We start from the raw sequence: 288,358 nt of genomic DNA, 5'->3' as shown, positions 1-288,358 counted from the left end.
GCAATATCTGTCTTTCATCAAAACTCTCAACGTCCACTGATTACAGGAGGGCTCTAGATGTGCTTCGGAGAGTACTACTGGTGTTCCAGGAATCGAGCAAAGAGTAGACAGTTTGAGACATTACTCCCATGGTGAAAAGTCTGCATGGTGCCCGTTATATTCAATCCCGATGCAATTTCTGTCTTTCATCAAAACTCTCAACGTCCACAGATTACAGGAAGCCTCCAAATGTGCTTCGGAAACTACTACTGGTGTTCCAGGTGTCGATCAAAGAGTAGACAGTTTGAGACATTACTCACATGGAGAAAAGTCCGCATGGTGCCCGTTATATTCAATCCCGATGCAATTTCTGTCTTTCATCAAAACCCTGAACGTCCACAGATTACAGGAAGAAAGCAGATGTGCTTCGGAAACTACTACTGGTGATCCAGGTATCGATCAAAGAGTAGACAGTTTGAGACATTACTCCAATGGCGAAAAGTCCTGATGGGCCCGTTATATTGAATCCCGATGTAATTTCTGTCTTTCATCAAAACTCTGAACGTCCACAGATTACAGGAAGGCTCGAGATGTGCTTCGGAAACTACTACTGGTGTTCCAGGAATCGATCAAAGAGTAGACAGTTTGAGACATTACTCCCATGGAGAAAAGTCCTCATGGTGCCCGTTATATTCAATCCCGATGCAATTTCTGTCTTTCATCAAAACTGTGAACGTCCACAGATTACAGGAAGCCTCCAGATGTGCTTCGGAAACTACTACTGGTGTCCCAGGAATCGATCAAAAAGTAGACAGTTTGAGACATTACTCCCATGGAGAAAAGTCCGCATGGTGCCCATTATATTCAACCCGATGCAATTTCTGTCTTTCATCAAAACTCTGATCGTCCACAGATTACAGGAAGAATCCAGATGTGCTTCGGAAACTACTACTGGTGTCCCAGGAATCGATCAAAGAGTAGACAGTTTGAGACATTACTCCCATGGAGAAAAGTCCGCATGGTGCCCATTATATTCAACCCGATGCAAGTTCTGTCTTTCATCAAAACTATGAACGTCCACAGATTACAGGAAGCCTCCAGATGTGCTTCGGAAACTACTACTGGTGTCCCAGGATTCTATCAAAGAGTAGACAGTTTGAGACATTACTCCCATGGAGACAAGTCCGCATGGTGCCCGTTATATTAAATCCCGATGCAATTTCTAGCTTTCACCAAAACTCTAAACGTCCAAGATTACAGGAAGCCTCCATATGTGCTTCAGAAACTACTACTGGTGTTCCAGGAATCGATCAAAGACTAGACAGTTTGAGACATTACTCCCATGGAGAAAAGTCTGCATGGTGCCCGTTATATTCAACCCCGATGCAATTTCTGTCTTTCATCAAAACTCTGAACATCCACAGACTACACGAAGCCTCCAGATGTGCTTCGGAAACTACTACTGGTGTTCCAGGAATCGAGCAAAGAGTAGACAGTTTGAGACATTACTCCCATGGAGAAAAGTCCGCATGGTGCCCGTTATATTCAATCCCGATGCAATTTCTGTCTTTCATCAAATCCCTGAACGTCCACAGATTACAGGAAGCCTCCAGATGTGCTTCGGAAACTACCAATGGTGATCCAGAAATCGATCAAAGGTAGAATGTTTGAGACATTACTCCAATGGCGAAAAGTCCTGATGGGCCCGTTATATTGAATCCCGATGTAATTTCTGTCTTTCATCAAAACTCTGAACGTCCACAGATTACTGGAAGCCTCCAATTGTGCTTCGGAAACTACTACTGGTGTTCCAGGAATCGATCAAAGAGTAGACAGTTTGAGATATTACTCCCATGGAGAAAAGTTCGCATGGTGCCCGTTATATTCAATCCCGATGCAATTTCTGTCTTTCATCAAAACTCTGAACGTCCACTGATTACAGGAAGCCTCCAGATGTGCATCGGAAACTACTACTGGTGTTCCAGGAATCGATCAAAGAGTAGACAGTTTGAGACATTACTCCCATGGAGAAAAGTCCGCATGGTGCTTGTTATAGTCAATCCCGATGCAATTTCTGTCTTTCATCAATACTCTGAACGTGCACAGATTACAGGAAGGCTCCACATGTGCTTCGGAAACTACTACTGGTGTTCCAGGAATCGAGCAAAGAGTAGACAGTTTGAGACATTACTCCCATGGAGAAAAGTCCGCATGGTGCCCGTTATATTCAACCCCGATGCAATTTCTGTCTTTCATCAAAACTCTGAACGTCCACAAACTACAGGAAGCCTCCAGATATGCTTCGGAAACTACTACGTGTGTGAGAGGAATTGATCAAAGAGTAGACAGTTCGAGACATTACTCCCATGGAGAAAAGTCCGCATGGTGCCCATTATATTCAATCCCGATGCAATTTCTGTATTTCATCAAAACTCTGAACGTCCACAGACTACAGGAAGCCGCCAGATGTGCTTCGGAAACTACTACGTGTGTGGGAGGAATTGATCAAAGAGTAGACAGTTCGAGACATTACTCCCATGGAGAAAAGTCCGCATGGTGGCCGTTATATTCAACACCGATGCAATTTCTGTCTTTCATCAAAACTCTCAACGTCCACTGATTACAGGAAGGCTCTAGATGTGCTTCGGAGAGTACTACTGGTGTTCCAGGAATCGAGCAAAGAGTAGACAGTTTGAGACATTACTCCCATGGTGAAAAGTCTGCATGGTGCCCGTTATATTCAATCCCGATGCAATTTCTGTCTTTCATCAAAACTGTGAACGTCCACAGATTACAGGAAGCCTCCAAATGTGCTTCGGAAACTACTACTGGTGTTCCAGGTGTCGATCAAAGAGTAGACAGTTTGAGACATTACTCACATGGAGAAAAGTCCGCATGGTGCCCGTTATATTCAATCCCGATGCAATTTCTGTCTTTCATCAAAACCCTGAACGTCCACAGATTACAGGAAGAAAGCAGATGTGCTTCGGAAACTACTACTGGTGATCCAGGTATCGATCAAAGAGTAGACAGTTTGAGACATTACTCCAATGGCGAAAAGTCCTGATGGGCCCGTTATATTGAATCCCGATGTAATTTCTGTCTTTCATCAAAACTCTGAACGTCCACAGATTACAGGAAGGCTCGAGATGTGCTTCGGAAACTACTACTGGTGTTCCAGGAATCGATCAAAGAGTAGACAGTTTGAGACATTACTCCCATGGAGAAAAGTCCTCATGGTGCCCGTTATATTCAATCCCGATGCAATTTCTGTCTTTCATCAAAACTCTGAACATCCACAGACTACACGAAGCCTCCAGATGTGCTTCGGAAACTACTACTGGTGTTCCAGGAATCGATCAATGGGTAGACAGTTAGAGATATTACTCCCATGAAGAAAAGTTCGCATGGTGCCCGTTATATTCAATCCCGATGCAATTTCTGTCTTTCATCAAAACTCTGAACGTCCACTGATTACAGGAAGCCTCCAGATGTGCATCGGAAACTACTACGTGTGTGAGAGGAATTGATCAAAGAGTAGACAGTTCGAGACATTACTCCCATGGAGAAAAGTCCGCATGGTGCGCGTTATATTCAACCCCGATGTAGTTTCTGTCTTTCATCAAAACTCTGAACGTCCACAGATTACAGGAAGGCTCCACATGTGCTTCGGAAACTACTACTTGTCGTTCCAGGAATCGAGCAAAGAGTAGACAGTTTGAGACATTACTCCCATGGAGAAAAGTCCGCATGGTGCCCGTTATATTCAATCCCGATGGAATTTCTGTCTTTCATCAATACTCTGAACGTGCACAGATTACAGGAAGCCTCCAGATGTGCTTCGGAAACTACTACTGGTGTCCCAGGAATCGATCAAAGAGTAGACAGTTTGAGACATTATTCCCATGGAGAAAAGTCCGCATGGTGCCCGTTATATTCAATCCCGATGCAATTTCTGTATTTCATCAAAACTCTGAACGTCCACAGACTACAGGAAGCCGCCAGATGTGCTTCGGAAACTACTACGTGTGTGAGAGGAATTGATCAAAGAGTAGACAGTTCGAGACATTACTCCCATGGAGAAAAGTCCGCATGGTGGCCGTTATATTCAACACCGATGCAATATCTGTCTTTCATCAAAACTCTCAACGTCCACTGATTACAGGAAGGCTCTAGATGTGCTTCGGAGAGTACTACTGGTGTTCCAGGAATCGAGCAAAGAGTAGACAGTTTGAGACATGACTCCCATGGTGAAAAGTCTGCATGGTGCCCGTTATATTCAATCCCGATGCAATTTCTGTCTTTCATCAAAACTCTGAACGTCCACAGATTACAGGAAGCCTCCAAATGTGCTTCGGAAACTACTACTGGTGTTCCAGGTGTCGATCAAAGAGTAGACAGTTTGAGACATTACTCACATGGAGAAAAGTCCGCATGGTGCCCGTTATATTCAATCCCGATGCAATTTCTGTCTTTCATCAAAACCCTGAACGTTCACAGATTACAGGAAGCCTGCAGATGTGCTTCGGAAACTACTACTGGTGATCCAGGTATCGATCAAAGAGTAGACAGTTTGAGACATTACTCCAATAGCGAAAAGTCCTGATGGGCCCGTTATATTGAATCCCGATGTAATTTCTGTCTTTCATCAAAACTCTGAACGTCCACAGATTACAGGAAGGCTCGAGATGTGCTTCGGAAACTACTACTGGTGTTCCAGGAATCGATCAAAGAGTAGACAGTTTGAGACATTACTCCCATGGAGAAAAGTCCTCATGGTGCCCGTTATATTCAATCCCGAAGCAATTTCTGTCTTTCATCAAAACTCTGAACGTCCACAGATTACAGGAAGCCTCCAAATGTGCTTCGGAAACTACTACTGGTGTTCCAGGTGTCGATCAAAGAGTAGACAGTTTGAGACATTACTCACATGGAGAAAAGTCCGCATGGTGCCCGTTATATTCAATCCCGATGCAATTTCTGTCTTTCATCAAAACCCTGAACGTCCACAGATTACAGGAAGAAAGCAGATGTGCTTCGGAAACTACTACTGGTGATCCAGGTATCGATCAAAGAGTAGACAGTTTGAGACATTACTCCAATGGCGAAAAGTCCTGATGGGCCCGTTATATTGAATCCCGATGTAATTTCTGTCTTTCATCAAAACTCTGAACGTCCACAGATTACAGGAAGGCTCGAGATGTGCTTCGGAAACTACTACTGGTGTTCCAGGAATCGATCAAAGAGTAGACAGTTTGAGACATTACTCCCATGGAGAAAAGTCCTCATGGTGCCCGTTATATTCAATCCCGATGCAATTTCTGTCTTTCATCAAAACTCTGAACATCCACAGACTACACGAAGCCTCCAGATGTGCTTCGGAAACTACTACTGGTGTTCCAGGAATCGATCAAAGAGTAGACAGTTTGAGATATTACTCCCATGGAGAAAAGTTCGCATGGTGCCCGTTATATTCAATCCCGATGCAATTTCTGTCTTTCATCAAAACTCTGAACGTCCACTGATTACAGGAAGCCTCCAGATGTGCATCGGAAACTACTACTGGTGTTCCAGGAATCGATCAAAGAGTAGACAGTTTGAGACATTACTCCCATGGAGAAAAGTCCGCATGGTGCCCGTTATATTCAATCCCGATGGAATTTCTGTCTTTCATCAATACTCTGAACGTGCACAGATTACAGGAAGCCTCCAGATGTGCTTCGGAAACTACTACTGGTGTCCCAGGAATCGATCAAAGAGTAGACAGTTTGAGACATTATTCCCATGGAGAAAAGTCCGCATGGTGCCCGTTATATTCAATCCCGATGCAATTTCTGTATTTCATCAAAACTCTGAACGTCCACAGACTACAGGAAGCCGCCAGATGTGCTTCGGAAACTACTACGTGTGTGAGAGGAATTGATCAAAGAGTAGACAGTTCGAGACATTACTCCCATGGAGAAAAGTCCGCATGGTGGCCGTTATATTCAACACCGATGCAATATCTGTCTTTCATCAAAACTCTCAACGTCCACTGATTACAGGAAGGCTCTAGATGTGCTTCGGAGAGTACTACTGGTGTTCCAGGAATCGAGCAAAGAGTAGACAGTTTGAGACATGACTCCCATGGTGAAAAGTCTGCATGGTGCCCGTTATATTCAATCCCGATGCAATTTCTGTCTTTCATCAAAACTCTGAACGTCCACAGATTACAGGAAGCCTCCAAATGTGCTTCGGAAACTACTACTGGTGTTCCAGGTGTCGATCAAAGAGTAGACAGTTTGAGACATTACTCACATGGAGAAAAGTCCGCATGGTGCCCGTTATATTCAATCCCGATGCAATTTCTGTCTTTCATCAAAACCCTGAACGTTCACAGATTACAGGAAGCCTGCAGATGTGCTTCGGAAACTACTACTGGTGATCCAGGTATCGATCAAAGAGTAGACAGTTTGAGACATTACTCCAATAGCGAAAAGTCCTGATGGGCCCGTTATATTGAATCCCGATGTAATTTCTGTCTTTCATCAAAACTCTGAACGTCCACAGATTACAGGAAGGCTCGAGATGTGCTTCGGAAACTACTACTGGTGTTCCAGGAATCGATCAAAGAGTAGACAGTTTGAGACATTACTCCCATGGAGAAAAGTCCTCATGGTGCCCGTTATATTCAATCCCGAAGCAATTTCTGTCTTTCATCAAAACTATGAACGTCCACAGATTACAGGAAGCCTCCAGATGTGCTTCGGAAACTACTACTGGTGTCCCAGGAATCGATCAAAGAGTAGACAGTTTGAGACATTACTCCCATGGAGAAAAGTCCGCATCGTGCCCATTATATTCAACCCGATGCAAGTTCTGTCTTTCATCAAAACTCTGAACGTCCACAGATTACAGGAAGAATCCAGATGTGCTTTGGAAACTACTACTGGTGTCCCAGGATTCGATCAAAGAGTAGACAGTTTGAAACATTACTCCCATGGAGAAAAGTCCGCATGGTGCCCGTTATATTAAATCCCGATGCAATTTCTAGCTTTCACCAAAACTCTAAACGTCCAAGATTACAGGAAGTCTCCATATGTGCTTCAGAAACTACTACTGGTGTTCCAGGAATCGATCAAAGACTAGACAGTTTGAGACATTACTCCCATGGAGAAAAGTCTGCATGGTGCCCGTTATATTCAACCCCGATGCAATTTCTGTCTTTCATCAAAACTCTGAACATCCACAGACTACACGAAGCCTCCAGATGTGCTTCGGAAACTACTACTGGTGTTCCAGAAATCGATCAAAGAGTAGACAGTTTGAGACATTACTCCCATGGAGAAAAGTCCGCATGGTGCCCGTTATATTCAATTTCGATGCAATTTCTTTCTTTCATCAAAACTCTGAACGTCCAAAGATTACAGGAAGCCTCCAGATGTGCTTCGGAAACTACAACTGGTGTTCCAGGAATCGGTCAAAGAGTAGACAGTTTGAGACATTTCTCCCATGGAGAAAAGTCCGCATGGTGCCCGTTATATTCAATCCCGATGCAATTTCTGTCTTTCGTCAAAACTCTGAACGTCCACAGATTACAGGAAGCCTCCAGATGTGCTTCGGAAACTACTACTGGTGTCCGAGGAATCGATCAAAGAGTAGACAGTTTGAGACATTACTCCCATGGAGAAAAGTACGCATGGTGCCCGTTATATTCAATCCCGATGCAATTTCTGTCTTTCATCAAAACTCTGAACGTCCACAGGTTACAGGAAGCCTCCAGATGTGCTTCGGAAACTACTACTGGTGTCCCAGGAAGCGATCAAATAGTAGACAGTTTGAGACATTACTCCCATGGAGAAAAGTCCGCATGGTGCCCGTTATATTCAATCCCGGTGCAATTTCTCTCTTTCATCAAAACTCTGAACGTCCACAGATTACAGGAAGCCTCCAGATGTGCTTCGGAAATTACAACTGGTGTCCCAGGAATCGATCAAAGAGTAGACAGTTTGAGACATTACTCCCATGGAGAAAAGTCCGCATGGTGCCCATTATATTCAACCCGATGCAAGTTCTGTCTTTCATCAAAACTCTGAACGTCCACAGATTACAGGAAGAATCCAGATGTGCTTTGGAAACTACTACTGGTGTCCCAGGATTCGATCAAAGAGTAGACAGTTTGAGACATTACTCCCATGGAGAAAAGTCCGCATGGTGCCCGTTATATTAAATCCCGATGCAAGTTCTAGCTTTCACCAAAACTCTAAACTTCCAAGATTACAGGAAGCCTCCATATGTGCTTCAGAAACTACTACTGGTGTTCCAGGAATCGATCAAAGACTAGACAGTTTGAGACATTACTCCCATGGAGAAAAGTCTGCATGGTGCCCGTTATATTCAACCCCGATGCAATTTCTGTCTTTCATCAAAACTCTGAACATCCACAGACTACACGAAGCCTCCAGATGTGCTTCGGAAACTACAACGTGTGTGAGAGGAATCGATCAAAGAGTAGACAGTTCGAGACATTACTCCCACGGAGAAAAGTCCGCATGGTGACCGTTATAATCAATCCCGATGCAATTTCTGTCTTTCGTCAAAACTCTGAACATCCACAGATTACAGGAAGGCTCGGGATGTGCTTCGGAGACTACTACTGGTGTTCCAGGAATCGAGCAAGGGGTAGACAGTTTGAGAAATTACTCCCATGGAGAAAAGTCCGCATGGTGCCCGTTATATTCAATCCCGATGCAATTTCTGTCTTTCGTCAAAAATCTGAACTTCCACAGATTACAGGAAGGTTCGAGATGTGCTTCGGAGACTACTAATGGTGTTCCAGGAATCAAGCAAAGAGTAGACAGTTTGAGACATTACTCCCATGGAGAAAAGGCCGCATGGTACCCGTTATATTCAGTCCCGATGCAATTTCTGTCTTTCATCAAAACTCTGAACGTCCACAGATTACAGAAAGCCTCCAGATGTGCTTCGGAAACTACAACGGGTGTCCGAGGAATCGATCAAAGAGTAGACAATTTGAGACATTACTCCCATGGAGAAAAGTCCGCATGGTGCCCGTTATATTCAATCCCGATGCAATTTCTGTATTTCATCAAAACTCTGAACGTCCACAGACTACAGGAAGCCGCCAGATGTGCTTCGGAAACTACTACGTGTGTGAGAGGAATTGATCAAAGAGTAGACAGTTCGAGACATTACTCCCATGGAGAAAAGTCCGCATGGTGGCCGTTATATTCAACACCGATGCAATATCTGTCTTTCATCAAAACTCTCAACGTCCACTGATTACAGGAAGGCTCTAGATGTGCTTCGGAGAGTACTACTGGTGTTCCAGGAATCGAGCAAAGAGTAGACAGTTTGAGACATGACTCCCATGGTGAAAAGTCTGCATGGTGCCCGTTATATTCAATCCCGATGCAATTTCTGTCTTTCATCAAAACTCTGAACGTCCACAGATTACAGGAAGCCTCCAAATGTGCTTCGGAAACTACTACTGGTGTTCCAGGTGTCGATCAAAGAGTAGACAGTTTGAGACATTACTCACATGGAGAAAAGTCCGCATGGTGCCCGTTATATTCAATCCCGATGCAATTTCTGTCTTTCATCAAAACCCTAAACGTTCACAGATTACAGGAAGCCTGCAGATGTGCTTCGGAAACTACTACTGGTGATCCAGGTATCGATCAAAGAGTAGACAGTTTGAGACATTACTCCAATAGCGAAAAGTCCTGATGGGCCCGTTATATTGAATCCCGATGTAATTTCTGTCTTTCATCAAAACTCTGAACGTCCACAGATTACAGGAAGGCTCGAGATGTGCTTCGGAAACTACTACTGGTGTTCCAGGAATCGATCAAAGAGTAGACAGTTTGAGACATTACTCCCATGGAGAAAAGTCCTCATGGTGCCCGTTATATTCAATCCCGAAGCAATTTCTGTCTTTCATCAAAACTCTGAACGTCCACAGATTACAGGAAGCCTCCAAATGTGCTTCGGAAACTACTACTGGTGTTCCAGGTGTCGATCAAAGAGTAGACAGTTTGAGACATTACTCACATGGAGAAAAGTCCGCATGGTGCCCGTTATATTCAATCCCGATGCAATTTCTGTCTTTCATCAAAACCCTGAACGTCCACAGATTACAGGAAGAAAGCAGATGTGCTTCGGAAACTACTACTGGTGATCCAGGTATCGATCAAAGAGTAGACAGTTTGAGACATTACTCCAATGGCGAAAAGTCCTGATGGGCCCGTTATATTGAATCCCGATGTAATTTCTGTCTTTCATCAAAACTCTGAACGTCCACAGATTACAGGAAGGCTCGAGATGTGCTTCGGAAACTACTACTGGTGTTCCAGGAATCGATCAAAGAGTAGACAGTTTGAGACATTACTCCCATGGAGAAAAGTCCTCATGGTGCCCGTTATATTCAATCCCGATGCAATTTCTGTCTTTCATCAAAACTCTGAACATCCACAGACTACACGAAGCCTCCAGATGTGCTTCGGAAACTACTACTGGTGTTCCAGGAATCGATCAAAGAGTAGACAGTTTGAGATATTACTCCCATGGAGAAAAGTTCGCATGGTGCCCGTTATATTCAATCCCGATGCAATTTCTGTCTTTCATCAAAACTCTGAACGTCCACTGATTACAGGAAGCCTCCAGATGTGCATCGGAAACTACTACTGGTGTTCCAGGAATCGATCAAAGAGTAGACAGTTTGAGACATTACTCCCATGGAGAAAAGTCCGCATGGTGCCCGTTATATTCAATCCCGATGGAATTTCTGTCTTTCATCAATACTCTGAACGTGCACAGATTACAGGAAGCCTCCAGATGTGCTTCGGAAACTACTACTGGTGTCCCAGGAATCGATCAAAGAGTAGATAGTTTGAGACATTATTCACATGGAGAAAAGTCCGCATGGTGCCCGTTATATTCAATCACGATGCAATTTCTGTATTTCATCAAAACTCTGAACGTCCACAGACTACAGGAAGCCGCCAGATGTGCTTCGGAAACTACTACGTGTGTGAGAGGAATTGATCAAAGAGTAGACAGTTCGAGACATTACTCCCATGGAGAAAAGTCCGCATGGTGGCCGTTATATTCAACACCGATGCAATATCTGTCTTTCATCAAAACTCTCAACGTCCACTGATTACAGGAAGGCTCTAGATGTGCTTCGGAGAGTACTACTGGTGTTCCAGGAATCGAGCAAAGAGTAGACAGTTTGAGACATGACTCCCATGGTGAAAAGTCTGCATGGTGCCCGTTATATTCAATCCCGATGCAATTTCTGTCTTTCATCAAAACTCTGAACGTCCACAGATTACAGGAAGCCTCCAAATGTGCTTCGGAGAGTACTACTGGTGTTCCAGGAATCGAGCAAAGAGTAGACAGTTTGAGACATGACTCCCATGGTGAAAAGTCTGCATGGTGCCCGTTATATTCAATCCCGATGCAATTTCTGTCTTTCATCAAAACTCTGAACGTCCACAGATTACAGGAAGCCTGCAGATGTGCTTCGGAAACTACTACTGGTGATCCAGGTATCGATCAAAGAGTAGACAGTTTGAGACATTACTCCAATAGCGAAAAGTCCTGATGGGCCCGTTATATTGAATCCCGATGTAATTTCTGTCTTTCATCAAAACTCTGAACGTCCACAGATTACAGGAAGGCTCGAGATGTGCTTCGGAAACTACTACTGGTGTTCCAGGAATCGATCAAAGAGTAGACAGTTTGAGACATTACTCCCATGGAGAAAAGTCCTCATGGTGCCCGTTATATTCAATCCCGAAGCAATTTCTGTCTTTCATCAAAACTATGAACGTCCACAGATTACAGGAAGCCTCCAGATGTGCTTCGGAAACTACTACTGGTGTCCCAGGAATCGATCAAAGAGTAGACAGTTTGAGACATTACTCCCATGGAGAAAAGTCCGCATCGTGCCCATTATATTCAACCCGATGCAAGTTCTGTCTTTCATCAAAACTCTGAACGTCCACAGATTACAGGAAGAATCCAGATGTGCTTTGGAAACTACTACTGGTGTCCCAGGATTCGATCAAAGAGTAGACAGTTTGAAACATTACTCCCATGGAGAAAAGTCCGCATGGTGCCCGTTATATTAAATCCCGATGCAATTTCTAGCTTTCACCAAAACTCTAAACGTCCAAGATTACAGGAAGCCTCCATATGTGCTTCAGAAACTACTACTGGTGTTCCAGGAATCGATCAAAGACTAGACAGTTTGAGACATTACTCCCATGGAGAAAAGTCTGCATGGTGCCCGTTATATTCAACCCCGATGCAATTTCTGTCTTTCATCAAAACTCTGAACATCCACAGACTACACGAAGCCTCCAGATGTGCTTCGGAAACTACTACTGGTGTTCCAGAAATCGATCAAAGAGTAGACAGTTTGAGACATTACTCCCATGGAGAAAAGTCCGCATGGTGCCCGTTATATTCAATTTCGATGCAATTTCTTTCTTTCATCAAAACTCTGAACGTCCAAAGATTACAGGAAGCCTCCAGATGTGCTTCGGAAACTACAACTGGTGTTCCAGGAATCGGTCAAAGAGTAGACAGTTTGAGACATTTCTCCCATGGAGAAAAGTCCGCATGGTGCCCGTTATATTCAATCCCGATGCAATTTCTGTCTTTCGTCAAAACTCTGAACGTCCACAGATTACAGGAAGCCTCCAGATGTGCTTCGGAAACTACTACTGGTGTCCGAGGAATCGATCAAAGAGTAGACAGTTTGAGACATTACTCCCATGGAGAAAAGTACGCATGGTGCCCGTTATATTCAATCCCGATGCAATTTCTGTCTTTCATCAAAACTCTGAACGTCCACAGGTTACAGGAAGCCTCCAGATGTGCTTCGGAAACTACTACTGGTGTCCCAGGAAGCGATCAAATAGTAGACAGTTTGAGACATTACTCCCATGGAGAAAAGTCCGCATGGTGCCCGTTATATTCAATCCCGGTGCAATTTCTCTCTTTCATCAAAACTCTGAACGTCCACAGATTACAGGAAGCCTCCAGATGTGCTTCGGAAATTACAACTGGTGTCCCAGGAATCGATCAAAGAGTAGACAGTTTGAGACATTACTCCCATGGAGAAAAGTCCGCATGGTGCCCATTATATTCAACCCGATGCAAGTTCTGTCTTTCATCAAAACTCTGAACGTCCACAGATTACAGGAAGAATCCAGATGTGCTTTGGAAACTACTACTGGTGTCCCAGGATTCGATCAAAGAGTAGACAGTTTGAGACATTACTCCCATGGAGAAAAGTCCGCATGGTGCCCGTTATATTAAATCCCGATGCAAGTTCTAGCTTTCACCAAAACTCTAAACTTCCAAGATTACAGGAAGCCTCCATATGTGCTTCAGAAACTACTACTGGTGTTCCAGGAATCGATCAAAGACTAGACAGTTTGAGACATTACTCCCATGGAGAAAAGTCTGCATGGTGCCCGTTATATTCAACCCCGATGCAATTTCTGTCTTTCATCAAAACTCTGAACATCCACAGACTACACGAAGCCTCCAGATGTGCTTCGGAAACTACAACGTGTGTGAGAGGAATCGATCAAAGAGTAGACAGTTCGAGACATTACTCCCACGGAGAAAAGTCCGCATGGTGACCGTTATAATCAATCCCGATGCAATTTCTGTCTTTCGTCAAAACTCTGAACATCCACAGATTACAGGAAGGCTCGGGATGTGCTTCGGAGACTACTACTGGTGTTCCAGGAATCGAGCAAGGGGTAGACAGTTTGAGAAATTACTCCCATGGAGAAAAGTCCGCATGGTGCCCGTTATATTCAATCCCGATGCAATTTCTGTCTTTCGTCAAAAATCTGAACTTCCACAGATTACAGGAAGGTTCGAGATGTGCTTCGGAGACTACTAATGGTGTTCCAGGAATCAAGCAAAGAGTAGACAGTTTGAGACATTACTCCCATGGAGAAAAGGCCGCATGGTACCCGTTATATTCAGTCCCGATGCAATTTCTGTCTTTCATCAAAACTCTGAACGTCCACAGATTACAGAAAGCCTCCAGATGTGCTTCGGAAACTACAACGGGTGTCCGAGGAATCGATCAAAGAGTAGACAATTTGAGACATTACTCCCATGGAGAAAAGTCCGCATGGTGCCCGTTATATTAAATCCCGATGCAATTTCTGTCTTTCGTCAAAACTCTGAACGTCCACAGATTACAGGAAGGCTCGAGATGTGCTTCGGAGACTACTACTGGTGTTACAGGAATCGAGCAAAGAGTAGTCAGTTTGAGACATTACTCCCATGGTGAAAAGTCCGCATGGTGCCGGTTATATTCAATCCCGATGCAATTTCTGTCTTTCATCAAATCTCTGAACGTCCACAGATTACATGAAGGCTCGAGATGTGCTTCGGAGACTACTACTGGTGTTCCAGGAATCGAGCAAAGAGTAGACAGTTTGAGACATTACTCCCATGGAGAAAAGTCCGCATGGTGCCCGTTATATTCAAACCCGATGCAATTTCTGTCTTTCGTCAAAACTCTGAACGTCCACAGATCACAGGAAGCCTCCAGATGTGCTTCGGAGACTACTACTGGTGTTCCAGGAATCGAGCAAAGAGTAGACAGTTTGAGACATTACTCCCATGGAGAAAAGTGCGCATGGTGCCCGTTATATTCAATCCCGATGCAATTTCTGTCTTTCGTCAAAACTCTGAACGTCCACAGATTACAGGAAGGCACGAATTGTGCTTCGGAGACTACTACTGGTGTTCCAGGAATCGAGCAAAGAGTAGACAGTTTAAAACATTACTCCCATGGAGAAAAGTCCGCATGGTGCCCGTTATATTCAATCCCGATGCAATTTCTGTCTTTCATCAAAACTCTGAACTTCTACAGATTACAGGAAGAATCCAGATGTGCTTCGGAAACTACTACTGGTGTCCCAGGAATCGATCAAAGAGTAGACAGTTTGAGACATTACTCCCATGGAGAAAAGTCCGCATGGTGCCCGTTATATTAAATCACGATGCAATTTCTAGCTTTCACCAAAACTCTAAACTTCCAAGATTACAGGAAGCCTCCAGATGTGCTTCGGAAACTACTACTGGTGTTCCAGGAATCGATCAAAGAGTAGACAGTTTGAGATATTACTCCCATGGAGAAAAGCTCGCATGGTGCCCGTTATATTCAATCCTGATGCAATTTTTGTCTTTCATCAAAAATCTGAACGTCCACTGATTACAGGAAGCCTTCCAGATGTGCATCGGAAACTACTACTGGTGTTCCATTAATCGATCAAAGAGTAGACAGTTTGAGACATTACTCCCATGGAGAAAAGTCCGCATGGTGCCCGTTATATTCAATCCCGATGCAATTTCTGTCTTTCGTCAAAACTCTGAACGTCCACAGATCACAGGAGGCCTCCAGATGTGCTTCGGAGACTACTACTGGTGTTCCAGGAATCGAGCAAAGAGTAGACAGTTTGAGACATTACTCCCATGGAGAAAAGTCCGCATGGTGCCCGTTATATTCAATCCCGATGCAATTTCTGTCTTTCGTCAAAAGTCTGAACGTCCACAGATTACAGGAAGGCTCGAGATGTGCTTCGGAGACTACAACTGGTGTTCCAGGAATCGAGCAAAGAGTAGACAGTTTGAGACATTACTCCCATGGAGAAAAGTCCGCATGGTGCCCAATATATTCAATCCCGATGCAATTTCTGTCTTTCGTCAAAACTCTGAACGTCCACAGATTACAGGAAGGCTCGAGCTTTGCTTCGGAAACTACAACTGGTGTCCGAGGAATCGAACAAAGAGTAGACAGTTTGAGACATTACTCCCACGGAGAAAAGTCCGCATGGTGCCCGTTATAATCAATCCCGATGCAATTTCTGTCTTTCGTCAAAACTCTGAACGTCCACAGACTACAGGAAGGCTCGAGATGTGCTTCGGAGACTACTACTGGTGTTCCAGGAATCGAGCAAGGAGTAGACAGTTTGAGACATTACTCCCATGGAGAAAAGTCCGCATGGTGCCCGTTATATACAATCCTTATGCAATTTCTGTCATTCGTCAAAAATCTGAACTTCCACAGATTACAGGAAGGTTCGAGATGTGCTTCGGAGACTACTAATGTTGTTCCAGGAATCGAGCAAAGAGTAGACAGTTTTAGACATTACTCCCATGGTGAAAAGGCCGCATGGTACCCGTTATATTCAATCCCGATGCAATTTCTGTCTTTCATCAAAACTCTGAACGTCCACAGATTACAGGAAGCCTCCAGATGTGCTTCGGAAACTACAACTGGTGTCCGAGGAATCGATCAAAGAGCAGACAGTTTGAGACATTACTCCCATGGAGAAAAGTCCGCATGGTGCCCGTTATATTCAATCCCGATGCAATTTCTGTCTTTCGTCAAAACCCTGAACGTCCACAGATTACATGAAGGCTCGAGATGGGCTTCGGAGAATACTACTGGTGTTAAAGGAATCGAGCAAAGAGTAGTCAGTTTGAGACATTACTCCCATGGAGAAAAGTCCGCATGGTGCCGGTTATATTCAATCCCGATGCAATTTCTGTCTTTCATCAAAACTCTGAACGTCCACAGATTACATGAAGGCTCGAGATGTGCTTCGGAGACTACTACTGGTGTTCCAGGAATCGAGCAAAGAGTAGACAGTTTGAGACATTACTCCCATGGAGAAAAGTCCGCATGGTGCCCGTTATATTCAATCCCGATGCAATTTCTGTCTTTCGTCAAAACTCTGAACGTCCACAGATCACAGGAAGCCTCCAGATGTGCTTCGGAGACTGCTACTGGTGTTCCAGGAATCGAGCAAAGAGTAGACAGTTTGAGACATTACTCCCATGGAGAAAAGTACGCATGGTGCCCGTTATATTCAATCCCGATGCAATTTCTCTCTTTCATCAAAACTCTGAACGTCCACAGATTACAGGAAGCCTCCAGATGTGCTTCGGAAACTACAACTGGTGTTCCAGGAATCGATCAAAGAGTAGACAGTTTGAGACATTACTCCCATGGAGAAAAGTCCGCATGGTGCTCGTTATATTCAATCCCGATGCAATTTCTGTCTTTCGTCAAAACTCTGAACGTCCACAGATTACAGGAAGCCTCCAGATGTGCTTCGGAAACTACTGCTGGTGTCCGAGGAATCGATCAAAGAGTAGACAGTTTGAGACATTACTCCCATGGAGAAAAGTCCGCATGGTGCCCGTTATATTCAATCCCGATGCAATTTCTGTCTTTCATCAAAACTCTGAACGTCCACAGGTTACAGGAAGCCTCCAGATGTGCTTCGGAAACTACTGCTGGTGTCCAAGGAATCGATCAAAGGGTAGACAGTTTGAGACATTACTCCCATGGAGAAAAGTCCGCATGGTGCCCGTTATATTCAATCCCGATGCAATTTCTCTCTTTCATCAAAACTCTGAACGTCCACAGATTACAGGAAGCCTCCAGATGTGCTTCGGAAATTACAACTGGTGTCCGAGGAATAGATCAAAGAGTAGACAGTTTGAGACATTACCCCCATGGAGAAAAGTCCGCATGGTGCCCGTTATATTCAACCCCGATGCAAGTTCTGTCTTTCATCAAAAATCTGAACGCCACAGATTACAGGAAGAATCCAGATGTGCTTCGGAAACTACTACTGGTGTCCCAGGAATCGATCAAAGAGTAGACAGTTTGAGACATTACTCCCATGGAGAAAAGTCCGCATGGTGCCCGTTATATTAAATCCCGATGCAATTTCTAGCTTTCACCAAAACTCTAAACTTCCAAGATTACAGGAAGCCTCCAGATGTGCTTCGGAAACTACTACGGGTGTTCCAGGAATCGATCAAAGAGTAGACAGTTTGAGATATTACTCCCATGGAGAAAAGCTCGCATGGTGCCCGTTATATTCAATCCCGATGCAATTTTTGTCTTTCATCAAAAATCTGAACGTCCATTGATTACAGGAAGCCTTCCAGATGTGCATCGGAAACTACTACTGGTGTTCCATTAATCGATCAAAGAGTAGACAGTTTGAGACATTACTCCCATGGAGAAAAGTCCGCATGGTGCCCGTTATATTCAATCCCGATGCAATTTCTGTCTTTCGTCAAAACTCTGAACGTCCACAGATCACAGGAAGCCTCCAGATGTGCTTCGGAGACTACTACTGGTGTTCCAGGAATCGAGCAAAGAGTAGTCAGTTTGAGACATTACTCCCATGGAGAAAAGTCCGCATGGTGCCCGTTATATTCAATCCCGATGCAATTTCTGTCTTTCATCAAAAGTCTGAACGTCCACAGATTACAGGAAGGCTCGAGATGTGCTTCGGGGACTACAACTGGTGTTCCAGGAATCGAGCAAAGATTAGACAGTTTGAGACATTACTCCCATGGAGAAAAGTCCGCATGGTGCCCGTTATATTCAATCCCGATGCAATTTCTGTCTTTCGTCAAAACTCTGAACGTCCACAGATTACAGGAAGGCTCGAGATGTGCTTCGGAGACTACTACTGGTGTTCCAGGAATCGAGCAAGGAGTAGACAGTTTGAGACATTACTCCCATCGAGAAAAGTCCGCATGGTGCCCGTTATATACAATCCTTATGCAATTTCTGTCATTCGTCAAAAATCTGAACTTCCACAGAGTACAGGAAGGTTCGAGATGTGTTTCGGAGACTACTAATGTTGTTCCAGGAATCGAGCAAAGAGTAGACAGTTTTAGACATTACTCCCATGGTGAAAAGGCCGCATGGTACCCGTTATATTCAATCCCGATGCAATTTCTGTCTTTCATCAAAACTCTGAACGTCCACAGATTACAGGAAGCCTCCAGATGTGCTTCGGAAACTACAACTGGTGTCCGAGGAATCGATCAAAGAGTAGACAGTTTGAGACATTACTCCCATGGAGAAAAGTCCGCATGGTGCCCGTTATATTCAATCCCGATGCAATTTCTGTCTTTCGTCAAAACTCTGAACGTCCACAGATCACAGGAAGCCTCCAGATGTGCTTCGGAGACTACTACTGGTGTTCCAGGAATCGAGCAAAGAGTAGACAGTTTGAGACATTACTCCCATGGAGAAAAGTGCGCATGGTGCCCGTTATATTCGATCCCGATGCAATTTCTGTCTTTCGTCAAAACTCTGAACGTCCACAGATTTCAGGAAGGCTCGAGATGGGCTTCGGAGACTACAACTGGTGTTCCAGGAATCGAGCAAAGAGTAGACAGTTTGAGACATTACTCCCATGGAGAAAAGTCCGCATGGTGCCCGTTATATTCAATCCCGATGCAATTTCTGTCTTTCGTCAAAACTCTGAACGTCCACAGATTACAGGAAGGCTCGAGATGTGCTTCGGAGACTACTACTGGTGTTCCAGGAATCGAGCAAAGAGTAGACAGTTTGAGACATTACTCCCATGGAGAAAAGTCCGCATGGTGCCCGTTATATTCAATCCCGATGCAATTTCTGTCTTTCGTCAAAACTCTGAACGTCCACAGATTACAGGAAGGCTCGAGATGTGCTTCGGAGACTACTACTGGTGTTCCAGGAATCGAGCAAAGAGTAGACAGTTTGAGACATTACTCCCATGGAGGAAAGTCCGCATGGTGCCCGTTATATTCAATCCCGATGCAATTTCTGTCTTTCATCAAAACTCTGAACGTCCACAGGTTACAGGAAGCCTCCAGATGTGCTTCGGAAACTACTACTGGTGTCCCAGGAAGCGATCAAATAGTAGACAGTTTGAGACATTACTCCCATGGAGAAAAGTCCGCATGGTGCCCGTTATATTCAATCCCGATGCAATTTCTGTCTTTCGTCAAAACCCTGAACGTCCACAGATTACATGAAGGCTCGAGATGGGCTTCGGAGAATACTACTGGTGTTAAAGGAATCGAGCAAAGAGTAGTCAGTTTGAGACATTACTCCCATGGAGAAAAGTCCGCATGGTGCCGGTTATATTCAATCCCGATGCAATTTCTGTCTTTCATCAAAACTCTGAACGTCCACAGATTACATGAAGGCTCGAGATGTGCTTCGGAGACTACTACTGGTGTTCCAGGAATCGAGCAAAGAGTAGACAGTTTGAGACATTACTCCCATGGAGAAAAGTCCGCATGGTGCCCGTTATATTCAATCCCGATGCAATTTCTGTCTTTCGTCAAAACTCTGAACGTCCACAGATCACAGGAAGCCTCCAGATGTGCTTCGGAGACTGCTACTGGTGTTCCAGGAATCGAGCAAAGAGTAGACAGTTTGAGACATTACTCCCATGGAGAAAAGTACGCATGGTGCCCGTTATATTCAATCCCGATGCAATTTCTCTCTTTCATCAAAACTCTGAACGTCCACAGATTACAGGAAGCCTCCAGATGTGCTTCGGAAACTACAACTGGTGTTCCAGGAATCGATCAAAGAGTAGACAGTTTGAGACATTACTCCCATGGAGAAAAGTCCGCATGGTGCTCGTTATATTCAATCCCGATGCAATTTCTGTCTTTCGTCAAAACTCTGAACGTCCACAGATTACAGGAAGCCTCCAGATGTGCTTCGGAAACTACTGCTGGTGTCCGAGGAATCGATCAAAGAGTAGACAGTTTGAGACATTACTCCCATGGAGAAAAGTCCGCATGGTGCCCGTTATATTCAATCCCGATGCAATTTCTGTCTTTCATCAAAACTCTGAACGTCCACAGGTTACAGGAAGCCTCCAGATGTGCTTCGGAAACTACTGCTGGTGTCCAAGGAATCGATCAAAGGGTAGACAGTTTGAGACATTACTCCCATGGAGAAAAGTCCGCATGGTGCCCGTTATATTCAATCCCGATGCAATTTCTCTCTTTCATCAAAACTCTGAACGTCCACAGATTACAGGAAGCCTCCAGATGTGCTTCGGAAATTACAACTGGTGTCCGAGGAATAGATCAAAGAGTAGACAGTTTGAGACATTACCCCCATGGAGAAAAGTCCGCATGGTGCCCGTTATATTCAATCCCGATGCAATTTCTGTCTTTCATCAAAACTCTGAACTTCTACAGATTACAGGAAGAATCCAGATGTGCTTCGGAAACTACTACTGGTGTCCCAGGAATCGATCAAAGAGTAGACAGTTTGAGACATTACTCCCATGGAGAAAAGTCCGCATGGTGCCCGTTATATTAAATCACGATGCAATTTCTAGCTTTCACCAAAACTCTAAACTTCCAAGATTACAGGAAGCCTCCAGATGTGCTTCGGAAACTACTACTGGTGTTCCAGGAATCGATCAAAGAGTAGACAGTTTGAGATATTACTCCCATGGAGAAAAGCTCGCATGGTGCCCGTTATATTCAATCCTGATGCAATTTTTGTCTTTCATCAAAAATCTGAACGTCCACTGATTACAGGAAGCCTTCCAGATGTGCATCGGAAACTACTACTGGTGTTCCATTAATCGATCAAAGAGTAGACAGTTTGAGACATTACTCCCATGGAGAAAAGTCCGCATGGTGCCCGTTATATTCAATCCCGATGCAATTTCTGTCTTTCGTCAAAACTCTGAACGTCCACAGATCACAGGAGGCCTCCAGATGTGCTTCGGAGACTACTACTGGTGTTCCAGGAATCGAGCAAAGAGTAGACAGTTTGAGACATTACTCCCATGGAGAAAAGTCCGCATGGTGCCCGTTATATTCAATCCCGATGCAATTTCTGTCTTTCGTCAAAAGTCTGAACGTCCACAGATTACAGGAAGGCTCGAGATGTGCTTCGGAGACTACAACTGGTGTTCCAGGAATCGAGCAAAGAGTAGACAGTTTGAGACATTACTCCCATGGAGAAAAGTCCGCATGGTGCCCAATATATTCAATCCCGATGCAATTTCTGTCTTTCGTCAAAACTCTGAACGTCCACAGATTACAGGAAGGCTCGAGCTTTGCTTCGGAAACTACAACTGGTGTCCGAGGAATCGAACAAAGAGTAGACAGTTTGAGACATTACTCCCACGGAGAAAAGTCCGCATGGTGCCCGTTATAATCAATCCCGATGCAATTTCTGTCTTTCGTCAAAACTCTGAACGTCCACAGACTACAGGAAGGCTCGAGATGTGCTTCGGAGACTACTACTGGTGTTCCAGGAATCGAGCAAGGAGTAGACAGTTTGAGACATTACTCCCATGGAGAAAAGTCCGCATGGTGCCCGTTATATACAATCCTTATGCAATTTCTGTCATTCGTCAAAAATCTGAACTTCCACAGATTACAGGAAGGTTCGAGATGTGCTTCGGAGACTACTAATGTTGTTCCAGGAATCGAGCAAAGAGTAGACAGTTTTAGACATTACTCCCATGGTGAAAAGGCCGCATGGTACCCGTTATATTCAATCCCGATGCAATTTCTGTCTTTCATCAAAACTCTGAACGTCCACAGATTACAGGAAGCCTCCAGATGTGCTTCGGAAACTACAACTGGTGTCCGAGGAATCGATCAAAGAGCAGACAGTTTGAGACATTACTCCCATGGAGAAAAGTCCGCATGGTGCCATTTATATTCAATCCCGATGCAATTTCTGTCTTTCGTCAAAACCCTGAACGTCCACAGATTACATGAAGGCTCGAGATGGGCTTCGGAGAATACTACTGGTGTTAAAGGAATCGAGCAAAGAGTAGTCAGTTTGAGACATTACTCCCATGGAGAAAAGTCCGCATGGTGCCGGTTATATTCAATCCCGATGCAATTTCTGTCTTTCATCAAAACTCTGAACGTCCACAGATTACATGAAGGCTCGAGATGTGCTTCGGAGACTACTACTGGTGTTCCAGGAATCGAGCAAAGAGTAGACAGTTTGAGACATTACTCCCATGGAGAAAAGTCCGCATGGTGCCCGTTATATTCAATCCCGATGCAATTTCTGTCTTTCGTCAAAACTCTGAACGTCCACAGATCACAGGAAGCCTCCAGATGTGCTTCGGAGACTGCTACTGGTGTTCCAGGAATCGAGCAAAGAGTAGACAGTTTGAGACATTACTCCCATGGAGAAAAGTACGCATGGTGCCCGTTATATTCAATCCCGATGCAATTTCTCTCTTTCATCAAAACTCTGAACGTCCACAGATTACAGGAAGCCTCCAGATGTGCTTCGGAAACTACAACTGGTGTTCCAGGAATCGATCAAAGAGTAGACAGTTTGAGACATTACTCCCATGGAGAAAAGTCCGCATGGTGCTCGTTATATTCAATCCCGATGCAATTTCAGTCTTTCGTCAAAACTCTGAACGTCCACAGATTACAGGAAGCCTCCAGATGTGCTTCGGAAACTACTGCTGGTGTCCGAGGAATCGATCAAAGAGTAGACAGTTTGAGACATTACTCCCATGGAGAAAAGTCCGCATGGTGCCCGTTATATTCAATCCCGATGCAATTTCTGTCTTTCATCAAAACTCTGAACGTCCACAGGTTACAGGAAGCCTCCAGATGTGCTTCGGAAACTACTGCTGGTGTCCAAGGAATCGATCAAAGGGTAGACAGTTTGAGACATTACTCCCATGGAGAAAAGTCCGCATGGTGCCCGTTATATTCAATCCCGATGCAATTTCTCTCTTTCATCAAAACTCTGAACGTCCACAGATTACAGGAAGCCTCCAGATGTGCTTCGGAAATTACAACTGGTGTCCGAGGAATAGATCAAAGAGTAGACAGTTTGAGACATTACCCCCATGGAGAAAAGTCCGCATGGTGCCCGTTATATTCAACCCCGATGCAAGTTCTGTCTTTCATCAAAAATCTGAACGCCACAGATTACAGGAAGAATCCAGATGTGCTTCGGAAACTACTACTGGTGTCCCAGGAATCGATCAAAGAGTAGACAGTTTGAGACATTACTCCCATGGAGAAAAGTCCGCATGGTGCCCGTTATATTAAATCCCGATGCAATTTCTAGCTTTCACCAAAACTCTAAACTTCCAAGATTACAGGAAGCCTCCAGATGTGCTTCGGAAACTACTACGGGTGTTCCAGGAATCGATCAAAGAGTAGACAGTTTGAGATATTACTCCCATGGAGAAAAGCTCGCATGGTGCCCGTTATATTCAATCCCGATGCAATTTTTGTCTTTCATCAAAAATCTGAACGTCCATTGATTACAGGAAGCCTTCCAGATGTGCATCGGAAACTACTACTGGTGTTCCATTAATCGATCAAAGAGTAGACAGTTTGAGACATTACTCCCATGGAGAAAAGTCCGCATGGTGCCCGTTATATTCAATCCCGATGCAATTTCTGTCTTTCGTCAAAACTCTGAACGTCCACAGATCACAGGAAGCCTCCAGATGTGCTTCGGAGACTACTACTGGTGTTCCAGGAATCGAGCAAAGAGTAGTCAGTTTGAGACATTACTCCCATGGAGAAAAGTCCGCATGGTGCCCGTTATATTCAATCCCGATGCAATTTCTGTCTTTCATCAAAAGTCTGAACGTCCACAGATTACAGGAAGGCTCGAGATGTGCTTCGGGGACTACAACTGGTGTTCCAGGAATCGAGCAAAGATTAGACAGTTTGAGACATTACTCCCATGGAGAAAAGTCCGCATGGTGCCCGTTATATTCAATCCCGATGCAATTTCTGTCTTTCGTCAAAACTCTGAACGTCCACAGATTACAGGAAGGCTCGAGATGTGCTTCGGAGACTACTACTGGTGTTCCAGGAATCGAGCAAGGAGTAGACAGTTTGAGACATTACTCCCATGGAGAAAAGTCCGCATGGTGCCCGTTATATACAATCCTTATGCAATTTCTGTCATTCGTCAAAAATCTGAACTTCCACAGAGTACAGGAAGGTTCGAGATGTGTTTCGGAGACTACTAATGTTGTTCCAGGAATCGAGCAAAGAGTAGACAGTTTTAGACATTACTCCCATGGTGAAAAGGCCGCATGGTACCCGTTATATTCAATCCCGATGCAATTTCTGTCTTTCATCAAAACTCTGAACGTCCACAGATTACAGGAAGCCTCCAGATGTGCTTCGGAAACTACAACTGGTGTCCGAGGAATCGATCAAAGAGTAGACAGTTTGAGACATTACTCCCATGGAGAAAAGTCCGCATGGTGCCCGTTATATTCAATCCCGATGCAATTTCTGTCTTTCGTCAAAACTCTGAACGTCCACAGATCACAGGAAGCCTCCAGATGTGCTTCGGAGACTACTACTGGTGTTCCAGGAATCGAGCAAAGAGTAGACAGTTTGAGACATTACTCCCATGGAGAAAAGTGCGCATGGTGCCCGTTATATTCGATCCCGATGCAATTTCTGTCTTTCGTCAAAACTCTGAACGTCCACAGATTTCAGGAAGGCTCGAGATGTGCTTCGGAGACTACAACTGGTGTTCCAGGAATCGAGCAAAGAGTAGACAGTTTGAGACATTACTCCCATGGAGAAAAGTCCGCATGGTGCCCGTTATATTCAATCCCGATGCAATTTCTGTCTTTCGTCAAAACTCTGAACGTCCACAGATTACAGGAAGGCTCGAGATGTGCTTCGGAGACTACTACTGGTGTTCCAGGAATCGAGCAAAGAGTAGACAGTTTGAGACATTACTCCCATGGAGAAAAGTCCGCATGGTGCCCGTTATATTCAATCCCGATGCAATTTCTGTCTTTCGTCAAAACTCTGAACGTCCACAGATTACAGGAAGGCTCGAGATGTGCTTCGGAGACTACTACTGGTGTTCCAGGAATCGAGCAAAGAGTAGACAGTTTGAGACATTACTCCCATGGAGGAAAGTCCGCATGGTGCCCGTTATATTCAATCCCGATGCAATTTCTGTCTTTCATCAAAACTCTGAACGTCCACAGGTTACAGGAAGCCTCCAGATGTGCTTCGGAAACTACTACTGGTGTCCCAGGAAGCGATCAAATAGTAGACAGTTTGAGACATTACTCCCATGGAGAAAAGTCCGCATGGTGCCCGTTATATTCAATCCCGATGCAATTTCTGTCTTTCGTCAAAACTCTGAACGTCCACAGATTACAGGAAGGCTCGAGATGTGCTTCGGAGACTACTACTGGTGTTCCAGGAATCGAGCAAAGAGTAGACAGTTTGAGACATTACTCCCATGGAGAAAAGTCCGCATGGTGCCCGTTATATTCAATCCCGATGCAATTTCTGTCTTTCGTCAAAACTCTGAACGTCCACAGATTACAGGAAGAATCCAGATGCGCTTCGGAGACTACTAAAGGTGTTCCAGGAATCGAGCAAGGAGTAGACAGTTTGAGACACTACTCCCATGGAGAAAAGTCCGCATGGTGCCCGTTATATTCAATCCCGATGCAATTTCTGTCTTTCATCAAAACTCTGAACGTCCACAGATTACAGGAAGCCTCCAGATGTGCTTCGGAAACTACAACTGGTGTCCGAGGAATCGAACATAGAGTAGGCAGTTTGAGACATTACTCCCATGGAGAAAAGTCTGCATGGTGCCCGTTATATTCAATCCCGATGCAATTTCTGTCTTTCGTCAAAACTCTGAACGTCCACAGATTACAGGAAGGCTCGAGATGTGCTTCGGAGACTACTACTGGTGTTCCAGGAATCGAGCAAAGAGTAGACAGTTTGAGACATTACACCCATGGAGAAAAGGAAGCATGGTGCCCGTTATATTCAATCCCGATGCAATTTCTGTCTTTCGTCAAAACTCTGAACGTCCACAGATTACAGGAAGGCTTGAGATGTGCTTCGGAGACTACTACTGGTGTTCCAGGAATCGAGCAAAGAGTAGGCAGTTTGAGACATTAATCCCATGGAGAAAAGTCCGCATGGTGCCCGTTATATTCAATCCCGATGCAATTTCTGTCTTTCGTCAAAACTCTGAACGTCCACAGATTACAGGAAGGCTCGAGATGTGCTTCGGAGACTACTACTGGTGTTCCAGGAATCGAGCAAGGAGTAGACAGTTTGAGACATTACTCCCATGGAGAAATGTCCGCATGGTGCCCGTTATACTCAATCCCGATGCAATTTCTGTCTTTCATCAAAACTCTGAACGTCCACAGATTACAGGAAGCCTCCAGATGTGCTTCGGAAACTACAACTGGTGTCCGAGGAATCGATCAAAGAGTAGACAGTTTGAGACATTACTCCCATGGAGAAAAGTCCGCATGGTGCCCGTTATATTCAATCCCGATGCAATTTCTGTCTTTCATCAAAACTCTGAAGGTCCACAGATTACAGGAAGCCTCCAGATGTGCTTCGGAAACTACAACTGGTGTCTGAGGAATCGATCAAAGAGTAGACAGTTTGAGACATTACTCCCATGGAGAAAAGTCCGCATGGTGCCCGTTATATACAACCCCGATGCAAGTTCTGTCTTTCAACAAAACTCTGAACGTCCACAGATTACAGGAAGAATCCAGATGTGCTTCGGAAACTACTACTGGTGTCCCAGGAATCGAGCAAAGAGTAGACAGTTTGAGACATTACTCCCATGGAGAAAAGTCCGCATGGTGCCCGTTATATTAAATCCCGATGCAATTTCTAGCTTTCACCAAAACTCTAAACGTCCAAGATTACAGGAAGCCTCCAGATGTGCTTCGGAAACTACTACTGGTGTTCCAGAAATCGATCAAAGAGTAGACAGTTTGAGACATTACTCCCAGGGAGAAAAGTCCGCATGGTGCCCGTTATATTCAATCCCGATGCAATTTCTCTCTTTCATCAAAACTCTGAACGTCCACAGATTACAGGAAGCCTCCAGATGTGCTTCGGAAACTACAACTGGTGTTCCAGGAATCGATCAAAGAGTAGACAGTCTGAGACATTACTCCCATGGAGAAAAGTCCGCATGGTGCCCGTTATATTCAATCCCGATGCAATTTCTGTCTTTCGTCAAAACTCTGAACGTCCACAGATTACAGGAAGGCTCGAGATGTGCTTCGGAGACTACTACTGGTGTTCCAGGAATCGAGCAAAGAGTAGACAGTTTGAGACATTACTCACATGGAGAAAAGTCCGCATGGTGCCCGTTATATTCAATCCCGATGCAATTTCTGTGTTTCATCAAAACTCTGAACGTCAACAGATTACAGGAAGGCTCCAGATGTGCTTCGGAGACTACTACTGGTATTCCAGGAATCGAGCAAAGAGTAGACCGTTTGAGACATTACTCCCATGGAGAAAAGTCCGCATGGTGCCCGTTATATTCAATCCCGATGCAATTTCTGTCTTTCGTCAAAACTCTGAACGTCCACAGATCACAGGAAGGCTCGAGATGTGCTTCGGAGACTACTACTGGTGTTCCAGGAATCGAGCAAAGAGTAGTCAGTTTGAGACATTACTCCCATGGAGAAAAGTCCGCATGGTGCCGGTTATATTCAATCCCGATGCAATTTCTGTCTTTCATCAAAACTCTGAACGTCCACAGAATACAGGAAGGCTCGAGATGTGCTTCGGAGACTACTACTGGTGTTCCAGGAATCGAGCAAAGAGTAGACAGTTTGAGACATTACACCCATGGAGAAATGGAAGCATGGTGCCCGTTATATTCAATCCCGATGCAACTTCTGTCTTTCGTCAAAACTCTGAACGTCCACAGATTACAGGAAGGCTCGAGATGTGCTTCGGAGACTACTACTGGTGTTCCAGGAATCGAGCAAAGTGTAGGCAGTTTGAGACATTAATCCCATGGAGAAAAGTCCGCATGGTGCCCGTTATATTCAATCCCGATGCAATTTCTGTCTTTCGTCAAAACTCTGAACGTCCACAGATTACAGGAAGGCTCGAGATGTGCTTCGGAGACTACTACTGGTGTTCCAGGAATCGAGCAAAGAGTAGACAGTTTGAGACATTACTCCCATGGAGAAAAGTCCGCATGGTGCCCGTTATATTCAATCCCGATGCAATTTCTGTCTTTCGTCAAAACTCTGAACGTCCACAGATTACAGGAAGGCTCGAGATGTGCTTCGGAGACTACTACTGGTGTTCCAGGAATCGAGCAAAGAGTAGACAGTTTGAGACATTACTCCCATGGAGGAAAGTCCGCATGGTGCCCGTTATATTCAATCCCGATGCAATTTCTGTCTTTCATCAAAACTCTGAACGTCCACAGGTTACAGGAAGCCTCCAGATGTGCTTCGGAAACTACTACTGGTGTCCCAGGAAGCGATCAAATAGTAGACAGTTTGAGACATTACTCCCATGGAGAAAAGTCCGCATGGTGCCCGTTATATTCAATCCCGATGCAATTTCTGTCTTTCGTCAAAACTCTGAACGTCCACAGATTACAGGAAGGCTTGAGATGTGCTTCGGAGACTACTACTGGTGTTCCAGGAATCGAGCAAAGAGTAGACAGTTTGAGACATTACTCCCATGGAGAAAAGTCCGCATGGTGCCCGTTATATTCAATCCCGATGCAATTTCTGTCTTTCGTCAAAACTCTGAACGTCCACAGATTACAGGAAGAATCCAGATGCGCTTCGGAGACTACTAAAGGTGTTCCAGGAATCGAGCAAGGAGTAGACAGTTTGAGACACTACTCCCATGGAGAAAAGTCCGCATGGTGCCCGTTATATTCAATCCCGATGCAATTTCTGTCTTTCATCAAAACTCTGAACGTCCACAGATTACAGGAAGCCTCCAGATGTGCTTCGGAAACTACAACTGGTGTCCGAGGAATCGAACATAGAGTAGGCAGTTTGAGACATTACTCCCATGGAGAAAAGTCTGCATGGTGCCCGTTATATTCAATCCCGATGCAATTTCTGTCTTTCGTCAAAACTCTGAACGTCCACAGATTACAGGAAGGCTCGAGATGTGCTTCGGAGACTACTACTGGTGTTCCAGGAATCGAGCAAAGAGTAGACAGTTTGAGACATTACACCCATGGAGAAAAGGAAGCATGGTGCCCGTTATATTCAATCCCGATGCAATTTCTGTCTTTCGTCAAAACTCTGAACGTCCACAGATTACAGGAAGGCTTGAGATGTGCTTCGGAGACTACTACTGGTGTTCCAGGAATCGAGCAAAGAGTAGGCAGTTTGAGACATTAATCCCATGGAGAAAAGTCCGCATGGTGCCCGTTATATTCAATCCCGATGCAATTTCTGTCTTTCGTCAAAACTCTGAACGTCCACAGATTACAGGAAGGCTCGAGATGTGCTTCGGAGACTACTACTGGTGTTCCAGGAATCGAGCAAGGAGTAGACAGTTTGAGACATTACTCCCATGGAGAAATGTCCGCATGGTGCCCGTTATACTCAATCCCGATGCAATTTCTGTCTTTCATCAAAACTCTGAACGTCCACAGATTACAGGAAGCCTCCAGATGTGCTTCGGAAACTACAACTGGTGTCCGAGGAATCGATCAAAGAGTAGACAGTTTGAGACATTACTCCCATGGAGAAAAGTCCGCATGGTGCCCGTTATATTCAATCCCGATGCAATTTCTGTCTTTCATCAAAACTCTGAACGTCCACAGATTACAGGAAGCCTCCAGATGTGCTTCGGAAACTACAACTGGTGTCTGAGGAATCGATCAAAGAGTAGACAGTTTGAGACATTACTCCCATGGAGAAAAGTCCGCATGGTGCCCGTTATATACAACCCCGATGCAAGTTCTGTCTTTCAACAAAACTCTGAACGTCCACAGATTACAGGAAGAATCCAGATGTGCTTCGGAAACTACTACTGGTGTCCCAGGAATCGAGCAAAGAGTAGACAGTTTGAGACATTACTCCCATGGAGAAAAGTCCGCATGGTGCCCGTTATATTAAATCCCGATGCAATTTCTAGCTTTCACCAAAACTCTAAACGTCCAAGATTACAGGAAGCCTCCAGATGTGCTTCGGAAACTACTACTGGTGTTCCAGAAATCGATCAAAGAGTAGACAGTTTGAGACATTACTCCCAGGGAGAAAAGTCCGCATGGTGCCCGTTATATTCAATCCCGATGCAATTTCTCTCTTTCATCAAAACTCTGAACGTCCACAGATTACAGGAAGCCTCCAGATGTGCTTCGGAAACTACAACTGGTGTTCCAGGAATCGATCAAAGAGTAGACAGTCTGAGACATTACTCCCATGGAGAAAAGTCCGCATGGTGCCCGTTATATTCAATCCCGATGCAATTTCTGTCTTTCGTCAAAACTCTGAACGTCCACAGATTACAGGAAGGCTCGAGATGTGCTTCGGAGACTACTACTGGTGTTCCAGGAATCGAGCAAAGAGTAGACAGTTTGAGACATTACTCACATGGAGAAAAGTCCGCATGGTGCCCGTTATATTCAATCCCGATGCAATTTCTGTGTTTCATCAAAACTCTGAACGTCAACAGATTACAGGAAGGCTCCAGATGTGCTTCGGAGACTACTACTGGTATTCCAGGAATCGAGCAAAGAGTAGACCGTTTGAGACATTACTCCCATGGAGAAAAGTCCGCATGGTGCCCGTTATATTCAATCCCGATGCAATTTCTGTCTTTCGTCAAAACTCTGAACGTCCACAGATCACAGGAAGGCTCGAGATGTGCTTCGGAGACTACTACTGGTGTTCCAGGAATCGAGCAAAGAGTAGTCAGTTTGAGACATTACTCCCATGGAGAAAAGTCCGCATGGTGCCGGTTATATTCAATCCCGATGCAATTTCTGTCTTTCATCAAAACTCTGAACGTCCACAGATTACAGGAAGGCTTGAGATGTGCTTCGGAGACTACTACTGGTGTTCCAGGAATCGAGCAAAGTGTAGGCAGTTTGAGACATTAATCCCATGGAGAAAAGTCCGCATGGTGCCCGTTATATTCAATCCCGATGCAATTTCTGTCTTTCGTCAAAACTCTGAACGTCCACAGATTACAGGAAGGCTCGAGATGTGCTTCGGAGACTACTACTGGTGTTCCAGGAATCGAGCAAAGAGTAGACAGTTTGAGACATTACTCCCATGGAGAAAAGTCCGCATGGTGCCTGTTATATTCAATCCCGATGCAATTTCTGTCTTTCGTCAAAACTCTGAACGTCCACAGATTACAGGAAGGCTCGAGATGTGCTTCGGAGACTACTACTGGTGTTCCAGGAATCGAGCAAAGAGTAGACAGTTTGAGACATTACTCCCATGGAGAAAAGTCCGCATGGTGCCCGTTATATTCAATCCCGATGCAATTTCTGTCTTTCATCAAAACTCTGAACGTCCACAGATTACAGGAAGCCTCCAGATGTGCTTCGGAAACTACAACTGGTGTCCGAGGAATCGAACAAAGAGTAGGCAGTTTGAGAAATTACTCCCATGGAGAAAAGTCTGCATGGTGCCCGTTATATTCAATCCCGATGCAATTTCTGTCTTTCGTCAAACCTCTGAACGTCCACAGATTACAGGAAGGCTCGAGATGTGCTTCGGAGACTACTACTGGTGTTCCAGGAATCGAGATAAGAGTAGTCAGTTTGAGACATTACTCCCATGGAGAAAAGTCCGCATGGTGCCGGTTATATTCAATCCCGATGCAATTTCTGTCTTTCATCAAAACTCTGAACGTCCACAGATTACAGGAAGGCTCGAGATGTGCTTCGGAGACTACTACTGGTGTTCCAGGAATCGAGCAAAGAGTAGACAGTTTGAGACATTACACCCATGGAGAAAAGGAAGCATGGTGCCCGTTATATTCAATCCCGATGCAATTTCTGTCTTTCGTCAAAACTCTGAACGTCCACAGATTACAGGAAGGCTTGAGATGTGCTTCGGAGACTACTACTGGTGTTCCAGGAATCGAGCAAAGAGTAGACAGTTTGAGACATTACACCCATGGAGAAAAGGAAGCATGGTGCCCGTTATATTCAACCCCGATGCAAGTTCTGTCTTTCAACAAAACTCTGAACGTCCACAGATTACAGGAAGAATCCAGATGTGCTTCGGAAACTACTACTGGTGTCCCAGGAATCGAGCAAAGAGTAGACAGTTTGAGACATTACTCCCATGGAGAAAAGTCCGCATGGTGCCCGTTATATTAAATCCCGATGCAATTTCTAGCTTTCACCAAAACTCTAAACGTCCAAGATTACAGGAAGCCTCCAGATGTGCTTCGGAAACTACTACTGGTGTTCCAGAAATCGATCAAAGAGTAGACAGTTTGAGACATTACTCCCAGGGAGAAAAGTCCGCATGGTGCCCGTTATATTCAATCCCGATGCAATTTCTCTCTTTCATCAAAACTCTGAACGTCCACAGATTACAGGAAGCCTCCAGATGTGCTTCGGAAACTACAACTGGTGTTCCAGGAATCGATCAAAGAGTAGACAGTCTGAGACATTACTCCCATGGAGAAAAGTCCGCATGGTGCCCGTTATATTCAATCCCGATGCAATTTCTGTCTTTCGTCAAAACTCTGAACGTCCACAGATTACAGGAAGGCTCGAGATGTGCTTCGGAGACTACTACTGGTGTTCCAGGAATCGAGCAAAGAGTAGACAGTTTGAGACATTACTCCCATGGAGAAAAGTCCGCATGGTGCCCGTTATATTCAATCCCGATGCAATTTCTGTCTTTCGTCAAAACTCTGAACGTCCACAGATTACAGGAAGGCTCGAGATGTGCTTCGGAGACTACTACTGGTGTTCCAGGAATCGAGCAAAGAGTAGACAGTTTGAGACATTACTCCCATGGAGAAAAGTCCGCATGGTGCCCGTTATATTCAATCCCGATGCAATTTCTGTCTTTCATCAAAACTCTGAACGTCCACAGATTACAGGAAGCCTCCAGATGTGCTTCGGAAACTACAACTGGTGTCCGAGGAATCGAACAAAGAGTAGGCAGTTTGAGACATTACTCCCATGGAGAAAAGTCTGCATGGTGCCCGTTATATTCAATCCCGATGCAATTTCTGTCTTTCGTCAAACCTCTGAACGTCCACAGATTACAGGAAGGCTCGAGATGTGCTTCGGAGACTACTACTGGTGTTCCAGGAATCGAGATAAGAGTAGTCAGTTTGAGACATTACTCCCATGGAGAAAAGTCCGCATGGTGCCGGTTATATTCAATCCCGATGCAATTTCTGTCTTTCATCAAAACTCTGAACGTCCACAGATTACAGGAAGGCTCGAGATGTGCTTCGGAGACTACTACTGGTGTTCCAGGAATCGAGCAAAGAGTAGACAGTTTGAGACATTACACCCATGGAGAAAAGGAAGCATGGTGCCCGTTATATTCAATCCCGATGCAATTTCTGTCTTTCGTCAAAACTCTGAACGTCCACAGATTACAGGAAGGCTTGAGATGTGCTTCGGAGACTACTACTGGTGTTCCAGGAATCGAGCAAAGAGTAGACAGTTTGAGACATTACACCCATGGAGAAAAGGAAGCATGGTGCCCGTTATATTCAACCCCGATGCAAGTTCTGTCTTTCAACAAAACTCTGAACGTCCACAGATTACAGGAAGAATCCAGATGTGCTTCGGAAACTACTACTGGTGTCCCAGGAATCGAGCAAAGAGTAGACAGTTTGAGACATTACTCCCATGGAGAAAAGTCCGCATGGTGCCCGTTATATTAAATCCCGATGCAATTTCTAGCTTTCACCAAAACTCTAAACGTCCAAGATTACAGGAAGCCTCCAGATGTGCTTCGGAAACTACTACTGGTGTTCCAGAAATCGATCAAAGAATAGACAGTTTGAGACATTACTCCCAGGGAGAAAAGTCCGCATGGTGCCCGTTATATTCAATCCCGATGCAATTTCTCTCTTTCATCAAAACTCTGAACGTCCACAGATTACAGGAAGCCTCCAGATGTGCTTCGGAAACTACAACTGGTGTTCCAGGAATCGATCAAAGAGTAGACAGTCTGAGACATTACTCCCATGGAGAAAAGTCCGCATGGTGCCCGTTATATTCAATCCCGATGCAATATCTGTCTTTCGTCAAAACTCTGAACGTCCACAGATTACAGGAAGGCTCGAGATGTGCTTCGGAGACTACTACTGGTGTTCCAGGAATCGAGCAAAGAGTAGACAGTTTGAGACATTACTCACATGGAGAAAAGTCCGCATGGTGCCCGTTATGTTCAATCACGATGCAATTTCTGTCTTTCATCAAAACTCTGAACGTCCACAGGTTACAGGAAGCCTCCAGATGTGCTTCAGAAACTACTACTGGTATCCCAGGAAGCGATCAAAGAGTAGACAGTTTGAGACATTACTCCCATGGAGAAAAGTCCGCATGGTGCCCGTTATATTCAATCCCGATGCAATTTCTGTCTTTCATCAAAACTCTGAACGTCAACAGATTACAGGAAGGCTCCAGATGTGCTTCGGAGACTACTACTGGTATTCCAGGAATCGAGCAAAGAGTAGACCGTTTGAGACATTACTCCCATGGAGAAAAGTCCGCATGGTGCCCGTTATATTCAATCCCGATGCAATTTCTGTCTTTCGTCAAAACTCTGAACGTCCACAGATTACAGGAAGGCTCGAGATGTGCTTCGGAGACTACTACTGGTGTTCCAGGAATCGAGCAAAGAGTAGTCAGTTTGAGACATTACTCCCATGGAGAAAAGTCCGCATGGTGCCGGTTATATTCAATCCCGATGCAATTTCTGTCTTTCATCAAAACTCTGAACGTCCACAGATTACAGGAAGGCTCGAGATGTGCTTCGGAGACTACTACTGGTGTTCCAGGAATCGAGCAAAGAGTAGACAGTTTGAGACATTACACCCATGGAGAAAAGGAATCATGGTGCCCGTTATATTCAATCCCGATGCTACTTCTGTCTTTCGTCAAAACTCTGAACGTCCACAGATTACAGGAAGGCTCGAGATGTGCTTCGGAGACTACTACTGGTGTTCCAGGAATCGAGCAAAGTGTAGGCAGTTTGAGACATTAATCCCATGGAGAAAAGTCCGCATGGTGCCCGTTATATTCAATCCCGATGCAATTTCTGTCTTTCGTCAAAACTCTGAACGTCCACAGATTACAGGAAGCCTCCAGATGTGCTTCGGAAACTACAACTGGTGTCCGAGGAATCGAACAAACAGTAGGCAGTTTGAGACATTACTCCCATGGAGAAAAGTCTGCATGGTGCACGTTATATTCAATCCCGATGCAATTTCTGTCTTTCGTCAAAACTCTGAACGTCCACAGATTACAGGAAGGCTCGAGATGTGCTTCGGAGACTACTACTGGTGTTCCAGGAATCGAGATAAGAGTAGTCAGTTTGAGACATTACTCCCATGGAGAAAAGTCCGCATGGTGCCGGTTATATTCAATCCCGATGCAATTTCTGTCTTTCATCAAAACTCTGAACGTCCACAGATTACAGGAAGGCTCGAGATGTGCTTCGGAGGCTACTACTGGTGTTCCAGGAATCGAGCAAAGAGTAGACAGTTTGAGACATTACACCCATGGAGAAAAGGAAGCATGGTGCCCGTTATATTCAATCCCGATGCAATTTCTGTCTTTCGTCAAAACTCTGAACGTCCACAGATTACAGGAAGGCTTGAGATGTGCTTCGGAGACTACTACTGGTGTTCCAGGAATCGAGCAAAGAGTAGGCAGTTTGAGACATTAATCCCATGGAGAAAAGTCCGCATGGTGCCCGTTATATTCAATCCCGATGCAATTTCTGTCTTTCGTCAAAACTCTGAACGTCCACAGATTACAGGAAGGCTCGAGATGTGCTTCGGAGACTACTACTGCTGTTCCAGGAATCGAGCAAAGAGTAGACAGTTTGAGACATTACTCCCATGGAGAAAAGTCCGCATGGTGCCCGTTATATTCAATCCCGATGCAATTTCTGTCTTTCGTCAAAACTCTGAACGTCCACAGATTACAGGAAGGCTCGAGATGTGCTTCGGAGACTACTACTGGTGTTCCAGGAATCGATTAAAGAGTAGACAGTTTGAGACATTACTCCCATGGAGAAAAGTCCGCATGGTGCCCGTTATATTCAATCCCGATGCAATTTCTGTCTTTCGTCAAAACTCTGAACGTCCATAGATTACAGGAAGGCTCCAGATGCGCTTCGGAGACTACTACTGGTGTTCCAGGAATCGAGCACGGAGTAGACAGTTTGAGACACTACTCCCATGGAGAAAAGTCCGCATGGTGCCCGTTATAATCAATCCCGATGCAATTTCTGTCTTTCGTCAAAAATCTGAACGTCCACAGATTACAGGAAGGCTCGAGATGTGCTTCGGAGACTACTACTGGTGTTCCAGGAATCTAGCAAGGAGTAGACAGTTTGAGACATTACTCCCATGGAGAAATGTCCGCATGGTGCCCGTTATATTCAATCCCGATGCAATTTCTGTCTTTCATCAAAACTCTGAACGTCCACAGATTACAGGAAGCCTCCAGATGTGCTTCGGAAACTACAACTGGTGTCCGAGGAATCGATCAAAGAGTAGACAGTTTGAGACATTACTCCCATGGAGAAAAGTCCGCATGGTGCCCGTTATATTCAATCCCGATGCAATTTCTGTCTTTCATCAAAACTCTGAACGTCCAAGATTACAGGAAGCCTCCAGATGTGCTTCGGAAACTACTACTGGTGTTCCAGAAATCGATCAAAGAGTAGACAGTTTGAGACATTACTCCCAAGGAGAAAAGTCCGCATGGTGCCCGTTATATTCAATCCCGATGCAATTTCTCTCTTTCATCAAAACTCTGAACGTCCACAGATTACAGGAAGCCTCCAGATGTGCTTCGGAAACTACAACTGGTGTTCCAGGAATCGATCAAAGAGTAGACAGTCTGAGACATTACTCCCATGGAGAAGAGTCCGCATGGTGCCCGTTATATTCAATCCCGATGCAATATCTGTCTTTCGTCAAAACTCTGAACGTCCACAGATTACAGGAAGGCTCGAGATGTGCTTCGGAGACTACTACTGGTGTTCCAGGAATCGAGCAAAGAGTAGACAGTTTGAGACATTACTCACATGGAGAAAAGTCCGCATGGTGCCCGTTATATCCAATCACGATGCAATTTCTGTCTTTCATCAAAACTCTGAACGTCCACAGGTTACAGGAAGCCTCCAGATGTGCTTCAGAAACTACTACTGGTATCCAAGGAAGCGATCAAAGAGTAGACACTTTGAGACATTACTCCCATGGAGAAAAGTCCGCATGGTGCCCGTTATATTCAATCCCGATGCAATTTCTGTCTTTCATCAAAACTCTGAACGTCAACAGATTACAGGAAGGCTCCAGATGTGCATCGGAGACTACTACTGGTATTCCAGGAATCGAGCAAAGAGTAGACCGTTTGAGACATTACTCCCATGGAGAAAAGTCCGCATGGTGCCCGTTATATTCAATCCCGGAGCAATTTCTGTCTTTCGTCAAAACTCTGAACCTCCAAAGATTACAGGAAGGCTCGAGATGTGCTTCGGAGACTACTACTGGTGTTCCAGGAATCGAGCAAAGAGTAGTCAGTTTGAGACATTACTCCCATGGAGAAAAGTCCGCATGGTGCCGGTTATATTCAATCCCGATGCAATTTCTGTCTTTCATCAAAACTCTGAACGTCCACAGATTACAGGAAGGCTCGAGATGTGCTTCGGAGACTACTACTGGTGTTCCAGGAATCGAGCAAAGAGTAGACAGTTTGAGACATTACACCCATGGAGAAAAGGAAGCATGGTGCCCGTTATATTCAATCCCGATGCAACTTCTGTCTTTCGTCAAAACTCTGAACGTCAACAGATTACAGGAAGGCTCGAGATGTGCTTCGGAGACTACTACTGGTGTTCCAGGAATCGAGCAAAGTGTAGGCAGTTTGAGACATTAATCCCATGGAGAAAAGTCCGCATGGTGCCCGTTATATTCAATCCCGATGCAATTTCTGTCTTTCGTCAAAACTCTGAACGTCCACAGATTACAGGAAGGCTCGAGATGTGCTTCGGAGACTACTACTGGTGTTCCAGGAATCGAGCAAAGAGTAGACAGTTTGAGACATTACTCCCATGGAGAAAAGTCCGCATGGTGCCCGTTATATTCAATCCCGATGCAATTTCTGTCTTTCGTCAAAACTCTGAACGTCCACAGATTACAGGAAGGCTCGAGATGTGCTTCGGAGGCTACTACTGGTGTTCCAGGAATCGAGCAAAGAGTAGACAGTTTGAGACATTACTCCCATGGAGAAAAGTCCGCATGGTGCCCGTTATATTCAATCCCGATGCAATTTCTGTCTTTCATCAAAACTCTGAACGTCCACAGATTACAGGAAGCCTCCAGATATGCTTCGGAAACTACTACTGGTGTCCCAGGAAGCGATCAAAGAGTAGACAGTTTGAGACATTACTCCCATGAAGAAAAGTCCGCATGGTGCCCGTTATATTCAATCCCGATGCAATTTCTGTATTCCATCAAAACTCTGAACGTCAACAGATTACAGGAAGGCTCCAGATGTGCTTCGGAGACTACTACTGGTGTTCCAGGAATCGAGCAAAGAGTAGACCGTTTGAGACATTACTCCCATGGAGAAAAGTACGCATGGTGCCCGTTATATTCAATCCCGATGCAATTTCTGTCTTTCGTCAAAACTCTGAACGTCCACAGATTACAAGAAGGCTCGAGATGTGCTTCGGAGACTACTACTGGTGTTCCAGGAACCGAGCAAAGAGTAGACAGTTTGAGACATTACTCCCATGGAGAAAAGTCCGCATGGTGCCCGTTATATTCAATCCCGATGCAATTTCTGTCTTTCGTCAAAACTCTGAACGTCCACAGATTACAGGAAGGCTCGAGATGTGCTTCGGAGACTACTACTGGTGTTCCAGGAATCGAGCAAAGAGTAGACAGTTTGAGACATTACTCCCATGGAGAAAAGTCCGCATGGTGCCCGATATATTCAATCCCGATGCAATTTCTGTCTTTCATCAAAATTCTGAACGTCCACAGATTACAGGAAGCCTCCAGATGTGCTTCGGAAACTACAACTGGTGTCCGAGGAATCGATCAAAGAGTAGACAGTTTGAGACATTACTCCCATGGTGAAAAGTCCGCATGGTGCCCGTTATATTCAATCCCGATGCAATTTCTGTCTTTCGTCAAAACTCTGAACGTCCACAGATTACAGGAAGCCTCCAGATGTGCTTCGGAAACTACTACTGGTGTCCCAGGAAGCGATCAAAGAGTAGACAGTTTGAGACATTACTCCCATGGTGAAAAGTCCGCATGGTGCCCGTTATATTCAATCCCGATGCAATTTCTGTCTTTCGTCAAAACTCTGAACGTCCACAGATTACAGGAAGCCTCCAGATGTGCTTCGGAAACTACTACTGGTGTCCCAGGAAGCGATCAAAGAGTAGACAGTTTGAGACATTACTCCCATGGAGAAAAGTCCGCATGGTGCCCGTTATATTCAATCCCGATGCAATTTCTGTCTTTCGTCAAAACTCTGAACGTCCACAGATTACAGGAAGCCTCCAGATGTGCTTCGGAGCCTACTACTGGTGTTCCAGGAAACGAGCAAAGAGTAGACCGTTTGAGACATTACTCCCATGGAGAAAAGTCCGCATGGTGCCCGTTATATTCAATCCCGATGCAATTTCTGTCTTTCGTCAAAACTCTGAACGTCCACAGATTACAGGAAGGCTCGAGATGTGCTTCGGAGACTACTACTGGTGTTCCAGAAATCGAGCAAAGAGTAGACAGTTTGAGACATTACTCCCATGGAGAAAAGTCCGCATGGTGCCCGTTATATTCAATCCCGATGCAATTTCTGTCTTTCGTCAAAACTCTGAACGTCCACAGATTACAGGAAGGCTCGAGATGTGCTTCAGAGACTACTACTGGTGTTCCAGGAATCGAGCAAAGAGTAGATAGTTTGTGACATTACACCCATGGAGAAAAGGAAGCATGGTGCCCGTTATATTCAATCCCGATGCAATTTCTGTCTTTTGCCAAAACTCTGAACGTCCACAGATTACAGGAAGGCTCGAGATGTGCTTCGGAGACTACTACTGGTGTTCCAGGAATCGAGCAAAGAGTAGGCAGTTTGAGACATTACTCCCATGGAGAAAAGTCCGCATGGTGCCCGTTATATTCAAGCCCGATGCAATTTCTGTCTTTCGTCAAAACTCTGAACGTCCACAGATTACAGGAAGGCTCGAGATGTGCTTCGGAGACTACTACTGGTGTTCCAGGAATCGAGCAAAGAGTAGACAGTTTGAGACATTACTCCCATGGAGAAAAGTCCGCATGGTGCCCGTTATATTCAATCCCGATGCAATTTCTGTCTTTCGTCAAAACTCTGAATGTCCACAGATTACAGGAAGGCTCGAGATGTGCTTCGGAGACTACTACTGGTGTTCCAGGAATCGAGCCAAGAGTAGGCAGTTTGAGACATTACTCCCATGGAGAAAAGTCCGCATGGTGCCCGTTATATTCAATCCCGATGCAATTTCTGTCTTTCGTCAAAACTCTGAACGTCCACAGATTACAGGAAGGCTCGAGATGTGCTTCGGAGACTACTACTGGTGTTCCAGGAATCGAGCAAAGAGTAGACAGTTTGAGACATTACTCCCATGGAGAAAAGTCCCCATCGTGCCCGTTATATTCAATCCCGATGCAATTTCTGTCTTTCGTCAAAACTCTGAACGTCCACAGATTACAGGAAGGCTCGAGATGTGCTTCGGAGACTACTACTGGTGTTCCAGGAATCGAGCAAAGAGTAGACAGTTTGAGACATTACACCCATGGAGAAAAGGAAGCATGGTGCCCGTTATATTCAATCCCGATGCAATTTCTGTCTTTCGTCAAAACTCTGAACGTCCACAGATTACAGGAAGGCTTGAGATGTGCTTCGGAGACTACTACTGGTGTTCCAGGAATCGAGCAAAGAGTAGGCAGTTTGAGACATTAATCCCATGGAGAAAAGTCCGCATGGTGCCCGTTATATTCAATCCCGATGCAATTTCTGTCTTTCGTCAAAACTCTGAACGTCCACAGATTACAGGAAGGCTCGAGATGTGCTTCGGAGACTACTACTGCTGTTCCAGAAATCGAGCAAAGAGTAGACAGTTTGAGACATTACTCCCATGGAGAAAAGTCCGCATGGTGCCCGTTATATTCAATCCCGATGCAATTTCTGTCTTTCGTCAAAACTCTGAACGTCCACAGATTACAGGAAGGCTCGAGATGTGCTTCGGAGACTACTACTGGTGTTCCAGGAATCGATTAAAGAGTAGACAGTTTGAGACATTACTCCCATGGAGAAAAGTCCGCATGGTGCCCGTTATATTCAATCCCGATGCAATTTCTGTCTTTCGTCAAAACTCTGAACGTCCATAGATTACAGGAAGGCTCCAGATGCGCTTCGGAGACAACTACTGGTGTTCCAGGAATCGAGCACGGAGTAGACAGTTTGAGACACTACTCCCATGGAGAAAAGTCCGCATGGTGCCCGTTATAATCAATCCCGATGCAATTTCTGTCTTTCGTCAAAAATCTGAACGTCCACAGATTACAGGAAGGCTCGAGATGTGCTTCGGAGACTACTACTGGTGTTCCAGGAATCTAGCAAGGAGTAGACAATTTGAGACATTACTCCCATGGAGAAATGTCCGCATGGTGCCCGTTATATTCAATCCCGATGCAATTTCTGTCTTTCATCAAAACTCTGAACGTCCACAGATTACAGGAAGCCTCCAGATGTGCTTCGGAAACTACAACTGGTGTCCGAGGAATCGATCAAAGAGTAGACAGTTTGAGACATTACTCCCATGGAGAAAAGTCCGCATGGTGCCCGTTATATTCAATCCCGATGCAATTTCTGTCTTTCATCAAAACTCTGAACGTCCAAGATTACAGGAAGCCTCCAGATGTGCTTCGGAAACTACTACTGGTGTTCCAGAAATCGATCAAAGAGTAGACAGTTTGAGACATTACTCCCAAGGAGAAAAGTCCGCATGGTGCCCGTTATATTCAATCCCGATGCAATTTCTCTCTTTCATCAAAACTCTGAACGTCCACAGATTACAGGAAGCCTCCAGATGTGCTTCGGAAACTACAACTGGTGTTCCAGGAATCGATCAAAGAGTAGACAGTCTGAGACATTACTCCCATGGAGAAGAGTCCGCATGGTGCCCGTTATATTCAATCCCGATGCAATTTCTGTCTTTCGTCAAAACTCTGAACGTCCACAGATTACAGGAAGGCTCGAGATGTGCTTCGGAGACTACTACTGGTGTTCCAGGAATCGAGCAAAGAGTAGACAGTTTGAGACATTACTCACATGGAGAAAAGTCCGCATGGTGCCCGTTATATCCAATCACGATGCAATTTCTGTCTTTCATCAAAACTCTGAACGTCCACAGGTTACAGGAAGCCTCCAGATGTGCTTCAGAAACTACTACTGGTATCCCAGGAAGCGATCAAAGAGTAGACAGTTTGAGACATTACTCCCATGGAGAAAAGTCCGCATGGTGCCCGTTATATTCAATCCCGATGCAATTTCTGTCTTTCATCAAAACTCTGAACGTCAACAGATTACAGGAAGGCTCCAGATGTGCATCGGAGACTACTACTGGTATTCCAGGAATCGAGCAAAGAGTAGACCGTTTGAGACATTACTCCCATGGAGAAAAGTCCGCATGGTGCCCGTTATATTCAATCCCGGAGCAATTTCTGTCTTTCGTCAAAACTCTGAACGTCCACAGATTACAGGAAGGCTCGAGATGTGCTTCGGAGACTACTACTGGTGTTCCAGGAATCGAGCAAAGAGTAGTCAGTTTGAGACATTACTCCCATGGAGAAAAGTCCGCATGGTGCCGGTTATATTCAATCCCGATGCAATTTCTGTCTTTCATCAAAACTCTGAACGTCCACAGATTACAGGAAGGCTCGAGATGTGCTTCGGAGACTACTACTGGTGTTCCAGGAATCGAGCAAAGAGTAGACAGTTTGAGACATTACACCCATGGAGAAAAGGAAGCATGGTGCCCGTTATATTCAATCCCGATGCAACTTCTGTCTTTCGTCAAAACTCTGAACGTCAACAGATTACAGGAAGGCTCGAGATGTGCTTCGGAGACTACTACTGGTGTTCCAGGAATCGAGCAAAGTGTAGGCAGTTTGAGACATTAATCCCATGGAGAAAAGTCCGCATGGTGCCCGTTATATTCAATCCCGATGCAATTTCTGTCTTTCGTCAAAACTCTGAACGTCCACAGATTACAGGAAGGCTCGAGATGTGCTTCGGAGACTACTACTGGTGTTCCAGGAATCGAGCAAAGAGTAGACAGTTTGAGACATTACTCCCATGGAGAAAAGTCCGCATGGTGCCCGTTATATTCAATCCCGATGCAAATTCTGTCTTTCGTCAAAACTCTGAACGTCCACAGATTACAGGAAGGCTCGAGATGTGCTTCGGAGGCTACTACTGGTGTTCCAAGAATCGAGCAAAGAGTAGACAGTTTGAGACATTACTCCCATGGAGAAAAGTCCGCATGGTGCCCGTTATATTCAATCCCGATGCAATTTCTGTCTTTCATCAAAACTCTGAACGTCCACAGATTACAGGAAGCCTCCAGATATGCTTCGGAAACTACTACTGGTGTCCCAGGAAGCGATCAAAGAGTAGACAGTTTGAGACATTACTCCCATGAAGAAAAGTCCGCATGGTGCCCGTTATATTCAATCCCGATGCAATTTCTGTATTCCATCAAAACTCTGAACGTCAACAGATTACAGGAAGGCTCCAGATGTGCTTCGGAGACTACTACTGGTGTTCCAGGAATCGAACAAAGAGTAGACCGTTTGAGACATTACTCCCATGGAGAAAAGTACGCATGGTGCCCGTTATATTCAATCCCGATGCAATTTCTGTCTTTCGTCAAAACTCTGAACGTCCACAGATTACAAGAAGGCTCGAGATGTGCTTCGGAGACTACTACTGGTGTTCCAGGAACCGAGCAAAGAGTAGACAGTTTGAGACATTACTCCCATGGAGAAAAGTCCGCATGGTGCCCGTTATATTCAATCCCGATGCAATTTCTGTCTTTCGTCAAAACTCTGAACGTCCACAGATTACAGGAAGGCTCGAGATGTGCTTCGGAGACTACTACTGGTGTTCCAGGAATCGAGCAAAGAGTAGACAGTTTGAGACATTACTCCCATGGAGAAAAGTCCGCATGGTGCCCGATATATTCAATCCCGATGCAATTTCTGTCTTTCATCAAAATTCTGAACGTCCACAGATTACAGGAAGCCTCCAGATGTGCTTCGGAAACTACAACTGGTGTCCGAGGAATCGATCAAAGAGTAGACAGTTTGAGACATTACTCCCATGGTGAAAAGTCCGCATGGTGCCCGTTATATTCAATCCCGATGCAATTTCTGTCTTTCGTCAAAACTCTGAACGTCCACAGATTACAGGAAGCCTCCAGATGTGCTTCGGAAACTACTACTGGTGTCCCAGGAAGCGATCAAAGAGTAGACAGTTTGAGACATTACTCCCATGGTGAAAAGTCCGCATGGTGCCCGTTATATTCAATCCCGATGCAATTTCTGTCTTTCGTCAAAACTCTGAACGTCCACAGATTACAGGAAGCCTCCAGATGTGCTTCGGAAACTACTACTGGTGTCCCAGGAAGCGATCAAAGAGTAGACAGTTTGAGACATTACTCCCATGGAGAAAAGTCCGCATGGTGCCCGTTATATTCAATCCCGATGCAATTTCTGTCTTTCGTCAAAACTCTGAACGTCCACAGATTACAGGAAGCCTCCAGATGTGCTTCGGAGCCTACTACTGGTGTTCCAGGAAACGAGCAAAGAGTAGACCGTTTGAGACATTACTCCCATGGAGAAAAGTCCGCATGGTGCCCGTTATATTCAATCCCGATGCAATTTCTGTCTTTCGTCAAAACTCTGAACGTCCACAGATTACAGGAAGGCTCGAGATGTGCTTCGGAGACTACTACTGGTGTTCCAGAAATCGAGCAAAGAGTAGACAGTTTGAGACATTACTCCCATGGAGAAAAGTCCGCATGGTGCCCGTTATATTCAATCCCGATGCAATTTCTGTCTTTCGTCAAAACTCTGAACGTCCACAGATTACAGGAAGGCTCGAGATGTGCTTCAGAGACTACTACTGGTGTTCCAGGAATCGAGCAAAGAGTAGATAGTTTGTGACATTACACCCATGGAGAAAAGGAAGCATGGTGCCCGTTATATTCAATCCCGATGCAATTTCTGTCTTTTGCCAAAACTCTGAACGTCCACAGATTACAGGAAGGCTCGAGATGTGCTTCGGAGACTACTACTGGTGTTCCAGGAATCGAGCAAAGAGTAGGCAGTTTGAGACATTACTCCCATGGAGAAAAGTCCGCATGGTGCCCGTTATATTCAAGCCCGATGCAATTTCTGTCTTTCGTCAAAACTCTGAACGTCCACAGATTACAGGAAGGCTCGAGATGTGCTTCGGAGACTACTACTGGTGTTCCAGGAATCGAGCAAAGAGTAGACAGTTTGAGACATTACTCCCATGGAGAAAAGTCCGCATGGTGCCCGTTATATTCAATCCCGATGCAATTTCTGTCTTTCGTCAAAACTCTGAATGTCCACAGATTACAGGAAGGCTCGAGATGTGCTTCGGAGACTACTACTGGTGTTCCAGGAATCGAGCCAAGAGTAGGCAGTTTGAGACATTACTCCCATGGAGAAAAGTCCGCATGGTGCCCGTTATATTCAATCCCGATGCAATTTCTGTCTTTCGTCAAAACTCTGAACGTCCACAGATTACAGGAAGGCTCGAGATGTGCTTCGGAGACTACTACTGGTGTTCCAGGAATCGAGCAAAGAGTAGACAGTTTGAGACATTACTCCCATGGAGAAAAGTCCCCATCGTGCCCGTTATATTCAATCCCGATGCAATTTCTGTCTTTCGTCAAAACTCTGAACGTCCACAGATTACAGGAAGGCTCGAGATGTGCTTCGGAGACTACTACTGGTGTTCCAGGAATCGAGCAAAGAGTAGACAGTTTGAGACATTACTCCCATGGAGAAAAGTCCGCATGGTGCCCGTTATATTCAATCCCGATGCAATTTCTGTCTTTCATCAAAACTCTGAACGTCCACAGGTTACAGGAAGCCTCCAGATATGCTTCGGAAACTACTACTGGGGTCCCAGGAAGCGATCAAAGAGTAGACAGTTTGAGACATTACTCCCATGGAGAAAAGTCCGCATGGTGCCCGTTATATTCAATCCCGATGCAATTTCTGTATTCCATCAAAACTCTGAACGTCAACAGATTACAGGAAGGCTCCAGATGTGCTTCGGAGACTACTACTGGTGTTCCAGGAATCAAGCAAAGAGTAGACCGTTTGAGACATTACTCCCATGGAGAATAGTACGCATGGTGCCCGTTATATTCAATCCCGATGGAATTTCTGTCTTTCGTCAAAACTCTGAACGTCCACAGATTACAGGAAGGCTCGAGATGTGCTTCGGAGACTACTACTGGTGTTCCAGGAATCGAGCAAAGAGTAGACAGTTTGAGACATTACTCCCACGGAGAAAAGTCCGCATGGTGCCCGTTATATTCAATCCCGATGCAATTTCTGTCTTTCGTCAAAACTCTGAACGTCCACAGATTACAGGAAGGCTCGAGATGTGCTTCGGAGACTACTACTGGTGTTCCAGGAATCGAGCAAAGAGTAGACAGTTTGAGACATTACTCCCATGGAGAAAAGTCCGCATGGTGCCCGTTATATTCAATCCCGATGCAATTTCTGTCTTTCATCAAAACTCTGAACGTCCACAGATTACAGGAAGCCTCCAGATGTGCTTCGGAAACTACAACTGGTGTCCGAGGAATCGATCAAAGAGTAGACAGTTTGAGACATTACTCCCATGGAGAAAAGTCCGCATGGTGCCCGTTATATTCAATCCCGATGCAATTTCTGTCTTTCGTCAAAACTCTGAACGTCCACAGATTACAGGAAGGCTCGAGATGTGCTTCGGAGACTACTACTGGTGTTCCAGGAATCGAGCAAGGAGTAGACAGTTTGAGACATTACTCCCATGGAGAAAAGTCCGCATGGTGCCCGTTGTATTCAATCCCGATGCAATTTCTGTCTTTCGTCAAAACTCTGAACGTCCACAGATTAAAGGAAGGCTCGAGATGTGCTTCCGAAACTACTACTGGTGTTCCAGGAATCGAGCAAAGAGTAGACAGTTTGAGACATTACTCCCATGGAGAAAAGTCCGCATGGTGCCCATTATATTCAATCACGATGCAATTTCTGTCTTTCATCAAAACTCTGAACGTCCACAGATTACAGGAAGCCTCCAGAAGTGCTTCGGAAGCCACAACTGGTTTCCGAGGAATCGATCAAAGAGTAGACAGTCTGAGACATTACTCCCATGGTGAAAAGTCCGCATGGTGCCCTTTATATTCAATCCTGATGCAATTTCTGTCTTTCGTCAAAACTCTGAACGTCCACAGATTACAGGAAGCCTCCAGATGTGCTTCGGAAACTACTACTGGTGTCCCAGGAAGCGATCAAAGAGTAGACAGTTTGAGACATTACTCCCATGGAGAAAAGTCCGCATGGTGCCCGTTATATTCAATCCCGATGCAATTTCTGTCTTTCCTCAAAACTCTGAACGTCCACAGATTACAGGAAGCCTCCAGATGTGCTTCGGAGGCTACTACTGGTGTTCCAGGAATCGAGCAAAGAGTAGACAGTTTGAGACATTACTCCCATGGAGAAAAGTCCGCATGGTGCCCGTTATATTCAATCCCGATGCAATTTCTGTCTTTCGTCAAAACTCTGAACGTCCACAGATTACAGGAAGGCTCGAGATGTGCTTCGGAGACTACTACTGGTGTTCCAGGAATCGAGCAAAGAGTAGACAGTTTGAGACATTACTCCCATGGAGAAAAGTCCGCATGGTGCCCGTTATATTCAATCCCGATGCAATTTCTGTCTTTCGTCAAAACTCTGAACGTCCACAGATTACAGGAAGGCTCGAGATGTGCTTCGGAGACTACTACTGGTGTTCCAGGAATCGAGCAAAGAGTAGACAGTTTGAGACATTACTCCCATGGAGAAAAATCCGCATGGTGCCGTTATATTCAATCCCGATGCAATTTCTGTCTTTCATCAAAACTCTGAACGTCCACAGGTTACAGGAAGCCTCCAGATATGCTTCGGAAACTACTACTGGTGTCCCAGGAAGCGATCAAAGAGTAGACAGTTTGAGACATTACTCCCATGAAGAAAAGTCCGCATGGTGCCCGTTATATTCAATCCCGATGCAATTTCTGTATTCCATCAAAACTCTGAACGTCAACAGATTACAGGAAGGCTCCAGATGTGCTTCGGAGACTACTACTGGTGTTCCAGGAATCGAGCAAAGAGTAGACCGTTTGAGACATTACTCCCATGGAGAAAAGTACGCATGGTGCCCGTTATATTCAATCCCAATGCAATTTCTGTCTTTCGTCAAAACTCTGAACGTCCACAGATTACAAGAAGGCTCGAGATGTGCTTCGGAGACTACTACTGGTGTTCCAGGAACCGAGCAAAGAGTAGACAGTTTGAGACATTACTCCCATGGAGAAAAGTCCGCATGGTGCCCGTTATATTCAATCCCGATGCAATTTCTGTCTTTCGTCAAAACTCTGAACGTCCACAGATTACAGGAAGGCTCGAGATGTGCTTCGGAGACTACTACTGGTGTTCCAGGAATCGAGCAAAGAGTAGACAGTTTGAGACATTACTCCCATGGAGAAAAGTCCGCATGGTGCCCGTTATATTCAATCCCGATGCAATTTCTGTCTTTCATCAAAATTCAGAACGTCCACAGATTACAGGAAGCCTCCAGATGTGCTTCGGAAACTACAACTGGTGTCCGAGGAATCGATCAAAGAGTAGACAGTTTGAGACATTACTCCCATGGTGAAAAGTCCGCATGGTGCCCGTTATATTCAATCCCGATGCAATTTCTGTCTTTCGTCAAAACTCTGAACGTCCACAGATTACAGGAAGCCTCCAGATGTGCTTCGGAAACTACTACTGGTGTCCCAGGAAGCGATCAAAGAGTAGACAGTTTGAGACGTTACTCCCATGGTGAAAAGGAAGCATGGTGCCCGTTATATTCAATCCCGATGCAATTTCTGTCTTTTGCCAAAACTCTGAACGTCCACAGATTACAGGAAGGCTCGAGATGTGCTTCGGAAACTACTACTGGTGTCCCAGGAAGCGAGCAAAGAGTAGATAGTTTGAGACATTACACCCATGGAGAAAAGGAAGCATGGTGCCCGTTATATTCAATCCCGATGCAATTTCTGTCTTTTGCCAAAACTCTGAACGTCCACAGATTACAGGAAGGCTCGAGATGTGCTTCGGAGACTACTACTGGTGTTCCAGGAATCGAGCAAAGAGTAGGCAGTTTGAGACATTACTCCCATGGAGAAAAGTCCGCATGGTGCCCGTTATATTCAAGCCCGATGCAATTTCTGTCTTTCGTCAAAACTCTGAACGTCCACAGATTACAGGAAGCCTCCAGAAGTGCTTCGGAAGCTACAACTGGTGTCCGAGGAATCGATCAAAGAGTAGACAGTTAGAGACATTACTCCAATGGTGAAAAGTCCGCATGGTGCCCGTTATATTCAATCCTGATGCAATTTCTGTCTTTCGTCAAAACTCTGAACGTCCACAGATTACAGGAAGCCTCCAGATGTGCTTCGGAAACTACTACTGGTGTCCCAGGAAGCGATCAAAGAGTAGACAGTTTGAGACATTACTCCCATTGAGAAAAGTCCGCATGGTGCCCGTTATATTCAATCCCGATGCAATTTCTGTCTTTCGTCAAAACTCTGAACGTCCACAGATTACAGGAAGCCTCCAGATGTGCTTCGGAGACTACTACTGGTGTTCCAGGAATCGAGCAAAGAGTAGACAGTTTGAGACATTACTCCCATGGAGAAAAGTCCGCATGGTGCCCGTTATATTCAATCCCGATGCAATTTCTGTCTTTCGTCAAAACTCTGAACGTCCACAGATTACAGGAAGGCTTGAGATGTGCTTCGGAGACTACTACTGGTGTTCCAGGAATCGAGCAAAGAGTAGACAGTTTGAGACATTACTCCCATGGAGAAAAGTCCGCATGGTGCCCGTTATATTCAATCCCGATGCAATTTCTGTCTTTCGTCAAAACTCTGAACGTCCACAGATTACAGGAAGGCTCGAGATGTGCTTCAGAGACTACTACTGGTGTTCCAGGAATCGAGCAAAGAGTAGATAGTTTGAGACATTACACCCATGGAGAAAAGGAAGCATGGTGCCCGTTATATTCAATCCCGATGCAATTTCTGTCTTTTGCCAAAACTCTGAACGTCCACAGATTACAGGAAGGCTCGAGATGTGCTTCGGAGACTACTACTGGTGTTCCAGGAATCGAGCCAAGAGTAGGCAGTTTGAGACATTACTCCCATGGAGAAAAGTCCGCATGGTGCCCGTTATATTCAAGCCCGATGCAATTTCTGTCTTTCGTCAAAACTCTGAACGTCCACAGATTACAGGAAGGCTCGAGATGTGCTTCGGAGACTACTACTGGTGTTCCAGGAATCGAGCAAAGAGTAGACAGTTTGAGACATTACCCCCATGGAGAAAAGTACGCATGGTGCCCGTTGTACTCAATCCCGATGCAATTTCTGTCTTTCATCAAAACTCTGAACGTCCACAGATTACAGGAAGGCTCGAGATGTGCTTCGGAGACTACTACTGGTGTTCCAGGAATCGAGCAAACAGTAGACAATTTGAGACATTACTCCCATGGAGAAAAGTCCGCATGGTGCCCGTTATATTCAATCCCGATGCAATTTCTGTCTTTCAACAAAACTCTGAACGACCACAGATTACAGGAAGGCTCGAGATGTGCTTCGGAGACTACTACTGGTGTTCCAGGAATCGAGCAAAGAGTAGACAGTTTGAGACATTACTCCCATGGAGAAAAGTCCGCATGGTGCCCGTTATATTCAATCCCGATGCAATTTCTGTCTTTCATCAAAACTCTGAACGTCCACAGATTACAGGAAGCCTCCAGAAGTGCTTCGGAAGCTACAACTGGTTTCCGAGGAATCGATCAAAGAGTAGACAGTTAGAGACTTTACTCCCATGGTGAAAAGTCCGCATGGTGCCCGTTATATTCAATCCTGATGCAATTTCTGTCTTTCGTCAAAACTCTGAACGTCCACAGATTACAGGAAGCCTCCAGATGTGCTTCGGAAACTACTACTGGTGTCCCAGGAAGCGATCAAAGAGTAGACAGTTTGAGACATTACTCCCATGGAGAAAAGTCCGCATGGTGCCCATTATATTCAATCACGATGCAATTTCTGTCTTTCATCAAAACTCTGAACGTCCACAGATTACAGGAAGCCTCCAGAAGTGCTTCGGAATCTACTACTGGTGTCCCAGGAAGCGATCAAAGAGTAGACAGTTTGAGACATTACTCCCATGGAGAAAAGTCCGCATGGTGCCCGTTATATTCAATCCCGATGCAATTTCTGTCTTTCCTCAAATCTCTGAACGTCCACAGATTACAGGAAGCCTCCAGATGTGCTTCGGAGGCTACTACTGGTGTTCCAGGAATCGAGCAAAGAGTAGACAGTTTGAGACATTACTCCCATGGAGAAAAGTCCGCATGGTGCCCGTTATATTCAATCCCGATGCAATTTCTGTCTTTCGTCAAAACTCTGAACGTCCACAGATTACAGGAAGGCTCGAGATGTGCTTCGGAGACTACTACTGGTGTTCCAGGAATCGAGCAAAGAGTAGACAGTTTGAGACATTACTCCCATGGAGAAAAGTCCGCATGGTGCCCGTTATATTCAATCCCGATGCAATTTCTGTCTTTCGTCAAAACTCTGAACGTCCACAGATTACAGGAAGGCTCGAGATGTGCTTCAGAGACTACTACTGGTGTTCCAGGAATCGAGCAAAGAGTACATAGTTTGAGACATTACACCCATGGAGAAAAGGAAGCATGGTGCCCGTTATATTCAATCCCGATGCAATTTCTGTCTTTTGCCAAAACTCTGAACGTCCACAGATTACAGGAAGGCTCGAGATGTGCTTCGGAGACTACTACTGGTGTTCCAGGAGTCGAGCAAAGAGTAGACAGTTTGAGACATTACTCCCATGGAGAAAAGTCCGCATGGTGCCCGTTATATTCAATCCCGATGCAATTTCTGTCTTCCATCAAAACTCTGAACGTCCACAGGTTACAGGAAGCCTCCAGATATGCTTCGGAAACTACTACTGGTGTCCCAGGAAGCGATCAAAGAGTAGACAGTTTGAGACATTACTCCCATGAAGAAAAGTCCGCATGGTGCCCGTTATATTCAATCCCGATGCAATTTCTGTATTCCATCAAAACTCTGAACGTCAACAGATTACAGGAAGGCTCCTGATGTGCTTCGGAGACTACTACTGGTGCTCCAGGAATCGAGCAAAGAGTAGACCGTTTGAGACATTACTCCCATGGAGAAAAGTACGCATGGTGCCCGTTATATTCAATCCCAATGCAATTTCTGTCTTTCGTCAAAACTCTGAACGTCCACAGATTACAAGAAGGCTCGAGATGTGCTTCGGAGACTACTACTGGTGTTCCAGGAACCGAGCAAAGAGTAGACAGTTTGAGACATTACTCCCATGGAGAAAAGTCCGCATGGTGCCCGTTATATTCAATCCCGATGCAATTTCTGTCTTTCGTCAAAACTCTGAACGTCCACAGATTACAGGAAGGCTCGAGATGTGCTTCGGAGACTACTACTGGTGTTCCAGGAATCGAGCAAAGAGTAGACAGTTTGAGACATTACTCCCATGGAGAAAAGTCCGCATGGTGCCCGTTATATTCAATCCCGATGCAATTTCTGTCTTTCATCAAAATTCTGAACGTCCACAGATTACAGGAAGCCGCCAGATGTGCTTCGGAAACTACAACTGGTGTCCGAGGAATCGATCAAAGAGTAGACAGTTTGAGACATTACTCCCATGGTGAAAAGTCCGCATGGTGCCCGTTATATTCAATCCCGATGCAATTTCTGTCTTTCGTCAAAACTCTGAACGTCCACAGATTACAGGAAGCCTCCAGATGTGCTTCGGAAACTACTACTGGTGTCCCAGGAAGCGATCAAAGAGTAGACAGTTTGAGACATTACTCCCATGGTGAAAAGGAAGCATGGTGCCAGTTATATTCAATCCCGATGCAATTTCTGTCTTTTGCCAAAACTCTGAACGTCCACAGATTACAGGAAGGCTCGAGATGTGCTTCGGAAACTACTACTGGTGTCCCAGGAAGCGAGCAAAGAGTAGATAGTTTGAGACATTACACCCATGGAGAAAAGGAAGCATGGTGCCCGTTATATTCAATCCCGATGCAATTTCTGTCTTTTGCCAAAACTCTGAACGTCCACAGATTACAGGAAGGCTCGAGTCGTGCTTCGGAGACTACTACTGGTGTTCCAGGAATCGAGCAAAGAGTAGGCAGTTTGAGACATTACTCCCATGGAGAAAGGTCCGCATGGTGCCCGTTATATTCAAGCCCGATGCAATTTCTGTCTTTCGTCAGAACTCTGAACGTCCACAGATTACAGGAAGCCTCGAGAAGTGCTTTGGAAGCTACAACTGGTTTCCGAGGAATCGATCAAAGAGTAGACAGTTAGAGACATTACTCCCATGGTGAAAAGTCCGCATGGTGCCCGTTATAATCAATCCTGATGCAATTTCTGTCTTTCGTCAAAACTCTGAACGTCCACAGATTACAGGAAGCCTCCAGATGTGCTTCGGAAACTACTACTGGTGTCCCAGGAAGCGATCAAAGAGTAGACAGTTTGAGACATTACTCCCATGGAGAAAAGTCCGCATGGTGCCCGTTATATTCAATCCCGATGCAATTTCTGTCTTTCGTCAAAACTCTGAACGTCCACAGATTACAGGAAGCCTCCAGATGTGCTTCGGAGACTACTACTGGTGTTCCAGGAATCGAGCAAAGAGTAGACAGTTTGAGACATTACTCCCATGGAGAAAAGTCCGCATGGTGCCCGTTATATTCAATCCCGATGCAATTTCTGTCTTTCGTCAAAACTCTGAACGTCCACAGATTACAGGAAGGCTTGAGATGTGCTTCGGAGACTACTACTGGTGTTCCAGGAATCGAGCAAAGAGTAGACAGTTTGAGACATTACTCACATGGAGAAAAGTCCGCATGGTGCCCGTTATATTCAATCCCGATGCAATTTCTGTCTTTCGTCAAAACTCTGAACGTCCACAGATTACAGGAAGGCTCGAGATGTGCTTCAGAGACTACTACTGGTGTTCCAGGTATCGAGCAAAGAGTAGATAGTTTGAGACATTACACCCATGGAGAAAAGGAAGCATGGTGCCCGTTATATTCAATCCCGATGCAATTTCTGTCTTTTGCCAAAACTCTGAACGTCCACAGATTACAGGAAGGCTCGAGATGTGCTTCGGAGACTACTACTGGTGTTCCAGGAATCGAGCAAAGTGTAGGCAGTTTGAGACATTACTCCCATGGAGAAAAGTCCGCATGGTGCCCGTTATATTCAATCACGATGCAATTTCTGTCTTTCGTCAAAACTCTGAACGTCCACAGATTACAGGAAGGCTCGAGATGTGCTTCGGAGACTACTACTGGTGTTCCAGGAATCGAGCAAAGAGTAGACAGTTTGAGACATTACTCCCATGGAGAAAAGTCCGCATGGTGCCCGTTATATTCAATCCCGATGCAATTTCTGTCTTTCGTCAAAACTCTGAACGTCCACAGATTACAGGAAGGCTCGAGATGTGCTTCGGAGACTACTACTGGAGTTCCAGGAATCGAGCAAATAGTAGACAGTTTGAGACATTACTCCCATGGAGAAAAGTCCGCATGGTGCCAGTTATATTCAATCCCGATGCAATTTCTGTCTTTCAACAAAACTCTGAACGTCCACAGGTTACAGGAAGCCTCCAGATGTGCTTCAGAAACTACTACTGGTGTTCCAGAAATCGAGCAAAGAGTAGACAGTTTGAGACATTACTCCCATGGAGAAAAGTCCGCATGGTGCCCGTTATATTCAATCCCGATGCAATTTCTGTCTTTCGTCAAAACTCTGAACGTCCACAGATTACAGGAAGGCTCGAGATGTGCTTCGGAGACTACTACTGGTGTTCCAGGAATCGAGCAAAGAGTAGACAGTTTGAGACATTACTCCCATGGTGTAAAGTCCGCATGGTGCCCGTTATATTCAATCCTGATGCAATTTCTGTCTTTCGTCAAAACTCTGAACGTCCACAGATTACAGGAAGCCTCCAGATGTGCTTCGGAAACTACTACTGGTGTCCCAGGAAGCGATCAAAGAGTAGACAGTTTGAGACATTACTCCCATGGAGAAAAGTCCGCATGGTGCCCGTTATATTCAATCACGATGCAATTTCTGTCTTTCGTCAAAACTCTGAACGTCCACAGATTACAGGAAGCCTCCAGATGTGCTTCGGAGACTACTACTGGTGTTCCAGGAATCGAGCAAAGAGTAGACAGTTTGAGACATTACTCCCATGGAGAAAAGTCCGCATGGTGCCCGTTATATTCAATCCCGATGCAATTTCTGTCTTTCGTCAAGACTCTGAACGTCCACAGATTACAGGAAGGCTCGAGATGTGCTTCGGAGACTACTACTGGTGTTCCAGGAATCGAGCAAAGAGTAGACAGTTTGAGACATTACTCCCATGGAGAAAAGTCCGCATGGTGCCCGTTATATTCAATCCCGATGCAATTTCTGTCTTTCGTCAAAACCCTGAACGTCCACAGATTACAGGAAGGCTCGAGATGTGCTTCAGAGACTACTACTGGTGTTCCAGGAATCGAGCGAAGAGTAGATAGTTTGAGACATTACACCCATGGAGAAATGGAAGCATGGTGCCCGTTATATTCAATCCTGATGCAATTTCTGTCTTTTGCCAAAACTCTGAACGTCCACAGATTACAGGAAGGCTCGAGATGTGCTTCGGAGACTACTACTGGTGTTCCAGGAATCGAGCAAAGTGTAGGCAGTTTGAGACATTACTCCCATGGAGAAAAGTCCGCATGGTGCCCGTTATATTCAATCCCGATGCAATTTCTGTCTTTCGTCAAAACTCTGAACGTCCACAGATTACAGGAAGGCTCGAGATGTGCTTCGGAGACTACTACTGGTGTTCCAGGAATCGAGCAAAGAGTAGACAGTTTGAGACATTACTCCCATGGAGAAAAGTCCGCATGGTGCCCGTTATATTCAATCGCGATGCAATTTCTGTCTTTCGTCAAAACTCTGAACGTCCACAGATTACAGGAAGGCTCGAGATGTGCTTCGGAGACTACTACTGGTGTTCCAGGAATCGAGCCAAGAGTAGGCAGTTTGAGACATTACTCCAATGGAGAAAAGTCCGCATGGTGCCCGTTATATTCAATCCCGATGCAATTTCTGTCTTTCATCAAAACTCTGAACGTCCACAGATTACAGGAAGGCTCGAGATGTGCTTCGGAGACTGCTACTGGTGTTCCAGGAATCGAGCAAAGAGTAGACAGTTTGAGACATTACTCCCATGGAGAAAAGTACGCATGGTGCCCGTTGTACTCAATCCCGATGCAATTTCTGTCTTTCGTCAAACCTCTGAACGTCCACAGATTACAGGAAGGCTCGAGATGTGCTTCGGAGACTACTACTGGTGTTCCAGGAATCGAGCAAAGAGTAGAAAGTTTGAGACATTACTCCCATGGAGAAAAGTCCGCATGGTGCCCGTTATATTCAATCCCGATGCAATTTCTGTCTTTCATCAAAACTCTGAACGTCCACAGATTACAGGAAGCCTCCAGACGTGCTTCGGAACTACAAATGGAGTCCGAGAAATCGATCAAACAGTAGACAGTTTGAGACATTACTCCCATGGAGAAAAGTCCGCATGGTGCCCGTTATATTCAATCCCGATGCAATTTCTGTCTTTCGTCAAAACTCTGAACGTCCACAGATTACAGGAAGGCTCGAGATGTGCTTCGGAGACTACTACTGGTGTTCCAGGAATCGAGCAAAGTGTAGACAGTTTGAGACATTACTCCCATGGAGAAAAGTCCGCATGGTGCCCATTATATTCAGTCCCGATGCAATTTCTGTCTTTCGTCAAAACTCTGAACGTCCACAGATTACAGGAAGGCTCGAGATGTGCTTCGAAGACTACTACTGGTGTTCCAGGAATCGAGCAAAGAGTAGACAGTTTGAGACATTACCCCCATGGAGAAAAGTCCGCATGGTGCCCGTTATATTCAATCCCGATGCAATTTCTGTCTTTCGTCAAAACTCTGAGCGTCCACAGATTACAGGAAGGCTCGAGATGTGTTTCGGAGACTACTGCTGTTGTTCCAGGAATCGAGCAAAGAGTAGACAGTTTGAGACATTACTCCCATAGAGAAAAGTCCACATGGTGCCCGTTATATTCAATCCCGATGCAATTTCTGTCTTTCATCAAAACTCAGAACGTCCACAGGTTACAGGAAGGCTCGAGATGTGCTTCCGTGACTACTACTGGTGTTCCAGGAATCGAGCAAAGAGTAGACAGTTTGAGACATTACTCCCATGGAGAAAAGTCCGCATGGTGCCCGTTATATTCAATCCCGATGCAAGTTCTGTCTTTCGTAAAAACTCTGAATGTCCACAGATTACAGGAAGCCTCCAGATGTGCTACGGAAACTACTACTGGTGTCCCAGGAAGCGATCAAAGAGTAGACAGTTTGAGACATTACTCCCATGGAGAAAAGTCCGCATGGTGCCCGTTATATTCAATCCCGATGCAATTTCTGTCTTTCGTCAAAACTCTGAACGTCCACAGATTACAGGAAGCCTCCAGATGTGCTTCGGAGACTACCACTGGTGTTCCAGGAATCGAGCAAAGAGTAGACAGTTTGAGACATTACTCCCATGGAGAAAAGTCCTCATGGTGCCCGTTATATTCAATCCCGATGCAATTTCTGTCTTTCGTCAAAACTCTGAACGTCCACAGATTACAGGAAGGCTCGAGATGTGCTTCGGAGACTACTACTGGTGTTCCAGGAATCGAGCAAAGAGTAGACAGTTTGAGACATTACTCCCATGGAGAAAAGTCCGCATGGTGCCCGTTATATTCTATCCCGATGCAATTTCTGTCTTTCGTCAAAACTCTGAACGTCCACAGATTACAGGATGGCTTGAGATGTGCTTCGGAGACTACTACTGGTGTTAGAGGAATCGAGCAAAGAGTAGATAGTTTGAGACATTACACCCATGGAGAAAAGGAAGCATGGTTCCCGTTATATTGAATCCCGATGCAATTTCTGTCTTTTGTCAAAACTCTGAACGTCCACAGATTACAGGAAGGCTCGAGATGTGCTTCGGAGACTACTACTGGTGTTCCAGGAATCGAGCAAATAGTAGGCAGATTGAGATATTACTCCCATGGAGAAAAGTCCGCATGGTGTCCGTTATATTCAATCCCGATGCAATTTCTGTCTTTCGTCAAAACTCTGAACATCCACAGATTACAGGAAGGCTCGAGATGTGCTTCGGAGACTACTATTGGTGTTCCAGGAATCGAGCAAAGAGTAGACAGTTTGAGACATTACTCCCATGGAGAAAAGTCCGCATGGTGCCCGTTAAATTCAATCCCGATGCAATTTCTGTCTTTCGTCAAAACTCTGAACGTCCACAGATTACAGGAAGGCTCGAGATGTGCTTCGGAGTCTACTACTGGTGTTCCAGGAATCGAGCAAAGAGTAGACAGTTTGAGACATTACTCCCATGGAGAAAAGTACGCATGGTGCCCGTTATATTCAATCCCGATGCAATTTCTGTCTTTCGTCAAAACTCTGAACGTCCACAGATTACAGGAAGGCTCGAGATGTGCTTCGGAGACTACTACTGGTGTTCCAGGAATCGAGCAAAGAGTAGACAGTTTGAGACATTACTCCCATGGAGAAAAGTCCGCATGGTGCCCGTTATATTCAATCCCGATGCAATTTCTGTCTTTCATCAAAACTCTGATCGTCCACAGATTACAGGAAGCCTCCAGACGTGCTTCGGCAACTACAAATGGTGTCCGTGGAATCGATCAAAGAGTAGACAGTTTGGGACATTACTCCCATGGAGAAAAGTCCGCATGGTGCCCGTTATATTCAATCCCGATGCAATTTCTGTCTTTCGGCAAAACTCTGAACGTCCACAGATTACAGGAAGGCTCGAGATGTGCTTCGGAGACTACTACTGGTGTTCCAGGAATCGAGCAAAGAGTAGACAGTTTGAGACATTACTCCCATGGAGAAAAGTCCGCATGGTGCCCATTATATTCAATCCCGATGCAATTTCTGTCTTTCGTTAAAACTCTGAGCGTCCACAGATTACAGGAAGGCTCGAGATGTGCTTCGGAGACTACTGCTGGTGTTCCAGGAATCGAGCAAAGAGTAGACAGTTTGAGACATTACTCCCATGGAGAAAAGTCCGCATGGTGCCCGTTATATTCAATCCCGATGCAATTTCTGTCTTTCGTCAAAACTCTGAGCGTCCACAGATTACAGGAAGGCTCGAGATGTGCTTCGGAGACTACTACTGGTGTTCCAGGAATCGAGCAAAGAGTAGACAGTTTGAGACATTACTCCCAGGGAGAAAAGTCCGCATGGTGCCCGTTATATTCAATCCCGATGCAATTTCTGTCTTTCGTCAAAACTCTGAGCGTCCACAGATTACAGGAAGGCTCGAGATGTGCTTCGGAGACTACTACTGGTGTTCCAGGAATCGAGCAAAGAGTAGACAGTTTGAGACATTACTCCCATGGAGAAAAGTCCGCATGGTGCCCGTTATATTCTATCCCGATGCAATTTCTGTCTTTCGTCAAAACTCTGAACGTCCACAGATTACAGGAAGGCTCGAGATGTGCTTCGGAGACTACTACTGGTGTTCCAGGAATCGAGCAAAGAGTAGACAGTTTGAGACATTACTCCCATGGAGAAAAGTCCGCATGGTGCCCATTATATTCAATCCCGATGCAATTTCTGTCTTTCGTCAAAACTCTGAACGTCCACAGGTTACAGGAAGGCTCGAGATGTGCTTCGAAGACTACTACTGGTGTTCCAGGAATCGAGCAAAGAGTAGACAGTTTGAGACATTACTCCCATGGAGAAAAGTCCGCATGGTGCCCGTTATATTCAATCCCGATGCAATTTCTGTCTTTCGTCAAAACTCTGAGCGTCCACAGATTACAGGAAGGCTCGAGATGTGCTTCGGAGACTACTGCTGTTGTTCCAGGAATCGAGCAAAGAGTAGACAGTTTGAGACATTACTCCCATAGAGAAAAGTCCGCATGGTGCCCGTTATATTCAATCCCGATGCAATTTCTGTCTTTCATCAAAACTCTGAACGTCCACAGGTTACAGGAAGGCTCGAGATGTGCTTCCGTGACTACTACTGGTGTTCCAGGAATCGAGCAAAGAGTAGACAGTTTGAGACATTACTCCCATGGAGAAAAGTCCGCATGGTGCCCGTTATATTCAATCCCGATGCAAGTTCTGTCTTTCGTCAAAACTCAGAATGTCCACAGATTACAGGAAGCCTCCAGATGTGCTACGGAAACTACTACTGGTCTCCCAGGAAGCGATCAAAGAGTAGACAGTTTGAGACATTACTCCCATGCAGAAAAGTCCGCATGGTGCCCGTTATATTCAATCCCGATGCAATTTCTGTCTTTCGTCAAAACTCTGAACGTCCACAGATTACAGGAAGCCTCCAGATGTGCTTCGGAGACTACTACTGGTGTTCCAGGAATCGAGCAAAGAGTAGACAGTTTGAGACATTACTCCCATGGAGAAAAGTCCTCATGGTGCCCGTTATATTCAATCCCGATGCAATTTCTGTCTTTCGTCAAAACTCTGAACGTCCACAGATTACAGGAAGGCTCGAGATGTGCTTCGGAGACTACTACTGGTGTTCCAGGAATCGAGCAAAGAGTAGACAGTTTGAGACATTACTCCCATGGAGAAAAGTCCGCATGGTGCCCGTTATATTCAATCCCGATGCAATTTCTGTCTTTCGTCAAAACTCTGAGCGTCCACAGATTACAGGAAGGCTCGAGATGTGCTTCGGAGACTACTACTGGTGTTCCAGGAATCGAGCAAAGAGTAGACAGTTTGAGACATTACTCCCATGGAGAAAAGTCCGCATGGTGCCCGTTATATTCTATCCCGATGCAATTTCTGTCTTTCGTCAAAACTCTGAACGTCCACAGATTACAGGAAGGCTCGAGATGTGCTTCGGAGACTACTACTGGTGTTCCAGGAATCGAGCAAAGAGTAGACAGTTTGAGACATTACTCCCATGGAGAAAAGTCCGCATGGTGCCCATTATATTCAATCCCGATGCAATTTCTGTCTTTCGTCAAAACTCTGAGCGTCCACAGATTACAGGAAGGCTCGAGATGTGCTTCGGAGACTACTGCTGTTGTTCCAGGAATCGAGCAAAGAGTAGACAGTTTGAGACATTACTCCCATAGAGAAAAGTCCGCATGGTGCCCGTTATATTCAATCCCGATGCAATTTCTGTCTTTCATCAAAACTCTGAACGTCCACAGGTTACAGGAAGGCTCGAGATGTGCTTCCGTGACTACTACTGGTGTTCCAGGAATCGAGCAAAGAGTAGACAGTTTGAGACATTACTCCCATGGAGAAAAGTCCGCATGGTGCCCGTTATATTCAATCCCGATGCAAGTTCTGTCTTTCGTCAAAACTCAGAATGTCCACAGATTACAGGAAGCCTCCAGATGTGCTACGGAAACTACTACTGGTGTCCCAGGAAGCGATCAAAGAGTAGACAGTTTGAGACATTACTCCCATGCAGAAAAGTCCGCATGGTGCCCGTTATATTCAATCCCGATGCAATTTCTGTCTTTCGTCAAAACTCTGAACGTCCACAGATTACAGGAAGCCTCCAGATGTGCTTCGGAGACTACTACTGGTGTTCCAGGAATCAAGCAAAGAGTAGACAGTTTGAGACATTACTCCCATGGAGAAAAGTCCTCATGGTGCCCGTTATATTCAATCCCGATGCAATTTCTGTCTTTCGTCAAAACTCTGAACGTCCACAGATTACAGGAAGGCTCGAGATGTGCTTCGGAGACTACTACTGGTGTTCCAGGAATCGAGCAAAGAGTAGACAGTTTGAGACATTACTCCCATGGAGAAAAGTCCGCATGGTGCCCGTTATATTCTATCCCGATGCAATTTCTGTCTTTCGTCAAAACTCTGAACGTCCACAGATTACAGGAAGGCTTGAGATGTGCTTCGGAGACTACTACTGGTGTTCCAGGAATCGAGCAAAGAGTAGATAGTTTGAGACATTACACCCATGGAGAAAAGGAAGCATGGTGCCCGTTATATTCAATCCCGATGCAATTTCTGTCTTTTGTCAAAACTCTGAACGTCCACAGATTACAGGAAGGCTCGAGATGTGCTTCGGAGACTACTACTGGTGTCCAGGAATCGAGCAAATAGTAAACAGATTGAGACATTACTCCCATGGAGAAAAGTCCGCATGGTGTCCGTTATATTCAATCCCGATGCAATTTCTGTCTTTCGTCAAAACTCTGAACGTCCACAGATTACAGGAAGGCTCGAGATGTGCTTCGGAGACTACTACTGGTGTTCCAGGAATCGAGCAAAGAGTAGACAGTTTGAGACATTACTCCCATGGAGAAAAGTCCGCATGGTGCCCGTTAAATTCAATCCCGATGCAATTTCTGTCTTTCGTCAAATCTCTGAACGTCCACAGATTACAGGAAGGCTCGAGATGTGCTTCGGAGACTACTACTGGTGTTCCAGGAATCGAGCCAAGAGTAGGCAGTTTGAGACATTACTCCCATGGAGAAAAGTCCGCATGGTGCCCGTTATATTCAATCCCGATGCAATTTCTGTCTTTCATCAAAACTCTGAACGTCCACAGATTACAGGAAGGCTCGAGATGTGCTTCGGAGACTACTACTGGTGTTCCAGGAATCGAGCAAAGAGTAGACAGTTTGAGACACTACTCCCATGGAGAAAAGTACGCATGGTGCCCGTTATACTCAATCCCGATGCAATTTCTGTCTTTCGTCAAAACTCTGAACGTCCACAGATTACAGGAAGGCTCGAGATGTGCTTCGGAGACTACTACTGGTGTTCCAGGAATCGAGCAAAGAGTAGACAGTTTGAGACATTACTCCCATGGAGAAAAGTCCGCATGGTGCCCATTATATTCAATCCCGATGCAATTTCTGTCTTTCGTCAAAACTCTGAACGTCCACAGGTTACAGGAAGGCTCGAGATGTGCTTCGAAGACTACTACTGGTGTTCCAGGAATCGAGCAAAGAGTAGACAGTTTGAGACATTACTCCCATGGAGAAAAGTCCGCATGGTGCCCGTTATATTCAATCCCGATGCAATTTCTGTCTTTCGTCAAAACTCTGAGCGTCCACAGATTACAGGAAGGCTCGAGATGTGCTTCGGAGACTACTGCTGTTGTTCCAGGAATCGAGCAAAGAGTAGACAGTTTGAGACATTACTCCCATAGAGAAAAGTCCGCATGGTGCCCGTTATATTCAATCCCGATGCAATTTCTGTCTTTCATCAAAACTCTGAACGTCCACAGGTTACAGGAAGGCTCGAGATGTGCTTCCGTGACTACTACTGGTGTTCCAGGAATCGAGCAAAGAGTAGACAGTTTGAGACATTACTCCCATGGAGAAAAGTCCGCATGGTGCCCGTTATATTCAATCCCGATGCAAGTTCTGTCTTTCGTCAAAACTCAGAATGTCCACAGATTACAGGAAGCCTCCAGATGTGCTACGGAAACTACTACTGGTGTCCCAGGAAGCGATCAAAGAGTAGACAGTTTGAGACATTACTCCCATGCAGAAAAGTCCGCATGGTGCCCGTTATATTCAATCCCGATGCAATTTCTGTCTTTCGTCAAAACTCTGAACGTCCACAGATTACAGGAAGCCTCCAGATGTGCTTCGGAGACTACTACTGGTGTTCCAGGAATCGAGCAAAGAGTAGACAGTTTGAGACATTACTCCCATGGAGAAAAGTCCTCATGGTGCCCGTTATATTCAATCCCGATGCAATTTCTGTCTTTCGTCAAAACTCTGAACGTCCACAGATTACAGGAAGGCTCGAGATGTGCTTCGGAGACTACTACTGGTGTTCCAGGAATCGAGCAAAGAGTAGACAGTTTGAGACATTACTCCCATGGAGAAAAGTCCGCATGGTGCCCGTTATATTCAATCCCGATGCAATTTCTGTCTTTCGTCAAAACTCTGAGCGTCCACAGATTACAGGAAGGCTCGAGATGTGCTTCGGAGACTACTACTGGTGTTCCAGGAATCGAGCAAAGAGTAGACAGTTTGAGACATTACTCCCATGGAGAAAAGTCCGCATGGTGCCCGTTATATTCAATCCCGATGCAATTTCTGTCTTTCGTCAAAACTCTGAACGTCCACAGATTACAGGAAGGCTCGAGATGTGCTTCGGAGACTACTACTGGTGTTCCAGGAATCGAGCAAAGAGTAGACAGTTTGAGACATTACTCCCATGGAGAAAAGTCCGCATGGTGCCCATTATATTCAATCCCGATGCAATTTCTGTCTTTCGTCAAAACTCTGAGCGTCCACAGATTACAGGAAGGCTCGAGATGTGCTTCGGAGACTACTGCTGTTGTTCCAGGAATCGAGCAAAGAGTAGACAGTTTGAGACATTACTCCCATAGAGAAAAGTCCGCATGGTGCCCGTTATATTCAATCCCGATGCAATTTCTGTCTTTCATCAAAACTCTGAACGTCCACAGGTTACAGGAAGGCTCGAGATGTGCTTCCGTGACTACTACTGGTGTTCCAGGAATCGAGCAAAGAGTAGACAGTTTGAGACATTACTCCCATGGAGAAAAGTCCGCATGGTGCCCGTTATATTCAATCCCGATGCAATTTCTGTCTTTCATCAAAACTCTGAACGTCCACAGATTACAGGAAGGCTCGAGATGTGCTTCGGAGACTACTACTGGTGTTCCAGGAATCGAGCAAAGAGTAGACAGTTTGAGACACTACTCCCATGGAGAAAAGTACGCATGGTGCCCGTTATACTCAATCCCGATGCAATTTCTGTCTTTCGTCAAAACTCTGAACGTCCACAGATTACAGGAAGGCTCGAGATGTGCTTCGGAGACTACTACTGGTGTTCCAGGAATCGAGCAAAGAGTAGACAGTTTGAGACATTACTCCCATGGAGAAAAGTCCGCATGGTGCCCATTATATTCAATCCCGATGCAATTTCTGTCTTTCGTCAAAACTCTGAACGTCCACAGGTTACAGGAAGGCTCGAGATGTGCTTCGAAGACTACTACTGGTGTTCCAGGAATCGAGCAAAGAGTAGACAGTTTGAGACATTACTCCCATGGAGAAAAGTCCGCATGGTGCCCGTTATATTCAATCCCGATGCAATTTCTGTCTTTCGTCAAAACTCTGAGCGTCCACAGATTACAGGAAGGCTCGAGATGTGCTTCGGAGACTACTGCTGTTGTTCCAGGAATCGAGCAAAGAGTAGACAGTTTGAGACATTACTCCCATAGAGAAAAGTCCGCATGGTGCCCGTTATATTCAATCCCGATGCAATTTCTGTCTTTCATCAAAACTCTGAACGTCCACAGGTTACAGGAAGGCTCGAGATGTGCTTCCGTGACTACTACTGGTGTTCCAGGAATCGAGCAAAGAGTAGACAGTTTGAGACATTACTCCCATGGAGAAAAGTCCGCATGGTGCCCGTTATATTCAATCCCGATGCAAGTTCTGTCTTTCGTCAAAACTCAGAATGTCCACAGATTACAGGAAGCCTCCAGATGTGCTACGGAAACTACTACTGGTGTCCCAGGAAGCGATCAAAGAGTAGACAGTTTGAGACATTACTCCCATGCAGAAAAGTCCGCATGGTGCCCGTTATATTCAATCCCGATGCAATTTCTGTCTTTCGTCAAAACTCTGAACGTCCACAGATTACAGGAAGCCTCCAGATGTGCTTCGGAGACTACTACTGGTGTTCCAGGAATCGAGCAAAGAGTAGACAGTTTGAGACATTACTCCCATGGAGAAAAGTCCTCATGGTGCCCGTTATATTCAATCCCGATGCAATTTCTGTCTTTCGTCAAAACTCTGAACGTCCACAGATTACAGGAAGGCTCGAGATGTGCTTCGGAGACTACTACTGGTGTTCCAGGAATCGAGCAAAGAGTAGACAGTTTGAGACATTACTCCCATGGAGAAAAGTCCGCATGGTGCCCGTTATATTCAATCCCGATGCAATTTCTGTCTTTCGTCAAAACTCTGAGCGTCCACAGATTACAGGAAGGCTCGAGATGTGCTTCGGAGACTACTACTGGTGTTCCAGGAATCGAGCAAAGAGTAGACAGTTTGAGACATTACTCCCATGGAGAAAAGTCCGCATGGTGCCCGTTATATTCTATCCCGATGCAATTTCTGTCTTTCGTCAAAACTCTGAACGTCCACAGATTACAGGAAGGCTCGAGATGTGCTTCGGAGACTACTACTGGTGTTCCAGGAATCGAGCAAAGAGTAGACAGTTTGAGACATTACTCCCATGGAGAAAAGTCCGCATGGTGCCCATTATATTCAATCCCGATGCAATTTCTGTCTTTCGTCAAAACTCTGAGCGTCCACAGATTACAGGAAGGCTCGAGATGTGCTTCGGAGACTACTGCTGTTGTTCCAGGAATCGAGCAAAGAGTAGACAGTTTGAGACATTACTCCCATAGAGAAAAGTCCGCATGGTGCCCGTTATATTCAATCCCGATGCAATTTCTGTCTTTCATCAAAACTCTGAACGTCCACAGGTTACAGGAAGGCTCGAGATGTGCTTCCGTGACTACTACTGGTGTTCCAGGAATCGAGCAAAGAGTAGACAGTTTGAGACATTACTCCCATGGAGAAAAGTCCGCATGGTGCCCGTTATATTCAATCCCGATGCAAGTTCTGTCTTTCGTCAAAACTCAGAATGTCCACAGATTACAGGAAGCCTCCAGATGTGCTACGGAAACTACTACTGGTGTCCCAGGAAGCGATCAAAGAGTAGACAGTTTGAGACATTACTCCCATGCAGAAAAGTCCGCATGGTGCCCGTTATATTCAATCCCGATGCAATTTCTGTCTTTCGTCAAAACTCTGAACGTCCACAGATTACAGGAAGCCTCCAGATGTGCTTCGGAGACTACTACTGGTGTTCCAGGAATCGAGCAAAGAGTAGACAGTTTGAGACATTACTCCCATGGAGAAAAGTCCTCATGGTGCCCGTTATATTCAATCCCGATGCAATTTCTGTCTTTCGTCAAAACTCTGAACGTCCACAGATTACAGGAAGGCTCGAGATGTGCTTCGGAGACTACTACTGGTGTTCCAGGAATCGAGCAAAGAGTAGACAGTTTGAGACATTACTCCCATGGAGAAAAGTCCGCATGGTGCCCGTTATATTCTATCCCGATGCAATTTCTGTCTTTCGTCAAAACTCTGAACGTCCACAGATTACAGGAAGGCTTGAGATGTGCTTCGGAGACTACTACTGGTGTTCCAGGAATCGAGCAAAGAGTAGATAGTTTGAGACATTACACCCATGGAGAAAAGGAAGCATGGTGCCCGTTATATTCAATCCCGATGCAATTTCTGTCTTTTGTCAAAACTCTGAACGTCCACAGATTACAGGAAGGCTCGAGATGTGCTTCGGAGACTACTACTGGTGTCCAGGAATCGAGCAAATAGTAGGCAGATTGAGACATTACTCCCATGGAGAAAAGTCCGCATGGTGTCCGTTATATTCAATCCCGATGCAATTTCTGTCTTTCGTCAAAACTCTGAACGTCCACAGATTACAGGAAGGCTCGAGATGTGCTTCGGAGACTACTACTGGTGTTCCAGGAATCGAGCAAAGAGTAGACAGTTTGAGACATTACTCCCATGGAGAAAAGTCCGCATGGTGCCCGTTAAATTCAATCCCGATGCAATTTCTGTCTTTCGTCAAATCTCTGAACGTCCACAGATTACAGGAAGGCTCGAGATGTGCTTCGGAGACTACTACTGGTGTTCCAGGAATCGAGCCAAGAGTAGGCAGTTTGAGACATTACTCCCATGGAGAAAAGTCCGCATGGTGCCCGTTATATTCAATCCCGATGCAATTTCTGTCTTTCATCAAAACTCTGAACGTCCACAGATTACAGGAAGGCTCGAGATGTGCTTCGGAGACTACTACTGGTGTTCCAGGAATCGAGCAAAGAGTAGACAGTTTGAGACACTACTCCCATGGAGAAAAGTACGCATGGTGCCCGTTATACTCAATCCCGATGCAATTTCTGTCTTTCGTCAAAACTCTGAACGTCCACAGATTACAGGAAGGCTCGAGATGTGCTTCGGAGTCTACTACTGGTGTTCCAGGAATCGATCAAAGAGTAGACAGTTTGAGACATTACTCCCATGGAGAAAAGTACGCATGGTGCCCGTTATATTCAATCCCGATGCAATTTCTGTCTTTCGTCAAAACTCTGAACGTCCACAGATTACAGGAAGGCTCGAGATGTGCTTCGGAGACTACTACTGGTGTTCCAGGAATCGAGCAAAGAGTAGACAGTTTGAGACATTACTCCCATGGAGAAAAGTCCGCATGGTGCCCGTTATATTCAATCCCGATGCAATTTCTGTCTTTCATCAAAACTCTGAACGTCCACAGATTACAGGAAGCCTCCAGACGTGCTTCGGCAACTACAAATGGTGTCCGTCGAATCGAGCAAAGAGTAGACAGTTTGAGACATTACTCCCATGGAGAAAAGTCCGCATGGTGCCCGTTATATTCAATCCCGATGCAATTTCTGTCTTTCGGCAAAACTCTGAACGTCCACAGATTACAGGAAGGCTCGAGATGTGCTTCGGAGACTACTACTGGTGTTCCAGGAATCGAGCAAAGTGTAGACAGTTTGAGACATTACTCCCATGGAGAAAAGTCCGCATGGTGCCCGTTATATTCAATCCCGATGCAATTTCTGTCTTTCGTCAAAACTCTGAGCGTCCACAGATTACAGGAAGGCTCGAGATGTGCTTCGGAGACTACTGCTGGTGTTCCAGGAATCGAGCAAAGAGTAGACAGTTTGAGACATTACTCCCATGGAGAAAAGTCCGCATGGTGCCCGTTATATTCAATCCCGATGCAATTTCTGTCTTTCGTCAAAACTCTGAGCGTCCACAGATTACAGGAAGGCTCGAGATGTGCTTCGGAGACTACTACTGGTGTTCCAGGAATCGAGCAAAGAGTAGACAGTTTGAGACATTACTCCCATGGAGAAAAGTCCGCATGGTGCCCGTTATATTCAATCCCGATGCAATTTCTGTCTTTCGTCAAAAGTCTGAACGTCCACAGATTACAGGAAGGCTCGAGATGTGCTTCGGAGACTACTACTGGAGTTCCAGGAATCGAGCAAAGAGTAGACAGTTTGAGACATTACTCCCATGGAGAAAAGTCTGCATGGTGCCCGTTATATTCAATCCCGATGCAATTTCTGTCTTTCGTCAAAACTCTGAGCGTCCACAGATTACAGGAAGGCTCGAGATGTGCTTCGGAGACTACTGCTGGTGTTCCAGGAATCGAGCAAAGAGTAGACAGTTTGAGACATTACTCCCATGGAGAAAAGTCCGCATGGTGCCCGTTATATTCAATCCCGATGCAATTTCTGTCTTTCATCAAAACTCTGAACGTCCACAGGTTACAGGAAGGCTCGAGATGTGCTTCCGTGACTACTACTGGTGTTCCAGGAATCGAGCAAAGAGTAGACAGTTTGAGACATTACTCCCATGGAGAAAAGTCCACATGGTGCCCGTTATATTCAATCCCGATGCAATTTCTGTCTTTCGTCAAAACTCTGAACGTCCACAGATTACAGGAAGGCTCGAGATGTGCTTCGGAGACTACTGCTGGTGTTCGAGGAATCGAGCAAAGAGTAGACAGTTTGAGACATTTTTCCCATGGAGAAAAGTACGCATGGTGCCCGTTATATTCTATCCCGATGCAATATCTGTCTTTCATCAAAACTCTGAACGTCCACAGATTACAGGAAGGCTCGAGATGTGCTTCGGAGACTAGTACTGGTGTTCCAGGAATCGAGCAAAGAGTAGACAGTTTGAGACATTACTCCCATGGAAAAAAGTCCGCATGGTGCCCGTTATATTCAATCCCGATGCAATTTGTGTCTTTCGTCAAAACTCTGAACGTCCACAGATTACAGGAAGGCTCGAGATGTGCTTCGGAGACTACTACTGGTGTTCCAGGAATCGAGCAAAGAGTAGACAGATTGAGACATTACACCCATGGAGAAAAGGAAGCATGGTGCCCGTTATATTCAATCCCGACGCAATTTCTGTCTTTCGTCAAAACTCTGAGCGTCCACAGATTACAGGAAGGCTCGAGATGTGCTTCGGAGACTACTGCTGGTGTTCCAGGAATCGAGCAAAGAGTAGACAGTTTGAGACATTACTCCCATGGTGAAAAGTCCGAATGGTGCCCGTTATATTCAAATCCCGATGCAATTTCTGTCTTTCATCAAAACTCTGAACGTCCACAGGTTACAGGAAGGCTCGAGTTGTGCTTCCGTGACTACTACTGGTGTTCCAGGAATCGAGCAAAGAGTAGACAGTTTGAGACATTACTCCCATGGAGAAAAGTCCACATGGTGCCCGTTATATTCAATCCCGATGCAATTTCTGTCTTTCGTCAAAACTCTGAGCGTCCACAGATTACAGGAAGGCTCGAGATGTGCTTCGGAGACTACTGCTGTTGTTCCAGGAATCGAGCAAAGAGTAGACAGTTTGAGACATTACTCCCATAGAGAAAAGTCCGCATGGTGCCCGTTATATTCAATCCCGATGCAATTTCTGTCTTTCATCAAAACTCTGAACGTCCACAGGTTACAGGAAGGCTCGAGATGTGCTTCCGTGACTACTACTGGTGTTCCAGGAATCGAGCAAAGAGTAGACAGTTTGAGACATTACTCCCATGGAGAAAAGTCCGCATGGTGCCCGTTATATTCAATCCCGATGCAAGTTCTGTCTTTCGTCAAAACTCAGAATGTCCACAGATTACAGGAAGCCTCCAGATGTGCTACGGAAACTACTACTGGTGTCCCAGGAAGCGATCAAAGAGTAGACAGTTTGAGACATTACTCCCATGGAGAAAAGTCCGCATGGTGCCCGTTATATTCAATCCCGATGCAATTTCTGTCTTTCGTCAAAACTATGAACGTCCACAGATTACAGGAAGCCTCCAGATGTGCTTCGGAGACTACTACTGGTGTTCCAGGAATCGAGCAAAGAGTAGACAGTTTGAGACATTACTCCCATGGAGAAAAGTCCTCATGGTGCCCGTTATATTCAATCCCGATGCAATTTCTGTCTTTCGTCAAAACTCTGAACGTCCACAGATTACAGGAAGGATCGAGATGTGCTTCGGAGACTACTACTGGTGTTCCAGGAATCGAGCAAAGAGTAGACAGTTTGAGACATTACTCCCATGGAGAAAAGTCCGCATGGTGCCCGTTATATTCTATCCCGATGCAATTTCTGTCTTTCGTCAAAACTCTGAACGTCCACAGATTACAGGAAGGCTTGAGATGTGCTTCGGAGACTACTACTGGTGTTCCAGGAATCGAGCAAAAAGTAGATAGTTTGAGACATTACACCCATGGAGAAAAGGAAGCATAGTGCCCGTTATATTCAATCCCGATGCAATTTCTGTCTTTTGTCAAAACTCTGAACGTCCACAGATTACAGGAAGGCTCGAGATGTGCTTCGGAGACTACTACTGGTGTTCCAGGAATCGAGCAAATAGTAGGCAGATTGAGACATTACTCCCATGGAGAAAAGTCCGCATGGTGTCCGTTATATTCAATCCCGATGCAATTTCTGTCTTTCGTCAAAACTCTGAACGTCCACAGATTACAGGAAGGCTCGAGATGTGCTTCGGAGACTACTACTGGTGTTCCAGGAATCGAGCAAAGAGTAGACAGTTTGAGACATTACTCCCATGGAGAAAAGTCCGCATGGTGCCCGTTAAATTCAATCCCGATGCAATTTCTGTCTTTCGTCAAATCTCTGAACGTCCACAGATTACAGGAAGGCTCGAGATGTGCTTCGGAGACCACTACTGGTGTTCCAGGAATCGAGCCAAGAGTAGGCAGTTTGAGACATTACTCCCATGGAGAAAAGTCCGCATGGTGCCCGTTATATTCAATCCCGATGCAATTTCTGTCTTTCATCAAAACTCTGAACGTCCACAGATTACAGGAAGGCTCGAGATGTGCTTCCGTGACTACTACTGGTGTTTCAGGAATCGAGCAAAGAGTAGACAGTTTGAGACACTACTCCCATGGAGAAAAGTACGCATGGTGCCCGTTATACTCAATCCCGATGCAATTTCTGTCTTTCGTCAAAACTCTGAACGTCCACAGATTACAGGAAGGCTCGAGATGTGCTTCGGAGTCTACTACTGGTGTTCCAGGAATCGAGCAAAGAGTAGACAGTTTGAGACATTACTCCCATGGAGAAAAGTACGCATGGTGCCCGTTATATTCAATCCCGATGCAATTTCTGTCTTTCGTCAAAACTCTGAACGTCCACAGATTACAGGAAGGCTCGAGATGTGCTTCGGAGACTACTACTGGTGTTCCAGGAATCGAGCAAAGAGTAGACAGTTTGAGACATTACTCCCATGGAGAAAAGTCCGCATGGTGCCCGTTATATTCAATCCCGATGCAATTTCTGTCTTTCATCAAAACTCTGAACGTCCACAGATTACAGGAAGCCTCCAGACGTGCTTCGGCAACTACAAATGGTGTCGTGGAATCGATCAAAGAGTAGACAGTTTGAGACATTACTCCCATGGAGAAAAGTCCGCATGGTGCCCGTTATATTCAATCCCGATGCAATTTCTGTCTTTCGTCAAAACTCTGAACGTCCACAGATTACAGGAAGGCTCGAGATGTGCTTCGGAGACTACTACTGGTGTTCCAGGAATCGAGCAAAGAGTAGACAGTTTGAGACATTACTCCCATGGAGAAAAGTCCGCATGGTGCCCGTTATATTCTATCCCGATGCAATTTCTGTCTTTCGTCAAAACTCTGAACGTCCACAGATTACAGGAAGGCTTGAGATGTGCTTCGGAGACTACTACTGGTGTTCCAGGAATCGAGCAAAGAGTAGATAGTTTGAGACATTACACCCATGGAGAAAAGGAAGCATGGTGCCCGTTATATTCAATCCCGATGCAATTTCTGTCTTTTGTCAAAACTCTGAACGTCCACAGATTACAGGAAGGCTCGAGATGTGCTTCGGAGACTACTACTGGTGTCCAGGAATCGAGCAAATAGTAGGCAGATTGAGACATTACTCCCATGGAGAAAAGTCCGCATGGTGTCCGTTATATTCAATCCCGATGCAATTTCTGTCTTTCGTCAAAACTCTGAACGTCCACAGATTACAGGAAGGCTCGAGATGTGCTTCGGAGACTACTACTGGTGTTCCAGGAATCGAGCAAAGAGTAGACAGTTTGAGACACTACTCCCATGGAGAAAAGTACGCATAGTGCCCGTTATACTCAATCCCGATGCAATTTCTGTCTTTCGTCAAAACTCTGAACGTCCACAGATTACAGGAAGGCTCGAGATGTGCTTCGGAGTCTACTACTGGTGTTCCAGGAATCGATCAAAGAGTAGACAGTTTGAGACATTACTCCCATGGAGAAAAGTACGCATGGTGCCCGTTATATTCAATCCCGATGCAATTTCTGTCTTTCGTCAAAACTCTGAACGTCCACAGATTACAGGAAGGCTCGAGATGTGCTTCGGAGACTACTACTGGTGTTCCAGGAATCGAGCAAAGAGTAGACAGTTTGAGACATTACTCCCATGGAGAAAAGTCCGCATGGTGCCCGTTATATTCAATCCCGATGCAATTTCTGTCTTTCATCAAAACTCTGAACGTCCACAGATTACAGGAAGCCTCCAGACGTGCTTCGGCAACTACAAATGGTGTCCGTCGAATCGAGCAAAGAGTAGACAGTTTGAGACATTACTCCCATGGAGAAAAGTCCGCATGGTGCCCGTTATATTCAATCCCGATGCAATTTCTGTCTTTCGGCAAAACTCTGAACGTCCACAGATTACAGGAAGGCTCGAGATGTGCTTCGGAGACTACTACTGGTGTTCCAGGAATCGAGCAAAGTGTAGACAGTTTGAGACATTACTCCCATGGAGAAAAGTCCGCATGGTGCCCGTTATATTCAATCCCGATGCAATTTCTGTCTTTCGTGAAAACTCTGAGCGTCCACAGATTACAGGAAGGCTCGAGATGTGCTTCGGAGACTACTGCTGGTGTTCCAGGAATCGAGCAAAGAGTAGACAGTTTGAGACATTACTCCCATGGAGAAAAGTCCGCATGGTGCCCGTTATATTCAATCCCGATGCAATTTCTGTCTTTCGTCAAAACTCCGAGCGTCCACAGATTACAGGAAGGCTCGAGATGTGCTTCGGAGACTACTACTGGTGTTCCAGGAATCGAGCAAAGAGTAGACAGTTTGAGACATTACTCCCATGGAGAAAAGTCCGCATGGTGCCCGTTATATTCAATCCCGATGCAATTTCTGTCTTTCGTCAAAACTCTGAGCGTCCACAGATTACAGGAAGGCTCGAGATGTGCTTCGGAGACTACTTCTGGTGTTCCAGGAATCGAGCAAAGAGTAGACAGTTTGAGACATTACTCCCATGGAGAAAAGTCCGCATGGTGCCCGTTATATTCAATCCCGATGCAATTTCTGTCTTTCGTCAAAACTCTGAGCGTCCACAGATTACAGGAAGGCTCGAGATGTGCTTCGGAGACTACTACTGGTGTTCCAGGAATCGAGCAAAGAGTAGACAGTTTGAGACATTACTCCCATGGAGAAAAGTCCGCATGGTGCCCGTTATATTCAATCCCGATGCAATTTCTGTCTTTCGTCAAAAGTCTGAACGTCCACAGATTACAGGAAGGCTCGAGATGTGCTTCGGAGACTACTACTGGAGTTCCAGGAATCGAGCAAAGAGTAGACAGTTTGAGACATTACTCCCATGGAGAAAAGTCTGCATGGTGCCCGTTATATTCAATCCCGATGCAATTTCTGTCTTTCGTCAAAACTCTGAGCGTCCACAGATTACAGGAAGGCTCGAGATGTGCTTCGGAGACTACTGCTGGTGTTCCAGGAATCGAGCAAAGAGTAGACAGTTTGAGACATTACTCCCATGGAGAAAAGTCCGCATGGTGCCCGTTATATTCAATCCCGATGCAATTTCTGTCTTTCATCAAAACTCTGAACGTCCACAGGTTACAGGAAGGCTCGAGATGTGCTTCCGTGACTACTACTGGTGTTCCAGGAATCGAGCAAAGAGTAGACAGTTTGAGACATTACTCCCATGGAGAAAAGTCCACATGGTGCCCGTTATATTCAATCCCGATGCAATTTCTGTCTTTCGTCAAAACTCTGAACGTCCACAGATTACAGGAAGGCTCGAGATGTGCTTCGGAGACTACTACTGGTGTTCGAGGAATCGAGCAAAGAGTAGACAGTTTGAGACATTACTCCCATGGAGAAAAGTACGCATGGTGCCCGTTATATTCTATCCCGATGCAATATCTGTCTTTCATCAAAACTCTGAACGTCCACAGATTACAGGAAGGCTCGAGATGTGCTTCGGAGACTAGTACTGGTGTTCCAGGAATCGAGCAAAGAGTAGACAGTTTGAGACATTACTCCCATGGAAAAAAGTCCGCATGGTGCCCGTTATATTCAATCCCGATGCAATTTGTGTCTTTCGTCAAAACTCTGAACGTCCACAGATTACAGGAAGGCTCGAGATGTGCTTCGGAGACTACTACTGGTGTTCCAGGAATCGAGCAAAGAGTAGACAGATTGAGACATTACACCCATGGAGAAAAGGAAGCATGGTGCCCGTTATATTCAATCCCGACGCAATTTCTGTCTTTCGTCAAAACTCTGAGCGTCCACAGATTACAGGAAGGCTCGAGATGTGCTTCGGAGACTACTGCTGGTGTTCCAGGAATCGAGCAAAGAGTAGACAGTTTGAGACATTACTCCCATGGAGAAAAGTCCGAATGGTGCCCGTTATATTCAATCCCGATGCAATTTCTGTCTTTCATCAAAACTCTGAACGTCCACAGGTTACAGGAAGGCTCGAGTTGTGCTTCCGTGACTACTACTGGTGTTCCAGGAATCGAGCAAAGAGTAGACAGTTTGAGACATTACTCCCATGGAGAAAAGTCCACATGGTGCCCGTTATATTCAATCCCGATGCAATTTCTGTCTTTCGTCAAAACTCTGAGCGTCCACAGATTACAGGAAGGCTCGAGATGTGCTTCGGAGACTACTGCTGTTGTTCCAGGAATCGAGCAAAGAGTAGACAGTTTGAGACATTACTCCCATAGAGAAAAGTCCGCATGGTGCCCGTTATATTCAATCCCGATGCAATTTCTGTCTTTCATCAAAACTCTGAACGTCCACAGGTTACAGGAAGGCTCGAGATGTGCTTCCGTGACTACTACTGGTGTTCCAGGAATCGAGCAAAGAGTAGACAGTTTGAGACATTACTCCCATGGAGAAAAGTCCGCATGGTGCCCGTTATATTCAATCCCGATGCAAGTTCTGTCTTTCGTCAAAACTCAGAATGTCCACAGATTACAGGAAGCCTCCAGATGTGCTACGGAAGCTACTACTGGTGTCCCAGGAAGCGATCAAAGAGTAGACAGTTTGAGACATTACTCCCATGGAGAAAAGTCCGCATGGTGCCCGTTATATTCAATCCCGATGCAATTTCTGTCTTTCGTCAAAACTCTGAACGTTCACAGATTACAGGAAGCCTCCAGATGTGCTTCGGAGACTACTACTGGTGTTCCAGGAATCGAGCAAAGAGTAGACAGTTTGAGACATTACTCCCATGGAGAAAAGTCCTCATGGTGCCCGTTATATTCAATCCCGATGCAATTTCTGTCTTTCGTCAAAACTCTGAACGTCCACAGATTACAGGAAGGATCGAGATGTGCTTCGGAGACTACTACTGGTGTTCCAGGAATCGAGCAAAGAGTAGACAGTTTGAGACATTACTCCCATGGAGAAAAGTCCGCATGGTGCCCGTTATATTCTATCCCGATGCAATTTCTGTCTTTCGTCAAAACTCTGAACGTCCACAGATTACAGGAAGGATCGAGATGTGCTTCGGAGACTACTACTGGTGTTCCAGGAATCGAGCAAATAGTAGGCAGATTGAGACATTACTCCCATGGAGAAAAGTCCGCATGGTGTCCGTTATATTCAATCCCGATGCAATTTCTGTCTATCGTCAAAACTCTGAACGTCCACAGATTACAGGAAGGCTCGAGATGTGCTTCGGAGACTACTACTGGTGTTCCAGGAATCGAGCAAAGAGTAGACAGTTTGAGACATTACTCCCATGGAGAAAAGTCCGCATGGTGCCCGTTAAATTCAATCCCGATGCAATTTCTGTCTTTCGTCAAATCTCTGAACGTCCACAGATTACAGGAAGGCTCGAGATGTGCTTCGGAGACTACTACTGGTGTTCCAGGAATCGAGCCAAGAGTAGGCAGTTTGAGACATTACTCCCATGGAGAAAAGTCCGCATGGTGCCCGTTATATTCAATCCCGATGCAATTTCTGTCTTTCATCAAAACTCTGAACGTCCACAGATTACAGGAAGGCTCGAGATGTGCTTCGGAGACTACTACTGGTGTTTCAGGAATCGAGCAAAAAGTAGACAGTTTGAGACACTACTCCCATGGAGAAAAGTACGCATGGTGCCCGTTATACTCATCCCGATGCAATTTCTGTCTTTCGTCAAAACTCTGAACGTCCACAGATTACAGGAAGGCTCGAGATGTGCTTCGGAGTCTACTACTGGTGTTCCAGGAATCGAGCAAAAAGTAGACAGTTTGAGACATTACTCCCATGGAGAAAAGTACGCATGGTGCCCGTTATATTCAATCCCGATGCAATTTCTGTCTTTCGTCAAAACTCTGAACGTCCACAGATTACAGGAAGGCTCGAGATGTGCTTCGGAGACTACTACTGGTGTTCCAGGAATCGAGCAAAGAGTAGACAGTTTGAGACATTACTCCCATGGAGAAAAGTCCGCATGGTGCCCGTTATATTCAATCCCGATGCAATTTCTGTCTTTCATCAAAACTCTGAACGTCCACAGATTACAGGAAGCCTCCAGACGTGCTTCGGCAACTACAAATGGTGTCGTGGAATCGATCAAAGAGTAGACAGTTTGAGACATTACTCCCATGGAGAAAAGTCCGCATGGTGCCCGTTATATTCAATCCCGATGCAATTTCTGTCTTTCATCAAAACTCTGAACGTCCACAGGTTACAGGAAGGCTCGAGATGTGCTTCCGTGACTACTACTGGTGTTCCAGGAATCGAGCAAAGAGTAGACAGTTTGAGACATTACTCCCATGGAGAAAAGTCCACATGGTGCCCGTTATATTCAATCCCGATGCAATTTCTGTCTTTCGTCAAAACTCTGAGCGTCCACAGATTACAGGAAGGCTCGAGATGTGCTTCGGAGACTACTGCTGTTGTTCCAGGAATCGAGCAAAGAGTAGACAGTTTGAGACATTACTCCCATAGAGAAAAGTCCGCATGGTGCCCGTTATATTCAATCCCGATGCAATTTCTGTCTTTCATCAAAACTCTGAACGTCCACAGGTTACAGGAAGGCTCGAGATGTGCTTCCGTGACTACTACTGGTGTTCCAGGAATCGAGCAAAGAGTAGACAGTTTGAGACATTACTCCCATGGAGAAAAGTCCGCATGGTGCCCGTTATATTCAATCCCGATGCAAGTTCTGTCTTTCGTCAAAACTCAGAATGTCCACAGATTACAGGAAGCCTCCAGATGTGCTACGGAAACTACTACTGGTGTCCCAGGAAGCGATCAAAGAGTAGACAGTTTGAGACATTACTCCCATGGAGAAAAGTCCGCATGGTCCCCGTTATATTCAATCCCGATGCAATTTCTGTCTTTCGTCAAAACTCTGAACGTCCACAGATTACAGGAAGCCTCCAGATGTGCTTCGGAGACTACTACTGGTGTTCCAGGAATCGAGCAAAGAGTAGACAGTTTGAGACATTACTCCCATGGAGAAAAGTCCTCATGGTGCCCGTTATATTCAATCCCGATGCAATTTCTGTCTTTCGTCAAAACTCTGAACGTCCACAGATTACAGGAAGGCTCGAGATGTGCTTCGGAGACTACTACTGGTGTTCCAGGAATCGAGCAAAGAGTAGACAGTTTGAGACATTACTCCCATGGAGAAAAGTCCGCATGGTGCCCGTTATATTCTATCCCGATGCAATTTCTGTCTTTCGTCAAAACTCTGAACGTCCACAGATTACAGGAAGGCTTGAGATGTGCTTCGGAGACTACTACTGGTGTTCCAGGAATCGAGCAAAGAGTAGATAGTTTGAGACGTTACACCCATGGAGAAAAGGAAGCATGGTGCCCGTTATATTCAATCCCGATGCAATTTCTGTCTTTTGTCAAAACTCTGAACGTCCACAGATTACAGGAAGGCTCGAGATGTGCTTCGGAGACTACTACTGGTGTTCCAGGAATCGAGCAAATAGTAGGCAGATTGAGACATTACTCCCATGGAGAAAAGTCCGCATGGTGTCCGTTATATTCAATCCCGATGCAATTTCTGTCTTTCGTCAAAACTCTGAACGTCCACAGATTACAGGAAGGCTCGAGATGTGCTTCGGAGACTACTACTGGTGTTCCAGGAATCGAGCAAAGAGTAGACAGTTTGAGACATTACTCCCATGGAGAAAAGTCCGCATGGTGCCCGTTAAATTCAATCCCGATGCAATTTCTGTCTTTCGTCAAATCTCTGAACGTCCACAGATTACAGGAAGGCTCGAGATGTGCTTCGGAGACTACTACTGGTTTTCCAGGAATCGAGCCAAGAGTAGGCAGTTTGAGACATTACTCCCATGGAGAAAAGTCCGCATGGTGCCCGTTATATTCAATCCCGATGCAATTTCTGTCTTTCATCAAAACTCTGAACGTCCACAGATTACAGGAAGCCTCCAGACGTGCTTCGGCAACTACAAATGGTGTCCGTGGAATCGATCAAAGAGTAGACAGTTTGAGACATTACTCCCATGGAGAAAAGTCCGCATGGTGCCCGTTATATTCAATCCCGATGCAATTTCTGTCTTTCGGCAAAACTCTGAACGTCCACAGATTACAGGAAGGCTCGAGATGTGCTTCGGAGACTACTACTGGTGTTCCAGGAATCGAGCAAAGAGTAGACAGTTTGAGACAATACTCCCATGGAGAAAAGTCCGCATGGTGCCCGTTATATTCAATCCCGATGCAATTTCTGTCTTTCGTCAAAACTCTGAGCGTCCACAGATTACAGGAAGGCTCGAGATGTGCTTCGGAGACTACTGCTGGTGTTCCAGGAATCGAGCAAAGATTAGACAGTTTGAGACATTACTCCCATGGAGAAAAGTCCGCATGGTGCCCGTTATATTCAATCCCGATGCAATTTCTGTCTTTCGTCAAAACTCTGAGCGTCCACAGATTACAGGAAGGCTCGAGATGTGCTTCGGAGACTACTACTGGTGTTCCAGGAATCGAGCAAAGAGTAGACAGTTTGAGACATTACTCCCATGGAGAAAAGTCTGCATGGTGCCCGTTATATTCAATCCCGATGCAATTTCTGTCTTTCGTCAAAACTCTGAGCGTCCACAGATTACAGGAAGGCTCGAGATGTGCTTCGGAGACTACTGCTGGTGTTCCAGGAATCGAGCAAAGAGTAGACAGTTTGAGACATTACTCCCATGGAGAAAAGTCCGCATGGTGCCCGTTATATTCAATCCCGATGCAATTTCTGTCTTTCATCAAAACTCAGAACGTCCACAGGTTACAGGAAGGCTCGAGATGTGCTTCCGTGACTACTACTGGTGTTCCAGGAATCGAGCAAAGAGTAGACAGTTTGAGACATTACTCCCATGGAGAAAAGTCCACATGGTGCCTGTTATATTCAATCCCGATGCAATTTCTGTCTTTCGTCAAAACTCTGAACGTCCACAGATTACAGGAAGGCTCGAGATGTGCTTCGGAGACTACTACTGGTGTTCGAGGAATCGAGCAAAGAGTAGACAGTTTGAGACATTACTACCATGGAGGAAAGTACGCATGGTGCCCGTTATATTCTATCCCGATGCAATATCTGTCTTTCATCAAAACTCTGAACGTCCACAGATTACAGGAAGGCTCGAGATGTGCTTCGGAGACTAGTACTGGTGTTCCAGGAATCGAGCAAAGAGTAGACAGTTTGAGACATTACTCCCATGGAAAAAAGTCCGCATGGTGCCCGTTATATTCAATCCCGATGCAATTTGTGTCTTTCGTCAAAACTCTGAACGTCCACAGATTACAGGAAGGCTCGAGATGTGCTTCGGAGACTACTACTGGTGTTCCAGGAATCGAGCAAAGAATAGGCAGTTTGAAACATTACTCCCATGAAGAAAAGTCCGCATGGTGCCCGTTATATTCAATCCCGATGCAATTTCTGTCTTTCATCAACACTCTGAACGTCCACAGATTACAGGAAGGCTCGAGATGTGCTTCGGAGACTACTACTGGTGTTCCAGGAATCGAGCAAAGAGTAGACAGTTTGAGACATTACTCCCATGGAGAAAAGTACGCATGGTGCCCGTTATACTCAATCCCGATGCAATTTCTGTCTTTCGTCAAAACTCTGAACGTCCACAGATTATAGGAAGGCTCGAGATGTGCTTCGGAGTCTACTACTGGTGTTCCAGGAATCGAGCAAAGAGTAGACAGTTTGAGACATTACTCCCATGGAGAAAAGTACGCATGGTGCCCGTTATATTCAATCCCGATGCAATATCTGTCTTTCGTCAAAACTCTGAACGTCCACAGATTACAGGAAGGCTCGCGATGTGCTTCGGAGACTACTACTGGTGTTCCAGGAATCGAGCAAAGAGTAGACAGTTTGAGACATTACTCCCATGGAGAAAAGTCCGCATGGTGCCCGTTATATTCAATCCCGATGCAATTTCTGTCTTTCATCAAAACTCTGAACGTCCACAGATTACAGGAAGCCTCCAGACGTGCTTCGGAAACTACAAATGGTGTCCGAGGAATCGATCAAAGAGTAGACAGTTTGAGACATTACTCCCATGGAGAAAAGTCCGCATGGTGCCCGTTATATTCAATCCCGACGCAATTTCTGTCTTTCGTCAAAACTCTGAACGTCCACAGATTACAGGAAGGCTCGAGATGTGCTTCGGAGACTACTACTGGTGTTCCAGGAATCGAGCAAAGAGTAGACAGTTTGAGACATTACTCCCATGGAGAAAAGTCCGCATGGTGCCCGTTATATTCAATCCCGATGCAATTTCTGTCTTTCGTCAAAACTCTGAACGTCCACAGATTACAGGAAGGCTCGAGATGTGCTTCGGAGACTACTACTGGTGTTCCAGGAATCGAGCAAAGAGTAGACAGTTTGAGACATTACTCCCATGGAGGAAAGTCCGCATGGTGCCCGTTATATTCAATCCCGATGCAATTTCTGTCTTTCATCAAAACTCTGAACGTCCACAGATTACAGGAAGGCTCGAGATGTTCCTCCGAGACTACTACTGGTGTTCCAGGAATCGATCAAAGAGTAGACAGTTTGAGACATTACTCCCATGGAGAAAAGTCCGCATGGTGCCCGTTATATTCAATCCCGAGGCAATTTCTGTCTTTCGTCAAAACTCTGAACGTCCACAGATTACAGGAAGGCTCCAGATATGCTTCGGAAACTACAACTGGTGTCCGAGGAATCGATCAAAGAGTAGACAGTTTGAGACATTACTCCCATGGAGAAAAGTCCGCATGGTGCCCGTTATATTCAATCCCGATGCAATTTCTGTCTTTCGTCAAAACTCAGAACGTCCACAGATTACAGGAAGGCTCGAGATGTGCTTCGGAGACTACTACTGGTGTTCCAGGAATCGAGCAAGGAGTAGACAGTTTGAGACATTACTCCCATGGAGAAAAGTCTGCATGGTGCCCGTTATATTCAATCCCGATGCAATTTCTGTCTTTCATCAAAACTCTGAACGTCCACAGATTACAGGAAGGCTCGAGATGTGCTTCGGAGACTACTACTGGTGTTCCAGGAATCGAGCAAAGAGTAGACAGTTTGAGACATTACTCCCATGGAGAAAAGTCCGCATGGTGCCCGTTATATTCAATCCCGATGCAATTTCTGTCTTTCGTCAAAACTCTGAACGTTCACAGATTACAGGAAGGCTCGAGATGTGCTTCGGAGACTACTACTGGTGTTCCAGGAATCGAGCAAAGAGTAGACAGTTTGAGACATTACTCCCATGGAGAAAAGTCCGCATGGTGCCCGTTATATTCAATCCCGATGCAATTTCTGTCTTTCATCAAAACTCTGAACGTCCGCAGATTACATTAAGGCTCGAGATGTGCTTCGGAGACTACTACTGGTGTTCCAGGAATCGAACAAAGAGTAGACAGTTTGAGACATTACTCCCATGGAGAAAAGTACGCATGGTGCCCGTTATATTCAATCCCGATGCAATTTCTGTCTTTCGTCCAAACTCTGAACGTCCACAGATTACAGGAAGGCTCGAGATGTGCTTCGGAGACTACTACTGGTGTTCCAGGAATCGAGCAAAGCGTAGACAGTTTGAGACATTACTCCCATGGAGAAAAGTACGCATGGTGCCCGTTATATTCAATCCCGATGCAATTTCTGTCTTTCGTCAAAACTCTGAACGTCCACAGATTACAGGAAGGCTCGAGATGTGCTTCGGAGACTACTACTGGTGTTCCAGGAATCGAGCAAAGAGTAGACAGTTTGAGACATCACTCCCATGGAGAAAAGTCCGCATGGTGCCCGTTATATTCAATCCCGATGCAATTTCTGTCTTTCATCAAAACTCTGAACGTCCTCAGATTACAGGAAGCCTCCAGATATGCTTCGGAAACTACAACTGGTGTCCGAGGAATCGATCAAAGAGTAGACAGTTTGAGACATTACTCCCATGGAGAAAAGTCCGCATGGTGCCCGTTATATTCAATCACGATGCAATTTCTGTCTTTCGTCAAAACTCTGAACGTCCACAGATTACAGGAAGGCTCGAGATGTGCTGCGGAGACTACTACTGGTGTCTGAGGTATCGAGCAAAGAGTAGACAGTTTGAGACATTACTCCCATGGAGAAAAGTCCGCATGGTGCCCGTTATATTCAATCCCGATGCAATTTCTGTCTTTCGTCAAAACTCTGAACGTCCACAGATTACAGGAAGGCTCGAGATGTGCTTCGGAGACTACTACTGGTGTCCGAGGAATCGATCAAAGAGTAGACAGTTTGAGACATTACTCCCATGGAGAAAAGTCCGCATGGTGCCCGTTATATTCAATCCCGATGCAATTTCTGTCTTTCGTCAAAAGTCTGAACGTCCACAGATTACAGGAAGGCTCGAGATGTGCTTCGGAGACTACTACTGGTGTTCCAGGAATCGAGCAAAGAGTAGACAGTTTGAGACATTACTCCCATGGAGAAAAGTCCGCATGGTGCCCGTTATATTCAATCCCGATGCAATTTCTGTCTTTCGTCAAAACCCTGAACTTTCACAGATTACAGGAAGGCTCGAGATGTGCTTCGGAGACTACTACTGGTGTTCCAGGAATCGAGCAAAGAGTAGACAGTTTGAGACATTACTCCCATGGAGAAAAGTCCGCAAGGTGCCCGTTATATTCCATCCCGATGCAATTTCTGTCTTTCGTCAAAACTCTGAACGTCCACAGATTACAGGAAGGCTCGAGATGTGCTTCGGAGACTACTACTGGTGTTCCAGGAATCGAGCAAAGAGTAGACAGTTTGAGACATTACTAACATGGAGAAAAGTCCGCATGGTGCCCGTTATATTCAATCCCGATGCAATTTCTGTCTTTCATCAAAACTCTGAACGTCCACAGATTACAGGAAGGCTCGAGATGTGCTTCGGAGACTACTACTGGTGTTCCAGGAATCGAGCAAATAGTAGACAGTTTGAGACATTACTCCCATGGAGAAAAGTCCGCATGGTGCCCTTTATATTCAATCCCGATGCAATTTCTGTCTTTCGTCAAAACTCTGAACGTCCACAGATTACAGGAAGGGTCGAGATGTACTTCGGAGACTACTACTGGTGTTCCAGGAATCGAGCAAAGAGTAGACAGTTTGAGACATTACTCCCATGGAGAAAAGTCCGCATGGTGCCCGTTATATTCAATCCCGATGCAATTTCTGTCTTTCATCAAAACTCTGAACGTCCACAGATTACAGGAAGGCTCGAGATGTGCTTCGGAGACAACTACTGGTGTTCCAGGAATCGATCAAAGAGTAGACAGTTTGAGACATTACTCCCATGGAGAAAAGTCCGCATGGTGCCCGTTATATTCAATCCCGATGCAATTTCTGTCTTTCGTCAAAACTCTGAACGTCCACAGATTACAGGAAGGCTCGAGATGTGCTTCGGAGACTACTACTGGTGTTCCAGGAATCGAGCAAAGAGTAGACAGTTTGAGACATTACTCCCATGGAGAAAAGTCCGCATGGTGCCCGTTATATTCAATCCCGAGGCAATTTCTGTCTTTCGTGAAAACTCTGAACGTCCACATATTACAGGAAGGCTCCAGATATGCTTCGGAAACTACAACTGGTGTCCGAGGAATCGATCAAAGAGTAGACAGTTTGAGACATTACTCCCATGGAGAAAACTCCGCATGGTGCCCGTTATATTCAATCCCGATGCAATTTCTGTCTTTCGTCAAAACTCAGAACGTCCACAGATTACAGGAAGGCTCGAGATGTGCTTCGGAGACTACTACTGGTGTTCCAGGAATCGAGCAAGGAGTAGACAGTTTGAGACATTACTCCCATGGAGAAAAGTCTGCATGGTGCCCGTTATATTCAATCCCGATGCAATTTCTGTCTTTCATCAAAACTCTGAACGTCCACAGATTACAGGAAGCCTCCAGATGTGCTTCGGAGACTACTACAGGTGTTCCAGGAATCGAGCAAAGAGTAGACAGTTTGAGACATTACTCCCATGGAGAAAAGTCCGCATGGTGCCCGTTATATTCAATCCCGATGCAATTTCTGTCTTTCGTCCAAACTCTGAAGGTTCACAGATTACAGGAAGGCTCGAGATGTGCTTCGGAGACTACTACTGGTGTTCCAGGAATCGAGCAAAGAGTAGACAGTTTGAACATTACTCCCATGGAGAAAAGTCCGCATGGTGCCCGTTATATTCAATCCCGATGCAATTTTTGTCTTTCATCAAAACTCTGAACGTCTGCAAATTACATTAAGGCTCGAGATGTGCTTCGGAGACTACTACTGGTGTTCCAGGAATCGAACAATGAGTAGACAGTTGGAGACATTATCCCATGGAGAAAAGTACGCATGGTGCCCGTTATATTCAATCCCGATGCAATTTCTGTCTTTCGTCCAAACTCTGAACGTCCACAGATTGCAGGAAGGCTCGAGATGTGCTTCGGAGACTACTACTGGTGTTCCAGGAATCGAGCAAAGAGTAGACAGTTTGAGACATTACTCCCATGGAGAAAAGTCCGCATGGTGCCCGTTATATTCAATCCCGAGGCAATTTCTGTCTTTCGTGAAAACTCTGAACGTCCACATATTACAGGAAGGCTCCAGATATGCTTCGGAAACTACAACTGGTGTCCGAGGAATCGATCAAAGAGTAGACAGTTTGAGACATTACTCCCATGGAGAAAACTCCGCATGGTGCCCGTTATATTCAATCCCGATGCAATTTCTGTCTTTCGTCAAAACTCAGAACGTCCACAGATTACAGGAAGGCTCGAGATGTGCTTCGGAGACTACTACTGGTGTTCCAGGAATCGAGCAAGGAGTAGACAGTTTGAGACATTACTCCCATGGAGAAAAGTCTGCATGGTGCCCGTTATATTCAATCCCGATGCAATTTCTGTCTTTCATCAAAACTCTGAACGTCCACAGATTACAGGAAGCCTCCAGATGTGCTTCGGAGACTACTACAGGTGTTCCAGGAATCGAGCAAAGAGTAGACAGTTTGAGACATTACTCCCATGGAGAAAAGTCCGCATGGTGCCCGTTATATTCAATCCCGATGCAATTTCTGTCTTTCGTCCAAACTCTGAAAGTTCACAGATTACAGGAAGGCTCGAGATGTGCTTCGGAGACTACTACTGGTGTTCCAGGAATCGAGCAAAGAGTAGACAGTTTGAACATTACTCCCATGGAGAAAAGTCCGCATGGTGCCCGTTATATTCAATCCCGATGCAATTTTTGTCTTTCATCAAAACTCTGAACGTCTGCAGATTACATTAAGGCTCGAGATGTGCTTCGGAGACTACTACTGGTGTTCCAGGAATCGAACAATGAGTAGACAGTTGGAGACATTATCCCATGGAGAAAAGTACGCATGGTGCCCGTTATATTCAATCCCGATGCAATTTCTGTCTTTCGTCCAAACTCTGAACGTCCACAGATTGCAGGAAGGCTCGAGATGTGCTTCGGAGACTACTACTGGTGTTCCAGGAATCGAGCAAAGCGTAGACAGTTTGAGACATTACTCCCATGGAGAAAAGTCCGCATGGTGCCCGTTATATTCAATCCCGATGCAATTTCTGTCTTTCGTCAAAACTCTGAACGTCCACAGATTACAGGAAGGCTCGAGATGTGCTTCGAAGACTACTACTGGTGTTCCAGGAATCGAGCAAAGAGTAGACAGTTTGAGACATTACTCCCATGGAGAAAAGTCCGCATGGTGCCCGTTATATTCAATCCCGAGGCAATTTCTGTCTTTCGTCAAAACTCTGAACGTCCACAGATTACAGGAAGGCTCCAGATATGCTTCGGAAGCTACAACTGGTGTCCGAGGAATCGATCAAAGAGTAGACAGTTTGAGACATTACTCCCATGGAGAAAAGTCCGCATGGTGCCCGTTATATTCAATCCCGATGCAATTTCTGTCTTTCGTCAAAACTCTGAACGTCCACAGATTACAGGAAGGCTCGAGATGTGCTTCGGAGACTACTACTGGTGTTCCAGGAATCGAGCAAGGAGTAGACAGTTTGAGACATTACTCCCATGGAGAAAAGTACGCATGGTGCCCGTTATATTCAATCCCGATGCAATTTCTGTCTTTCATCAAAACTCTGAACGTCCACAGATTACAGGAAGGCTCGAGATGTGCTTCGGAGACAACTACTGGTGTTCCAGGAATCGAGCAAAGAGTGGACAGTTTGAGACATTACTCCCATGGAGAAAAGTCCGCATGGTGCCCGTTATATTCAATCCCGATGCAATTTCTGTCTTTCATCAAAACTCTGAACGTCCGCAGATTACATTAAGGCTCGAGATGTGCTTCGGAGACTACTACTGGTGTTCCAGGAATCGAACAAAGAGTAGACAGTTTGAGACATTACTCCCATGGAGAAAAGTACGCATGGTGCCCGTTATATTCAATCCCGATGCAATTTCTGTCTTTCGTCCAAACTCTGAACGTCCACAGATTACAGGAAGGCTCAAGATGTGCTTCGGAGACTACTACTGGTGTTCCAGGAATCGAGCAAAGCGTAGACAGTTTGAGACATTACTCCCATGGAGAAAAGTACGCATGGTGCCCGTTATATTCAATCCCGATGCAATTTCTGTCTTTCGTCAAAACTCTGAACGTCCACAGATTACAGGAAGGCTCGAGATGTGCTTCGGAGACTACTACTGGTGTTCCAGGAATCGAGCAAAGAGTAGACAGTTTGAGACATCACTCCCATGGAGAAAAGTCCGCATGGTGCCCGTTATATTCAATCCCAATGTAATTTCTGTCTTTCGTCAAAACTCTGAACGTTCACAGATTACAGGAAGGCTCGAGATGTGCTTCGGAGACTACTACTGGTGTCCGAGGTATCGAGCAAAGAGTAGACAGTTTGAGACATTACTCCCATGGAGAAAAGTCCGCATGGTGCCCGTTATATTCAATCCCGATGCAATTTCTGTCTTTCGTCAAAACTCTGAACGTCCACAGATTACAGGAAGGCTCGAGATGTGCTTCGGAGACTACTACTGGTGTCCGAGGAATCGATCAAAGAGTAGACAGTTTGAGACATTACTCCCATGGAGAAAAGACCGCATGGTGCCCGTTATATTCAATCCCGATGCAATTTCTGTCTTTCGTCAAAAGTCTGAAAGTCCACAGATTACAGGAAGGCTCGAGATGTGCTTCGGAGGCTACTACTGGTGTTCCAGGAATCGAGCAAAGAGTAGACAGTTTGAGACATTACTCCCATGGAGAAAAGTCCGCATGGTGCCCGTTATATTCAATCCCGATGCAATTTCTGTCTTTCGTCAAAACTCTGAACTTTCACAGATTACAGGAAGGCTCGAGATGTGCTTCGGAGACTACTACTGGTGTTCCAGGAATCGAGCAAAGAGTAGACAGTTTGAGACATTACTCCCATGGAGAAAAGTCCGCAAGGTGCCCGTTATATTCCATCCCGATGCAATTTCTGTCTTTCGTCAAAACTCTGAACGTCCACAGATTACAGGAAGGCTCGAGATGTGCTTCGGAGACTACTACTGGTGTTCCAGGAATCGAGCAAAGAGTAGACAGTTTGAGACATTACTCCCATGGAGAAAAGTCCGCATGGTGCCTGTTATATTCAATCCCGATGCAATTTCTGTCTTTCATCAAAACTCTGAACGTCCACAGATTACAGGAAGGCTCGAGATGTACTTCGGAGACTACTACTGGTGTTCCAGGAATCGAGCAAAGAGTAGACAGTTTGAGACATTACTCCCATGGAGAAAAGTCCGCATGGTGCCCGTTATATTCAATCCCGATGCAATTTCTGTCTTTCGTCAAAACTCTGAACGTCCACAGATTACAGGAAGGGTCGATGTGTGCTTCGGAGACTACTACTGGTGTTCCAGGAATCGAGCAAAGAGTAGACAGTTTGAGACATTACTCCCATGGAGAAACGTCCGCATGGTGCCCGTTATATTCAATCCCGATGCAATTTCTGTCTTTCATCAAAACTCTGAACGTCCACAGATTACAGGAAGGCTCGAGATGTGCTTCGGAGACAACTACTGGTGTTCCAGGAATCGATCAAAGAGTAGACAGTTTGAGACATTACTCCCATGGAGAAAAGTCCGCATGGTGCCCGTTATATTCAATCCCGATGCAATTTCTGTCTTTCGTCAAAACTCTGAACGTCCACAGATTACAGGAAGGCTCGAGATGTGCTTCGGAGACTACTACTGGTGTTCCAGGAATCGAGCAAAGAGTAGACAGTTTGAGACATTACTCCCATGGAGAAAAGTCCGCATGGTGCCCGTTATATTCAATCCCGAGGCAATTTCTGTCTTTCGTGAAAACTCTGAACGTCCACAGATTACAGGAAGGCTCCAGATATGCTTCGGAAACTACAACTTTTTGTCCGAGGAATCGATCAAAGAGTAGACAGTTTGAGACATTACTCCCATGGAGAAAACTCCGCAAGGTGCCCGTTATATTCAATCCCGATGCAATTTCTGTCTTTCATCAAAACTCTGAACGTCCACAGATTACAGGAAGGCTCGAGATGTGCTTCGGAGACAACTACTGGTGTTCCAGGAATCGATCAAAGAGTAGACAGTTTGAGACATTACTCCCATGGAGAAAAGTCCGCATGGTGCCCGTTATATTCAATCCCGATGCAATTTCTGTCTTTCCTCAAAACTCTGAACGTCCACAGATTACAGGAAGGCTCGAGATGTGCTTCGGAGACTACTACTGGTGTTCCAGGAATCGAGCAAAGAGTAGACAGTTTGAGACATTACTCCCATGGAGAAAAGTCCGCATGGTGCCCGTTATATTCAATCCCGAGGCAATTTCTGTCTTTCGTGAAAACTCTGAACGTCCACAGATTACAGGAAGGCTCCAGATATGCTTCGGAAACTACAACTTTTTGTCCGAGGAATCGATCAAAGAGTAGACAGTTTGAGACATTACTCCCATGGAGAAAACTCCGCATGGTGCCCGTTATATTCAATCCCGATGCAATTTCTGTCTTTCGTCAAAACTCAGAACGTCCACAGATTACAGGAAGGCTCGAGATGTGCTTCGGAGACTACTACTGGTGTTCCAGGAATCGAGCAAGGAGTAGACAGTTTGAGACATTACTCCCATGGAGAAAAGTCTGCATGGTGCCCGTTATATTCAATCCCGATGCAATTTCTGTCTTTCATCAAAACTCTGAACGTCCACAGATTACAGGAAGCCTCCAGATGTGCTTCGGAGACTACTACTGGTGTTCCAGGAATCGAGCAAAGAGTAGACAGTTTGAGACATTACTCCCATGGAGAAAAGTCCGCATGGTGCCCGTTATATTCAATCCCGATGAAATTTCTGTCTTTCGTCAAAACTCTGAACGTTCACAGATTACAGGAAGGCTCGAGATGGGCTTCGGAGACTACTACTGGTGTTCCAGAAATCGAGCAAAGAGTAGACAGTTTGAGACATTACTCCCATGGAGAAAAGTCCGCATGGTGCCCGTTATATTCAATCCCGATGCAATTTTTGTCTTTCATCAAAACTCTGAACGTCCGCAGATTACATTAAGGCTCGAGATGTGCTTCGGAGACTACTACTGGTGTTCCAGGAATCGAACAAAGAGTAGACAGTTGGAGACATTACTCCCATGGAGAAAAGTACGCATGGTGCCCGTTATATTCAATCCCGATGCAATTTCTGTCTTTCGTCCAAACTCTGAACGTCCACAGATTGCAGGAAGGCTCGAGATGTGCTTCGGAGACTACTACTGGTGTTCCAGGAATCGAGCAAAGCGTAGACAGTTTGAGACATTACTCCCATGGAGAAAAGTCCGCATGGTGCCCGTTATATTCAATCCCGATGCAATTTCTGTCTTTCGTCAAAACTCTGAACGTCCACAGATTACAGGAAGGCTCGAGATGTGCTTCGGAGACTACTACTGGTGTTCCAGGAATCGAGCAAAGAGTAGACAGTTTGAGACATTACTCCCATGGAGAAAAGTCCGCATGGTGCCCGTTATATTCAATCCCGAGGCAATTTCTGTCTTTCGTCAAAACTCTGAACGTCCACAGATTACAGGAAGGCTCCAGATATGCTTCGGAAGCTACAACTGGTGTCCGAGGAATCGATCAAAGAGTAGACAGTTTGAGACATTACTCCCATGGAGAAAAGTCCGCATGGTGCCCGTTATATTCAATCCCGATGCAATTTCTGTCTTTCGTCAAAACTCTGAACGTCCACAGATTACAGGAAGGCTCGAGATGTGCTTCGGAGACTACTACTGGTGTTCCAGGAATCGAGCAAAGAGTAGACAGTTTGAGACATTACTCCCATGGAGAAAAGTCCGTATGGTGCCCGTTATATTCAATCCCGAGGCAATTTCTGTCTTTCGTGAAAACTCTGAACGTCCACAGATTACAGGAAGGCTCCAGATATGCTTCGGAAACTACAACTGGTGTCCGAGGAATCGATCAAAGAGTAGACAGTTTGAGACATTACTCCCATGGAGAAAACTCCGCATGGTGCCCGTTATATTCAATCCCGATGCAATTTCTGTCTTTCGTCAAAACTCAGAACGTCCACAGATTACAGGAAGGCTCGAGATGTGCTTCGGAGACTACTACTGGTGTTCCAGGAATCGAGCAAGGAGTAGACAGTTTGAGACATTACTCTTATGGAGAAAAGTCTGCATGGTGCCCGTTATATTCAATCCCGATGCAATTTCTGTCTTTCATCAAAACTCTGAACGTCCACAGATTACACGAAGCCTCCAGATGTGCTTCGGAGACTACTACTGGTGTTCCAGGAATCGAGCAAAGAGTAGACAATTTGAGACATTACTCCCATGGAGAAAAGTCCGCATGGTGCCCGTTATATTCAATCCCGATGCAATTTCTGTCTTTCGTCAAAACTCTGAACGTTCACAGATTACAGGAAGGCTCGAGATGTGCTTCGGAGACTACTACTGGTGTTCCAGGAATCGAGCAAAGAGTAGACAGTTTGAGACATTACTCCCATGGAGAATAGTCCGCATGGTGCCCGTTATATTCAATCCCGATGCAATTTTTGTCTTTCATCAAAACTCTGAACGTCCGCAGATTACATTAAGGCTCGAGATGTGCTTCGGAGACTACTACTGGTGTTCCAGGAATCGAACAAAGAGTAGACAGTTGGAGACATTAATCCCATGGAGAAAAGTACGCATGGTGCCCGTTATATTCAATCCCGATGCAATTTCTGTCTTTCGTCCAAACTCTGAACGTCCACAGATTGCAGGAAGGCTCGAGATGTGCTTCGGAGACTACTACTGGTGTTCCAGGAATCGAGCAAAGCGTAGACAGTTTGAGACATTACTCCCATGGAGAAAAGTCCGCATGGTGCCCGTTATATTCAATCCCGATGCAATTTCTGTCTTTCGTCAAAACTCTGAACGTCCACAGATTACAGGAAGGCTCGAGATGTGCTTCGGAGACTACTACTGGTGTTCCAGGAATCGAGCAAAGAGTAGACAGTTTGAGACATTACTCCCATGGAGAAAAGTCCGCATGGTGCCCGTTATATTCAATCCCGAGGCAATTTCTGTCTTTCGTCAAAACTCTGAACGTCCACAGATTACAGGAAGGCTCCAGATATGCTTCGGAAGCTACAACTGGTGTCCGAGGAATCGATCAAAGAGTAGACAGTTTGAGACATTACTCCCATGGAGAAAAGTCCGCATGGTGCCCGTTATATTCAATCCCGATGCAATTTCTGTCTTTCGTCAAAACTCTGAACGTCCACAGATTACAGGAAGGCTCGAGATGTGCTTTGGAGACTACTACTGGTGTTCCAGGAATCGAGCAAGGAGTAGACAGTTTGAGACATTACTCCCATGGAGAAAAGTCCGCATGGTGCCCGTTATATTCAATCCCGATGCAATTTCTGTCTTTCATCAAAACTCTGAACGTCCACAGATTACAAGAAGGCTCGAGATGTGCTTCGGAGACTACTACTGGTGTTCCAGGAATCGAGCAAAGAGTAGACAGTTTGAGACATTACTCCCATGGAGAAAAGTCCGCATGGTGCCCGTTATATTCAATCCCGATGCAATTTCTGTCTTTCGTCAAAACTGAACTTTCACAGATTACAGGAAGGCTCGAGATGTGCTTCGGAGACTACTACTGGTGTTCCAGGAATCGAGCAAAGAGTAGACAGTTTGAGACATTACTCCCATGGAGAAAAGTCCGCATGGTGCCCGTTATATTCAATCCCGATGCAATTTCTGTCTTTCATCAAAACTCTGAACGTCCGCAGATTACATTAAGGCTCGAGATGTGCTTCGGAGACTACTACTGGTGTTCCAGGAATCGAACAAAGAGTAGACAGTTTGAGACATTACTCCCATGGAGAAAAGTACGCATGGTGCCCGTTATATTCAATCCCGATGCAATTTCTGTCTTTCATCAAAACTCTGAACGTCCACAGATTACAGGAAGGCTCGAGATGTGCTTCGGAGACTACTACTGGTGTTCCAGGAATCGAGCAAAGCGTAGACAGGTTGAGACATTACTCCCATGGAGAAAAGTACGCATGGTGCCCGTTATATTCAATCCCGATGCAATTTCTGTCTTTCGTCAAAACTCTGAACGTCCACAGATTACAGGAAGGCTCGAGATGTGCTTCGGAGACTACTACTGGTGTTCCAGGAATCGAGCAAAGAGTAGACAGTTTGAGACATCACTCCCATGGAGAAAAGTCCGCATGGTGCCCGTTATATTCAATCCCGATGCAATTTCTGTCTTTCGTCAAAACTGAACGTTCACAGATTACAGCAAGGGTCGAGATGTGCTTCGGAGACTACTACTGGTGTTCCAGGAATCGAGCAAAGAGTAGACAGTTTGAGACATTACTCCCATGGATAAAAGTACGCATGGTGCCCGTTATATTCAATCCCGATGCAATTTCTGTCTTTCGTCCAAACTCTGAACGTCCACAGATTACAGGAAGCCTCCAGATATGCTTCGGAAACTACAACTGGTGTCCGAGGAATCGAGCAAGGAGTAGACAGTTTGAGACATTACTCCCATGGAGAAAAGTCCGCATGCTGCCCGTTATATTCAATCCCGATGCAATTTCTGTCTTTCGTCAAAACTGAACGTTCACAGATTACAGGAAGGCTCGAGATGTGCTTCGGAGACTACTACTGGTGTTCCAGGAATCGAGCAAAGAGTAGACAGTTTGAGACATTACTCCCATGGAGAAAAGTCCGCATGGTGCCCGTTATATTCAATCCCGATGCAATTTCTGTCTTACGTCCAAACTCTGAACGTCCACAGATTACAGGAAGCCTCCAGATATGCTTCGGAAACTACAACTGGTGTCCGAGGAATCGAGCAAGGAGTAGACAGTTTGAGACATTACTCCCATGGAGAAAAGTCCGCATGGTGCCCGTTATATTCAATCCCGATGCAATTTCTGTCTTTCGTCAAAACTGAACGTTCACAGATTACAGGAAGGGTCGAGATGTGCTTCGGAGACTACTACTGGTGTTCCAGGAATCGAACAAAGAGTAGACAGTTTGAGACATTACTCCCATGGATGAAAGTACGCATGGTGCCCGTTATATTCAATCCCGATGCAATTTCTGTCTTTCGTCCAAACTCTGAACGTCCACAGATTACAGGAAGCCTCCAGATATGCTTCGGAAACTACAACTGGTGTCCGAGGAATCGAGCAAGGAGTAGACAGTTTGAGACATTACTCCCATGGAGAAAAGTCCGCATGGTGCCCGTTATATTCAATCCCGATGCAATTTCTGTCTTTCGTCAAAACTGAACGTTCACAGATTACAGGAAGGCTCGAGATGTGCTTCGGAGACTACTACTGGTGTTCCAGGAATCGAGCAAAGAGTAGACAGTTTGAGACATTACTCCCATGGAGAAAAGTACGCATGGTGCCCGTTATATTCAATCCCGATGCAATTTCTGTCTTTCGTCAAAACTCTGAACGTCCACAGATTACAGGAAGGGTCGAGATGTGCTTCGGAGACTACTACTGGTGTTCCAGGAATCGAGCAAAGAGTAGACAGTTTGAGACATTACTCCCATGGAGAAACGTCCGCATGGTGCCCGTTATATTCAATCCCGATGCAATTTCTGTCTTTCATCAAAACTCTGAACGTCCACAGATTACAGGAAGGCTCGAGATGTGCTTCGGAGACAACTACTGGTATTCCAGGAATCGACCAAAGAGTAGACAGTTTGAGACATTACTCCCATGGAGAAAAGTCCGCATGTTGCCCGTTATATTCAATCCCGATGCAATTTCTGTCTTTCGTCAAAACTCTGAACGTCGACAGATTACAGGAAGGCTCGAGATGTGCTTCGGAGACTACTACTGGTGTTCCAGGAATCGAGCAAAGAGTAGACAGTTTGAGACATTACTCCCATGGAGAAAAGTCCGCATGGTGCCCGTTATATTCAATCCCGAGGCAATTTCTGTCTTTCGTGAAAACTCTGAACGTGCACAGATTACAGGAAGGCTCCAGATATGCTTCGGAAACTACAACTGGTGTCCGAGGAATCGATCAAAGAGTAGACAGTTTGAGACATTACTCCCATGGAGAAAAGTCCGCATGGTGCCCGTTATATTCAATCCCGATGCAATTTCTGTCTTTCGTCAAAGCTCAGAACGTCCACAGATTACAGGAAGGCTCGAGATGTGCTTCGGAGACTACTACTGGTGTTCCAGGAATCGAGCAAGGAGTAGACAGTTTGAGACATTACTCCCATGGAGAAAAGTCTGCATGGTGCCCGTTATATTCAATCCCGATGCAATTTCTGTCTTTCATCAAAACTCTGAACGTCCACAGATTACAGGAAGCCTCCAGATGTGCTTCGGAGACTACTACTGGTGTTCCAGGAATCGAGCAAAGAGTAGACAGTTTGAGACATTACTCCCATGGAGAAAAGTCCGCATGGTGCCCGTTATATTCAATCCCGATGCAATTTCTGTCTTTCGTCAAAACTCTGAACGTTCACAGATTACAGGAAGGCTCGAGATGTGCTTCGGAGACTACTACTGGTGTTCCAGGAATCGAGCAAAGAGTAGACAGTTTGAGACATTACTCCCATGGAGAAAAGTCCGCATGGTGCCCGTTATATTCAATCCCGATGCAATTTTTGTCTTTCATCAAAACTCTGAACGTCCGCAGATTACATTAAGGCTCGAGATGTGCTTCGGAGACTACTACTGGTGTTCCAGGAATCGAACAAAGAGTAGACAGTTTGAGACATTACTCCCATGGAGAAAAGTACGCATGGTGCCCGTTATATTCAATCCCGATGCAATTTTTGTCTTTCGTCCAAACTCTGAACGTCCACAGATTGCAGGAAGGCTCGAGATGTGCTTCGGAGACTACTACTGGAGTTCCAGGAATCGAGCAAAGAGTAGACAGTTTGAGACATTACTCCCATGGAGAAAAGTCCGCATGGTGCCCGTTATATTCAATCCCGAGGCAATTTCTGTCTTTCGTCAAAACTCTGAACGTCCACAGATTACAGGAAGGCTCCAGATATGCTTCGTAAGCTACAACTGGTGTCCGAGGAATCGATCAAAGAGTAGACAGTTTGAGACATTACTCCCATGGAGAAAAGTCCGCATGGTGCCCGTTATATTCAATCCCGATGCAATTTCTATCTTTCGTCAAAACTCTGAACGTCCACAGATTACAGGAAGGCTCGAGATGTGCTTCGGAGACTACTACTGGTGTTCCAGGAATCGAGCAAGGAGTAGACAGTTTGAGACATTACTCCCATGGAGAAAGTCTGCATGGTGCCCGTTATATTCAATCCCGATGCAATTTCTGTCTTTCATCAAAACTCTGAACGTCCACAGATTACAGGAAGGCTCGAGATGTGCTTCGGAGACTACTACTGGTGTTCCAGGAATCAAGCAAAGAGTAGACAGTTTGAGACATTACTCCCATGGAGAAAAGTCCGCATGGTGCCCATTATATTCAATCCCGATGCAATTTCTGTCTTTCGTCAAAACTGAACGTTCACAGATTACAGGAAGGCTCGAGATGTGCTTCGGAGACTACTACTGGTGTTCCAGGAATCGAACAAAGAGGAGACAGTTTGAGACATTACTCCCATGGAGAAAAGTACGCATGGTGCCCGTTATATTCAATCCCGATGCAATTTTTGTCTTTCGTCCAAACTCTGAACGTCCACAGATTGCAGGAAGGCTCGAGATGTGCTTCGGAGACTACTACTGGTGTTCCTGGAATCGAGCAAAGCGTAGACAGTTTGAGACATTACTCCCATGGAGAAAAGTCCGCATGGTGCCCGTTATATTCAATCCCGATGCAATTTCTGTCTTTCGTCAAAACTCTGAACGTCCACAGATTACAGGAAGGCTCGAGATGTGCTTCGGAGACTACTACTGGTGTTCCAGGAATCGAGCAAAGAGTAGACAGTTTGAGACATTACTCCCATGGAGAAAAGTCCGCATGGTGCCCGTTATATTCAATCCCGAGGCAATTTCTGTCTTTCGTCAAAACTCTGAACGTCCACAGATTACAGGAATGCTCCTGATATGCTTCGGAAGCTACAACTGGTGTCCGAGGAATCGATCAAAGAGTAGACAGTTTGAGACATTACTCCCATGGAGAAAAGTCCGCATGGTGCCCGTTATATTCAATCCCGATGCAATTTCTGTCTTTCGTCAAAACTCTGAACGTCCACAGATTACAGGAAGGCTCGAGATGTGCTTCGGAGACTACTACTGGTGTTCCAGGAATCGAGCAAGGAGTAGACAGTTTGAGACATTACTCCCATGGAGAAAAGTCTGCATGGTGCCCGTCATATTCAATCCCGATGCAATTTCAGTCTTTCATCAAAACTCTGAACGTCCACAGATTACAGGAAGGCTCGAGATGTGCTTCGGAGACTACTACTGGTGTTCCAGGAATCAAGCAAAGAGTAGACAGTTTGAGACATTACTCCCATGGAGAAAAGTCCGCATGGTGCCCGTTATATTCAATCCCGATGCAATTTCTGTCTTTCGTCAAAACTGAACGTTCACAGATTACAGTAATTCTCGAGATGTGCTTCGGAGACTACTACTGGTGTTCCAGGAATCGAGCAAATAGTAGACACTTTGAGACATTACTCCCATGGAGAAAAGTCCGCATGGTGCCCGTTATATTCAATCCCGATGCAATTTCTGTCTTTCATCAAAACTCTGAACGTCCGCAGATTACATTAAGGCTCGAGATGTGCTTCGGAGACTACTACTGGTGTTCCAGGAATCGAACAAAGAGTAGACAGTTTGAGACATTACTCCCATGGAGAAAAGTACGCATGGTGCCCGTTATATTCAATCCCGATGCAATTTCTGTCTTTCATCAAAACTCTGAACGTCCACAGATTACAGGAAGGCTCGAGATGTGCTTCGGAGACTACTACTGGTGTTCCATGAATCGAGGAAAGCGTAGACAGGTTGAGACATTACCCCCATGGAGAAAAGTACGCATGGTGCCCGTTATATTCAATCCCGATGCAATTTCTGTCTTTCGTCAAAACTCTGAACGTCCACAGATTACAGAAAGGCTCGAGATGTGCTTCGGAGACTACTACTGGTGTCCGAGGTATCGAGCAAAGAGTAGACAGTTTGAGACATTACTCCCATGGAGAAAAGTCCGCATGGTGCCCGTTATATTCAATCCCGATGCAATTTCTGTCTTTCGTCAAAACTCTGAACGTCCACAGATTACAGGAAGGCTCGAGATGTGCTTCGGAGACTACTACTGGTGTCCGAGGAATCGATCAAAGAGTAGACAGTTTGAGACATTACTCCCATGGAGAAAAGTCCACATGGTGCCCGTTATATTCAATCCCGAGGCAATTTATGTCTTTCGTCATAACTCTGAACGTCCACAGATTACAGGAAGGCTCCAGATATGCTTCGGAAACTACAACTGGTGTCCGAGGAATCGATCAAAGAGTAGACAGTTTGAGACATTACTCCCATGGAGAAAAGTCCGCATGGTGCCCGTTATATTCAATCCCGATGCAATTTCTGTCTTTCGTCAAAACTCTGAGCGTCCACAGATTACAGGAAGGCTCGAGATGTGCTTCGGAGACTACTACTGGTGTTCCAGGAATCGAGCAAAGAGTAGACAGTTTGAGACATTACTCCCATGGAGAAAAGTCCGCATGGTGCCCGTTATATTCAATCCCGATGCAATTTCTGTCTTTCGTCAAAAGTCTGAACGTCCACAGATTACAGGAAGGCTCGAGATGTGCTTCGGAGACTACTACTGGAGTTCCAGGAATCGAGCAAAGAGTAGACAGTTTGAGACATTACTCCCATGGAGAAAAGTCTGCATGGTGCCCGTTATATTCAATCACGATGCAATTTCTGTCTTTCGTCAAAACTCTGAGCGTCCACAGATTACAGGAAGGCTCGAGATGTGCTTCGGAGACTACTGCTGGTGTTCCAGGAATCGAGCAAAGAGTAGACAGTTTGAGACATTACTCCCATGGAGAAAAGTCCGCATGGTGCCCGTTATATTCAATCCCGATGCAATTTCTGTCTTTCATCAAAACTCTGAACGTCCACAGGTTACAGGAAGGCTCGAGATGTGCTTCCGTGACTACTACTGGTGTTCCAGGAATCGAGCAAAGAGTAGACAGTTTGAGACATTACTCCCATGGAGAAAAGTCCACATGGTGCCCGTTATATTCAATCCCGATGCAATTTCTGTCTTTCGTCAAAACTCTGAACGTCCACAGATTACAGGAAGGCTCGAGATGTTTTTCGGAGACTACTACTGGTGTTCCAGGAATCGAGCAAAGAGTAGACAGTTTGAGACATTACTCCCATGGAGAAAAGTCCGCATGGTGCCCGTTATATTCTATCCCGATGCAATATCTGTCTTTCATCAAAACTCTGAACGTCCACAGATTACAGGAAGGCTCGAGATGTGCTTCGGAGACTAGTACTGGTGTTCCAGGAATCGAGCAAAGAGTAGACAGTTTGAGACATTACTCCCATGGAAAAAAGTCCGCAAGGTGCCCGTTATATTCAATCCCAATGTAATTTCTGTCTTTCGTCAAAACTCTGAACGTTCACAGATTACAGGAAGGCTCGAGATGTGCTTCGGAGACTACTACTGGTGTCCGAGGTATCGAGCAAAGAGTAGACAGTTTGGGACATTACTCCCATGGAGAAAAGTCCGCATGGTGCCCGTTATATTCAATCCCGATGCAATTTCTTTCTTTCGTCAAAACTCTGAACGTCCACAGATTACAGGAAGGCTCGAGATGTGCTTCGGAGACTACTACTGGTGTCCGAGGAATCGATCAAAGAGTAGACAGTTTGAGACATTACTCCCATGGAGAAAAGTCCGCATGGTGCCCGTTATATTCAATCCCGATGCAATTTCTGTCTTTCGTCAAAAGTCTGAACGTCCACAGATTGCAGGAAGGCTCGAGATGTGCTTCGGAGACTACTACTGGTGTTCCAGGAATCGAGCAAAGAGTAGACAGTTTGAGACATTACTCCCATGGAGAAAAGTCCGCATGGTGCCCGTTATATTCAATCCCGATGCAATTTTTGTCTTTCATCAAAACTCTGAACGTCCGCCGATTCCATTAAGGCTCGAGATGTGCTTCGGAGACTACTACTGGTGTTCCAGGAATCGAACAAAGAGTAGACAGTTTGAGACATTACTCCCATGGAGAAAAGTACGCATGGTGCCCGTTATATTCAATCCCGATGCAATTTCTGTCTTTCGTCCAAACTCTGATCGTCCACAGATTGCAGGAAGGCTCGAGATGTGCTTCGGAGACTACTACTGGTGTTCCAGGAATCGAGCAAAGCGTAGACAGTTTGAGACATAACTCCCATGGAGAAAAGTCCGCATGGTGCCCGTTATATTCAATCCGGAGGCAATTTCTGTCTTTCGTCAAAACTCTGAACGTCCACAGATTACAGGAAGGCTCCAGATATGCTTCGGAAGCTACAACTGGTGTCCGAGGAATCGATCAAAGAGTAGACAGTTTGAGACATTACTCCCATGGAGAAAAGTCCGCATGGTGCCCGTTATATTCAATCCCGATGCAATTTCTGTCTTTCGTCAAAACTCTGAACGTCCACAGATTACAGGAAGGCTCGAGATGTTTTTCGGAGACTACTACTGGTGTTCCAGGAATCGAGCAAAGAGTAGACAGTTTGAGACATTACTCCCATGGAGAAAAGTCCGCATGGTGCCCGTTATATTCAATCCCGATGCAATATCTGTCTTTCATCATAACTATGAACGTCCACAGATTACAGGAACGCTCGAGATGTGCTTCGGAGACTACTACTGGTGTTCCAGGAATCGAGCAAAGAGTAGACAGTTTGAGACATTACTCCCATGGAGAAAAATCCGCAAGGTGCCCGTTATATTCAATCCCAATGTAATTTCTGTCTTTCGTCAAAACTCTGAACGTTCACAGATTACAGGAAGGCTCGAGATGTGCTTCGGAGACTACTACTGGTGTCCGAGGAATCGATCAAAGAGTAGACAGTTTGAGACATTACTCCCATGGAGAAAAGTCCGCATGGTGCCCGTTATATTCAATCCCGATGCAATTTCTGTCTTTCGTCAAAAGTCTGAACGTCCACAGATTACAGGAAGGCTCGAGATGTGCTTCGGAGACTACTACTGGTGTTCCAGGAATCGAGCAAAGAGTAAACAGTTTGAGACATTACTCCCATGGAGAAAAGTCCGCATGGTGCCCGTTATATTCAATCCCGATGCAATTTCTGTCTTTCGTCAAAACTCTGAACTTTCACAGATTAAAGGAAGGCTCGAGATGTGCTTCGGAGACTACTACTGGTGTTCCAGGAATCGAGCAAAGAGTAGACAGATTGAGACATTACTCCCATGGAGAAAAGTCCGCAAGGTGCCCGTTATATTCAATCCTGAGGCAATTTCTGTCTTTCGTCAAAACTCTGAACGTCCACAGATTACAGGAAGGCTCGAGATGTGCTTCGGAGACTAATACTGGTGTTCCAGGAACCGAGCAAAGAGTAGACAGTTTGAGACATTACTCCCATGGAGAAAAGTCCGCATGGTGCCCGTTATATTCAATCCCGATGCAATTTCTGTCTTTCATCAAAACTCTGAACGTCCACAGATTACAGGAAGGCTCGAGATGTGCTTCGGAGACTACTACTGGTCTTCCAGGAATCGAGCAAAGCGTAGACAGGTTGAGACATTACTCCCATGGAGAAAAGTCCGCATGGTGCCCGTTATATTCAATCCCGATGCAATTTCTGTCTTTCATCAAAACTCTGAACGTCCACTGATTACAGGAAGCCTGCAGATGTGCTTCGGAGACTACAACTGGTGTCCGAGGAATCGATCAAAGAGTAGACAGTTTGAGACATTACTCCCATGGAGAAAAGTCCGCAAGGTGCCCGTTATATTCAATCCCGATGCAATTTCTGTCTTTCGTCCAAACTCTGATCGTCCACAGATTGCAGGAAGGCTCGAGATGTGCTTCGGAGACTACTACTGGTGTTCCAGGAATCGAGCAAAGCGTAGACAGTTTGAGACATAACTCCCATGGAGAAAAGTCCGCATGGTGCCCGTTATATTCAATCCGGAGGCAATTTCTGTCTTTCGTCAAATCTCTGAACGTCCACAGATTACAGGAAGGCTCCAGATATGCTTCGGAAGCTACAACTGGTGTCCGAGGAATCGATCAAAGAGTAGACAGTTTGAGACATTACTCCCATGGAGAAAAGTCCGCATGGTGCCCGTTATATTCAATCCCGATGCAATTTCTGTCTTTCGTCAAAACTCTGAACGTCCACAGATTACAGGAAGGCTCGAGATGTTTTTCGGAGACTACTACTGGTGTTCCAGGAATCGAGCAAAGAGTAGACAGTTTGAGACATTACTCCCATGGAGAAAAGTCCGCATGGTGCCCGTTATATTCAATCCCGATGCAATATCTGTCTTTCATCATAACTATGAACGTCCACAGATTACAGGAACGCTCGAGATGTGCTTCGGAGACTACTACTGGTGTTCCAGGAATCGAGCAAAGAGTAGACAGTTTGAGACATTACTCCCATGGAGAAAAATCCGCAAGGTGCCCGTTATATTCAATCCCAATGTAATTTCTGTCTTTCGTCAAAACTCTGAACGTTCACAGATTACAGGAAGGCTCGAGATGTGCTTCGGAGACTACTACTGGTGTCCGAGGAATCGATCAAAGAGTAGACAGTTTGAGACATTACTCCCATGGAGAAAAGTCCGCATGGTGCCCGTTATATTCAATCCCGATGCAATTTCTGTCTTTCGTCAAAAGTCTGAACGTCCACAGATTACAGGAAGGCTCGAGATGTGCTTCGGAGACTACTACTGGTGTTCCAGGAATCGAGCAAAGAGTAAACAGTTTGAGACATTACTCCCATGGAGAAAAGTCCGCATGGTGCCCGTTATATTCAATCCCGATGCAATTTCTGTCTTTCGTCAAAACTCTGAACTTTCACAGATTAAAGGAAGGCTCGAGATGTGCTTCGGAGACTACTACTGGTGTTCCAGGAATCGAGCAAAGAGTAGACAGATTGAGACATTACTCCCATGGAGAAAAGTCCGCAAGGTGCCCGTTATATTCAATCCTGATGCAATTTCTGTCTTTCGTCAAAACTCTGAACGTCCACAGATTACAGGAAGGCTCGAGATGTGCTTCGGAGACTAATACTGGTGTTCCAGGAACCGAGCAAAGAGTAGACAGTTTGAGACATTACTCCCATGGAGAAAAGTCCGCATGGTGCCCGTTATATTCAATCCCGATGCAATTTCTGTCTTTCATCAAAACTCTGAACGTCCACAGATTACAGGAAGGCTCGAGATGTGCTTCGGAGACTACTACTGGTCTTCCAGGAATCGAGCAAAGCGTAGACAGGTTGAGACATTACTCCCATGGAGAAAAGTCCGCATGGTGCCCGTTATATTCAATCCCGATGCAATTTCTGTCTTTCATCAAAACTCTGAACGTCCACTGATTACAGGAAGCCTGCAGATGTGCTTCGGAGACTACAACTGGTGTCCGAGGAATCGATCAAAGAGTAGACAGTTTGAGACATTACTCCCATGGAGAAAAGTCCGCAAGGTGCCCGTTATATTCAATCCCGATGCAATTTCTGTCTTTCCTCAAAACTCTGAACGTCCACAGATTACAGGAAGGCTCGAGATGTGCTTCGGAGACTACTACTGGTGTTCCAGGAATCGAGCAAAGAGTAGACAGTTTGAGACATTACTCCCATGGAGAAACGTCCGCATGGTGCCCGTTATATTCAATCCCGATGCAATTTCTGTCTTTCATCAAAACTCTGAACGTCCACAGATTACAGGAGCGCTCGAGATGTGCTTCGGAGACAACTACTGGTGTTCCAGGAATCGAGCAAAGAGTAGACAGTTTGAGACATTACTCCCATGGAGAAAAGTCCGCATGGTGCCCGTTATATTCAATCCCGATGCAATTTCTGTCTTTCGTCAAAACTCTGAACGTCCACAGATTACAGGAAGGCTCGAGATGTGCTTCGGAGACTACTACTGGTGTTCCAGGAATCGAGCAAAGAGTAGACAGTTTGAGACATTACTCCCATGGAGAAAAGTCCGCATGGTGCCCGTTATATTCAATCCCGAGGCAATTTCTGTCTTTCGTGAAAACTCTGAACGTCCACAGATTACAGGTAGGCTCCAGATATGCTTCGGAAACTATAACTGGTGTCCGAGGAATCGATCAAAGAGTAGACAGTTTGAGACATTACTCCCATGGAGAAAAGTCCGCATGGTGCCCGTTATATTCAATCCCAATGCAATTTCTGTCTTTCATCAAAACTATGAACGTCCACAGATTACAGGAAGCCTCCAGATGTGCTTCGGAGACTACTACTGGTGTTCCAGGAATCAATCAAAGAGTAGACAGTTTGAGACATTACTCCCATGGAGAAAAGTCCGCATGGTGCCCGTTATATTCAATCCCGATGCAATTTCTGTCTTTCGTCAAAACTCTGAACGTTCACAGATTACAGGAAGGCTCGAGATGTGCTTCGGAGACTACTACTGGTGTTCCAGGAATCGAGCAAAGAGTAGACAGTTTGAGACATTACTCCCATGGAGAAAAGTCCGCATGGTGCCCGTTATATTCAATCCCGATGCAATTTTTGTCTTTCATCAAAACTCTGAACGTCCGCCGATTCCATTAAGGCTCGAGATGTGCTTCGGAGACTACTACTGGTGTTCCAGGAATCGAACAAAGAGTAGACAGTTTGAGACATTACTCCCATGGAGAAAAGTACGCATGGTGCCCGTTATATTCAATCCCGATGCAATTTCTGTCTTTCGTCCAAACTCTGATCGTCCACAGATTGCAGGAAGGCTCGAGATGTGCTTCGGAGACTACTACTGGTGTTCCAGGAATCGAGCAAAGCGTAGACAGTTTGAGACATTACTCCCATGGAGAAAAGTCCGCATGGTGCCCGTTATATTCAATCCGGAGGCAATTTCTGTCTTTCGTCAAAACTCTGAACGTCCACAGATTACAGGAAGGCTCCAGATATGCTTCGGAAGCTACAACTGGTGTCCGAGGAATCGATCAAAGAGTAGACAGTTTGAGACATTACTCCCATGGAGAAAAGTCCGCATGGTGCCCGATATATTCAATCCCGATGCAATTTCTGTCTTTCGTCAAAACTCAGAACGTCCACAGATTACAGGAAGGCTCGAGATGTGCTTCGGAGACTACTACTGGTGTTCCAGGAATCGAGCAAGGAGTAGACAGTTTGAGACATTACTCCCATGGAGAAAAGTCTGCATGGTGCCCGTTATATTCAATCCCGATGCAATTTCTGTCTTTCATCAAAACTCTGAACGTCCACAGATTACAGGAAGGCTCGAGATGTGCTTCGGAGACTACTACTGGTGTTCCAGGAATTGAGCAAAGAGTAGACAGTTTGAGACATTACTCCCATGGAGAAAAGTCCGCATGGTGCCCGTTATATTCAATCCCGATGCAATTTCTGTCTTTCGTCAAAACTGAACGTTCACAGATTACAGGAAGGCTCGAGATGTGCTTCGGAGACTACTACTGGTGTTCCAGGAATCGAGCAAAGAGTAGACAGTTTGTGACATTACTCCCATGGAGAAAAGTCCGCATGGTGCCCGTTATATTCAATCCCGATGCATTATCTGTCTTTCATCAAAACTCTGAACGTCCGCAGATTACATTAAGGCTCGAGATGTGCTTCGGAGACTACTACTGGTGTTCCAGGAATCGAAAAAAGAGTAGACAGTTTGAGACATTACTCCCATGGAGAAAAGTACGCATGGTGCCCGTTATATTCAATCCCGATGCAATTTCTGTCTTTCGTCCAAACTCTGAACGTCCACAGATTACAGGAAGGCTCGAGATGTGCTTCGGAGACTACTACTGGTGTTCCAGGAATCGAGCAAAGCGTAGACAGGTTGAGACATTACTCCCATGGAGAAAAGTACGCATGGTGCCCGTTATATTCAATCCCGATGCAATTTCTGTCTTTCGTCAAAACTCTGAACGTCCACAGATTACAGGAAGGCTCGAGATGTGCTTCGGAGACTACTACTGGTGTTCCAGGAATCGAGCAAAGAGTAGACAGTTTGAGACATCACTCCCATGGAGAAAAGTCCGCAAGGTGCCCGTTATGTTCAATCCCGATGCAATTTCTGTCTTTCATCAAAACTCTGAACGTCCACAGATTACAGGAAGCCTCCAGATACGTTTCGGAAACTACAACTGGTGTCCGAGGAATCGATCAAAGAGTAGACAGTTTGAGACATTACTCCCATGGAGAAAAGTCCGCATGGTGCCCGTTATATTCAATCCCGATGCAATTTCTGTCTTTCGTCAAAACCCTGAACGTCCACAGATTACAGGAGGGCTCGAGATGTGCTTCGGAGACTACTACTGGTGTTCCAGGAATCGAGCAAAGAGTAGACAGTTTGAGACATTACTCCCATGGAGAAAAGTCCGCATGGTGCCCGTTATATTCAATCCCGATGCAATTTCTGTCTTTCATCAAAACTCTGAACGTCCACAGATTACAGGAAGGCTCGAGATGTGCTTCGGAGACTACTACTGGTGTTCCAGGAATCGAGCAAAGAGTAGACAGTTTGAGACATTACTCCCATGGAGAAAAGTCCGCAAGGTGCCCGTTATATTCAATCCCGATGCAATTTCTGTCTTTCGTCAAAACTCTGAACGTCCACAGATTACAGGAAGGCTCGACATGTGCTTCGGAGACTACTACTGGTGTCCGAGGTATCGAGCAAAGAGTAGACAGTTTGAGACATTACTCCCATGGAGAAATGTCCGCATGGTGCCCGTTATATTCAATCCCGATGCAATTTCTGTCTTTCGTCAAAACTCTGAACGTCCACAGATTACAGGAAGGCTCGAGATGTGCTTCGGAGACTACTACTGGTGTCCGAGGAATCGAGCAAAGAGTAGACAGTTTGAGACATTACTCCCATGGAGAAAAGTCCGCAAGGTGCCCGTTATATTCAATCCCGATGCAATTTCTGTCTTTCGTCAAAACTCTGAACGTCCACAGATTACAGGAAGGCTCGACATGTGCTTCGGAGACTACTACTGGTGTCCGAGGTATCGAGCAAAGAGTAGACAGTTTGAGACATTACTCCCATGGAGAAATGTCCGCATGGTGCCCGTTATATTCAATCCCGATGCAATTTCTGTCTTTCGTCAAAACTCTGAACGTCCACAGATTACAGGAAGGCTCGAGATGTGCTTCGGAGACTACTACTGGTGTCCGAGGAATCGATCAAAGAGTAGACAGTTTGAGACATTACTCCCATGGAGAAAAGTCCGCATGGTGCCCGTTATATTCAATCCCGATGCAATTTCTGTCTTTCGTCAAAACTCTGAACGTCCACAGATTACAGGAAGGCTCGAGATGTGCTTCGGAGACTACTACTGGTGTTCCAGGAATCGAGCAAAGAGTAGACAGTTTGAGACATTACTCCCATGGAGAAAAGTCCGCATGGTGCCCGTTATATTCAATTCCGATGCAATATCTGTCTTTCGTCAAAACACTGAACGTTCACAGATTACTGAAAGGCTCGAGATGTGCTTCAGAGACTACTACTGGTGTTCCAGGAATCGAGCAAAGAGTAGACAGTTTGAGACATTACTCCCTTGGAGAAAAGTCCGCAAGGTGCCCGTTATATTCAATCCCGATGCAATTTCTCTCTTTCGTCAAAACTGTGAACGTCCACAGATTACAGGAAGGCTCGAGATGTGCTTCGGAGACTACTACTGGTGTTCCAGGAATCGAGCAAAGAGTAAACAGTTTGAGACATTACTACCATGGAGAAAAGTCCGCATGGTGCCCGTTATATTCAATCCCGATGCAATTTCTGTCTTTCATCAAAACTCTGAACGTCCACAGATTACAGGAAAGCTCGAGATGAGCTTCGGAGACTACTACTGGTGTTCCAGGAATCGAGCAAAGAGTAGACAGTTTGAGACATTACTCCCATGGAGAAAAGTCCGCATGGTGCCCGTTATATTCAATCCCGATGGAATTTCTGTCTTTCGTCAAAACTCTGAACGTCCACAGATTACAGGAAGGGTCGAGATGTGCTTCGGAGACTACTACTGGTGTTCCAGGAATCGAGCAAAGAGTAGACAGATTGAGACATTAGTCCCATGGAGAAAAGTCCGCAAGGTGCCCGTTATATTCAATCCCGATGCAATTTCTGTCTTTCGTCAAAACTCTGAACGTCCACAGATTACAGGAAGGCTCGAGATGTGCTTCGGAGACTACTACTGGTGTCCGAGGTATCGAGCAAAGAGTAGACAGTTTGAGACATTACTCCCATGGAGAAAAGTCCGCATGGTGCCCGTTATATTCAATCCCGATGCAATTTCTGTCTTTCGTCAAAACTCTGAACGTCCACAGATTACAGGAAGGCTCGAGATGTGCTTCGGAGACTACTACTGGTGTTCCAGGAATCGAGCAAAGAGTAGACAGTTTGAGACATTACTCCCATGGAGAAAAGTCCGCATGGCGCCCGTTATATTCAATCCCGATGCAATTTCTGTCTTTCATCAAAACTCTGAACGTCCACAGATTACAGGAAGGCTCGAGATGTGCTTCAGAGACTACTACTGGTGTTCCAGGAATCGAGCAAAAAGTAGACAGTTTGAGACATTACTCCCATGGAGAAAAGTCCGCATGGTGACCGTTATATTCAATCCCGATGCAATTTCTGTCTTTCGTCAAAACTCTGAACGTCCACAGATTACAGGAAGGGTCGAGATGTGCTTCGGAGACTACTACTGGTGTTCCAGGAATCGAGCAAAGAGTAGACAGTTTGAGACATTACTCCCATGGAGAAAAGTACGCATGGTGCCCGTTATATTCAATCCCGATGCAATTTCTGTCTTTCATCAAAACTCTGAACGTCCACAGATTACAGGAAGGCTCGAGATGTGCTTCGGAGACTACTACTGGTGTACCAGGAATCGAGCAAAAAGTAGACAGTTTGAGACATTACTCCCATGGAGAAAAGTACGCATGGTGCCCGTTATATTCAATCCCGATGCAATTTCTGTCTTTCGTCAAAACTCTGAACGTCCACAGATTACAGGAAGGCTCGAGATGTGCTTCGGAGACTACTACTGGTGTTCCAGGAATCGAGCAAAGAGTAGACAGTTTGAGACATTACTCCCATGGAGAAAAGTCCGCATGGTGCCCGTTATATTCAATCCCGATGCAATTTCTGTCTTTCATCAAAACTCTGAACGTCCACAGATTACAGGAAGGCTCGAGATGTGCTTCGGAGACTACTACTGGTGTTCCAGGAATCGAGCAAAGAGTAGACAGTTTGAGACATTACTCCCATGGAGAAAAGTCCGCATGGTGCCCGTTATATTCAATCCCGATGCAATTTCTGTCTTTCATCAAAACTCTGAACGTCTACTGATTACAGGAAGCCTGCAGATGTGCTTCGGAGACTACTACTGGTGTTCCAGGAATCGAGCAAAGAGTAGACAGTTTGAGACATTACTCCCATGGAGAAAAGTCCGCATGGTCCCCGTTATATTCAATCCCGATGCAATTTCTGTCTTTCATCAAAACTCTGAACGTCCACAGATTACAGGAAGGCTCGAGATGTGCTTCAGACACTACTAATGGTGTCCCAGGCCAGGAATCGAGCAAAGCGTAGACAGTTTGAGACATTACTCCCATGGAGAAAAGTCCGCATGGTGCCCGTTATATTCAATCCCGATGCAATTTCTGTCTTTCATCAAAACTCTGAACGTCTACTGATTACAGGAAGGCTGCAGATGTGCTTCGGAAACTGCAACTGGTGTCCGAGGAATCGATCAAAGAGTAGACAGTTTGAGACATTACTCCCATGGAGAAAAGTCCGCAAGGTGCCCGTTATATTCAATCCTGATGCAATTTCTGTCTTTCGTCAAAACTCTGAACGTCCACAGATTACAGGAAGGCTCGAGATGTGCTTCGGAGACTACTACTGGTGTTCCAGGAATCGAGCAAAGAGTAGACAGTTTGAGACATTACTCCCATGGAGAAAAGTACGCATGGTGCCCGATATATTCAATCCCGATGCAATTTCTGTCTTTCATCAAAACTCTGAACGTCCACAGATTACAGGAAGGCTCGAGATGTGCTTCGGAGACAACTACTGGTGTTCCAGGAATCGAGCAAAGAGTAGATAGTTTGAAACATTACTCCCATGGAGAAAAGTCCGCATGGTGCCCGTTATATTCAATCCCGATGCAATATCTGTCTTTCGTCAAAACTCTGAACGTCCACAGATTACAGGAAGGCTCGAGATGTGCTTCGGAGACTACTACTGGTGTTCCAGGAATCGAGCATAGAGTAGACAGTATGAGACATTACTCCCATGGAGAAAAGTACGCATGGTGCCCGTTATATTCAATCCCGATGCAATTTCTGTCTTTTGTCAAAACTCTGAACGTCCACAGATTACAGGAAGGCTCGAGATGTGCTTCGGAGACTACTACTGGTGTTACAGGAATCGAGCAAAGAGTAGACAGTTTGAGACATTACTCCCATGGAGAAAAGTACGCATGGTGCCCGTTATATTCAATCCCGATGCAATTTCTGTCTTTCATCAAAACTCTGAACGTCCACAGATTACAGGAAGGCTCGAGATGTGCTTCGGAGACTACTACTGGTGTACCAGGAATCGAGCAAAAAGTAGACAGTTTGAGACATTACTCCCATGGAGAAAAGTACGCATGGTGCCCGTTATATTCAATCCCGATGCAATTTCTGTCTTTCGTCAAAACTCTGAACGTCCACAGATTACAGGAAGGCTCGAGATGTGCTTCGGAGACTACTACTGGTGTTCCAGGAATCGAGCAAAGAGTAGACAGTTTGAGACATTACTCCCATGGAGAAAAGTCCGCATGGTGCCCGTTATATTCAATCCCGATGCAATTTCTGCCTTTCATCAAAACTCTGAACGTCCACAGATTACAGGAAGGCTCGAGATGTGCTTCGGAGACTACTACTGGTGTTCCAGGAATCGAGCAAAGAGTAGACAGTTTGAGACATTACTCCCATGGAGAAAAGTCCGCATGGTGCCCGTTATATTCAATCCCGATGCAATTTCTGTCTTTCATCAAAACTCTGAACGTCTACTGATTACAGGAAGCCTGCAGATGTGCTTCGGAGACTACTACTGGTGTTCCAGGAATCGAGCAAAGAGTAGACAGTTTGAGACATTACTCCCATGGAGAAAAGTCCGCATGGTCCCCGTTATATTCAATCCCGATGCAATTTCTGTCTTTCATCAAAACTCTGAACGTCCACAGATTACAGGAAGGCTCGAGATGTGCTTCAGAGACTACTAATGGTGTCCCAGGCCAGGAATCGAGCAAAGCGTAGACAGTTTGAGACATTACTCCCATGGAGAAAAGTCCGCATGGTGCCCGTTATATTCAATCCCGATGCAATTTCTGTCTTTCATCAAAACTCTGAACGTCTACTGATTACAGGAAGGCTGCAGATGTGCTTCGGAAACTGCAACTGGTGTCCGAGGAATCGATCAAAGAGTAGACAGTTTGAGACATTACTCCCATGGAGAAAAGTCCGCAAGGTGCCCGTTATATTCAATCCTGATGCAATTTCTGTCTTTCGTCAAAACTCTGAACGTCCACAGATTACAGGAAGGCTCGAGATGTGCTTCGGAGACTACTACTGGTGTTCCAGGAATCGAGCAAAGAGTAGACAGTTTGAGACATTACTCCCATGGAGAAAAGTACGCATGGTGCCCGATATATTCAATCCCGATGCAATTTCTGTCTTTCATCAAAACTCTGAACGTCCACAGATTACAGGAAGGCTCGAGATGTGCTTCGGAGACAACTACTGGTGTTCCAGGAATCGAGCAAAGAGTAGATAGTTTGAAACATTACTCCCATGGAGAAAAGTCCGCATAGTGCCCGTTATATTCAATCCCGATGCAATATCTGTCTTTCGTCAAAACTCTGAACGTCCACAGATTACAGGAAGGCTCGAGATGTGCTTCGGAGACTACTACTGGTGTTCCAGGAATCGAGCATAGAGTAGACAGTATGAGACATTACTCCCATGGAGAAAAGTACGCATGGTGCCCGTTATATTCAATCCCGATGCAATTTCTGTCTTTTGTCAAAACTCTGAACGTCCACAGATTACAGGAAGGCTCGAGATGTGCTTCGGAGACTACTACTGGTGTTCCAGGAATCGATCAAAGAGTAGACAGTTTGAGACATTACTCCCATGGAGAAAAGTCCGCATGGTGCCCGTTACATTCATTCCCGATGCAATTTCTGTCTTTCATCAAAACTCTGAACGTCCACAGATTACAGGAAGCCTGCAGATGTGCTTCGGAAACTACAACTGGTGTCCGAGGAATCGATCAAAGCGTAGACAGTTTGAGACATTACTCCCATGGAGAAAAGTCCGCATGGTGCCCGTTATATTCAATCCCGATGCAATTTCTGTCTTTCGTCAAAACTCTGAACGTCCACAGATTACAGGAAGGCTCGAGATGTGCTTTGGAGACTATTACTGGTGTTCCAGGAATCGAGCAAAGAGTAGACAGTTTGAGACATTACTCCCATGGAGTAAAGTCCGCATGGTGCCCGTTATATTCAATCCCGATGCAATTTCTGTTTTTCGTCAAAACTCTGAACGTCCACAGATTACAGGAAGCCTCCAGATGTGCTTCGGAGACTACTACTGGTGTTCCAGGAATCGAGCAAAGAGTAGACAGTTTGAGACATTACTCCCATGGAGAAAAGTACGCATGGTGCCCGTTATATTCAATCCCGATGCAATTTCTGTTTTTCATCAAAACTCTGAACGTCCACAGATTACAGGAAGGCTCGAGATGTGCTTCGAAGACTACTACTGGTGTTCCAGGAATCGAGCAAAGAGTAGAGAGTTTGAGACATTACTCCCATGGAGAAAAGTCCGCATGGTGCCCGTTATATTCAATCCCGATGCAATTTCTGTCTTTCATCAAAACTCTAAACGTCCACAGGTTACAGGAAGGCCCGAGATGTGCTTCGGTGACTACTACTGGTGTTCCAGGAATCGAGCAAAGAGTAGACAGTTTGAGACATTACTCCCATGGAGAAAAGTCCGCATGGTGCCCGTTAGATTCAATCCCGATGCAATTTCTGTCTTTCGTCAATACTCTGAACGTCCACAGATTACAGGAAGCCTGCAGATGTGCTTCGGAAACTACAACTGGTGTCCGAGGAATCGATCAAAGAGTAGACAGTTTGAGACATTACTCCCATGGAGAAAAGTCCGCATGGTGCCCGTTATATTCAATCCCGATGCAATTTCTGTCTTTCATCAAAACTCTGAACGTCCACAGATTACAGGAAGCTTCCAGATATGCTTCTGAAACTACAACTGGTGTCCGAGTAATCGATCAAAGAGTAGACAGTTTGAGACATTACTCCCATGGAGAAAAGTCCGCATGGTGCCCGTTATATTCAATCCCGATGCAATTTCTGTTTTTCATCAAAACTCTGAACGTCCACAGATTACAGGAAGGCTCGAGATGTGCTTCGGAGACTACTACTAGTGTTCCAGGAATCGAGCAAAGAGTAGACAGTTTGAGACATTACTCCCATGGAGAAAAGTCCGCAAGGTGCCCGTTATATTCAATCCAGATGCAATTTCTGTCTTTCGTCAAAACTCTGAACGTCCACAGATTACAGGAAGGCTCGAGATGTGCTTCGGAGACTACTACTGGTGTCCGAGGTATCGAGCAAAGAGTAGACAGTTTGAGACATTACTCCCATGGAGAGAAGTCCGCATGGTGCCTGTTATATTCAATCCCGATGAAATTTCTGTTTTTCGTCAAAGCTCTGAACGTCCACAGATTACAGGAAGGCTCGAGATGTGCTTCGGAGACTACTACTGGTGTCCGAGGAATCGATCAAAGAGTAGACAGTTTGAGACATTACTCCCATGGAGAAAAGTCCGCATGGTGCCCGTTATATACAATTCCGGTGCAATTTCTGTCTTTCGTCAAAACTCTGAACGTCCACAGATTACAGGAAGGCTCGAGATGTACTTCGGAGACTACTACTGGTGTTCCAGGAATCGAGCAAAGAGTAGACAGTTTGAGACATTACTCCCATGGAGAAAAGTCCGCATGGTGCCCGTTATATTCAATCCCAATGCAATTTCTGTCTTTCATCAAAACTCTGAACGTCCACAGATTACAGGAAGGCTCGAGATGTGCTTCGGAGACTACTACTGGTGTTCCAGGAATCGAGCAAAGAGTAGACAGTTTGAGACATTACTCCCATGGAGAAAAGTCCGCAAGGTGCCCGTTATGTTCAATCCCGATGCAATTTCTGTCTTTCGTCAAAACTCTGAACGTCCACAGATTACAGGAAGGCTCGAGATGTGCTTCGGAGACTACTACTGGTGTTCCAGGAATCGAGCAAAGAGTAGACAGTTTGAGACATTACTCCCATGGAGAAAAGTCCGCATGGTGCCCGTTATATTCAATCCCGATGCAATTTCTGTCTTTCGTCAAAACTCTGAACGTCCACAGATTACAGGAAGGCTCGAGATGTGCTTCGGAGACTACTACTGGTGTTCCAGGAATCGAGCAAAGAGTAGACAGTTTGAGACATTACTCCAATGGAGAAAAGTCCGCATGGTGCCCGTTATATTCAATCCCGATGCAATTTCTGTCTTTCATCAAAACTCTGAACGTCCACAGATTACAGGAAGCCTGCAGATGTGCTTCGGAAACTACAACTGGTGTCCGAGGAATCGATCAAAGAGTAGACAGTTTGAGACATTACTCCCATGGAGAAAAGTCCGCATGGTGCCCGTTATATTCAATCCCGATGCAATTTCTGTCTTTCGTCAAAACTCTGAACGTCCACAGATTACAGGAAGGCTCGAGATGTGCTTCGGAAACTACTACTGGTGTTCCAGGAATCGAGCAAAGAGTAGACAGTTTGAGACATTACTCCCACGGAGAAATGTCAGCAAGGTGCCCGTTATATTCAATCCCGATGCAATTTCTGTCTTTTGTCAAAACTCTGAACGTCCACAGATTACAGGAAGGCTCGAGATGTGCTTCGGAGGCTACTACTGGTGTTCCAGGAATCGAGCAAAGAGTAGACAGTTTGAGACATTACTCCCATGGAGAAAAGTCCGCATGGTGCCCGGTATATTCAATCCCGATGCAATTTCTGTCTTTCGTCAAAACTCTGAACGTCCACAGATTACAGGAAGGCTCGAGATGTGCTTCGGAGACTACTACTGGTGTTCCAGGAACCGAGCAAAGCGTAGACAGTTTGAGACATTACTCCCATGGAGAAAAGTCCGCATGGTGCCCGTTATATTCAATCCCGATGCAATTTCTGTCTTTCGTCAAAACTCTGAACGTCCACAGGTTACAGGAAGGCTCGAGATGTGCTTCGGAGACTACTACTGGTGTTCCAGGAATCGAGCAAGGAGTAGACAGTTTGAGACATTACTCCCATGGAGAAAAGTACGCATGGTGCCCGTTATATTCAATCCCGATGCAATTTCTGTCTTTCATCAAATCTCTGATCGTCCACAGATTACAGGAAGGCTCGAGATGTGCTTCGGAGACTACTGCTGGTGTTCCAGGAATCGAGCAAAGAGTAGTCAGTTTAAGACATTACTCCCATGGAGAAAAGTCCGCATGGTGCCCGTTATATTCAATCCCGATGCAATTTCTGTTTTTCGTCAAAACTCTGAACGTCCACAGACTACAGGAAGCCTCCAGATGTGCTTCGGAGACTACTACTGGTGTTCCAGGAATCGAGCAAAGAGTAGACAGTTTGGGACATTACTCCCATGGAGAAAAGTCCGCATGGTGCCCGTTATATTCAATCCCGATGCAATTTCTGTCTTTCATCAAAACTCTGAACGTCCACAGGTTACAGGAAGGCTCGAGATGTGCTTCGGTGACTACTACTGGTGTTCCAGGAATCGAGCAAAGAGTTGACAGTTTGAGACATTACTCCCATGGAGAAAAGTCCGCATGGTGCCCGTTATATTCAATCCCGATGCAATTTCTGTCTTTCGTCAATACTCTGAACATCCACAGATTACAGGAAGGCTCGAGGTGTGCTTTGGAGACTACTACTGGTGTTCCAGGAATCGAGCAAAGAGTAGACAGTTTGAGACATTACTCCCATGGAGAAAAGTCCGCAAGGTGCCCGTTATGTTCAATCCCGATGCAATTTCTGTCTTTCGTCAAAACTCTGAACGTCCACAGATTACAGGAAGGCTCGAGATGTGCTTCGGAGACTACTACTGGTGTTCCAGGAATCGAGCAAAGAGTAGACAGTTTGAGACATTACTCCCATGGAGAAAAGTCCGCATGGTGCCGGTTATATTCAATCCCGATGCAATTTCTGTCTTTCGTCAAAACTCTGAACGTCCACAGATTACAGGAAGGCTCGAGATGTGCTTCGGAGACTACTACTGGTGTTCCAGGAATCGAGCAAAGAGTAGACAGTTTGAGACATTACTCCCATGGAGAAAAGTCCGCATGGTTCCCGTTATATTCAATCCCGATGCAATTTCTGTCTTTCATCAAAACTCTGAACGTCCACAGATTACAGGAAGCCTGCAGATGTGCTTCGAAAACTACAACTGGTGTCCGAGGAATCGATCAAAGAGTAGACAGTTTGAGACATTACTCCCATGGAGAAAAGTCCGCATGGTGCTCATTATATTCAATCAAGATGCAATTTCTGTCTTTCGTCAAAACTCTGAACGTCCACAGACTACAGGAAGGCTCGAGAAGTGCTTCGGAGACTACTACTGGTGTTCCAGGAATCGAGCAAAGAGTAGACAGTTTGAGACATTACTCCCATGGAGAAATGTCCGCAAGGTGCCCGTTATATTCAATCCCGATGCAATTTCTGTCTTTTGTCAAAACTCTGAACGTCCACAGATTACAGGAAGGCTCGAGATGTGCTTCGGAGACTACTACTGGTGTTCCAGGAATCGAGCAAAGAGTAGACAGTTTGAGACATTACTCCCATGGAGAAAAGTCCGCATGGTGCCCGTTATATTCCATCCCGATGCAATTTCTGTCTTTCGTCAAAACTCTGAACGTCCACAGATTACAGGAAGGCTCGAGATGTGCTTCGGAGACTACTACTGGTGTTCCAGGAATCGAGCAAAGAGTAGACAGTTTGAGACATTACTCCCATGGAGAAAAGTCCGCATGGTGCCCGTTATATTCAATCCCGATGCAATTTCTGTCTTTCATCAAAACTCTGAACGTCCACAGATTACAGGAAGCCTGCAGATGTGCTTCGGAAACTACAACTGGTGTCCGAGGAATCGATCAAAGAGTAGACAGTTTGAGACATTACTCCCTTGGAGAAAAGTCCGCAAGGTGCCCGTTATATTCAATCCCGATGCAATTTCTGTCTTTTGTCAAAACTCTGAACGTCCACAGATTACAGTAAGGCTCGAGATGTGCTTCGGAGACTACTACTGGTGTTCCAGGAATCGAGCAAGGAGTAGACAGTTTGAGAAATTACTCCCATGGAGAAAAGTACGCATGGTGCCCGTTATATTCAATCCCGATGCAATTTGTGTCTTTCATCAAATCTCTGATCGTCCACAGATTACAGGAAGGCTGGAGATGTGCTTCGGAGACTACTGCTGGTGTTCCAGGAATCGAGCAAAGAGTAGACAGTTTGAGACATTACTCCCATGGAGAAAAGTCCGCATGGTGCCCGTTATATTCAATCCCGATGCAATTTCTGTTTTTCGTCAAAACTCTGAACGTCCACAGATTACAGGAAGCCTCCAGATGTGTTTTGGAGACTACTACTGGTGTTCCAGGAATCGAGCAAAGAGTAGACAGTTTGAGACATTACTCCCATGGAGAATAGTCCGCATGGTGCCCATTATATTCAATCCCGATGCAATTTCTGTCTTTCATCAAAACTCTGAACGTCCACAGGTTACAGGAAGGCTCGAGATGTGCTTCGGTGACTACTACTGGTGTTCCAGGAATCGAGCAAAGAGTAGACAGTTTGAGACATTACTCCCATGGAGAAAAGTCCGCATGGTGCCCGTTATATTCAATCCCGATGCAATTTCTGTCTTTCGTCAATACTCTGAACATCCACAGATTACAGGAAGGCTCGAGGTGTGCTTCGGAGACTACTACTGGTGTTCCAGGAATCGAGCAAATAGTAGACAGTTTGAGACATTACTCCCACGGAGAAAAGTCCGCATGGTGCCCGTTATATTCAATCCCGATGCAATATCTGTCTTTCGTCAAAACTCAGAACGTCCACAGATTACAGGAAGGCTCGAGATGTGCTTCGGAGGCTACTACTGGTGTTCCAGGAATCGAGCAAGGAGTAGACAGTTTGAGACATTACTCCCATGGAGAAAAGTCCGCATGGTGCCCGTTATATTCAATCCCGATGCAATTTCTGTCTTTCATCAAAACTCTGAACGTCCACAGATTACAGGAAGGCTCGAGATGTGCTTCGGAGACTACTACTGGTGTTCCAGGAATCGAGCAAAGAGTAGAGAGTTTGAGACATTACTCCCATGGAGAAAAGTCCGCATGGTGCCCGTTATATTCAATCCCGATGCAATTTCTGTCTTTCATCAAAACTCTGAACGTCCACAGATTACAGGAAGGCTCGAGATGTTCTTCGGAGACTACTACTGGTGTTCCAGGAATCGAGCAAAGAGTAGACAGTTTGAGACATTACTCCCACGGAGAAAAGTCCGCATGGTGCCCGTTATATTCAATCCTGATGCAATTTCTGCCTTTCGTCAAAACTCAGAACGTCCACAGATTACAGGAAGGCTCGAGATGTGCTTCGGAGACTACTACTGGTGTTCCAGGAATCGAGCAAAGAGTAGACAGTTTGAGACATTACTCCCATGGAGAAATGTCAGCAAGGTGCCCGTTATATTCAATCCCGATGCAATTTCTGTCTTTTGTCAAAACTCTGAACGTCCACAGATTACAGGAAGGCTCGAGATGTGCTTCGGAGACTACTACTGGTGTTCCAGGAATGGAGCAAAGAGTAGACAGTTTGAGACATTACTCCCATGGAGAAAAGTCCGCATGGTGCCCGTTATATTCAATCCCGATGCAATTTCTGTCTTTCGTCAAAACTCTGAACGTCCACAGATTACAGGAAGGCTCGAGATGTGCTTCGGAGACTACTACTGGTGTTCCAGGAACCGAGCAAAGCGTAGACAGTTTGAGACATTACTCCCATGGAGAAAAGTCCGCATGGTGCCCGTTATATTCAATCCCGATGCAATTTCTGTCTTTCATCAAAACTCTGAACGTCCACAGATTACAGGAAGCCTGCAGATGTGCTTCGGAAACTACAACTGGTGTCCGAGGAATCGATCAAAGAGTAGACAGTTTGAGACATTACTCCCATGGAGAAAAGTCCGCATGGTGCCCGTTATATTCAATCCCGATGCAATTTCTGTCTTTTGTCAAAACTCTGAACGTCCACAGGTTACAGGAAGGCTCGAGATGTGCTTCGGAGACTACTACTGGTGTTCCAGGAATCGAGCAAGGAGTAGACAGTTTGAGACATTACTCCCATGGAGAAAAGTACGCATGGTGCCCGTTATATTCACTCCCGATGCAATTTCTGTCTTTCATCAAATCTCTGATCGTCCACAGATTACAGGAAGGCTCGAGATGTGCTTCGGAGACTACTGCTGGTGTTCCAGGAATCGAGCAAAGAGTAGTCAGTTTAAGACATTACTCCCATGGAGAAAAGTCCGCATGGTGCCCGTTATATTCAATCCCGATGCAATTTCTGTTTTTCGTCAAAACTCTGAACGTCCACAGACTACAGGAAGACTCCAGATGTGCTTCGGAGACTACTACTGGTGTTCCAGGAATCGAGCAAAGAGTAGACAGTTTGGGACATTACTCCCATGGAGAAAAGTCCGCATGGTGCCCGTTATATTCAATCCCGATGCAATTTCTGTCTTTCATCAAAACTCTGAACGTCCACAGGTTACAGGAAGGCTCGAGATGTGCTTCGGTGACTACTACTGGTGTTCCAGGAATCGAGCAAAGAGTTGACAGTTTGAGACATTACTCCCATGGAGAAAAGTCCGCATGGTGCCCGTTATATTCAATCCCGATGCAATTTCTGTCTTTCGTCAATACTCTGAACATCCACAGATTACAGGAAGGCTCGAGGTGTGCTTTGGAGACTACTACTGGTGTTCCAGGAATCGAGCAAAGAGTAGACAGTTTGAGACATTACTCCCATGGAGAAAAGTCCGCAAGGTGCCCGTTATGTTCAATCCCGATGCAATTTCTGTCTTTCGTCAAAACTCTGAACGTCCACAGATTACAGGAAGGCTCGAGATGTGCTTCGGAGACTACTACTGGTGTTCCAGGAATCGAGCAAAGAGTAGACAGTTTGAGACATTACTCCCATGGAGAAAAGTCCGCATGGTGCCGGTTATATTCAATCCCGATGCAATTTCTGTCTTTCGTCAAAACTCTGAACGTCCACAGATTACAGGAAGGCTCGAGATGTGCTTCGGAGACTACTACTGGTGTTCCAGGAATCGAGCAAAGAGTAGACAGTTTGAGACATTACTCCCATGGAGAAAAGTCCGCATGGTTCCCGTTATATTCAATCCCGATGCAATTTCTGTCTTTCATCAAAACTCTGAACGTCCACAGATTACAGGAAGCCTGCAGATGTGCTTCGGAAACTACAACTGGTGTCCGAGGAATCGATCAAAGAGTAGACAGTTTGAGACATTACTCCCATGGAGAAAAGTCCGCATGGTGCTCATTATATTCAATCAAGATGCAATTTCTGACTTTCGTCAAAACTCTGAACGTCCACAGATTACAGGAAGGCTCGAGAAGTGCTTCGGAGACTACTACTGGTGTTCCAGGAATCGAGCAAAGAGTAGACAGTTTGAGACATTACTCCCATGGAGAAATGTCCGCAAGGTGCCCGTTATATTCAATCCCGATGCAATTTCTGTCTTTTGTCAAAACTCTGAACGTCCACAGATTACAGGAAGGCTCGAGATGTGCTTCGGAGACTACTACTGGTGTTCCAGGAATCGAGCAAAGAGTAGACAGTTTGAGACATTACTCCCATGGAGAAAAGTCCGCATGGTGCCCGTTATATTCAATCCCGATGCAATTTCTGTCTTTCGTCAAAACTCTGAACGTCCACAGATTACAGGAAGGCTCGAGATGTGCTTCGGAGACTACTACTGGTGTTCCAGGAATCGAGCAAAGAGTAGACAGTTTGAGACATTACTCCCATGGAGAAAAGTCCGCATGGTGCCCGTTATAATCAATCCCGATGCAATTTCTGTCTTTCATCAAAACTCTGAACGTCCACAGATTACAGGAAGCCTGCAGATGTGCTTCGGAAACTACAACTGGTGTCCGAGGAATCGATCAAAGAGTAGACAGTTTGAGACATTACTCCCATGGAGAAAAGTCCGCATGGTGCCCGTTATATTCAATCCCGATGCAATTTCTGTCTTTCGTCAAAACTCTGAACGTCCACAGATTACAGGAAGCCTCCAGATGTGTATCGGAGACTACTACTGGTGTTCCAGGAATCGAGCAAAGAGTAGACAGTTTGAGACATTACTCCCATGGAGAAAAGTCCGCATGGTGCCCATTATATTCAATCCCGATGCAATTTCTGTCTTTCATCAAAACTCTGAACGTCCACAGGTTACAGGAAGGCTCGAGATGTGCTTCGGTGACTACTACTGGTGTTCCAGGAATCGAGCAAAGAGTAGACAGTTTGAGACATTACTCCCATGGAGAAAAGTCCGCATGGTGCCCGTTATATTCAATCCCGATGCAATTTCTGTCTTTCGTCAATACTCTGAACATCCACAGATTACAGGAAGGCTCGAGGTGTGCTTCGGAGACTACTACTGGTGTTCCAGGAATCGAGCAAAGAGTAGACAGTTTGAGACATTACTCCCACGTAGAAAAGTCCGCATGGTGCCCGTTATATTCAATCCCGATGCAATTTCTGTCTTTCGTCAAAACTCAGAACGTCCACAGATTACAGGAATGCTCGAGATGTGCTTCGGAGGCTACTACTGGTGTTCCAGGAATCGAGCAAGGAGTAGACAGTTTGAGACATTACTCCCATGGAGAAAAGTCCGCATGGTGCCCGTTATATTCAATCCCGATGCAATTTCTGTCTTTCATCAAAACTCTGAACGTCCACAGATTACAGGAAGGCTCGAGATGTGCTTCGGAGACTACTACTGGTGTTCCAGGAATCGAGCAAAGAGTAGAGAGTTTGAGACATTACTCCCATGGAGAAAAGTCCGCATGGTGCCCGTTATATTCAATCCCGATGCAATTTCTGTCTTTCGTCAAAACTCTGAACGGTCACAGATTACAGGAAGGCTCGAGATGTGCTTCGGAGACTACTACTGGTGTTCCAGGAATCGAGCAAAGAGTAGACAGTTTGAGACATTACTCCCATGGAGAAAAGTCCGCATGGTGCACGTTATATTCAATCCCGATGCAATATCTGTCTTTCATCAAAACTCTGAACGTCCACAGATTACAGGAAGGCTCGAGATGTGCTTCGGAGACTACTACTGATGTTCCAGGAATCGAGCAAAGAGTAGACAGTTTGAGACATCACTCCCATGGAGAAAAGTCCGCATGGTGCCCGTTATATTCAATCCCGATGCAATTTCTGTCTTTCATCAGAACTCTGAAAGTCCATAGGTTACAGGAAGCCTCCAGATATGCTTCGGAAACTACAACTGGTGTCCGAGGAATCGATCAAAGAGTAGACAGTTTGAGACATTACTCCCATGGAAAAAAGTCCGCATGGTGCCCGTTATATTCAATCCCGATGCAATTTCTGTCTTTCGTCAAAACTCAGAACGTCCACAGATTACAGGAAGGCTCGAGATGTGCTTCAGAGACTACTACTGGTGTTCCAGGAATCGAGCAAGGAGTAGACAGTTTGAGACATTACTCCCATGGAGAAAAGTCCGCATGGTGCCCGTTATATTCAATCCCGATGCAATTTCTGTCTTTCATCAAAACTCTGAACGTCCACAGATTACAGGAAGCCTCCAGATATGCTTCGGAAACTACAACTGGTGTCCGAGGAATCGATCAAAGAGTAGACAGTTTGAGACATTACTCCCATGGAGAAAAGTCCGCATGGTGCCCGTTATATTCAATCCCGATGCAATTTCTGTCTTTCATCAAAACTCTGAAAGTCCATAGGTTACAGGAAGCCTCCAGATATGCTTCGGAAACTACAACTGGTGTCCGAGGAATCGATCAAAGAGTAGACAGTTTGAGACATTACTCCCATGGAAAAAAGTCCGCATGGTGCCCGTTATATTCAATCCCGATGCAATTTCTGTCTTTCGTCAAAACTCAGAACATCCACAGATTACAGGAAGGCTCGAGATGTGCTTCAGAGACTACTACTGGTGTTCCAGGAATCGAGCAAGGAGTAGACAGTTTGAGACATTACTCCCATGGAGAAAAGTCCGCATGGTGCCCGTTATATTCAATCCCGATGCAATTTCTGTCTTTCATCAAAACTCTGAACGTCCACATATTACAGGAAGGCTCGAGATGTGCTTCGGAGACTACTACTGGTGTTCCAGGAATCGAGCAAAGGGTAGACAGTTTAAGACATTACTCCCATGGAGAAAAGTCCGCATGGTGCCCGTTATATTCAATCCCGATGCAATTTCTGTCTTTCGTCAAAACTCTGAACGTCCACAGATTACTGGAAGCCTCCAGATATGCTTCTGAAACTACAACTGGTGTCCGAGGTATCGATCAAAGAATAGACAGTTTGAGACATTACTCCCATGGAGAAAAGTCCGCATGGTGCCCGTTATATTCAATCCCGATGCAATTTCTGTTTTTCATCAAAACTCTGAACGTCCACAGATTACAGGAAGGCTCGAGATGTGCTTCGGAGACTACTACTGGTGTTCCAGGAATCGAGCAAAGAGTAGACAGTTTGAGACATTACTCCCATGGAGAAAAGTCCGCAAGGTGCCCGTATATTCAATCCAGATGCAATTTCTGTCTTTCGTCAAAACTCTGAACGTCCACAGATTACAGGAAGGCTCGAGATGTGCTTCGGAGACTACTACTGGTGTCCGAGGTATCGAGCAAAGAGTAGACAGTTTGAGACATTACTCCCATGGAGAGAAGTCCGCATGGTGCCTGTTATATTCAATCCCGATGCAATTTCTGTTTTTCGTCAAAGCTCTGAACGTCCACAGATTACAGGAAGGCTCGAGATGTGCTTCAGAGACTACTACTGGTGTTCCAGGAATCGAGCAAGGAGTAGACAGTTTGAGACATTACTCCCATGGAGAAAAGTCCGCATGGTGCCCGTTATATTCAATCCCGATGCAATTTCTGTCTTTCATCAAAACTCTGAACGTCCACATATTACAGGAAGGCTCGAGATGTGCTTCGGAGACTACTACTGGTGTTCCAGGAATCGAGCAAAGGGTAGACAGTTTAAGATATTACTCCCATGGAGAAAAGTCCGCATGGTGCCCGTTATATTCAATCCCGATGCAATTTCTGTCTTTCGTCAAAACTCTGAACGTCCACAGATTACAGGAAGCCTCCAGATATGCTTCTGAAACTACATCTGGTGTCCGAGGAATCGATCAAAGAGTAGACAGTTTGAGACATTACTCCCATGGAGAAAAGTCCGCATGGTGCCCGTTATATTCAATCCCGATGCAATTTCTGTTTTTCATCAAAACTCTGAACGTCCATAGATTACAGGAAGGCTCGAGATGTGCTTCGGAGACTACTACAGGTGTTCCAGGAATCGAGCAAAGAGTAGACAGTTTGAGACATTACTCCCATGGAGAAAAGTCCGCAAGGTGCCCGTTATATTCAATCCAGATGCAATTTCTGTCTTTCGTCAAAACTCTGAACGTCCACAGATTACAGGAAGGCTCGAGATGTGCTTCGGAGACTACTACTGGTGTCCGAGGTATCGAGCAAAGAGTAGACAGTTTGAGACATTACTCCCATGGAGAGAAGTCCGCATGGTGCCTGTTATATTCAATCCCGATGCAATTTCTGTTTTTCGTCAAAGCTCTGAACGTCCACAGGTTAGAGGAAGCCTCCAGATATGCTTCTGAAACTACAACTGGTGTCCGAGGAATCGATCAAAGAGTAGACAGTTTGAGACATTACTCCCATGGAGAAAAGTCCGCATGGTGCCCGTTATATTCAATCCCGATGCAATTTCTGTCTTTCATCAAAACTCTAAACGTCCACAGGTTACAGGAAGGCCCGAGATGTGCTTCGGTGACTACTACTGGTGTTCCAGGAATCGAGCAAAGAGTAGACAGTTTGAGACATTACTCCCATGGAGAAAAGTCCGCATGGTGCCCGTTAGATTCAATCCCGATGCAATTTCTGTCTTTCGTCAATACTCTGAACGTCCACAGATTACAGGAAGCCTGCAGATGTGCTTCGGAAACTACAACTGGTGTCCGAGGAATCGATCAAAGAGTAGACAGTTTGAGACATTACTCCCATGGAGAAAAGTCCGCATGGTGCCCGTTATATTCAATCCCGATGCAATTTCTGTTTTTCATCAAAACTCTGAACGTCCACAGATTACAGGAAGGCTCGAGATGTGCTTCGGAGACTACTACTGGTGTTCCAGGAATCGAGCAAAGAGTAGACAGTTTGAGACATTACTCCCATGGAGAAACGTCCGCAAGGTGCCCGTTATATTCAATCCAGATGCAATTTCTGTCATTCGTCAAAACTCTGAACGTCCACAGATTACAGGAAGGCTCGAGATGTGCTTCGGAGACTACTACTGGTGTCCGAGGTATCGAGCAAAGAGTAGACAGTTTGAGACATTACTCCCATGGAGAGAAGTCCGCATGGTGACTGTTATATTCAATCCCGATGCAATTTCTGTTTTTCGTCAAAGCTCTGAACGTCCACAGATTACAGGAAGGCTCGAGATGTGCTTTGGAGACTACTACTGGTGTCCGAGGAATCGATCAAAGAGTAGACAGTTTGAGACATTACTCCCATGGAGAAAAGTCCGCATGGTGCCCGTTATATACAATCCCGATGCAATTTCTGTCTTTCGTCAAAACTCTGAACGTCCACAGATTACAGGAAGGCTCGAGATGTACTTCGGAGACTACTACTGGTGTTCCAGGTATCGAGCAAAGAGTAGACAGTTTGAGACATTACTCCCATGGAGAAAAGTCCGCATGGTGCCCGTTATATTCAATCCCAATGCAATTTCTGTCTTTCATCAAAACTCTGAACGTCCACAGATTACAGGAAGGCTCGAGATGTGCTTCGGAGACTACTACTGGTGTTCCAGGAATCGAGCAAAGAGTAGACAGTTTGAGACATTACTCCCATGGAGAAAAGTCCGCAAGGTGCTCGTTATGTTCAATCCCGATGCAATTTCTGTCTTTCGTCAAAACTCTGAACGTCCACAGATTACAGGAAGGCTCGAGATGTGCTTCGGAGACTACTACTGGTGTTCCAGGAATCGAGCAAAGAGTAGACAGTTTGAGACATTACTCCCATGGAGAAATGTCCGCAAGGTGCCCGTTATATTCAATCCCGATGCAATTTCTGTCTTTTGTCAAAACTCTGAACGTCCACAGATTACAGGAAGGCTCGAGATGTGCTTCGGAGACTACTACTGGTGTTCCAGGAATCGAGCAAAGAGTAGACAGTTTGAGACATTACTCCCATGGGGAAAAGTCCGCATGGTGCCCGTTATATTTAATCCCGATGCAATTTCTGTCTTTCGTCAAAACTCTGAACGTCCACAGATTACAGGAAGGCTCGAGATGTGCTTCGGAGACTACTACTGGTGTTCCAGGAATCGAGCAAGGAGTAGACAGTTTGAGACATTACTCCCATGGAGAAAAGTCCGCATGGTGCCCGTTATATTCAATCCCGATGCAATTTCTGTCTTTCATCAAAACTCTGAACGTCCACAGATTACAGGAAGCCTGCAGATGTGCTTCGGAAACTACAACTGGTGTCCGAGGAATCGATCAAAGAGTAGACAGTTTGAGACATTACTCCCATGGAGAAAAGTCCGCATGGTGCCCGTTATATTCAATCCCGATGCAATTTCTGTCTTTCGTCAAAACTCTGAACGTCCACAGATTACAGGAAGGCTCGAGATGTGCTTCGGAGACTACTACTGGTGTTCCAGGAATCGAGCAAAGAGTATACAGTTTGAGACATTACTCCCATGGAGAAATGTCCGCAAGGTGCCCGTTATATTCAATCCCGATGCAATTTCTGTCTTTTGTCAAAACTCTGAACGTCCACAGATTACAGGAAGGCTCGAGATGTGCTTCGGAGACTACTACTGGTGTTCCAGGAATCGAGCAAAGAGTAGACAGTTTGAGACATTACTCCCATGGAGAAAAGTCCGCATGGTGCCCGTTATATTCAATCCCGATGCAATTTCTGTCTTTCGTCAAAACTCTGAACGTCCACAGATTACAGGAAGGCTCGAGATGTGCTTCGGAGACTACTACTGGTGTTCCAGGAATCGAGCAAAGAGTAGACAGTTTGAGACATTACTCCCATGGAGAAAAGTCCGCATGGTGCCCGTTATAATCAATCCCGATGCAATTTCTGTCTTTCATCAAAACTCTGAACGTCCACAGATTACAGGAAGCCTGCAGATGTGCTTCGGAAACTACAACTGGTGTCCGAGGAATCGATCAAAGAGTAGACAGTTTGAGACATTACTCCCATGGAGAAAAGTGCGCATGGTGCCCGTTATATTCAATCCCGATGCAATTTCTGTCTTTCGTCAAAACTCTGAACGTCCACAGATTACAGGAAGGCTCGAGATGTGCTTCGGAGACAACTACTGGTGTTCCAGGAATCGAGCAAGGAGTAGACAGTTTGAGACATTACTCCCATGGAGAAAAGTACCCATGGTGCCCGTTATATTCAATCCCGATGCAATTTGTGTCTTTCATCAAATCTCTGATCGTCCACAGATTACAGGAAGGCTCGAGATGTGCTTCGGAGACTACTGCTGGTGTTCCAGGAATCGAGCAAAGAGTAGACAGTTTGAGACATTACTCCCATGGAGAAAAGTCCGCATGGTGCCCGTTATATTCAATCCCGATGCAATTTCTGTTTTTCGTCAAAACTCTGAACGTCCACAGATTACAGGAAGCCTCCAGATGTGTTTCGGAGACTACTACTGGTGTTCCAGGAATCGAGCAAAGAGTAGACAGTTTGAGACATTACTCCCATGGAGAAAAGTCCGCATGGTGCCCGTTATATTCAATCCCGATGCAATTTCTGTCTTTCATCAAAACTCTGAACGTCCACAGGTTACAGGAAGGCTCGAGATGTGCTTCGGTGACTACTACTGGTGTTCCAGGAATCGAGCAAAGAGTAGACAGTTTGAGACATTACTCCCATGGAGAAAAGTCCGCATGGTGCCCGTTATATTCAATCCCGATGCAATTTCTGTCTTTCGTCAATACTCTGAACATCCACAGATTACAGGAAGGCTCGAGGTGTGCTTCGGAGACTACTACTGGTGTTCCAGGAATCGAGCAAAGTGTAGACAGTTTGAGACATTACTCCCATGGAGAAAAGTCCGCATGGTGCCTGTTATATTCAATCCCGATGCAATTTCTGTCTTTCGTCAAAACTCTGAACGTCCACAGATTACAGGAAGGCTCGAGATGTGCTTCGGAGACTACTACTGGTGTTCCAGGAATCGAGCAAAGGTAAGACAGTTTGAGACATTACTCCCATGGAGAAAAGTACGCATGGTGCCCGTTATATTCAATCCTGATGCAATTTCTGTCTTTCATCAAAACTCTGAACGTCCACAGATTACAGGAAGGCTCGAGATGTGCTTCGGAGACTACTACTGGTGTTCCAGGAATCGAGCAAAGCGTAGACAGTTTAAGACATTACTCCCATGGAGAAAAGTACGCATGGTGCCCGTTATATTCAGTCCCGATGCAATTTCTGTCTTTCGACAAAACTCTGAACGTCCACAGATTACAGGAAGGCTCGAGATGTGCTTCGGAGACTACTACTGGTGTTCCAGGAATCGAGCAAAGAGTAGACAGTTTGAGACATCACTCCCATGGAGAAAAGTCCGCATGGTGCCCGTTATATTCAATCCCGATGCAATTTCTGTCTTTCATCAAAACTCTGAACGTCCACAGATTACAGGAAGCCTCCAGATATGCTTCGGAAACTACAACTGGTGTCCGAGGAATCGATCAAAGAGTAGACAGTTTGAGACATTACTCCCATGGAGAAAAGTCCGCATGGTGCCCGTTATATTGAATCCCGATGCAATTTCTGTCTTTCATCAAAACTCTGAAAGTCCATAGGTTACAGGAAGCCTCCAGATATGCTTCGGAAACTACAACTGGTGTCCGAGGAATCGATCAAAGAGTAGACAGTTTGAGACATTACTCCCATGGAAAAAAGTCCGCATGGTGCCCGTTATATTCAATCCCGATGCAATTTCTGTCTTTCGTCCAAACTCTGAACGTTCACAGATTACAGGAAGGCTCGAGATGTGCTTCGGAGACGACTACTGGTGTTCCAGGAATCGAGCAAAGCGTAGACAGTTTGAGACATTACTCCCATGGAGAAAAGTACGCATGGTGCCCGTTATATTCAGTCCCGATGCAATTTCTGTCTTTCGTCAAAACTCTGAACGTCCACAGGTTACAGGAAGGCTCGAGATGTGCTTCGGAGACTACTACTGGTGTTCCAGGAATCGAGAAAAGAGTAGACAGTTTGAGACATTACTCCCATGGAGAAAAGTCCGCATGGTGCCCGTTATATTCAATCCCGATGCAATTTCTGTCTTTCATCCAATCTCTGATCGTCCACAGATTACAGGAAGGGTCGAGATGTGCTTCGGAGACTACTGCTGGTGTTCCAGGAATCGAGCAAAGAGTAGACAGTTTGAGACATTACTCCCATGAAGAAAAGTCCGCATGGTGCCCGTTATTTCAATCCCGATGCAATTTCTGCTTTTCGTCAAAACTCTGAACGTCCACAGATTACAAGAAGCCTCCAGATGTGCTTCGGAGACTACTACTGGTGTTCCAGGAATCGAGCAAAGAGTAGACAGTTTGAGACATTACTCCCATGGAGAAAAGTCCGCATGGTGCCCGTAATATTCAATCCCGATGCAATTTCTGTCTTTCGTCAAAACTCTGAACGTCCACAGATTACAGGAAGGCTCGAGATGTGCTTCGGAGACTACTACTGGTGTTCCAGGAATCGAGCAAAGGTAAGACAGTTTGAGACATTACTCCCATGGAGAAAAGTACGCATGGTGCCCGTTATATTCAATCCCGATGCAATTTCTGTCTTTCATCAAAACTCTGAACGTCCACAGATTACAAGAAGGCTCGAGATGTGCTTCGGAGACTACTACTGGTGTTCCAGGAATCGAGCAAAGCGTAGACAGTTTAAGACATTACTCCCATGGAGAAAAGTACGCATGGTGCCCGTTATATTCAGTCCCGATGCAATTTCTGTCTTTCGACAAAACTCTGAACGTCCACAGATTACAGGAAGGCTCGAGATGTGCTTCGGAGACTACTACTGGTGTTCCAGGAATCGAGCAAAGAGTAGACAGTTTGAGACATCACTCCCATGGAGAAAAGTCCGCATGGTGCCCGTTATATTCAATCCCGATGCAATTTCTGTCTTTCATCAAAACTCTGAACGTCCACAGATTACAGGAAGCCTCCAGATATGCTTCGGAAACTACAACTGGTGTCCGAGGAATCGATCAAAGAGTAGACAGTTTGAGACATTACTCCCATGGAGAAAAGTCCGCATGGTGCCCGTTATATTGAATCCCGATGCAATTTCTGTCTTTCATCAAAACTCTGAAAGTCCATAGGTTACAGGAAGCCTCCAGATATGCTTCGGAAACTACAACTGGTGTCCGAGGAATCGATCAAAGAGTAGACAGTTTGAGACATTACTCCCATGGAAAAAAGTCCGCATGGTGCCCGTTATATTCAATCCCGATGCAATTTCTGTCTTTCGTCCAAACTCTGAACGTTCACAGATTACAGGAAGGCTCGAGATGTGCTTCGGAGACGACTACTGGTGTTCCAGGAATCGAGCAAAGCGTAGACAGTTTGAGACATTACTCCCATGGAGAAAAGTACGCATGGTGCCCGTTATATTCAGTCCCGATGCAATTTCTGTCTTTCGTCAAAACTCTGAACGTCCACAGGTTACAGGAAGGCTCGAGATGTGCTTCGGAGACTACTACTGGTGTTCCAGGAATCGAGAAAAGAGTAGACAGTTTGAGACATTACTCCCATGGAGAAAAGTCCGCATGGTGCCCGTTATATTCAATCCCGATGCAATATCTGTCTTTCATCAAATCTCTGATCGTCCACAGATTACAGGAAGGGTCGAGATGTGCTTCGGAGACTACTGCTGGTGTTCCAGGAATCGAGCAAAGAGTAGACAGTTTGAGACATTACTCCCATGAAGAAAAGTCCGCATGGTGCCCGTTATTTCAATCCCGATGCAATTTCTGCTTTTCGTCAAAACTCTGAACGTCCACAGATTACAAGAAGCCTCCAGATGTGCTTCGGAGACTACTACTGGTGTTCCAGGAATCGAGCAAAGAGTAGACAGTTTGAGACATTACTCCCATGGAGAAAAGTCCGCATGGTGCCCGTAATATTCAATCCCGATGCAATTTCTGTCTTTCATGAAAACTCTGAACGTCCACAGGTTACAGGAAGGCTCGAGATGTGCTTCGGTGACTACTACTGGTGTTCCAGGAATCGAGCAAAGAGTAGACAGTTTGAGACATTACTCCCATGGAGAAAAGTCCGCATGGAGCCCGTTATATTCAATCCCAATGCAATTTCTGTCTTTCGTCAAAACTCTGAACGTCCACAGAATACAGGAAGGCTCGAGATGTGCTTCGGAGACTACTACTGGTGTCCGAGGTATCGAGCAAAGAGTAGACAGTTTGAGACATTACTCCCATGGAGAGAAGTCCGCATGGTGCCTGTTATATTCAATCCCGATGCAATTTCTGTTTTTCGTCAAAGCTCTGAACGTCCACAGATTACAGGAAGCCTCCAGATATGCTTCTGAAACTACAACTGGTGTCCGAGGAATCGATCAAAGAGTAGACAGTTTGAGACATTACTCCCATGGAAAAAAGTCCGCATGGTGCCCGTTATATTCAATCCCGATGCAATTTCTGTCTTTCATCAAAACTCTAAACGTCCACAGGTTACAGGAAGGCCCGAGGTGTGCTTCGGTGACTACTACTGGTGTTCCAGGAATCGAGCAAAGAGTAGACAGTTTGAGACATTACTCCCATGGAGAAAAGTCCGCATGGTGCCCGTTAGATTCAATCCCGATGCAATTTCTGTCTTTCGTCAATACTCTGAACGTCCACAGATTACAGGAAGCCTGCAGATGTGCTTCGCAAACTACAACTGGTGTCCGAGGAATCGATCAAAGAGTAGACAGTTTGAGACATTACTCCCATGGAGAAATGTCCGCATGGTGCCCGTTATATTCAATCCCGATGCAATTTCTGTCTTTCGTCAAAACTCTGAACGTCCACAGATTACAGGAAGCCTCCAGATATGCTTCTGAAACTACAACTGGTGTCCGAGGAATCGATCAAAGAGTAGACAGTTTGAGACATTACTCCCATGGAGAAAAGTCCGCATGGTGCCCGTTATATTCAATCCCGATGCAATTTCTGTTTTTCATCAAAACTCTGAACGTCCACAGATTACAGGAAGGCTCGAGATGTGCTTCGAAGACTACTACTGGTGTTCCAGGAATCGAGCAAAGAGTAGACAGTTTGAGACATTACTCCCATGGAGAAAAGTCCGCAAGGTGCCCGTTATATTCAATCCCGATGCAATTTCTGTCTTTCGTCAAAAACTCTGAACGTCCACAGATTACAGGAAGGCTCGAGATGTGCTTCGGAGACTACTACTGGTGTCCGAGGTATCGATCAAAGAGTAGACAGTTTGAGACATTACTCCCATGGAGAGAAGTCCGCATGGTGCCTGTTATATTCAATCCCGATGCAATTTCTGTTTTTCGTCAAAGCTCTGAACGTCCACAGATTACAGGAAGGCTCGAGATGTGCTTCAGAGACTACTACTGGTGTTCCAGGAATCGAGCAAGGAGTAGACAGTTTGAGACATTTCTCCCATGGAGAAAAGTCCGCATGGTGCCCGTTATATTCAATCCCGATGCAATTTCTGTCTTTCATCAAAACTCTGAACGTCCACATATTACAGGAAGGCTCCAGATGTGCTTCGGAGACTACTACTGGTGTTCCAGGAATCGAGCAAAGGGTAGACAGTTTAAGATATTACTCCCATGGAGAAAAGTCCGCATGGTGCCCGTTATATTCAATCCCGATGCAATTTCTGTCTTTCGTCAAAACTCTGAACGTCCACAGATTACAGGAAGCCTCCAGATATGCTTCTGAAACTACAACTGGTGTCCGAGGAATCGATCAAAGAGTAGACAGTTTGAGACATTACTCCCATGGAGAAAAGTCCGCATGGTGCCCGTTATATTCAATCCCGATGCAATTTCTGTTTTTCATCAAAACTCTGAACGTCCACAGATTACAGGAAGGCTCGAGATGTGCTTCGGAGACTACTACTGGTGTTCCAGGAATCGAGCAAAGAGTAGACAGTTTGAGACATTACTCCCATGGAGAAAAGTCCGCAAGGTGCCCGTTATATTCAATCCAGATGCAATTTCTGTCTTTCGTCAAAACTCTGAACGTCCACAGATTACAGGAAGGCTCGAGATGTGCTTCGGAGACTACTACTGGTGTCCGAGGTATCGAGCAAAGAGTAGACAGTTTGAGACATTACTCCCATGGAGAGAAGTCCGCATGGTGCCTGTTATATTCAATCCCGATGCAATTTCTGTTTTTCGTCAAAGCTCTGAACGTCCACAGGTTACAGGAAGCCTCCAGATATGCTTCTGAAACTACAACTGGTGTCCGAGGAATCGATCAAAGAGTAGACAGTTTGAGACATTACTCCCATGGAGAAAAGTCCGCATGGTGCCCGTTATATTCAATCCCGATGCAATTTCTGTCTTTCATCAAAACTCTAAACGTCCACAGGTTACAGGAAGGCCCGAGATGTGCTTCGGTGACTACTACTGGTGTTCCAGGAATCGAGCAAAGAGTAGACAGTTTGAGACATTACTCCCATGGAGAAAAGACCGCATGGTGCCCGTTAGATTCAATCCCGATGCAATTTCTGTCTTTCGTCAATACTCTGAACGTCCACAGATTACAGGAAGCCTGCAGATGTGCTTCGGAAACTACAACTGGTGTCCGAGGAATCGATCAAAGAGTAGACAGTTTGAGACATTACTCCCATGGAGAAAAGTCAGCATGGTGCCCGTTATATTCAATCCCGATGCAATTTCTGTCTTTCATCAAAACTCTGAACGTCCACAGATTACAGGAAGCCTCCAGATATGCTTCTGAAACTACAACTGGTGTCCGAGGAATCGATCAAAGAGTAGACAGTTTGAGACATTACTCCCATGGAGAAAAGTCCGCATGGTGCCCGTTATATTCAATCCCGATGCAATTTCTGTTTTTCATCAAAACTCTGAACGTCCACAGATTACAGGAAGGCTCGAGATGTGCTTCGGAGACTACTACTGGTGTTCCAGGAATCGAGCAAAGAGTAGACAGTTTGAGACATTACTCCCATGGAGAAAAGTCCGCAAGGTGCCCGTTATATTCAATCCAGATGCAATTTCTGTCTTTCGTCAAAACTCTGAACGTCCACAGATTACAGGAAGGCTCGAGATGTGCTTCGGAGACTACTACTGGTGTCCGAGGTATCGAGCAAAGAGTAGACAGTTTGAGACATTACTCCCATGGAGAGAAGTCCGCATGGTGCCTGTTATATTCAATCCCGATGCAATTTCTGTTTTTCGTCAATACTCTGAACGTCCACAGATTACAGGAAGGCTCGAGATGTGCTTCGGAGACTACTACTGGTGTCCGAGGAATCGATCAAAGAGTAGACAGTTTGAGACATTACTCCCATGGAGAAAAGTCCGCATGGTGCCCGTTATATACAATCCCGATGCAATTTCTGTCTTTCGTCAAAACTCTGAACGTCCACAGATTACAGGAAGGCTCGAGATGTACTTCGGAGACTACTACTGGTGTTCCAGGTATCGAGCAAAGAGTAGACAGTTTGAGACATTACTCCCATGGAGAAAAGTCCGCATGGTGCCCGTTATATTCAATCCCAATGCAATTTCTGTCTTTCATCAAAACTCTGAACGTCCACAGATTACAGGAAGGCTCGAGATGTGCTTCGGAGACTACTACTGGTGTTCCAGGAATCGAGCAAAGAGTGGACAGTTTGAGACATTACTCCCATGGAGAAAAGTCCGCATGGTGCCCGTTATAATCAATCCGGATGCAATTTCTGTCTTTCATCAAAACTCTGAACGTCCACAGATTACAGGAAGCCTGCAGATGTGCTTCGGAAACTACAACTGGTGTCCGAGGAATCGATCAAAGAGTAGACAGTTTGAGACATTACTCCCATGGAGAAAAGTCCGCATGGTGCCCGTTATATTCAATCCCGATGCAATTTCTGTCTTTCGTCAAACCTCTGAACGTCCACAGATTACAGGAAGGCTCGAGATGTGCTTCGGAGACTACTACTGGTTTTCCAGGAATCGAGCAAGGAGTAGACAGTTTGAGACATTACTCCCATGGAGAAAAGTACGCATGGTGCCCGTTATATTCAATCCCGATGCAATTTCTGTCTTTCATCAAATCTCTGATCGTCCACAGATTACAGGAAGGCTCGAGATGTGCTTCGGAGACTACTGCTGGTGTTCCAGGAATCGAGCAAAGAGTAGACAGTTTGAGACATTACTCCCATGGAGAAAAGTCCGCATGGTGCCCGTTATATTCAATCCCGATGCAATTTCTGTTTTTCGTCAAAACTCTGAACGTCCACAGATTACAGGAAGCCTCCAGATGTGTTTCGGAGACTACTACTGGTGTTCCAGGAATCGTGCAAAGAGTAGACAGTTTGAGACATTACTCCCATGGAGAAAAGTCCGCATGGTGCCCGTTATATTCAATCCCGATGCAATTTCTGTCTTTCATCAAAACTCTGAACGTCCACAGGTTACAGGAAGGCTCGAGATGTGCTTCGGTGACTACTACTGGTGTTCCAGGAATCGAGCAAAGAGTAGACAGTTTGAGACATTACTCCCATGGAGAAAAGTCCGCATGGTGCCCGTTATATTCAATCCCGATGCAATTTCTGTCTTTCGTCAATACTCTGAACATCCACAGATTACAGGAAGGCTCGAGGTGTGCTTCGGAGACTACTACTGGTGTTCCAGGAATCGAGCAAAGTGTAGACAGTTTGAGACATTACTCCCATGGAGAAAAGTCCGCATGGTGCCTGTTATATTCAATCCCGATGCAATTTCTGTCTTTCGTCAAAACTCTGAACGTCCACAGATTACAGGAAGGCTCGAGATGTGCTTCGGAGACTACTACTGGTGTTCCAGGAATCGAGCAAATGTAAGACAGTTTGAGACATTACTCCCATGGAGAAAAGTACGCATGGTGCCCGTTATATTCAATCCCGATGCAATTTCTGTCTTTCATCAAAACTCTGAACGTCCACAGATTACAGGAAGGCTCGAGATGTGCTTCGGAGACTACTACTGGTGTTCCAGGAATCGAGCAAAGCGTAGACAGTTTAAGACATTACTCCCATGGAGAAAAGTACGCATGGTGCCCGTTATATTCAGTCCCGATGCAATTTCTGTCTTTCGACAAAACTCTGAACGTCCACAGATTACAGGAAGGCTCGAGATGTGCTTCGGAGACTACTACTGGTGTTCCAGGAATCGAGCAAAGAGTAGACAGTTTGAGACATCACTCCCATGGAGAAAAGTCCGCATGGTGCCCGTTATATTCAATCCCGATGCAATTTCTGTCTTTCATCAAAACTCTGAACGTCCACAGATTACAGGAAGCCTCCAGATATGCTTCGGAAACTACAACTGGTGTCCGAGGAATCGATCAAAGAGTAGACAGTTTGAGACATTACTCCCATGGAAAAAAGTCCGCATGGTGCCCGTTATATTCAATCCCGATGCAATTTCTGTCTTTCGTCCAAACTCTGAACGTTCACAGATTACAGGAAGGCTCGAGATGTGCTTCGGAGACGACTACTGGTGTTCCAGGAATCGAGCAAAGCGTAGACAGTTTGAGACATTACTCCCATGGAGAAAAGTACGCATGGTGCCCGTTATATTCAGTCCCGATGCAATTTCTGTCTTTCGTCAAAACTCTGAAGGTCCACAGATTACAGGAAGGCTCGAGATGTGCTTCGGAGACTACTACTGGTGTTCCAGGAGTCGAGCAAAGAGTAGACAGTTTGAGACATTACTCCCATGGAGAAAAGTCCGCATGGTGCCCGTTATATTCAATCCCGATGCAATTTCTGTCTTTCGTCAAAACTCTGAACGTCCACAGATTACAGGAAGGCTCGAGATGTGCTTCGGAGACTACTACTGGTGTTCCAGGAATCGAGCAAAGAGTAGACAGTTTGAGACATTACTCCCATGGAGAAAAGTCCGCATGGTGCCCGTTATATTCAATCCCGATGCAATTTCTGTTTTTCGTCAAAACTCTGAACGTCCACAGATTACAGGAAGGCTCGAGATGTGCTTCGGAGACTACTACTGGTGTTCCAGGAATCGAGCAAAGAGTAGACAGTTTGAGACATTACTCCCATGGAGAAAAGTAGGCATGGTGCCCGTTATATTCAATCCCAATGCAATTTCTGTCTTTCATCAAAACTCTGAACGTCCACAGATTTCAGGAAGCCTGCAGATGTGCTTCGGAAACTACAACTGGTGTCCGAGGAATCGATCAAAGTGTAGACAGTTTGAGACATTACTCCCATGGAGAAAAGTCCGCATGGTGCCCGTTATATTCAATCCCGATGCAATTTCTGTCTTTCGTCAAAACTCTGAACGTCCACAGGTTACAGGAAGGCTCGAGATGTGCTTCGGAGACTACTACTGGTGTTCCAGGAATCGAAAAAAGAGTAGACAGTTTGAGACATTACTCCCATGGAGAAAAGTACGCATGGTGCCCGTTATATTCAATCCCGATGCAATTTCTGTCTTTCATCAAATCTCTGATCATCCACAGATTACAGGAAGGGTCGAGATGTGCTTCGGAGACTACTGCTGGTGTTCCAGGAATCGAGCAAAGAGTAGACAGTTTGAGACATTACTCCCATGAAGAAAAGTCCGCATGGTGCCCGTTATTTCAATCCCGATGCAATTTCTGTTTTTCGTCAAAACTCTGAACATCCACAGATTACAGGAAGGCTCGAGATGTGCTTCGGAGACTACTACTGGTGTTCCAGGAATCGAGCAAAGAGTAGACAGTTTGAGACATTACTCCCATGGAGAAAAGTCCGCATGGAGCCCGTTATATTCAATCCCAATGCAATTTCTGTCTTTCATCAAAACTCTGAACGTCCACAGATTACAGGAAGCCTGCAGATGTGCTTCGGAAACTACAACTGGTGTCCGAGGAATCGATCAAAGTGTAGACAGTTTGAGACATTACTCCCATGGAGAAAAGTCCGCATGGTGCCCGTTATATTCAATCCCGATGCAATTTCTGTCTTTCGTCAAAACTCTGAACGTCCACAGGTTACAGGAAGGCTCGAGATGTGCTTCGGAGACTACTACTGGTGTTCCAGGAATCGAGAAAAGAGTAGACAGTTTGAGACATTACTCCCATGGAGAAAAGTACGCATGGTGCCCGTTATATTCAATCCCAATGCAATTTCTGTCTTTCATCAAATCTCTGATCGTCCACACATAACAGGAAGGGTCGAGATGTGCTTCGGAGACTACTGCTGGTGTTCCAGGAATCGAGCAAAGAGTAGACAGTTTGAGACATTACTCCCATGAAGAAAAGTCCGCATGGTGCCCGTTATTTCAATCCCGATGCAATTTCTGTTTTTCGTCAAAACTCTGAACGTCCACAGATTACAAGAAGCCTCCAGATGTGCTTCGGAGACTACTACTGGTGTTCCAGGAATCGAGCAAAGAGTAGACAGTTTGAGACATTACTCCCATGGAGAAAAGTCCGCATGGTGCCCGTAATATTCAATCCCGATGCAATTTCTGTCTTTCATGAAAACTCTGAACGTCCACAGGTTACAGGAAGGCTCGAGATGTGCTTCGGTGACTACTACTGGTGTTCCAAGAATCGAGCAAAGAGTAGACAGTTTGAGACATTACTCCCATGGAGAAAAGTCCGCATGGAGCCCGTTATATTCAATCCCAATGCAATTTCTGTCTTTCATCAAAACTCTGAACGTCCACAGATTACAGGAAGGCTCGAGGTGTGCTTCGGAGACTACTACTGGTTTTCCAGGAATCGAGCAAAGAGTAGACAGTTTGAGACATTACTCCCATGGAGAAAAGTCCGCATGGTGCCCGTTATATTCAATCCCGATGCAATTTCTATCTTTCATCAAAACTCCGAACGTCCACAGGTTACAGGAAGGCTCGAGATGTGCTTCGGAGACTACTACTGGTGTTCCAGGAATCGAGAAAAGAGTAGACAGTTTGAGACATTACTCCCATGGAGAAAAGTACGCATGGTGCCCGTTATATTCAATCCCGATGCAATTTCTGTCTTTCATCAAATCTCTGATCGTCCACAGATTACAGGAAGGGTCGAGATGTGCTTCGGAGACTACTGCTGGTGTTCCAGGAATCGAGCAAAGAGTAGACAGTTTGAGACATTACTCCCATGAAGAAAAGTCCGCATGGTGCCTGTTATTTCAATCCCGATGCAATTTCTGTTTTTCGTCAAAACTCTGAACGTCCACAGATTACAGGAAGCCTCCAGATGTGCTTCGGAGACTACTACTGGTGTTCCAGGAATAGAGCAAAGAGTAGACAGTTTGAGACATTACTCCCATGGAGAAAAGTCCGCATGGTGCCCGTAATATTCAATCCCGATGCAATTTCTGTCTTTCATGAAAACTCTGAACGTCAACAGGTTACAGGAAGGCTCGAGATGTGCTTCGGTGACTACTACTGGTGTTCCAGGAATCGAGCAAAGAGTAGACAGTTTGAGACATTACTCCCATGGAGAAAAGTACGCATGGTGCCCGTTATATTCAATCCTGATGCAATTTCTGTCTTTCGTCAATACTCTGAACGTCCACAGATTACAGGAAGGCTCGAGGTGTGCTTCGGAGACTACTACTGGTGTTCCAGGAATCGAGCAAAGAGTAGACAGTTTGAGACATTACTCCCCTGGAGAAAAGTCCGCATGGTGCCCGTTATATTCAATCCCGATGCAATTTCTATCTTTCATCAAAACTCTGAACGTCCACAGATTACAGGAAGGCTCGAGATGTGCTTCGGAGACTACTACTGGTGTTCCAGGAATCGAGCAAAGAGTAGACAGTTTGAGACATTACTCCCATGGAGAAAAGTCCGCATGGTGCCCGTTATACTCAATCCCGATGCAATTTCTGTCTTTCGTCAAAACTCTGAACGTCCACAGATTACAGGAAGGCTCGAGATGTGCTTCGGAGACTACTACTGGTGTTCCAGGAATCGAGCTAAGAGTAGACAGTTTGAGACATTACTCCCATGGAGAAAAGTCCGCATGGTGCCCGTCATATTCAATCCCGATGCAATTTCTGTCTTTCATCAAAACTCTGAACGTCCACAGATTACAGGAAGCCTGCAGATGTGCTTCGGAAACTACAACTGGTGTCCGAGGAATCGATCAAAGAGTAGACAGTTTGAGACATTACTCCCATGCAGAAAAGTCCGCATGGTGCCCGTTATATTTAATCCCGATGCAATTTCTGTCTTTCGTCAAGACTCTGAACGTCCACAGATTACAGGAAGGCTCGAGATGTTTTTCGGAGACTACTACTGGTGTTCCAGGAATCGAGCAAAGAGTAGACAGTTAGAGACATTACTCCCATGGAGAAAAGTCCGCATGGTGCCCGTTATATTCAATCCCGATGCAATTTCTGTCTTTCATCAAAACTCTGAACGTCCACAGATTACAGGAAGCCTGCAGATGTGCTTCGGAAACTACAACTGGTGTCCGAGGAATCGATCAAAGAGTAGACAGTTTGAGACATTACTCCCATGGAGAAAAGTCCGCATGGTGCCCGTTATATTCAATCCCGATGCAATTTCTGTCTTTCGTCAAAATTCTGAACGTCCACAGATTACAGGAAGGCTCGAGATGCGCTTCGGAGACGACTACTGGTGTTCAAGGAATCGAGCAAAGAGTAGACAGTTTGAGACATTACTCCCATGGAGAACAGTACGCATGGTGCCCGTTATATTCAATCCCGATGCAATTTCTGTCTTTCATCAAATCTCTGATCGTCCACAGATTACAGGAAGGCTCTAGATGTGCTTCGGAGACTACTGCTGGTGTTCCAGGAATCGTGCAAAGAGTAGACAGTTTGAGACATTACTCCCATGGAGAAAAGTCCGCATGGTGCCCGTTATATTCAATCCCGATGCAATTTCTGTCTTTCATCAAAACTCTGAACGTCCACAGATTACAGGAAGGCTCGAGATGTGCTTCGAAGACTACTAATGGTGTTCCAGGGATCGAGCAAAGAGTAGACAGTTTGCGACATTACTCCCATGGAGAAAAGTCCGCATGGTGCCCGTTATATTCAATCCCGATGCAATTTCTGTCTTTCATCAAAAGTCTGAACGTCCACAGGTTACAAGAAGGCTCGAGAAGTGCTTCGGTGACTACTACTGGTGTTCCAGGAATCGAGCAAAGAGTACACAGTTTGAGACATTACTCCCATGGAGAAAAGTCCGCATGGTGCCTGTTATATTCAATCCCGATGCAATTTCTGTCTTTCGTCAATACTCTGAACGTCCACAGATTACAGGAAGGCTCGAGATGTGCTTCAGAGACTACTACTGGTGTTCCAGGAATCGAGCAAAGAGTAGACAGTTTGATACATTACCCCCATGGAGAAAAGTCTGAATGGTGCCCGTTATATTCAATCCCGATGCAATTTCTGTCTTTCGTCTAAACTCTGAACGTCCACAGATTACAGGAAGGCTCGAGATGTGCTTCGGAGACTACTACTGGTGTTCCAGGAATCGAGCAAAGAGTAGATAGTTTGAGACAATACTCCCATGGAGAAAAGTACTCATGATGCCCGTTATATTCAATCCCGATGCAATTTCTGTCTTTCATCAAAACTCTGAACGTCCACAGATTACAGGAAGGCTCGAGATGTGCTTCGGAGACTACTACTGGTGTTCCAGGAATCGAGCAAAGAGTAGACAGTTTGAGACATTACTCCCATGGAGAAAAGTCCGCATGGTGCCCGTTATATTCAATCCCGATGCAATTTCTGTCTTTCATCAAAACTCTGAACGTCCACAGATTACAGGAAGGCTCGAGATGTTCTTCGGAGACTACTATTGGTGTTCCAGGAATCGAGCAAATTGTAGACAGTTTGAGACATTACTCCCATGGAGAAAAGTCCGCATGGTGCCCGTTATATTCAATCCCGATGCAATTTCTGTCTTTCGTCAAAACTCAGAACGTCCACAGATTACAGGAAGGCTCGAGATGTGCTTCGGAGACTACTACTGGTGTTCCAGTAATCGAGCAAAGAGTAGACAGTTTGAGACATTACTCCCATGGAGAAAAGTCCGCATGGTGCCCGTTATATTCAATCCCGATGCAATTTCTGTCTTTCATCAAAACTCTGAACGTCCACAGATTACAGGAAGGCTCGAGATGTGCTTCGGAGACTACTACTGGTGTTCCAGGAATCGAGCAAAGAGTAGACAGTTTGAGACATTACTCCTATGGAGAAAAGTCCGCATGGTGCCCGTCATATTCAATCCCGATGCAATTTCTGTCTTTCATCAAAACTCTGAACGTCCACAGATTACAGGAAGCCTGCAGATGTGCTTCGGAAACTACAACTGGTGTCCGAGGAATCGATCAAAGAGTAGACAGTTTGAGACATTACTCCCATGGAGAAAAGTCCGCATGGTGCCCGTTATATTCAATCCCGATGCAATTTCTGTCTTTCGTCAAAACTCTGAACGTCCACAGATTACAGGAAGGCTCGAGATGCGCTTCGGAGACTACTACTGGTGTTCCAGGACTCGAGCAAAGAGTAGACACTTTGAGACATTACTCCCATGGAGAAAAGTACGCATGGTGCCCGTTATATTCAATCCCGATGCAATTTCTGTCTTTCATCAAATCTCTGATCGTCCACAGATTACAGGAAGGCTCGAGATGTGCTTCGGAGACTACTGCTGGTGTTCCAGGAATCGAGCAAAGAGTAGACAGTTTGAGACATTACTCCCACGGAGAAAAGTCCGCAAGGTGCCCGTTATATTCAATCCCGATGCAATTTCTGTCTTTCGTCAAAACTCTGAACGTCCACAGATTACAGGAAGGCTCGAGATGTGCTTGGGAGACTACTACTGGTGTTCCAGGAATCGAGCAAAGAGTAGACAGTTTGAGACATTACTCCCATGGAGAAAAGTCCGCATGGTGCCCGTTATATTCAATCCCGATGCAATTTCTGTCTTTCGTCAAAACTCTGAACGTCCACAGATTACAGGAAGCATCCAGATGTGCTTCGGCTACTACTACTGGTGTTCCAGGAATCGAGCAAAGAGTAGACAGTTTGAGACATTACTCCCATGGAGAAAAGTACGCATGGTGCCCGTTATATTCAATCCCGATGCAATTTCTGTCTTTCATCAAAACTCTGAACGTCCACAGATTACAGGAAGGCTCGAGATGTGCTTCGAAGACTACTACTGGTGTTCCAGGAATCGAGCAAAGAGTAGACAGTTTGAGACATTACTCCCATGGAGAAAAGTCCGCATGGTGCCCGTTATATTCAATCCCGATGCAATTTCTGTCTTTCGTCAAATCTCTGAACGTCCACAGATTACAGGAAGGCTCGAGATGCGCTTCGGAGACTACTACTGGTGTTCCAGGAATCGAGCAAAGAGTAGACAGTTTGAGACATTACTCCCATGGAGAAAAGTACGCATGGTGCCCGTTATATTCAATCCCGATGCAATTTCTGTCTTTCATCAAATCTCTGATCGTCCACAGATTACAGGAAGGCTCGAGATGTGCTTCGGAGACTACTGCTGGTGTTCCAGGAATCGAGCAAAGAGTAGACAGTTTGAGACATTACTCCCATGGAGAAAAGTCCGCATGGTGCCCGTTATATTCAATCCCGATGCAATTTCTGTTTTTCGTCAAAACTCTGAACGTCCACAGATTACAGGAAGCCTCCAGATGTGCTTCGGAGACTACTACTGGTGTTCCAGGAATCGAGCAAAGAGTAGACAGTTTGAGACATTACTCCCATGGAGAAAAGTACGCATGGTGCCCGTTATATTCAATCCCGATGCAATTTCTGTCTTTCATCAAAACTCTGAACGTCCACAGATTACAGGAAGGCTCGAGATGTGCTTCGAAGACTACTACTGGTGTTCCAGGGATCGAGCAAAGAGTAGACAGTTTGAGGCATTACTCCCATGGAGAAAAGTCCGCATGGTGCCCATTATATTCAATCCCGATGCAATTTCTGTCTTTCATCAAAACTCTGAACGTCCACAGGTTACAGGAAGGCTCGAGAAGTGCTTCGGTGACTACTACTGGTGTTCCAGGAATCGAGCAAAGAGTAGACAGTTTGAGACATTACTCCCATGGAGAAAAGTCCGCATGGTGCCCGTTATATTCAATCCCGATGCAATTTCTGTCTTTCGTCAATACTCTGAACGTCCACAGATTACAGGAAGGCTCGAGATGTGCTTCGGAGACTACTACTGGTGTTCCAGGAATCGAGCAAAGAGTAGACAGTTTGATACATTACTCCCATGGAGAAAAGTCTGAATGGTGCCCGTTATATTCAATCCCGATGAAATTTCTGTCTTTCATCAAAACTCTGAACGTCCACAGATTACAGGAAGGCTCGAGATGTGCTTCGGAGACTACTACTGGTGTTCCAGGAATCGAGCAAAGAGTAGACAGTTTGAGACATTACTCCCATGGAGAAAAGTCCGCATGGTGCCCGTTATATTCAATCCCGATGCAATTTCTGTCTTTCATCAAAACTCTGAACGTCCACAGATTACAGGAAGGCTCGAGATGTTCTTCGGAGACTACTATTGGTGTTCCAGGAATCGAGCAAAGTGTAGACAGTTTGAGACATTACTCCCATGGAGAAAAGTCCGCATGGTGCCCGTTATATTCAATCCCGATGCAATTTCTGTCTTTCGTCAAAACTCTGAACGTCCACAGATTACAGGAAGGCTCGAGATGTGCTTCAGAGACTACTACTGGTGTTCCAGGAATCGAGCAAAGAGTAGACAGTTTGAGACATTACTCCCATAGAGAAAAGTCCGCATGGTGCCCGTTATATTCAATCCCGATGCAATTTCTGTCTTTCATCAAAACTCTGAACGTCCACAGATTATAGGAAGGCTCGAGATGTGCTTCGGAGACTACTACTGGTGTTCCAGGAATCGAGCAAAGAGTAGACAGTTTGAGACATTACTCCCCTGGAGAAAAGTCCGCATGGTGCCCGTCATATTCAATCCCGATGCAATTTCTGTCTTTCATCAAAACTCTGAACGTCCACAGATTACAGGAAGCCTGCAGATGTGCTTCGGAAACTACAACTGGTGTCCGAGGAATCGATCAAAGAGTAGACAGTTTGAGACATTACTCCCATGGAGAAAAGTCCGCATGGTGCCCGTTATATTCAATCCCGATACAATTTCAGTCTTTCGTCAAAACTCAGAACGTCCACAGATTACAGGAAGGCTCGAGGTGTGCTTCGGAGGCTACTACTGGTGTTCCAGGAATCGAGCAAAGAGTAGACAGTTTGAGACATTACTCCCATGGAGAAAAGTCCGCATGGTGCCCGTTATATTCAATCCCGATGCAATTTCTGTCTTTCAACAAATCTCTGATCGTCCACATATTACAGGAAGGCTCAAGATGTGCTTCGGAGACTACTGCTGGTGTTCCAGGAATCGAGCAAAGAGTAGACAGTTTGAGACATTACTCCCATGGAGAAAAGTCCGCAAGGTGCCCGTTATATTCAATCCCGATGCAATTTCTGTCTTTCGTCAAAACTCTGAACGTCCACAGATTACAGGAAGGCTCGAGATGTGCTTCGGAGACTACTACTGGTGTTCCAGGAATCGAGCAAAGAGTAGACAGTTTGAGACATTACTCCCATGGAGAAAAGTCCGCATGGTGCCCGTTATATTCAATCCCGATGCAATTTCTGTCTTTCGTCAAAACTCTGAACGTCCACAGATTACAGGAAGCCTCCAGATGTGCTTCGGAGACTACTACTGGTGTTCCAGGAATCGAGCAAAGAGTAGACAGTTTGAGACATTACTCCCATGGAGAAAAGTACGCATGGTGCCCGTTATATTCAATCCCGATGCAATTTCTGTCTTTCATCAAAACTCTGAACGTCCACAGATTACAGGAAGGCTTGAGATGTGCTTCGAAGACTACTACTGGTGTTCCAGGAATCGAGCAAAGAGTAGACAGTTTGAGACATTACTCCCATGGAGAAAAGTCGGCATGGTGCCCGTTATATTCAATCCCGATGCAATTTCTGTCTTTCATCAAAACTCTGAACGTCCACAGGTTACAGGAAGGCTCGAGAAGTGCTTCGGTGACTACTACTGGTGGTCCAGGAATCGAGCAAAGAGTAGACAGTTTGAGACATTACTCCCATGGAGAAAAGTCCGCATGGTGCCCGTTATATTCAATCCCGATGCAATTTCTGTCTTTCGTCAATACTCTGAACGTCCACAGATTACAGGAAGGCTCGAGGTGTGCTTCGGAGGCTACTACTGGTGTTCCAGGAATCGAGCTAAGAGTAGACAATTTGAGACATTACTCCCATGGAGAAAAGTCCGCATGGTGCCCGTTATATTCAATCCCGATGCAATTTCTGTCTTTCGTCAAAACTCTGAACGTCCACAGATTACAGGAAGGCTCGAGATGTGCTTCGGAGACTACTACTGGTGTTCCAGGAATCGAGCAAAGAGTAGACAGTTTGAGACATTACTCCCATTGAGAAAAGTACGCATGGTGCCCGTTATATTCAATCCCGATGCAATATCTGTCTTTCATCAAAACTCTGAACGTCCACAGATTACAGGAAGGCTCGAGATGTGCTTCGGAGACTACTACTGGTGTTCCAGGAATCGAGCAAAGAGTAGACAGTTTGAGACATTACTCCCATGGAGAAAAGTCCGCATGGTGCCCATTATATTCAATCCCGATGCAATTTCTGTCTTTCGTCAAAACTCTGAACGTCCACAGATTACAGGAAGGCTCGAGATGTGCTTCGGAGACTACTACTGGTGTTCCAGGAATGGAGCAAAGAGTAGACAGTTTGAGACATTACTCCCATGGAGAAAAGTCCGCATGGTGCCCGTTATATTCAATCCCGATGCAATTTCTGTCTTTCATCAAAACTCTGAACGTCCACAGATTACAGGAAGGCTCGAGATGTTCTTCGGAGACTACTACTGGTGTTCCAGGAATCGAGCAAAGAGTAGACAGTTTGAGACATTACTCCCATGGAGAAAATTACGCATGGTGCCCGTTATATTTAATCCCGATGCAATATCTGTCTTTCGTCAAAACTCAGAACGTCCACAGATTACAGGAAGGCTCGAGATGTGCTTCGGAGACTACTACTGGTGTTCCAGGAATCGAGCAAAGAGTAGACAGTTTGAGACATTACTCCCATGGAGAAAAGTCCGCATGGTGCCCGTTATATTCAATCCCGATGCAATTTCTGTCTTTCGTCAAAACTCTGAACGTCCACAGATTACAGGAAGGCTCGAGATGGGCTTCGGAGACTACTACTGGTGTTCCAGGAATCGAGCAAAGAGTAGACAGTTTGAGACATTACTCCCATGGAGAAAAGTACGCATGGTGCCCGTTATATTCAATCCCGATGCAATTTCTGTCTTTCATCAAATCTCTGATCGTCCACAGATTACAGGAAGGCTCGAGATGTGCTTCGGAGACTACTGCTGGTGTTCCAGGAATCGAGCAAAGAGTAGACAGTTTGAGACATTACTCCCATGGAGAAAAGTCCGCATGGTGCCCGTTATATTCAATCCCGATGCAATTTCTGTTTTTCGTCAAAACTCTGAACGTCCACAGATTACAGGAAGCCTCCAGATGTGCTTCGGAGACTACTACTGGTGTTCCAGGAATCGAGCAAAGAGTAGACAGTTTGAGACATTACTCCCATGGAGAAAAGTACGCATGGTGCCCGTTATATTCAATCCCGATGCAATTTCTGTCTTTCATCAAAACTCTGAACGTCCACAGATTACAGGAAGGCTCGAGATGTGCTTCGAAGACTACTACTGGTGTTCCAGGGATCGAGCAAAGAGTAGACAGTTTGAGGCATTACTCCCATGGAGAAAAGTCCGCATGGTGCCCATTATATTCAATCCCGATGCAATTTCTGTCTTTCATCAAAACTCTGAACGTCCACAGGTTACAGGAAGGCTCGAGAAGTGCTTCGGTGACTACTACTGGTGTTCCAGGAATCGAGCAAAGAGTAGACAGTTTGAGACATTACTCCCATGGAGAAAAGTCCGCATGGTGCCCGTTATATTCAATCCCGATGCAATTTCTGTCTTTCGTCAATACTCTGAACGTCCACAGATTACAGGAAGGCTCGAGATGTGCTTCGGAGACTACTACTGGTGTTCCAGGAATCGAGCAAAGAGTAGACAGTTTGATACATTACTCCCATGGAGAAAAGTCTGAATGGTGCCCGTTATATTCAATCCCGATGAAATTTCTGTCTTTCATCAAAACTCTGAACGTCCACAGATTACAGGAAGGCTCGAGATGTGCTTCGGAGACTACTACTGGTGTTCCAGGAATCGAGCAAAGAGTAGACAGTTTGAGACATTACTCCCATGGAGAAAAGTCCGCATGGTGCCCGTTATATTCAATCCCGATGCAATTTCTGTCTTTCATCAAAACTCTGAACGTCCACAGATTACAGGAAGGCTCGAGATGTTCTTCGGAGACTACTATTGGTGTTCCAGGAATCGAGCAAAGTGTAGACAGTTTGAGACATTACTCCCATGGAGAAAAGTCCGCATGGTGCCCGTTATATTCAATCCCGATGCAATTTCTGTCTTTCGTCAAAACTCTGAACGTCCACAGATTACAGGAAGGCTCGAGATGTGCTTCAGAGACTACTACTGGTGTTCCAGGAATCGAGCAAAGAGTAGACAGTTTGAGACATTACTCCCATAGAGAAAAGTCCGCATGGTGCCCGTTATATTCAATCCCGATGCAATTTCTGTCTTTCATCAAAACTCTGAACGTCCACAGATTATAGGAAGGCTCGAGATGTGCTTCGGAGACTACTACTGGTGTTCCAGGAATCGAGCAAAGAGTAGACAGTTTGAGACATTACTCCCCTGGAGAAAAGTCCGCATGGTGCCCGTCATATTCAATCCCGATGCAATTTCTGTCTTTCATCAAAACTCTGAACGTCCACAGATTACAGGAAGCCTGCAGATGTGCTTCGGAAACTACAACTGGTGTCCGAGGAATCGATCAAAGAGTAGACAGTTTGAGACATTACTCCCATGGAGAAAAGTCCGCATGGTGCCCGTTATATTCAATCCCGATACAATTTCAGTCTTTCGTCAAAACTCAGAACGTCCACAGATTACAGGAAGGCTCGAGGTGTGCTTCGGAGGCTACTACTGGTGTTCCAGGAATCGAGCAAAGAGTAGACAGTTTGAGACATTACTCCCATGGAGAAAAGTCCGCATGGTGCCCGTTATATTCAATCCCGATGCAATTTCTGTCTTTCAACAAATCTCTGATCGTCCACATATTACAGGAAGGCTCAAGATGTGCTTCGGAGACTACTGCTGGTGTTCCAGGAATCGAGCAAAGAGTAGACAGTTTGAGACATTACTCCCATGGAGAAAAGTCCGCAAGGTGCCCGTTATATTCAATCCCGATGCAATTTCTGTCTTTCGTCAAAACTCTGAACGTCCACAGATTACAGGAAGGCTCGAGATGTGCTTCGGAGACTACTACTGGTGTTCCAGGAATCGAGCAAAGAGTAGACAGTTTGAGACATTACTCCCATGGAGAAAAGTCCGCATGGTGCCCGTTATATTCAATCCCGATGCAATTTCTGTCTTTCGTCAAAACTCTGAACGTCCACAGATTACAGGAAGCCTCCAGATGTGCTTCGGAGACTACTACTGGTGTTCCAGGAATCGAGCAAAGAGTAGACAGTTTGAGACATTACTCCCATGGAGAAAAGTACGCATGGTGCCCGTTATATTCAATCCCGATGCAATTTCTGTCTTTCATCAAAACTCTGAACGTCCACAGATTACAGGAAGGCTTGAGATGTGCTTCGAAGACTACTACTGGTGTTCCAGGAATCGAGCAAAGAGTAGACAGTTTGAGACATTACTCCCATGGAGAAAAGTCGGCATGGTGCCCGTTATATTCAATCCCGATGCAATTTCTGTCTTTCATCAAAACTCTGAACGTCCACAGGTTACAGGAAGGCTCGAGAAGTGCTTCGGTGACTACTACTGGTGGTCCAGGAATCGAGCAAAGAGTAGACAGTTTGAGACATTACTCCCATGGAGAAAAGTCCGCATGGTGCCCGTTATATTCAATCCCGATGCAATTTCTGTCTTTCGTCAATACTCTGAACGTCCACAGATTACAGGAAGGCTCGAGGTGTGCTTCGGAGGCTACTACTGGTGTTCCAGGAATCGAGCTAAGAGTAGACAATTTGAGACATTACTCCCATGGAGAAAAGTCCGCATGGTGCCCGTTATATTCAATCCCGATGCAATTTCTGTCTTTCGTCAAAACTCTGAACGTCCACAGATTACAGGAAGGCTCGAGATGTGCTTCGGAGACTACTACTGGTGTTCCAGGAATCGAGCAAAGAGTAGACAGTTTGAGACATTACTCCCATTGAGAAAAGTACGCATGGTGCCCGTTATATTCAATCCCGATGCAATATCTGTCTTTCATCAAAACTCTGAACGTCCACAGATTACAGGAAGGCTCGAGATGTGCTTCGGAGACTACTACTGGTGTTCCAGGAATCGAGCAAAGAGTAGACAGTTTGAGACATTACTCCCATGGAGAAAAGTCCGCATGGTGCCCATTATATTCAATCCCGATGCAATTTCTGTCTTTCGTCAAAACTCTGAACGTCCACAGATTACAGGAAGGCTCGAGATGTGCTTCGGAGACTACTACTGGTGTTCCAGGAATGGAGCAAAGAGTAGACAGTTTGAGACATTACTCCCATGGAGAAAAGTCCGCATGGTGCCCGTTATATTCAATCCCGATGCAATTTCTGTCTTTCATCAAAACTCTGAACGTCCACAGATTACAGGAAGGCTCGAGATGTTCTTCGGAGACTACTACTGGTGTTCCAGGAATCGAGCAAAGAGTAGACAGTTTGAGACATTACTCCCATGGAGAAAATTACGCATGGTGCCCGTTATATTTAATCCCGATGCAATATCTGTCTTTCGTCAAAACTCAGAACGTCCACAGATTACAGGAAGGCTCGAGATGTGCTTCGGAGACTACTACTGGTGTTCCAGGAATCGAGCAAAGAGTAGACAGTTTGAGACATTACTCCCATGGAGAAAAGTCCGCATGGTGCCCGTTATATTCAATCCCGATGCAATTTCTGTCTTTCGTCAAAACTCTGAACGTCCACAGATTACAGGAAGGCTCGAGATGGGCTTCGGAGACTACTACTGGTGTTCCAGGAATCGAGCAAAGAGTAGACAGTTTGAGACATTACTCCCATGGAGAAAAGTACGCATGGTGCCCGTTATATTCAATCCCGATGCAATTTCTGTCTTTCATCAAATCTCTGATCGTCCACAGATTACAGGAAGGCTCGAGATGTGCTTCGGAGACTACTGCTGGTGTTCCAGGAATCGAGCAAAGAGTAGACAGTTTGAGACATTACTCCCATGGAGAAAAGTCCGCATGGTGCCCGTTATATTCAATCCCGATGCAATTTCTGTTTTTCGTCAAAACTCTGAACGTCCACAGATTACAGGAAGCCTCCAGATGTGCTTCGGAGACTACTACTGGTGTTCCAGGAATCGAGCAAAGAGTAGACAGTTTGAGACATTACTCCCATGGAGAAAAGTACGCATGGTGCCCGTTATATTCAATCCCGATGCAATTTCTGTCTTTCATCAAAACTCTGAACGTCCACAGATTACAGGAAGGCTCGAGATGTGCTTCGAAGACTACTACTGGTGTTCCAGGGATCGAGCAAAGAGTAGACAGTTTGAGGCATTACTCCCATGGAGAAAAGTCCGCATGGTGCCCATTATATTCAATCCCGATGCAATTTCTGTCTTTCATCAAAACTCTGAACGTCCACAGGTTACAGGAAGGCTCGAGAAGTGCTTCGGTGACTACTACTGGTGTTCCAGGAATCGAGCAAAGAGTAGACAGTTTGAGACATTACTCCCATGGAGAAAAGTCCGCATGGTGCCCGTTATATTCAATCCCGATGCAATTTCTGTCTTTCGTCAATACTCTGAACGTCCACAGATTACAGGAAGGCTCGAGATGTGCTTCGGAGACTACTACTGGTGTTCCAGGAATCGAGCAAAGAGTAGACAGTTTGATACATTACTCCCATGGAGAAAAGTCTGAATGGTGCCCGTTATATTCAATCCCGATGAAATTTCTGTCTTTCATCAAAACTCTGAACGTCCACAGATTACAGGAAGGCTCGAGATGTGCTTCGGAGACTACTACTGGTGTTCCAGGAATCGAGCAAAGAGTAGACAGTTTGAGACATTACTCCCATGGAGAAAAGTCCGCATGGTGCCCGTTATATTCAATCCCGATGCAATTTCTGTCTTTCATCAAAACTCTGAACGTCCACAGATTACAGGAAGGCTCGAGATGTTCTTCGGAGACTACTATTGGTGTTCCAGGAATCGAGCAAAGTGTAGACAGTTTGAGACATTACTCCCATGGAGAAAAGTCCGCATGGTGCCCGTTATATTCAATCCCGATGCAATTTCTGTCTTTCGTCAAAACTCTGAACGTCCACAGATTACAGGAAGGCTCGAGATGTGCTTCAGAGACTACTACTGGTGTTCCAGGAATCGAGCAAAGAGTAGACAGTTTGAGACATTACTCCCATAGAGAAAAGTCCGCATGGTGCCCGTTATATTCAATCCCGATGCAATTTCTGTCTTTCATCAAAACTCTGAACGTCCACAGATTATAGGAAGGCTCGAGATGTGCTTCGGAGACTACTACTGGTGTTCCAGGAATCGAGCAAAGAGTAGACAGTTTGAGACATTACTCCCCTGGAGAAAAGTCCGCATGGTGCCCGTCATATTCAATCCCGATGCAATTTCTGTCTTTCATCAAAACTCTGAACGTCCACAGATTACAGGAAGCCTGCAGATGTGCTTCGGAAACTGCAACTGGTGTCCGAAGAATCGATCAAAGAGTAGACAGTTTGAGACATTACTCCCATGGAGAAAAGTCCGCATGGTGCCCGTTATATTCAATCCCGATACAATTTCTGTCTTTCGTCAAAACTCAGAACGTCCACAGATTACAGGAAGGCTCGAGGTGTGCTTCGGAGGCTACTACTGGTGTTCCAGGAATCGAGCAAAGAGTAGACAGTTTGAGACATTACTCCCATGGAGAAAAGTCCGCATGGTGCCCGTTATATTCAATCCCGATGCAATTTCTGTCTTTCAACAAATCTCTGATCGTCCACATATTACAGGAAGGCTCAAGATGTGCTTCGGAGACTACTGCTGGTGTTCCAGGAATCGAGCAAAGAGTAGACAGTTTGAGACATTACTCCCATGGAGAAAAGTCCGCAAGGTGCCCGTTATATTCAATCCCGATGCAATTTCTGTCTTTCGTCAAAACTCTGAACGTCCACAGATTACAGGAAGGCTCGAGATGTGCTTCGGAGACTACTACTGGTGTTCCAGGAATCGAGCAAAGAGTAGACAGTTTGAGACATTACTCCCATGGAGAAAAGTCCGCATGGTGCCCGTTATATTCAATCCCGATGCAATTTCTGTCTTTCGTCAAAACTCTGAACGTCCACAGATTACAGGAAGCCTCCAGATGTGCTTCGGAGACTACTACTGGTGTTCCAGGAATCGAGCAAAGAGTAGACAGTTTGAGACATTACTCCCATGGAGAAAAGTACGCATGGTGCCCGTTATATTCAATCCCGATGCAATTTCTGCCTTTCATCAAAACTCTGAACGTCCACAGATTACAGGAAGGCTTGAGATGTGCTTCGAAGACTACTACTGGTGTTCCAGGAATCGAGCAAAGAGTAGACAGTTTGAGACATTACTCCCATGGAGAACGGTCGGCATGGTGCCCGTTATATTCAATCCCGATGCAATTTCTGTCTTTCATCAAAACTCTGAACGTCCACAGGTTACAGGAAGGCTCGAGAAGTGCTTCGGTGACTACTACTGGTGGTCCAGGAATCGAGCAAAGAGTAGACAGTTTGAGACATTACTCCCATGGAGAAAAGTCCGCATGGTGCCCGTTATATTCAATCCCGATGCAATTTCTGTCTTTCGTCAAAACTCTGAACGTCCACAGATTACAGGAAGGCTCGAGATGTGCTTCGGAGACTACTACTGGTGTTCCAGGAATCGAGCAAAGAGTAGACAGTTTGAGACATTACTCCCATTGAGAAAAGTACGCATGGTGCCCGTTATATTCAATCCCGATGCAATATCTGTCTTTCATCAAAACTCTGAACGTCCACAGATTACAGGAAGGCTCGAGATGTGCTTCGGAGACTACTACTGGTGTTCCAGGAATCGAGCAAAGAGTAGACAGTTTGAGACATTACTCCCATGGAGAAAAGTCCGCATGGTGCCCATTATATTCAATCCCGATGCAATTTCTGTCTTTCGTCAAAACTCTGAACGTCCACAGATTACAGGAAGGCTCGAGATGTGCTTCGGAGACTACTACTGGTGTTCCAGGAATGGAGCAAAGAGTAGACAGTTTGAGACATTACTCCCATGGAGAAAAGTCCGCATGGTGCCCGTTATATTCAATCCCGATGCAATTTCTGTCTTTCATCAAAACTCTGAACGTCCACAGATTACAGGAAGGCTCGAGATGTTCTTCGGAGACTACTACTGGTGTTCCAGGAATCGAGCAAAGAGTAGACAGTTTGAGACATTACTCCCATGGAGAAAAGTCCGCATGGTGCCCGTTATATTCAATCCCGATGCAATTTCTGTCTTTCGTCAAAACTCTGAACGTCCACAGATTACAGGAAGGCTCGAGATGGGCTTCGGAGACTACTACTGGTGTTCCAGGAATCGAGCAAAGAGTAGACAGTTTGAGACATTACTCCCATGGAGAAAAGTACGCATGGTGCCCGTTATATTCAATCCCGATGCAATTTCTGTCTTTCATCAAATCTCTGATCGTCCGCAGATTACAGGAAGGCTCGAGATGTGCTTCGGAGACTACTGCTGGTATTCCAGGAATCGAGCAAAGAGTAGACAGTTTGAGACACTACTCCCGTGGAGAAAAGTCCGCATGGTGCCCGTTATATTCAATCCCGATGCAATTTCTGTTTTTCGTCAAAACTCTGAACGTCCACAGATTACAGGAAGCCTCCAGATGTGCTTCGGAGACTACTACTGGGGTTCCAGGAATCGAGCAAAGAGTAGACAGTTTGAGATATTACTCCCATGGAGAAAAGTCCGCATGGTGCCCGTTATATTCAATCCCGATGCAATTTCTGTCTTTCGTTAATACTCTGAACGTCCACAGATTACAGGAAGGCTCGAGATGTTCTTTGGAGACTACTACTGGTGTTCCAGGAATCGAGCAAAGAGTAGACAGTTTGAGACATTACTCCCATGGAGAAAAGTCCGCATGGTGCCCGTTATATTCAATCCCGATGCAATTTCTGTCTTTCGTCAAAACTCTGAACGTCCACAGATTACAGGAAGGCTCGAGATGTGCTTCGGAGACTACTACTGGTGTTCCAGGAATCGAGCAAAGAGTAGACAGTTTGAGACATTACTCCCATGGAGAAAAGTCCGCATGGTGCCCGTTATATTCAATCCCGATGCAATTTCTGTCTTTCGTCAAAACTCTGAACGTCCACAGATTACAGGAAGGCTCGAGATGTGCTTCGGAGACTACTACTGGTGTCCGAGGAATCGATCAAAGAGTAGACAGTTTGAGACATTACTCCCATAGAGAAAAGTCCGCATGGTGCCTGTTATATTCAATCCCGATGCAATTTCTGTCTTTCGTCAAAACTCTGAACGTCCACAGATTACAGGAAGGCTCGAGATGTGCTTCGGAGACTACTACTGGTGTTCCAGGAATCGAGCAAAGAGTAGACAGTTTGAGACATTACTCCCAATGAGAAAAGTCCGCATGGTGCCCGTTATATTCAATCCCGATGCAATTTCTGTCTTTCATCAAAACTCTGAAAGTCCACAGATTACAGGAAGGCTCGAGATGTGCTTCGGAGACTACTACTAGTGTTCCAGGAATCGAGCAAAGAGTAGACAGTTTGAGACATTACTCCCATGGAGAAAAGTCCGCATGGTGCCCGTTATATTCAATCCCGATGCAATTTCTGTCTTTCGTCAAAACTCTAAACGTCCACAGATTACAGGAAGGCTCGAGATGTGCTTCGGAGACTACTACTGGTGTTCCAGGAATCGAGCAAAGAGTAGACAGTTTGAGACATTACTCCCAATGAGAAAAGTCCGCATGGTGCCCGTTGTATTCAATCCCGATGCAATTTCTGTATTTCGTCAAAACTCTGAACGTCCACAGATTACAGGAAGGCTCGAGATGTGCTTCGGAGACTACTACTGGTGTTCCAGGAATCGAGCAAAGAGTAGACAGTTTGAGACATTACTCCCATGGAGAAAAGTCCGCATGCTGCCCGTTATATTCATTCCCGATGCAATTTCTGTCTTTCATCAAAACTCTGAACGTCCACAGATTACAGGAAGCCTGCAGATGTGCTTCGGAAACTACAACTGGTGTCCGAGGAATCGATCAAAGAGAAGACAGTTTGAGACATTACTCCCATGGAGAAAAGTCCGCATGGTGCCCGTTATATTCAATCCCGATGCAATTTCTGTCTTTCGTCAAAACTCTGAACGTCCACAGATTACAGGAAGGCTCGAGATGCGCTTCGGAGACTACTACTGGTGTTCCAGGAATCGAGCAAAGAGTAGACAGTTTGAGACATTACTCCCATGGAGAAAAGTACGCATGGTGCCCGTTATATTCAATCCGGATACAATTTCTGTCTTTAATCAAATCTCTGATCGTCCACAGATTACAGGAAGGCTCGAGATGTGCTTCAGAGACTACTGCAGGTGTTCCAGGAATCGAGCAAAGAGTAGACAGTTTGAGACATTACTAACATGGAGAAAAGTCTTCATGGTGCCCGTTATATTGAATCCCGATGCAATTTCTGTCTTTCATCAAAACTCTGAACGTCCACAGATTACAGGAAGCCTGCAGATGTGCTTCGGAAACTACAACTGGTGTCCGAGGAATCGATCAAAGAGTAGACAGTTTGAGACATTACTCCCATGGAGAAAAGTCCGCATGGTGCCCGTCATATTCAATCCTGATGTAATTTCTGTCTTTCGTCAAAACTCTGAACGTCCACAGATTACAGGAAGGCTCGAGATGTGCTTCGGAGACTACTACTGGTGTTCCAGGAATCGAGCAAAGAGTAGACAGTTTGAGACATCACTCCCATGGGGAAAAGTCCGCATGGTGCCCGTTATATTCAATCCCGATGCAATTTCTGCCTTTCGTCAAAACTCAGAACGTCCACAGATTACAGGAAGGCTCGAGATGTGCTTCGGAGGCTACTACTGGTGTTCCAGGAATTGAGCAAGGAGTAGACAGTTTGAGACATTACTCCCATGGAGAAAAGTCCGCATGGTGCCCGTTATATTCAATCCCGATGCAATTTCTGTCTTTCATCAAAACTCTGAACGTCCACAGATTACAGGAAGGCTCGAGATGTGCTTCGGAGACTACTACTGGTGTTCCAGGAATCGAGCAAAGAGTAGACAGTTTGAGACATTACTCCCATGGAGAAAAGTCCGCATGGTGCCCGTTATATTCAATCCCGATGCAATTTCTGTCTTTCATCAAAACTCTGAACGTCCACAGATTACAGGAAGGCTCGAGATGTGCTTCGGAGACTACTACTGGTGTTCCAGGAATCGAACAAAGAGTAGACAGTTTGAGACATTACTCCCATGGAGAAAAGTCCGCATGGTGCCCGTTATATTCAATCCCGATGCAATTTCTGTCTTTCGTCAAAACTCTGAACGTCCACAGATTACAGGAAGGCTCGAGATGTGCTTCGGAGACTACTACTGGTGTTCCAGGAACCGAGCAAAGCGTAGACAGTTTGAGACATTACTCCCATGGAGAAAAGTCCGCATGGTGCCCGTTATATTCAATCCCGATGCAATTTCTGTCTTTCGTCAAAACTCTGAACGTCCACAGATTACAGGAAGGCTCGAGATGTGCTTCGGAGACTACTACTGGTGTTCCAGGAACCGAGCAAAGCGTAGACAGTTTGAGACATTACTCCCATGGAGAAAAGTACGCATGGTGCCCATTATATTCAATCCCGATGCAATTTCTGTCTTTCGTCAAAACTCTGAACGTCCACAGATTACAGGAAGGCTCGAGATGTGCTTCGGAGACTACTACTGGTGTTCCAGGAATCGAGCAAAGAGTAGACAGTTTGAGACATCACTCCCATGGAGAAAAGTCAGCATTGTGCCCGTTATATTCAATCCCGATGCAATTTCTGTCTTTCGTCAAAACTCTGAACGTCACCAGATTACAGGAAGGCTCGAGATGTGCTTCGGAGACTACTACTGGTGTTCCAGGAACCGAGCAAAGCGTAGACAGTTTGAGACATTACTCCCATGGAGAATAGTACGCATGGTGCCCATTATATTCAATCCCGATGCAATTTCTGTCTTTCATCAAAACTCTGAACGTCCACCGATTACAGGAAGGCTCGAGATGTGCTTCGGAGACTACTACTGGTGTTCCAGGAACCGAGCAAAGCGTAGACAGTTTGAGACATTACTCCCATGGAGAAAAGTACGCATGGTGCCCATTATATTCAATCCCGATGCAATTTCTGTCTTTCATCAAAACTCTGAACGTCCACAGATTACAGGAAGGCTCGAAATGTGCTTCGGAGACTACTACTGGTGTTCCAGGAATCGAGCAAAGAGTAGACAGTTTGAGACATTACTCCCATGGAGAAAAGTCCGCATGGTGCCCGTTATATTCAATCCCGATGCAATTTCTGTCTTTCGTCAAAACTCTGAACGTCCACAGATTACAGGAAGGCTCGAGATGGGCTTCGGAGACTACTACTGGTGTTCCAGGAATCGAGCAAAGAGTAGACAGTTTGAGACATTACTCCCATGGAGAAAAGTACGCATGGTGCCCGTTATATTCAATCCCGATGCAATTTCTGTCTTTCATCAAATCTCTGATCGTCCACAGATTACAGGAAGGCTCGAGATGTGCTTCGGAGACTACTGCTGGTATTCCAGGAATCGAGCAAAGAGTAGACAGTTTGAGACATTACTCCCATGGAGAAAAGTCCGCATGGTGCCCGTTATATTCAATCCCGATGCAATTTCTGTCTTTCATCAAATCTCTGATCGTCCACAGATTACAGGAAGGCTCGAGATGTGCTTCGGAGACTACTGCTGGTATTCCAGGAATCGAGCAAAGAGTAGACAGTTTGAGACATTACTCCCATGGAGAAAAGTCCGCATGGTGCCCGTTATATTCAATCCCGATGCAATTTCTGTTTTTCGTCAAAACCCTGAACGTCCACAGATTACAGGAAGCCTCCAGATGTGCTTCGGAGACTACTACTGGGGTTCCAGGAATCGAGCAAAGAGTAGACAGTTTGAGATATTACTCCCATGGAGAAAAGTCCGCATGGTGCCCGTTATATTCAATCCCGATGCAATTTCTGTCTTTCATCAAAACTCTGAACGTCCACAGATTACAGGAAGCCTGCAGATGTGCTTCGGAAACTACAACTGGTGTCCGAGGAATCGATCAAAGAGTAGACAGTTTGAGACATTACTCCCATGGAGAAAAGTCCGCATGGTGTCCGTTATATTCAATCCCGATGCAATTTCTGTCTTTCGTCAAAACTCTGAACGTCCACAGATTACAGGAAGGCTCGAGATGTGCTTCGGAGACTACTACTGGTGTTCCAGGAATCGAGCAAAGAGTAGACAGTTTGAGACATTACTCCCATGGAGAAAAGTCCGCATGGTGCCCGTTATATTCAATCCCGATGCAATTTCTGTCTTTCGTCAAAACTCTGAACGTCCACAGATTACAGGAAGGCTCGAGATGTGCTTCGGAGACTACTACTGGTGTCCGAGGAATCGATCAAAGAGTAGACAGTTTGAGACATTACTCCCATAGAGAAAAGTCCGCATGGTGCCTGTTATATTCAATCCCGATGCAATTTCTGTCTTTCGTCAAAACTCTGAACGTCCACAGATTACAGGAAGGCTCGAGATGTGCTTCGGAGACTACTACTGGTGTTCCAGGAATCGAGCAAAGAGTAGACAATTTGAGACATTACTCCCATGGAGAAAAGTCCGCATGGTGCCCGTTATATTCAATCCCGATGCAATTTCTGTCTGTCATCAAAACTCTGAACGTCCACAGATTACAGGAAGGCTCGAGATGTGCTTCGGAGACTACTACTGGTGTTCCAGGAATCAAACAAAGAGTAGACAGTTTGAGACATTACTCCAATGGAGAAAAGTCCGCATGGTGCCCGTTATATTCAATCCCGATGCAATTTCTGTCTTTCGTCAAAACTCTAAACGTCCACAGATTACAGGAAGGCTCGAGATGTGCTTCGGAGACTACTACTGGTGTTCCAGGAATCGAGCAAAGAGTAGACAGTTTGAGACATTACTCCCAATGAGAAAAGTCCGCATGGTGCCCGTTGTATTCAATCCCGATGCAATTTCTGTATTTCGTCAAAACTCTGAACGTCCACAGATTACAGGAAGGCTCGAGATGTGCTTCGGAGACTACTACTGGTGTTCCAGGAATCGAGCAAAGAGTAGACAGTTTGAGACATTACTCCCATGGAGAAAAGTCCGCATGGTGCCCGTTATATTCATTCCCGATGCAATTTCTGTCTTTCATCAAAACTCTGAACGTCCACAGATTACAGGAAGCCTGCAGATGTGCTTCGGAAACTACAACTGGTGTCCGAGGAATCGATCAAAGAGAAGACAGTTTGAGACATTACTCCCATGGAGAAAAGTCCGCATGGTGCCCGTTATATTCAATCCCGATGCAATTTCTGTCTTTCGTCAAAACTCTGAACGTCCACAGATTACAGGAAGGCTCGAGATGCGCTTCGGAGACTACTACTGGTGTTCCAGGAATCGAGCAAAGAGTAGACAGTTTGAGACATTACTCCCATGGAGAAAAGTACGCATGGTGCCCGTTATATTCAATCCCGATACAATTTCTGTCTTTAATCAAATCTCTGATCGTCCACAGATTACAGGAAGGCTCGAGATGTGCTTCAGAGACTACTGCAGGTGTTCCAGGAATCGAGCAAAGAGTAGACAGTTTGAGACATTACTCCTATGGAGAAAAGTCTTCATGGTGCCCGTTATATTCAATCCCGATGCAATTTCTGTCTTTCATCAAAACTCTGAACGTCCACAGATTACAGGAAGCCTGCAGATGTGCTTCGGAAACTACAACTGGTGTCCGAGGAATCGATCAAAGAGTAGACAGTTTGAGACATTACTCCCATGGAGAAAAGTCCGCATGGTGCCCGTCATACTCAATCCTGATGTAATTTCTGTCTTTCGTCAAAACTCTGAACGTCCACAGATTACAGGAAGGCTCGAGATGTGCTTCGGAGACTACTACTGGTGTTCCAGGAATCGAGCAAAGAGTAGACAGTTTGAGACATCACTCCCATGGAGAAAAGTCCGCATGGTGCCCGTTATATTCAATCCCGATGCAATTTCTGCCTTTCGTCAAAACTCAGAACGTCCACAGATTACAGGAAGGCTCGAGATGTGCTTCGGAGGCTACTACTGGTGTTCCAGGAATTGAGCAAGGAGTAGACAGTTTGAGACATTACTCCCATGGAGAAAAGTCCGCATGGTGCCCGTTATATTCAATCCCGATGCAATTTCTGTCTTTCATCAAAACTCTGAACGTCCACAGATTACAGGAAGGCTCGAGATGTGCTTCGGAGACTACTACTGGTGTTCCAGGAATCGAGCAAAGAGTAGACAGTTTGAGACATTACTCCCATGGAGAAAAGTCCGCATGGTGCCCGTTATATTCAATACCGATGCAATTTCTGTCTTTCGTCAAAACTCTGAACGTCCACAGATTACAGGAAGGCTCGAGATGTGCTTCGGAGACTACTACTGGTGTTCCAGGAACCGAGCAAAGCGTAGACAGTTTGAGACATTACTCCCATGGAGAAAAGTCCGCATGGTGCCCGTTATATTCAATCCCGATGCAATTTCTGTCTTTCGTCAAAACTCTGAACGTCCACAGATTACAGGAAGGCTCGAGATGTGCTTCGGAGACTACTACTGGTGTTCCAGGAACCGAGCAAAGCGTAGACAGTTTGAGACATTACTCCCATGGAGAAAAGTACGCATGGTGCCCATTATATTCAATCCCGATGCAATTTCTGTCTTTCGTCAAAACTCTGAACGTCCACAGATTACAGGAAGGCTCGAGATGTGCTTCGGAGACTACTACTGGTGTTCCAGGAATCGAGCAAAGAGTAGACAGTTTGAGACATCACTCCCATGGAGAAAAGTCAGCATGGTGCCCGTTATATTCAATCCCGATGCAATTTCTGTCTTTCGTCAAAACTCTGAACGTCCACAGATTACAGGAAGGCTCGAGATGTGCTTCGGAGACTACTACTGGTGTTCCAGGAACCGAGCAAAGCGTAGACAGTTTGAGACATTACTCCCATGGAGAATAGTACGCATGGTGCCCATTATATTCAATCCCGATGCAATTTCTGTCTTTCATCAAATCTCTGATCGTCCACAGATTACAGGAAGGCTCGAGATGTGCTTCGGAGACTACTGCTGGTATTCCAGGAATCGAGCAAAGAGTAGACAGTTTGAGACATTACTCCCATGGAGAAAAGTCCGCATGGTGCCCGTTATATTCAATCCCGATGCAATTTCTGTCTTTCATCAAATCTCTGATCGTCCACAGATTACAGGAAGGCTCGAGATGTGCTTCGGAGACTACTGCTGGTATTCCAGGAATCGAGCAAAGAGTAGACAGTTTGAGACATTACTCCCATGGAGAAAAGTCCGCATGGTGCCCGTTATATTCAATCCCGATGCAATTTCTGTTTTTCGTCAAAACCCTGAACGTCCACAGATTACAGGAAGCCTCCAGATGTGCTTCGGAGACTACTACTGGGGTTCCAGGAATCGAGCAAAGAGTAGACAGTTTGAGATATTACTCCCATGGAGAAAAGTCCGCATGGTGCCCGTTATATTCAATCCCGATGCAATTTCTGTCTTTCATCAAAACTCTGAACGTCCACAGATTACAGGAAGCCTGCAGATGTGCTTCGGAAACTACAACTGGTGTCCGAGGAATCGATCAAAGAGTAGACAGTTTGAGACATTACTCCCATGGAGAAAAGTCCGCATGGTGCCCGTTATATTCAATCCCGATGCAATTTCTGTCTTTCGTCAAATCTCTGAACGTCCACAGATTACAGGAAGGCTCGAGATGTGCTTCGGAGACTACTACTGGTGTTCCAGGAATCGAGCAAAGAGTAGACAGTTTGAGACATTACTCCCATGGAGAAAAGTCCGCATGGTGCCCGTTATATTCAATCCCGATGCAATTTCTGTCTTTCGTCAAAACTCTGAACGTCCACAGATTACAGGAAGGCTCGAGATGTGCTTCGGGGACTACTACTGGTGTCCGAGGAATCGATCAAAGAGTAGACAGTTTGAGACATTACTCCCATAGAGAAAAGTCCGCATGGTGCCTGTTATATTCAATCCCGATGCAATTTCTGTCTTTCGTCAAAACTCTGAACGTCCACAGATTACAGGAAGGCTCGAGATGTGCTTCGGAGACTACTACTGGTGTTCCAGGAATCGAGCAAAGAGTAGACAATTTGAGACATTACTCCCATGGAGAAAAGTCCGCATGGTGCCCGTTATATTCAATCCCGATGCAATTTCTGTCTGTCATCAAAACTCTGAACGTCCACAGATTACAGGAAGGCTCGAGATGTGCTTCGGAGACTACTACTGGTGTTCCAGGAATCGAGCAAAGAGTAGACAGTTTGAGACATTACTCCCATGGAGAAAAGTCCGCATGGTGCCCGTTATATTCAATCCCGATGCAATTTCTGTCTTTCGTCAAAACTCTAAACGTCCACAGATTACAGGAAGGCTCGAGATGTGCTTCGGAGACTACTACTGGTGTTCCAGGAATCGAGCAAAGAGTAGACAGTTTGAGACATTACTCCCAATGAGAAAAGTCCGCATGGTGCCCGTTGTATTCAATCCCGATGCAATTTCTGTATTTCGTCAAAACTCTGAACGTCCACAGATTACAGGAAGGCTCGAGATAAGCTTCGGAGACTACTACTGGTGTTCCAGGAATCGAGCAAAGAGTAGACAGTTTGAGACATTACTCCCATGGAGAAAAGTCCGCATGGTGCCCGTTATATTCATTCCCGATGCAATTTCTGTCTTTCATCAAAACTCTGAACGTCCACAGATTACAGGAAGCCTGCAGATGTGCTTCGGAAACTACAACTGGTGTCCGAGGAATCGATCAAAGAGAAGACAGTTTGAGACATTACTCCCATGGAGAAAAGTCCGCATGGTGCCCGTTATATTCAATCCCGATGCAATTTCTGTCTTTCGTCAAAACTCTGAACGTCCACAGATTACAGGAAGGCTCGAGATGCGCTTCGGAGACTACTACTGGTGTTCCAGGAATCGAGCAAAGAGTAGACAGTTTGAGACATTACTCCCATGGAGAAAAGTACGCATGGTGCCTGTTATATTCAATCCCGATACAATTTCTGTCTTTAATCAAATCTCTGATCGTCCACAGATTACAGGAAGGCTCGAGATGTGCTTCAGAGACTACTGCAGGTGTTCCAGGAATCGAGCAAAGAGTAGACAGTTTGAGACATTACTCCTATGGAGAAAAGTCTTCATGGTGCCCGTTATATTCAATCCCGATGCAATTTCTGTCTTTCATCAAAACTCTGAACGTCCACAGATTACAGGAAGCCTGCAGATGTGCTTCGGAAACTACAACTGGTGTCCGAGGAATCGATCAAAGAGTAGACAGTTTGAGACATTACTCCCATGGAGAAAAGTCCGCATGGTGCCCGTCATATTCAATCCTGATGTAATTTCTGTCTTTCGTCAAAACTCTGAACGTCCACAGATTACAGGAAGGCTCGAGATGTGCTTCGGAGACTACTACTGGTGTTCCAGGAATCGAGCAAAGAGTAGACAGTTTGAGACATCACTCCCATGGAGAAAAGTCCGCATGGTGCCCGTTATATTCAATCCCGATGCAATTTCTGCCTTTCGTCAAAACTCAGAACGTCCACAGATTACAGGAAGGCTCGAGATGTGCTTCGGAGGCTACTACTGGTGTTCCAGGAATTGAGCAAGGAGTAGACAGTTTGAGACATTACTCCCATGGAGAAAAGTCCGCATGGTGCCCGTTATATTCAATCCCGATGCAATTTCTGTCTTTCATCAAAACTCTGAACGTCCACAGATTACAGGAAGGCTCGAGATGTGCTTCGGAGACTACTACTGGTGTTCCAGGAATCGAGCAAAGAGTAGACAGTTTGAGACATTACTCCCATGGAGAAAAGTCCGCATGGTGCCCGTTATATTCAATACCGATGCAATTTCTGTCTTTCGTCAAAACTCTGAACGTCCACAGATTACAGGAAGGCTCGAGATGTGCTTCGGAGACTACTACTGGTGTTCCAGGAACCGAGCAAAGCGTAGACAGTTTGAGACATTACTCCCATGGAGAAAAGTCCGCATGGTGCCCGTTATATTCAATCCCGATGCAATTTCTGTCTTTCGTCAAAACTCTGAACGTCCACAGATTACAGGAAGGCTCGAGATGTGCTTCGGAGACTACTACTGGTGTTCCAGGAACCGAGCAAAGCGTAGACAGTTTGAGACATTACTCCCATGGAGAAAAGTACGCATGGTGCCCATTATATTCAATCCCGATGCAATTTCTGTCTTTCGTCAAAACTCTGAACGTCCACAGATTACAGGAAGGCTCGAGATGTGCTTCGGAGACTACTACTGGTGTTCCAGGAATCGAGCAAAGAGTAGACAGTTTGAGACATCACTCCCATGGAGAAAAGTCAGCATGGTGCCCGTTATATTCAATCCCGATGCAATTTCTGTCTTTCGTCAAAACTCTGAACGTCCACAGATTACAGGAAGGCTCGAGATGTGCTTCGGAGACTACTACTGGTGTTCCAGGAACCGAGCAAAGCGTAGACAGTTTGAGACATTACTCCCATGGAGAATAGTACGCATGGTGCCCATTATATTCAATCCCGATGCAATTTCTGTCTTTCATCAAAACTCTGAACGTCCACAGATTACAGGAAGGCTCGAGATGTGCTTCGGAGACTACTACTGGTGTTCCAGGAACCGAGCAAAGCGTAGACAGTTTGAGACATTACTCCCATGGAGAAAAGTACGCATGGTGCCCATTATATTCAATCCCGATGCAATTTCTGTCTTTCATCAAAACTCTGAACGTCCACAGATTACAGGAAGGCTCGAAATGTGCTTCGGAGGCTACTACTGGTGTTCCAGGAATTGAGCAAGGAGTAGACAGTTTGAGACATTACTCCCATGGAGAAAAGTCCGCATGGTGCCCGTTATATTCAATCCCGATGCAATTTCTGTCTTTCATCAAAACTCTGAACGTCCACAGATTACAGGAAGGCTCGAGATGTGCTTCGGAGACTACTACTGGTGTTCCAGGAATCGAGCAAAGAGTAGACAGTTTGAGACATTACTCCCATGGAGAAAAGTCCGCATGGTGCCCGTTATATTCAATCCCGATGCAATTTGTGTCTTTCATCAAAACTCTGAACGTCCACAGATTACAGGAACGCTCGAGATGTGCTTCGGAGACTACTACTGGTGTTCCAGGAATCGAACAAAGAGTAGACAGTTTGAGACATTACTCCCATGGAGAAAAGTCCGCATGGTGCCCGTTATATTCAATCCCGATGCAATTTCTGTCTTTCGTCAAAACTCTGAACGTCCACAGATTACAGGAAGGCTCGAGATGTGCTTCGGAGACTACTACTGGTGTTCCAGGAATCGAGCAAAGAGTAGACAGTTTGAGACATCACTCCCATGGAGAAAAGTCCGCATGGTGCCCGTTATATTCAATCCCGATGCAATTTCTGTCTTTCATCAAAACTCTGAACGTCCACAGATTACAGGAAGGCTCGAGATGTGCTTCGGAGACTACTACTGGTGTTCCAGGAATCGAGCAAAGAGTAGACAGTTTGAGACATCACTCCCATGGAGAAAAGTCCGCATGGTGCCCGTTATATTCAATCCCGATGCAATTTCTGTCTTTCGTCAAAACTCTGAACGTCCACAGATTACAGGAAGGCTCGAGATGTGCTTCGGAGACTACTACTGGTGTTCCAGGAATCGAGCAAAGAGTAGACAGTTTGAGACATCACTCCCATGGAGAAAAGTCAGCATGGTGCCCGTTATATTCAATCCCGATGCAATTTCTGTCTTTCTTCAAAACTCTGAACGTCCACAGATTACAGGAAGGCTCGAGATGTGCTTCGGAGACTACTACTGGTCTTCCAGGAACCGAGCAAAGCGTAGACAGTTTGAGACATTACTCCCATGGAGAAAAGTACGCATGGTGCCCATTATATTCAATCCCGATGCAATTTCTGTCTTTCGTCAAAACTCTGAACGTCCACAGATTACAGGAAGGCTCGAGATGTGCTTCGGAGACTACTACTGGTGTTCCAGGAATCGAGCAAAGAGTAGACAGTTTGAGACATCACTCCCATGGAGAAAAGTCAGCATGGTGCCCGTTATATTCAATCCCGATGCAATTTCTGTCTTTCGTCAAAACTCTGAACGTCCACAGATTACAGGAAGGCTCGAGATGTGCTTCGGAGACTACTACTGGTGTTCCAGGAATCGAGCAAAGAGTAGACAGTTTGAGACATCACTCCCATGGAGAAAAGTCAGCATGGTGCCCGTTATATTCAATCCCGATGCAATTTCTGTCTTTCATCAAAACTCTGAACGTCCACAGATTACAGGAAGGCTCGAAATGTGCTTCGGAGGCTACTACTGGTGTTCCAGGAATTGAGCAAGGAGTAGACAGTTTGAGACATTACTCCCATGGAGAAAAGTCCGCATGGTGCCCATTATATTCAATCCCGATGCAATTTCTGTCTTTCATCAAAACTCTGAACGTCCACAGATTACAGGAAGGCTCGAGATGTGCTTCGGAGACTACTACTGGTGTTCCAGGAACCGAGCAAAGCGTAGACAGTTTGAGACATTACTCCCATGGAGAAAAGTACGCATGGTGCCCATTATATTCAATCCCGATGCAATTTCTGTCTTTCATCAAAACTCTGAACGTCCACAGATTACAGGAAGGCTCGAAATGTGCTTCGGAGGCAACTACTGGTGTTCCAGGAATTGAGCAAGGAGTAGACAGTTTGAGACATTACTCCCATGGAGAAAAGTCCGCATGGTGCCCGTTATATTCAATCCCGATGCAATTTCTGTCTTTCATCAAAACTCTGAACGTCCACAGATTACAGGAACGCTCGAGATGTGCTTCGGAGACTACTACTGGTGTTCCAGGAATCGAACAAAGAGTAGACAGTTTGAGACATTACTCCCATGGAGAAAAGTCAGCATGGTGCCCGTTATATTCAATCCCGATGCAATTTCTGTCTTCCGTCAAAACTCTGAACGTCCACAGATTACAGGAAGGCTCGAGATGTGCTTCGGAGACTACTACTGGTGTTCCAGGAATCGAGCAAAGAGTAGACAGTTTGAGACATCACTCCCATGGAGAAAAGTCAGCATGGTGCCCGTTATATTCAATCCCGATGCAATTTCTGTCTTTCGTCAAAACTCTGAACGTCCACAGATTACAGGAATGCTCGAGATGTGCTTCGGAGACTACTACTGGTGTTCCAGGAACGGAGCAAAGCGTAGACAGTTTGAGACATTACTCCCATGGAGAAAAGTACGCATGGTGCCCATTATATTCAACCCCGATGCAATTTCTGTCTTTCATCAAAACTCTGAACGTCCACAGATTACAGGAAGGCTCGAGATGTGCTTCGGAGACTACTACTGGTGCTCCAGGAATCGAGCAAAGAGTAGACAGTTTGAGACATCACTCCCATGGAGAAAAGTCAGCATGGTGCCCGTTATATTAAATCCCGATGCAATTTCTGTCTTTCATCAAAACTCTGAACGTCCACAGATTACAGGAAGGCTCGAGATGTGCTTCGGAGACTACTACTGGTGTTCCAGGAATCGAGCAAAGAGTAGACAGTTTGAGACATTACTCCCAATGAGAAAAGTCCGCATGGTGCCCGTTGTATTCAATCCCGATGCAATTTCTGTATTTCGTCAAAACTCTGAACGTCCACAGATTACAGGAAGGCTCGAGATGTGCTTCGGAGACTACTACTGGTGTTCCAGGAATCGAGCAAAGAGTAGACAGTTTGAGACATTACTCCCATGGAGAAAAGTCCGCATGGTGCCCGTTATATTCATTCCCGATGCAATTTCTGTCTTTCATCAAAACTCTGAACGTCCACAGATTACAGGAAGCCTGTAGATGTGCTTCGGAAACTACAACTGGTGTCCGAGGAATCGATCAAAGAGAAGACAGTTTGAGACATTACTCCCATGGAGAAAAGTCCGCATGGTGCCCGTTATATTCAATCCCGATGCAATTTCTGTCTTTCGTCAAAACTCTGAACGTCCACAGATTACAGGAAGGCTCGAGATGCGCTTCGGAGACTACTACTGGTGTTCCAGGAATCGAGCAAAGAGTAGACAGTTTGAGACATTACTCCCATGGAGAAAAGTACGCATGGTGCCCGTTATATTCAATCCCGATACAATTTCTGTCTTTAATCAAATCTCTGATCGTCCACAGATTACAGGAAGGCTCGAGATGTGCTTCAGAGACTACTGCAGGTGTTCCAGGAATCGAGCAAAGAGTAGACAGTTTGAGACATTACTCCCATGGAGAAAAGTCTTCATGGTGCCCGTTATATTCAATCCCGATGCAATTTCTGTCTTTCATCAAAACTCTGAACGTCCACAGATTACAGGAAGCCTGCAGATGTGCTTCGGAAACTACAACTGGTGTCCGAGGAATCGATCAAAGAGTAGACAGTTTGAGACATTACTCCCATGGAGAAAAGTCCGCATGGTGCCCGTCATATTCAATCCTGATGTAATTTCTGTCTTTCCTCAAAACTCTGAACGTCCACAGATTACAGGAATGCTCGAGATGTGCTTCGGAGACTGCTACTGGTGTTCCAGGAATCGAGCAAAGAGTAGACAGTTTGAGACATCACTCAAATGGAGAAAAGTCCGCATGGTGACCGTTATATTCAATCCCGATGCAATTTCTGCCTTTCGTCAAAACTCAGAACGTCCACAGATTACAGGAAGGCTCGAGATGTGCTTCGGAGGCTACTACTGGTGTTCCAGGAATTGAGCAAGGAGTAGACAGTTTGAGACATTACTCCCATGGAGAAAAGTCCGCATGGTGCCCGTTATATTCAATCCCGATGCAATTTCTGTCTTTCATCAAAACTCTGAACGTCCACAGATTACAGGAAGGCTCGAGATGTGCTTCGGAGACTACTACTGGTCTTCCAGGAACCGAGCAAAGCGTAGACAGTTTGAGACATTACTCCCATGGAGAAAAGTACGCATGGTGCCCATTATATTCAATCCCGATGCAATTTCTGTCTTTCATCAAAACTCTGAACGTCCACAGATTACAGGAAGGCTCGAGATGTGCTTCGGAGACTACTACTGGTGTTCCAGGAATCGAGCAAAGAGTAGACAGTTTGAGACATCACTCCCATGGAGAAAAGTCAGCATGGTGCCCGTTATATTCAATCCCGATGCAATTTCTGTCTTTCGTCAAAACTCTGAACGTCCACAGATTACAAGAAGGCTCGAGATGTGCTTCGGAGACTACTACTGGTGTTCCAGGAATCGAGCAAAGAGTAGAAAGTTTGAGACATCACTCCCATGGAGAAAAGTCAGCATGGTGCCCGTTATATTCAATCCCGATGCAATTTCTGTCTTTCGTCAAAACTCTGAACGTCCACAGATTACAGGAAGGCTCGAGATGTGCTTCGGAGACTACTACTGGTGTTCCAGGAATCGAGCAAAGAGTAGACAGTTTGAGACATCACTCCCATGGAGAAAAGTCAGCATGGTGCCCGTTATATTCAATCCCGATGCAATTTCTGTCTTTCGTCAAAACTCTGAACGTCCACAGATTACAGGAAGGCTCGAGATGTGCTTCGGAGACTACTACTGGTGTTCCAGGAATCGAGCAAAGACTAGACAGTTTGAGACATCACTCCCATGGAGAAAAGTCAGCATGGTGCCCGTTATATTCAATCCCGATGCAATTTCTGTCTTTCGTCAAAACTCTGAACGTCCACAGATTACAGGAAGGCTCGAGATGTGCTTCGGAGACTACTACTGGTCTTCCAGGAACCGAGCAAATCGTAGACAGTTTGAGACATTACTCCCATGGAGAAAAGTACGCATGGTGCCCATTATATTCAATCCCGATGCAATTTCTGTCTTTCATCAAAACTCTGAACGTCCACAGATTACAGGAAGGCTCGAGATGTGCTTCGGAGACTACTACTGGTGTTCCAGGAATCGAGCAAAGAGTAGACAGTTTGAGACATCACTCCCATGGAGAAAAGTCAGCATGGTGCCCGTTATATTCAATCCCGATGCAATTTCTGTCTTTCATCAAAACTCTGAACGTCCACAGATAACAGGAAGGCTCGAAATGTGCTTCGGAGGCTACTACTGGTGTTCCAGGAATTGAGCAAGGAGTAGACAGTTTGAGACATTACTCCCATGGAGAAAAGTCCGCATGGTGCCCATTATATTCAATCCCGATGCAATTTCTGTCTTTCATCAAAACTCTGAACGTCCACAGATTACAGGAAGGCTCGAGATGTGCTTCGGAGACTACTACTGGTGTTCCAGGAACCGAGCAAAGCGTAGACAGTTTGAGACATTACTCCCATGGAGAAAAGTACGCATGGTGCCCATTATATTCAATCCCGATGCAATTTCTGTCTTTCATCAAAACTCTGAACGTCCACAGATTACAGGAAGGCTCGAGATGTGCTTCGGAGACTACTACTGGTGTTCCAGGAATCGAGCAAAGAGTAGACAGTTTGAGACATTACTCCCATGGAGAAAAGTCCGCATGGTGCCCGTTATATTCAATCCCGATGCAATTTCTGTCTTTCATCAAAACTCTGAACGTCCACAGATTACAGGAACGCTCGAGATGTGCTTCGGAGACTACTACTGGTGTTCCAGGAATCGAACAATGAGTAGACAGTTTGAGACATTACTCCCATGGAGAAAAGTCAGCATGGTGCCCGTTATATTCAATCCCGATGCAATTTCTGTCTTTCGTCAAAACTCTGAACGTCCACAGATTACAGGAAGGCTCGAGATGTGCTTCGGAGACTACTACTGGTGTTCCAGGAATCGAGCAAAGAGTAGACAGTTTGAGACATCACTCCCATGGAGAAAAGTCAGCATGGTGCCCGTTATATTCAATCCCGATGCAATTTCTGTCTTTCGTCAAAACTCTGAACGTCCACAGATTACAGGAAGGCTCGAGATGTGCTTCGGAGACTACTACTGGTGTTCCAGGAAGCGAGCAAAGCGTAGACAGTTTGAGACATTACTCCCATGGAGAAAAGTACGCATGGTGCCCATTATATTCAATCCCGATGCAATTTCTGTCTTTCATCAAAACTCTGAACGTCCACAGATTACAGGAAGGCTCGAGATGTGCTTCGGAGACTACTACTGGTGCTCCATCAATCGAGCAAAGAGTAGACAGTTTGAGACATCACTCCCATGGAGAAAAGTCAGCATGGTGCCCGTTATATTCAATCCCGATGCAATTTCTGTCTTTCATCAAAACTCTGAACGTCCACAGATTACAGGAAGGCTCGAAATGTGCTTCGGAGGCTACTACTGGTGTTCCAGGAATTGAGCAAGGAGTAGACAGTTTGAGACATTACTCCCATGGAGAAAAGTCCGCATGGTGCCCATTATATTCAATCCCGATGCAATTTCTGTCTTTCATCAAAACTCTGAACGTCCACAGATTACAGGAAGGCTCGAGATGTGCTTCGGAGACTACTACTGGTGTTCCAGGAACCGAGCAAAGCGTAGACAGTTTGAGACATTACTCCCATGGAGAAAAGTACGCATGGTGCCCATTATATTCAATCCCGATGCAATTTCTGTCTTTCGTCAAAACTCTGAACGTCCACAGATTACAGGAAGGCTCGAGATGTGCTTCGGAGACTACTACTGGTGTTCCAGGAATCGAGCAAAGAGTAGACAGTTTGAGACATCACTCCCATGGAGAAATGTCAGCATGGTGCCCGTTATATTCAATCCCGATGCAATTTCTGTCTTTCGTCAAAACTCTGAACGTCCACAGATTACAGGAAGCCTCCAGATATGCTTCGGAAACTACAACTGGTGTCCGATAAATCGATCAAAGAGTAGACAGTTTGAGACATTACTCCCATGGAGAAAAGTCCGCATGGTGCCCGTTATATTCAATCCCGATGCAATTTCTGTCTTTCGTGAAAACTCTGAACGTCCACAGATTACAGGAAGGCTCGAGATGTGCTTCGGAGACTACTACTGGTGTTCCAGGAATCGAGCAAAGAGTAGACAGTTTGAGACATTACTCCCATGGAGAAAAGTCCGCATGGTGCCCGTTATATTCAATCCCGATGCAATTTCTGTCTTTCATCAAAACTCTGAACGTCCACAGATTACAGGAAGGCTCGAGATGTGCTTCGGAGGCTACTACTGGTGTTCAAGGAATCGAGCAAAAAGTAAACAGTTTGAGACATTACTCCCATGGAGAAAAGTCCACAAGGTGCCCGTTATATTCAATCCCGATGCAATTTCTGTCTTTCGTCAAAACTCTGAACGTCCACAGATTACAGGAAGGCTCGAGATGTGCTTCGGAGACTACTACTGGTGTCCGAGGTATCGAGCAAAGAGTAGACAGTTTGAGACATTATTCCCATGGAGAAAAGTCCGCATGGTGCCCGTTATATTCAATCCCGATGCAATTTCTGTCTTTCGTCAAAACTCTGAACGTCCACAGATTACAGGAAGGCTTGAGATGTGCTTCGGAGACTACTACTGGTGTCCGAGGAATCGATCAAAGAGTAGACAGTTTGAGACATTACTCCCATTTAGAAAAGTCCGCATGGTGCCCGTTATATTCAATCCAGATGCAATTTCTGTCTTTCGTCAAAACTCTGAACGTCCACAGATTACAGGAAGGCTCGAGATGTGCTTCGGAGACTACTACTGGTGTTCCAGGAATCGAGCAAAGAGTAGACAGTTAGAGACATTACTCCCATGGAGAAAAGTCCGCATGGTGACCGTTATATTCAATCCCGATGCAATTTCTGTCTTTCATCAAAACTCTGAACGTCCACAGATTACAGGAAGGCTCGAGATGTGCTTCGGAGACTACTACTGGTGTTCCAGGAATCGAGCAAAGAGTAAACAGTTTGAGACATTACTCCCATGGAGAAAAGTCCGCATGGTGCCCGTTATATTCAATCTCGATGCAATTTCTGTCTTTCGTCAAAACTCTGAACGTCCACAGATTACAGGAAGGCTCGAGATGTGCTTCGGAGACTACTACTGGTGTTCCAGGAATCGAGCAAAGAGTAGACAGTTTGAGACATTACTCCCATGGAGAAAAGTCCGCATGGTGTCCGTTATATTCAATCCCGATGCAATTTCTGTCTTTTATCAAAACTCTGAACGTCCACAGATTACAGGAAGGCTCGAGATGTTCTTCGGAGACTACTACTGGTGTTCCAGGAATCGAGCAAAGAGTAGACAGTTTGAGACATTACTCCCATGGAGAAAAGTCCGCGTGGTGTCCGTTATATTCAATCCCGATGCAATTTCTGTCTTTCGTCAAAACTCAGAACGTCCACAGAGTACAGGAAGGCTCGAGATGTGCTTCGGAGGCTACTACTGGTGTTCCAGGAATTGAGCAAGGAGTAGACAGTTTGAGACATTAGTCCCATGGAGAAAAGTCCGCATGGTGCCCGTTATATTCAATCCGAGGCAATTTCTGTCTTTCATCAAAACTCTGAACGTCCACAGATTACAGGAAGGCTCGAGATGTGCTTCGGAGACTACTACTGGTGTCCGAGGTATCGAGCAAAGAGTAGACAGTTTGAGACATTATTCCCATGGAGAAAAGTCCGCATGGTGCCCGTTATATTCAATCCCGATGCAATTTCTGTCTTTCGTCAAAACTCTAAACGTCCACAGAATACAGGAAGGCTCCAGATGCGCTTCGGAGACTACTACTGGTGTTCCAGGTATCGAGCAAAGAGTAGACAGTTTGAGACACTACTCCCATGGAGAAAAGTCCGCATGGTGCCCGTTATATTCAATCGCGATGCAATTTCTGTCTTTCATCAAAACTCTGAACGTCCACAGATTACAGGAAGGCTCGAGATGTGCTTTGGAGACTATTACTGGTGTTCCAGGAATCGAGCAAAGAGTAGACAGTTTGAGACATTACTCCCATGGAGAAAAGTACGCATGGTGCCCGTTATATTCAATCCCGATGCAATTTCTGTCTTTCGTCAAAACTCTGAACGTCCACAGATTACAGGAAGGCTCGAGATGTGCTTCGGAGACTACTACTGGTGTTCCAGGAATCGAGCAAAGAGTAGACAGTTTGAGACATTACTCCCATGGAGAAAAGTCAGCATGGTGCCCGTTATATTCAATCCCGATGCAATTTCTGTCTTTTATCAAAACTCTGAACGTCCACAGATTACAGGAAGGCTCGAGATGTTCTTCGGAGACTACTACTGGTGTTCCAGGAATCGAGCAAAGAGTAGACAGTTTGAGACATTACTCCCATGGAGAAAAGTCCGCATGGTGCCCGTTATATTCAATCCCGATGCAATTTCTGTCTTTCGTCAAAACTCAGAACGTCCACAGATTACAGGAAGGCTCGAGATGTGCTTCGGAGGCTACTACTGGTGTTCCAGGAATTGAGCAAGGAGTAGACAGTTTGAGACATTACTCCCATGGAGAAAAGTCCGCATGGTGCCCGTTATATTCAATCCCGAGGCAATTTCTGTCTTTCATCAAAACTCTGAACGTCCACAGATTACAGGAAGGCTCGAGATGTGCTTCGGAGACTACTACTGGTGTTCCAGGAATCGAGCAAAAAGTAGACAGTTTGAGACATTATTCCCATGGAGAAAAGTCCGCATGGTGCCCGTTATATTCAATCCCGATGCAATTTCTGTCTTTCGTCAAAACTCTGAACGTTCACAGATTACAGGAAGGCTCGAGATGTGCTTCGGAGACTACTACTGGTGTTCCAGGAATCGAGCAAAGAGTAGACAGTCTGAGACATTACTCCCATGGAGAAAAGTCCGCATGGTGCCCGTTATATTCAATCCCGATGCAATTTCTGTCTTTCATCAAAACTCTGAACGTCCACAGATTACAGGAAGGCTCGAGATGTGCTTCGGAGACTACTACTGGTGTTCCAGGAATCGAACAAAGAGTAGACAGTTTGAGACATTACTCCCATGGAGAAAAGTCCGCATGGTGCCCGTTATAATCAATCCCGATGCAATTTCTGTCTTTCGTCAAAACTCTGAACGTCCACAGATTACAGGAAGGCTCGAGATGTGCTTCGGAGACTAGTACTGGTGTTCCAGGAACCGAGCCAAGCGTATACAGTTTTAGACATTACTCCCATGGAGAAAAATGCGTATGGTGCCCGTTATATTCAATCCCGATGCAATTTCTGCCTTTCGTCAAAACTCTGAACGTCCACAGATTACAGGAAGGCTCGAGATGTGCTTCGGAGACTACTACTGGTGTTCCAGGAATCGAGCAAAGAGTAGACAGTTTGAGACATCACTCCCATGGAGAAAAGTCCGCATGGTGCCCGTTATATTCAATCCGGATGCAATTTCTGTCTTTCATCAAAACTCTGAACGTCCACAGATTACAGGAAGCCTCCAGATATGCTTCGGAAACTACAACTGGTGTCCGAGGAATCGATCAAAGAGTAGACAGTTTGAGACATTACTCCCATGGAGAAAAGTCCGCATGGTGCCCGTTATATTCAATCCCTATGCAATTTCTGTCTTTCGTCAAAACTCTGAACGTCCACAGATTACAGGAAGGCTCGAGATGTGCTTCGGAGACTACTACTGGTGTTCCAGGAATCGAGCAAAGAGTAAACAGTTTGAGACATTACTCCCATGGAGAAAAGTCAGCATGGTGCCCGTTATATTCAATCCCGATGCAATTTCTGTCTTTCATCGAAACTCTGAACGTCCACAGATTACAGGAAGGCTCGAGATGTGCTTCGGAGACTACTACTGGTGTTCAAGGAATCGAGCAAAGAGTAGACAGTTTGAGACATTACTCCCATGGAGAAAAGTCCACAAGGTGCCCGTTATATTCAATCCCGATGCAATTTCTGTCTTTCGTCAAAACTCTGATCGTCCACAGATTACAGGAAGGCTCGAGATGTGCTTCGGAGACTACTACTGGTGTCCGAGGTATCGAGCAAAGAGTAGACAGTTTGAGACATTACTCCCATGGAGAAAAGTCCGCATGGTGCCCGTTATATTCAATAACGATGCAATTTCTGTCTTTCGTCAAAACTCTGAACGTCCACAGATTACAGGAAGGCTTGAGATGTGCTTCGGAGACTACTACTGGTGTCCGAGGAATCGATCAAAGAGTAGACAGTTTGAGACATTACTCCCATTTAGATAAGTCCGCATGGTGACCGTTATATTCAATCCCGATGCAATTTCTGTCTTTCGTCAAAACTCTGAACGTCCACAGATTACAGGAAGGCTCGAGATGTGCTTCGGAGACTACTACTGGTGTTCCAGGAATCGAGCAAAGAGTAGACAGTTTGAGACATTACTCCCATGGAGAAAAGTCCGCATGGTGCCCGTTATATTCAATAACGATGCAATTTCTGTCTTTCGTCAAAACTCTGAACGTCCACAGATTACAGGAAGGCTTGAGATGTGCTTCGGAGACTACTACTGGTGTCCAAGGAATCGATCAAAGAGTAGACAGTTTGAGACATTACTCCCATTTAGAAAAGTCCGCATGGTGACCGTTATATTCTATCCCGATGCAATTTCTGTCTTTCGTCAAAACTCTGAACGTCCACAGATTACAGGAAGGCTCGAGATGTGCTTCGGAGACTACTACTGGTGTTCCAGGAATCGAGCAAAGAGTAGACAGTTTGAGACATTACTCCCATGGTGAAAAGTCCGCATGGTGCCCGTTATATTCAATCCCGATGAAATTTCTGTTTTTCATCAAAACTCTGAACGTCCACAGATTACAGGAAGGCTCGAGATGTGCTTCGGAGACTACTACTGGTGTTCCAGGAATCGAGCAAGAAGTAGACAGTTTGAGACATTACTCCCATGGAGAAAAGTACGCATGGAGCCCGTTATATTCAATCCCGATGCAATATCTGTCTTTCATCAAAACTCTGAACGTCCACAGATTACAGGAAGGCTCGAGATGTGCTTCGGAGACTACTACTGGTGTTCCAGGAATCGAGCAAAAAAGTAGACAGTTTGAGACATTACTCCCATGGAGAAAAGTCCGCATGGTGCCCGTTATATTCAATCCCGATGCAATTTCTGACTTTCGTCAAAACTCTGAACGTCCACAGATTACAGGAAGGCTCGAGATGTGCTTCGGAGACTACTACTGGTGTTACAGGAATCGAGCAAAGAGTAGACAGTTTGAGACATTAGTCCCATGGAGAAAAGTCCGCATGGTGCCCGTTATATTCAATCCCGATGCAATTTCTGTCTTTCATCAAAACTCTGAACGTCCACAGATTACAGGAAGGCTCGAGATGTTCTTCGGAGACTACTACTGGTGTTCCAGGAATGGAGCAAAGAGTAGACAGTTTGAGACATTACTCCCATGGAGAAAAGTCCGTATGGTGCCCGTTATATTCAATCCCGATGCAATTTCTGTCTTTTGTCAAAACTCAGAACGTCCACAGATTACAGGAAGGCTCGAGATGTGCTTCGGAGGCTACTACTGGTGTTCCAGCAATTGAGCAAGGAGTAGACAGTTTGAGACATTACTCCCATGGAGAAAAGTCCGCATGGTGCCCGTTATATTCAATCTCGATGCAATATCTTCTTTCATCAAAACTCTGAACGTCCACAGATTACAGGAAGGCTCGAGATGTGCTTCGGAGACTACTACTGGTGTTCCAGGAATCGAGCAAAGAGTAGACAGTTTGAGACATTACTCCCATGGAGAAAAGTCCGCATGGTGCCCGTTATATTCAATCCCAATGCAATTTCTGTCTTTCGTCAAAACTCTGAACGTCCACAGATTACAGGAAGGCTCGAGATGTGCTTCGGAGACTACTACTAGTGTTCCAGGAATCGAGCAAAGAGTAGACAGTTTGAGACATCACTCCCATGGAGAAAAGTCCGCATGGTGCCCGTTATATTCAATCCCGATGCAATTTCTGTCTTTCATCAAAACTCTGAACGTCCACAGATTACAGGAAGCCTCCAGATATGCTTCGGAAACTACAACTGGTGTCCGAGGAATCGATCAAAGAGTAGACAGTTTGAGACATTACTCCCATGGAGAAAAGTCCGCATGGTGCCCGTTATATTCAATCCCGATGCAATTTCTTACTTCCGTCAAAACTCTGAACGTCCACAGAATACAGGAAGGCTCGAGATGTGCTTCGGAGACTACTACTGGTGTTCCAGGAATCGAGAAGAGTAGACAGTTTGAGACATTACTCCCATGGAGAAAAGTCCGCATGGTGCCCGTTATATTCAATCCCGATGCAATTTCTGTCTTTCATCAAAACTCTGAACGTCCACAGATTACAGGAAGGCTCAAGATGTGCTTCGGAGACTACTACTGGTGTTCAAGGAATCGAGCAAAGAGTAGACAGTTTGAGACATTACTCTCATTTAGGAAAGTCCACAAGGTGCCCGTTATATTCAATCCCGATGCAATTTCTGTCTTTCGTCAAAACTCTGAACGTCCACAGATTACAGGAAGGCTCGAGATGTGCTTCGGAGACTACTACTGGTGTTCCAGGAATCGAGCAAAGAGTAGACAGTTTGAGACATTACTCCCATGGAGAAAAGTCCGCATGGTGCCCGTTATATTCAATCCCGATGCAATTTCTGTCTTTCATCAAAACTCTGAACGTCCACAGATTACAGGAAGGCTCGAGATGTGCTTCGGAGACTACTACTGGTGTTCCAGGAATCGAGCAAAGTGTAGACAGTTTGAGACATTACTCCCATGGAGAAAAGTCCGCATGGTGCCCGTTATATTCAATCCCGATGCAATATCTGTCTTTCATCAAAACTCTGAACGTCCACAGATTACAGGAAGAATCGAGATGTGCTTCGGAGACTACTACTGGTGTTCCAGGAATCGAGCAAAAAAGTAGACAGTTTGAGACATTACTCCCATGGAGAAAAGTCCGCATGGTGCCCGTTATATTCAATCCCGATGCAATTTCTGACTTTCGTCAAAACTCTGAACGTCCACAGATTACAGGAAGGCTCGAGATGTGCTTCGGAGACTACTACTGGTGTTCCAGGAATCGAGCAAAGAGTAGACAGTTTGAGACATTACTCCCATGGAGAAAAGTCCGCATGGTGCCCGTTATATTCAATCCCGATGCAATTTCTGTCTTTCATCAAAACTCTGAACGTCCACAGATTACAGGAAGGCTCGAGATGTTCTTCGGAGACTACTACTGGTGTTTCAGGAATGGAGCAAAGAGTAGACAGTTTGAGACATTACTCCCATGGAGAAAAGTCCGCATGGTGCCCGTTATATTCAATCCCGATGCAATTTCTGTCTTTTGTCAAAACTCAGAACGTCCACAGATTACAGGAAGGCTCGAGATGTGCTTCGGAGGCTACTACTGGTGTTCCAGGAATTGAGCAAGGAGTAGACAGTTTGAGACATTACTCCCATGGAGAAAAGTCTGCATGGTGCCCGTTATATTCAATCCCGATGCAATTTCTGTCTTTCATCAAAACTCTGAACGTCCACAGATTACAGGAAGGCTCGAGATGTGCTTCGGAGACTACTACTGGTGTTCCAGGAATCGAGCAAGGAGTAGACAGTTTGAGACATTACTCCCATGGAGAAAAGTCCGCATGGTGCCCGTTATATTCAATCCCGATGCAATTTCTGTCTTTCATCAAAACTCTGAACGTCCACAGATTACAGGAAGGCTCGAGATGTGCTTCGGAGACTACTACTGGTGTTCCAGGAATCGAGCAAAGAGTAGACAGTTTGAGACATTACTCCCATGGAGAAAAGTCCGCAAGGTGGCAGTTATGTTCAATCCCGATGCAATTTCCGTCTTTCGTCAAAACTCTGAACGTCCACAGATTACAGGAAGGCTCGAGATGTGCTTCGGAGACTACTACTGGTGTTCCAGGAATCGAGCAAAGAGTAGACAGTTTGAGACATTACTCTCATGGAGGAAAGTCCACAAGGTGCCCGTTATATTCAATCCCGATGCAATTTCTGTCTTTCGTCAAAACTCTGAACGTCCACAGATTACAGGAAGGCTCGAGATGTGCTTCGGAGACTACTACTGGCGTCCGAGGTATCGAGCAAAGAGTAGACAGTTTGAGACATTACTCCCATGGAGAAAAGTCCGCATGTGCCCGTTATATTCAATCCCGATGCAATTTCTGTCTTTCGTCAAAACTCTGAACGTCCACAGATTACAGGAAGGCTCGAGATGTGCTTCGGAGACTACTACTGGTGTTCCAGGAATCGAGCAAAGAGTAGACAGTTTGAGACATTACTCCCATGGAGAAAAGTCCGCAAGGTGGCATGTTCAATCCCGATGCAATTTCCGTCTTTCGTCAAAACTCTGAACGTCCACAGATTACAGGAAGGCTCGAGATGTGCTTCGGAGACTACTACTGGTGTTCCAGGAATCGAGCAAAGAGTAGACAGTTTGAGACATTACTCTCATGGAGGAAAGTCCACAAGGTGCCCGTTATATTCAATCCCGATGCAATTTCTGTCTTTCGTCAAAACTCTGAACGTCCACAGATTACAGGAAGGCTCGAGATGTGCTTCGGAGACTACTACTGGTGTTCCAGGAATCGAGCAAAGAGTAGACAGTTTGAGACATTACTCCCATGGAGAAAAGTCCGCATGGTGCCCGTTATATTCAATCCCGATGCAATTTCTGTCTTTCATCAAAACTCTGAACGTCCACAGATTACAGGAAGCCTGCAGATGTGCTTCGGAAACTACAACTGGTGTCCGAGGAATCGATCAAAGAGTAGACAGTTTTAGACATTACTCCCATGGAGAAAAGTCCGCAAGGTGCCCATTATATTCAATCCCGATGCAATTTCTATCTTTCGTCATAACTCTGAACGTCCACAGATTACAGGAAGGCTCGAGATGTGCTTCGGAGACTACTACTGGTGTTCCAGGAATCGAGCAAAGAGTAGACCGTTTGAGACATTACTGCCATGGAGAAAAGTACGCATGGTGCCCGTTATATTCAATCCCGATGCAATTTCTGTCTTTCATCAAAACTCTGAACGTCCACAGATTACAGGAAGGCTCGAGATGTGCTTCGGAGACTACTACTGGTGTTCCAGGAATCGAGCAGAGAGTAGACAGTTTGAGACATTACTCCCATGGAGAAAAGTCCGCATGGTGCCCGTTATATTCAATCCCGATGCAATTTCTGTCTTTCATCAAAACTCTGAACGTCCACAGATTACAGGAAGGCTCGAGATGTGCTTCGGAGACTACTACTGGTGTTCCAGGAATCGAGCAAAGAGTAGACAGTTTGAGACATTACTCCCATGGAGAAAAGTCCGCAAGGTGGCAGTTATGTTCAATCCCGATGCAATTTCCGTCTTTCGTCAAAACTCTGAACGTCCACAGATTACAGGAAGGCTCGAGATGTGCTTCGGAGACTACTACTGGTGTTCCAGGAATCGAGCAAAGAGTAGACAGTTTGGGACATTACTCCCATGGAGAAAAGTCCGCATGGTGCCCGTTATATTCAATCCCGATGAAATTTCTGTCTTTCGTCAAAACTCTGTACGTCCACAGATTACAGGAAGGCTCGAGATGTGCTTCGGAGACTACTACTGGTGTTCCAGGAATTGAGCAAAGAGTAGACAGTTTGAGACTTTACTCCCATGGAGAAAAGTCCGCATGGTGCGCGTTATATTCAATCCCGATGCAATTTCTGTCTTTCGTCAAAACTCTGAACGTCCACAGATTACAGGAAGCCTGCAGATGTGCTTCGGAAACTACAACTGGTGTCCGAGGAATCGATCAAAGAGTAGACAGTTTGAGACATTACTCCCATGGAGAAAAGTCCGCAAGGTGCCCGTTATATTCAATCCCGATGCAATTTCTGTCTTTCGTCAAAACTCTGAAGGTCCACAGATTACAGGAAGGCTCGAGATGTGCTTCGGAGACTACTACTGGTGTTCCAGGAATCGAGCGAATAGTAGACAGTTTGAGACAGTACTCCCATGGAGAAAAGTCCGCATGGTGCCCGTTATATTCAATCCCGATGCAATTTCTGTCTTTCGTCAAAACTCTGAACGTCCACAGATTGCAGGAAGGCTCGAGATGTGCTTCGGAGACTACTACTGGTGTTCCAGGAATCGAGCAAAGAGTAGACAGTTTGAGACTTTACTCCCATGGAGAAAAGTCCGCATGGTGCCCGTTATATTCAATCCCGATGCAATTTCTGTCTTTCATCAAAACTCTGAACGTCCACAGATTACAGGAAGCCTGCAGATGTGCTTCGGAAACTACAACTGGTGTCCGAGGAATCGATCAAAGAGTAGACAGTTTGAGACATTACTCCCATGGAGAAAAGTCCGCATGGTGCCCGTTATATTCAATCCCGATGCAATTTATGTCTTTCGTCAAAACTCTGAACGTCCACAGATTACAGGAATTCTCGAGATGTGCTTCGGACACTACTACTGGTGTTCCAGGAATCGAGCAAAGAGTAGACAGTTTGAGACATTACTCCCATGGAGAAAAGTACGCATGGTGCCCGTTATATTCAATCCCGATGCATTTTCTGTCTTTCATCAAATCTCTGATCGTCCACAGATTACAAGAAGGCTCGAGATGTGCTTCGGAGACTACTGCTGGTGTTCCAGGAATCGAGCAAAGAGTAGACAGTTTGAGACATTACTCCCATGGCGAAAAGTCCGCATGGTGCCCGTTATATTCAATCCCGATGCAATTTCTGTTTTTCGTCAAAACTCTGAACGTCCACAGATTACAGGAAGCCTCCTGATGTGCTTCGGAGACTTTTACTGGTGTTTCAGGAATCGAGCAAAGAGTAGACAGTTTGAGACATTACTCCCATGGAGGAAAGTACGCATGGTGCACGTTATATTCAATCCCGATGCAATTTCTGTCTTTCATCAAAACTCTGAACGTCCACAGATTACAGGAAGGCTCGAGATGTGCTTCGGAGACTACTACTGGTGTTCCAGGAATCGAGCAAAGAGTAGACAGTTTGAGACATTACTCCCATGGAGAAAAGTCCGCAAGGTGGCAGTTATATTCAATCCCGATGCAATTTCCGTCTTTCGTCAAAACTCTGAACGTCCACAGATTACAGGAAGGCTCGAGATGTGCTTCGGAGACTACTACTGGTGTTCCAGGAATCGAGCAAAGAGTAGACAGTTTGAGACATTACTCCCATGGAGAAAAGTCCGCAAGGTGGCAGTTATATTCAATCCCGATGCAATTTCCGTCTTTCGTCAAAACTCTGAACGTCCACAGATTACAGGAAGGCTCGAGATGTGCTTCGGAGACTACTACTGGTGTTCCAGGAATCGAGCAAAGAGTAGACAGTTTGAGACATTACTCCCATGGAGAAAAGTCCGCATGGTGCCCGTTATATTCAATCCCGATGAAATTTCTGTCTTTCGTCAAAACTCTGTACGTCCACAGATTACAGGAAGGCTCGAGATGTGCTTCGGAGACTACTACTGGTGTTCCAGGAATTGAGCAAAGAGTAGACAGTTTGAGACTTTACTCCCATGGAGAAAAGTCCGCATGGTGCCCGTTATATTCAATCCCGATGCAATTTCTGTCTTTCGTCAAAACTCTGAACGTCCACAGATTACAGGAAGCCTGCAGATGTGCTTCGGAAACTACAACTGGTGTCCGAGGAATCGATCAAAGAGTAGACAGTTTGAGACATTACTCCCATGGAGAAAAGTCCGCATGGTGCCCGTTATATTCAATCCCGATGCAATTTCTGTCTTTCATCAAAACTCTGAACGTCCACAGGTTACAGGAAGGCTCGAGAAGTGCTTCGGAGACTACTACTGGTGTTCCAGGAGTCGAGCAAAGAGTAGACAGTTTGAGACATTACTCCCATGGAGAAAAGTCCGCATGGTGCCCGTTATATTCAATCCCGATGCAATTTCTGTCTTTCGTCAAAACTCTGAACGTCCACAGATTACAGGAAGGCTCGAGATGTGCTTCGGAGACTTTTACTGGTGTTCCAGGAATCGAGCAAAGAGTAGACAGTTTGAGACATTACTCCCATGGAGAAAAGTCCGCATGGTGCCCGTTATACTCAATCCCGATGCAATTTCTGTCTTTCATCAAAACTCTGAACGTCCACAGATTACAGGAAGGCTCGAGATGTGCTTCGGAGACTACTGCTGGTGTTCCAGGAATCGAGCAAAGAGCAGACAGTTTGAGACATTACTCCCATGGAGAAAAGTCCGCATGTTGCCCGTTATATTCAATCCCGATGCAATTTCTGTTTTTCGTCAAAACTCTGAACGTCCACAGATTACAGGAAGGCTCGAGATGTGCTTCGGAGACTACTACTGGTGTTCCAGGAATCGAGCAAAGAGTAGACAGTTTGAGACATTACTCCCATGGAGAAAAGTCCGCAAGGTGGCAGTTATATTCAATCCCGATGCAATTTCCGTCTTTCGTCAAAACTCTGAACGTCCACAGATTACAGGAAGGCTCGAGATGTGCTTCGGAGACTACTACTGGTGTTCCAGGAATCGAGCAAAGAGTAGACAGTTTGAGACATTACTCCCATGGAGAAAAGTCAGCATGGTGCCCGTTATATTCAATCCCGATGAAATTTCTGTCTTTCGTCAAAACTCTGTACGTCCACAGATTACAGGAAGGCTCGAGATGTGCTTCGGAGACTACTACTGGTGTTCCAGGAATTGAGCAAAGAGTAGACAGTTTGAGACTTTACTCCCATGGAGAAAAGTCCGCATGGTGCCCGTTATATTCAATCCCGATGCAATTTCTGTCTTTCGTCAAAACTCTGAACGTCCACAGATTACAGGAAGCCTGCAGATGTGCTTCGGAAACTACAACTGGTGTCCGAGGAATCGATCAAAGAGTAGACAGTTTGAGACATTACTCCCATGGAGAAAAGTCCGCATGGTGCCCGTTATATTCAATCCCGATGCAATTTCTGTCTTTCATCAAAACTCTGAACGTCCACAGGTTACAGGAAGGCTCGAGAAGTGCTTCGGAGACTACTACTGGTGTTCCAGGAGTCGAGCAAAGAGTAGACAGTTTGAGACATTACTCCCATGGAGAAAAGTCCGCATGGTGCCCGTTATATTCAATCCCGATGCAATTTCTGTCTTTCGTCAAAACTCTGAACGTCCACAGATTACAGGAAGGCTCGAGATGTGCTTCGGAGACTTTTACTGGTGTTCCAGGAATCGAGCAAAGAGTAGACAGTTTGAGACATTACTCCCATGGAGAAAAGTCCGCATGGTGCCCGTTATACTCAATCCCGATGCAATTTCTGTCTTTCATCAAAACTCTGAACGTCCACAGATTACAGGAAGGCTCGAGATGTGCTTCGGAGACTACTACTGGTGTTCCAGGAATTGAGCAAAGAGTAGACAGTTTGAGACTTTACTCCCATGGAGAAAAGTCCGCATGGTGCGCGTTATATTCAATCCCGATGCAATTTCTGTCTTTCGTCAAAACTCTGAACGTCCACAGATTACAGGAAGCCTGCAGATGTGCTTCGGAAACTACAACTGGTGTCCGAGGAATCGATCAAAGAGTAGACAGTTTGAGACATTACTCCCATGGAGAAAAGTCCGCAAGGTGCCCGTTATATTCAATCCCGATGCAATTTCTGTCTTTCGTCAAAACTCTGAAGGTCCACAGATTACAGGAAGGCTCGAGATGTGCTTCGGAGACTACTACTGGTGTTCCAGGAATCGAGCGAATAGTAGACAGTTTGAGACAGTACTCCCATGGAGAAAAGTCCGCATGGTGCCCGTTATATTCAATCCCGATGCAATTTCTGTCTTTCGTCAAAACTCTGAACGTCCACAGATTGCAGGAAGGCACGAGATGTGCTTCGGAGACTACTACTGGTGTTCCAGGAATCGAGCAAAGAGTAGACAGTTTGAGACATTACTCCCATGGAGAAAAGTCCGCATGGTGCCCGTTATATTCAATCCCGATGCAATTTCTGTCTTTCATCAAAACTCTGAACGTCCACAGATTACAGGAAGCCTGCAGATGTGCTTCGGAAACTACAACTGGTGTCCGAGGAATCGATCAAAGAGTAGACAGTTTGAGACATTACTCCCATGGAGAAAAGTCCGCATGGTGCCCGTTATATTCAATCCCGATGCAATTTATGTCTTTCGTCAAAACTCTGAACGTCCACAGATTACAGGAATTCTCGAGATGTGCTTCGGACACTACTACTGGTGTTCCAGGAATCGAGCAAAGAGTAGACAGTTTGAGACATTACTCCCATGGAGAAAAGTACGCATGGTGCCCGTTATATTCAATCCCGATGCATTTTCTGTCTTTCATCAAATCTCTGATCGTCCACAGATTACAAGAAGGCTCGAGATGTGCTTCGGAGACTACTGCTGGTGTTCCAGGAATCGAGCAAAGAGTAGACAGTTTGAGACATTACTCCCATGGCGAAAAGTCCGCATGGTGCCCGTTATATTCAATCCCGATGCAATTTCTGTTTTTCGTCAAAACTCTGAACGTCCACAGATTACAGGAAGCCTCCTGATGTGCTTCGGAGACTTTTACTGGTGTTTCAGGAATCGAGCAAAGAGTAGACAGTTTGAGACATTACTCCCATGGAGGAAAGTACGCATGGTGCACGTTATATTCAATCCCGATGCAATTTCTGTCTTTCATCAAAACTCTGAACGTCCACAGATTACAGGAAGGCTCGAGATGTGCTTCGGAGACTACTACTGGTGTTCCAGGAATCGAGCAAAGAGTAGACAGTTTGAGACATTACTCCCATGGAGAAAAGTCCGCAAGGTGGCAGTTATATTCAATCCCGATGCAATTTCCGTCTTTCGTCAAAACTCTGAACGTCCACAGATTACAGGAAGGCTCGAGATGTGCTTCGGAGACTACTACTGGTGTTCCAGGAATCGAGCAAAGAGTAGACAGTTTGAGACATTACTCCCATGGAGAAAAGTCCGCAAGGTGGCAGTTATATTCAATCCCGATGCAATTTCCGTCTTTCGTCAAAACTCTGAACGTCCACAGATTACAGGAAGGCTCGAGATGTGCTTCGGAGACTACTACTGGTGTTCCAGGAATCGAGCAAAGAGTAGACAGTTTGAGACATTACTCCCATGGAGAAAAGTCCGCATGGTGCCCGTTATATTCAATCCCGATGAAATTTCTGTCTTTCGTCAAAACTCTGTACGTCCACAGATTACAGGAAGGCTCGAGATGTGCTTCGGAGACTACTACTGGTGTTCCAGGAATTGAGCAAAGAGTAGACAGTTTGAGACTTTACTCCCATGGAGAAAAGTCCGCATGGTGCCCGTTATATTCAATCCCGATGCAATTTCTGTATTTTGTCAAAACTCTGAACGTCCACAGATTACAGGAAGCCTGCAGATGTGCTTCGGAAACTACAACTGGTGTCCGAGGAATCGATCAAAGAGTAGACAGTTTGAGACATTACTCCCATGGAGAAAAGTCCGCATGGTGCCCGTTATATTCAATCCCGATGCAATTTCTGTCTTTCATCAAAACTCTGAACGTCCACAGGTTACAGGAAGGCTCGAGAAGTGCTTCGGAGACTACTACTGGTGTTCCAGGAGTCGAGCAAAGAGTAGACAGTTTGAGACATTACTCCCATGGAGAAAAGTCCGCATGGTGCCCGTTATATTCAATCCCGATGCAATTTCTGTCTTTCGTCAAAACTCTGAACGTCCACAGATTACAGGAAGGCTCGAGATGTGCTTCGGAGACTTTTACTGGTGTTCCAGGAATCGAGCAAAGAGTAGACAGTTTGAGACATTACTCCCATGGAGAAAAGTCCGCATGGTGCCCGTTATACTCAATCCCGATGCAATTTCTGTCTTTCATCAAAACTCTGAACGTCCACAGATTACAGGAAGGCTCGAGATGTGCTTCGGAGACTACTGCTGGTGTTCCAGGAATCGAGCAAAGGGCAGACAGTTTGAGACATTACTCCCATGGAGAAAAGTCCGCATGGTGCCCGTTATATTCAATCCCGATGCAATTTCTGTTTTTCGTCAAAACTCTGAACGTCCACAGATTACAGGAAGGCTCGAGATGTGCTTCGGAGACTACTACTGGTGTTCCAGGAATCGAGCAAAGAGTAGACAGTTTGAGACATTACTCCCATGGAGAAAAGTACGCATGGTGCCCGTTATATTGAATCCCGATGCAATATCTGTCTTTCATCAAAACTCTGAACGTCCACAGATTACAGGAAGGCTCGAGATGTGCTTCGGAGACTACTACTGGTGTTCCAGGAATCGAGCAAAGAGTAGACAGTTTGAGACATTACTCCCATGGAGAAAAGTCCGCATGGTGCCCGTTATATTTAATCCCGATGCAATTTCTGTCTTACATCAAAACTCTGAACGTCCACAGATTACAGGAAGGCTCGAGATGTTCTTCGGAGACTACTACTGGTGTTCCAGGAATCGAGCAAAATGTAGACAGTTTGAGACATTACTCCCATGGAGAAAAGTCCGCATGGTGCCCGTTATATTCAATCCCGATGCAATTTCTGTCTTTCGTCAAAACTCTGAACGTCCACAGATTACAGGAAGGCTCGAGATGTGCTTCGGAGACTACTACTGGTGTTCCAGGAATCGAGCAAAGAGTAGACAGTTTGAGACATTACTCCCATGGAGAAAAGTCCGCATGGTGCCCGTTATATTCAATCCCGATGCAATTTCTGTCTTTCATCAAAACTCTGAACGTCCACAGATTACAGGAAGGCTCGAGATGTGCTTCGGAGACTACTACTGGTGTTCCAGGAATCGAGCAAATTGTAGACAGTTTGAGACATTACTCCCATGGAGAAAAGTCCGCATGGTGCCCGTTATATTCAATCCCGATGCAATATCTGTCTTTCATCAAAACTCTGCACGTCCACAGATTACAGGAAGAATCGAGATGTGCTTCGGAGACTACTACTGGTGTTCCAGGAATCGAGCAAAAAAGTAGACAGTTTGAGACATTACTCCCATGGAGAAAAGTCCGCATGGTGCCCGTTATATTCAATCCCGATGCAATTTCTGACTTTCGTCAAAACTCTGAACGTCCACAGATTACAGGAAGGCTCGAGATGTGCTTCGGAGACTACTACTGGTGTTCCAGGAATCGAGCAAAGAGTAGACAGTTTGAGACATTACTCCCATGGAGAAAAGTCCGCATGGTGCCCGTTATATTCAATCCCGATGCAATTTCTGTCTTTCATCAAAACTCTGAACGTCCACAGATTACAGGAAGGCTCGAGATGTTCTTCGGAGACTACTACTGGTGTTTCAGGAATGGAGCAAAGAGTAGACAGTTTGAGACATTACTCCCATGGAGAAAAGTCCGCATGGTGCCCGTTATATTCAATCCCGATGCAATTTCTGTCTTTTGTCAAAACTCAGAACGTCCACAGATTACAGGAAGGCTCGAGATGTGCTTCGGAGGCTACTACTGGTGTTCCAGGAATTGAGCAAGGAGTAGACAGTTTGAGACATTACTCCCATGGAGAAAAGTCTGCATGGTGCCCGTTATATTCAATCCCGATGCAATTTCTGTCTTTCATCAAAACTCTGAACGTCCACAGATTACAGGAAGGCTCGAGATGTGCTTCGGAGACTACTACTGGTGTTCCAGGAATCGAGCAAGGAGTAGACAGTTTGAGACATTACTCCCATGGAGAAAAGTCCGCATGGTGCCCGTTATATTCAATCCCGATGCAATTTCTGTCTTTCATCAAAACTCTGAACGTCCACAGATTACAGGAAGGCTCGAGATGTGCTTCGGAGACTACTACTGGTGTTCCAGGAATCGAGCAAAGAGTAGACAGTTTGAGACATTACTCCCATGGAGAAAAGTCCGCAAGGTGGCAGTTATGTTCAATCCCGATGCAATTTCCGTCTTTCGTCAAAACTCTGAACGTCCACAGATTACAGGAAGGCTCGAGATGTGCTTCGGAGACTACTACTGGTGTTCCAGGAATCGAGCAAAGAGTAGACAGTTTGAGACATTACTCTCATGGAGGAAAGTCCACAAGGTGCCCGTTATATTCAATCCCGATGCAATTTCTGTCTTTCGTCAAAACTCTGAACGTCCACAGATTACAGGAAGGCTCGAGATGTGCTTCGGAGACTTTTACTGGTGTTCCAGGAATCGAGCAAAGAGTAGACAGTTTGAGACATTACTCCCATGGAGAAAAGTCCGCATGGTGCCCGTTATACTCAATCCCGATGCAATTTCTGTCTTTCATCAAAACTCTGAACGTCCACAGATTACAGGAAGGCTCGAGATGTGCTTCGGAGACTACTGCTGGTGTTCCAGGAATCGAGCAAAGAGCAGACAGTTTGAGACATTACTCCCATGGAGAAAAGTCCGCATGGTGCCCGTTATATTCAATCCCGATGCAATTTCTGTTTTTCGTCAAAACTCTGAACGTCCACAGATTACAGGAAGGCTCGAGATGTGCTTCGGAGACTACTACTGGTGTTCCAGGAATCGAGCAAAGAGTAGACAGTTTGAGACATTACTCCCATGGAGAAAAGTACGCATGGTGCCCGTTATATTGAATCCCGATGCAATATCTGTCTTTCATCAAAACTCTGAACGTCCACAGATTACAGGAAGGCTCGAGATGTGCTTCGGAGACTACTACTGGTGTTCCAGGAATCGAGCAAAGAGTAGACAGTTTGAGACATTACTCCCATGGAGAAAAGTCCGCATGGTGCCCGTTATATTTAATCCCGATGCAATTTCTGTCTTACATCAAAACTCTGAACGTCCACAGATTACAGGAAGGCTCGAGATGTTCTTCGGAGACTACTACTGGTGTTCCAGGAATCGAGCAAAATGTAGACAGTTTGAGACATTACTCCCATGGAGAAAAGTCCGCATGGTGCCCGTTATATTCAATCCCGATGCAATTTCTGTCTTTCGTCAAAACTCTGAACGTCCACAGATTACAGGAAGGCTCGAGATGTGCTTCGGAGACTACTACTGGTGTTCCAGGAATCGAGCAAAGAGTAGACAGTTTGAGACATTACTCCCATGGAGAAAAGTCCGCATGGTGCCCGTTATATTCAATCCCGATGCAATTTCTGTCTTTCATCAAAACTCTGAACGTCCACAGATTACAGGAAGGCTCGAGATGTGCTTCGGAGACTACTACTGGTGTTCCAGGAATCGAGCAAAGTGTAGACAGTTTGAGACATTACTCCCATGGAGAAAAGTCCGCATGGTGCCCGTTATATTCAATCCCGATGCAATATCTGTCTTTCATCAAAACTCTGAACGTCCACAGATTACAGGAAGAATCGAGATGTGCTTCGGAGACTACTACTGGTGTTCCAGGAATCGAGCAAAAAAGTAGACAGTTTGAGACATTACTCCCATGGAGAAAAGTCCGCATGGTGCCCGTTATATTCAATCCCGATGCAATTTCTGACTTTCGTCAAAACTCTGAACGTCCACAGATTACAGGAAGGCTCGAGATGTGCTTCGGAGACTACTACTGGTGTTCCAGGAATCGAGCAAAGAGTAGACAGTTTGAGACATTACTCCCATGGAGAAAAGTCCGCATGGTGCCCGTTATATTCAATCCCGATGCAATTTCTGTCTTTCATCAAAACTCTGAACGTCCACAGATTACAGGAAGGCTCGAGATGTTCTTCGGAGACTACTACTGGTGTTTCAGGAATGGAGCAAAGAGTAGACAGTTTGAGACATTACTCCCATGGAGAAAAGTCCGCATGGTGCCCGTTATATTCAATCCCGATGCAATTTCTGTCTTTTGTCAAAACTCAGAACGTCCACAGATTACAGGAAGGCTCGAGATGTGCTTCGGAGGCTACTACTGGTGTTCCAGGAATTGAGCAAGGAGTAGACAGTTTGAGACATTACTCCCATGGAGAAAAGTCTGCATGGTGCCCGTTATATTCAATCCCGATGCAATTTCTGTCTTTCATCAAAACTCTGAACGTCCACAGATTACAGGAAGGCTCGAGATGTGCTTCGGAGACTACTACTGGTGTTCCAGGAATCGAGCAAGGAGTAGACAGTTTGAGACATTACTCCCATGGAGAAAAGTCCGCATGGTGCCCGTTATATTCAATCCCGATGCAATTTCTGTCTTTCATCAAAACTCTGAACGTCCACAGATTACAGGAAGGCTCGAGATGTGCTTCGGAGACTACTACTGGTGTTCCAGGAATCGAGCAAAGAGTAGACAGTTTGAGACATTACTCCCATGGAGAAAAGTCCGCAAGGTGGCAGTTATGTTCAATCCCGATGCAATTTCCGTCTTTCGTCAAAACTCTGAACGTCCACAGATTACAGGAAGGCTCGAGATGTGCTTCGGAGACTACTACTGGTGTTCCAGGAATCGAGCAAAGAGTAGACAGTTTGAGACATTACTCTCATGGAGGAAAGTCCACAAGGTGCCCGTTATATTCAATCCCGATGCAATTTCTGTCTTTCGTCAAAACTCTGAACGTCCACAGATTACAGGAAGGCTCGAGATGTGCTTCGGAGACTACTACTGGTGTTCCAGGAATCGAGCAAAGAGTAGACAGTTTGAGACATTACTCCCATGGAGAAAAGTCCGCATGGTGCCCGTTATATTCAATCCCGATGCAATTTCTGTCTTTCATCAAAACTCTGAACGTCCACAGATTACAGGAAGGCTCGAGATGTGCTTCGGAGACTACTACTGGTGTTCCAGGAATCGAGCAAAGTGTAGACAGTTTGAGACATTACTCCCATGGAGAAAAGTCCGCATGGTGCCCGTTATATTCAATCCCGATGCAATATCTGTCTTTCATCAAAACTCTGAACGTCCACAGATTACAGGAAGAATCGAGATGTGCTTCGGAGACTACTACTGGTGTTCCAGGAATCGAGCAAAAAAGTAGACAGTTTGAGACATTACTCCCATGGAGAAAAGTCCGCATGGTGCCCGTTATATTCAATCCCGATGCAATTTCTGACTTTCGTCAAAACTCTGAACGTCCACAGATTACAGGAAGGCTCGAGATGTGCTTCGGAGACTACTACTGGTGTTCCAGGAATCGAGCAAAGAGTAGACAGTTTGAGACATTACTCCCATGGAGAAAAGTCCGCATGGTGCCCGTTATATTCAATCCCGATGCAATTTCTGTCTTTCATCAAAACTCTGAACGTCCACAGATTACAGGAAGGCTCGAGATGTTCTTCGGAGACTACTACTGGTGTTTCAGGAATGGAGCAAAGAGTAGACAGTTTGAGACATTACTCCCATGGAGAAAAGTCCGCATGGTGCCCGTTATATTCAATCCCGATGCAATTTCTGTCTTTTGTCAAAACTCAGAACGTCCACAGATTACAGGAAGGCTCGAGATGTGCTTCGGAGGCTACTACTGGTGTTCCAGGAATTGAGCAAGGAGTAGACAGTTTGAGACATTACTCCCATGGAGAAAAGTCTGCATGGTGCCCGTTATATTCAATCCCGATGCAATTTCTGTCTTTCATCAAAACTCTGAACGTCCACAGATTACAGGAAGGCTCGAGATGTGCTTCGGAGACTACTACTGGTGTTCCAGGAATCGAGCAAAGAGTAGACAGTTTGAGACATTACTCCCATGGAGAAAAGTCCGCAAGGTGGCAGTTATGTTCAATCCCGATGCAAGTTCCGTCTTTCGTCAAAACTCTGAACGTCCACAGATTACAGGAAGGCTCGAGATGTGCTTCGGAGACTACTACTGGTGTTCCAGGAATCGAGCAAAGAGTAGACAGTTTGAGACATTACTCTCATGGAGGAAAGTCCACAAGGTGCCCGTTATATTCAATCCCGATGCAATTTCTGTCTTTCGTCAAAACTCTGAACGTCCACAGATTACAGGAAGGCTCGAGATGTGCTTCGGAGACTACTACTGGTGTTCCAGGAATCGAGCAAAGAGTAGACAGTTTGAGACATTACTCCCATGGAGAAAAGTCCGCATGGTGCCCGTTATATTCAATCCCGATGCAATTTCTGTCTTTCATCAAAACTCTGAACGTCCACAGATTACAGGAAGCCTGCAGATGTGCTTCGGAAACTACAACTGGTGTCCGAGGAATCGATCAAGGAGTAGACAGTTTTAGACATTACTCCCATGGAGAAAAGTCCGCAAGGTGCCCATTATATTCAATCCCGATGCAATTTCTATCTTTCGTCATAACTCTGAACGTCCACAGATTACAGGAAGGCTCGAGATGTGCTTCGGAGACTACTACTGGTGTTCCAGGAATCGAGCAAAGAGTAGACCGTTTGAGACATTACTGCCATGGAGAAAAGTACGCATGGTGCCCGTTATATTCAATCCCGATGCAATTTCTGTCTTTCATCAAAACTCTGAACGTCCACAGATTACAGGAAGGCTCGAGATGTGCTTCGGAGACTACTACTGGTGTTCCAGGAATCGAGCAAAGAGTAGACAGTTTGAGACATTACTCCCATGGAGAAAAGTCCGCATGGTGCCCGTTATATTCAATCCCGATGCAATTTCTGTCTTTCGTCAAAACTCAGAACGTCGACAGATTACAGGAAGGCTCGAGATGTGCTTCGGAGACTACTACTGGTGTTCCAGGAATCGAGCAAAGAGTAGACAGTTTGAGACATTACTCCCATGGAGAAAAGTCCGCATGGTGCCCGTTATATTCAATCCCGATGCAATTTCTGTCTTTCATCAAAACTCTGAACGTCCACAGATTACAGGAAGGCTCGAGATGTGCTTCGGAGACTACTACTGGTGTTCCAGGAATCGAGCAAAGAGTAGACAGTTTGAGACATTACTCCCATGGAGAAAAGTCCGCAAGGTGGCAGTTATGTTCAATCCCGATGCAATTTCCGTCTTTCGTCAAAACTCTGAACGTCCACAGATTACAGGAAGGCTCGAGATGTGCTTCGGAGACTACTACTGGTGTTCCAGGAATCGAGCAAAGAGTAGACAGTTTGGGACATTACTCCCATGGAGAAAAGTCCGCATGGTGCCCGTTATATTCAATCCCGATGAAATTTCTGTCTTTCGTCAAAACTCTGTACGTCCACAGATTACAGGAAGGCTCGAGATGTGCTTCGGAGACTACTACTGGTGTTCCAGGAATTGAGCAAAGAGTAGACAGTTTGAGACTTTACTCCCATGGAGAAAAGTCCGCATGGTGCCCGTTATATTCAATCCCGATGCAATTTCTGTCTTTCGTCAAAACTCTGAACGTCCACAGATTACAGGAAGCCTGCAGATGTGCTTCGGAAACTACAACTGGTGTCCGAGGAATCGATCAAAGAGTAGACAGTTTGAGACATTACTCCCATGGAGAAAAGTCCGCAAGGTGCCCGTTATATTCAATCCCGATGCAATTTCTGTCTTTCGTCAAAACTCTGAAGGTCCACAGATTACAGGAAGGCTCGAGATGTGCTTCGGAGACTACTACTGGTGTTCCAGGAATCAAACGAATAGTAGACAGTTTGAGACAGTACTCACATGGAGAAAAGTCCGCATGGTGCCCGTTATATTCAATCCCGATGCAATTTCTGTCTTTCGTCAAAACTCTGAACGTCCACAGATTGCAGGAAGGCTCGAGATGTGCTTCGGAGACTACTACTGGTGTTCCAGGAATCGAGCAAAGAGTAGACAGTTTGAGACATTACTCCCATGGAGAAAAGTCCGCATGGTGCCCGTTATATTCAATCCCGATGCAATTTCTGTCTTTCATCAAAACTCTGAACGTCCACAGATTACAGGAAGCCTGCAGATGTGCTTCGGAAACTACAACTGGTGTCCGAGGAATCGATCAAAGAGTAGACAGTTTGAGACATTACTCCCATGGAGAAAAGTCCGCATGGTGCCCGTTATATTCAATCCCGATGCAATTTATGTCTTTCGTCAAAACTCTGAACGTCCACAGATTACAGGAATTCTCGAGATGTGCTTCGGACACTACTACTGGTGTTCCAGGAATCGAGCAAAGAGTAGACAGTTTGAGACATTACTCCCATGGAGAAAAGTACGCATGGTGCCCGTTATATTCAATCCCGATGCATTTTCTGTCTTTCATCAAATCTCTGATCGTCCACAGATTACAAGAAGGCTCGAGATGTGCTTCGGAGACTACTGCTGGTGTTCCAGGAATCGAGCAAAGAGTAGACAGTTTGAGACATTACTCCCATGGCGAAAAGTCCGCATGGTGCCCGTTATATTCAATCCCGATGCAATTTCTGTTTTTCGTCAAAACTCTGAACGTCCACAGATTACAGGAAGCCTCCTGATGTGCTTCGGAGACTTTTACTGGTGTTTCAGGAATCGAGCAAAGAGTAGACAGTTTGAGACATTACTCCCATGGAGGAAAGTACGCATGGTGCACGTTATATTCAATCCCGATGCAATTTCTGTCTTTCATCAAAACTCTGAACGTCCACAGATTACAGGAAGGCTCGAGATGTGCTTCGGAGACTACTACTGGTGTTCCAGGAATCGAGCAAAGAGTAGACAGTTTGAGACATTACTCCCATGGAGAAAAGTCCGCAAGGTGGCAGTTATATTCAATCCCGATGCAATTTCCGTCTTTCGTCAAAACTCTGAACGTCCACAGATTACAGGAAGGCTCGAGATGTGCTTCGGAGACTACTACTGGTGTTCCAGGAATCGAGCAAAGAGTAGACAGTTTGAGACATTACTCCCATGGAGAAAAGTCCGCATGGTGCCCGTTATATTCAATCCCGATGAAATTTCTGTCTTTCGTCAAAACTCTGTACGTCCACAGATTACAGGAAGGCTCGAGATGTGCTTCGGAGACTACTACTGGTGTTCCAGGAATCGAGCAAAGAGTAGACAGTTTGAGACATTACTCCCATGGAGAAAAGTCCGCATGGTGCCCGTTATATTCAATCCCTATGCAATTTCTGTCTTTCATCAAAACTCTGGACGTCCACAGATTACAGGAAGGCTCGAGATGTGCTTCGGAGACTACTACTGGTGTTCCAGGAATCGAGCAAAGAGTAGACAGTTTGAGACATTACTCCCATGGAGAAAAGTCCGCAAGGTGGCAGTTATATTCAATCCCGATGCAATTTCCGTCTTTCGTCAAAACTCTGAACGTCCACAGATTACAGGAAGGCTCGAGTTGTGCTTCGGAGACTACTACTGGTGTTCCAGGAGTCGAGCAAAGAGTAGACAGTTTGAGACATTACTCCCATGGAGAAAAGTCCGCATGGTGCCCGTTATATTCAATCCCGATGCAATTTCTGTCTTTCGTCAAAACTCTGAACGTCCACAGATTACAGGAAGCCTGCAGATGTGCTTCGGAAACTACAACTGGTGTCCGAGGAATCGATCAAAGAGTAGACAGTTTGAGACATTACTCCCATTGAGAAAAGTCCGCATGGTGCCCGTTATATTCAATCCCGATGCAATATCTGTCTTTCATCAAAACTCTGAACGTCCACAGGTTACAGGAAGGCTCGAGATGTGCTTCGGAGACTACTACTGGTGTTCCAGGAGTCGAGCAAAGAGTAGACAGTTTGAGACATTACTCCCATGGAGAAAAGTCCGCATGGTGCCCGTTATATTCAATCCCGATGCAATTTCTGTCTTTCGTCAAAACTCTGAACGTCCACAGATTACAGGAAGGCTCGAGATGTGCTTCGGAGACTTTTACTGGTGTTCCAGGAATCGAGCAAAGAGTAGACAGTTTGAGACATTACTCCCATGGAGAAAAGTCCGCATGGTGCCCGTTATACTCAATCCCGATGCAATTTCTGTCTTTCATCAAAACTCTGAACGTCCACAGATTACAGGAAGGCTCGAGATGTGCTTCGGAGACTACTGCTGGTGTTCCAGGAATCGAGCAAAGAGCAGACAGTTTGAGACATTACTCCCATGGAGAAAAGTCCGCATGGTGCCCGTTATATTCAATCCCGATGCAATTTCTGTTTTTCGTCAAAACTCTGAACGTCCACAGATTACAGGAAGGCTCGAGATGTGCTTCGGAGACTACTACTGGTGTTCCAGGAATCGAGCAAAGTGTAGACAGTTTGAGACATTACTCCCATGGAGAAAAGTACGCATGGTGCCCGTTATATTGAATCCCGATGCAATATCTGTCTTTCATCAAAACTCTGAACGTCCACAGATTACAGGAAGGCTCGAGATGTGCTTCGGAGACTACTACTGGTGTTCCAGGAATCGAGCAAAGAGTAGACAGTTTGAGACATTACTCCCATGGAGAAAAGTCCGCATGGTGCCCGTTATATTTAATCCCGATGCAATTTCTGTCTTTCATCAAAACTCTGAACGTCCACAGATTACAGGAAGGCTCGAGATGTTCTTCGGAGACTACTACTGGTGTTCCAGGAATCGAGCAAAATGTAGACAGTTTGAGACATTACTCCCATGGAGAAAAGTCCGCACGGTGCCCGTTATATTCAATCCCGTTGCAAGTTCTGTCTTTCGCCAAAACTCAGAACGTCCACAGATTACAGAAATGCTCGAGATGTGCTTCGGAGGCTACTACTGGTGTTCCAGGAATCGAGCAAGGAGTAGACAGTTTGAGACATTACTCCCATGGAGAAAAGTCCGCAAGGTGCCCGTTATATTCAATCCCGATGCAATTTTTGTCTTTCATCAAAACTCTGACCGTCCACAGATTACAGGAAGGCTCGAGATGTGCTTCGGAGACTACTACTGGTGTTCCAGGAATCGAGCAAAGAGTAGACAGTTTGAGACATCACTACCATGGAGAAAAGTCCGCATGATGCCCGTTATATTCAATCCCGCTGCAATTTCTGTCTTTCATCAAAACTCTGAACGTCCACAGATTACAGGAAGCCTCCAGTTATGCTTCGGAAACTACAACTGGTGTCCGAGGAATCGATCAAAGAGTAGACAGTTTGAGACATTACTCCCATGGAGAAAAGTCCGCATGGTGCCCGTTATATTCAATCCCGATACAATTTCTGTCTTTCGTCAAAACTCTGAACGTCCACAGATTACAGGAAGGCTCGAAATGTGCTTCGGAGACTACTACTGGTGTCCGAGGTATTGAGCAAAGAGTAGACAGTTTGAGACATTAATCCCATGGAGAAAAGTCCGCATGGTGCCCGTTATATTCAATCCTGATGCAATTTCTGTCTTTCGTCAAAACTCTGAACGTCCACAGATTACAGGAAGACTCGAGATGTGCTTCGGAGACTACTACTGGTGTTCCAGGAATTGAGCAAAGAGTAGACAGTTTGAGACTTTACTCCCATGGAGAAAAGTCCGCATGGTGCCCGTTATATTCAATCCCGATGCAATTTCTGTCTTTCATCAAAACTCTGAACGTCCACAGATTACAGGAAGCCTGCAGATGTGCTTCGGAAACTACAACTGGTGTCCGAGGAATCGATCAAAGAGTAGACAGTTTGAGACATTACTCCCATGGAGAAAAGTCCGCATGGTGCCCGTTATATTCAATCCCGATGCAATTTCTGTCTTTCATCAAAACTCTGAACGTCCACAGATTACAGGAAGGCTCGAGATGTGCTTCGGAGACTACTACTGGTGTTCCAGGAATCGAGCAAAGAGTAGACAGTTTGAGACATTACTCCCGTGGAGAAAAGTCCGCATGGTGCCCGTTATATTCAATCCCGATGCAATTTCTGTCTTTCGTCAAAACTCTGAACGTCCACAGATTACAGGAAGGCTCGAGATGTGCTTCGGAGACTACTACTGGTGTTCCAGGAATCGAGCAAAGAGTAGACAGTTTGAGACATTACTCCCATGGAGAAACGTCCGCATGGTGCCCGTTATATTCAATCCCGATGCAATTTCTGTCTTTCATCAAAACTCTGAACGTCCACAGATTACAGGAAGCCTGCAGATGTGCTTCGGAAACTACAACTGGTGTCCGAGGAATCGATCAAAGAGTAGACAGTTTGAGACATTACTCCCATGGAGAAAAGTCCGCATGGTGCCCGTTATATTCAATCCCGATGCAATTTCTGTCTTTCGTCAAAACTCTGAACGTCCACAGATTACAGGAAGGCTCGAGATGTGCTTCGGAGACTACTACTGGTGTTCCAGGAATCGAGCAAAGAGTAGACAGTTTGAGACATTACTCCCATGGAGAAAAGTACGCATGGTGCCCGTTATATTGAATCCCGATGCAATATCTGTCTTTCATCAAAACTCTGAACGTCCACAGATTACAGGAAGGCTCGAGATGTGCTTCGGAGACTACTACTGGTGTTCCAGGAATCGAGCAAAGAGTAGACAGTTTGAGACATTACTCCCATGGAGAAAAGTCCGCATGGTGCCCGTTATATTTAATCCCGATGCAATTTCTGTATTACATCAAAACTCTGAACGTCCACAGATTACAGGAAGGCTCGAGATGTTCTTCGGAGACTACTACTGGTGTTCCAGGAATCGAGCAAAATGTAGACAGTTTGAGACATTACTCCCATGGAGAAAAGTCCGCATGGTGCCCGTTATATTCAATCCCGATGCAAGTTCTGTCTTTCGTCAAAACTCAGAACGTCCACAGATTACAGGAATGCTCGAGATGTGCTTCGGAGGCTACTACTGGTGTTCCAGGAATCGAGCAAGGAGTAGACAGTTTGAGACATTACTCCCATGGAGAAAAGTCCGCAAGGTGCCCGTTATATTCAATCCCGATGCAATTTTTGTCTTTCATCAAAACTCTGAACGTCCACAGAATACAGGAAGGCTCGAGATGTGCTTCGGAGACTACTACTGGTGTTCCAGGAATCGAGCAAAGAATAGACAGTTTGAGACATTACTCCCATGGAGAAAAGTACGCATGGTGCCCGTTATATTCAATCCCGATGCAATTTCTGTCTTTCGTCAAAACTCTGAACGTCCACAGATTACAGGAAGGCTCGAGATGTGCTTCGGAGACTACTACTGGTGTTCCAGGAATCGAGCAAAGAGTAGACAGTTTGAGACATCACTCCCATGGAGAAAAGTCCGCATGGTGCCCGTTATATTCAATCCCGCTGCAATTTCTGTCTTTCATCAAAACTCTGAACGTCCACAGATTACAGGAAGCCTCCAGATATGCTTCGGAAACTACAACTGGTGTCCGAGGAATCGATCAAAGAGTAGACAGTTTGAGACATTACTCCCATGGAGAAAAGTCCGCATGGTGCCCGTTATATTCAATCCCGATACAATTTCTGTCTTTCGTCAAAACTCTGAACGTCCACAGATTACAGGAAGGCTCGAAATGTGCTTCGGAGACTACTACTGGTGTCCGAGGTATTGAGCAAAGAGTAGACAGTTTGAGACATTACTCCCATGGAGAAAAGTCCGCATGGTGCCCGTTATATTCAATCCTGATGCAATTTCTGTCTTTCGTCAAAACTCTGAACGTCCACAGATTACAGGAAGACTCGAGATGTGCTTCGGAGACTACTACTGGTGTTCCAGGAATTGAGCAAAGAGTAGACAGTTTGAGACATTACTCCCATGGAGAAAAGTCCGCATGGTGCCCGTTATAATCAATCCCGATGCAATTTCTGTCTTTCATCAAAACTCTGAACGTCCACAGATTACAGGAAGCCTGCAGATGTGCTTCGGAAACTACAACTGGTGTCCGAGGAATCGATCAAAGAGTAGACAGTTTGAGACATTACTCCCGTGGAGAAAAGTCCGCATGGTGCCCGTTATATTCAATCCCGATGCAATTTCTGTCTTTCGTCAAAACTCTGAACGTCCACAGATTACAGGAAGGCTCGAGATGTGCTTCGGAGACTACTACTGGTGTTCCAGGAATCGAGCAAAGAGTAGACAGTTTGAGACATTACTCCCATGGAGAAAAGTCCGCATGGTGCCCGTTATATTCAATCCCGATGCAATTTCTGTCTTTCATCAAAACTCTGAACGTCCACAGATTACAGGAAGCCTGCAGATGTGCTTCGGAAACTACAACTGGTGTCCGAGGAATCGATCAAAGAGTAGACAGTTTGAGACATTACTCCCATGGAGAAAAGTCCGCATGGTGCCCGTTATATTCAATCCCGATGCAATTTCTGTCTTTCGTCAAAACTCTGAACGTCCACAGATTACAGGAAGGCTCGAGATGTGCTTCGGAGACTACTACTGGTGTTCCAGGAATCGAGCAAAGAGTAGACAGTTTGAGACATTACTCCCATGGAGAAAAGTACGTATTGTTTCCGTTATATTCAATCCCGATGCAATTTCTGTCTTTCATCAAATCTCTGATCGTCCACAGATTACAGGAAGGCTCGAGATGTGCTTCGGAGACTACTGCTGGTGTTCCAGGAATCGAGCAAAGAGTAGACAGTTTGAGACATTACTCCCATGGAGAAAAGTCCGCATGGTGACCGTTATATTCAATCCCGATGCAATTTCTGTCTTTCATCAAAACTCTGAACGTCCACAGATTACAGGAAGGCTCGAGATGTGCTTCGGAGACTACTACTGGTGTTCCAGGAATCGAGCAAAGAGTAGACAGTTTGAGACATTACTCCCATGGAGAAAAGTCCGCATGGTGCCCGTTATATTCAATCTCGATGCAATTTCTGTCTTTCGCCAAAACTCTGAACGTCCACAGATTACAGGAAGGCTCGAGATGTGCTTCGGAGACTACTACTGGTGTTCCAGGAATCGTGCAAAGAGTAGACAGTTAGAGACATCACTCCCATGGAGAAAAGTCCGCATGGTGCCCGTTATATTCAATCCCGATGCAATTTCTGTCTTTCATCAAAACTCTGAACGTCCACAGATTAGAGGAAGTCTCGAGATGTGCTTCGGAGACTACTACTGGTGTTCCAGGAATCGAGCAAAGAGTGGACAGTTTGAGACATTACTCCCATGGCGAAAAGTCCGCATGGTGCCCGTTATATTCAATCCCGATGCAATTTCTGTCTTTCGTCAAAACTCTGAACGTCCACAGATTACAGGAATTCTCGAGATGTGCTTCGGAGACTACTACTGGTGTTCCAGGAACCGAGCAAAGAGTAGACAGTTTGAGACATTACTCCCATGGAGAAAAGTCCGCATGGTGCCCGTTATATTCAATCCCGATGCAATTTCTGTCTTTCATCAAAACTCTGAACGTCCACAGATTACAGGAAGGCTCGAGATGTGCTTCGGAAACTACTACTGGTGTTCCAGGAATCGAGCAAAGAGTAGACAGTTTGAGACATTACTCCCATGGAGAAAAGTCCTCAAGGTGCCCGTTATATTCAATCCCGATGCAATTTCTGGTTTTCGTCAAAACTCTGAACGTCCACAGATTACAGGAAGGCTCGAGATGTGCTTCGGAGACTACTACTGGTGTCCGAGGTATCGAGCAAATAGTAGACAGTTTGAGACATTACTCCCATGGAGAAAAGTCTGCATGGTGCCCACTATATTCAATCCCGATGCAATTTCTGTCTTTCGTCAAAACTCTGAACGTCCACAGATTACAGGAAGGCTCGAGATGTGCTTCGGAGACTACTTCTGGTGTCCGAGGAATCGATCAAAGAGTAGAGAGTTTGAGACATTACTCCCATTTAGAAAAGTCCGCATGGTGCCCATTATATTCAATCCCGATGAAATTTCTGTCTTTCGTCAAAACCCTGAACGTCCACAGATTACAGGAAGGCTCGAGATGTGCTTCGGAGACTACTACTGGTGTTCCAGGAATCCAGCAAAGGGTAGACAGTTTGAGACATTACTCCCATGGAGAAAAGTCCGCATGGTGCCCGTTATATTCAATCCCGATGCAATTTCTGTCTTTCATCAAAACTCTGAACGTCCACAGATTACAGGAAGGCTCGAGATGTGCTTCGGAAACTACTACTGGTGTTCCAGGAATCGAGCAAATAGTAGACAGTTTGAGACATTACTCCCATGGAGAAAAGTCCGCATGGTGCCCGTTATATTCAATCCCGATGCAATTTCTGTCTTTCGTCAAAACTCTGAACGTCCACAGATTACAGGAAGGCTCGAGATGTGCTTCGGAGACTACTACTGGTGTTCCAGGAATCGAGCAAAGAGTAGACAATTTGAGACATTACTCCCATGGAGAAAAGTACGCATGGTGCCCGTTATATTCAATCCCGATGCAATTTCTGTCTTTCGTCAAAACTCTGAACGTCCACAGATTACAGGAAGGCTCGAGATGTGCTTCGGAGACTACTACTGGTGTTCCAGGATCGAGCAAAGAGTAGACAGTTTGAGACATTACTCCCATGGAGAAAAGTCCGCATGGTGCCCGTTATATTCAATCCTGATGCAATTTCTGTCTTTCATCAAACTCTGAAAGTCCACAGATTACAGGAAGCCTGCAGATGTGCTTCGGAAACTACAACAGGTGTCCGAGGAATCGATCAAAGAGTAGACAGTTTGAGACATTACTCCCATGTAGAAAAGTCCGCATGGTGCCCGTTATATTCAATCCCGATGCAATTTCTGTCTTTCGTCAAAACTCTGAACGTCCACAGATTACAGGAAGGCTCGAGATGTGCTTCGGAGACTACTACTGGTGTTCCAGGAATCGAGCAAAGAGTAGACAGTTTGAGACATTACTCCCATGGAGAAAAGTACGCATGGTGCCCGTTATATTCAATCCCGATGCAATTTCTGTTTTTCGTCAAAACTCTGAACGTCCACAGATTACAGGAAGCCTCCAGATGTGCTTCGGAGACTACTACTGGTGTTCCAGGAATCGAGCAAAGAGTAGACAGTTGGAGACATTACTCCCATGGGGAAAATTACGCATGGTGCCCGTTATATTCAATCCCGATGCAATTTCTGTCTTTCGTCAAAACTCTGAACGTCCACAGGTTACAGGAAGGCTCGAGATGTGCTTCGGTGACTACTACTGGTGTTCCAGGAATCGAGCAAAGAGTAGACAGTTTGAGACATTACTCCCATGGAGAAAAGTCCGCATGGTGCCCGTTATATTCAATCCCGATGCAATTTCTGTCTTTCATCAAATCTCTGATCGTCCACAGATTACAGGAAGGCTCGAGATGTGCTTCGGAGACTACTACTGGTGTTCCAGGAATCGAGCAAAGAGTAGACAGTTTGAGACATTACTCCCATGGAGAAAAGTCCGCATGGTGCCCGTTATATTCAATCCCGATGCAATTTCTGTCTTTCATCAAAACTCTGAACGTCCACAGATTACAGGAAGGCTCGAGATGTGCTTCGGAAACTACTACTGGTGTTCCAGGAATCGAGCAAAGAGTAGACAGTTTGAGACATTACTCCCATGGAGAAAAGTCCTCAAGGTGCCCGTTATATTCAATCCCGATGCAATTTCTGTCTTTCGTCAAAACTCTGAACGTCCACAGATTACAGAAAGGCTCGAGATGTGCTTCGGAGACTACTACTGGTGTCCGAGGTATCGAGCAAAGAGTAGACAGTTTGAGACATTACTCCCATGGAGAAAAGTCAGCATGGTGCCCATTATATTCAATCCCGATGCAATTTCTGTCTTTCGTCAAAACTCTGAACGTCCACAGATTACAGGAAGGCTCGAGATGTGCTTCGGAGACTACTACTGGTGTTCCAGGATCGAGCAAAGAGTAGACAGTTTGAGACATTACTCCCATGGAGAAAAGTCCGCATGGTGCCCGTTATATTCAATCCCGATGCAATTTCTGTCTTTCATCAAAACTCTGAAAGTCCACAGATTACAGGAAGCCTGCAGATGTGCTTCGGAAACTACAACAGGTGTCCGAGGAATCGATCAAAGAGTAGACAGTTTGAGACATTACTCCCATGTAGAAAAGTCCGCATGGTGCCCGTTATATTCAATCCCGATGCAATTTCTGTCTTTCGTCAAAACTCTGAACGTCCACAGATTACAGGAAGGCTCGAGATGTGCTTCGGAGACTACTACTGGTGTTCCAGGAATCGAGCAAAGAGTAGACAGTTTGAGACATTACTCCCATGGAGAAAATTACGCATGGTGCCCGTTATATACAATCCCGATGCAATTTCTGTCTTTCGTCAAAACTCTGAACGTCCACAGCTTACAGGAATGCTCGAGATGTGCTTCGGTGACTACTACTGGTGTTCCAGGAATCGAGCAAAGAGTAGACAGTTTGAGACATTACTCCCATGGAGAAAAGTCCGCATGGTGCCCGTTATATTCAATCCCGATGCAATTTCTGTCTTTCATCAAATCTCTGAACGTCCACAGATTACAGGAAGGCTCGAGATGTGCTTCGGAAACTACTACTGGTGTTCCAGGAATCGAGCAAAGAGTAGACAGTTTGAGACATTACTCCCATGGAGAAAAGTCCTCAAGGTGCCCGTTATATTCAATCCCGATGCAATTTCTGTCTTTCGTCAAAACTCTGAACGTCCACAGATTACAGAAAGGCTCGAGATGTGCTTCGGAGACTACTACTGGTGTCCGAGGTATCGAGCAAAGAGTAGACAGTTTGAGACATTACTCCCATGGAGAAAAGTCAGCATGGTGCCCATTATATTCAATCCCGATGCAATTTCTGTCTTTCGTCAAAACTCTGAACGTCCACAGATTACAGGAAGGCTCGAGATGTGCTTCGGAGACTACTACTGGTGTTCCAGGAATCGACCAAAGAGTAGACAGTTTGAGACATCACTCCCATGGAGAAAAGTCCGCATGGTGCCCGTTATATTCAATCCCGATGCAATTTCTGTCTTTCGTCAAAACTCTGAACGTCCACAGATTACAGGAAGGCTCGAGATGTGCTTCGGAGACTACTACTGGTGTTCCAGGAATCGAGCAAAGTGTAGACAGTTTGAGACGTTACTCCCATGGAGAGTAGACGGCATGGTGCCCGTTATATTCAATCCAGATGCAATTTCTGTCTTTCGTCAAAACTCTGAACGTCCACAGATTACAGGAAGGCTCGAGATGTGCTTCGGAGACTACTACTGGTGTTCCAGGAATCGAGCAAGGAGTAGACAGTTTGAGACATTACTCCCATGGAGAAAAGTCCGCATGGTGCCGTTATAATCAATCCCGATGCAATTTCTGTCCTTCATCAAAACTCTGAACGTCCACAGATTACAGGAACGCTAGAGATGTGCTTCGGAGACTACTACTGGTGTTCCAGGAATCGAGCAAAGAGTAGACAGTTTGAGACATTACTCCCATGGAGAAAAGTACGCATGGTGCCCGTTATATTCAATCCCGATGCAATTTCTGTTTTTCGTCAAAACTCTGAACGTCCACAGATTACAGGAAGCCTCCAGATGTGCTTCGGAGACTACTACTGGTGTTCCAGGAATCGAGCAAAGAGTAGACAGTTTGAGACATTACTCCCATGGAGAAAATTACGCATGGTGCCCGTTATATACAATCCCGATGCAATTTCTGTCTTTCGTCAAAACTCTGAACGTCCAGAGTTTACAGGAAGGCTCGAGATGTGCTTCGGTTACTACTACTGGTGTTCCAGGAATCGAGCAAAGAGTAGACAGTTTGAGACATTACTCCCATGGAGAAAAGTCCGCATGGTGCCCGTTATATTCAATCCCGATGCAATTTCTGTCTTTCATCAAATCTCTGATCGTCCACAGATTACAGGAAGGCTCGAGATGTGCTTCGGAGACTACTTATGGTGTTCCAGGAATCGAGCAAAGAGTAGACAGTTTGAGACATTACTCCCATGGAGAAAAGTCCGCATGGTGCCCGTTATATTCAATCCCGATGCAATTTCTGTCTTTCATCAAAACTCTGAACGTCCACAGATTACAGGAAGGCTCGAGATGTGCTTCGGAAACTACTACTGGTGTTCCAGGAATCGAGCAAAGAGTAGACAGTTTGAGACATTACTCCCATGGAGAAAAGTCCTCAAGGTGCCCGTTATATTCAATCCCGATGCAATTTCTGTCTTTCGTCAAAACTCTGAACGTCCACAGATTACAGAAAGGCTCGAGATGTGCTTCGGAGACTACTACTGGTGTCCGAGGTATCGAGCAAAGAGTAGACAGTTTGAGACATTACTCCCATGGAGAAAAGTCAGCATGGTGCCCATTATATTCAATCCCGATGCAATTTCTGTCTTTCGTCAAAACTCTGAACGTCCACAGATTACAGGAAGGCTCGAGATGTGCTTCGGAGACTACTTCTGGTGTCCGAGGAATCGATCAAAGAGTAGAGAGTTTGAGACATTACTCCCATTTAGAAAAGTCCGCATGGTGCCCGTTACATTCAATCCCGATGAAATTTCTGTCTTTCGTCAAAACCCTGAACGTCCACAGATTACAGGAAGGCTCGAGATGTGCTTCGGAGACTACTACTGGTGTTCCAGGAATCCAGCAAAGGGTAGACAGTTTGAGACATTACTCCCATGGAGAAAAGTCCGCATGGTGCCCGTTATATTCAATCCCGATGCAATTTCTGTCTTTCATCAAAACTCTGAACGTCCACAGATTACAGGAAGGCTCGAGATGTGCTTCGGAGACTACTACTGGTGTTCCAGGAATCGAGCAAAGAGTAGACAGTTTGAGACGTTACTCCCATGGAGAAAAGTCCGCATGGTGCCCGTTTTATTCAATCCCGATGCAATTTCTGTCTTTCGTCAAAACTCTGAACGTCCACAGATTACAGGAAGGCTCGAGATGTGCTTCGGAGACTACTACTGGTGTTCCAGGATCGAGCAAAGAGTAGACAGTTTGAGACATTACTCCCATGGAGAAAAGTCCGCATGGTGCCCGTTATATTCAATCCCGATGCAATTTCTGTCTTTCATCAAAACTCTGAAAGTCCACAGATTACAGGAAGCCTGCAGATGTGCTTCGGAAACTACAACAGGTGTCCGAGGAATCGATCAAAGAGTAGACAGTTTGAGACATTACTCCCATGTAGAAAAGTCCGCATGGTGCCCGTTATATTCAATCCCGATGCAATTTCTGTCTTTCGTCAAAACTCTGAACGTCCACAGATTACAGGAAGGCTCGAGATGTGCTTCGGAGACTACTACTGGTGTTCCAGGAATCGAGCAAAGAGTAGACAGTTTGAGACATTACTCCCATGGAGAAAATTACGCATGGTGCCCGTTATATACAATCCCGATGCAATTTCTGTCTTTCGTCAAAACTCTGAACGTCCACAGCTTACAGGAATGCTCGAGATGTGCTTCGGTGACTACTACTGGTGTTCCAGGAATCGAGCAAAGAGTAGACAGTTTGAGACATTAATCCCATGGAGAAAATTACGCATGGTGCCCGTTATATACAATCCCGATGCAATATCTGTCTTTCGTCAAAACTCTGAACGTCCACAGATTACAGGAAGGCTCGAGATGTGCTTCGGAGACTACTACTGGTGTTCCAGGAATCGACCAAAGAGTAGACAGTTTGAGACATTACTCCCATGTAGAAAAGTCCGCATGGTGCCCGTTATATTCAATCCCGATGCAATTTCTGTCTTTCGTCAAAACTCTGAACGTCCACAGATTACAGGAAGGCTCGAGATGTGCTTCGGAGACTACTACTGGTGTTCCAGGAATCGAGCAAAGAGTAGACAGTTTGAGACATTACTCCCATGGAGAAAATTACGCATGGTGCCCGTTATATTCAATCCCGATGCAATTTCTGTCTTTCGTCAAAGCTCTGAACGTCCACAGATTACAGGAAGGCTCGAGATGTGCTTCGGAGACTACTACTGGTGTTCCAGGAATCGAGCAAAGTGTAGACAGTTTGAGACGTTACTCCCATGGAGAGTAGACGGCATGGTGCCCGTTATATTCAATCCAGATGCAATTTCTGTCTTTCGTCAAAACTCTGAACGTCCACAGATTACAGGAAGGCTCGAGATGTGCTTCGGAGACTACTACTGGTGTTCCAGGAATCGAGCAAGGAGTAGACAGTTTGAGACATTACTCCCATGGAGAAAAGTCCGCATGGTGCCGTTATAATCAATCCCGATGCAATTTCTGTCCTTCATCAAAACTCTGAACGTCCACAGATTACAGGAACGCTAGAGATGTGCTTCGGAGACTACTACTGGTGTTCCAGGAATCGAGCAAAGAGTAGACAGTTTGAGACATTACTCCCATGGAGAAAAGTACGCATGGTGCCCGTTATATTCAATCCCGATGCAATTTCTGTTTTTCGTCAAAACTCTGAACGTCCACAGATTACAGGAAGCCTCCAGATGTGCTTCGGAGACTACTACTGGTGTTCCAGGAATCGAGCAAAGAGTAGACAGTTTGAGACATTACTCCCATGGAGAAAATTACGCATGGTGCCCGTTATATACAATCCCGATGCAATTTCTGTCTTTCGTCAAAACTCTGAACGTCCAGAGTTTACAGGAAGGCTCGAGATGTGCTTCGGTTACTACTACTGGTGTTCCAGGAATCGAGCAAAGAGTAGACAGTTTGAGACATTACTCCCATGGAGAAAAGTCCGCATGGTGCCCGTTATATTCAATCCCGATGCAATTTCTGTCTTTCATCAAATCTCTGATCGTCCACAGATTACAGGAAGGCTCGAGATGTGCTTCGGAGACTACTTATGGTGTTCCAGGAATCGAGCAAAGAGTAGACAGTTTGAGACATTACTCCCATGGAGAAAAGTCCGCATGGTGCCCGTTATATTCAATCCCGATGCAATTTCTGTCTTTCATCAAAACTCTGAACGTCCACAGATTACAGGAAGGCTCGAGATGTGCTTCGGAAACTACTACTGGTGTTCCACGAATCGAGCAAAGAGTAGACAGTTTGAGACATTACTCCCATGGAGAAAAGTCCTCAAGGTTCCCGTTATATTCAATCCCGATGCAATTTCTGTCTTTCGTCAAAACTCTGAACGTCCACAGATTACAGAAAGGCTCGAGATGTGCTTCGGAGACTACTACTGGTGTCCGAGGTATCGAGCAAAGAGTAGACAGTTTGAGACATTACTCCCATGGAGAAAAGTCAGCATGGTGCCCATTATATTCAATCCCGATGCAATTTCTGTCTTTCGTCAAAACTCTGAACGTCCACAGATTACAGGAAGGCTCGAGATGTGCTTCGGAGACTACTTCTGGTGTCCGAGGAATCGATCAAAGAGTAGAGAGTTTGAGACATTACTCCCATTTAGAAAAGTCCGCATGGTGCCCGTTACATTCAATCCCGATGAAATTTCTGTCTTTCGTCAAAACCCTGAACGTCCACAGATTACAGGAAGGCTCGAGATGTGCTTCGGAGACTACTACTGGTGTTCCAGGAATCCAGCAAAGGGTAGACAGTTTGAGACATTACTCCCATGGAGAAAAGTCCGCATGGTGCCCGTTATATTCAATCCCGATGCAATTTCTGTCTTTCATCAAAACTCTGAACGTCCACAGATTACAGGAAGGCTCGAGATGTGCTTCGGAGACTACTACTGGTGTTCCAGGAATCGAGCAAAGAGTAGACAGTTTGAGACGTTACTCCCATGGAGAAAAGTCCGCATGGTGCCCGTTTTATTCAATCCCGATGCAATTTCTGTCTTTCGTCAAAACTCTGAACGTCCACAGATTACAGGAAGGCTCGAGATGTGCTTCGGAGACTACTACTGGTGTTCCAGGAGTCGAGCAAAGAGTAGACAATTTGAGACATTACTCCCATGGAGAAAAGTACGCATGGTGCCCGTTATATTCAATCCCGATGCAATTTCTGTCTTTCGTCAAAACTCTGAACGTCCACAGATTACAGGAAGGCTCGAGATGTGCTTCGGAGACTACTACTGGCGTTCCAGGATCGAGCAAAGAGTAGACAGTTTGAGACATTACTCCCATGGAGAAAAGTCCGCATGGTGCCCGTTATATTCAATCCCGATGCAATTTCTGTCTTTCATCAAAACTCTGAAAGTCCACAGATTACAGGAAGCCTGCAGATGTGCTTCGGAAACTACAACAGGTGTCCGAGGAATCGATCAAAGAGTAGACAGTTTGAGACATTACTGCCATGTAGAAAAGTCCGCATGGTGCCCGTTATATTCAATCCCGATGCAATTTCTGTCTTTCGTCAAAACTCTGAACGTCCACAGATTACAGGAAGGCTCGAGATGTGCTTCGGAGACTACTACTGGTGTTCCAGGAATCGAGCAAAGAGTAGACAGTTTGAGACATTACTCCCATGGAGAAAAGTACGCATGGTGCCCGTTATATTCAATCCCGATGCAATTTCTGTTTTTCGTCAAAACTCTGAACGTCCACAGATTACAGGAAGCCTCCAGATGTGCTTCGGAGACTACTACTGGTGTTCCAGGAATCGAGCAAAGAGTAGACAGTTTGAGACATTAATCCCATGGAGAAAATTACGCATGGTGCCCGTTATATACAATCCCGATGCAATATCTGTCTTTCGTCAAAACTCTGAACGTCCACAGGTTACAAGAAGGCTCGAGATGTGCTTCGGTGACTACTACTGGTGTTCCAGGAATCGAGCAAAGAGTAGACAGTTTGAGACATTACTCCCATGGAGAAAAGTCCGCATGGTGCCCGTTATATTCAATCCCGATGCAATTTCTGTCTTTCATCAAATCTCTGATCGTCCACAGATTACAGGAAGGCTCGAGATGTGCTTCGGAGACTACTTATGGTGTTCCAGGAATCGAGCAAAGAGTAGACAGTTTGAGACATTACTCCCATGGAGAAAAGTACGCATGGTGCCCGTTATATTCAATCCCGATGCAATTTCTGTCTTTCATCAAAACTCTGAACGTCCACAGATTACAGGTAGGCTCGAGATGTGCTTCGGAGACTACTACTGGTGTTCCAGGAATCGACCAAAGAGTAGACAGTTTGAGACATCACTCCCATGGAGAAAAGTCCGCATGGTGCCCGTTATATTCAATCCCGATGCAATTTCTGTCTTTCGTCAAAACTCTGAACGTCCACAGTTTACAGGAAGGCTCGAGATGTGCTTCGGAGACTACTACTAGTGTTCCAGGAATCGAGCAAAGAGTAGACAGTTTGAGACGTTACTCCCATGGAGAAAAGTACGCATGGTGCCCGTTATACTCAATCCCGAAGCAATTTCTGTTTTTCGTCAAAACTCTGAACGTCCACAGATTACAGGAAGGCTCGAGATGTGCTTCGGAGACTACTACTGGTGTTCCAGGAATCGAGCAAAGAGTAGACAATTTGAGACATTACTCCCATGGAGAAAAGTACGCATGGTGCCCGTTATATTCAATCCCGATGCAATTTCTGTCTTTCGTCAAAACTCTGAACGTCCACAGATTACAGGAAGGCTCGAGATGTGCTTCGGAGACTACTACTGGTGTTCCAGGATCGAGCAAAGAGTAGACAGTTTGAGACATTACTCCCATGGAGAAAAGTCCGCATGGTGCCCGTTATATTCAATCCCGATGCAATTTCTGTCTTTCATCAAAACTCTGAAAGTCCACAGATTACAGGAAGCCTGCAGATGTGCTTCGGAAACTACAACAGGTGTCCGAGGAATCGATCAAAGAGTAGACAGTTTGAGACATTACTCCCATGTAGAAAAGTCCGCATGGTGCCCGTTATATTCAATCCCGATGCAATTTCTGTCTTTCGTCAAAACTCTGAACGTCCACAGATTACAGGAAGGCTCGAGATGTGCTTCGGAGACTACTACTGGTGTTCCAGGAATCGAGCAAAGAGTAGACAGTTTGAGACATTACTCCCATGGAGAAAATTACGCATGGTGCCCGTTATATTCAATCCCGATGCAATTTCTGGTTTTCGTCAAAACTCTGAACGTCCACAGATTACAGGAAGCCTCCAGATGTGTTTCGGAGACTACTACTGGTGTTCCAGGAATCGAGCAAAGAGTAGACAGTTTGAGACATTACTTCCATGGGGAAAAGTACGCATGGTGCCCGTTATATTCAATCCCGATGCAATTTCTGTCTTTCATCAAAACTCTGAACGTCCACAGATTACAGGTAGGCTCGAGATGTGCTTCGGAGACTACTACTGGTGTTCCAGGAATCGACCAAAGAGTAGACAGTTTGAGACATCACTCCCATGGAGAAAAGTCCGCATGGTGCCCGTTATATTCAATCCCGATGCAATTTCTGTCTTTCGTCAAAACTCTGAACGTCCACAGATTACAGGAAGGCTCGAGATGTGCTTCGGAGACTACTACTGGTGTTCCAGGAATCGAGCAAGGAGTAGACAGTTTGAGACATTACTCCCATGGAGAAAAGTCCGCATGGTGCCGTTATAATCAATCCCGATGCAATTTCTGTCCTTCATCAAAACTCTGAACGTCCACAGATTACAGGAACGCTAGAGATGTGCTTCGGAGACTACTACTGGTGTTCCAGGAATCGAGCAAAGAGTAGACAGTTTGAGACATTACTCCCATGGAGAAAAGTCCGCATGGTGCCCGTTATATTCAATCCCGATGCAATTTCTGTCTTTCATCGAAACTCTTAACGTCCACAGGTTACAGGAAGGTTCGAGATGTGCTTCGGAGACTACTACTGGTGTTCCAGGAATCGAGCAAAGAGTAGACAGTTTGAGACATTACTCCCATGGAGAAAAGTCCGCATGGTGCCCGTTATATTCAATCCCGATGCAATTTCTGTCTTTCATCAAAACTCTGAACGTCCACAGATTACAGGAAGCCTGCAGATGTGCTTCGGAAACTACAACTGGTGTCCGAGGAATCGATCAAAGAGTAGACAGTTTGAGACATTACTCCCATGGAGAAGAGTCCGCATGGTGCCCGTTATATTCAATCCCGATGCAGTTTCTGTCTTTCGTCAAAACTCTGAACGTCCACAGATTACAGGAAGGCTCGAGATGTGCTTCGGAGACTACTACTGGTGTTCCAGGAATCGAGCAAAGAGTAGACAGTTTGAGACATTACTCCCATGGAGAAAAGTACGCATTGTTCCCGTTATATTCAATCCCGATGCAATTTCTGTCTTTCATCAAATCTCTGATCGTCCACAGATTACAGGAAGGCTCAAGATGTGCTTCGGAGACTACTGCTGGTGTTCCAGGAATCGAGCAAAGAGTAGACAGTTTGAGACATTACTCCCATGGAGAAAAGTCCGCATGGTGACCGTTATATTCAATCCCGATGCAATTTCTGTCTTTCATCAAAACTCTGAACGTCCACAGAATAGAGGAAGGCTCGAGATGTGCTTCGGAGACTACTACTGGTGTTCCAGGAATCGAGCAAAGAGTAGACAGTTTGAGACATTACTCCCATGGAGAAAAGTCCGCATGGTGCCCGTTATATTCAATCCCGATGCAATTTCTGTCTTTCGTCAAAACTCTGAACGTCCACAGATTACAGGAAGGCTCGAGATGTGCTTCGGAGACTACTACTGGTGTTCCAGGAACCGAGCAAAGAGTAGACAGTTTGAGACATTACTCCCATGGAGAAAAGTCCGCATGGTGCCCGTTATATTCAATCCCGATGCAATTTCTGTCTTTCATCAAAACTCTGAACGTCCACAGATTACAGGAAGGCTCGAGATGTGCTTCGGAAACTACTACTGGTGTTCCAGGAATCGAGCAAAGAGTAGACAGTTTGAGACATTACTCCCATGGAGAAAAGTCCTCAAGGTGCCCGTTATATTCAATCCCGATGCAATTTCTGTCTTTCGTCAAAACTCTGAACGTCCACAGATTACAGGAAGGCTCGAGATGTGCTTCGGAGACTACTACTGGTGTCCGAGGTATCGAGCAAAGAGTAGACAGTTTGAGACATTACTCCCATGGAGAAAAGTCCGCATGGTGCCCGTTATATTCAATCCCGATGCAATTTCTGTCTTTCGTCAAAACTCTGAACGTCCACAGATTACAGGAAGGCTCGAGATGTGCTTCGGAGACTACTTCTGGTGTCCGAGGAATCGATCAAAGGGTAGAGAGTTTGAGACATTACTCCCATTTAGAAAAGTCCGCATGGTGCCCGTTATATTCAATCCCGATGAAATTTCTGTCTTTCGTCAAAACCCTGAACGTAAACAGATTACAGGAAGGATCGAGATGTGCTTCGGAGACTACTACTGGTGTTCCAGGAATCGAGCAAAGAGTAGACAGTTTGAGACATTACTCCCATGGAGAAACGTCCGCATGGTGCCCGTTATATTCAATCCCGATGCAATTTCTGCCTTTCATCCAAACTCTGAACGTCCACAGATTACAGGAAGGCTCGAGATGTGCTTCGGAGACTACTACTGGTGTTCCAGGAATCGAGCAAAGAGTAGACAGTTTGAGACATTACTCCCATGGAGAAAAGTCCGCATGGTGCCCGTTATATTCAATCCCGATGCAATTTCTGTCTTTCGTCAAAACTCTGAACGTCCACAGATTACAGGAAGGCTCGAGATGTGCTTCGGAGACTACTACTGGTGTTCCAGGAATCGAGCAAAGAGTAGACAATTTGAGACATTACTCCCATGGAGAAAAGTACGCATGGTGCCCGTTATATTCAATCCCGATGCAATTTCTGTCTTTCGTCAAAACTCTGAACGTCCACAGATTACAGGAAGGCTCGAGATGTGCTTCGGAGACTACTACTGGTGTTCCAGGATCAAGCAAAGAGTAGACAGTTTGAGACATTACTCCCATGGAGAAAAGTCCGCATGGTGCCTGTTATATTCAATCCCGATGCAATTTCTGTCTTTCATCAAAACTATGAAATTCCACAGATTACAGGAAGCCTGCAGATGTGCTTCGGAAACTACAACAGGTGTCCGAGGAATCGATCAAAGAGTAGACAGTTTGAGACATTACTCCCATGGAGAAAAGTTCGCATGGTGCCCGTTATATTCAATGCCGATGCAATTTCTGTCTTTCGTCAAAACTCTGAACGACCACAGATTACAGGAAGGCTCGAGATGTGCTTCGGAGACTACTACTGGTGTTCCAGGAGTCGAGCAAAAAGTAGACAGTTTGAGACATTACTCCCATGGAGAAAAGTACGCATGGTGCCCGTTATATTCAATCCCGATGCAATTTCTGTTTTTCGTCAAAACTCTGAACGTCCACAGATTACAGGAAGCTTCCAGATGTGCTTCGGAGACTACTACTGGTGTTCCAGGAATCGAGCAAAGAGTAGACAGTTTGAGACATTACTCCCATGGAGAAAATTACGCATGGTGCCCGTTATATACAATCCCGATGCAATTTCTGTCTTTCGTCAAAACTCTGAACGTCCACAGGTTACAGGAAGGCTCGAGATGTGCTTCGGAAACTACAACTGGTGTCCGAGGAATCGATCAAAGAGTAGACAGTTTGAGACATTACTCCCATGGAGAAAAGTCCGCATGGTGCCCGTTATATTCAATCCCGATGCAGTTTCTGTCTTTCATCAAAACTCTGAACGTCCACAGATTACAGGTAGGCTCGAGATGTGCTTCGGAGACTACTACTGGTGTTCCAGGAATCGAGCAAAATGTAGACAGTTTGAGACGTTACTCCCATGGAGAGTAGTCGGCATGGTGCCCGTTATATTCAATCCCGATGCAATTTCTGTCTTTCGTCAAAACTCTGAACGTCCACAGATTACAGGAAGGCTCGAGATGTGCTTCGGAGACTACTACTGGTGTTCCAGGAATCGAGCAAGGAGTAGACAGTTTGAGACATTACTCCCATGGAGAAAAGTCCGCATGGTGCCGTTATAATCAATCCCGATGCAATTTCTGTCCTTCATCAAAACTCTGAACGTCCACAGATTACAGGAACGCTAGAGATGTGCTTCGGAGACTACTACTGGTGTTCCAGGAATCGAGCAAAGAGTAGACAGTTTGAGACATTACTCCCATGGAGAAAAGTCCGCATGGTGCCCGTTATATTCAATCCCGATGCAATTTCTGTCTTTCATCGAAACTCTTAACGTCCACAGGTTACAGGAAGGTTCGAGATGTGCTTCGGAGACTACTACTGGTGTTCCAGGAATCGAGCAAAGAGTAGACAGTTTGAGACATTACTCCCATGGAGAAAAGTCAGCATGGTGCCCGTTATATTCAATCCCGATGCAATTTCTGTCTTTCATCAAAACTCTGAACGTCCACAGATTACAGGAAGCCTGCAGATGTGCTTCGGAAACTACAACTGGTGTCCGAGGAATCGATCAAAGAGTAGACAGTTTGAGACATTACTCCCATGGAGAAAAGTCCGCATGGTGCCCGTTATATTCAATCCCGATGCAGTTTCTGTCTTTCGTCAAAACTCTGAACGTCCACAGATTACAGGAAGGCTCGAGATGTGCTTCGGAGACTACTACTGGTGTTCCAGGAATCGAGCAAAGAGTAGACAGTTTGAGACATTACTCCCATGGAGAAAAGTACGCATTGTTCCCGTTATATTCAATCCCGATGCAATTTCTGTCTTTCATCAAATCTCTGATCGTCCACAGATTACAGGAAGGCTCAAGATGTGCTTCGGAGACTACTGCTGGTGTTCCAGGAATCGAGCAAAGAGTAGACAGTTTGAGACATTACTCCCATGGAGAAAAGTCCTCAGGGTGACCGTTATATTCAATCCCGATGCAATTTCTGTCTTTCATCAAAACTCTGAACGTCCACAGATTACAGGAAGGCTCGAGATGTGTTTCGGAGACTACTGCTGGTGTTCCAGGAATCGAGCAAAGAGTAGAGAGTTTGAGACATTACTCCCATGGAGAAAAGTCCGCATGGTGCCCGTTATTTTCAATCCCGATGCAATTTCTGTCTTTCGTCAAAACTCTGAACGTCCACAGATTACAGGAAGGCTCGAGATGTGCTTCGAAGACTACTACTGGTGTTTCAGGAATCGAGCAAAGAGTAGACAGTTTGAGACATTACTCCCATGGAGAAAAGTCCGCATGGTGCCCGTTATATTCAATACCGATGCAATTTCTGTCTTTCATCAAAACTCTGAACGTCCACAGATTAGAGGAAGGCTCGAGATGTGCTTCGGAGACTACTACTGGTGTTCCAGGAATCGAGCAAAGAGTGGACAGTTTGAGACATTACTCCCATGGAGAAAAGTCCGCATGGTGCCCGTTATATTCAATCCCGATGCAATTTCTGTCTTTCGTCAAAACTCTGAACGTCCACAGATTACAGGAAGGCTCGAGATGTGCTTCGGAGACTACTACTGGTGTTCCAGGAACCGAGCAAAGAGTAGACAGTTTGAGACATTACTCCCATGGAGAAAAGTCCGCATGGTGCCCGTTATATTCAATCCCGATGCAATTTCTGTCTTTCATCAAAACTCTGAACGTCCACAGATTACAGGAAGGCTCGAGATGTGCTTCGGAAACTACTACTGGTGTTCCAGGAATCGAGCAAAGAGTAGACAGTTTGAGACATTACTCCCATGGAGAAAAGTCCTCAAGGTGCCCGTTATATTCAATCCCGATGCAATTTCTGTCTTTCGTCAAAACTCTGAACGTCCACAGATTACAGGAAGGCTCGAGATGTGCTTCGGAGACTACTACTGGTGTCCGAGGTATCGAGCAAAGAGTAGACAGTTTGAGACATTACTCCCATGGAGAAAAGTCCGCATGGTGCCCGTTATATTCAATCCCGATGCAATTTCTGTCTTTCGTCAAAACTCTGAACGTCCACAGATTACAGGAAGGCTCAAGATGTGCTTCGGAGACTACTTCTGGTGTCCGAGGAATCGATCAAAGGGTAGAGAGTTTGAGACATTACTCCCATTTAGAAAAGTCCGCATGGTGCCCGTTATATTCAATCCCGATGAAATTTCTGTCTTTCGTCAAAACCCTGAACGTAAACAGATTACAGGAAGGATCGAGATGTGCTTCGGAGACTACTACTGGTGTTCCAGGAAACGAGCAAAGAGTAGACAGTTTGAGACATTACTCCCATGGAGAAACGTCCGCATGGTGCCCGTTATATTCAATCCCGATGCAATTTCTGCCTTTCATCCAAACTCTGAACGTCCACAGATTACAGGAAGGCTCGAGATGTGCTTCGGAGACTACTACTGGTGTTCCAGGAATCGAGCAAAGAGTAGACAGTTTGAGACATTACTCCCATGGAGAAAAGTCCGCATGGTGCCCGTTATATTCAATCCCGATGCAATTTCTGTCTTTCGTCAAAACTCTGAACGTCCACAGATTACAGGAAGGCTCGAGATGTGCTTCGGAGACTACTACTGGTGTTCCAGGAATCGAGCAAAGAGTAGACAAATTGAGACATTACTCCCATGGAGAAAAGTACGCATGGTGCCCGTTATATTCAATCCCGATGCAATTTCTGTCTTTCGTCAAAACTCTGAACGTCCACAGATTACAGGAAGGCTCGAGATGTGCTTCGGAGACTACTACTGGTGTTCCAGGATCGAGCAAAGAGTAGACAGTTTGAGACATTACTCCCATGGAGAAAAGTCCGCATGGTGCCCGTTATATTCAATCCCGATGCAATTTCTGTCTTTCATCAAAACTCTGAAAGTCCACAGATTACAGGAAGCCTGCAGATGTGCTTCGGAAACTACAACAGGTGTCCGAGGAATCGATCAAAGAGTAGACAGTTTGAGACATTACTCCCATGGAGAAAAGTTCGCATGGTGCCCGTTATATTCAATGCCGATGCAATATCTGTCTTTCGTCAAAACTCTGAACGACCACAGATTACAGGAAGGCTCGAGATGTGCTTCGGAGACTACTACTGGTGTTCCAGGAATCGAGCAAAAAGTAGACAGTTTGAGACATTACTCCCATGGAGAAAAGTACGCATGGTGCCCGTTATATTCAATCCCGATGCAATTTCTGTTTTTCGTCAAAACTCTGAACGTCCACAGATTACAGGAAGCTTCCAGATGTGCTTCGGAGACTACTACTGGTGTTCCAGGAATCGAGCAAAGAGTAGACAGTTTGAGACATTACTCCCATGGAGAAAATTACGCATGGTGCCCGTTATATACAATCCCGATGCAATTTCTGTTTTTCGTCAAAACTCTGAACGTCCACAGATTACAGGAAGCCTCAAGATGTGTTTCGGAGACTACTACTGGTGTTCCAGGAATCGAGCAAACAGTAGACAGTTTGAGACATTACTCCCATGGAGAAAAGTACGCATGGTGCCCGTTATATTCAATCCCGATGCAATTTCTGTCTTTCATCAAAACTCTGAACGTCCACAGATTACAGGTAGGCTCGAGATGTGCTTCGGAGACTACTACTGGTGTTCCAGGAATCGACCAAAGAGTAGACAGTTTGAGACATTACTCCCATGGAGAAAAGTCCGCATGGTGCCCGTTATATTCAATCCCGATGCAATTTCTGTCTTTCGTCAAAACTCTGAACGTCCACAGATTACAGGAAGGCTCGAGATGTGCTTCGGAGACTACTACTGGTGTTCCAGGAATCGAGCAAAGAGTAGACAGTTTGAGACGTTACTCCCATGGAGAAAAGTCCGCATGGTGCCCGTTATATTCAATCTCGTTGCAATTTCTGTCTTTCGTCAAAACTCTGAACGTCCACAGATTACAGGAAGGCTCGAGATGTGCTTCGGAGACTACTACTGGTGTCCCAGGAATCGAGCAAAGAGTAGACAGTTTGAGACATTACTCCCATGGAGAAAAGTCCGCATGGTGCCCGTTATATTCAATCCCGATGCAATTTCTGTCTTTCATCAAAACTCTGAAAGTCCATAGATTACAGGAAGCCTCCAGATGTGCTTCGGAAACTACAACTGGTGTCCGAGTAATCGATCAAAGAGTAGACAGTTTGAGTCATTACTCCCATGGAGAAAAGTCCGCATGGTGCCCGTTATATTCAATCCCGATGCAATTTCTGTCTTTCGTCAAAACTCTGAACGTCCACAGATTACAGGAAGGCTCGAGATGTGCTTCGGAGACTACTACTGGTGTTCCAGGAATCGAGCAAGGAGTAGACAGTTTGAGACCTTACTCCCATGGAGAAAAGTCCGCATGGTGCCGTTATATTCAATCCCGATGCAATTTCTGTCCTTCATCAAAACTCTGAACGTCCACAGATTACAGGAAGGCTCTAGATGTGCTTCGGAGGCAACTACTGGTGTTCCAGGAATCGAGCAAAGAGTAGACAGTTTGAGACATTACTCCCATGGAGAATAGTCCGCATGGTGCCCGTTATATTCAATCCCGATGCAATATCTGTCTTTCATCGAAACTCTGAACGTGAACAGGTTACAGGAAGGCTCGAGATGTGCTTCGGAGACTACTACTGGTGTTCGAGGAATCGAGCAAAGAGTAGACAGTTTGAGACATTACTCCCATGGAGAAAAGTCCGCATGGTGCCCGTTATATTCAATCCCGATGCAATTTCTGTCTTTCATCAAAACTCTGAACGACCACAGATTACAGGAGGGCTCGAGATGTTCTTCGGAGACTACTACTGGTGTTCCAGGAATCGAGCAAAGAGTAGACAGTTTGAGACATTACTCCCATGGAGAAAAGTCCGCATGGTGCCCGTTATATTCAATCCCGATGCAATTTCTGTATTTCGTCAAAACTCTGAACGTCCACAGATTACAGGAAGGCTCGAGATGTGCTTCGGAGACTACTACTGGTGTTCCAGGAATCGAGCAAAGAGTAGACAGTTTGAGACGTTACTCCCATGGAGAAAAGTACGCATGGTGCACGTTATATTCAATCCCGATGCAATTTCTGTCTTTCGTCAAAACTCTGAACGTCCACAGATTACAGGAAGGCTCGAGATGTGCTCCGGAGACTACTACTGGTGTTCCAGGAATCGAGCAAAGAGTAGACAGTTTGAGACATTACTCCCATGGAGAAAAGTGCGCATTGTGCCCGTTATATTCAATCCCGATGCAATTTCTGTCTTTCATCAAAACTCTGAACGTCCACAGATTACAGGAAGCCTCCAGATGTGCTTCGGAAACTACAACTGGTGTCCGAGGAATCGATCAAAGAGTAGACAGTTTGAGACATTACTCCCATGGAGAAAAGTCCGCATGGTGCCCGTTATATTCAATCCCGATGCAATTTCTGTCTTTCGTCAAAACTCTGAACGTCCAGAGATTACAGGAAGGCTCTAGATGTGCTTCGGAGGCTACTACTGGTGTTCCAGGAATCGAGCTAAGAGTAGACAGTTTGAGACATTACTCCCATGGAGAAAAGTCCGCATGGTGCCCGTTATATTCAATCCCGATTCAATATCTGTCTTTCATCGAAACTCTGAACGTGAACAGGTTACAGGAAGGCTCGAGATGTGCTTCGGAGACTACTACTGGTGTTCCAGGAATCGAGCAAAGAGTAGACAGTTTGAGACATTACTCCCATGGAGAAAAGTCCGCATGGTGCCCGTTATATTCAATCCCGATGCAATTTCTGTCTTTCATCAAAACTCTGAACGTCCACAGATTACAGGAAGGCTCGAGATGTTCTTCGGAGACTACTACTGGTGTTCCAGGAATCGAGCAAAGAGTAGACAGTTTGAGACATTACTCCCATGGAGACAAGTCCGCATGGTGCCCGTTATATTCAATCCCGATGCATTTTCTGTATTTCGTCAAAACTCTGAACGTCCACAGATTACAGGAAGGCTCGAGATGTGCTTCGGAGACTACTACTGGTGTTCCAGGAATCGAGCAAACAGTAGACAGTTTGAGACGCTACTCCCATGGAGAAAAGTACGCATGGTGCCCGTTATATTCAATCCCGATGCAATTTCTGTCTTTCGTCAAAACTCTGAACGTCCACAGATTACAGGAAGGCTCGAGATGTGCTTCGGAGACTACTACTGGTGTTCCAGGAATCGATCAAAGAGTAGACAGTTTGAGACATTACTCCCATGGAGAAAAGTCCGCATGGTGCCCGTTATATTCAATCCCGATGCAATTTCTGTCTTTCATCAAAACCCTGAAAGTCCACAGATTACAGGAAGCCTCCAGATGTGCTTCGGAAACTACAACTGGTGTCCGAGGAATCGATCAAAGAGTAGACAGTTTGAGACATTACTCCCATGGAGAAAAGTCCGCATGGTGCTCGTTATATTCAATCGCAATGCAATTTCTGTCTTTCGTCAAAACTCAGAACGTCCACAGATTACAGGAAGGCTCGAGATGTGCTTCGGAGACTACTACTGGTGTTCCAGGAATCGAGCAAGGAGTAGACAGTTTTAGACATTACTCCCATGGAGGAAAGTCCGCATGGTGCCGTTATATTCAATCCCGATGCAATTTCTGTCCTTCATCAAAACTCTGAACGTCCACAGATTACAGGAACGCTAGAGATGTGCTTCGGAGACTACTACTGCTGTTCCAGGAATCGAGCAAAGAGTAGACAGTTTGAGACATTACTCCCATGGAGAAAAGTCCGCATGGTGCCCGTTATATTCAATCCCGATGCAATTTCTGTCTTTCGTTAAAACTCTGAACGTCCACAGATTACAGGAAGGCTCGAGATGTGCTTCGGAGACTACTACTGGTGTTCCAGGAATCGAGCAAAGAGTAGACAGTTTGAGACATTACTCGCATGGAGAAAAGTCCGCATTGTGCCCGTTATATTCAATCCCGATGCAATTTCTGTCTTTCATCAAAACTCTGAACGTCCACAGATTACAGGAAGCCTCCAGATGTGCTTCGGAAACTACAACTGGTGTCCGAGGAATCGATCAAAGAGTAGACAGTTTGAGACATTACTCCCATGGAGAAAAGTCCGCATGGTGCCCTTTATATTCAATCCCGATGCAATTTCTGTCTTTCGTCAAAACTCTGAACGTCCACAGATTACAGGAAGGCTCGAGATGTGCTTCGGAGACTACTACTGGTGTTCCAGGTATCGAGCAAGGAGTAGACAATTTGAGACATTACTCCCATGGAGAAAAGTCCGGATGGTGCCGTTATATTCAATCCCGATGCAATATCTGTCTTTCATCGAAACTCTGAACGTCCACAGGTTACAGGAAGGCTCGAGATGTGCTTCGGAGACTACTACTGGTGTTCCAGGAATCGAGCAAATAGTAGACAGTTTGAGACATTACTCCCATGGAGAAAAGTCCGCATGGTGCCCGTTATATTCAATCCCGATGCAATTTCTGTCTTTCATCAAAACTCTGAAAGTCCACAGATTACAGGAAGCCTCCAGATGTGCTTCGGAAACTACAACTGGTGTCCGAGGAATCGATCAAAGAGTAGACAGTTTGAGACATTACTCCCTTGGAGAAAAGTCCGCATGGTGCTCGTTATATTCAATCGCGATGCAATTTCTGTCTTTCGTCAAAACTCTGAACGTCCACAGATTACAGGAAGGCTCGAGATGTGCTTCGGAGACTACTACTGGTGTTCCGGGAATCGAGCAAAGAGTAGACAGTTTGAGACATTACTCCCATGGAGAAAAGTCCGCATGGTGCCCGTTATATTCAATCCCGATGCAATTTCTGTCTTTCGTCAAAACTCTGAACGTCCACAGATTACAGGAAGGCTCGAGATGTGCTTCGGAGGCTACTACTGGTGTTCCAGGAATCGATCAAAGAGTAGACAGTTTGAGACATTACTCCCATGGAGAAAAGTCCGCATGGTGCCCGTTATATTCAATCCCGATGCAATTTCTGTCTTTCGTCAAAACTCTGAACGTCCACAGATTACAGGAAGGCTCGAGATGTGCTTCGGAGACTACTACTGGTGTTCCAGGAATCGAGCAAGGAGTAGACAGTTTGAGACATTACTCCCATGGAGAAAAGTCCGCATGGTGCCCGTTATATTCAATCCCGATGCAATTTCTGTCTTTCATCAAAACTCTGAACGTCCACAGGTTACAGGAAGGCTCGAGATGTGCTTTTGAGTCTACTACTGGTGTTCCAGGAATCGAGCAAAGAGTAGACAGTTTGAGACATTACTCCCATGGAGAAAAGTCCGCATGGTGCCCGTTATATTCAATCCCGAAGCAATTTCTGTCTTTCATCAAAACTCTGAACGTCCACAGATTACTGGAAGCCTCCAGATGTGCTTCGGAAACTACAACTGGTGTCCGAGGAATCGATCAAGGAGTAGACAGTTTGAGACATTACTCCCATGGAGAAAGTCCGCATGGTGCCCGTTATATTCAATCCCGATGCAATTTCTGTCTTTCGTCAAAACTCTGAATGTCCACAGATTACAGGAAGGCTCGAGATGTGCTTCGGAGACTACTACTGGTGTTCCAGGAATCGAGCAAGGTGTAGACAGTTTGAGACATTACTCCCATGGAGAAAAGTCCGCATGGTGCCGTTATATTCAATCCCGATGCAATTTCTGACTTTCATCAAAACTCTGAACTTCCACAGATTACAGGAAGGCTCGAGATGTGCTTCGGAGACTACTACTGGTGTTCCAGGAATCGAGCAAAGAGTAGACAGTTTGAGACATTACTCCCATGGAGAAAAGTCCGCATGGTGCCCGTTATATTCAATCCCGATGCAATTTCTGTCTTTCATCGAAACTCTGAACGTGAACAGGTTGCAGGAAGGCTCGAGATGTGCTTCGGAGTCTACTACTGGTGTTCCAGGAATCGAGCAAAGAGTAGACAGTTTGAGACATTACTCCCATGGAGAAAAGTCCGCATGGTGCCCGTTATATTCAATCCCGATGCAATTTCTGTCTTTCGTCAAAACTCTGAACGTCCACAGATTACAGGAAGGCTCGAGATGTGCTTCGGAGACTACTACTGGTGTTCCAGGAATCGAGCAAAGAGTAGACAGTTTGAGACATTACTCCCATGGAGAAAAGACCGCATGGTGCCCGTTATATTCAATCCCGATGCAATTTCTGTCTTCCATCAAAACTCTGAACGTCCACAGATTACAGGAAGCCTCCAGAAGTGCTTCGGAAACTACTACTGGTGTCCCAGGAATCGATCAAAGAGTAGACAGTTTGAGACATATCTCCCAATGAGAAAAGTCCGCATGGTGCCCGTTATATTCAACCCCGATGCAATTTCTGTCTTTCATAAAAACTCTGAACGTACACAGACTACAGGAAGGCTCGATATGTGCTTCGGAGACTACTACTGGTGTTCCGGGAATCGAGCAAAGAGTAGACAGTTTGAGACATTACTCCCATGGAGAAAAGTCCGCATGGTGCCCGTTATATTCAATCCCGATGCAATTTCTGTCTTTCGTCAAAACTCTGAACGTCCACAGATTACAGGAAGGCTCGAGATGTGCTTCGGAGACTACTACTGGTGTTCCAGGAATCGAGCAAAGAGTAGACAGTTTGAGACATTACTCCCATGGAGAAAAGTCCGCATGGTGCCCGTTATATTCAATCCCGCTGCAATTTCGGGCTTTCGTCAAAACTCTGAACGTCCACAGATTACAGGAAGGCTCAAGATGTGCTTCGGAGACTACTACTGGTGTCCAAGGAATCGAGCAAAGAGTAGACAGTTTGAGACATTACTCCCATGGAGAAAAGTCCGCATGGTGCCCGTTATATACAATCCCGATGCAATTTCTGTCTTTCGTCAAAACTCTGAATGTCCACAGATTACAGGAAGGCTCGAGATGTGCTTCGGAGACTACTACTGGTGTTCCAGGAATCGAGCAAGGTGTAGACAGTTTGAGACATTACTCCCATGGAGAAAAGTCCGCATGGTGCCGTTATATTCAATCCCGATGCAATTTCTGACTTTCATCAAAACTCTGAACTTCCACAGATTACAGGAAGGCTCGAGATGTGCTTCGGAGACTACTACTGGTGTTCCAGGAATCGAGCAAAGAGTAGACAGTTTGAGACATTACTCCCATGGAGAAAAGTCCGCACGGTGCCCGTTATATTCAATCCCGATGCAATTTCTGTCTTTCATCGAAACTCTGAACGTGAACAGGTTGCAGGAAGGCTCGAGATGTGCTTCGGAGTCTACTACTGGTGTTCCAGGAATCGAGCAAAGAGTAGACAGTTTGAGACATTACTCCCATGGAGAAAAGTCCGCATGGTGCCCGTTATATTCAATCCCGATGCAATTTCTGTCTTTCGTCAAAACTCTGAACGTCCACAGATTACAGGAAGGCTCGAGATGTGCTTCGGAGACTACTACTGGTGTTCCAGGAATCGAGCAAAGAGTAGACAGTTTGAGACATTACTCCCATGGAGAAAAGACCGCATGGTGCCCGTTATATTCAATCCCGATGCAATTTCTGTCTTCCATCAAAACTCTGAACGTCCACAGATTACAGGAAGCCTCCAGATATGCTTCGGAAACTACTACTGGTGTCCCAGGAATCGATCAAAGAGTAGACAGTTTGAGACATATCTCCCAATGAGAAAAGTCCGCATGGTGCCCGTTATATTCAGCCCCGATGCAATTTCTGTCTTTCATAAAAACTCTGAACGTACACAGACTACAGGAAGGCTCGAGATGTGCTTCGGAGGCTACTACTGGTGTTCCGGGAATCGAGCAAAGAGTAGACAGTTTGAGACATTACTCCCATGGAGAAAAGTCCGCATGGTGCCCGTTATATTCAATCCCGATGCAATTTCTGTCTTTCGTCAAAACTCTGAACGTCCACAGATTACAGGAAGGCTCGAGATGTGCTTCGGAGACTACTACTGGTGTTCCAGGAATCGAGCAAAGAGTAGACAGTTTGAGACATTACTCCCATGGAGAAAAGTCCGCATGGTGCCCGTTATATTCAATCCCGCTGCAATATCGGTCTTTCGTCAAAACTCTGAACGTCCACAGATTACAGGAAGGCTCAAGATGTGCTTCGGAGACTACTACTGGTGTCCCAGGAATCGAGCAAAGAGTAGACAGTTTGAGACATTACTCCCATGGAGAAAAGTCCGCATGGTGCCCGTTATATACAATCCCGATGCAATTTCTGTCTTTCGCCAAAACTCTGAACGTCCACAGATTACAGGAAGGCTCGAGATGTGCTTCGGAGACTACTACTGGTGTTCCAGGAATCGAGCAAAGAGTAGACAGTTTGAGACATTACTCCCATGGAGAAAAGTCCGCATGGTGCCCGTTATATTCAATCCCGATGCAATTTCTGTCTTCCGTCAAAAGTCTGAACGTCCACAGATTACAGGAAGGCTCGAGATGTGCTTCGGAGACTACTACTGGTGGTACAGGAATCGAGCAAAGGGTAGACAGTTTGGGACATTACTCCCATGGAGAAAAGTACGCATGGTGCCCGTTATATTCAATCCCGATGCAATTTCTGTCTTTCATCAAAACTCTGAACGTCCACAGATTACAGGAAGCCTCCACATGTGCTTCGGAAACTACAACTGGTGTCCGAGGAATCGATCAAAGAGTAGACAGTTTGGGACATTACTCCCATGGAGAAAAGTCCGCATGGTGCCGTTATATTCAATCCCGATGCAATTTCTGTCTTTCGTCAAAACTCTGAAGGTCCACAGATTACAGGAAGGCTCGAGATGTGCTTCGGAAACTACAACTGGTGTCCGAGGAATCGATCAAAGAGTAGACAGTTTGAGACATTACTCCCATGGAGAAAAGTCCGCATGGTGCCCTTTATATTCAATCCCGATGCAATTTCTGTCTTTCGTCAAAACTCTGAACGTCCACAGATTACAGGAAGGCTCGAGATGTGCTTCGGAGACCACTACTGGTGTTCCAGGAATCGAGCAAAGAGTAGACAGTTTGAGACATTACTCCCATGGAGAAAAGTCCGCATGGTGCCCGTTATATACAACCCGGATGCAATTTCTGTCTTTCATCAAAACTCTGAACGTCCACAGATTACAGGAAGGCTCGAGATGTGCTTCGGAGACTACTACTGGTGTCCCAGGAATCGATCAAAGAGTAGACAGTTTGAGACATTACTCCCATGGAGAAAAGTCCGCATGGTGCACGTTATATTCAATCCCGATGCAATTTCTGTCTTTCGTCAAAAGTCTGAACGTCCACAGATTACAGGAAGGCTCGAGATGTTCTTCGGAGACTACTACTGGTGTTCCAGGGATCGAGCAAAGAGTAGACAGTTTGAGACATTACTCCCATGGAGAAAAGTCCGCATGGTGCCCGTTATATTCAATCCCGATGCAATTTCTGTCTTTCGTCAAAACTCTGAACGTCCACAGATTACAGGAAGGCTCGAGATGTTCTTCGGAGACTACTACTGGTGTTCCAGGAATCGAGCAAAGAGTAGACAGTTTGAGACATTACTCCCATGGAGAAAAGTCCGCATGGTGCCCGTTATATTCAATCCCGATGCAATTTCTGTCTTTCGTCAAAACTCTGAACGTCCACAGATTACAGGAAGGCTCGAGATGTACTTCGGAGACTACTACTGGTGTTCCAGGAATCGAGCAAAGAGTAGACTGTTTGAGACATTACTCCCATGGAGAAAAGTACGCATGGTGCCCGTTATATTCAATCCCGATGCAATTTCTGTCTTTCGTCAAAACTCTGAACGTCCACAGATTTCAGGAAGGCTCGAGATGTGCTTCGGAGACAACTACTGGTGTTCCAGGAATCGAGCAAAGAGTAGACAGTTTGAGACATTACTCCCATGGAGAAAAGTCCGCATGGTGCCCGTTATCTTCAATCCCTATGCAATTTCTGTCTTTCATCAAAACTCTGAACGTCCACAGATTACAGGAAGCCTCCAGATGTGCTTCGGAAACTACAACTGGTGTCCGAGGAATCGATCAAAGAGTAGACAGTTTGAGACATTACTCCCATGGAGAAAAGTCCGCATGGTGCCCGTTATATTCAATCCCGATGCAATTTCTGTCTTTCGTCAAAACTCTGAACGTCCACAGATTACAGGAAGGCTCGAGATGTGCTTCGGAGACTACTACTGGTGTTCCAGGAATCGACCAAAAAGTAGACAGTTTGAGACATTACTCCCATGGAGAAAAGTCCGCATGGTGCCCGTTATCTTCAATCCCGATGCAATTTCTGTCTTTCATAAAAACTCTGAACGTCCACAGATTACAGGAAGCCTCCAGATGTGCTTCGGAAACTACAACTGGCGTCCGAGGAATCGATCAAAGAGCAGACAGTTTCAGCCATTACTCCCATGGAGAAAAGTCCGCATGGTGCCCGTTATATTCAATCCCGATGCAATTTCTGTCTTTCGTCAAAACTCTGAACGTCCACAGATTACAGGAAGGCTCGAGATGTGCTTCGGAGACTACTACTGGTGTTCTAGGAATCGAGCAAGGAGTAGCCAGTTTGAGACATTACTCCCATGGAGAAAAGTCCGCATGGTGCCGTTATATATTCAATCCCGATGCAATTTCTGTCTTTCATCAAAACTCTGAACGTCCACAGATTACAGGAACGCTCGAGATGTGTTTCGGAGACTACTACTGGTGTTCCAGGAATCAGGCAAAGAGTAGACAGTTTGAGACATTACTCCCATGGAGAAAAGTCCGCATGGTCCCCGTTATAATCAATCCCGATGCAATTTCTGTCTTTTATCGAAACTCTGAATGTCCACAGGTTACAGGAAGGCTCGAGATGTGCTTCGGAGACTACTACTGGTGTTCCAGGAATCGAGCAAAGAGTAGACAGTTTGAGACATTACTCCCATGGAGAAAAGTCCGCATGGTGCCCGTTATATTCAATCCCGATGCAATTTCTGTCTTTCGTCAAAACTCTGAACGTCCACAGATTACAGGAAGGCTCGAGATGTGCTTCGGAGACTACTACTGGTGTTCCAGGAATCGAGCAAAGAGTAGACAGATTGAGACATTACTCCCATGGAGAAAAGTCCGCATGGTGCTCGTTATATTCAATCCCGATGCAATTTCTGTCTTTCGTCAAAACTCTGAACGTCCACAGATTACAGGAAGGCTCGAGATGTGCTTCGGAGGCTACTACTGGTGTTCCAGGAATCGAGCAAAGAGTAGACAGTTTGAGACATTACTCCCATGGAGAGAAGTCCGCATGGTGCACGTTATCTTCAATCCCGATGCAATTTATGTCTTTCATGAAAACTCTGAACGTCCACAGATTACAGGAAGCCTCCAGATGTGCTGCGGAAACTACAACTGGTGTACGAGGAATCGATCAAAGAGTTGACAGTTTGAGACATTACTCCCATGGAGAAAAGTCCGCATGGTGCCCGTTATATTCAATCCCGATGCAATTTCTGTCTTTCGTCAAAACTCTGAACGTCCACAGATTACAGGAAGGCTCGAGATGTGCTTCGGAGACTACTACTGGTGTTCCAGGAATCGAGCAAGGAGTAGACAGTTTGAGACATTACTCCCATGGAGAAAAGTCCGCATGGTGCCCGTTATCTTCAATCCCGATGCAATTTATGTCTTTCATGAAAACTCTGAACGTCCACAGATTACAGGAAGCCTCCAGATGTGCTTCGGAAACTACAACTGGTGTCCGAGGAATCGATCAAAGAGTAGACAGTTTGAGACATTACTCCCATGGAGAAAAGTCCGCATGGTGCACGTTATATTCAATCCCGATGCAATTTCTGTCTTTCGTCAAAACTCTGAACGTCCACAGATTACAGGAAGGCTCAAGATGTGCTTCGGAGACTACTACTGGTGTTCCAGGAATCGAGCAAGGAGTAGACAGTTTGTGACATTACTCCCTTGGAGAGAAGTCCAAATGGTGCCCGTTATATTCAATCCCGATGCAATTTCTGTCTTTCATCAAAACTCTGAACGTCCACAGATTAAAGGAAGCCTCCAGATGTGCTTCGGAAACTACAACTGGTGTCCGAGGAATCGATCAAAGAGTAGACAGTTTGAGACATTACTCCCATGGAGAAAAGTCCGCATGGTGCCCGTTATATTCAATCCCGATGCAATTTCTGTCTTTCGTCAAAACTCTGAACGTCCACAGATTACAGGAAGATCGAGATGTGCTTCGGAGACTACTACTGGTGTTCCAGGAATCGAGCAAGGAGTAGACAGTTTGAGACATTACTCCCATGGAGAAAAGTCCGCACGGTGCCGTTATATATTCAATCCCGATGCAATTTCTGTCTTTCATCAAAACTCTGAACGTCCACAGATTACAGGTACGCTCGAGATGTGCTTCGGAGACTACTACTGGTGTTCCAGGAATCGGGCAAAGAGTAGACAGTTTGAGACATTACTCCCATGGAGAAAAGTCCGCATGGTGCCCGCTATATTCAATCCCAATGCAATTTCTGTCTTTCATCGAAACTCTGAACGTCCACAGGTTACAGGAAGGCTCGAGATGTGCTTCGGAGACTACTACTGGTGTTCCAGGAATCGAGCAAAGAGTAGACAGTTTGAGACATTACTCCCATGGAGAAGAGTCCGCATGGTGCCCGTTATATTCAATCCCGATGCAATTTCTGTCTTTCGTCAAAACTCTGAACGTCCACAGACTACAGGAAGGCTCGAGATGTGCTTCGGAGACTACTACTGGTGTTGCAGGAATCTAGCAAAGAGTAGACAGATTGAGACATTACTCCCATGGAGAAAAGTCCGCATGGTGCTCGTTATATTCAATCCCGATGCAATTTCTGTCTTTCGTCAAAACTCTGAACGTCCACAGATTACAGGAAGGCTCGAGATGTGCTTCGGAGGCTACTACTGGTGTTCCAGGAATCGAGCAAAGAGTAGACAGTTTGAGACATTACTCCCATGGAGAAAAGTCCGCATGGTGCCCGTTATATTCAATCCCGATGCAATTTCTGTCTTCCATCAAAACTCTGAACGTCTACAGATTACAGGAAGCCTCCAGATGTGCTTCGGAAACTACTACTGGTGTCCCAGGAATCGATCAAAGAGTAGACAGTTTGAGACATAACTCCCATGGAGAAAAGTCCGCATGGTGCCCGTTATATTCAACCCCGATGCAATTTCTGTCTTTCATCAAAACTCTGAAGGTACACAGACTACAGGAAGGCTCGAGATGTGCTTCGGAGGCTACTACTGGTGTTCCGGGAATCGAGCAAAGAGTAGACAGTTTGAGACATTACTCCCATGGAGAAAAGTCCGCATGGTGCCCGTTATATTCAATCCGGGTGCAATTTCTGTCTTTCGTCAAAACTCTGAACGTCCACAGATTACAGGAAGGCTCGAGATGTGCTTCGGAGACTACTACTGGTGTTCCAGGAATCGAGCAAAGAGTAGACAGTTTGAGACATTACTCCCATGGAGAAAAGTCCGCATGGTGCCCGTTATATTCAATCCCGATGCAATTTCTGTCTTTCATCAAAACTCTGAACGTCCACATATTACAGGAAGGCTCGAGATGTTCTTCGGATACTACTACTGGTGTTCCAGGAATCGAGCAAAGAGTAGACAGTTTGAGACATTACTCCCATGGAGAAAAGTCCGTATGGTGCCCGTTATATTCAATCCCGATGCAATTTCTGTCTTTCGTCAAAACTCTGAAGGTCCACAGATTACAGGAAGGCTCGAGATGTGCTTCGGAGACTACTACTGGTGTTCCAGGCATCGAGCAAAGAGTAGACAGTTTGAGAAATTACTCCCATGGAGAAAAGTACACATGGTGCCCGTTATATTATATCCCGATGCAATTTCTGTCTTTCGTCAAAACTCTGAACGTCCACAGATTACAGGAAGGCTCGAGATGTGCTTCGGAGACTACTACTGGTGTTCCAGGAATCGAGCAAGGAGTAGAGAGTTTGAGACATTACTCCCATGGAGAAAAGTCCGCATGGTGCCCGTTATATTCAACCCCGATGCAATTTCTGTCTTTCATCAAAACTCTGAAGGTACACAGACTACAGGAAGGCTCGAGATGTGCTTCGGAGGCTACTACTGGTGTTCCGGGAATCGAGCAAAGAGTAGACAGTTTGAGACATTACTCCCATGGAGAAAAGTCCGCATGGTGCCCGTTATATTCAATCCGGGTGCAATTTCTGTCTTTCGTCAAAACTCTGAACGTCCACAGATTACAGGAAGGCTCGAGATGTGCTTCGGAGACTACTACTGGTGTTCCAGGAATCGAGCAAAGAGTAGACAGTTTGAGACATTACTCCCATGGAGAAAAGTCCGCATGGTGCCCGTTATATTCAATCCCGATGCAATTTCTGTCTTTCATCAAAACTCTGAACGTCCACATATTACAGGAAGGCTCGAGATGTTCTTCGGATACTACTACTGGTGTTCCAGGAATCGAGCAAAGAGTAGACAGTTTGAGACATTACTCCCATGGAGAAAAGTCCGTATGGTGCCCGTTATATTCAATCCCGATGCAATTTCTGTCTTTCGTCAAAACTCTGAAGGTCCACAGATTACAGGAAGGCTCGAGATGTGCTTCGGAGACTACTACTGGTGTTCCAGGCATCGAGCAAAGAGTAGACAGTTTGAGAAATTACTCCCATGGAGAAAAGTACACATGGTGCCCGTTATATTATATCCCGATGCAATTTCTGTCTTTCGTCAAAACTCTGAACGTCCACAGATTACAGGAAGGCTCGAGATGTGCTTCGGAGACTACTACTGGTGTTCCAGGAATCGAGCAAGGAGTAGAGAGTTTGAGACATTACTCCCATGGAGAAAAGTCCGCATGGTGCCCGTTATATTCAATCCCGATGCAAATTCTGTCTTTCGTCAAAACTCTGAACGTCCACAGATTGCAGGAAAGCTCGAGATGTGCTTCGGAGACTACTACTGGTGTTCCAGGAATCGAGCAAGGAGTAGACAGTTTGAGACGTTACTCCCATGGAGAAAAGTCCGCATGGTGCCCGTTATATTCAATCCCGATGCAATTTCTGTCTTTCATCAAAACTCGAACGTCCACAGATTACAGGAAGGCTCGAGATGTGCTTCGGAGACTACTACTGGTGTTCCAGGAATCGAGCAAAGAGTAGACAGTTTGAGACATTACTCCCATTGAGAAAAGTCCGCATGGTGCCCGTTATATTCAATCCCGATGCAATTTCTGTCTTTCATCAAAACTCTGAACGTCCACAGGTTACAGGAAGGCTCGAGATGTGCTTCGGAGACTACTACTGGTTTTCCAGGAATCGAGCAAAGAGTAGACAGTTTGAGACATTACTCCCATGGAGAAAAGTCCGCATGGTGCCCGTTATATTCAATCCCGATGCAATTTCTGTCTTTCATCAAAACTCTGAACGTCCACAGATTACAGGAAGGCTCGAGATGTTCTTCGGAGACTACTACTGGTGTTTCAGGAATCGAGCAAAGAGTAGACAGTTTGAGACATTACTCCCATGGAGAAAAGTCTGCATGGTGGCCGTTATATTCAATCCCGATGCAATTTCTGTCTTTCGTCAAAACTCTGAACGTCCACAGATTGCAGGAAAGCTCGAGATGTGCTTCGGAGACTACTACTGGTGTTCCAGGAATCGAGCAAGGAGTAGACAGTTTGAGACATTACTCCCATGGAGAAAAGTCCGCATGGTGCCCGTTATATTTAATCCCGATGCAATTTCTGTCTTTCATCAAAACTCGAACGTCCACAGATTACAGGAAGGCTCGAGATGTGCTTCGGAGACTACTACTGGTGTTCCAGGAATCGAGCAAAGAGTAGACAGTTTGAGACATTACTCCCATGGAGAAAAGTCCGCATGGTGCCCGTTATATTCAATCCCGATGCAATTTCTGTCTTTCATCAAAACTCTGAACGTCCACAGGTTACAGGAAGGCTCGAGATGTGCTTCGGAGACTACTACTGGTTTTCCAGGAATCGAGCAAAGAGTAGACAGTTTGAGACATTACTCCCATGGAGAAAAGTCCGCATGGTGCCCGTTATATTCAATCCCGATGCAATTTCTGTCTTTCATCAAAACTCTGAACGTCCACAGACTACAGGAAGGCTCGAGATGTGCTTCGGAGGCTACTACTGGTGTTCCGGGAATCGAGCAAAGAGTAGACAGTTTGAGACATTACTCCCATGGAGAAAAGTCCGCATGGTGCCCGTTATATTCAATCCCGATGCAATTTCTGTCTTTCGTCAAAACTCTGAACGTCCACAGATTACAGGAAGGCTCGAGATGTGCTTCGGAGACTACTACTGGTGTTCCAGGAATCGAGCAAAGAGTAGACAGTTTGAGATATTACTCCCATGGAGAAAAGTCCGCATGGTGCCCGTTATATTCAATCCCGATGCAATTTCTGTCTTTCATCAAAACTCTGAACGTCCACATATTACAGGAAGGCTCGAGAAGTTCTTCGGATACTACTACTGGTGTTCCAGGAATCGAGCAAAGAGTAGACAGTTTGAGACATTACTCCCATGGAGAAAAGTCCGTATGGTGCCCGTTATATTCAATCCCGATGCAATTTCTGTCTTTCGTCAAAACTCTGAACGTCCACAGATTACAGGAAGGCTCGAGATGTGCTTCGGAGACTACTACTGGTGTTCCAGGCATCGAGCAAAGAGTAGACAGTTTGAGAAATTACTCCCATGGAGAAAAGTACACATGGTGCCCGTTATATTATATCCCGATGCAATTTCTGTCTTTCGTCAAAACTCTGAACGTCCACAGATTACAGGAAGGCTCGAGATGTGCTTCGGAGACTACTACTGGTGTTCCAGGAATCGAGCAAAGAGTAGACAGTTTGAGACATTACTCCCATGGAGAAAAGTCCGCATGGTGCCCGTTATATTCAATCCCGATGCAATTTCTGTCTTTCGTCAAAACTCTGAACGTCCACAGATTGCAGGAAAGCTCGAGATGTGCTTCGGAGACTACTACTGGTGTTCCAGGAATCGAGCAAGGAGTAGACAGTTTGAGACATTACTCCCATGGAGAAAAGTCCGCATGGTGCCCGTTATATTCAATCCCGATGCAATTTCTGTCTTTCATCAAAACTCGAACGTCCACAGATTACAGGAAGGCTCGAGATGTGCTTCGGAGACTACTACTGGTGTTCCAGGAATCGAGCAAAGAGTAGACAGTTTGAGACATTACTCCCATGGAGAAAAGTCCGCATGGTGCCCGTTATATTCAATCCCGATGCAATTTCTGTCTTTCATCAAAACTCTGAACGTCCACAGATTACAGGAAGCCTCCAGATGTGCTTCGGAAACTACTACTGGTGTCCCAGGAATCGATCAAAGAGTAGACAGTTTGAGACATAACTCCCATGGAGAAAAGTCCGCATGGTGCCCGTTATATTCAATCCCGATGCAATTTCTGTCTTTCATCAAAACTCGAACGTCCACAGATTACAGGAAGGCTCGAGATGTGCTTCGGAGACTACTACTGGTGTTCCAGGAATCGAGCAAAGAGTAGACAGTTTGAGACATAACTCCCATGGAGAAAAGTCCGCATGGTGCCCGTTATATTCAACCCCGATGCAATTTCTGTCTTTCATCAAAACTCTGAAGGTACACAGACTACAGGAAGGCTCGAGATGTGCTTCGGAGGCTACTACTGGTGTTCCGGGAATCGAGCAAAGAGTAGACAGTTTGAGACATTACTCCCATGGAGAAAAGTCCGCATGGTGCCCGTTATATTCAATCCGGGTGCAATTTCTGTCTTTCGTCAAAACTCTGAACGTCCACAGATTACAGGAAGGCTCGAGATGTGCTTTGGAGACTACTACTGGTGTTCCAGGAATCGAGCAAAGAGTAGACAGTTTCAGACATTACTCCCATGGAGAAAAGTCCGCATGGTGCCCGTTACATTCAATCCCGATGCAATTTCTGTCTTTCATCAAAACTCTGAACGTCCACATATTACAGGAAGGCTCGAGATGTTCTTCGGATACTACTACTGGTGTTCCAGGAATCGAGCAAAGAGTAGACAGTTTGAGACATTACTCCCATGGAGAAAAGTCCGTATGGTGCCCGTTATATTCAATCCCGATGCAATTTCTGTCTTTCGTCAAAACTCTGAACGTCCACAGATTACAGGAAGGCTCGAGATGTGCTTCGGAGACTACTACTGGTGTTCCAGGCATCGAGCAAAGAGTAGACAGTTTGAGAAATTACTCCCATGGAGAAAAGTACACATGGTGCCCGTTATATTATATCCCGATGCAATTTCTGCCTTTCGTCAAAACTCTGAACGTCCACAGATTACAGGAAGGCTCGAGATGTGCTTCGGAGACTACTACTGGTGTTCCAGGAATCGAGCAAGGAGTAGAGGGTTTGAGACATTACTCCCATGGAGAAAAGTCCGCATGGTGCCCGTTATATTCAATCCCGATGCAATTTCTGTCTTTCGTCAAAACTCTGAACGTCCACAGATTGCAGGAAAGCTCGAGATGTGCTTCGGAGACTACTACTGGTGTTCCAGGAATCGAGCAAGGAGTAGACAGTTTGAGACATTACTCCATGGAGAAAAGTCCGCATGGTGCCCGTTATATTTAATCCCGATGCAATTTCTGTCTTTCATCAAAACTCGAAAGTCCACAGATTACAGGAAGGCTCGAGATGTGCTTCGGAGACTACTACTGGTGTTCCAGGAATCGAGCAAAGAGTAGACAGTTTGAGACATTACTCCCATGGAGAAAAGTCCGCATGGTGCCCGTTATATTCAATCCCGATGCAATTTCTGTCTTTCATCAAAACTCTGAACGTCCACAGGTTACAGGAAGGCTCGAGATGTGCTTCGGAGACTACTACTGGTTTTCCAGGAATCGAGCAAAGAGTAGACAGTTTGAGACATTACTCCCATGGAGAAAAGTCCGCATGGTGCCCGTTATATTCAATCCCGATGCAATTTCTGTCTTTCATCAAAACTCTGAACGTCCACAGATTACAGGAAGCCTCCAGATGTGCTTCGGAAACTACTACTGGTGTCCCAGGAATCGATCAAAGAGTAGACAGTTTGAGACATAACTCCCATGGAGAAAAGTCCGCATGGTGCCCGTTATATTCAACCCCGATGCAATTTCTGTCTTTCATCAAAACTCTGAAGGTACACAGACTACAGGAAGGCTCGAGATGTGCTTCGGAGGCTACTACTGGTGTTCCGGGAATCGAGCAAAGAGTAGACAGTTTGAGACATTACTCCCATGGAGAAAAGTCCGCATGGTGCCCGTTATATTCAATCCCGATGCAATTTCTGTCTTTTGTCAAAACTCTGAACGTCCACAGATTGCAGGAAGGCTCGAGATGTGCTTCGGAGACTACTACTGGTGTTCCAGGAATCGAGCAAAGAGTAGACAGTTTGAGACATTACTCCCATGGAGAAAAGTCCGCATGGTGCCCGTTATATTCAATCCCGATGCAATTTCTGTCTTTCATCAAAACTCTGAACGTCCACATATTACAGGAAGGCTCGAGATGTTCTTCGGATACTACTACTGGTGTTCCAGGATTCGAGCAAAGAGTAGACAGTTTGAGACATTACTCCCATGGAGAAAAGTCCGTATGGTGCCCGTTATATTCAATCCCGATGCAATTTCTGTCTTTCGTCAAAACTCTGAACGTCCACAGATTACAGGAAGGCACGAGATGTGCTTCGGAGACTACTACTGGTGTTCCAGGCATCGAGCAAAGAGTAGACAGTTTGAGACATTACTCCCATGGAGAAAAGTCCGCATGGTGCCCGTTATATTCAATCCCGATGCAATTTCTGTCTTTCATCAAAACTCTGAACGTCCACAGATTACGGGAAGCCTCCAGATGTGCTTCGGAAACTACTACTGGTGTCTCAGGAATCGATCAAAGAGTAGACAGTTTGAGACATAACTCCCATGGAGAAAAGTCCGCATGGTGCCCGTTATATTCAATCCCGATGCAATTTCTGTCTTTCATCAAAACTCGAACGTCCACAGATTACAGGAAGGCTCGAGATGTGCTTCGGAGACTACTACTGGTGTTCCAGGAATCGAGCAAGGAGTAGAGGGTTTGAGACATTACTCCCATGGAGAAAAGTCCGCATGGTGCCCGTTATATTCAATCCCGATGCAATTTCTGTCTTTCGTCAAAACTCTGAACGTCCACAGATTGCAGGAAAGCTCGAGATGTGCTTCGGAGACTACTACTGGTGTTCCAGGAATCGAGCAAGGAGTAGACAGTTTGAGACATTACTCCATGGAGAAAAGTCCGCATGGTGCCCGTTATATTTAATCCCGATGCAATTTCTGTCTTTCATCAAAACTCGAACGTCCACAGATTACAGGAAGGCTCGAGATGTGCTTCGGAGACTACTACTGGTGTTCCAGGAATCGAGCAAAGAGTAGACAGTTTGAGACATTACTCCCATGGAGAAAAGTCCGCATGGTGCCCGTTATATTCAATCCCGATGCAATTTCTGTCTTTCATCAAAACTCTGAACGTCCACAGGTTACAGGAAGGCTCGAGATGTGCTTCGGAGACTACTACTGGTTTTCCAGGAATCGAGCAAAGAGTAGACAGTTTGAGACATTACTCCCATGGAGAAAAGTCCGCATGGTGCCCGTTATATTCAATCCCGATGCAATTTCTGTCTTTCATCAAAACTCTGAACGTCCACAGATTACAGGAAGCCTCCAGATGTGCTTCGGAAACTACTACTGGTGTCCCAGGAATCGATCAAAGAGTAGACAGTTTGAGACATAACTCCCATGGAGAAAAGTCCGCATGGTGCCCGTTATATTCAACCCCGATGCAATTTCTGTCTTTCATCAAAACTCTGAAGGTACACAGACTACAGGAAGGCTCGAGATGTGCTTCGGAGGCTACTACTGGTGTTCCGGGAATCGAGCAAAGAGTAGACAGTTTGAGACATTACTCCCATGGAGAAAAGTCCGCATGGTGCCCGTTATATTCAATCCCGATGCAATTTCTGTCTTTTGTCAAAACTCTGAACGTCCACAGATTGCAGGAAGGCTCGAGATGTGCTTCGGAGACTACTACTGGTGTTCCAGGAATCGAGCAAAGAGTAGACAGTTTGAGACATTACTCCCATGGAGAAAAGTCCGCATGGTGCCCGTTATATTCAATCCCGATGCAATTTCTGTCTTTCATCAAAACTCTGAACGTCCACATATTACAGGAAGGCTCGAGATGTTCTTCGGATACTACTACTGGTGTTCCAGGAATCGAGCAAAGAGTAGACAGTTTGAGACATTACTCCCATGGAGAAAAGTCCGTATGGTGCCCGTTATATTCAATCCCGATGCAATTTCTGTCTTTCGTCAAAACTCTGAACGTCCACAGATTACAGGAAGGCACGAGATGTGCTTCGGAGACTACTACTGGTGTTCCAGGCATCGAGCAAAGAGTAGACAGTTTGAGACATTACTCCCATGGAGAAAAGTCCGCATGGTGCCCGTTATATTCAATCCCGATGCAATTTCTGTCTTTCATCAAAACTCTGAACGTCCACAGATTACGGGAAGCCTCCAGATGTGCTTCGGAAACTACTACTGGTGTCTCAGGAATCGATCAAAGAGTAGACAGTTTGAGACATAACTCCCATGGAGAAAAGTCCGCATGGTGCCCGTTATATTCAATCCCGATGCAATTTCTGTCTTTCATCAAAACTCGAACGTCCACAGATTACAGGAAGGCTCGAGATGTGCTTCGGAGACTACTACTGGTGTTCCAGGAATCGAGCAAGGAGTAGAGGGTTTGAGACATTACTCCCATGGAGAAAAGTCCGCATGGTGCCCGTTATATTCAATCCCGATGCAATTTCTGTCTTTCGTCAAAACTCTGAACGTCCACAGATTGCAGGAAAGCTCGAGATGTGCTTCGGAGACTACTACTGGTGTTCCAGGAATCGAGCAAGGAGTAGACAGTTTGAGACATTACTCCCATGGAGAAAAGTCCGCATGGTGCCCGTTATATTTAATCCCGATGCAATTTCTGTCTTTCATCAAAACTCGAACGTCCACAGATTACAGGAAGGCTCGAGATGTGCTTCGGAGACTACTACTGGTGTTCCAGGAATCGAGCAAAGAGTAGACAGTTTGAGACATTACTCCCATGGAGAAAAGTCCGCATGGTGCCCGTTATATTCAATCCCGATGCAATTTCTGTCTTTCATCAAAACTCTGAACGTCCACAGGTTACAGGAAGGCTCGAGATGTGCTTCGGAGACTACTACTGGTTTTCCAGGAATCGAGCAAAGAGTAGACAGTTTGAGACATTACTCCCATGGAGAAAAGTCCGCATGGTGCCCGTTATATTCAATCCCGATGCAATTTCTGTCTTTCATCAAAACTCTGAACGTCCACAGATTACAGGAAGCCTCCAGATGTGCTTCGGAAACTACTACTGGTGTCCCAGGAATCGATCAAAGAGTAGACAGTTTGAGACATAACTCCCATTAAGAAAAGTCCGCATGGTGCCCGTTATATTCAACCCCGATGCAATTTCTGTCTTTCATCAAAACTCTGAAGGTACACAGACTACAGGAAGGCTCGAGATGTGCTTCGGAGGCTACTACTGGTGTTCCGGGAATCGAGCAAAGAGTAGACAGTTTGAGACATTACTCCCATGGAGAAAAGTCCGCATGGTGCCCGTTATATTCAATCCCGATGCAATTTCTGTCTTTCGTCAAAACTCTGAACGTCCACAGATTGCAGGAAGGCTCGAGATGTGCTTCGGAGACTACTACTGGTGTTCCAGGAATCGAGCAAAGAGTAGACAGTTTGAGACATTACTCCCATGGAGAAAAGTCCGCATGGTGCCCGTTATATTCAATCCCGATGCAATTTCTGTCTTTCATCAAAACTCTGAACGTCCACATATTACAGGAAGGCTCGAGATGTTCTTCGGATACTACTACTGGTGTTCCAGGAATCGAGCAAAGAGTAGACAGTTTGAGACATTACTCCCATGGAGAAAAGTCCGTATGGTGCCCGTTATATTCAATCCCGATGCAATTTCTGTCTTTCGTCAAAACTCTGAACGTCCACAGATTACAGGAAGGCTCGAGATGTGCTTCGGAGACTACTACTGGTGTTCCAGGCATCGAGCAAAGAGTAGACAGTTTGAGACATTACTCCCATGGAGAAAAGTCCGCATGGTGCCCGTTATATTCAATCCCGATGCAATTTCTGTCTTTCATCAAAACTCTGAACGTCCACAGATTACGGGAAGCCTCCAGATGTGCTTCGGAAACTACTACTGGTGTCTCAGGAATCGATCAAAGAGTAGACAGTTTGAGACATAACTCCCATGGAGAAAAGTCCGCATGGTGCCCGTTATATTCAATCCCGATGCAATTTCTGTCTTTCATCAAAACTCGAACGTCCACAGATTACAGGAAGGCTCGAGATGTGCTTCGGAGACTACTACTGGTGTTCCAGGAATCGAGCAAAGAGTAGACAGTTTGAGACATAACTCCCATGGAGAAAAGTCCGCATGGTGCCCGTTATATTCAACCCCGATGCAATTTCTGTCTTTCATCAAAACTCTGAAGGTACACAGACTACAGGAAGGCTCGAGATGTGCTTCGGAGGCTACTACTGGTGTTCCGGGAATCGAGCAAAGAGTAGACAGTTTGAGACATTACTCCCATGGAGAAAAGTCCGCATGGTGCCCGTTGTATTCAATCCGGGTGCAATTTCTGTCTTTCGTCAAAACTCTGAACGTCCACAGATTACAGGAAGGCTCGAGATGTGCTTCGGAGACTACTACTGGTGTTCCAGGAATCGAGCAAAGAGTAGACAGTTTGAGACATTACTCCCATGGAGAAAAGTCCGCATGGTGCCCGTTATATTCAATCCCGATGCAATTTCTGTCTTTCATCAAAACTCTGAACGTCCACATATTACAGGAAGGCTCGAGATGTTCTTCGGATACTACTACTGGTGTTCCAGGAATCGAGCAAAGAGTAGACATTTTGAGACATTACTCCCATGGAGAAAAGTCCGTATGGTGCCCGTTATATTCAATCCCGATGCAATTTCTGTCTTTCGTCAAAACTCTGAACGTCCACAGATTACAGGAAGGCTCGAGATGTGCTTCGGAGACTACTACTGGTGTTCCAGGCATCGAGCAAAGAGTAGACAGTTTGAGAAATTACTCCCATGGAGAAAAGTACACATGGTGCCCGTTATATTATATCCCGATGCAAATTCTGTCTTTCGTCAAAACTCTGAACGTCCACAGATTACAGGAAGGCTCGAGATGTGCTTCGGAGAGTACTACTGGTGTTCCAGGAATCGAGCAAGGAGTAGAGAGTTTGAGACATTACTCCCATGGAGAAAAGTCCGCATGGTGCCCGTTATATTCAATCCCGATGCAATTTCTGTCTTTCGTCAAAACTCTGAGCGTCCACAGATTGCAGGAAAGCTCGAGATGTGCTTCGGAGACTACTACTGGTGTTCCAGGAATCGAGCAAGGAGTAGACAGTTTGAGACATTACTCCCATGGAGAAAAGTCCGCATGGTGCCCGTTATATTCAATCCCGATGCAATTTCTGTCTTTCATCAAAACTCGAACGTCCACAGATTACAGGAAGGCTCGAGATGTGCTTCGGAGACTACTACTGGTGTTCCAGGAATCGAGCAAAGAGTAGACAGTTTGAGACATTACTCCCATTGAGAAAAGTCCGCATGGTGCCCGTTATATTCAATCCCGATGCAATTTCTGTCTTTCATCAAAACTCTGAACGTCCACAGGTTACAGGAAGGCTCGAGATGTGCTTCGGAGACTACTACTGGTTTTCCAGGAATCGAGCAAAGAGTAGACAGTTTGAGACATTACTCCCATGGAGAAAAGTCTGCATGGTGCCCGTTATATTCAATCCCGATGCAATTTCTGTCTTTCGTCAAAACTCTGAATGTCCACAGATTACAGGAAGGCTCGAGATGTGCTTCGGAGACTACTACTGGTGTTCCAGGAATCGAGCAAAGAGTAGACAGTTTGAGACATAACTCCCATGGAGAAAAGTCCGCATGGTGCCCGTTATATTCAACCCCGATGCAATTTCTGTCTTTCATCAAAACTCTGAACGTCCACAGACTACAGGAAGGCTCGAGATGTGCTTCGGAGGCTACTACTGGTGTTCCGGGAATCGAGCAAAGAGTAGACAGTTTGAGACATTACTCCCATGGAGAAAAGTCCGCATGGTGCCCGTTATATTCAATCCGGGTGCAATTTCTGTCTTTCGTCAAAACTCTGAACGTCCACAGATTACAGGAAGGCTCGAGATGTGCTTCGGAGACTACTACTGGTGTTCCAGGAATCGAGCAAAGAGTAGACAGTTTGAGACATTACTCCCATGGAGAAAAGTCCGCATGGTGCCCGTTATATTCAATCCCGATGCAATTTCTGTCTTTCATCAAAACTCTGAACGTCCACATATTACAGGAAGGCTCGAGATGTTCTTCGGATACTACTACTGGTGTTCCAGGAATCGAGCAAAGAGTAGACAGTTTGAGACATTACTCCCATGGAGAAAAGTCCGTATGGTGCCCGTTATATTCAATCCCGATGCAATTTCTGTCTTTCGTCAAAACTCTGAACGTCCACAGATTACAGGAAGGCTCGAGATGTGCTTCGGAGACTACTACTGGTGTTCCAGGCATCGAGCAAAGAGTAGACAGTTTGAGAAATTACTCCCATGGAGAAAAGTACACATGGTGCCCGTTATATTATATCCCGATGCAATTTCTGTCTTTCGTCAAAACTCTGAACGTCCACAGATTACAGGAAGGTTCGAGATGTGCTTCGGAGACTACTACTGGTGTTCCAGGAATCGAGCAAGGAGTAGAGAGTTTGAGACATTACTCCCATGGAGAAAAGTCCGCATGGTGCCCGTTATATTCAATCCCGATGCAATTTCTGTCTTTCGTCAAAACTCTGAACGTCCACAGATTGCAGGAAAGCTCGAGATGTGCTTCGGAGACTACTACTGGTGTTCCAGGAATCGAGCAAGGAGTAGACAGTTTGAGACATTACTCCCATGGAGAAAAGTCCGCATGGTGCCCGTTATATTCAATCCCGATGCAATTTCTGTCTTTCGTCAAAACTCGAACGTCCACAGATTACAGGAAGGCTCGAGATGTGCTTCGGAGACTACTACTGGTGTTCCAGGAATCGAGCAAAGAGTAGACAGTTTGAGACATTACTCCCATTGAGAAAAGTCCGCATGGTGCCCGTTATATTCAATCCCGATGCAATTTCTGTCTTTCATCAAAACTCTGAACGTCCACAGGTTACAGGAAGGCTCGAGATGTGCTTCGGAGACTACTACTGGTTTTCCAGGAATCGAGCAAAGAGTAGACAGTTTGAGACATTACTCCCATGGAGAAAAGTCCGCATGGTGCCCGTTATATTCAATCCCGATGCAATTTCTGTCTTTCATCAAAACTCTGAACGTTCACAGATTACAGGAAGGCTCGAGATGTTCTTCGGAGACTACTACTGGTGTTCCAGGAATCGAGCAAAGAGTAGACAGTTTGAGACATTACTCCCATGGAGAAAAGTCTGCATGGTGCCCGTTATATTCAATCCCGATGCAATTTCTGTCTTTCGTCAAAACTCTGACTGTCCACAGATTACAGGAAGGCTCGAGATGTGCTTCGGAGACTACTACTGGTGTTCCAGGAATCGAGCAAATAGTAGTCAGTTTGAGACATAACTCCCATGGAGAAAAGTCCGCATGGTGCCCGTTATATTCAACCCCGATGCAATTTCTGTCTTTCATCAAAACTCTGAACGTCCACAGACTACAGGAAGGCTCGAGATGTGCTTCGGAGGCTACTACTGGTGTTCCGGGAATCGAGCAAAGAGTAGACAGTTTGAGACATTACTCCCATGGAGAAAAGTCCGCATGGTGCCCGTTATATTCAATCCGGGTGCAATTTCTGTCTTTCGTCAAAACTCTGAACGTCCACAGATTACAGGAAGGCTCGAGATGTGTTTCGGAGAATACTACTGGTGTTCCAGGAATCGAGCAAAGAGTAGACAGTTTGAGACATTACTCCCATGGAGAAAAGTCCGCATGGTGCCCGTTATATTCAATCCCGATGCAATTTCTGTCTTTCGTCAAAACTCTGAACGTCCACAGATTACAGGAAGGCTCGAGATGTGCTTCGGAGACTACTACTGGTGTTCCAGGAATCGAGCAAAGAGTAGACAGTTTGAGACATTACTCCCATGGAGAAAAGTCCGCATGGTGCCCGTTATATTGAATCCCGATGCAATTTCTGTTTTTCGTCAAAACTCTGAATGTCCACAGATTACAGGAAGGCTCGAGATGTGCTTCGGAGACTACTACTGGTGTTCCAGGAATCGAGCAAAGAGTAGACAGTTTGAGACATAACTCCCATGGAGAAAAGTCCGCATGGTGCCCGTTATATTCAACCCCGATGCAATTTCTGTCTTTCATCAAAACTCTGAACGTCCACAGACTACAGGAAGGCTCGAGATGCGTTTCGGAGACTACTACTGGTGTTCCAGGAATCGAGCAAAGAGTAGACAGTTTGAGACATTACTCCCATGGAGAAAAGTCCGCATGGTGCCCGTTATATTCAATCCCGATGCAATTTCTGTCTTTCGTCAAAACTCTGAACGTCCACAGATTACAGGAAGGCTCGAGATGTGCTTCGGAGACTACTACTGGTGTTCCAGGAATCGAGCAAAGAGTAGACAGTTTGAGACATAACTCCCATGGAGAAAAGTCCGCATGGTGCCCGTTATATTCAACCCCGATGCAATTTCTGTCTTTCATCAAAACTCTGAACGTCCACAGACTACAGGAAGGCTCGAGATGTGTTTCGGAGACTACTACTGGTGTTCCAGGAATCGAGCAAAGAGTAGACAGTTTGAGACATTACTCCCATGGAGAAAAGTCCGCATGGTGCCCGTTATATTCAATCCCGATGCAATTTCTGTCTTTCATCAAAACTCTGAACGTCCACAGATTACAGGAAGGCTCGAGATGTTCTTCGGAGACTACTACTGGTGTTCCAGGAATCGAGCAAAGAGTAGACAGTTTGAGACATTACTCCCATGGAGAAAAGTCCGCATGGTGACCGTTATATTCAATCCCGATGCAATTTCTGTCTTTCGTCAAAACTCTGAACGTCCACAGATTGCAGGAAGGCTCGAGATGTGCTTCGGAGACTACTACTGGTGTTCCAGGAATCGAGCAAGGAGTAGACAGTTTGAGACATTACTCCCATGGAGAAAGGTCCGCATGGTGCCCGTTATATTCAATCCTGATGCAATTTCTGTCTTTCATCAAAACTCTGAACGTCCACAGATTACAGGAAGGCTCGAGATGTGCTTCGGAGACTACTACTGGTGTTCCAGGAATCGAGCAAAGAGTAGACAGTTTGAGACATTACTCCCATGGAGAAAAGTCCGCATGGTGCCTGTTATATTCAATCCCGATGCAATTTCTGTCTTTCATCAAAACTCTGAACGTCCACAGGTTACAGGAAGTCTCGAGATGTGCTTCGGAGACTACTACTGGTGTTCCAGGAATCGAGCAAAGAGTAGACAGTTTGAGACATTACTCCCATGGAGAAAAGTCCGCATGGTGCCCGTTATATTCAATCCCGATGCAATTTCTGTCTTTCATCAAAACTGTGAACGTCCACAGATTACAGGAAGGCTCGAGATGTTCTTCGGAGACTACTACTGGTGTTCCAGGAATCGAGCAAAGAGTAGACAGTTTGAGACTTTACTCCCATGGAGAAAAGTCCGCATGGTGCCCGTTATATTCAATCCCGATGCAATTTGTGTCTTTCGTCAAAACTCTGAACGTCCACAGATTACAGGAAGGCTCGAGATGTGCTTCGGAGACTACTACTGGTGTTCCAGGAATCGAGCAAAGAGTAGACAGTTTGAGACATAACTCCCATGGAGAAAAGTCCGCATGGTGCCCGTTATATTCAACCCCGATGCAATTTCTGTCTTTCATCAAAACTCTGAACGTCCACAGACTACAGGAAGGCTCGAGATGTGTTTTGGAGACTACTACTGGTGTTCCAGGAATCGAGCAAAGAGTAGACAATTTGAGATATTACTCCCATGGAGAAAAGTCCGCATGGTGCCCGTTATATTCAATCTCGATGCAATTTCTGTCTTTCGTCAAAACTCTGAACGTCCACAGATTACAGGAAGCCTCCAGATGTGCTTCGGAAACTACTACTGGTGTCCCAGGAAGCGATCAAAGAGTAGACAGTTTGAGACATTACTCCCATGGAGAAAAGTCCGCATGGTGCCCGTTATATACAACCCCGATGCAATTTCTGTCTTTCATCAAAACTCTGAACGTCCACAGATTACAGGAAGGCTCGAGATGTGCTTCGGAGACTACTACTGGTTTTCTAGGAATCGAGTAAAGAATAGATAGTTTGAGACATTACTCCCATGGAGAAAAGTCCGCATGGTGCCCGTTATATTCAATCCCGATGCAATTTCTGTCTCTCGTCAAAACTCTGAACGTCCACAGATTACAGGAAGCCTTCAGATGTGCTTCGGAAACTACTACTGGTGTCCCAGGAAGCGATCAAAGAGTAGACAGTTTGAGACATTACACCCATGGAGAAAAGTCCGCATGGTGCCCGTTATATACAACCCCGATGCAATTTCTGTCTTTCATCAAAACTCTGAACGTCCACAGATTACAGGAAGGCTCGAGATGTGCTTCGGAGACTACTACTGGTGTTCCAGGAATCGAGCAAAGAGTAGACAGTTTGAGACATTACTCCCATGGAGAAAAGTCCGCATGGTGCCCGTTATATTCAATCCCGATGCAATTTCTGTCATTCATCAAAACTCTGAACGTCCACAGGTTACAGGAAGGCTCGATTTGTGCTTCGGAGACTACTACTGGTGTTCCAGGAATCGAGCAAATAGTAGACAGTTTGAGACATTACTCCCATGGAGAAAAGTCCGCATGGTGCCCGTTATATTCAACCCCGATGCAATTTCTGTCTTTCATCAAAACTCTGAACGTCCACAGACTACAAGAAGGCTCGAAATGTGTTTCGGAGACTACTACTGGTGTTCCAGGAATCGAGCAAAGAGTAGACAGTTTGAGACATTACTCCCATGGAGAAAAGTCCGCATGGTGCTCGTTATATTCAATCCCGATGCAATTTCTGTCTTTCGTCAAAGCTCTGAACGTCCAGAGATTACAGGGAGCCTCCAGATGTGCTTCGGAAACTACTACTGGTGTCCCAGGAAGCGATCAAAGAGTAGACAGTTTGAGACATTACTCCCATGGAGAAAAGTCCGCATGGTGCCCGTTATATGCAACCCCGATGCAATATCTGTCTTTCATCAAAACTCTGAACGTCCACAGATTACAGGAAGGCTCGAGATGTGCTTCGGAGACTACTACTGGTGTTCCAGGAATCGAGCAAAGACTAGACAGTTTGAGACATTACTCCCATGGAGAAAAGTCCGCATGGTGCCCGTTATATTCAATCCCGATGCAATTTCTGTCTTTCGTCAAAACTCTGAACGTCCACAGATTACAGGAAGCCTCCAGATGTGCTTCGGAAACTACTACTGGTGTCCCAGGAAGCGATCAAATAGTAGACAGTTTGAGACATTACTTCCATGGAGAAAAGTCCGCATGGTGCCCGTTATAAACAACCCCGATGCAATTTCTGTCTTTCAACAAAACTCTGAACGTCCACAGACTACAGGAAGGCTCGAGATGTGCTTCGGAGACTACTACTGGTGTTCCAGGAATCGAGCAAAGAGTAGACAGTTTGAGACATTACTCCCATGGAGAAAAGTCCACATGGTGCCCGTTATATTCAATCCCGATGCAATTTCTGTCTTTCGTCAAAACTCTGAAAGTCCACAGATTACAGGAAGCCTCCAGATGTGCTTCGGAAACTATTACTGGTGTCCCAGGAAGCGATCAAAGAGTAGACAGTTTGAGACATTACTCCCATGGAGAAAAGTCCGCATGGTGCCCGTTATATTCAATCCCGATGCAATTTCTGTCTTTCGTCAAAACTCTGAACGTCCACAGATTACAGGAAGGCTCGAGATGTGCTTCGGAGACTACTACTGGTGTTCCAGGAATCGAGCAAAGAGTAGACAGTTTGAGACATTACTCCCATGGAGAAAAGTCCGCATGGTGCCCGTTATATTCAATCCCGATGCAATTTCTGTCTTTCATCAAAACTGTGAACGTCCACAGATTACAGGAAGGCTCGAGATGTTCTTCCGAGACTACTACTGGTGTTCCAGGATTCGAGCAAAGAGTAGACAGTTTGAGACATTACTCCCATGGAGAAAAGTCCGTATGGTGCCCGTTATATTCAATCCCGATGCAATTTCTGTCTTTCGTCAAAACTCTGAACGTCCACAGATTACAGGAAGGCTCGAGATGTGCTTCGGAGACTACTACTGGTGTTCCAGGAATCGAGCAAAGAGTAGACAGTTTGAGACATTACTCCCATGGAGAAAAGTACGCATGGTGCCCGTTATATTATATCCCGATGCAATTTATGTCTTTCATCAAAACTCGGAACGTCCACAGATTACAGGAAGGCTCGAGATGTGCCTCGGAGACAACTACTGGTGTTCCGGGAATCGAGCAAAGAGTAGACAGATTGAGACATTACTCCCATGGAGAAAAGTCCGCATGGTGCCCGTTATATTCAATCCCGATGCAATTTCTGTCTTCCATCAAAACTCTGAACGTCCACAGATTACAGGAAGCCTCCAGATGTGCTACGGAAACTACTACTGGTGTCCCAGGAATCGATCAAAAAGTAGACAGTTTGAGACATAACTCCCATGGAGAAAAGTCCGCATGGTGCCCGTTATATTCAACCCCGATGCAATTTCTGTCTTTCATCAAAACTCTGAACGTCCACAGACTACAGGAAGGCTCGAGATGTGTTTCGGAGACTACTACTTGTGTTCCAGGAATCGAGCAAAGAGTAGACAGTTTGAGACATTACTCCCATGGAGAAAAGTCCGCATGGTGCCCGTTATATTCAATCCCGATGCAATTTCTGTCTTTCGTCAAAACTCTGAACGTCCACAGATTACAGGAAGCCTCCAGATATGCTTCGGAAACTACTACTGGTGTCCCAGGAAGCGATCAAAGAGAAGACAGTTTGAGACATTACTCCCATGGAGAAAAGTCCGCATGGTGCCCGTTATATACAACCCCGATGCAATTTCTGTCTTTCATCAAAACTCTGAACGTCCACAGATTACAGGAACGCTCGAGGTGTGCTTCGGAGACTACTACTGGTGTTCCAGGAATCGAGCAAAGAGTAGACAGTTTGAGACATTACTCCCATGGAGAAAAGTCCGCATGGTGCCCGTTATATTCAATCCCGATGCAATTTCTGTCTTTCGTCAAAACTCTGAACGTCCACAGATTACAGGAAGCCTCCAGATGTGCTTCGGAAACTACTACTGGTGTCCCAGGTAGCGATCAAAGAGTAGACAGTTTGAGACATTACTCCCATGGAGAAAAGTCCGCATGGTGCCCGTTATATACAACCCTGATGCAATTTCTGTCTTTCATCAAAACTCTGAACGTCCACAGACTACAGGAAGGCCCGAGATGTGCATCGGAGACTATTACTGGTGTTCCAGGAATCGAGCAAAGTGTAGACAGTTTGAGACATTACTTCCATGGAGAAAAGTCCGCATGGTGCCCGTTATATTTATCCCGATGCAATTTCTGTCTTTCGTCAAAACTCTGAACGTCCACAGATTACAGGAAGCCTCCAGATGTGCTTCGGAAACCTCTACTGGTGTCCCAAGAAGCGATCAAAGAGTAGACAGCTTGAGACATTACTACCATGGAGAAAAGTCCGCATGGTGCCCGTCATATACAACCCCGATGCAATTTCTGTCTGTCATCAAAACTCTGACGTCCACAGATTACAGGAAGGCTCGAGATGTGCTTCGGAGACCACTACTGGTGTTCCAGGAATCGAGCAAAAAGTAGACAGTTTGAGACATTACTCCCATGGAGAAAAGTCCGCATGGTGCCCGTTATATTCAACCCCGATGCAATTTCTGTCTTTCATCAAAAGTCTGAACGTCCACAGACTACAGGAAGGCTCGAGATGTGTTTCGGAGACTACTACTGGTGTTCCAGGAACCGAGCAAAGAGTAGACAGTTTGAGACATTACTCCCAAGGGGAAAAGTCCGCATGGTGCCCGTTATATTCAATCCCGATGCAATTTCTGTCTTTCGTCAAAACTCTGAACGTCCACAGATTACAGGAAGCCTCCAGATGTGCTTCGGAAACTACTACTGGTGTCCCAGGAAGCGATCAAAGAGTAGACAGTTTGAGACATTACTCCCATGGAGAAAAGTCCGCATGGTGCCCGTTATATACAACCCCGATGCAATTTCTGTCTTTCATCAAAACTCTGAACGTCCACAGATTACAGGAAGGCTCGAGATGTGCTTCGGAGACTACTACTGGTGTTCCAGGAATCGAGCAAAGACTAGACAGTTTGAGACATTACTCCCATGGAGAAAAGTCCGCATGGTGCCCGTTATATTCAATCCCGATGCAATTTCTGTCTTTCGTCAAAACTCTGAACGTCCACAGATTACAGGAAGCCTCCAGATGTGCTTCGGAAACTACTACTGGTGTCCCAGGTAGCGATCAAAGAGTAGACAGTTTGAGACATTACTACCATGGAGAAAAGTCCGCATGGTGCCCGTTATATACAACCCTGATGCAATTTCTGTCTTTCATCAAAACTCTGAACGTCCACAGACTACAGGAAGGCCCGAGATGTGCTTCGGAGACTATTACTGGTGTTCCAGGAATCGAGCAAAGTGTAGACAGTTTGAGACATTACTTCCATGGAGAAAAGTCCGCATGGTGCCCGTTATATTTATTCCCGATGCAATTTCTGTCTTTCGTCAAAACTCTGAACGTCCACAGATTACAGGAAGCCTCCAGATGTGCTTCGGAAACCTCTACTGGTGTCCCAAGAAGCGATCAAAGAGTAGACAGTTTGAGACATTACTACCATGGAGAAAAGTCCGCATGGTGCCCGTCATATACAACCCCGATGCAATTTCTGTCTGTCATCAAAACTCTGACGTCCACAGATTACAGGAAGGCTCGAGATGTGCTTCGGAGACCACTACTGGTGTTCCAGGAATCGAGCAAAAAGTAGACAGTTTGAGACATTACTCCCATGGAGAAAAGTCCGCATGGTGCCCGTTATATTCAATCCCGATGCAATTTCTGTCTTTCGTCAAAACTCTGAACGTCCACAGATTACAGGAAGCCTCCAGATATGCTTCGGAAACTACTACTGGTGTCCCAGGAAGCGATCAAAGAGAAGACAGTTTGAGACATTACTCCCATGGAGAAAAGTCCGCATGGTGCCCGTTATATACAACCCCGATGCAATTTCTGTCTTTCATCAAAACTCTAAACGTCCACAGACTACAGGAAGGCCCGAGATGTGCTTCGGAGACTATTACTGGTGTTCCAGGAATCGAGCAAAGTGTAGACAGTTTGAGACATTACTTCCATGGAGAAAAGTCCGCATGGTGCCCGTTATATTTATCCCGATGCAATTTCTGTCTTTCGTCAAAACTCTGAACGTCCACAGATTACAGGAAGCCTCCAGATGTGCTTCGGAAACCTCTACTGGTGTCCCAAGAAGCGATCAAAGAGTAGACAGCTTGAGACATTACTACCATGGAGAAAAGTCCGCATGGTGCCCGTCATATACAACCCCGATGCAATTTCTGTCTGTCATCAAAACTCTGACGTCCACAGATTACAGGAAGGCTCGAGATGTGCTTCGGAGACCACTACTGGTGTTCCAGGAATCGAGCAAAAAGTAGACAGTTTGAGACATTACTCCCATGGAGAAAAGTCCGCATGGTGCCCGTTATATTCAACCCCGATGCAATTTCTGTCTTTCATCAAAAGTCTGAACGTCCACAGACTACAGGAAGGCTCGAGATGTGTTTCGGAGGCTACTACTGGTGTTCCAGGAACCGAGCAAAGAGTAGACAGTTTGAGACATTACTCCCAAGGGGAAAAGTCCGCATGGTGCCCGTTATATTCAATCCCGATGCAATTTCTGTCTTTCGTCAAAACTCTGAACGTCCACAGATTACAGGAAGGCTCGAGATGTGCTTCGGAGACTACTACTGGTGTTCCAGGAATCGAGCAAAGAGTAGACAGTTTGAGACATTACTCCCATGGAGAAAAGTACGCATGGTGCCCGTTATATTATATCCCGATGCAATTTATGTCTTTCATCAAAACTCGGAACGTCCACAGATTACAGGAAGGCTCGAGATGTGCCTCGGAGACAACTACTGGTGTTCCGGGAATCGAGCAAAGAGTAGACAGATTGAGACATTACTCCCATGGAGAAAAGTCCGCATGGTGCCCGTTATATTCAATCCCGATGCAATTTCTGTCTTCCATCAAAACTCTGAACGTCCACAGATTACAGGAAGCCTCCAGATGTGCTACGGAAACTACTACTGGTGTCCCAGGAATCGATCAAAAAGTAGACAGTTTGAGACATAACTCCCATGGAGAAAAGTCCGCATGGTGCCCGTTATATTCAACCCCGATGCAATTTCTGTCTTTCATCAAAACTCTGAACGTCCACAGACTACAGGAAGGCTCGAGATGTGTTTCGGAGACTACTACTTGTGTTCCAGGAATCGAGCAAAGAGTAGACAGTTTGAGACATTACTCCCATGGAGAAAAGTCCGCATGGTGCCCGTTATATTCAATCCCGATGCAATTTCTGTCTTTCGTCAAAACTCTGAACGTCCACAGATTACAGGAAGCCTCCAGATATGCTTCGGAAACTACTACTGGTGTCCCAGGAAGCGATCAAAGAGAAGACAGTTTGAGACATTACTCCCATGGAGAAAAGTCCGCATGGTGCCCGTTATATACAACCCCGATGCAATTTCTGTCTTTCATCAAAACTCTGAACGTCCACAGATTACAGGAACGCTCGAGGTGTGCTTCGGAGACTACTACTGGTGTTCCAGGAATCGAGCAAAGAGTAGACAGTTTGAGACATTACTCCCATGGAGAAAAGTCCGCATGGTGCCCGTTATATTCAATCCCGATGCAATTTCTGTCTTTCGTCAAAACTCTGAACGTCCACAGATTACAGGAAGCCTCCAGATGTGCTTCGGAAACTACTACTGGTGTCCCAGGTAGCGATCAAAGAGTAGACAGTTTGAGACATTACTCCCATGGAGAAAAGTCCGCATGGTGCCCGTTATATACAACCCTGATGCAATTTCTGTCTTTCATCAAAACTCTGAACGTCCACAGACTACAGGAAGGCCCGAGATGTGCATCGGAGACTATTACTGGTGTTCCAGGAATCGAGCAAAGTGTAGACAGTTTGAGACATTACTTCCATGGAGAAAAGTCCGCATGGTGCCCGTTATATTTATCCCGATGCAATTTCTGTCTTTCGTCAAAACTCTGAACGTCCACAGATTACAGGAAGCCTCCAGATGTGCTTCGGAAACCTCTACTGGTGTCCCAAGAAGCGATCAAAGAGTAGACAGCTTGAGACATTACTACCATGGAGAAAAGTCCGCATGGTGCCCGTCATATACAACCCCGATGCAATTTCTGTCTGTCATCAAAACTCTGACGTCCACAGATTACAGGAAGGCTCGAGATGTGCTTCGGAGACCACTACTGGTGTTCCAGGAATCGAGCAAAAAGTAGACAGTTTGAGACATTACTCCCATGGAGAAAAGTCCGCATGGTGCCCGTTATATTCAACCCCGATGCAATTTCTGTCTTTCATCAAAAGTCTGAACGTCCACAGACTACAGGAAGGCTCGAGATGTGTTTCGGAGACTACTACTGGTGTTCCAGGAACCGAGCAAAGAGTAGACAGTTTGAGACATTACTCCCAAGGGGAAAAGTCCGCATGGTGCCCGTTATATTCAATCCCGATGCAATTTCTGTCTTTCGTCAAAACTCTGAACGTCCACAGATTACAGGAAGCCTCCAGATGTGCTTCGGAAACTACTACTGGTGTCCCAGGAAGCGATCAAAGAGTAGACAGTTTGAGACATTACTCCCATGGAGAAAAGTCCGCATGGTGCCCGTTATATACAACCCCGATGCAATTTCTGTCTTTCATCAAAACTCTGAACGTCCACAGATTACAGGAAGGCTCGAGATGTGCTTCGGAGACTACTACTGGTGTTCCAGGAATCGAGCAAAGACTAGACAGTTTGAGACATTACTCCCATGGAGAAAAGTCCGCATGGTGCCCGTTATATTCAATCCCGATGCAATTTCTGTCTTTCGTCAAAACTCTGAACGTCCACAGATTACAGGAAGCCTCCAGATGTGCTTCGGAAACTACTACTGGTGTCCCAGGTAGCGATCAAAGAGTAGACAGTTTGAGACATTACTCCCATGGAGAAAAGTCCGCATGGTGCCCGTTATATACAACCCTGATGCAATTTCTGTCTTTCATCAAAACTCTGAACGTCCACAGACTACAGGAAGGCCCGAGATGTGCTTCGGAGACTATTACTGGTGTTCCAGGAATCGAGCAAAGTGTAGACAGTTTGAGACATTACTTCCATGGAGAAAAGTCCGCATGGTGCCCGTTATATTTATTCCCGATGCAATTTCTGTCTTTCGTCAAAACTCTGAACGTCCACAGATTACAGGAAGCCTCCAGATGTGCTTCGGAAACCTCTACTGGTGTCCCAAGAAGCGATCAAAGAGTAGACAGTTTGAGACATTACTACCATGGAGAAAAGTCCGCATGGTGCCCGTCATATACAACCCCGATGCAATTTCTGTCTGTCATCAAAACTCTGACGTCCACAGATTACAGGAAGGCTCGAGATGTGCTTCGGAGACCACTACTGGTGTTCCAGGAATCGAGCAAAAAGTAGACAGTTTGAGACATTACTCCCATGGAGAAAAGTCCGCATGGTGCCCGTTATATTCAATCCCGATGCAATTTCTGTCTTTCGTCAAAACTCTGAACGTCCACAGATTACAGGAAGCCTCCAGATATGCTTCGGAAACTACTACTGGTGTCCCAGGAAGCGATCAAAGAGAAGACAGTTTGAGACATTACTCCCATGGAGAAAAGTCCGCATGGTGCCCGTTATATACAACCCCGATGCAATTTCTGTCTTTCATCAAAACTCTAAACGTCCACAGACTACAGGAAGGCCCGAGATGTGCTTCGGAGACTATTACTGGTGTTCCAGGAATCGAGCAAAGTGTAGACAGTTTGAGACATTACTTCCATGGAGAAAAGTCCGCATGGTGCCCGTTATATTTATCCCGATGCAATTTCTGTCTTTCGTCAAAACTCTGAACGTCCACAGATTACAGGAAGCCTCCAGATGTGCTTCGGAAACCTCTACTGGTGTCCCAAGAAGCGATCAAAGAGTAGACAGCTTGAGACATTACTACCATGGAGAAAAGTCCGCATGGTGCCCGTCATATACAACCCCGATGCAATTTCTGTCTGTCATCAAAACTCTGACGTCCACAGATTACAGGAAGGCTCGAGATGTGCTTCGGAGACCACTACTGGTGTTCCAGGAATCGAGCAAAAAGTAGACAGTTTGAGACATTACTCCCATGGAGAAAAGTCCGCATGGTGCCCGTTATATTCAACCCCGATGCAATTTCTGTCTTTCATCAAAAGTCTGAACGTCCACAGACTACAGGAAGGCTCGAGATGTGTTTCGGAGGCTACTACTGGTGTTCCAGGAACCGAGCAAAGAGTAGACAGTTTGAGACATTACTCCCAAGGGGAAAAGTCCGCATGGTGCCCGTTATATTCAATCCCGATGCAATTTCTGTCTTTCGTCAAAACTCTGAACGTCCACAGATTACAGGAAGCCTCCAGATGTGCTTCGGAAACTACTACTGGTGTCCCAGGAAGCGATCAAAGAGTAGACAGTTTGAGACATTACTCCCATGGAGAAAAGTCCGCATGGTGCCCGTTATATACAACCCCGATGCAATTTCTGTCTTTCATCAAAACTCTGAACGTCCACAGATTACAGGAAGGCTCGAGATGTGCTTCGGAGACTACTACTGGTGTTCCAGGAATCGAGCAAAGACTAGACAGTTTGAGACATTACTCCCATGGAGAAAAGTCCGCATGGTGCCCGTTATATTCAATCCCGATGCAATTTCTGTCTTTCGTCAAAACTCTGAACGTCCACAGATTACAGGAAGCCTCCAGATGTGCTTCGGAAACTACTACTGGTGTCCCAGGAAGCGATCAAATAGTAGACAGTTTGAGACATTACTTCCATGGAGAAAAGTCCGCATGGTGCCCGTTATATACAACCCCGATGCAATTTCTGTCTTTCATCAAAACTCTGAACGTCCACAGACTACAGGAACGCTCGAGGTGTGCTTCGGAGACTACTACTGGTGTTCCAGGAATCGAGCAAAGAGTAGACAGTTTGAGACATTACTCCCATGGAGAAAAGTCCACATGGTGCCCGTTATATTCAATCCCGATGCAATTTCTGTCTTTCGTCAAAACTCTGAACGTCCACAGATTACAGGAAGGCTCGAGATGTGCTTCGGAGACTACTACTGGTGTTCCAGGAATCGAGCAAAAAGTAGACAGTTTGAGACATTACTCCCATGGAGAAAAGTCCGCATGGTGCCCGTTATATTCAATCCCGATGCAATTTCTGTCTTTCATCAAAACTCTGAACGTCCACAGATTACAGGAAGGCTCGAGATGTTCTTCGGAGACTACTACTGGTGTTCCAGGATTCGAGCAAAGAGTAGACAATTTGAGACATTACTCCCATGGAGAAAAGTCCGTATGGTGCCCGTTATATTTAATCCCGATGCAATTTCTGTCTTTCGTCAAAACTGTGAACGTCCACAGATTACAGGAAGGCTCGAGATGTGCTTCGGAGACTACTACTGGTATTCCAGGAATCGAGCAAAGAGTAGACAGTTTGAGACATTACTCCCATGGAGAAAAACACGCATGGTGCCCGTTATATTATATCCCGATGCAATTTATGTCTTTCATCAAAACTCGGAACGTCCACAGGTTACAGGAAGGCTCGAGATGTGCTTCGGAGACAACTACTGGTGTTCCGGGAATCGAGCAAAGAGTAGACAGATTGAGACATTACTCCCATGGAGAAAAGTCCGCATGGTGCACGTTATATTCAATCCCGATGCAATTTCTGTCTTTCGTCAAAACTCTGAACGTCCACAGACTACAGGAAGGCTCGAGATGTGTTTCGGAGACTACTACTTGTGTTCCAGGAATCGAGCAAAGAGTAGACAGTTTGAGACATTACTCCCATGGAGAAAAGTCCGCATGGTGCCCGTTATATTCAATCCCGATGCAATTTCTGTCTTTCGTCAAAACTCTGAACGTCCACAGATTACAGGAAGCCTCCAGATATGCTTCGGAAACTACTACTGGTGTCCCAGGAAGCGATCAAAGAGTAGACAATTTGAGACATTACTCCCATGGAGAAAAGTCCGCATGGTGCCCGTTATATACAACCCCGATGCAATTTCTGTCTTTCATCAAAACTCTGAACGTCCACAGATTACAGGAACGCTCGAGGTGTGCTTCGGAGACTACTACTGGTGTTCCAGGAATCGAGCAAAGAGTAGACAGTTTGAGACATTACTCCCATGGAGAAAAGTCCGCATGGTGCCCGTTATATTCAATCCCGATGCAATTTCTGTCTTTCGTCAAAACTCTGAACGTCCACAGATTACAGGAAGCCTCCAGATGTGCTTCGGAAACTACTACTGGTGTCCCAGGTAGCGATCAAAGAGTAGACAGTTTGAGACATTACTCCCATGGAGAAAAGTCCGCATGGTGCCCGTTATATACAACCCTGATGCAATTTCTGTCTTTCATCAAAACTCTGAACGTCCACAGACTACAGGAAGGCCGGAGATGTGCTTCGGAGACTATTACTGGTGTTCCAGGAATCGAGCAAAGTGTAGACAGTTTGAGACATTACTTCCATGGAGAAAAGTCCGCATGGTGCCCGTTATATTTATTCCCGATGCAATTTCTGTCTTTCGTCAAAACTCTGAACGTCCACAGATTACAGGAAGCCTCCAGATGTGCTTCGGAAACCTCTACTGGTGTCCCAAGAAGCGATCAAATAGTAGACAGTTTGAGACATTACTCCCATGGAGAAAAGTCCGCATGGTGACCGTTATATTCAATCCCGATGCAATTTCTGTCTTTCGTCAAAACTCTGAACGTCCACAGATTACAGGAAGGCTCGAGATGTGCTTCGGAGACTACTACTGGTGTTCCAGGAATCGAGCAAGGAGTAGACAGTTTGAGACATTACTCCCATGGAGAAAGGTCCGCATGGTGCCCGTTATATTCAATCCCGATGCAATTTCTGTCTTTCATCAAAACTCTGAACGTCCACAGATTACAGGAAGGCTCGAGATGTGCTTCGGAGACTACTACTGGTGTTCCAGGAATCGAGCAAAGAGTAGACAGTTTGAGACATTACTCCCATGGAGAAAAGTCCGCATGGTGCCCGTTATATTCAATCCCGATGCAATTTCTGTCTTTCATCAAAACTCTGAACGTCCACAGGTTACAGGAAGTCTCGAGATGTGCTTCGGAGACTACTACTGGTGTTCCAGGAATCGAGCAAAGAGTAGACAGTTTGAGACATTACTCCCATGGAGAAAAGTCCGCATGGTGCCCGTTATATTCAATCCCGATGCAATTTCTGTCTTTCATCAAAACTGTGAACGTCCACAGATTACAGGAAGGCTCGAGATGTTCTTCGGAGACTACTACTGGTGTTCCAGGAATCGAGCAAAGAGTAGACAGTTTGAGACTTTACTCCCATGGAGAAAAGTCCGCATGGTGCCCGTTATATTAAATCCCGATGCAATTTGTGTCTTTCGTCAAAACTCTGAACGTCCACAGATTACAGGAAGGCTCGAGATGTGCTTCGGAGACTACTACTGGTGTTCCAGGAATCGAGCAAAGAGTAGACAGTTTGAGACATAACTCCCATGGAGAAAAGTCCGCATGGTGCCCGTTATATTCAACCCCGATGCAATTTCTGTCTTTCATCAAAACTCTGAACGTCCACAGACTACAGGAAGGCTCGAGATGTGTTTTGGAGACTACTACTGGTGTTCCAGGTATCGAGCAAAGAGTAGACAGTTTGAGATATTACTCCCATGGAGAAAAGTCCGCATGGTGCCCGTTATATTCAATCTCGATGCAATTTCTGTCTTTCGTCAAAACTCTGAACGTCCACAGATTACAGGAAGCCTCCAGATGTGCTTCGGAAACTACTATTGGTGTCCCAGGAAGCGATCAAAGAGTAGACAGTTTGAGACATTACTCCCATGGAGAAAAGTCCGCATGGTGCCCGTTATATACAACCCCGATGCAATTTCTGTCTTTCATCAAAACTCTGAACGTCCACAGATTACAGGAAGGCTCGAGATGTGCTTCGGAGACTACTACTGGTGTTCCAGGAATCGAGCAAAGACTAGACAGTTTGAGACATTACTCCCATGGAGAAAAGTCCACATGGTGCCCGTTATATTCAATCCCGATGCAATTTCTGTCTCTCGTCAAAACTCTGAACATCCACAGATTATAGGAAGCCTTCAGATGTGCTTCGGAAACTACTACTGGTGTCCCAGGAAGCGATCAAAGAGTAGACAGTTTGAGACATTACACCCATGGAGAAAAGTCCGCATGGTGCCCGTTATATACAACCCCGATGCAATTTCTGTCTTTCATCAAAACTCTGAACGTCCACAGATTACAGGAAGGCTCGAGATGTGCTTCGGAGACTACTACTGGTGTTCCAGGAATCGAGCAAAGAGTAGACAGTTTGAGACATTACTCCCATGGAGAAAAGTCCGCATGGTGCCCGTTATATTCAATCCCGATGCAATTTCTGTCATTCATCAAAACTCTGAACGTCCACAGGTTACAGGAAGGCTCGAGATGTGCTTCGGAGACTACTACTGGTGTTCCAGGAATCGAGCAAATAGTAGACAGTTTGAGACATTACTCCCATGGAGAAAAGTCCGCATGGTGCCCGCTATATTCAACCCCGATGCAATTTCTGTCTTTCATCAAAACTCTGAACGTCCACAGACTACAGGAAGGCTCGAAATGTGTTTCGGAGACTACTACTGGTGTTCCAGGAATCGAGCAAAGAGTAGACAGTTTGAGACATTACTCCCATGGAGAAAAGTCCGCATGGTGCTCGTTATATTCAATCCCGATGCAATTTCTGTCTTTCGTCAAAGCTCTGAACGTCCAGAGATTACAGGAAGCCTCCAGATGTGCTTCGGAAACTACTCCTGGTGTCCCAGGAAGCGATCAAAGAGTAGACACTTTGAGACATTACTCCCATGGAGAAAAGTCCGCATGGTGCCCGTTATATGCCACCCTGATGCAATTTCTGTCTTTCATCAAAACTCTGAACGTCCACAGATTACAGGAAGGCTCGAGATGTGTTTCGGAGACTACTACTGGTGTTCCAGGAATCGAGCAAAGACTAGACAGTTTGAGACATTACTCCCATGGAGAAAAGTCCGCATGGTGCCCGTTATATTCAATCCCGATGCAATTTCTGTCTTTCGTCAAAACTCTGAACGTCCACAGATTACAGGAAGCCTCCAGATGTGCTTCGGAAACTACTACTGGTGTCCCAGGAAGCGATCAAATAGTAGACAGTTTGAGACATTACTTCCATGGAGAAAAGTCCGCATGGTGCCCGTTATAAACAACCCCGATGCAATTTCTGTCTTTCAACAAAACTCTGAACGTCCACAGACTACAGGAAGGCTCGAGATATGCCTCGGAGACTACTACTGGTGTTCCAGGAATCGAGCAAAGAGTAGACAGTTTGAGACATTACTCCCATGGAGAAAAGTCCACATGGTGCCCGTTATATTCAATCCCGATGCAATTTCTGTCTTTCGTCAAAACTCTGAAAGTCCACAGATTACAGGAAGCCTCCAGATGTGCTTCGGAAACTATTACTGGTGTCCCAGGAAGCGATCAAAGAGTAGACAGTTTGAGACATTACTCCCATGGAGAAAAGTCCGCATGGTGCCCGTTATATTCAATCCCGATGCAATTTCTGTCTTTCGTCAAAACTCTGAACGTCCACAGATTACAGGAAGGCTCGAGATGTGCTCCGGAGACTACTACTGGTGTTCCAGGAATCGAGCAAAGAGTAGACAGTTTGAGACATTACTCCCATGGAGAAAAGTCCGCATGGTGCCCGTTATATTCAATCCCGATGCAATTTCTGTCTTTCATCAAAACTCTGAACGTCCACAGATTACAGGAAGGCTCGAGATGTTCTTCGGAGACTACTACTGGTGTTCCAGGATTCGAGCAAAGAGTAGACAGTTTGAGACATTACTCCCATGGAGAAAAGTCCGTATGGTGCCCGTTATATTCAATCCCGATGCAATTTCTGTCTTTCGTCAAAACTCTGAACGTCCACAGATTACAGGAAGGCTCGAGATGTGCTTCGGAGACTACTACTGGTGTTCCAGGAATCGAGCAAAGAGTAGACAGTTTGAGACATTACTCCCATGGAGAAAAGTCCGCATGGTGCCCGTTATATTCAATCCCGATGCAATTTCTGTCTTCCATCAAAACTCTGAACGTCCACAGATTACAGGAAGCCTCCAGATGTGCTACGGAAACTACTACTGGTGTCCCAGGAATCGATCAAAGAGTAGACAGTTTGAGACATAACTCCCATGGAGAAAAGTCCGCATGGTGCCCGTTATATTCAACCCCGATGCAATTTCTGTCTTTCATCAAAACTCTGAACGTCCACAGACTACAGGAAGGCTCGAGATGTGTTTCGGAGACTACTACTTGTGTTCCAGGAATCGAGCAAAGAGTAGACAGTTTGAGACATTACTCCCATGGAGAAAAGTCCGCATGGTGCCCGTTATATTCAATCCCAATGCAATTTCTGTCTTTCGTCAAAACTCTGAACGTCCACAGATTACAGGAAGCCTCCAGATATGCTTCGGAAACTACTACTGGTGTCCCAGGAAGCGATCAAAGAGAAGACAGTTTGAGACATTACTCCCATGGAGAAAAGTCCGCATGGTGCCCGTTATATACAACCCCGATGCAATTTCTGTCTTTCATCAAAACTCTGAACGTCCACAGATTACAGGAACGCTCGAGGTGTGCTTCGGAGACTACTACTGGTGTTCCAGGAATCGAGCAAAGAGTAGACAGTTTGAGACATTACTCCCATGGAGAAAAGTCCGCATGGTTTCCGTTATATTATATCCCGATGCAATTTCTGTCTTTCATCAAAACTCTGAACGTCCACAGATTACAGGAAGCCTCCAGATGTGCTTCGGAAACTACTACTGGTGTCCCAGGTAGCGATCAAAGAGTAGACAGTTTGAGATATTACTCCCATGGAGAAAAGTCCGCATGGTGCCCGTTATATACAACCCTGATGCAATTTCTGTCTTTCATCAAAACTCTGAACGTCCACAGACTACAGGAAGGCCCGAGATGTGCTTCGGAGACTATTACTGGTGTTCCAGGAATCGAGCAAAGTGTAGACAGTTTGAGACATTACTTCCATGGAGAAAAGTCCGCATGGTGCCCGTTATATTTATCCCGATGCAATTTCTGTCTTTCGTCAAAACTCTGAACGTCCACAGATTACAGAAAGCCTCCAGATGTGCTTCGGAAACTACTACTGGTGTCCCAGGAAGCGATCAAAAAGTAGACAGTTTGAGACATTACTCTCATGGAGAAAAGTCCGCATGGTGCCCGTTATATACAACCCCGATGCAATTTCTGTCTTTCATCAAAACTCTGAACGTCCACAGATTACAGGAAGGCTCGAGATGTGCTTCGGAGACTACTACTGGTGTTCCAGGAATCGAGCAAAGACTAGACAGTTTGAGACATTACTCCCATGGAGAAAAGTCCGCATGGTGCCCGTTATATTCAATCCCGATGCAATTTCTGTCTTTCGTCAAAACTCTGAACGTCCACAGATTACAGGAAGCCTCCAGATGTGCTTCGGAAACTACTACTGGTGTCCCAGGAAGCGATCAAATAGTAGACAGTTTGAGACATTACTTCCATGGAGAAAAATCCGCATGGTGCCCGTTATAAACAACCCCGATGCAATTTCTGTCTTTCAACAAATCTCTGAACGTCCACAGGCTACAGGAAGGCTCGAGATGTGCTTCGGAGACTACTACTGGTGTTCCAGGAATCGAGCAAAGAGTAGACAGTTTGAGACATTACTCCCATGGAGAAAAGTCCACATGGTGCCCGTTATATTCAATCCCGATGCAATTTCTGTCTTTCGTCAAAACTCTGAACGTCCACAGACTACAGGAAGGCTCGAGATGTGTTTCGGAGACTACTACTTGTGTTCCAGGAATCGAGCAAAGAGTAGACAGTTTGAGACATTACTCCCATGGAGAAAAGTCCGCATGGTGCCCGTTATATTCAATCCCGATGCAATTTCTGTCTTTCGTCAAAACTCTGAACGTCCACAGATTACAGGAAGCCTCCAGATATGCTTCGGAAACTACTACTGGTGTCCCAGGAAGCGATCAAAGAGTAGACAGTTTGAGACATTACTCCCATGGAGAAAAGTCCGCATGGTGCCCGTTATATACAACCCCGATGCAATTTCTGTCTTTCATCAGAACTCTGAACGTCCACAGATTACAGGAACGCTCGAGGTGTGCTTCGGAGACTACTACTGGTGTTCCAGGAATCGAGCAAAGAGTAGACAGTTTGAGACATTACTCCCATGGAGAAAAGTCCGCATGGTGCCCGTTATATTCAATCCCGATGCAATTTCTGTCTTTCGTCAAAACTCTGAACGTCCACAGATTACAGGAAGCCTCCAGATGTGCTTCGGAAACTACTACTGGTGTCCCAGGTAGCGATCAAAGAGTAGACAGTTTGAGACATTACTCCCATGGAGAAAAGTCCGCATGGTGCCCGTTATATACAACCCTGATGCAATTTCTGTCTTTCATCAAAACTCTGAACGTGCACAGACTACAGGAAGGCCCGAGATGTGCTTCGGAGACTATTACTGGTGTTCCAGGAATCGAGCAAAGTGTAGACAGTTTGAGACATTACTTCCATGGAGAAAAGTCCGCATGGTGCCCGTTATATTTATTCCCGATGCAATTTCTGTCTTTCGTCAAAACTCTGAACGTCCACAGATTATAGGAAGCCTCCAGATGTGCTTCGGAAACCTCTACTGGTGTCCCAAGAAGCGATCAAAGAGTAGACAGTTTGAGACATTAGTGCCATGGAGAAAAGTCCGCATGGTGCCCGTCATATACAACCCCGATGCAATTTCTGTCTGTCATCAAAACTCTGACGTCCACAGATTACAGGAAGGCTCGAGATGTGCTTCGGAGACCACTACTGGTGTTCCAGGAATCGAGCAAAAAGTAGACAGTTTGAGACATTACTCCCATGGAGACAAGTCCGCATGGTGCCCGTTATATTCAATCCCGATGCAATTTCTGTCTTTCGTCAAAACTCTGAACGTCCACAGATTACAGGAAGCCTCCAGATATGCTTCGGAAACTACTACTGGTGTCCCAGGAAGCGATCAAAGAGAAGACAGTTTGAGACATTACTCCCATGGAGAAAAGTCCGCATGGTGCCCGTTATATACAACCCCGATGCAATTTCTGTCTTTCATCAAAACTCTAAACGTCCACAGACTACAGGAAGGCCCGAGATGTGCTTCGGAGACTAATACTGGTGTTCCAGGAATCGAGCAAAGTGTAGACAGTTTGAGACATTACTTCCATGGAGAAAAGTCCGCATGGTGCCCGTTATATTTATCCCGATGCAATTTCTGTCTTTCGTCAAAACTCTGAACGTCCACAGATTACAGGAAGCCTCCAGATGTGCTTCGGAAACCTCTACTGGTGTCCCAAGAAGCGATCAAAGAGTAGACAGCTTGAGACATTACTACCATGGAGAAAAGTCCGCATGGTGCCCGTCATATACAACCCCGATGCAATTTCTGTCTGTCATCAAAACTCTGACATCCACAGATTACAGGAAGGCTCGAGATGTGCTTCGGAGACCACTACTGGTGTTCCAGGAATCGAGCAAAGAGTAGACAGTTTGAGACATTACTCCCATGGAGAAAAGTCCACATGGTGCCCGTTATATTCAATCCCGATGCAATTTCTGTCTTTCGTCAAAACTCTGAACGTCCACAGATTACAGGAAGGCTCGAGATGTGCTTCGGAGACTACTACTGGTGTTCCAGGAATCGAGCAAAAAGTAGACAGTTTGAGACATTACTCCCATGGAGAAAAGTCCGCATGGTGCCCGTTATATTCAATCCCGATGCAATTTCTGTCTTTCATCAAAACTCTGAACGTCCACAGATTACAGGAAGGCTCGAGATGTTCTTCGGAGACTACTACTGGTGTTCCAGGATTCGAGCAAAGAGTAGACAGTTTGAGACATTACTCCCATGGAGAAAAGTCCGTATGGTGCCCGTTATATTCAATCCCGATGCAATTTCTGTCTTTCGTCAAAACTGTGAACGTCCACAGATTACAGGAAGGCTCGAGATGTGCTTCGGAGACTACTACTGGTGTTCCAGGAATCGAGCAAAGAGTAGACAGTTTGAGACATTACTCCCATGGAGAAAAGTACGCATGGTGCCGGTTATTTTATATCCCGATGCAATTTATGTCTTTCATCAAAACTCGGAACGTCCACAGATTACAGGAAGGCTCGAGATGTGCTTCGGAGACAACTACTGGTGTTCCGGGAATCGAGCAAAGAGTAGACAGATTGAGACATTACTCCCGTGGAGAAAAGTCCGCATGGTGCACGTTATATTCAATCCCGATGCAATTTCTGTCTTTCGTCAAAACTCTGAACGTCCACAGACTACAGGAAGGCTCGAGATGTGTTTCGGAGACTACTACTTGTGTTCCAGGAATCGAGCAAAGAGTAGACAGTTTGAGACATTACTCCCATGGAGAAAAGTCCGCATGGTGCCCGTTATATTCAATCCCGATGCAATTTCTGTCTTTCGTCAAAACTCTGAACGTCCACAGATTACAGGAAGCCTCCAGATATGCTTCGGAAACTACTACTGGTGTCCCAGGTAGCGATCAAAGAGTAGACAGTTTGAGACATTACTCCCATGGAGAAAAGTCCGCATGGTGCCCGTTATATACAACCCTGATGCAATTTCTGTCTTTCATCAAAACTCTGAACGTGCACAGACTACAGGAAGGCCCGAGATGTGCTTCGGAGACTATTACTGGTGTTCCAGGAATCGAGCAAAGTGTAGACAGTTTGAGACATTACTTCCATGGAGAAAAGTCCGCATGGTGCCCGTTATATTTATTCCCGATGCAATTTCTGTCTTTCGTCAAAACTCTGAACGTCCACAGATTACAGGAAGCCTCCAGATGTGCTTCGGAAACCTCTACTGGTGTCCCAAGAAGCGATCAAAGAGTAGACAGTTTGAGACATTAGTACCATGGAGAAAAGTCCGCATGGTGCCCGTCATATACAACCCCGATGCAATTTCTGTCTGTCATCAAAACTCTGACGTCCACAGATTACAGGAAGGCTCGAGATGTGCTTCGGAGACCACTACTGGTGTTCCAGGAATCGAGCAAAAAGTAGACAGTTTGAGACATTACTCCCATGGAGAAAAGTCCGCATGGAGCCCGTTATATTCAACCCCGATGCAATTTCTGTCTTTCATCAAAAGTCTGAACGTCCACAGACTTTAGGAAGGCTCGAGATGTGTTTCGGAGACTACTACTGGTGTTCCAGGAACCGAGCAAAGAGTAGACAGTTTGAGACATTACTCCCAAGGAGAAAAGTCCGCATGGTGCCCGTTATATTCAATCCCGATGCAATTTCTGTCTTTCGTCAAAACTCTGAACGTCCACAGATTACAGGAAGCCTCCAGATGTGCTTCGGAAACTACTACTGGTGTCCCAGGAAGCGATCAAAGAGTAGACAGTTTGAGACATTACTCCCATGGAGAAAAGTCCGCATGGTGCCCGTTATATACAACCCCGATGCAATTTCTGTCTTTCATCAAAACTCTGAACGTTCACAGATTACAGGAAGGCTCGAGATGTGCTTCGGAGACTACTACTGGTGTTCCAGGAATCGAGCAAAGACTAGACAGTTTGAGACATTACTCCCATGGAGAAAAGTCCGCATGGTGCCCGTTATATTCAATCCCGATGCAATTTCAGTCTTTCGTCAAAACTCTGAACGTCCACAGATTACAGGAAGCCTCCAGATGTGCTTCGGAAACTACTACTGGTGTCCCAGGAAGCGATCAAATAGTAGACAGTTTGAGACATTACTTCCATGGAGAAAAGTCCGCATGGTGCCCGTTATATACAACCCCGATGCAATTTCTGTCTTTCATCAAAACTCTGAACGTCCACAGACTACAGGAAGGCTCGAGATGTGCTTCGGAGACAACTACTGGTGTTCCAGGAATCGAGCAAATAGTAGACAGTTTGAGACATTACTCCCATGGAGAAAAGTCCACATGGTGCCCGTTATATTCAATCCCGATGCAATTTCTGTCTTTCGTCAAAACTCTGAACGTCCACAGATTACAGGAAGGCTCGAGATGTGCTTCGGAGACTACTACTGGTGTTCCAGGAATCGAGCAAAGAGTAGACAGTTTGAGACATTACTCCCATGGAGAAAAGTCCGCATGGTGCCCTTTATATTCAATACCGATGCAATTTCTGTCTTTCATCAAAACTCTGAACGTCCACAGATTACAGGAAGGCTCGAGATGTTCTTCGGAGACTACTACTGGTGTTCCAGGATTCGAGCAAAGAGTAGACAGTTTGAGACATTACTCCCATGGAGAAAAGTCCACATGGTGCCCGTTATATTCAATCCCGATGCAATTTCTGTCTTTCGTCAAAACTCTGAACGTCCACAGATTACAGGAAGGCTCGAGATGTGCTTCGGAGACTACTACTGGTGTTCCAGGAATCGAGCAAAGAGTAGACAGTTTGAGACATTACTCCCATGGAGAAAAGTACGCATGGTGCCCGTTATATTATATCCCGATGCAATTTATGTCTTTCATCAAAACTCGGAACGTCCACAGATTACAGGAAGGCTCGAGATGTGCTTCGGAGACTACTACTGGTGTTCCAGGAATCGAGCAAAGACTAGACAGTTTGAGACATTACTCCCATGGAGAAAAGTCCGCATGGTGCCCGTTATATTCAATCCCGATGCAATTTCAGTCTCTCGTCAAAACTCTGAACGTCCACAGATTACAGGAAACCTCCAGATGTGCTTCGGAAACTACTACTGGTGTCCCAGGAAGCGATCAAATAGTAGACAGTTTGAGACATTACTTCCATGGAGAAAAGTCCGCATGGTGCCCGTTATATACAACCCCGATGCAATTTCTGTCTTTCATCAAAACTCTGAACGTCCACAGACTACAGGAAGGCTCGAGATGTGCTTCGGAGACAACTACTGGTGTTCCAGGAATCGAGCAAATAGTAGACAGTTTGAGACATTACTCCCATGGAGAAAAGTCCGCATGGTGCCCGTTATATACAACCCCGATGCAATTTCTGTCTTTCATCAAAACTCTGAACGTCCACAGATTACAGGAACGCTCGAGGTGTGCTTCGGAGACAACTACTGGTGTTCCGGGAACCGAGCAAAGAGTAGACAGTTTGAGACATTACTCCCAAGGAGAAAAGTCCGCATGGTGCCCGTTATATTCAATCCCGAGGCAATTTCTGTCTTTCGTCAAAACTCTGAACGTCCACAGATTACAGGAAGCCTCCAGATATGCTTCGGAAACTACTACTGGTGTCCCAGGAAGCGATCAAAGAGTAGACAGTTTGAGACATTACTCCCATGGAGAAAAGTCCGCATGGTGCCCCGATGCAATTTCTGTCTTTCATCAAAACTCTGAACGTCCACAGATTACAGGAACGCTCGAGGTGTGCTTCGGAGACTACTACTGGTGTTCCAGGAATCGAGCAAAGAGTAGACAGTTTGAGACATTACTCCCATGGAGAAAAGTCCGCATGGTGCCCGTTATATTCAATCCCGATGCAATTTCTGTCTTTCGTCAAAACTCTGAACGTCCACAGATTACAGGAAGCCTCCAGATGTGCTTCGGAAACTACTACTGGTGTCCCAGGTAGCGATCAAAGAGTAGACAGTTTGAGACATTACTCCCATGGAGAAAAGTCCGCATGGTGCCCGTTATATACAACCCTGATGCAATTTCTGTCTTTCATCAAAACTCTGAACGTCCACAGATTACAGGAAGGCTCGAGATGTGCTTCGGAGACTACTACTGGTGTTCCAGGAATCGAGCAAAGACTAGACAGTTTGAGACAATACTCCCATGGAGAAAAGTCCGCATGGTGCCCCTTATATTCAATCCCGAGGCAATTTCAGTCTTTCGTCAAAATTCTGAACGTCCACAGAGTACAGGAAGCCTCCAGATGTGCTTCGGAAACTACTACTGGTGTCCCAGGAAGCGATCAAATAGTAGACAGTTTGAGACATTACTTCCATGGAGAAAAGTCCGCATGGTGCCCGTTATATACAACCCCGATGCAATTTCTGTCTTTCATCAAAACTCTGAACGTCCACAGACTACAGGAAGGCTCGAGATGTGCTTCGGAGACAACTACTGGTGTTCCAGGAATCGAGCAAATAGTAGACAGTTTGAGACATTACTCCCATGGAGAAAAGTCCACATGGTGCCCGTTATATTCAATCCCGATGCAATTTCTGTCTTTCGTCAAGACTCTGAACGTCCACAGATTACAGGAAGGCTCGAGATGTGCTTCGGAGACTACTACTGGTGTTCCAGGAATCGAGCAAAGAGTAGACAGTTTGAGACATTACTCCCATGGAGAAAAGTCCGCATGGTGCCCGTTATATTCAATCCCGATGCAATTTCTGTCTTTCATCAAAACTCTGAACGTCCACAGATTACAGGAAGGCTCGAGATGTTCCTCGGAGACTACTACTGGTGTTCCAGGATTCGAGCAAAGAGTAGACAGTTTGAGACATTACTCCCATGGAGAAAAGTCCGTATGGTGCCCGTTATATTCAATCCCGATGCAATTTCTGTCTTTCGTCAAAACTCTGAACGTCCACAGATTACAGGAAGGCTCGAGATGTGCTTCGGAGACTACTACTGGTGTTCCAGGAATCGAGCAAAGAGTAGACAGTTCGAGACATTACTCCCATGGAGAAAAGTACGCATGGTGCCCGTTATATTATATCCCGATGCAATTTATGTCTTTCATCAAAACTCGGAACGTCCACAGATTACAGGAAGGCTCGAGATGTGCTTCGGAGACAACTACTGGTGTTCCGGGAATCGAGCAAAGAGTAGACAGATTGAGACATTACTCCCATGGAGAAAAGTCCGCACGGTGCCCGTTATATTCAATCCCGATGCAATTTCTGTCTTTCGTCAAAACTTTGAACGTCCACAGACTACAGGAAGGCTCGAGATGTGTTTCGGAGACTACTACTTGTGTTCCAGGAATCGAGCAAAGAGTAGACAGTTTGAGACATTACTCCCATGGAGAAAAGTCCGCATGGTGCCCGTTATATTCAATCCCGATGCAATTTCTGTCTTTCGTCAAAACTCTGAACGTCCACAGATTGCAGGAAGCCTCCAGATATGCTTCGGAAACTACTACTGGTGTCCCAGGAAGCGATCAAAGAGTAGACAGTTTGAGACATTACTCCCATGGAGAAATGTCCGCATGGTGCCCGTTATATACAACCCCGATGCAATTTCTGTCTTTCATCAAAACTCTGAACGTCCACAGATTACAGGAACGCTCGAGGTGTGCTTCGGAGACTACTACTGGTGTTCCAGGAATCGAGCAAAGAGTAGACAATTTGAGACATTACTCCCATGGAGAAAAGTCTGCATGGTGCCCGTTATATTCAATCCCGATGCAATTTCTGTCTTTCGTCAAAACTCTGAACGTCCACAGATTACAGGAAGCCTCCAGATGTGCTTCGGAAACTACTACTGGTGTCCCAGGTAGCGATCAAAGAGTAGACAGTTTGAGACATTACTCCCATGGAGAAAAGTCTGCATGGTGCCCGTTATATACAACCCTGATGCAATTTCTGTCTTTCATCAAAACTCTGAACGTCCACAGATTACAGGAAGGCTCGAGATGTGCTTCGGAGACCACTACTGGTGTTCCAGGAATCGAGCAAAGAGTAGACAGTTTGAGACATTACTCCCATGGAGAAAAGTCCGCATGGTGCCCGTTATATTCAACCCCGATGCAATTTCTGTCTTTCATCAAAACTCTAAACGCCCACAGACTACAGGAAGGCTCGAGATGTGTTTCGGAGACTACTACTGGTGTTCCAGGAACCGAGCAAAGAGTAGACAGTTTGAGACATTACTCCCAAGGAGAAAAGTCCGCATGGTGCCCGTTATATTCAATCCCGATGCAATTTCTGTCTTTCGTCAAAACTCTGAACGTCCACAGATTACAGGAAGCCTCCTGATGTGCTTCGGAAACTACTACTGGTGTCCCAGGAAGCGATCAAAGAGTAGACAGTTTGAGACATTACTCCCATGGAGAAAAGTCCACATGGTGCCCGTTATATACAACCCCGATGCAATTTCTGTCTTTCATCAAAACTCTGACCGTCCACAGATTACAGGAAGGCTCGAGATGTGCTTCGGAGACTACTACTGGTGTTCCAGGAATCGAGCAAAGAGTAGACAGTTTGAGACATTACTCCCATGGAGAAAAGTCCGCATGGTGCCCGTTATATTCAATCCCGATGCAATTTCTGTCTTTCATCAAAACTCTGAACGTCCACAGATTAGAGGAAGGCTCGAGATGTTCTTCGGAGACTACTACTGGTATTCCAGGAATCGAGCAAATAGTAGACAGTTTGAGACATTACTCCCATGGAGAAAAGTCCGTATGGTGCCCGTTATATTCAATCCCGATGCAATATCTATCTTTCGTCAAAACTCTGAACGTCCACAGATTACAGGAAGGCTCGAGATGTGCTTCGGAGACTACTACTGGTGTTCCAGGAATCGAGCAAAGAGTAGACAGTTTGAGACATTACTCCCATGGAGAAAAGTACGCATGGTGCCCGTCATATACAACCCCGATGCAATTTCTGTCTGTCAACAAAACTCTGTCGTCCACAGATTACAGGAAGGCTCGAGATGTGCTTCGGAGACCGCTACTGGTGTTCCAGGAATCGAGCAAAGAGTAGACAGTTTGAGACATTACTCCCATGGAGAAAAGTCCGCATGGTGCCCGTTATATTCAACCCCGATGCAATTTCTGTCCTTCATCAAAACTCTAAACGTCCACAGACTACAGGAAGTCTCGAGATGTGTTTCGGAGACTACTACTGGTGTTCCAGGAACCGAGCAAAGAGTAGACAGTTTGAGACATTACTCCCAAGGAGAAAAGTCCGCATGGTGCCCGTTACATTCAATCCCGATGCAATTTCTGTCTTTCGTCAAAACTCTGAACGTCCACAGATTACAGGAAGCCTCCTGATGTGCTTCGGAAACAACTACTGGTGTCCCAGGAAGCGATCAAAGAGTAGACAGTTTGAGACATTACTCCCATGGAGAAAAGTCCACATGGTGCCCGTTATATACAACCCCGATGCAATTTCTGTCTTTCATCAAAACTCTGAACATCCACAGATTACAGGAAGGCTCGAGATGTGCTTCGGAGACTACTACTGGTGTTCCAGGAATCGAGCAAAGAGTAGACAGTTTGAGACATTACTCCCATGGAGAAAAGTCCGCATGGTGCCCGTTATATTCAATCCCGATGCAATTTCTGTCTTTCATCAAAACTCTGAACGTCCACAGATTACAGGAAGGCTCGAGATGTCCTTCGGAGACTACTACTGGTGTTCCAGGAATCGAGCAAAGAGTAGACAGTTTGAGACATTACTCCCATGGAGAAAAGTCCGTATGGTGCCCGTTATATTCAATCCCGATGCAATTTCTATCTTTCGTCAAAACTCTGAACGTCCACAGATTACAGGAAGGCTCGAGATGTGCTTCGGAGACTACTACTGGTGTTCCAGGAATCGAGCAAAGAGTAGACAGTTTGTGACATTACTCCCATGGAGAAAAGTACGCATGGTGCCCGTTATATTATATCCCGATGCAATTTCTGTCTTTCGTCAAAACTCTGAACGTCCACAGATTACAGGAAGGCTCGAGATGTGTTTCGGATACTACTACTGGTGTTCCGGGAATCGAGCAAAGAGTAGACAGATTGAGACATTACTCCCATGGAGAAAAGTCCGCATGGTGCCCGTTATATTCAATCCCGATGCAATTTCTGTCTTCCATCAAAACTCTGAACGTCCACAGATTACAGGAAGCCTCCAGATGTGCTACGGAAACTACTACTGGTGTCCCAGGAATCGAGCAAAGAGTAGACAGTTTGAGACATTTCTCCCATGGAGAAAAGTCCGCATGGTGCCCGTTATATTTATTCCCGATGCAATTTCTGTCTTTCGTCAAAACTCTGAACGTCCACAGATTACAGGAAGCCTCCAGATGTGCTTCGGAAACTACTACTGGTGTCCCAGGAAGCGATCAAAGAGTAGACAGTTTGAGACATTACTACCATGGAGAAAAGTCCGCATGGTGCCCGTCATATACAACCCCGATGCAATTTCTGTCTTTCATCAAAACTCTGAACGTCCACAGATTACAGGAACGCTCGAGGTGTGCTTCGGAGACTACTACTGGTGTTCCAGGAATCGAGCAAAGAGTAGACAGTTTGAGACATTACTCCCATGGAGAAAAGTCCACATGGTGCCCGTTATATTCAATCCCGATGCAATTTCTGTCTTTCGTCAAAACTCTGAACGTCCACAGATTACAGGAAGCCTCCAGATGTGCTTCGGAAACCTCTACTGGTGTCCCAAGAAGCGATCAAAGAGTAGACAGTTTGAGACATTACTACCATGGAGAAAAGTCCGCATGGTGCCCGTCATATACAACCCCGATGCAATTTCTGTCTTTCATCAAAACTCTGACGTCCACAGATTACAGGAAGGCTCGAGATGTGCTTCGGAGACCACTACTGGTGTTCCAGGAATCGAGCAAAAAGTAGACAGTTTGAGACATTACTCCCATGGAGAAAAGTCCGCATGGTGCCCGTTATATTCAACCCCGATGCAATTTCTGTCTTTCATCAAAAGTCTGAACGTCCACAGACTACAGGAAGGCTCGAGATGTGTTTCGGAGACTACTACTGGTGTTCCAGGAACCGAGCAAAGAGTAGACAGTTTGAGACATTACTCCCAAGGAGAAAAGTCCGCATGGTGCCCGTTATATTCAATCCCGATGCAATTTCTGTCTTTCGTCAAAACTCTGAACGTCCACAGATTACAGGAAGCCTCCAGATGTGCTTCGGAAACTACTACTGGTGTCCCAGGAAGCGATCAAAGAGTAGACAGTTTGAGACATTACTCCCATGGAGAAAAGTCCGCATGGTGCCCGTTATATACAACCCCGATGCAATTTCTGTCTTTCATCAAAACTCTGAACGTCCACAGATTACAGGAAGGCTCGAGATGTGCTTCGGAGACTACTACTGGTGTTCCAGGAATCGAGCAAAGACTAGACAGTTTGAGACATTACTCCCATGGAGAAAAGTCCGCATGGTGCCCGTTATATTCAATCCCGATGCAATTTCAGTCTTTCGTCAAAACTCTGAACGTCCACAGATTACAGGAAGCCTCCAGATGTGCTTCGGAAACTACTACTGGTGTCCCAGGAAGCGATCAAATAGTAGACAGTTTGAGACATTACTTCCATGGAGAAAAGTCCGCATGGTGCCCGTTATATACAACCCCGATGCAATTTCTGTCTTTCATCAAAACTCTGAACGTCCACAGACTACAGGAAGGCTCGAGATGTGCTTCGGAGACAACTACTGGTGTTCCAGGAATCGAGCAAATAGTAGACAGTTTGAGACATTACTCCCATGGAGAAAAGTCCACATGGTGCCCGTTATATTCAATCCCGATGCAATTTCTGTCTTTCGTCAAAACTCTGAACGTCCACAGATTACAGGAAGGCTCGAGATGTGCTTCGGAGACTACTACTGGTGTTCCAGGAATCGAGCAAAGAGTAGACAGTTTGAGACATTACTCCCATGGAGAAAAGTCCGCATGGTGCCCTTTATATTCAATCCCGATGCAATTTCTGTCTTTCATCAAAACTCTGAACGTCCACAGATTACAGGAAGGCTCGAGATGTTCTTCGGAGACTACTACTGGTGTTCCAGGATTCGAGCAAAGAGTAGACAGTTTGAGACATTACTCCCATGGAGAAAAGTCCACATGGTGCCCGTTATATTCAATCCCGATGCAATTTCTGTCTTTCGTCAAAACTCTGAACGTCCACAGATTACAGGAAGGCTCGAGATGTGCTTCGGAGACTACTACTGGTGTTCCAGGAATCGAGCAAAGAGTAGACAGTTTGAGACATTACTCCCATGGAGAAAAGTACGCATGGTGCCCGTTATATTATATCCCGATGCAATTTATGTCTTTCATCAAAACTCTGAACGTCCACAGATTACAGGAAGGCTCGAGATGTGCTTCGGAGACTACTACTGGTGTTCCAGGAATCGAGCAAAGACTAGACAGTTTGAGACATTACTCCCATGGAGAAAAGTCCGCATGGTGCCCGTTATATTCAATCCCGATGCAATTTCAGTCTTTCGTCAAAACTCTGAACGTCCACAGATTACAGGAAGCCTCCAGATGTGCTTCGGAAACTACTACTGGTGTCCCAGGAAGCGATCAAATAGTAGACAGTTTGAGACATTACTTCCATGGAGAAAAGTCCGCATGGTGCCCGTTATATACAACCCCGATGCAATTTCTGTCTTTCATCAAAACTCTGAACGTCCACAGACTACAGGAAGGCTCGAGATGTGCTTCGGAGACAACTACTGGTGTTCCAGGAATCGAGCAAATAGTAGACAGTTTGAGACATTACTCCCATGGAGAAAAGTCCGCATGGTGCCCGTTATATTCAACCCCGATGCAATTTCTGTCTTTCATCAAAAGTCTGAACGTCCACAGACTACAGGAAGGCTCGAGATGTGTTTCGGAGACTACTACTGGTGTTCCAGGAACCGAGCAAAGAGTAGACAGTTTGAGACATTACTCCCAAGGAGAAAAGTCCGCATGGTGCCCGTTATATTCAATCCCGATGCAATTTCTGTCTTTCGTCAAAACTCTGAACGTCCACAGATTACAGGAAGCCTCCAGATGTGCTTCGGAAACTACTACTGGTGTCCCAGGAAGCGATCAAAGAGTAGACAGTTTGAGACATTACTCCCATGGAGAAAAGTCCGCATGGTGCCCGTTATATACAACCCCGATGCAATTTCTGTCTTTCATCAAAACTCTGAACGTCCACAGATTACAGGAAGGCTCGAGATGTGCTTCGGAGACTACTACTGGTGTTCCAGGAATCGAGCAAAGACTAGACAGTTTGAGACATTACTCCCATGGAGAAAAGTCCGCATGGTGCCCGTTATATTCAATCCCGATGCAATTTCAGTCTTTCGTCAAAACTCTGAACGTCCACAGATTACAGGAAGCCTCCAGATGTGCTTCGGAAACTACTACTGGTGTCCCAGGAAGCGATCAAATAGTAGACAGTTTGAGACATTACTTCCATGGAGAAAAGTCCGCATGGTGCCCGTTATATACAACCCCGATGCAATTTCTGTCTTTCATCAAAACTCTGAACGTCCACAGACTACAGGAAGGCTCGAGATGTGCTTCGGAGACAACTACTGGTGTTCCAGGAATCGAGCAAATAGTAGACAGTTTGAGACATTACTCCCATGGAGAAAAGTCCACATGGTGCCCGTTATATTCAATCCCGATGCAATTTCTGTCTTTCGTCAAAACTCTGAACGTCCACAGATTACAGGAAGGCTCGAGATGTGCTTCGGAGACTACTACTGGTGTTCCAGGAATCGAGCAAAGAGTAGACAGTTTGAGACATTACTCCCATGGAGAAAAGTCCGCATGGTGCCCTTTATATTCAATCCCGATGCAATTTCTGTCTTTCATCAAAACTCTGAACGTCCACAGATTACAGGAAGGCTCGAGATGTTCTTCGGAGACTACTACTGGTGTTCCAGGATTCGAGCAAAGAGTAGACAGTTTGAGACATTACTCCCATGGAGAAAAGTCCACATGGTGCCCGTTATATTCAATCCCGATGCAATTTCTGTCTTTCGTCAAAACTCTGAACGTCCACAGATTACAGGAAGGCTCGAGATGTGCTTCGGAGACTACTACTGGTGTTCCAGGAATCGAGCAAAGAGTAGACAGTTTGAGACATTACTCCCATGGAGAAAAGTACGCATGGTGCCCGTTATATTATATCCCGATGCAATTTATGTCTTTCATCAAAACTCTGAACGTCCACAGATTACAGGAAGGCTCGAGATGTGCTTCGGAGACTACTACTGGTGTTCCAGGAATCGAGCAAAGACTAGACAGTTTGAGACATTACTCCCATGGAGAAAAGTCCGCATGGTGCCCGTTATATTCAATCCCGATGCAATTTCAGTCTTTCGTCAAAACTCTGAACGTCCACAGATTACAGGAAGCCTCCAGATGTGCTTCGGAAACTACTACTGGTGTCCCAGGAAGCGATCAAATAGTAGACAGTTTGAGACATTACTTCCATGGAGAAAAGTCCGCATGGTGCCCGTTATATACAACCCCGATGCAATTTCTGTCTTTCATCAAAACTCTGAACGTCCACAGACTACAGGAAGGCTCGAGATGTGCTTCGGAGACAACTACTGGTGTTCCAGGAATCGAGCAAATAGTAGACAGTTTGAGACATTACTCCCATGGAGAAAAGTCCGCATGGTGCCCGTTATATACAACCCCGATGCAATTTCTGTCTTTCATCAAAACTATGAACGTCCACAGATTACAGGAACGCTCGAGGTGTGCTTCGGAGACAACTACTGGTGTTCCGGGAACCGAGCAAATAGTAGACAGTTTGAGACATTACTCCCAAGGAGAAAAGTCCGCATGGTGCCCGTTATATTCAATCCCGATGCAATTTCTGTCTTTCGTCAAAACTCTGAACGTCCACAGATTACAGGAAGCCTCCAGATGTGCTTCGGAAACTACTACTGGTGTCCCAGGTAGCGATCAAAGAGTAGACAGTTTGAGACATTACTCCCATGGAGAAAAGTCCGCATGGTGCCCGTTATATACAACCCTGATGCAATTTCTGTCTTTCATCAAAACTCTGAACGTCCACAGATTACAGGAAGGCTCGAGATGTGCTTCGGAGACTACTACTGGTGTTCCAGGAATCGAGCAAAGACTAGACAGTTTGAGACAATACTCCCATGGAGAAAAGTCCACATGGTGCCCCTTATATTCAATCCCGAGGCAATTTCAGTCTTTCGTCAAAATTCTGAACGTCCACAGATTACAGGAAGCCTCCAGATGTGCTTCGGAAACTACTACTGGTGTCCCAGGAAGCGATCAAATAGTAGACAGTTTGAGACATTACTTCCATGGAGAAAAGTCCGCATGGTGCCCGTTATATACAACCCCGATGCAATTTCTGTCTTTCATCAAAACTCTGAACGTCCACAGACTACAGGAAGGCTCGAGATGTGCTTCGGAGACAACTACTGGTGTTCCAGGAATCGAGCAAATAGTAGACAGTTTGAGACATTACTCCCATGGAGAAAAGTCCACATGGTGCCCGTTATATTCAATCCCGATGCAATTTCTGTCTTTCGTCAAAACTCTGAACGTCCACAGATTACAGGAAGGCTCGAGATGTGCTTCGGAGACTACTACTGGTGTTCCAGGAATCGAGCAAAGAGTAGACAGTTTGAGACATTACTCCCATGGAGAAAAGTCCGCATGGTGCCCTTTATATTCAATCCCGATGCAATTTCTGTCTTTCATCAAAACTCTGAACGTCCACAGATTACAGGAAGGCTCGAGATGTTCTTCGGAGACTACTACTGGTGTTCCAGGATTCGAGCAAAGAGTAGACAGTTTGAGACATTACTCCCATGGAGAAAAGTCCACATGGTGCCCGTTATATTCAATCCCGATGCAATTTCTGTCTTTCGTCAAAACTCTGAACGTCCACAGATTACAGGAAGGCTCGAGATGTGCTTCGGAGACTACTACTGGTGTTCCAGGAATCGAGCAAAGAGTAGACAGTTTGAGACATTACTCCCATGGAGAAAAGTACGCATGGTGCCCGTTATATTATATCCC

This window comes from Schistocerca gregaria, chromosome 11 (genome assembly GCF_023897955.1).
Source record: "Schistocerca gregaria isolate iqSchGreg1 chromosome 11, iqSchGreg1.2, whole genome shotgun sequence".
NCBI lineage: Eukaryota > Metazoa > Arthropoda > Insecta > Orthoptera > Acrididae > Schistocerca > Schistocerca gregaria.
The sequence above is the reverse complement of the archived record's forward strand: the minus strand, read 5'-3'. Positions refer to the sequence as shown.